Source organism: Danio aesculapii, chromosome 5 (genome assembly GCF_903798145.1).
Source record: "Danio aesculapii chromosome 5, fDanAes4.1, whole genome shotgun sequence".
In the NCBI taxonomy this organism is placed as follows: domain Eukaryota; kingdom Metazoa; phylum Chordata; class Actinopteri; order Cypriniformes; family Danionidae; genus Danio; species Danio aesculapii.
In genome coordinates, this window is record NC_079439.1 from 42,118,459 (window position 1) to 42,397,317 (window position 278,859).

At 36.5% G+C, this 278,859-nt stretch overlaps 9 protein-coding genes across 10 annotated transcripts; 6 read left to right on the top strand and 3 right to left on the bottom strand.

Moving 5' to 3' along the window:
* Positions 1–830: 830 nt before the first annotated feature.
* On the top strand, positions 831–4,548 carry cenpv (centromere protein V). The gene is made up of 5 exons (XM_056458223.1): positions 831–1,024; positions 1,193–1,291; positions 3,023–3,092; positions 3,183–3,297; positions 3,383–4,548. The coding sequence occupies exons 1-5, from the start codon at positions 999–1,001 to the stop codon at positions 3,520–3,522; spliced, it is 450 nt and encodes a 149-aa protein (XP_056314198.1). The 5' UTR covers positions 831–998; the 3' UTR covers positions 3,523–4,548.
* An 803-nt stretch (positions 4,549–5,351) lies between these two features.
* pigl (phosphatidylinositol glycan anchor biosynthesis, class L) lies at positions 5,352–54,666 on the bottom strand. Its single transcript, XM_056458222.1, has 7 exons — positions 54,289–54,666; positions 54,045–54,143; positions 28,178–28,268; positions 17,614–17,681; positions 13,249–13,280; positions 10,190–10,323; positions 5,352–5,480 (listed from the first exon to the last, which is right to left on the bottom strand). Exons 1-7 carry the CDS (start codon positions 54,609–54,611, stop codon positions 5,352–5,354), a joined length of 876 nt encoding a protein of 291 aa, XP_056314197.1. The 5' UTR covers positions 54,612–54,666.
* A 352-nt stretch (positions 54,667–55,018) lies between these two features.
* ncor1 (nuclear receptor corepressor 1) lies at positions 55,019–171,073 on the top strand. The gene is made up of 48 exons (XM_056458225.1): positions 55,019–55,351; positions 67,891–68,076; positions 77,776–77,867; positions 79,689–79,890; positions 81,442–81,621; positions 83,705–83,818; positions 86,352–86,408; positions 86,503–86,555; positions 92,518–92,584; positions 97,357–97,529; positions 99,905–99,995; positions 102,464–102,642; positions 103,403–103,457; positions 103,611–103,712; positions 118,222–118,352; positions 119,032–119,222; positions 120,886–120,984; positions 124,250–124,312; positions 129,308–129,441; positions 129,667–129,742; positions 133,563–134,025; positions 135,293–135,410; positions 135,907–136,090; positions 138,410–138,574; positions 144,199–144,359; positions 144,603–144,723; positions 144,899–144,994; positions 146,088–146,173; positions 146,685–146,853; positions 147,188–147,307; positions 147,417–147,494; positions 147,613–147,839; positions 149,259–149,589; positions 149,730–149,960; positions 151,631–151,828; positions 154,331–154,480; positions 156,671–156,814; positions 156,898–157,039; positions 159,777–160,249; positions 162,050–162,175; positions 163,694–163,830; positions 163,910–164,145; positions 166,044–166,184; positions 166,785–166,903; positions 167,073–167,126; positions 167,242–167,451; positions 168,649–168,822; positions 168,913–171,073. The coding sequence occupies exons 2-48, from the start codon at positions 67,969–67,971 to the stop codon at positions 169,119–169,121; spliced, it is 7,230 nt and encodes a 2,409-aa protein (XP_056314200.1). The 5' UTR covers positions 55,019–55,351; positions 67,891–67,968; the 3' UTR covers positions 169,122–171,073.
* A 12,803-nt stretch (positions 171,074–183,876) lies between these two features.
* LOC130228552 (uncharacterized) lies at positions 183,877–186,381 on the top strand. Its single transcript, XM_056456985.1, has 5 exons — positions 183,877–184,232; positions 184,356–184,475; positions 185,190–185,243; positions 185,976–186,050; positions 186,167–186,381. Exons 1-5 carry the CDS (start codon positions 183,893–183,895, stop codon positions 186,259–186,261), a joined length of 684 nt encoding a protein of 227 aa, XP_056312960.1. The 5' UTR covers positions 183,877–183,892; the 3' UTR covers positions 186,262–186,381.
* An 8,245-nt stretch (positions 186,382–194,626) lies between these two features.
* Positions 194,627–208,190, top strand: LOC130229430 (IgGFc-binding protein-like). Its single transcript, XM_056458226.1, has 19 exons — positions 194,627–194,694; positions 197,321–198,514; positions 198,621–198,961; positions 199,065–199,638; positions 199,798–200,402; positions 200,518–201,088; positions 201,178–201,773; positions 201,862–202,423; positions 202,575–202,771; positions 202,886–203,024; positions 203,122–203,723; positions 203,853–204,423; positions 204,547–205,139; positions 205,228–205,789; positions 205,944–206,140; positions 206,253–206,391; positions 206,484–207,088; positions 207,218–207,788; positions 207,910–208,190. Exons 1-19 carry the CDS (start codon positions 194,646–194,648, stop codon positions 208,188–208,190), a joined length of 8,949 nt encoding a protein of 2,982 aa, XP_056314201.1. The 5' UTR covers positions 194,627–194,645.
* Positions 208,191–208,222: 32 nt separating this feature from the next.
* LOC130229431 (IgGFc-binding protein-like) lies at positions 208,223–215,392 on the top strand. Its single transcript, XM_056458227.1, has 13 exons — positions 208,223–208,502; positions 208,591–209,152; positions 209,307–209,503; positions 209,616–209,754; positions 209,848–210,452; positions 210,582–211,152; positions 211,279–211,871; positions 211,951–212,512; positions 212,657–212,853; positions 212,941–213,079; positions 213,194–213,522; positions 214,430–214,988; positions 215,076–215,392. Coding segments are annotated over exons 1-13 (4,536 nt in total). The 5' UTR covers positions 208,223–208,421; the 3' UTR covers positions 215,078–215,392.
* Positions 215,393–237,240: 21,848 nt separating this feature from the next.
* alkbh2 (alkB homolog 2, alpha-ketoglutarate dependent dioxygenase) lies at positions 237,241–241,831 on the top strand. Its single transcript, XM_056458229.1, has 4 exons — positions 237,241–237,399; positions 237,912–238,166; positions 239,556–239,754; positions 241,210–241,831. The coding sequence occupies exons 2-4, from the start codon at positions 237,920–237,922 to the stop codon at positions 241,535–241,537; spliced, it is 774 nt and encodes a 257-aa protein (XP_056314204.1). The 5' UTR covers positions 237,241–237,399; positions 237,912–237,919; the 3' UTR covers positions 241,538–241,831.
* Positions 241,816–247,570, bottom strand: bcl7a (BAF chromatin remodeling complex subunit BCL7A). 2 transcript variants are annotated; one of them, XM_056458230.1, is made up of 6 exons: positions 247,390–247,570; positions 246,372–246,453; positions 245,857–245,953; positions 245,295–245,468; positions 245,108–245,205; positions 241,816–243,214 (listed from the first exon to the last, which is right to left on the bottom strand). In XM_056458230.1, exons 1-6 carry the CDS (start codon positions 247,479–247,481, stop codon positions 243,149–243,151), a joined length of 609 nt encoding a protein of 202 aa, XP_056314205.1. In that variant the 5' UTR covers positions 247,482–247,570; the 3' UTR covers positions 241,816–243,148. The 2 variants fall into 2 exon arrangements, with proteins under 2 accessions (XP_056314205.1, XP_056314206.1); XM_056458231.1 differs by lacking the exon at positions 247,390–247,570 and adding an exon at positions 246,543–246,632.
* A 258-nt stretch (positions 247,571–247,828) lies between these two features.
* On the bottom strand, positions 247,829–265,814 carry cfap251 (cilia and flagella associated protein 251). Its single transcript, XM_056458234.1, is given in 21 exon segments — positions 247,829–248,065; positions 250,632–250,712; positions 252,134–252,362; positions 252,469–252,612; positions 255,329–255,419; positions 255,897–256,060; positions 256,248–256,362; positions 257,189–257,373; positions 257,579–257,752; positions 258,555–258,706; positions 260,000–260,250; positions 260,929–261,117; positions 261,226–261,428; positions 261,534–261,578; positions 261,671–261,748; positions 261,831–261,911; positions 262,709–262,769; positions 262,771–262,815; positions 264,180–264,289; positions 264,395–264,535; positions 265,508–265,814. Coding segments are annotated over 21 exon segments (2,910 nt in total). The 5' UTR covers positions 265,760–265,814; the 3' UTR covers positions 247,829–247,946.
* Between the last annotated feature and the right edge of the window lie 13,045 nt (positions 265,815–278,859).

Consider the following 278,859-nt stretch of genomic DNA (forward strand, 5'->3'; position numbering starts at 1 on the left):
ACTGAATATTGAAAACATACAGCCATTGTCTGCCATTGTATTTTTTTTGTTCCTATAGATGTCAATGGCTGCTTTCTTCCATCATTCGTCAATATATGTTCCTTTATCTTAAGCTGAAGAAAGAAATCCATAAATAGTAAGAATTTTACGTCTGTAAATGATGAGGAAATTTACATTTTTGGGTGAAGGATCCTTTTCAGGAAATGAACGCTAAGAAATTCACTAGAAATTTCCTGTTATCTCTAACTGACTGATACACGTGACGCCAGCTGCCACATCACCAGACTGAACTCAAATGATTGTTTTTTTCAAAACCTTTGGACTTATAGGGTGTGTGTGTGTGTGTGTGTGTAGGTTTCTGTTAAAAAGTTTAAACATCCTTCAATAAATTAATCAGCATTAGTTCTAATAAAAAACTATTTAGACATCATAATTAACCAATAGGAATAAGATTTATAATATTTTAAAGCCCAGACAATTGCCTCTTAAAAACTTTTAGCATATTGTTTGAATCAGTAATGGTGGAAAATGTTGTTCAGCCACAAAGTTGTATAAAAAATTTATAAAATAAATCTAAACTGGTCATTGAAACTCAACAAGAAACATGTTTTATTTCACAACACACCGTTCCAACAGTTATGTGGCATATAAGCTGTATAGTTCCTGCCCACACCATTTTTTTGTACTATATTTAAGTCAATTTCAAAGAAGTCAAGTTTTTCGTTTTGCTTTCCTGATTCTGGTCTTTGTCTGGGCTTGTCTGAGCACAGCTGAATAGGGTGGATCCAGATGACGCCGAGGACATGAAGTGAACGGACTGAACTGAAGCACGTGACTCAGCCGGTCAACAGTGTTTGTGCTGTCCTTAAAGCTGGTCGTCAACTGAGTAAAGAATGTTCAACAGGACAGCATGACTTGACACTTTAAACCAGTTTGCCTGAGGAAGATAAACAGCTGGTTTAAACGTCACATTTAGCATATATTAAGTTAGATATTAAATGGCGCACGTAATCAAAAATGAAAGGTAGGCGGAACGGAACCGTGACCAGAAAAATTAGATATGTTGATATTGCTACTCACCAGAAAGAAAAAAACATTGAGTTGCATGATATAACGTGACTGTATTTTGAATGCCGCCTATACATTAAATTGATAAGGCACAGGTGTGCTTTAAATGATGTGTTGTTTTCAGGTCGCCTGATGGTCTTGTGAAACACAGCGGAGGTTGTCACTGCGGCGCGGTGCGTTTTGAGGTGTGGAGCGCCCCAGATTTACACGTGTTCAATTGCAAGTAAGGCTATCTCCAGCCATTAACTGTTACAGTACAAAATTCTTGGCAAAATGAGTGATCACGTGGAAGGCTTTCTGAACACTAGCAACAGTGAAGCATTTAAAAGAATAAATAAATAAACTTGGCAGTGGGAATAAAAATACATCAGTAAGCTAATTTATAGTAGGCTTAAATAGCCTAATATATTGTGTAATCAAATGTACTGTAGTAAAATACTTTTGATGCTAATAAGAAATTACCCAATACAATACTAAGTTTTCAACCACTATATATATATATATATATATATATATATATATATATATATATATATATATATATATATATATATATATATATATATATATATATATATATTAGGGCTGCACAATATTGGAAGAAAACTTAAATTGCGATTATTTTTATTTTCTGCGATTTCATTGAGATATTTCACCAAAGAACTTTAATAGCTCTTATTTTTAAATAATTAATACGTCTATATTGAATGGGAAGATTTTGTAGAGGAGTGCATCTGCTGAAAAACTAATAGACAAATTGCCAGCACAGATAAATACAGTAAACCAACAATAAATGAAGGAGTCTAACAGCATTTAGGCACAGAAATAAAATAATCAAACAAACAATAAAGTTGTATAGTCTATATTTTATAGATTATAAACAAAATTAGTTTTTGTTAAAGCTAAAAAATGCAATAATTCTTTGTTCCCAAATGCTTAAAGCTCATTTAAAGTGCTTACACAGTCAAAGAGCTTAAAACACACACAACTAATAAACTTTCTAATTTTTATAGTTAAACTGAAATGACTCCTCAATTGTACGTGGTTAACTATATTCCTGACTCCACATTACAGATGCTGTGATGTGTATTTGCCCATCCACACACTGCAATATCGATGCTAACACGATATATTGTGCTGCCATATATATATACTGTAGTAAAATCTAAAGTACAGTAAAGTATTAATTACAGTCATCAAACAGTTAATAATATAATATACAGTAAAATACACTTTAACATGGTTCAAAAACTTTATAGTATTTTTATAGTTTTCTTTTCTATATTTTTTTCATGTCATCTGGATGATTAAAGGACATACATGTATTTAACTTGACATAGGTCCAGACAAAAAAAACCTAAATATTTCTATGCATATTCAATAACTTATAAATTATTATTATGAAGAATAAACCTTATTAAAAAAAATCGCCATTTAAAGCAGCTTCTTTAAGTAATAGAAAGATTAATAGAAAGCTTCTTCCGTTGATCTCAGGTGTGTTTGAGGAACTGACAAGAAAAATAAGCATCATCATTTTAAAATCAACCTGATCAATGCAAGAGCCAATGCAAGGGTTCTAATACCGGTGCAATATGATTAAATTACAATTATACAATTAGGGTGCAATTTTATAATATTTTTGAGGTCCTATAAAGAGGTTTTAACAGTATTTTGGACAAAAAAATGATGAGTACTTGAATCATATTCTTGAATGTATATAAATCTGTGTCTTGATGACATACTCATGATAATGAATGTTGAGAGATCAGAAAATGTGGGCTAAAATTTGAAAAATAAATCTAAAAAAGTAGAGGGCCTAAAACCGACCCCTGGGGGACACCAGTAAGGACCTAGCTAATCTCAACCACATCAAAGCAGTCCCATTTCCTTTATTAATTTAAAAGCAAAAGACAATGCAAGATGTACGTATGCTAACTGCTGTTGTGTGTGTCAGTTGCAGCATTTGCACAAAGAAACAGAATCGTCACTTCATCGTGCCAAAATCCCAGTTCACCTTGCTGCAGGTACTGTTTATAATTTGAAGTATATACACAGGATGTAGTAGACTACAATATGGCATATAATGCTAAATATACAATTTTGATGTTTTATAGGGATCAGACAACATAAACACATACACATTTAACACACACATGGCCAAACACACATTCTGCAAAACGTGCGGCGTCCAGAGTTTCTACACTCCACGCTCCAACCCTGATGGGTTTGGTAAGTTATGCAGAGAGTGGAGCACCAGATGGTTTGCTCTGTTATTTCTAGTGGGTTTTTACATATATTCTACCTGTGTTTACAGGTGTGGCACCTCATTGTTTGGACCCTGGAACGGTAAACAGCGTGACTGTGGAGGATTTTTGTGGACAGAACTGGGAGGAAAGTATGCAGGAGCATAAGACTATAAAAAATATGTCAAAACCAACAACACAGAACACATAACTCTGCTTCCAGTGGTCATTTGATCTGTTAGACTACAGGTGTCAAATCCAGTTCCTGGAGGGTTGCAGCTCTGCAGTTTAGTTTCAACCCTGCTTCAACATTACCTGTAGGTTTCACAGGCTGTTTCTCAGTTCCACGAACGCTGAGAACAGACTTGTGTTCTTGTGGAGACCGTTGCCTTAGAAGAAAGAAACTCAAAAGACCGCGAGAACAGAGAACGCATCCTTTGAGAAATGAGATGCTGTCTTGATGGTTATGTGATCTTCACACATTTTTAATGGAAAATTATTTAAACATTACAGCAGGTTTCTCCTGAGACAAATAAGTTATATGTCTGAACTTTATTAATGAATCTATATACAATGAAGTGCTTCCCACCTCCTTTAAATAGCCACAATGACTTCTGAGACTTCTCAAGTGAATTTTGCTCTCAGGTCTGCATCAATGCATCCTCGATATCGAGAACACATCCGGGAACTTTCACGCGTCCTCCGTTCTTGTGGTTCTGAGTTTTGGAAATGAACTTTGGTTTGATGATGGCGTTACACAAGGACGCAAGATTGCTGAAGAATGCCTATTAAGAAACAGCCAAACAAGCCTGAAGGACTCAATTAGTTTGATCAGGTGTGTTTAATTAAGGTTAAAGTTAAACTGTGCAGAGCTACGGCCCTCCAGGAACTGAATTTGACACCTGTGTGTTAGACTTTCAGCAAGAGAACTTAACATGTATTGTCCTGCTTGAGACATGTTTATTGATCAATTATTAACACTGAATCACACTTTGGGTTCGGGTATTGGTTTAACCTCCTATTGTATATGTTAGTGCACTCCTAAACATTGCCAAAACTCACTTTTCTAGATATTTGCATGACATATATTTTCTGAGAAAATGGACTAAATGACTCCTTGTTGAATCGACATGCCAATCTGAGTGAAACAGCATACTGTCAAGAATGCAAACATTAGCTTTCTATAAATATTGGAATGGCATGGTTTTATGATGATAAAAGGATGGTCTTATTGACGTGTACTTACCTGTAACTTCCTATTTCATTTAGACATGTTTTAGCAGAGCATCATGAAAATAGTAAAACTGAATGGAACCACACTCAAAGAGTCATTTGGGAAAACTTTATTAAGATGATAGAGGAAAGATATCAGCCCCATTTATGTATTATATTTCAATACAGGGTGTTATGTATGTATACAGACAACCAATAAAACTAACTTTCAAGAAATAACTGCAATTATTCAACAGTTTGATTGTGTCTCCTATCATCAAATTAATTTAAAACACATTTGCTCTATATTGTTGTATGTACATGTTCAGTACTCAGTCAAAAAACAATAGAGAACAAACTTTTAGATTTACAGACTCATTCAGAAAGACCATTCTGAATAAGAAGATTTGATACAGTACTTGAGGTTTGGAACAGTGCTTTAACTCTACATTAAGTTTAACAACAACAACAACAGTAACGGCAAACGTAAAAACATCAACAAAATATACAAAATAAAATTCAGCTCTCTTTGCTCTGCATTTCTTAAAGGCACAGTCTGTATTTTTGGATTTAACTTCAGTTAAAGTGCTTAAGAAGACTAAGCCTCTCCAGAAAATCTGGCTTTCATAATGTTTAATGAAACATGTGAGGTTCTATATGCCAACAGTTTTAAATAACGTCAGTAGGCTGAACATTATTTTCATGCTGCCATTATTTAGTAACAGAATGACAGCGTAAATGGAATGAAGAAGAAATGTAAAGTAAATGTTTACTAAATGTCAGTGCATAGTCCTGAATGTACAGGAATAGTGTCCAAGATAGTCTAAGCTAATAAATCTTCACATTCTTGGTTTCCGTTGTGATGGCCTGGAATGTGTTTACAAACATGTAGCGTGAGAAGAATATGTAGAGCCGGCGAAACCACAGCAGCTGAGAGCGATGACAGAACATGGCTTTCTGAGGGAAGAAGAAAAGAGAGAAAAATGAACTGACTGCAATTGAGCAATGCCTTACATTTTTTGAAAGGGCTGTGTGTAATCCCTCCAGTTCTACTTGCCTTGCTTCTTTTCCAGCATGAGAGGTAAACACTAACACTAAGTTTGCTGAACTTGCATGCGTTCCAATGAACCGTACCCCAGTTTAATTTTTTAGGCTACTCTGATATGGTTCAAACCTGAGTTCACCTAGAAAGAGTGGTCTTTGGTACAGTACACTATTAGAACTTTTGCAACAGGCATTAATAGCAACCCAGTTATAGGAGCTAGCCACCAGGCTGATTCTTGAGAACTTAAAGGGATACTTCACTCAAAATCGAAAACTACCTCATCATTTATTCTCTCTTTTGGTTTTAAACCATTATGTTCCTTACTTCTGTTGAGAAAAAAAGAGAAAAAATTCTGAAGAATGCTGGTTGATGGTACAAACACTGAAAACTGAACTACACTGTTCCAATTTACTGTGACCTTTTATGTGAAGCTGCTTTGACACAATCTACATTGTAAAAGCGCTATACAAATAAAGGGGAATTGAATTGAATTGGTATTTATTTACTGTCACAGTAGGAAAAACATACTATGGAAGCTCAAGAATTCCAGCGAACATCATTCTTCCAAATAACTTAAAAAGAAGATCAAAAATAGATTTTGAACAAGTGAAGGATGAGTAAATTACAGAGATTTCATTTTTGGGTGAACTATCCTTTGAATTTTTTATTCAGGCCTAAGGATTTGAACACTGTGGATCAGGATGTTAAACGCCACTCATTGGCCATTGTGTTCATGTGCTCAACAGAAATGACTGTGATTTGCTACAATAATCATTGCTTCAAGCTCTTCAGCAAGCGATTGCACTGATACATGCACTGATACATGAACTCCCTAACTACATCAGAACAGCAGAGTCACTTGCTGTCTTCAAGAAACGACTAAAAACTCAACTGTTTAGTCTCCACTTTCCTTCCTAATCTTAACTGCCTCTCTGGCTATACCACTAACTGTACTCTCTCTCTCAAAAAAAAAACTACTATTACTAATGCTTAGCTTCTTAGACTTTACACACCTAAAACTTGTCTATAGCACTTGTTCACTGCTGCTCTTATAGTTGTGTAAATTGCTTCCTTGTCCTCATTTGTAAGTCGCTTTGGATAAAAGCGTCTGCTAAATGACTAAATGTAAATGTAAATACCAAGATACTGGATTTGACTTTGAAAACAAGTTGATAAACGTGTTATCTGCTCATGAAAATGTTTTCAGAAATGGACGTTTGGAAAATGTCTGTAAAAAAGTCTATGTTGACAACACTACTACTCGTCCCATTATACTGGTTTCATTTACACTTTAAGGTTACAGAAAGGGACATCAAGCAATGGATTTGACAAAATTAAACAATGTAGACGCATATGTGATTGCAGAAAAAAGGTGGACTAATCACCAAGTCACATGCTACAACTAATAGGTCAAAACTTCATAAAGGCTGAGAAAAGAACAGTGTCAAAAGTGCACTAACATTAGCTTTCTGTGTGTGTATGAGTTATAAGACTTAAAAATACTGGGCTGATGTTTGTTATGGCATGCATTTGCCCAATCTACATGTACTTAAATTATGGGTAGTTCCTATTGTGTTAGGATAAACAGTACTCTGACCAACGTTTATTAGAAATTTATTTTAGGTGTTTTTTACTTTATTATAAGAGGACAGTATGTAGTCAGGAAGCAAATTGGGAAAAAGAGGAATGCTATATGTCTGCACTGCCCACTAGGCTATCGGCACCAACAACTCTGACAAACTTAAAGAGCCCCTTTTTGAAAATGATCTTCCATGCAGCGTGTAACACAGCTCTAAGTGAATGAAAACATCCAGCTGAGGTTTAAAATCTGAAAGTGCTATTGGTTCTTTAACGAAATAGTCGACTCAGAGTCGAATAAATCAATAGTGTGGGGTTCGGAACTTTTGCTTGAACGCATCGACGTCCATACGGTACATCACCAAATATAAAGTGAAAGTAAAATGTGAACACGGGAAATCACGGAACTGATCCTGACACGAAGATGACAATCACTAACAGATGGAGATTCGGTTGCGGGGAATAAAGGGTTAAAGTTCATTCTCAGAGCAATACCACAGTATAGCCAACCTAGTGCTGTGTTTGTTCCTGTCCTTTTTCAGATTTTTGATACAATAACCTACACTGAGACGTGAGATTCGTCGGCCGTTTGCTATTAAAGGATGGCGCAGCAGAGACTATTATGTATGGGACTTTGTCAGTAACTGTTCATTTGGAACAGTTTCTTCCTCACCCAGATCATAACATTTAAATGTGATTAAAATTGTTGCCTCGTTTTGTGCAGTTTGCAAAATATGTATTTAATTGTGTGTTGTAACTTGTAATTGCTCCACGCGGCGTGTAAACACTCATTAATTATAGATCAGTGCTTGTACTGTATCTCTTAGGTTAAATCTTTAAGAGGCTATTCACATATCGTGTCCAAAACCACGTTGATAATGCGACACTTGCTTCTTCCTTTATCGATTTAAATGTGTTTCGTGCTTGCGATCTCCTGCTGTTTGTTGTTATGGCCACCTTCGGCTGTGCCTCACACGCTCTGCGCGGTCAATTTTCAAAATAGTTCAACTTTTGCCAGTGCGTGGATTAATACTGAATGTGTGTTGTTATTACTTGGGGTTGGCGTTAAGAGTAGAGTAATATGCTGCTGTTTAACTGCATTGCTTTAATGTATTCCTGCATTGGGCACTCACACGTTTCTCTCTGTCTCGTGCTGAACCCAGTTGACCAACAGACTGGGTCATTGGACTAATCACAGCAGATTAGCCTCACGCAAAGGAGGGCTTTGGTAACAAACCGCTGAACAAATCATATGGGAGGGATAATTAGGTAAAAAAAATGCATATTATAAGATAATGAAAATGTATCCAAATCAGCCTGTTGTTGGAGACCCCCAAAACCAAGATATGACCTTTTATAATACAAAATAGAGGCTCTTTAATTTAGATCCCCCTTCGTTTCCTGTTCCTACACTGTAAACACAACAAAAACAGTTATAACAACTCTAAAAATGTCCCTCGCCTATTGATAACATGCAGTTTGGTGTGTATTTATTTGTTTTCATAATATGTGACTGACATACTGCAAACAGTGAGAATATATCTAATTACTGCTTGCCCTCAGCAGAAACTGATTCCCGAGTTCTTTTGAACTTTTGCATTACATTTGTATAAAAAAGTCACGTGCCATTTTGTCAGCACTTTGAAAATAAAATCAAATATAAAAATTCCAAATCCATGCAAATGCGAAGCAAACAAGTAACCGTATTTATCCATTTTGTTGCTGGACTGGTACAGCTAGTTGAGACTTTGGCAGGTCAGACAGAGGAACTGCGTCATTCAGAGACCTCTGGACTGGATTAGTTAACGCTTAAAGTAAAGGATCAAAGTACCAATGTATTAGTCAGCAATACAGCTTTGTTTTTGAGCAGGAGCTTTTGAATGGTTTGCATTCATAGTCTGCCATTTAGACTTTAGCCTTAGGTTACTTGTGAACACGGCTGTACTTTAAAAACTGAAAACCAAGAAATACTCATAATGTTTGAAAGGGATACCTTAATACCTAATTTCTGATCATAACTGATGCAGGGTGTTTAGTTTTAGTTTAGAGGTCATTGTGTCTAAGACGAAGCTCTTTGTTTTGGGGACAGTAATTTACTCACCCTTCACAAGTTTTGTCTGTAGAACACAAAAGAAGATATTTTAAAGTAAGCTGAAAACCACTATTGACATCGATAGTAGAAAAAAATGCTACGAAAGTCAAAGCTTACAGATTTTCAGCTTTTTTTTTTATACAATAGAAGAAAGAAACATAGACCCCGTTTACACTGTCAGGTCTTGATGCCCAATTCCGATTTGTTGCCGTTTACACATTCTTTTAATTGTGACCCATATCTGATTCATGCGTTTACACTTGCCATACAATTTACAACGTCGCACATGCGTAAAGGCGGATTCTAGCATCTGCTCCACACTAGCCACGATGAAAGAAACTGTCTTGCTTTTAGCTCTGCAAAATATGTGAAGTTCGCCCAACTTTAAAATGATTTTGAGGCAGAGGAGGAGGGAAAGGGCTGTCAATGCAGCTTGCGCCTATAGTTTATATATGGTGTCCTCCACCATTCAGAGAAATTTATGGCTACGAGAGAGATCTCGGGTCTAGTGGGAGCAAATTGTGGCGACTGAACACTTTCCTCCTCCAAGTTTCCTCTGTTGTTGTTGTTTACCACATCGCCGTCTCCACACACGCTTTTCCTTCTACGTCATTAAACCGCGGAGAAGTACCACAATGTAACAAGTCTAATTACACACAAAACGGAAGACCTCAATAAATCCAATCTGGCTGTTTACACGATAGTCACATTGTCACATATCTGATTTATTTCCACATATGAAGGAGGCCTGAAACTGATCTCTGAATATTTTCGTTTTTACATGGTCATTGAACAAATCCAATCAGCAAAAAATCTGAATTTGGTCACATTTAACTGGCAGTGTACATGAGGGCTTATACAGGTTTGGTACAAGTGAAGGGTGAGAATATGATGACAGAATTTTCAGTCTTGGGTGAACTATGCCCTTAAAGCACATGATTTGTGACACACCTTGGCACGTTTATAGTCCTCTCGTCCAATGACACAGCAGAAATCAGAGGGGAGGAGCCAGCTGACCGGCAGCTCTAAGACAGACAGGTACTTCCTGATGATGCTAATAGATTGAAGCGAGAAGATCTGGCAACCTGTGGGTACAGAATTATAAAAAAGCGTAAGATTAGTAAAGGCTTTGCCCAGTAAGTCATTCATTATTATGGGATAAGGTTTTAATAAATCATTTTAAAGAGACAGTGGTGAATATAAACTGCTTCAATGTGACAGTCGTGTTGTCAACATATTGACTGGTTTTATCAATAAAAACTGATTGCATATACTGTAATAGGATTCTATTTTATGTATTATTCATACAGTTCATATAAAAATATTGAAGCAATTAACTGATAATAACATTCAACATGATAATAGTAATAGATATTTATTGAGCAGCATATTATATTGATTGTTGGATATGGATTTAGTAACATCAAATAAGTTGAAATAAAATACACTCACCGCCACTTTATTAGGTAAACACTGTCCAACTGCTTGTTTACGCAAATTTCTAATCAGCCAATCACATGGCAGCAACTCAATGCATTTATGCATGTAGACATGGTCAAGATGATCTGCTGCAGTTCAAAGCGAGCATCAGAATTGGGAAGAAAGGTGTTTTAAGTGACTTTGAACGTGGCATGGTTGTTGGTGCCACACAGGCTGGTCTGAGTATTTCAGAAACTGCTAATCTACTGGGATTTTCACGCACAACCATTTTTAGGGTTTACAGAGAATGGTCAGAAAAAAAGAAAATATCCAGTGAGCGGCAGTTCTGTGGGTAAAAATGCCTTGTTGATGCCAGAGGTCAGAGGAGAATGGCCAGACTAGTTCAAGCTGATAAAAAGTCAACAGTAACTCAAATAACCACTCGTTACAACCAAGGTAAGCAGAAGAGCATCTCTGAATGCACAACACGTTGAAACCTGAGGCAGATGGGCTACAGCAGCAGAAAACCACACCGGGTGCCAATGCTGTCAGCTAAGAAAAGGAAACTGAGGCTACAATTCACACAGGCTCACCAAAATTGGACAATAGAAGATAAGAGAAACGTTGCCTGGTCTGATGAGTCTCCATTTCTGCTGTGACATTCTATAGACTGGTTTCTTGAACATGACAATGAGTTCACTGTACTCAAATGGCCTCCACAGTCACCAGATCTTAATAGAGAACCTTTGGGATGTGGTGGAACGGAAGATTTGCATCATGGATGTGCAGCTGACAAATCTGCAGCAACTGGGTGATGCTATCATGTCAGTATGGACCAAAATCTCTGAGGAATATTTCCAGTACCTTGCTGAATCTATGCCATAAAGGATTATGGCAGTTCTGAAGGCAAAAGGGGGTACAACACAGTACTAGTAAAGTGTACCTAATAAAGTGGCCAGTTAGTGTATATTTAAATAGAAAGTATTTATGATTGTACTAAAATTTTACAGTAATATTACTGTATATTTCACTATATTTAGTGATATAGTTAAATAAACAACATATTTTCCTAGGCAAAGACTTTCATAAAGGGCATGGACTAGCCTCTGAACGTGGACACGAGAAACCTCCTGATACTGAGAGATAATGACAGGGTCATCAGAAAGAAGATCTGGCTGATTAAAAAAACACTAGGCGTCAAGACAGTTCACAGAGGATCAGCTACGTAAAATAAGTTTCAACCAGAAACAGATGGGAAACACTGGATTAACACTCCTAACTGCCCCTTAGTATGGAGTGGACACTGAGAAAGAAATTCAGCTGGAAATTTAAGCCAAATCGGAAATAAATGTTGTCAGTTTAAAAAAGTCTGTAAAAACTAGAGAAATAAAAGAGTGTCCACTAAACACTCTTTGAAAATATTTGAATATTTAGCCCTCTGAGTCTGAACACTTGTTCATGTGAAAGCATATTGACTCCTAGTGGCCTGAGTAGTGAACTGACCGTTTCTATTGCATCAGTTCTGCTCTGATGAATCTTTGCTTATTTTTCTTTTCATTTAAACAATGGAGACATGATATCAGGATGATTTCAGGAGCTTTCTAGCTTGAAAGTAAGAAAAGGTTAAATTAGCTCAGTTGTAACTCCTGGAAAACGTTCATTGAATTATACTGGTGTTTTCCAGAGTGAACTAAATGAAGAGCACCAGTGGATGGAGTACTTTGCTTAGAAAACATACTACCAGCACCACTACCAGCACCGAGGAGATGTTTTAAAGGGATAGTTCACCCATAACTGAATATTCTGTCATCATTTACTCATCTTTACTTATCACAAACCTGTTTTAGTTTCTTTTCCCTGTTGAACAGAAAAGAAGATATTTTGAAGAAATTTGGAAACCTGCAACCACTGACTTCCATAGTATTTGTTTTTCCTGCTATACTCTCCTCACATACATTTTCAGCTGCAAGGAAAGCTGAAAATGCAATATAGTCAGCCACAAAAATGTGTCCATGACCTTTCTTTTATTGTTATTTTTATGGCTTTTGTGACATTCACTGTTAACAATTTCCTGTAGAATCTACAGTAACTTCCTGACAGCAGTTCACCAGTAATATACTGTAAATCAATTAAAGCAAAAATACCGTGCTTAAATTCACTGCACCATTTATCTCACTGTATTTGTATTTTCAGTTTTCTGTATTTTTATAATTAAACTATAAATTACAGTAATATACTGCATAACTGTCCAACAGTTGTCAATTGTCATAGTGTTTTTAGCTTTCTTCAAAATATCTTCTTTTGTGTACAACATAATAAAGACGGTTTGGAACCACGGAGAGTAAATAATGAGTACAAATTCATTTTTGGGTGAACTATTCCTTTAATCTAGGGTTGTTCAAACCTGTTCCTTAAAAGCTAAAGCTAACTGTAAATTTAACTCTTATAAATGCCACATATACTCAAATCAATGACCCCAAAACATGAGTTAAAACACCTAGTCTTACTCTATATTATCAACCAAAATAATATTTAACATAATACCATGTTAAGTGCATAATTTAACAATGAATATAATGAGACTGACTTACCTTCATGTATACGTCCAGCAGAAGCTAGATGACTGTTGTTGAAGACAGAAAAATTATATATTATTAATATAATATACCAAAGTTACAACCATATATGTTTCAAAATATATTATTAACCACGATGACAATGATGCTGCTGATATAAATTGTGTACAGATATTACCAATGATTTTCTGAAGATTAAATAAATCTGTATTTTGGGACTGTCAACAACAACAAATTCATTAAAAATGTATTTTTATCAGTTTATCTGCGGGGAAATATGTTAGATACGCTGCAAAAAATACAAAAAAACATCACTCACATATTTATTTAAAGATATTACAGGGCAGATATTTGACTTAACTGACCATCATCTTCAGTGTTCAACAGATCGAAGAAACTCAAACAGGTGTGAAAGTGAAGGATGTGTAAAAGATTATAACAGATTAACTAGTATATATTTATTTTCATCTTTTCTGTTTGTTTCAGTCATTAAAAATGTACCATTTATCAAAATCTTTCATGTTGCATTTCACATTATTACCTTAATCTTCACATATGAGCAGGCACAGCCATTTGAATCGTTTTGGTTCAAGACTTACGGTCTTATTCACTTCCATTGATTTTTAGATATTTAAAACAGCTCGTTTTGCTGTTTGATGTTGAAAACTGATATTTCTTATTATATTATTATATGACTTTTTACGTATAGTTATGCACACACTAGTTTGTAAAGCAAGTAGTTTGACCGTTTTTTGTCGTTTATTATCCCTAGTCATTTCTCCCATAGGCAGCTGAATCAAAGTTCTAAAACAGTCACAAAAACGAGCGCACTTCCACATTGAAGAATAAGGTTAACAAATACAAAGCAATTTATTGATTAAACGTAATTAATTAAACAATAAATTAATTCCAAACTACACGGTATATCACTTTGAAGTACTTTCTATTCACAATTTGTCCAGTTAACCAGAATACTACTATTCATATTTATTTGCATGCAGTCTCCTAAAGTGCAACTCTCTCTCTCCCAAAATGTGTGTTACAGTCTTAAGCATGCATACACACACACACTGGCATTGGTTTACGAGGACTCTCCATAGGTGTAATGTATTCTATACGGTAAATAACACTTATTATCTGGCCCTATCCCTAAACCCAACCCTCGAAGGAAACCTGTGGCAATTTTTGAATGTCACAATATATTGAATATGTTGCCTGCTACATATGTTTTTTAAGTGTTTAGAATTACAAGGACATGTCTTCATAAACCACCTCAACGTTGGAATACCTAGATCATGCTACATGTCATTTCAAAATGTCTGTCCTTGTCAACCATCAAAAACAGTACACACACAAACACACAGGCACACACACACTTCCTGAGGTCTGGGTTTTTCTCAGATTAGAGTGAGCTCTAAATCCACATGCAGTTCCTGGAAGTGTCTGTCATGTCCTGGCTCTCCCAGTCACACCACCTGTGTTGGCCGAGCTCAGACTGAGACGACGCCATCCCAGAGCCAACTTCACCACTGCTTCCTTTCTCTCTCTCTCTCACACACACACACAAATAAATTCATCTACAACAGCACAGAAGAGACAGATGTCCGAGAAGACTGGCTCGGTTTCTTCAAACCAAATATTGCTCAATAACTAAACACTGTTTGTTCAGACTGTACTGCTAGCCCTTATGTAAGTCACTGCTTCAAGCCTGCAAAATGCCTCAATTACCCATATTTATGTTATCAATGATTCAACTTTGATAACCATTTACAGAAGAAAGCATTAGGATTCATACAGATTGCAAAGTATTGTGCAGAGTCCTGCAGTCACAGTAAATTGTTGCAACAAGACTGAGGATCAGATTTTTTTTTTGTCCCTCTGAACTGATTTAATGTTTTGATGCTCTGCTGGAATGGTTTATAATATGGTATGATATCTAGATAGAGTTGAGTGCATACTTTTGGGTACGATTTTGTCTCTTTTATAAAAAAATTATAAAAGAAATGTTAAATACCTCTTTTCAGAAGCTACTTAAGAAAGTGTACATATTTCTAACAATTCAAAATGAAAATTTGACTTATTGGATCTTTTTAAGATATTATTGACAACAAGTACAAAAGTATAGCTTTTTAACTTGCTGCCAATAATATCTTAAATAGAACCCGGAAATGGTATAAAGACGACCCACCAACTAAAGAGGAATGACACATGCACTTTGATTACAAAAAGAGTATATGGCTGGCCACGGCAATATGATTATTCATAATTTAACATTTAAATAATTTTCGAGGCTATGCCTCTCTTGTTGAGAGAACATGTTTGTTTTTTTTATTTTATACTTATATTTTATTATTGTATTATTTGTTTGATTTTATACTTTTTTTAATTATTTATTTTCTCGATGAGCTTAACTTAATATTTTTATGTTTGTATGAATGTTAATATGTATACATGTGTGGAATGGATGTATTTGTGCATATATATATATATATATATATATATATATATATATATATATATATATATATATATATATATATATATATATATATATATATATATATATATATATATATATATATATATATAAACACAGTTGAAGTCAGAATTATTATCCCCCTGTTCATTTTTTCCACAATTTCTGTTTAACGGAGAGAAGATTTTTTCAACCTATTTCTAGACATAATAGTTTTAATAACTCATTTCTAATAACTGATTTATTTTATCTTTGCCATGATGACAGTAAATAATATTTCACTAGATATTTTTCAAGGTACTTTTATACAGCTTAAAGTGACATTTAAAGGCTTAACTAGGTTAATTAGGTTAACTAGGCAGGTTAGGGTAATTAGGCAAGTTATTGTATAACGATGGTTTGTTCTGTAGACTATCGAAAAAATATATAGCTTAAAGGGGCTAATAATTTTGAACTTAAAATGTTTTTAAAAAAAATTAAAAACAAATATCAAATCTAGCCATAATAAAACAAATAAGACTTTCTCCAGTAGAAAAAAAATATTATCAGACATACTGTGAAAATTTTCTTGCTCTGTTAAACATCATTTGGGAAATATTTAAAAAAGAAAAAATATTCAAAGGGGGGCTAATAATTCTGACTTCAACTGTATATATTATTATTTGTTTGTTTGTTTAGTTCCCACTGATTACATGTTCTCAAAAAACAATAAAAACTAAGCATTAAGAATAATAAAAAAAATTGACATTCAAATTTTCACTTGGGTTTTAGAATAAAGACTACAATTCTCAAATTTGAGGTTAGTGATTTTTTTCTTTAAAGATGCTGAGCAAAGGTACAAACAATAAATACATTTTTAGTTTATGTATTATTTATGTATTATATTCTAACTTCTGCACAAAATGTGATTTATTCCTCAATTTAAGCAGAATTCTTGTCAAATGCTCTTTCAGAAATCGTTATATTATGCAGATTTGGCACACATTTGTATCAATGTACTTATTAGCATCAATTATTATATATTTCTGATTATTATTGATCAATGATGCCGCTTAAAAGTGAAAATACTGTGTTGAATAATACTCTCAAAAGAAAAACGTTTAATTGAAATAGAAATCTTATAAATAGATAGAGACACTTTACTTTTGTGAATTTTACTTTACTTTTACAATTTACTTTTGATTAAATGAATGCATTCTTGCTAAAACATTTTAAGTATTCATTTATTTTATCCTGACTCCAAACTTTAACAATAAAAATCATCTTGCAGATCCTACAAAGGTTTTGTACACTTGTGCATTGACCTGTGGTTTAGCGTTGTTCTCTGTTAGATCGATGTTATGACTGTAACATACATGATCCTTCTGTGTGAATGTGCACTAGGGTAGACAGTCTTCAGGAAGTGCCTCAGACAAACTAAGTTTCTCTGATTGACAAGGTTGCAAGTCAGAGTCTGGGCATGTTTAGATCTAACATAAACTGCGAAACCATTATAGACCATTAGCCCAGCTGGCTATTGTGGATTAAATCTAGTTTGGGAATAATCATGGGAATAATTATAGTTTCTCAGAATCTAGTCAAGTTTGTTGACCAAAGACAACTTGACCAAAAATCATAACCTGTTTTCAAAGCTTGTTTCACTTATTAAAGGGTGAACGGGGCTCTTTGTCGGTTCATCTAAGCTCACTATAATAAGAATAATTGAGGTAAAGGCAAATAAACAACGTTAGTCTGTTTCCTTTTTGAAGACAGATCAAACAGAAAACCTCTATTCTTGCCTAAGCTATGAAATTATTTTCAGAAATGAGAACAATGTCCCTATTTATATCAGTGCTTCAAACTCAATCCTAATATCCTGTAGTTGTAGAGGTAAATCATGAGCTATGACATTAGCACACGTGTACCTGAGGGTCTTGTAGATGGCAATATGATTGGCATGTCCACTCACACCTCTGCCATCAAACGTCAAAACCTGTGAAAACACACAATGTTCAATTAACACAAACAATTTAGTTTGTTTAAAATAAAATAAGGTTTAAATATATATATATATTTCGAGTGTACCCATGGCAAATTATTCCTCTGGGTTTTTACCTCATTCCTGCACCACTCTATTGAAGTGTAAAGATAAAACTGTACAAGAAGTTTCAATTAGTTAGTGCACTAGATATCCTGAATCAGCAATAAACAATACTTTAACCTTCACACTCATTTTAATAGGGGTTAGAAAATTGTTCTTGAAATAAAGTCATATTTCTATTCAGCAACTGATGCATAAAATCCACTAAAGAGAGATAAAGGACATTCTATTTCAAATAAATGCTGTTTAATTGAAAGTTTTGAAAACATATTTGTAACATTTTCAATAAAGCCCATGCTTATAATGAATTATCTCTGTTTATAAGTATTTATAACCATTCTATAACTAGACACAACAAACCTTTTATTGCATTAAAATGACAGTTATAAATAATGCATTTCTAAAGGATATTAATTGTATTATGACTCTTAATAAGGCTTAGTCCCTTTATTAATCCGGTGTTGCCACAGCGGAATGAACTGGCAACTTATCTAGCATATGTTTCACGCCGCGGATGCCCTTCCAGCCGCAACCCATCTCTGGGAAACATCCATACACACTCCTACACTATGGACGATTTAGCTTACCCAATTCACCTGTGCCGTTTGTCTTTGGACTGTGGGGGAAACCGGAGCACCTGGAGGAAACCCACGCGAACGCAGGGAGAACATGCAAACTAGATCGTCTTGGCCATGTCTACATGCCAAAATGCATTGAGTTGCTGCTATGTGAATGGCTGATTAGAAATTTGCATTAACGAGCAGTTGGGCAGGTATACCTAATAAAGTGGCTGGTACCTGTATATACATTTATGGAGATCGCGAATTATGTAGCCAGAGGAACGTAAGGCTGCATTTCGTCTTTAAAACGTATGCAACGGGATGGTATGATGCCATTTATTTTTGAGCTTACCAACTGACCGCTTACCTCCGTGTGGACGGCTTTCCCACTGTTAGCAGTTTGTCCAGTGGCTTGCCGTGTACATCAGAGGTTTTAAGATGAAGGGCTCTATTTTGACGATGCATGCGCAAAGTGCAAAGCGCAGGGTGCAAACGCATTAAGGGCGTGTCAGAATCCACTTTTGCTAATATAAGGTCGGAAAAATCTGCTTTGCACCATGGCGCATGGTCTAAAAGGGTTGAGCTTATTTTCTTAATGAGATATAGGTGTGTTTTGAGAATAAACCAATCAAAGTTTCAACTCCCATTCCCTTTAAGAGTCAGTTGCATCGCGCCATGGTGCATTTGCTATTTACATGACGTAAAGTAAGTGAAAGTGGAAAAACCGAGCATTTCACTAGCAAGAAAACAGTTAAACAGAGCATCTACAGCGTGAGAATGAGAGATAAGCCTCCTCATTAATTTTCACTTTCGCTCTCGTGGATAGGGAAACCTTGTACGCACAGACATCCATTATTCTATAAATAATTAATTTTGTTTGTTAAGCGCAAATATTTGTTTCAAAACAATTTCTAAATTCAGTTCTAATTTCCAGCAAATGAATAAATGAACAATAATAACGAAGTGTGTTAAAAAACTGAGTTATATCCAAATACACATGCTGTGACCCATATGGTCTAAAACCTGACAGGTGGGCAAATCTAATCTTGTTTTTAATAAAACAAATATAAATATGCGTAAAATAAATATTACTACTACTAATAATGACATTATACAAAAGCAAATTGTCATGAATAAACTGAAAAAGCCCCTCGAGATGAAGAAGGCATGAAAGTATGGTTTTTATATTTATATAGGCTAGAAAATAATATATTCTGTAGTATTTTAATCCTTTATATTTATATCCTATATATCCTTATTATATCCTATATATATCCTTAATATTTTAATTCTTTTTTATATGAAAAGATATTTGTGTATTGCTCTACATCCTTTACATACAACAGTTTGTATTAAGCAATGTGTAAGCGAGGCGCACAACTAATGCACTCTGCGCTGGACAACAGACCGGCTTTGTTCTGGTCTATAGAACAGACTATTATAGTTTCTCAAAATAGCAACGCGCCAGCAATGCGCCTCAACACGCCTCCTTTTTAGATCAGAACGCCTATGGGCGCACATATGAGCGCAAATTTTGAAGTGCATTTGCTATTTAAACAGCGTGGCGCAAAACGTCAGAACAACTCTTGCGCCAAGCTGAAACTAGAAAACAACAATTGTGTCGCGCCTTGGGCCCAATTGCGCCGGTTGTATGATAGGGCCCGAAGTCTTAAGAAGTCAGTCAGTCAGTCGACAGTGGCCTCTAGTGGATTTACATGAGAACAGCAGGTGCGAATAGCACTCGCGAGAGAAATTTGAGATCGTACAAAACTAGTTCTGCAGAAATGTATATATAGGTACGCATTCATAATGAGCCTGGGTTGAGCTTTATAGAATGTGTTACAAACATTAATAACAAGAAATTAAATATGCACCCTATTCAGCATGCACTCTCAGACAAAAACTGTCCCTAGGTCTCTTCAAAGGTACGTTTTTGTAAGTTTTAGTTATTAACACAAAAACTTTAAATACAAAAGTGTACCTTTTGAAAGAAACACTATAGTGGCAGCTTTTTACCTTTATTTCTGAGTGTGAATTCTAAAAGATTGTGTGTGACATTGAAGACTAATGGCTGCTAAAAATTGAGCTTTATTTACACTTCAAAATGCACTGAAATAGAAAACAGTTTAAAACTGTAATAGTACTCATATTCTTGCTGTTTTAACAACATTTCTGGTCCTAAAATTACAACGCAGCCTAAAACATTCAAATATGATTGTTTTACTATTAGAAGATCAGTGATAACATTCTTGTAACTCTAATACAAGTTCAACAATTTGTTGGAAAGTTCAACTGTAACTTTTCTTTTCTCAAATCCCAAAGAACAGAACTTAATCTTGCAGGCTTTCTTCCCCGCGTTTGCATTCTTTCTTTCCTCTGAAGAACAGGGGTGAAAAGGTGAACACAAGACAAAAAACAAACAAAAGAAAAGAGCTCAAAAATAAGATGGACTTGGTGGGAGATGCTGCCAGAACTGTGTGGAAATTCTTCTATCTGTGCCTTGTTTGCTGCGTCACCAGATGAGAGACTCTGCCTTTGCTTTCCAAGCGGGCTCGTAGCTTGAGAGCGCCAAGGGTGGAGGAAAATATGGATAACAAAATAATAGATTGTGGCAGGTATGCAGGCTGATGCCAAACACCACGAGGCGAGTGAGTCAGCTTTCAGAGGAGAATATTGGTGAAATAAGCAAATAGGAGAAACACACAGACAGAGAACGAACACACACAATCAAGCTGCAACAGGATTCTACAAAGTATGCATGACACAAAGTCAAATGTATTATTTGAAGGATTGAATATTTCACACCTGATCTATACGTCTTTCAAAACATCTACGCACAGAAACACTAGGCTATAACGGCATTATGTGGGTCTGTTAGTTTAACTTCGCATCAATAAAAACCAGACTGTAAGTATTTACATAACCTTTTAAAAAGATAAATGATTGCTTTAGAGTAGACAAACTGAAATTGTATGCACTTGATGACATTTGTCTGTAAGTAAAGCAAATAATAAACATGTCTAGGCTCGTATAATAGGGTGAAAGATGAAAATACACTTTTTGGTTTCATTTCTGACTGTATTTATATTGTAGTGCATGTATAATGCCTCATTAACAATGTTATAATGTGTTGAATCATGTCATGATTAACAAGGAATAGCAACAGGACTAATACTTTGGTTTTATAGTCATTAGAAAAACTAGGTAATAAGTAGGTACTTTTCTCTAAACCTACTCCAGTACTACATCTCATGTACCGCATCTTATATAACCAAGTAAAGTGCACTGCAAGCACTTGTTAAGTACACACATTATAAAATAAGGTATAATCAATTCATAATGTGGCCATAATTTTATATCCCAGATTTTCATATCTTCTAGTTTCCAAATGGTCATATGTCAATATAGTTTTCTTAAGATTGGAAAAGTTTTAAGTTATATCATGTCCTGCTTAAACATTAACCTACATATTGATTGTTCATGAGTGCTCATTGATGCTTTACTGTTTGAGCATAATAATATTCTGCATCCCTTAATCCTGCCTTATTATACAACCACTATACTTCCACACAATTAATTATTCTCAATGCATTAAGAACATCATAAAGCACACATGCAGGGTTCATATAAAGGGATAGCAAGTTTTCAAACATAAATAGATAAAAAAACAAATAAATAATAAAGAGCTTTAATTTTTTGGTCGTTACAAAACATTTCAATTATCTAAAATACTGCACAATATATTTTAATGAGCACAAGTGCCTTGTTTATTTTATTTTTTTAAATAAATCGGTTATGCTGAATGATGAAGGAATTAGGGCTGCACGATATTGGAAAAATCTGATATTGCGATATTTAATTTTTCTGCAATTAAATATTGTGATATGAATACAGTTTCACAAGAAGGTTTGAATAGCACTGACGGTTTTACTGGGGAGTCTAACAGTATTCAGGTAGAGAAATTGAATAACCACAATGCAAATAAAAAATAGCTTTTCTTACTTTGTTTTGTCTTGTTTCTAGTCCAAATATAAAAAAAATTCTAAGACCAAGTAAAAATATTGTTCAGTTTTCACCATTAGAAGAAATAAGTAAAATTAAGAGATTTTGTTTGTTTTAAGGACATTATCTGCCAGTGGGGTAAGTAAAATAATCTTGTTTTCACTTTGAAATGTAGATATTTGCACTAGAAACAAGACAAAAATTCTAAGTAAGTAAGTTTTTTATATAAATCATATAAATTCCTATAATATACAGTGATTAAATACAATTCTGTGGCTCCTTGTCAACTATAATTCAGACTGGACATTGCATATCTTTGTGACGTGACTATTGTGATGTGACTATTGATGCTGAAACAATATATTGCGTAGCCCTAGAAGGAACATTCTTCAGTAATCAGATATTATACAAACTCTACTTGAAACATTACAGTAGTCACTTTCCAAAGGGAAGCCATACCAATGCTGACTGGAGAATATGTGAGGGGTCTTTAATAATCTTGCTTGCTATCTTGAGTGTCTGTTGATGTCTGTCATTTATGCATGAAAGAGATCTAACAGGCAAACCAATGATCCTAGAGCACACTGTAACATTATTGGCTTCTTGTGAAACGTTTATTCTTTTTCAAATATTTAGCTTATAATTGTTGTGATTACCAGTGGGATTGCTTGCGCGGACCGCTGGAGAGCATGCTGTCTTTACCCATACCATCCTCCCAGACTACTACTTCCAGCATCCATTGCACTAATCAACCTGCTACAGCTGGTGATAATCTGGACATGGACACACACAGACAACAGTGGCTGATCATTATCACTGATTACATGGACTATATACACCTCTTACACACCCTATTAGGGGTGGGATTCACAAGTTAACTCATGATACGATATTATCACAATGTTTTGTCCAAGATATTGATATATCACGATAATCACGATATCAGCAATGTATCGATATATCACAGCAAAATTATCCACGATATATCATATTAGTAAATGAATAAGAACAAATGCATCAAAATGTTATAAGATGCATTTCTTTTATTAACATCACGTTTTTTAGAATTGAAACAGTGTAACAAAGCACACAGCTATATCAAATAAGCTTAAAAATGCTGAAGTGCAGGGAGCCGTGACTGAAAAGGCACCTCTCTAAATTAGTAGCAGCTTCAACTTTGTGAAATATGCATTTAAGAAAACTGTCAAAATAGCAATTTATTGCTTTCTAGTTTTCTGTAAACTAAAGACACTTATTACAACTTGACCAACTTATTTGATTAATTTTATGCTTAGGCCTGGTTTATTTTTAATGCAAAATCATGCATTCCCACTAGATGAATATATTTTCTTCAAGAACAGTAACTGATCAGAATGCTCATAGAGATGAGCACATACTCCTCTGGGCACTTATAATGCCTCCAGCAGTGGAGAACATTAGTTATTTACTCGGTCAGTTTAAAGAAAGAAATTTTTATTTCCCTAATATTTTCAGCCAAAGTTTTCATAAAGGAACATTTACAAGACATTCCCAAAGTCTGCAATGGTTAAATAAAGGCCCTACAAATTATATGTTCATGTCCTGTTGATATCTTTATCTAATAAAAATGTTGGCGGAATGCAATAGTTTGAGCACATCTTCCTGTATGAAGTCTCACAGCACTGACTGCAGGCACGCACGAGCAATCTAGCGAACTGAAAGCAGGTCTGTGATAGAGAAATTAGTGGAAGATTGAGGAGAGCTGAATGTCTGAAACACACAAATACCTGGTCCAGCTTGAACAGAAGAAGGTATCTATCTACAAGCCTTCACCATAGCAATGGCTCATCTGACAGTGGTTTAAATGAGGCCAGATGTATTATCCACCAGTACTGGATGGCAGCTGGGTGTACTGCACCCAAAACGGTAAACCGCTGCAGTCACTGTAAGACTGAATAATTAATTCAGATCTTTTGTACATTTAGATAATTATCGATACTTGCCGCCAGAGTATCGATAATGTATCGTGACTGGAAATATCACAATATATCGCCAAATTGATATTTTGTCCCACCCCTAACACCTATTTCTGAGTCTTGATTAGTGTTGCTGTCATTATGAAGCTTTTTCTCTTGTTTTGCTTTTCCAAAAAGGTTTTTGAACCTTGATTTGTGATTCTTTGCCGTCTGGATTATGCTTTGGATTATCTTCGTATGACTGTCTGCTCCTGTTTAGACCCTTGCCTGCCTGACCATTCTCTTACTAAAACTGCATTTGGATCCAACCCCTGCCTCCCGTCTCCCTTTTGCAACAATAATTTTAATTGTAGCAGTTTTTACCTATTAAATGAAATTGCTCCAAACAAACAAACAAAAACAAACAAACAAACAAAAACAAACAAACAAAGAAACAAAGAAACAAACAAACAAACAAACAAACAAACAAACAAACAAACAAACAAACAAACAAAAATATCCTTGCCTTGTTAAACATCATTTGGGAAATATATGAAAAAGATATAACATTTATAGCGTTGAAGTCAAAATTATTAGCACAAGAAATGTTCACAGTATGTCTGATAATATTTTTTCTTCTGGACAAAGTCTTATTTGATTTATTTCAGCTAGAATAAAAGCAGTTTTTAATTTTTAAAACCATTTTGAGGTCAATATTATTAGCCCTCTAGAGCAATGTTTTTCTTCGATTTCTTCGACAAACCATCATTATACAGTGATTTGCCTATTTACTCTAACTTGCCTAATTAACTTAGTAAAGCCTTTGAAATGCACTTTAATCTGAATACTAGTATCTTGAAAAATATACTGTCATCCTGGTAAAGATGAAATAATTCAGTTATTAGTAGTGAGTTATTAAAACTATTACGTTTAGAAATGTGGTGAAAAAATCTTCTTTCCTTTAAACAGAAATTGGGAAAAAAATATAAGCGGGGGGCTAATAATTCAGATTTTAACTCTATATAATATGAGAAGTCAAAGACCTTTCTCGTGGATCTCTTAAATTCAAATGCTGGTATAAGCACAGCAGTATTACACATCTGTTTAAACCAAAGCAGTCTATTTGTGTACAAGTGCCCTACCCACAATCCTCTGCTCCTTGTGAGAGAGCGGTAAAGCACACAAGACGTCCACTGCTCTTTTCCCACATGTCTGAAAGCCAAAGTCAAATTGAAGTGTAATGTTATAGCTCAGCATCAGTATTTCCATCCCCGCAGCCTCTTCGGCTTAAATCAAACATAAAATTACGGCTGCAGTGAAAGCGTGTGCAGCCTGTATTAGTGCGCGAGTGTGTGGTGTAACGTCAGACCGGTTAACGTTCACATGTACACTTATAATGGACAATCGTGGATGGAGGTAAACCAAGTCATGTCGCAAGAACAGTGTTTTGTTTTCTGCCTTGTTTATGCTAGTCCTTCCCTGCTTGGCTTTTTTGGGAATTTCATGGCATGCAGGCGGAGAAAAGGGGAGCGGGAAGAAGGAAAACATTCAACAGAACACGTGAGAAACAGAGAGGAGGTGAAAGAGGGGAAATGTTTGTTCTAATCTTGATTTCAGATGTTTTTGGGATCTTTTTCTGCAAGTCCTTAGAGCAGGCTGATGGATATCTCCACATTGGTTGCCAGCAGTGACCCTGGGGAACCACATGTGTCTGCTTCAATGGTATTATGGGATATTACAGCATGTGTAATTAGGGCTAAATACAGGGGGGCAATAAAAAGCTTGTCTTATTGAATTAATCCTGCTGATGTGTTCTTGTTCAAAGAGAAAAACTTAAAAATAAATCAGATGAATCAGTTATTTCAGCTAAATGACCACTGGAAAAAGATGGAATCTCTGAAAAAACATAAACTTCAATTGTTTTCAATCTCTTTGACACACATTTACAACATAAATTTCTTTTCTTGTGTAATATTTCCACCAATATTTTCGCTGTAATTAAGAAAATCTGCTCTGTAATCTTTTAACATTAAAGTAAATCAAATAGATTTTTAGTAGAAAACTATTATAATTATTTATTTTGGCCACACAGATAATGTAAAAATTCAAGAGGGACAACCTCAGTTAAATATGGTATTCTCTAAATTATTGTTTTGTTAGTGTTTAGACCAGGGGTGTCCAAACTTAGTCCTGGGGTCCGTTCTTCGTACCTTGCTTAAATGATGTAAGATGATTTGTCAGATCCTGGATCTTTTAATCTTGATAAATGATCTCTGGCTAATTTGGTTCTCCAAATAAGTTGGCGAATCAGATTAAAATGTGCGGATGAACTGCTCTGAGATCGCTGCGTGTGTTGTGAAGGACAGATCTATTGATCCTCGAAATCATGATCAGCAATGCAACGATTGGCTGACGGCACAGCAGCATAATGACATCATCTGATTAATATTCAATTATCCATGTGAGCAAAATTATATAAAATTCGTAGTAAATGGTTTGGTAAATATGATATGCAATAACTTTACACATTTGTTGTGAGCTGCAGGCTTTATACTTTCATGTGTCAAGAGTATTTAGCAATATATTTAGTTTTATGTTTTAGATCGGATTTTATTTACTATAGCTTAGGCCTATTTTAGTTTCTTGATCGGTGTAAGGAATTTAAATTAATTTTGCATCAAAAAGCATTTTGATATTGGTAAAGGTGTTTGCAACTTTTGCAAAGCATCAAATCACCAGCATATTAGCAGTCAAAACATGCATAACTGCATAAATTATTATTCCTTTATAAAAAACAAACAAAAACAGTTGAATATTGTGCGGGTCTATTATCTTACAGAAATTGTACTATAGCTGGAATCTGGTACCTTTAAATAGTGCGCATTTGTATCTAAATAATCCACATTAATAAATGTTCTTTTTGATCACCTTGGGGAGAACCACTGTGTTTTTGTACTTTTATTTACTAAGGTTTATTTATACAAATATTTTTAAACTTATGTGTATATAAACATAAATATTATTAATTATATTATTAGCACATATAATGTATGGCAATACATCACCCACCCCCTTCCCTAAACTCAATCAAAAATTTAAAAAGCAATCCAGAAAAAGTAAAGCTCCCTGATTTTTACTACGTTTTCAGATTTTACCACATTCTTACCCTGATATTTACTTGTTTATTTTAATTTAAGCTTTTGCTTTTGTCTTACTTGCTTTATAGAACCCTGTTGTCGCGGTCAACTCTGCTCTGTGTCTCAAGTCCGCCAACCGCGGGAAAAACGTCCATACAGAGGTAAGCAGTCAGCTGGTAATCGTATACCGCCCTGTAGCGTTCATTTTAAAGATGAAATGCAGCCATACGAAGCTCTGGCTACATAATTTGTAATCTCCAGAAATGTATATAGTGCTACGTTTTCAATTTTTTACATCCCTAATCCTACACATTACCTAAACCCAACTACTACCATAATAACTATATTTTATTGAGTTAAAACTCTTAAGTCAACAGTTTGGTTATAATTTGTTATAGCATTTATTGTACATTAAAATAAAGTGTGTCCAAAAAACATAACAACAACTTCGTGATCCCGTATCAGTCTCTCTTGTGTCCAAGAACCGATTTGTTTTCAACACATTATTAATGATGACCAAACCATTTTAGATCTCCTTAGAGAACATTGTCAAAAAAGTACAGACATGGTTCCTTCATCTTAGAAACTTTTTACTTCACTCTATACACCTTTATAGGTTTAAAAGGCTTCTCTCTGGTGTCAACTTCACCACTGTGATGGTAAACAGCTACAAGAGGTTTAAGCCAAACAACTACACACTATTATTCTGGATAAGCTAGTATTGGACAGAAATAAAGATTGTAGAAGTCTCCTACCAGACCGATGGCGTAGTTTTGGATGTGTTTGAGGATCAGGGAAGAGATCAGTGCAGTGCTCCACTGTATAGCTGGATCATCTGGAAGCTCTCTGCCATGGACAAGAGGTAAACAAGTATTATATGCAGACTCCACACAAAATTTTGATTTTTTACAGAGAACAAGAAGGCAACTGTATGAAACTTGATTTTTATAATTGTGTGCACAAAAAACACTCATGACACTTTAGTATTATTGCTGAGCTGTTTAAGGTGGTTTAAAGTGAGCTGCTGTGTGGTTGCTAGGTCACTGTGATATTTGAGACCCATTGAGGCCCATTCAAAAGAAAATAGCCAGAAATAAATAAATGTGAGATAAAGTACACTGTAAAAAAGAAATCCATAAAATTTACGGTAAAAAAACGGCAGCTGTGGTTGCCAGTATTTCACTATTAAAATACAGTACAAAATGTAAAAATAATTTCACATTTTTACAGTAAACTACCGAATTTCATTAATATATAGAGGTAATGTTTCTGTATTTTGAATTATCAACATCTACACATCTTTTGTTACACAGACAGGCACGTTAACACGGCCATATGCTGGTGGAGATGAGAAATTTACATAATGAACCAATGCTCATCACAAACAACTTTTCCCACAAGCAGAAAAGTGTATCAAGGTATAGAAGGTGCTCAGCATCATTCACTCAGCTACTAAACACCAGTATAGTAACACGCATAAAATTAAAGCCATCAAATAAACATTGATTATTCAACATTAGATGTAACATAAAGCTCTTTTGCACATAACTGATGGGGAAACAATTAAAAAGATCCATAGTAATGTCAACAAAAAGCATAAAAAGTGAAGTGGCATGCAGGGAATTCTGGGAAAGTGGCAATTTACGGTAATTCGCCGTATATATTAGGAAAACATACTGCTGACCAGGTTACGGATTTTTACTGTAGCATTTTTACAGTTTTTTTTACCAATGAAATAACAGCTATTTTTAACAGTGTACAAAATCTTCTCATTTGCAATTGTGACTTGCAGTTGTAAGATTTAATGTTGAACAGCTAAACGGTCTATGCGCAAAGTCTAAAGCGCATGCAAAAGCATTAAGGACATGTCTGAATCTACTTTTGCTATTTTAAGGACGGAAAAATACACTTTGCGCCCTGTCGCATGGTCTAACAGGGTTTTGCTTATTCTCTTAATGAGTTGGGTGTGTTTTAAACATAACGTGCATTAAACCAATCAGAGTCTCATCTCCCATTCCCTTTAAGAGTCAGTTGCATCGCGCCATGGTGCATTTGCTATTTACATAGCGGACGTTGTAAGTGGAAAAAGTAAACGATTGACTAGCGAGAAAACAAGTAACAGACCATCTGCAGTGCGAGGATAGAGAATGAGCCTCCTCCATCCGGCCTCTTTACTTTACTTTACTTTTACTCTTTACTTTACTTTTACTCTTTCACTTTTATGGAGTAAGGAAACGGTGTTGTACACACTCCACTGAAGACATCCATTAGCCTACATATTTAATTTAGTTTGTAAAGCGCAAAGATTTATTTCAAAACTTTACATTTCCAGCATATGAATAAATGAACAAATATAAGGAAGTGCGGTCAAAAAACTATAAATATTTTATAATTATGTCCAAACACATGTCCTGTTCTTAAGCCCCATATGGTGATGCAGACCTTCTCCAAAACCCACAGGTGGACATATCTAAACGTATTTTTATTAAAACAAATATAAATATGCATATAATAAATAATACTGCTAATAATAATAACATTATACAAATGGAGATTGTCGTGAATAAACTGAAAAAAGCCCTCCGAGATGAAGAAGGCATGAAGGCAGTGGTTTTTCTATTTAATAATTAAATTTTTTGTAGATGTAAAGATATCTGTATATTGATGTTCATCATGTGTGTATTAAACAATGTGTAAGAGTTTGGACCTGCATAGACACATAACTAACATAACTAATGGCACGGTCTGTTTCAAAATAGCAACGCGCCAACAATGTGCCTTAACACACCTCCTTTTTAGACTGGCACACCCATGAGTCCACAATGTAGCGCAAATGGATTTGCTATTGAAACAATGTGCCGTAAAACGTGAAAATTAGAGTTACGCTGGTCTGAAAATAGCAACAAATCGTGCCAAACACATCTTGCGCCTTATTGTGCCAGGTGTAGGGCCCTTTATGTTGATCTTTATACGCAAATGTTTCATGTTGTTATTAATTAGCAATAGCAAAACAACATTTCTGAAGCTTTAAACAAATTTAAGATTATTAATTTTTGAATTATTAATAAAAACATCAATAGTTATTCAACGTTTGTTAAATAAGTCTTTTCACAATGGGACAATGTCAAAACTCACAAATACCATTTTTTCTTTTACTTAGGAGTAAGCTTCAAAGTTCCTTCTACCAAAGTGTTTTTCCACCAAATGTATCACCTGGCAAAAAAATGTCCTTCAGAAGATTTTCAACAAAAAAATGACCGATTGTGATGTTAATGATAAAAAAAAACTTGTTAAAATGCTACAGTAAAGATCTGCTATCTTGTTAACAGTAAGTTTACTTAATATATACATAATCATAAATGGACTTTCCCAAAATTCCCTGAATGACACATTTTAGTTTATTTTGTTGACATTACTAAGGGTCTTTTTAGATTTTTCCTATCAATTATGTACATTAGAGTTTTATGTTAAATTGAATGTTGATAAATAATGTTTACTGCATGACAGTAGTGGTTCTATGTATTGGTATGCTTCTCTTGCTGTGAGTAAGCTGTTTGTGATGAACATTGGCTCATCATATGACTTTCTCATCCCCATTTCCTTTTGGTTGTGTTTTTGTCTGTGTTAAAAAGTACAATTTGTAGATGTAAGTACTTCAAAACACTGCTCTATTAACACTACATAAATTGATGAAATACAGTAGATTAACGTACATTTATACATCTCTTTTACAGTTACTGTACAGTTACTTTAACATTAAAATTCTGGCAACCACAGCGGACGTTTTTAATCGTTAAAATAGTTTTTTATGATACAGAAATGATGCTGAACAAACGACAAACCAAATTTTAATACGAGGCGTTTTGGGTTTATTCAAAATCTCCATCAACAACTTCAGCAACAGTGTATCATGAATTAGTAAGTGCAACTAAAGTGTGACATTATTATATACAATACCATACACGCACACACGCACGCACGCACGCACGCACGCACGCACACACACACAGAAATGATGGCGAATGTTTATACTGTACATATACTGTGTTGTCCATGTTCTCTGTGTCAGTTAGATTTGTACTGAGTCAAAGTCTCTGTGTGCCAACACACACACAGCTGCAGCACACAAAGCACTGAGGTCCTGAAAGGGCAGGTTTTGGCCTGAGGGCTACAGTGCTGAGGGAGAGTCTCTCGATCTGATTTACTGCCACAGTCTCACTAGCGCTCAGCTGGAATGCATCCCACAGTCCTCTCTGAAGTCTGGGATCAAAGGTCACCCGGGCTTTTCCCTCTCATTCATCTACAACTACAGCTCAGGGAAAACAAGGGCCATGCATCAATCTCTTCTCTCTTTCTCACACACACAACTTTCCCTTTCGCTTGAACACCCCACATCAATGCTGTGTAATGTATTGGGGTCAGAAAAAGCTCCGCCCTCTGCAGACAATATATGTGTTGATTTGTGAACTAGCTATGCTTTTCCTCTTAGACGATTTTTGTTTATTACACATTAAATATAAGAGGAGCAGAAAGAAAGATGAAGAGAAAAGATGAGTAAGCTACAGGGGGTGATCAGGAGCTGAATATACAGTAGGAAGCTGCCTACCTAGACAGTATTTTAAGGGGCACCTGTTTTACTTCTTTTACAAGATGTAAGATAAGACTTTGGTGTCTCCAGAATGTGTCTGTAACGTTTCAGCTCAAAATAAGCATCAGATCATTTATTTTAGCCTCCAGAATCTGCCCATTTTGGTGTTAGAGCACACAGTAGCTGTTTTTGTAGCCTGTGGCTTTAAATGAAAATGAGCTGCTTTTCCCCACCCACCGCTCCCATGTGCGTGTCTGCTTCTCATGCGTTACGTCAGATAAACAGCACAGTGACAGAGACAGATACGGATGTAGCTGAAATACAGCTCATTAGCTTTGCACACACACATAAGTGTTTACTGACACCATGCGGCCATGATGATTATAGCGGTTAAGAATTACAGCGATTTTACTGTCTTTATTACAAACATGCTCTGTTTTAAAAATCCTTTTAAACTTATAAAACTTATATCAATCACAGGGAGTTTTAACAAATATTTGAATCCCAGTTTATTGCAAAAGAAATGTTCTGTGGACATGTGTGTACATGTTATAATAGAAACATGGTGCCTTTCAATCAATTCGGTGGGCGGGGAAAACTGCACTCCTATGTCACGTTGCGGTGGGATTTGGGTGCTATTTTTACGTCGGGAAATTTAAAAAATAAAAAGACTTTTCAAGTCAAGTCGGCTTTATTATCATTTCAACAATATACAGTGCAGTACACAGTGAAACTAAACAATGTTCCTTCAGGACCAAGGTGCTACATCAAACAACATAAAATGACAACATAACACAGGACTGTGCACTACTATAAAAATCTAGAGAATTAAATAAAATAAGATACAATAAACTAAAATAAAATAAATAAATTAATAAAATTAGACTATGAATAAGAGCGCAAAGTGCGGTTAGTGCAACATTTAGTGCAAATAAAACAGAACAGATAGGACAGGAAACAGTAATGCTGACCAGTACACTACAGACGTTGTGCAAATGGAGCAGATATAAATACTGTACATGTAAACATTTATCACTGAGGTAGAAATGCTGTACAGAGCCGTGTGAAAATAGCAGTTGTATTTAGATGTATTTAGTTGGGTTTATATCACTCCGCTATGACAGTGGACATGCTATACCTACACACAGTTCTGTTCAAAAAGCTTACAAAGTTGATTTTCATCACAGGTGCACTTTAAGTCGCCCTAGCTGTGCTAAAGATGGCAAGACTGTTGTAAACCAACTTTTTGTGAAGAGTCCATTTTGTGAAGACTGGAAAAGACCCTAAAATTACATAACGCACTGCATCAGGAAATTACTGTGATCAAGACAAATGTTGAGAAATGTTAACTTTTTTGCCATGTAATATGCCAAAATGTTTCATTTTTTTGCTTTTTCATCTGGTCAAACTACCAAATGTCTTCATTTTTGTGATTGAAAGTGACAAAATGCAAAGTTCTGAAGTTAAATACTATTAGAGTTGGTACTGTGTTGTTTTAAAATAAATATAAATCAATTGCAAATATAGAAGCTGACACTTGTAAATGTTTTCCATAGCAGCAAAAATAAGCTGAATTTAAATATGGGTATGACAGCATATGTATCTCTGGATACATACAGACAGGGGTGGATTTCACCAATTATCGAGGTAAGCAGCCAATTATAACCCCAGGGAATAAGAGGGCCATGTCCAATGCCAAGAAGCCTATATTATTCATATGTCCCTTTTATAAATTTTCTATCATATGTTGTAAAATCTGTCTATAACCATTAAGATTTTAATGTTATTACTTCTTTTCAAAACCAAGGGCCACATGAATAGTGGAACGTTCCTTCTGTACTGCACATGCAAGTATTAAAATCTAACCACAAATATGGTCAATAAATTAGTAAGTTTGTGATTTTTTTATAATATTATATTACTTATTGTTTAGGGTTATTTCTATAGACCATTTTGACAGATGTAAACAAAAAACAATAGCCCCAACATATTTCCTGTTTTACAATTGTAATTTCTTTAGTTTCCAAGAATCCAAAAAGAGCCACATATTGAAACAATGTTATTATAGCTGTTTTAACAGTAAGATATGATTGATTTGCCTCTTGTTACAGTTATGAAATAGTTTGATAACAAGCAGGAAATATTCATAGGCCAATGACATGACCACATTGAAATGGTCTATTGGAACTGTGGAGCCAATGCTACGAAATTTCGGTCCGTGTACACATACATGTGAATGACAATAAAGTACTTGATTAAAATCGCTTTTTATTTGTAAATTTGTTGTACTTAATTTTACACTAAATTTGCACCAATTTTGAAAATATAAAAGTTTCACTTAATTAAAAAAAATCTACAGAGAAAAAAAACATCTACAGAGAAAGAGAGTGTTTTGAGTTTCAATGCGTGGGCCCCATACCTTGAATTGCTTAGGGCCCCCAAATCACTAATTCCACCCCTGCATACACACAGTCTTGTATGTTCATCAGGGTTTCAAAAATAAAGTAAATCCAATAATACTGAGAACATTAAGACAGTTTAAAATCAAAAGTCTTTAGTGTGACACTGTCCTTCATTACTACACTTGTTAACAGCTGTTTGTCAACGTTTTTCTGTGGAAAGTTTTATATACTTTTACAAACAGAACTTTAAAAAGAACAGCATTCATTTGAAATAGAAACACTGTAAGAGTCTTGCTGACCCTAGACATTTGAACTGTAGTGAACAGATCTTGTCAATATCTTCACAACATGCTTTTGAAACAGAGACCAAGAAAGCAAAAGTCAAAAAAAGAATATACATGGATTCTGTCTGGCAAGAGGGCAAACAAAACCGCTGGAGGACTCTGTATCTACACTAATCCAACGGTCAGATATTGGATATGCCAGGGCAAAGAGGACTGTGATTGGCTAAGAGGGCCGAGCTGGCAGCCTATACCAGTTGGCAATGAATGTGTTAAAGACAGCCGGCAGCAAAATCCCAGCTCAAGGTCAGAGGGTGAGATGAGAAGGGGGAGTGAAATTCAGAGTGAGGGAGAGACAGATAAAAGAAAAAGAGAAACAGAGTGAGTTGAATTGAGGCCTCCTCCCTCTTTTTACAATAGGGCCTGACAGTTGTTTCTGTTCTTTTGTGATGGATCTGCACACAAATCAAATGCTGGCCAGGGTCATGGGGTCGACTCTGGAGGACACCTATCAGCGGCGGGTGGTGTGAGGTGATGTGCTCACTGCAGGCAACGGGGTGAAAGGGAAATTAGGACTGCACTAGCAGATAGGATAAGTCTAAAGAGGGCAAAGACAGTTGTACAAAGAGACTGCGGTATATTCGATAAGATTGTATGAGAGATGACATGTGCTTTTAGAAAACAAAGAGGTATAAATCAGGGTTTTTTAGTAAACAAAAACGAAGACTGAAATTATGGGTCAACAAACATTTTCGTTAACTAAACTAAAATTCACAAGACATGAAAATGGAAAAAAAAAAACTGTAATAATTTATTACAGAAATAAATAACCGGTTTCAGAATCCATGTGGCCAAAAATGGGACCGGTGGCTGTTTAGAGACATACCTGTAGATGGCGATTTTACAGCCAAACACATCATTCAAGAGCTAGGCTGCATCTAAAATCACATACTTTCATACTATATAGTACACTTAAAACAGTATGCGAGCTGAGTAGTATGTCAGAATTCATAGTACCCGGATGACCTACTACTTCCGGCGAGATTCTGAAGTGCGCATCCGATGGACGCTATGCTATCCCATGATGCACCGTGAGAGAATTCATGAATGAAGCAAATGAAGTGAAGTGACACAATTGACACAAGTAAGTCATTTAATGATGACAAAATGGCGGATGTAGTATGTCCAATGCTGCATCCCAATTCGCATACTATCCAACCTAAATAGTATTTGAAAATAGCATTAGTACATCCCAAATCGTAATATGTTGAAAAGAATATCCCAAAGGTTCCCGGATGGTTTACTATTTCCGGTAAAAATTTTAAGCGTAGAACCGTCCATACTCTAACCGCTGATATTGCCCACAATACATTGCGCATTAGAAGTGAATTCGATTAGAACTACAAACGCGGGTAAAAACTGTAAATAAACGTCAAGTAGAGAGACTTCGGTAAAGATGTTTGAATGACTGTTAATTAATATCTAGCCCACTGGAAAATATTTAAATCTCTTTTCTGTGTTATATTTCATCTGCAACAAACATACTGGACTTATATAAAGTATATTATATAAGCAATATATTTGCAATGCTGAGTCTGGATTATTGATTATTTTCATGTGTTTTTGAGGCATGTGACTGTATAATGATTTTGAAAGCATTCAGGCTTAAGAAATTGTACCATTTGTAAATTTAACAATGATTATTTTTATTGAATTATTTTTTATTTAAGTAATCAATTTCTATCTATGCTTGTAGACGGTTTATAATATTTTATGCAGATGCACTTCCCAACAGAACCATTCCAATCAGTCTAAAATTATTCATTCTTTCCAGATATTCAAGTCATTTTGTGAAATTGTATACATAATGCAATGTACATCACAGAAAATCAAAATAAAGCAATGTTATATCGTGCAGTTCTATTACAGAGCGATTTTCTTGAATTCATCATTGTCTGATTTTCATTCTAAACATGATTTTGAATAGCTTGTCAATGTACTACAGTTCTGTGCAGTAAATAATGCTCCATCTGAAAGCACGTACTGGAGGTTTGTTTTTCAAATTCAACAACTGTTGCATCAATCTCTGACACACATTCATCAGACCGTGACATGTGCTTGTGTTGACATGAAAACTTTCTGAATATGCTGAACTGTTTACAACTATTACTCTTACGTGTTTGTCTTGTTTCTGGCATCCAGGAAATCCACACATCAGCAGATCTAATGCATCAACATTGAGGAATTTAATAAACGAAGCATGCATACAACATTCCTGTTCCTCTACTCTCATAACAACACAACATATGTCATGTTGCTTTTGTGAATGTGCATCACAGATTCATGTCGAAACAAAATATATATTTGTTTAGCATGAAAAGCTGTACTATGGACTACTTCAGTGATATTTTACTACATTTCTGGGCCTTGAAATTGGTACCCAGCAAGTATTTAAAAAAAAAAAAAAAAAAAAGATATCTAATAGACATCTTAACGTAGTCGTCTTGGCTAAAACAAGGCTAAATTTGGGCTGTCTGGGAAAATCTTATAGACATCGAAGATTAAGCCAAAACTAGTCATTAAATAAACAGAAATGAATGACTACACACAGAAAGTCTGTCTAATCTGCCTATTTGATGACTAGTCTAATTTTGGGCTATTCATAGATGTCTATTAGATTTTCACTGACAACCCAAGTTTAGCCTTGTTTTCACCAAGCTCTCTACGTTTAGATGTCTATTAAACACAAAATTGTTTGCTGGGTAGTTGCCAATGAAGAAACAGAAACCTCTCAGCTTTTATTACAAATGCTTCATTTGTGTTCCCAAGTTAAACAAAGGGCTTACAGATTTGGAGCAACATGTGGACAATTAATTAATTTGAGGTGATTCTTTTTAAAGTTTAGAAAAAGCCTATCGACTCAAATGGACAGCTTGTGTAGCAAAATAAATAAATAAATAACTGACAGTTACAATCCCAAATAATTTTCTTTCTTACATGAACACGAAAGGTGAATTTATGAAGACTATTTGCCTACTCTTTTTCAAAAATGACAGGAAGGCATCATAAAAGTATCTTAAACTAGTTTTTTAGTCCAAGTTATATGACAATCATACAAACCAGCAAAAGTCATATTCAAAACAAAAATGATCACTTTAATAAAGCTAAACTACTTTGGCTATCACATTTAATTAATTGAAAAGTAATCAAAATCAACATTCAGAATCAATAATCGATCAAATTTTTCCAGGTCAGTTTTTTCAATTATTTTCCCTACTGCGCACCCCTGTGGAGTCACGTGACCTCGCTCAGTTAAGGCTGATTTAAACGTCTGTGTCGAGCGCATGTGTATGGTCCAGCACAGGCTTTGTGCGGTCACATACCTGCGCACTTTTCAAAAAATTTTTACTACACATTGCATGTTTGCACTACATTGACTGGAAGCTGTGCCAGAGATGCCTTGAGACAGCATACTTTCCATTACATTAAAGTTATAATTTACATTAAGATATTTGTTTACAGAGAAATGCACTGTTAAAATATTATTTACAGGATATACTGTACAAGAGTTGTTTTATTTAGAAGAGATACTGCTTATTTTTTTACTTTTAATATTAAAAACATTGAAAGTAATTTATTTTGCTTCCAAAAGTTTTTTATTTTCACTTTTTATAGGGAAAAGTTGACTGTTGGTTTTAGGCAATGTGTGTTTTAATTTCTATTGTTCCACGTTGATATTCAACCTTCATTCAAAAATCTCTCACTTGTAATATGTGAGCATATTTACTGTACAAAACCTGTCAGTAAACTATGAGAACAAAAAAATAAATAAACAAAGAAATAAAATAACCATTTATTAATCATAATTGAGTTAAAATGTTCAATTAATCAAGATTTAGATTTTAGGCCAAATCGGCCAGCCCTAATTTAACATCTCTTAGTTTGTTTTTCAAGCAAAGCTTTCAAATGTCCTCAGAATACAGCACATGAGTCATCCCGGCAACTTTTACTGATATTTTTATAGTGTTTTCTGGCATTTTTGGAGCCTGACAACCTCAGCCCCCTCTCAGTTTTTTATTATGGAAAAGCCAGAACTCTCTTCACAACTTCACATTTAAAGTGAAAAGGAAAACAGACAGTCATGCCTGTCCAGTACAACACGAGGACCAATACATTTGCACAGTACTCTTCTGTTCTTTTTTCTGTAATTTTATCAAACTCTTCTCTGAAGTTCAGCAATAACTCTGAGCATTCAGGCTTTTAGATGCATTTGGCCCTTTTAAGGGAAGCCAGCTTCAAAGTGCAATTTCTACACCCTAGTGGCTCTAAACTGCACTGCAACATTCATTACTTTTAAAACGCTCTTACTCTCATCTACTTTTATTTGTGTAAAAAGTACTATCCCAAAGCCCATGGGTTGAGCCAAAGTTATGTCAAAACCATTTGGACATAACATAATGGAACAGAACTCAAAGACTAATACCTTTAACCTTCCTGAACCAAGACTAAGAGAACATGGGGCAGAACGAGGGAATGATCATAAAATAAATAAAGACACATGATCTACCTGACCTTTTTCGGGATGGATCAAGGCAGAGTGTTGGTCTTGCTATAGCAACACTGTCAAATGCCCCATAGTAACCTTTCCTCTCCCCCTCCCGTCTCTCTCTCTCTCTCTCTCTCTCGCGCTGCATGTGGATGTGTAATTGCTTGCAGGCATCTGAATGCAGCAGATGAACTTTACCCTACTGAGGAGGCGGTGTGTGTGTGAGTAGAGAGGGCGGAAGGGACTGGCAGCATTTGTTTTGTCTGGTCACATGGGGCCCTGGCTGCCTTGCTGTTACAAGGCTCTAGTGCATGCTGGGAAAAGCCGACTGCTGAACAACAATTAACCCGGCATGTAAAAGTTCTGGTTTGCAGTCATATTTGCACAGATTTATAGAGTTTAATAAGCACTTTTTATCAGCCAGTAGCTCTGCAGTGCGGATAGCTGGAAATGCAAGCTACATTCTTCATTCGTTTAGATGTTCAGGAGCAGCCAAACAGCCTATTTCAGCCAAATTTAGAACACCTACTAAAATAAAATTACACTCTCAAATACTTGGCTCAAAACAGCTCTAAAGCTTCCAAGGTATAATACAGATACACTGCTTTAAGATGATAAGCGAAGGGGAGAAATCAAGAGAAGTAGTAGTGAAGGCATCAGAAAAACGTTTTTCCTTGGATATATTAAGGTTCCCCGAGAATGCTTTATTTTCATGACAAGCTCTTGGCAAGAAAGGCATTTGCTGTGCTGTCTGGTTATTGTGTTAACAGAGCTCATCTATCTAAGGGTTCTGACCTGAACACTCACAGACGTGACTCTCTGTCCTCCTCCTGCAGACTATAAATCACACTCAATGTATTTTCCTTGCCAAATCCAGCTATAATTAATTTTGTAGGGTGATGTTGTTGATACTGGTTAAAACTAGTCTAGATTTCATATTGTCCATATATAATTTTGGTAAATATTGTTTGTTATATTAAGAAAGCCCATTTCTTCCACATTTACAAGGGGTCATACCTTGATATATTATAATTATGGCATAAACAGTGATGAGACATTCAGTCAAAACTATGTTTATATCACATTTATGATGTAAACAGTTGAAACTATTAAAATAAAGTCCCAAATAGAGAATAAAAAGTCGTATTATAAACTAAAAACATTTTAACACAAGGTCACTATTATAAAAGGATGCCAAAATGACGAGCTAATAGTCATAATCAAGACAGGAAGTTTAATGTATATGAGATTTAAAAAATAAGACAAATAAAAATTGTAATAATATAAAATGATGAAGTAATGATAAAGTTGTGAGGTACAGTGGAGAAAATAAGGATTCAACATGTTTTTTTCTAGGAATATTTCTAAAGGAGCTGTTGACATGGAATTGAACCAGATTTTGTTAAAAACCCAATCAATACAAACAAAACTAAAAAATCTGAAAACTTATGTGTAATAACAATGAAATGACACAAGAAGAAAGTACTAAACTGCTGAAACGTATAAAACTTTATATAAAAGGCTTTTTTAGTGACGGCAGCTTAAAGATGCCTCTAATATGGATAATGAACTGCTCATGTGTGAGTTTTTCCACAGACTTCAAGAGAGTGTAAGAATCTTCGTCTATCAAATCTGATCTTTATTTTGTAATTTCTATTTAATTCAAGTCAGGTGATTGGCTGGGTCATTCTACAGCTTGATTTTGTAAAGCTTTTGTCAAAATTGAAGGCTTTAGACAGAAAATAGAAGATGTTAAACTTTCTGCATCGCCTTATACTTCAGATCCTTTAAACACGCCACTAAATCAAAATAATCTACAGTGCTTCGAAATCATAGAACAGGAAGAGCTAGATAAAATTATAAATAGCTCCAAACCAGCTACGTGTATGTTGGACCCAATTCCTACAAAATTACTGAAAGAATTGCTACCTGTTATAGGAGAACCTCTTCTTAACGTTATCAACTCTTCTTTATCTTTAGGCCATGTTCCAAATCCTTACAAGTTAGCTGTTATTAAGCCTATTATTAAGAAATCACAACTGGATCCAAGCAACTTAGCTAATTATAGGCCTATTTCAAATCATCCATTTATGTCTAAAATACTAGAAAAAGTTGTTTCTGCTCAATTATGCTCCTTTCTGCAGATGGACAATGTTTTTGAAGTGTTTCAGTCAGGTTTCAGAGTTCATCACAGTACAGAAACTGCATTAGTGAAAACAACCAACGATTTACTCTTAGCTGCTGACCAAGGGTGCATCTCGCTATTAGTTTTACTTGATCTTAGTGCTGCATTTGACACCATCGACCACAATATCCTCATAAATCGCTTAAATTCTACAGGTGTCCAGGGTTTAGGTGGTTTAAGTTATACTTAGCTGACCGTTACCAGTTTGTGAATATTAATAGACAACTTTCACAAGTCAGGCCAGTAAAGTATGGGGTGCCACTGGCTTGCATGGTTCGGGACTTGTAGAGCTACGCATCGATGGATTTGCTCTTCAGTATTCGGACTCTCAGCAGTAAATATTAAACCACACTGATCTGAGCTAAACAGAACTGAACTTAAACTCTGAAAACTGAACTGACACTGTTTCAAATCACTACAATCTTCTATGTGAAGCTGCTTTGACACAATCAAAATTTTAAAAAGTGCTATGAAAATAAAGGTGAATTGAATTTAATTGATTTTCTTTCTCTGAAAGCATTTGAGTTTTCTTGGCTGTGTTTTGGATCATTGTCTTGCTGAAATCTCCACCCTGGTTTCATCTTCATCATCCTTCTAATGTAGATATTGAGCTGAAGCACCTGATATTAATTTACAATGACAAATAGCAGAGGGTTGCTGAATAACTACTGAGAGACTTCAGCTGCTGTCTGGGCTTTCACTGCTTTTCTACAGCTCCCTTTCTTTATGTGTTCAATACTATTTCCCTGTGTCATTTAATTTTATTACACATAACTTAATTTCTAAACTAATTACATTTGTTTTCTTGGTATATATGGTTTTATTTGGTTGTTACCAACATCCAGGGAAAATTTCAAGTCAACGGCACCTTTAAAAAGATGTTTTCTGAGAAAAATGTAGATGTGTTCAATACTTATTTTCCCGCTGTAAATGTTATAATTAGGACATAATAGATCAAATTAGCATATTGCACAAAAGATAAGGTAATAATTATGAAATGTAAAAATCAGAATGCGAGACTAAAAAGACTTGATATGACAAATGTAAATATTTAAATATAATTACTAAAAACAATGTGATCAAATTTAACTGTGGAAAAATTCCAACTAATTATCATTATTATTTCGTTCTATCAAAATAATAATAAAAAAAGAAAAGACTAAACACATTGTGGCTGTTATCAAATATTTTCACATCCTTTTCACTTTTCATCTCATAATTATGACTGAGTATTTCACTTTTTGTCTCATAAATACATTTTTGTCAGAAATATGATTTATCAAAGCAATGCTTTTTTCATTTTCTGACACATTAGATTCCAATCATTTTAAATCAAAACCTTGACATTACAGGTTCCTTAATAAACGCTTAGATCACTTTAAAAGCAATAGCTCTTTCTCTGAGAAACCGTACGTATATCTGCCCAGTTCAAGGAAACCATGCAGATAATAATCAGAATAAAACTAACCGTATAGCCACTGACAGCTCTCAACACATGACAGAGATAGACAAGAGATAGAGAGAGAGGAACTGTCAGAGGAAGTAAAAAGAGGACAGGCACTCAACCTGATGTCACCCTGCCAGCCAGGTGGACTGTGCTGTCTGTGTTTAGAGCGGCGGAGAGTACATCTGTCTGCCTCAATGAATAATACAGAAAAAACAGAGAGAAATAGAGTGTGAGGTCGACTGAGTACACGTTCAATGGAGTGTGTTCAGATGTGCTCTTATCACAAAAACACTCCCATGATGCATTGCCTCGGTCAGAATGTAGGCGGTCAATGCAGAGCTGCGCTCTGGAGAGAGGCGAGGGTCAGACAAGCCATTCAGAGTCCACGAGGACACACATTTTGAGACAGCACAAGATAAGATATAACAGACTTCGGCAGTCCGACTGTAAAATGAAAATGATATCATGCACACACTCACATGAGCTCTGCGATGCATGTCATAATTCAGAAAGACAGCTTTAAATTGCTGCAAACAAGCCTACACAGATGAAGTAATTAGAGATCATAACCACAAGTTCATGAAGTCTGCAAGCTCTCGACTGGGTAATTCTCACGAAAACCACCAACTGAAATAGGAAGCGTCTCTTACCAGCATGTACAATCAGTGTGTACCTGATAGATTTCCTGATGTTTTGGATGTGCTGATTACTATTCTAGTTGACATCATTGACGATATTAATTTGTCACATCGAGTCAAATGAACGTTAAGCTGCTGAAGTGACTAAGCATAATAACAATGTAAATGGAATACAATAAGTTTAAGGCCAGTCTGCTTTTTAAATGTTTTAAAATAAGCTTCTTCTGCTCACCAAGGCTGAACTTATTTAATCAAAAATACAGTAAGAATTGTGAAATGTTATTCCACTATAAAATAACTGTTCAAGAGTAGTTTATCATTTAATTTAATAATGTATTCCCGTGATTTTAAGATGAATTTTCAGATTCATTACTCCAGTCACATTTCATTTGAAACTGCATACAACAAGAAAGCAGTTTTTTAACATTTTAATAAATATTGAACTTTTTTTTTCACATTTATTAAATGTCACCTTGATGAACAGAATAATTTTCCTAAAAAAAATAAAAAACTGACTTTTGATCGATAGTTTATATATAGCTAATCAAATTAAAATGAATGAAACTGAAAATGATCCTGGTAATTCTGCATTATGATATGTAATGATAGGCAGAAAGAAGCATAAAAATATGATATGATAACAAATTTTTCAGGGTTGTGCAGTGATTATAAATGCTAATGAACTATACCATGTTATGATTAATCTAATTATTGCATTTAATCACACAAATATTTTACAGATTTTTTTTTATTATGTTTGATGAAGATTTAACAGATATTATTAAAAACATCCTTAAGTAACTTTTTTTTAATTGAACATAAGCCTATCAATTAAGCTTCTCAACCTTTTTTCTATGAGCCCTCTTCCAACTGAAGTGGTTTAAAAGTGTTTTTTTTTTTTTGCATAATCTAATTAACGCATTAAATTAACAACCCTATTAAAACTATATGAAAAGTAATAGAATACATATAAATACCTGTATTGACTAATATCAAATTCCCTATTAAAAATTACTTAAAACAGACATATTATGTTACAATTCAAAATAATGTTTTTTTTTTAACAGCCCAAGACCGGTTACTCACTAAAGCTAATGCCGAGTTCAGACTGCATGGATGATTTTAGCCCTGATTTTGACTCGACAAAAGGTTTTGAGAAATCAAAGACAAATGCCTGAAATCCCAGGTAAATCGGTGCTCGTTCACATGAGTAACAATCACACAGTGTGAACTATCAAAGACACGATCTGAGAGAATCGCAGATGAGTTGCCAACGCCCGTGAGATATTTGGCCTGCTAAATATCTGGAGCTGCTGACGATTCAAATTATGCCATGTGAAATGAGTTTTGACTAAAAATAACATCGGCGATCACCTACAGCCAATGAGAGAGCAGCATCCACTAGTATGGGTATCTGCAGGCCAGCCTGAGATTGTGGGAAAAGTTAAAAGCGCTTGTTTTCAGTTTATTTGGACCCAAGAAATGGAGGAAACTAGTGTAAATTTGGCAGGAGCACCCGTGTCTGTTTGAAGTATCATGTGAGCAATACCACAACCAGGACAAAAAAGAAAAAAGTTGAGGAGAAATTGCTAATTATCTTCAAAACCAGATGAGCAAATGTGTATATTTTCTACCCCACTAAAAGCTTCTTTCTCATTATGTAGTTAATAACAAAAGACATACTACATGTTTTTGCTTGCGAGATGTAGTTTGGACAAAGTTGTCTGTGATTCTTCCTATTGTAAAGTCATGCAGAGTGAAACCCCCTGTCGCCAATCCATCTTGCAGTGTAAACAAAGCAGCGACAAAATGCTAGCCCAGATAGTCATGCAGTGTGAAAACATCTGTGACACGACTACTTTAAAAATCATGCAGTCTGAACTCGGCATAAGCAGGGCTGAGCCTGGTCAGTACCTGAATGGGAGATCACATGGGAAAACTAGGTTGCTGTTGGAAGTGGTGTTAGTGAGGCCAGCAGGGGGTGCTCAACCTGCGGTTTGTCTGAGCCCTAAGGCCCCAGTATAGTAAAGGAGATACTATACTGCAGTGAGCACATTAAACCGAGGTCCTTAAAAATCCCATGGCACTTCTCTTAAAGAGTAGGGGTGTAAAAAATTCCCTCCATCTGCCCTTACTGATCATGGCCTCCCAATCATCCCTATCCCCCGAACAGGCTCTTATGCTGCAAACTGCTAGTGGTGTGGTGAGACCCCCCCTCATGATTGTGAAGCGCTTTGGGTGTATGGTCATACAAAATAAATGCACTTTTTAAATACACATTAAATTACACAACAGTTTTTATTGTAAAATATAATTTAATATGTATAATATGTTAATATGTTTAATGTGTTTTAACATTTAATATGTATATTGTCATAGCAAAATGCAGCTATTACTCCAGTCTCTGGTCTGATTCTTTTCAAAACTTGGTAAATCCAGTGGCAGCAGGCACCTTGCAAAAACAACTGGGTTTCCTGGTTGACTGATAAAATCCTGTGCTCCCTGATGCAAGGATATTGCATAGAAGCCTTCAGCCACCAGCTGGTCAGATGACAACTGCAGACTTCAACCAGTTCTTAAAAGTTTCATATACAACGTAGATAGTGAAGGGTCTTTGGCCAATTTTGAGATGGAGACTTAAGTCCACAAGACTTTGTCACTCTAACTATGTGCACTTATGTAACCTCTGTCTGTTCAGTTGAGTGTGTGTGTGTGTGTGTTTTCAGAACTCTGTGTACAACAGTGTTGCTGACTGCAGGGAATGAATAGGATCACTGCATGCACGCCAATCCCTGATCACTACACACTGACCTTTCCTGAACCAGCTCTGAGCCCGGATGACCCTGTTTAGATGCAGACACGCACACGCACATGCACACAGAGGGAGAGGGGGGGAGGGGGAGGGAGAGAGAGAGAGAGAGAGAGAGAGAGAGAGAGAGAGAGAGAGAGAGACAGAGATTACCACAGTATGCTGAGGTCATGCTATGCAAACGAAAAGCCCAGCAGCTCATCTTTCAGATTTATGTGTTATCACTCCACTGCAGTTGCCATTTAACTACGCTTTAGCTTGAATCACAGAGCTAATCTGTCACATACTGTAGATAAAGCAGAAAAACAGGTCGGGATGACCTCTAATGAAAGCTATCTATGCTTCAAATATTGCTATCACTTATAGTCATGCGCAATCTGGGTTTTTGCCAAATGTGGGCAGAGATTGTGTGTTTGTGTACGTGCTTGTGAATGACTAGAGGAAAGGATCACAAAGATTACAGTGTCAGCTGCGGGGTAAAGACCGAGATAGGCTGAGAAAGGTGAGTGAGGAAAAGTTAAAGCCAGTCGGATTGGAGCAAAGTTTACTCTGTGTGTACATTAGGCTGAAAAATAAAGTAATGGATCGAGAGATATGGGTAGACCGGGCATAGTGCCAGCTGATTATGAAAGTTCCAGGTGGGAGTCTGAGTTTACATGATACTTTTGACCTAGTCAACACACATACACAAACACTCCCAGGCTTCTCAGAACACACACTGATTCCACGTATGGCCACTAGAGCCATCTAAAACAACACGACTGCTCACTGACCCCACTCTTACACAAAAGGATTGTACTACACACGCACACACACTTATAGAGGTTCTATGTAACATCATATATTAGAGCTGTCTGCAATCTAAACAGGCCAACTGGAGGTAAATGTGACAGCTGTGTCCAAAAGCAGTCAAAACAAAGGTGTATCTCAGTATGCGATCATTGCAACAAAGCAGGAAATATCGTCTCGTTAAATTTGGGAACACTTAGATGTGAGCCCAAATAGAAGAACAATCTCTGAAGCAATCAGTCACACACAAACTCAGGGGACAGTTAGCAGGTCCATTATGCTTTAGTTTTTCCACCCTTCCAAGAAAACAACAAACTCTAAATGTGGAGAAGTTGCAGCCAAGCGATACTGTTTTGGACCTCTGGGGCTCTGCAATATTCGAGCACGAAAACAACAACACCAAGAAGGAAGCTTTGAGCGCTCTTTACTAAAGGAACGGATTCATGCAGGGAAGAACTGCAGGCAGGGCGGGTCGCGGCACTTGGAAAACAGCCTGGAAAACATATTACCATGACTATGCAAATTCTTTTGGGAGAATTTGGGAGAAACACATGCATCATATTTTGTTTGCCGTTCTTTGGGTGGATAGAAGAACACATGGCATTTAACAAAATACTCTAAAAAAGACTTTTTTTTCATTCCATATGCTTTTTCATCAAGAAGGCTTGTAAAAATGTTTAGAGGATTTGGACCAGCTAATAGTTAAGAGTACAGGCTTTCTGGATTTTATTGTCATCATGCCATTCTGTTTTAACCCTTTTAAGGCATTCATTGAAATACTCATCAGAAGAACCCTGGAGTGCCACTAGGGCATTTTTCAAGACTTTTGAAGTGTTATGACTTATAATTAAAATTACATTGCAGTAAATAAAGTTAATGAAGTTACCATATACAATTACTTGGGTTAACAATGAGCAATGTTGTTTCTAACATCACAATCTAAAGTAACTGTGAAAAAGCAAAGGCACTTATTGCAAATGCTTCTTGTTCCTAGTAAAGTTCTTGAAAGACATTAAACCATGTCTTTTTTATATGCAGGACATAAAGGGCTCTTTTTTAACGATCTAGGTGCAAAGTCTAAAGCGCATGCTGCAAAAGCATTAAATGTGCTTTATGTAAGTTTTTGACTCTTCTAAAGCATAAAAATACCATAATATGCTTGCAGATATTTAAGAAACACGCCAAGTGAACATTCTTATTTATCTGAAAAACAATGCTAAAGCCTGTTTTGAAAATGTGAGTTAAGTGCTGGAAGGCTGTCTTTGTTTTTTTTTTTTTTACTCGCCCAAAGCCAGTTTAGCCAATTATATTTCATCACCCCGGGTTGCCTAGGTGGAAAAGCGTATATTTCATTCATTTCATTCATTCAGAAAGGTTTTGAAAGTATGCGTCCATGACCGAAATGCAACCTCTGGTGGACAGTAGCAGACTCCGAAATGAGACTCAGAGTCAGTTCCACGTGAGGTTATTAATTATCAAATGATATAAATATTACGAATGTAAACATTAGGTGAGCAGGTTACATTGTAACCACGAGATACACAGTGATAAGCAATTTGGCTCTTTGCACCAGCTGAAACACCAGAGAAATTTAAATACAGCCATTTAGAAGCACAGAATATGCATTCACTCGCGAAATGGTAAGGTTTATAATCTATTTAATACATATTAACCCTCTTTAACATTATTAAATGTACATGCTGAATCACTGACGTGTTTAGATCTGCTGCTGCTTTCAGTATATGGCTATAAATGTCATGTAAAATGGCATTCAAACTTACATTATTAGCATTCAACACTGAATAAAGCACATGAGGTTTACCTGAGGTGATCATTGTCAGTTTTCTGTTGTTCACCTGTGAGAAATAGAAGCTGTTTCTATTATATCAATTTGAGGTGTTGGTTAGGACAAAAACTCCTTTTAATATTGAAAATATTGCTTCTATCGGGTGCCGTTGCTTTAATTTAGAAAACTGAATAGAAAAACTGAATACCTAACCCTAAAATCCATTAGCCTACATATTTAACTTTAAGCGCAAAGATTTATCACAATTATTTCTAAATTCAGTTCTAATTTCCAGCAAACTAATAAATGAACAATAATAATGACGTGTGGTCAAAAAACTGAGTCATATCCAAGCACACGTCCTGTTCTTATGCCCCATATAGTGACGCATACGTCTCCAAAGCCTATGCATATGTAAAGATTTTTGTGTATTGCTGTATGTCCTGTGTTTATTAAGCAATGTGTACGCGTTTGGACCTGCATAGGCTCATAACTAATGCGCTCTGTGCTGGACTTTAGACCAGCTTTTAGTTGGTCAATGGCGCAGACTATTTCAGTTCTTAAAACAACACCTCCTTCACACAGCAGCACACCCATGAGTCCACAAAATGGCACAAATGGATTTGCTATTTAAACAACATGGTGCAAATCGTGACAATTAGGGTTGCGCTGATCTGAAAATAGCAACAAATCGCGTCAAACATGTCTTGTTCTTATCTTATTGCATCAGGTGTATGATAGAACCCTAAATGTTGTTTACAGGGAGCTCCCAATTTTGACATGTTTTATTTTGTTTTGTTGTTGTTGTTTTTTAGCATAAATGCACAGACTAAATGTAGAATCTATCATGTATGTCCATTAAGTTGATTTTCCTTAAGTCACAATTTAAGCGCAAACCTTACTAAACTCTGAGAACTTTACAAGTCAAAAATCCTAACACTTTTTTTCTCCTCCAATCAAGGGGCAAGCTGAAATCCCAAATCAAGCACACAGTGACTGTGGTATGTGAACTGCTGAAGGATTATTTCCTATAGCTCAATTTTTCCAAATGTGGATTTAGGGTCTTTGAAATAAAAAGGATTTAGTTTACTCAGCACAAAAACGAAACTGCTATAAATGCTTGAAAATCCACAAATCTTGTCACTGCTTGCTTCTCCTTAGCAGCAGAAAGAAGTATGTTCTAAAGAGACAACATTTCATAACCATGTCTAAAATGATCTCTCTCCACACACACACACGCAGCTGGTTTGCATAAATGCAGCGACAGCACACTGCCTGGCAGAACTTCAGGTGATATTACAACATTTGAGTCTCGTATAAAGAAACATCTAATGATGGCTAATGCCAGTTCCACAACGCAGACATAAACATGCAGTAGTTAAAAGTGACCTGAAAAAAAAAATCTGTAGAGAATACTGTCATTCGGGTTCTACTTATATTGTGATTCCGAAATGTTCTGATTAAAATGTATCTTCTGACTAAAGATCTCAGTTTAACACACTTTCCTTGTAGAATCACTGCAGTGTACACTACGACCTATAGCAAGGGGCTTACAGTAACTTCAAGCAGTTCACGAAATAAGTGTAGAACTTTGTTCGAAGTTCAAATTTGCTCAAATGCAGCCAAAAACTGCATTATTGAGAAATATGAGGAAGTAAAATAACTTTTGAGTTTGGATGTTTGTGTTAAATCTAATTTTAAAAATGTACTTTTAGTGGCCAGTCCAGACTTCAACGTCATGTCATCTTTCATCAAGACTTGCTTGAAATACATTTATTACCATTACCATCAATGTTTAGATACTCCCAGGGCCGTTTATATCGAAGTTGATATATAGTCGCACAATGTTGGGGTTTCGTAACAATTTTACGAGGTGGGTCATTAGCCCAACGTTCAACACCCCAACCTGGAGAACCAGGACAATCACACATACAGTATGGACAATTTAGCTTACCCAATTCACCTATAGTAAATGTCTTTGTACTGTGAGGGAAAACGGAGCACCTGGAGAAAACCCACACAAACACAGGGAGAACATGCAAACTCCACTCAGAAATGCCAACTGGCCCAGCTGGGGCTCGAACCAGCGACCTTCTTGCTGTGAGGCGACAGGGATACCCACTGTGTCACCATGCAGCCCCAATGTTTAGATAATAAAACATAAATAATACAGAATGCAAAACAAATCCTTCTACTAAAATTTTAACTAATACATTTCATATAAATCTTTTTTTTAAATGATGTTGATGATGAATAAATGTTGTTGCATTTCATACTTAATGATTAAACAAATTTATGTATTTTTAAAAGGCCTATTGACTTCAAGTGTTTAACATGTATAGTATATATCACCAATAAGTGTCTTGATAAATTGTCTACTGCTGGTGATCTGTATCTCAACTGAACTTTGGAACAGGAAAGCAATGGGGGGGGAGGGTGCCTGTGTTTTGGAAATATGAGCTAAAATGGAGCGAAAGAGAAAAGATGATGATAAATCATGCAAACATTAAACATTCAGCCATGAACACCACACAGATGCAAAAAATATCATCAAAGTGATATTGTTAATTGCTTATTTAACAATATCACAATGAATATTTTAGACAATCCTGGCTCATGAACTCATTTGTTCAAGCTGTGTCAGTAGTACAGAGTTGGCAGAGGGGGTGGAGTATTGCCCTCTTTTAGTCTCCTGGCCTGTCGTTAATGTCCTCTGGTGACCGAGCGAGCTCTCATACATCAGCTTGAGCTGTCTGTGCTTCTGTTGTGACAAGAATGGAGGGGCTTCATTTGTAGCTTGACCACTGTTTGCTCACAGGGCAACAAGGGGAGAAGAGGAGGGGTCAGACCCAGCGTGACACACTCTCAATGGGTCCTCGCTGCGGCTGAAGCCTCAGGGCACGACCAAACTGGTACAAAATGTTTGTTTAAAAAAACAAATTAAACACCCCTACTAGGAGCAGAGGGCTTATTTCTTTTTTGTGAGCTGGATTGACAGAATATTTATTAGCTTTAGTGCACTATGGTGAAGATCTTAATCATCAAGAAAAAGGTTTTATCATGTTCATTCATTAGAGGCAAATGAACTGTGCAGAAATTATAACACTCAGGTTATAATACTCTTACATATACAAAAAAAATAAATTATATATATATATATATATATGGCTCCTGATACATCACAAAGACCTGCTGTCTTGTTCACAGATGTGCCAGCGAGACACACACCAACAATTTATCCTCTGATATGTCACCCATAATGTTGTTGTGGATTGCAATACTTTAAGCAAAACTATGCTATTACTCTGCTAATTGGTCACATTTAGCCATGAAACCTCCAACACTAAATTAGCAAGTGTTTTATTGTCGAACAAATATAATATGACTGTATGTGTGTGTGTTGCTTCTGCACAATGCATTCTGGGTATTTAGGACAAGGGTGCCTGATTCCCATTGATCTCTATTAATATATTGTTTCATAAATACACTCATTGGTATTAAATTGTATGCGTTCGTACTACAAATAAAGAATAAAGTCAAATATGGAAATGTTTTCTTGCAGCAGCTCATTAATACATTAATTTATCATTAATTTACTGATAAACTCGTTAATTTATTTGATTCACTTTGGATCCGCCCCCTCTGCATCTGTGCCCATCTGACAGCAACACACTGTGGATAGATTCCCGAGCTCTATTATAGTCACTTTGGATGAATTTGATTGAAACTTTATTTATTTTATACTACCCTTTGAATGGTATGTATTGGTTTCTACAATTTTTTTTTAAAAGCAATCCATTTGTTACAGAATACAGTATATACAGCATATACTTTGTTCACTTTAATTAATAGATATACAGCTGTTCGTAGTTAATTCATGTTAAATCATTTTCATTAACTATTACATTGTTATTCAATTGAAAGTAGTATTTGTTAATGTTGTAATTAACAGACTTTGTTTGTGTTTACTGGTTAATGATAATGCTATTGTTAACAACTGGGACCTTTTAAATAAAACATTAAGAGTTTATTTGGAAAAACGAATTTTTTTTGTTAAATGTACAAAAATGTAAGAGAAAAAAAAATTACATGTATGGAAACGAGGTTGTGCAATTAATCAGAATCACATCGCGATTGAAACGTTGCGATAAGTTAATCGCAAGAGGCTGCGATATGAAATATAGTTGTATTATTTAATTTCCCCTGCCCAGAGCAAATATGTGACTGCTGGCTGTCTTACTAGCCAATTGTGTGAGCACAACTGAGTGATGAGTGTCTCACTCTACAAGTCAACTGAAAGTATTGCCAGTGACAGTCAAATCTAGTAGCAAGCAACAGCAAAGTACAATTTCAGAGTTGTTTCAGCCATGTTAGTTTGCTTAGTGTTCTGTATTTTTATAATTATTTTTTTTGGTTTGTTTTAATAAGCTACAGTATCTCCCTAATTTGAGTTTAACTTGTTTACAGAAAGGTAAGGTCATTTTATTTGTGTTTACTGTTTGCTCTAGAGAAAAATTTGTGTTTTATTTCTGAGTATTTAAAAATAAATTTGAATAAATGTTTAAGTTAATATCTTTTCAGTTGCTCTATTTAACTAACACTCACTGCATTTTAGCAGCAAGAAGCTACGATACAGATTACTGAGCTTAAGCTTGACTGCAGAATTAAACTGCAAATCAAATCGAAATCACAATATCTGTCAAAAAAAGCAATTAGATATTTTCTCCAAATCGCACAGCCCTAACAGAAACATCATGTTTGGAAATTACTCAAACTTTTTGGTAGTTTTCGGAAACATTATTTTACATAGATCATTGCTTACATTCAAACAATATTTCACAATATAACTGATTTGAATGTATTTTCAACAGTTATTATAGCCAGTATATATATATATTTTTTGTAAAAAAGTTTCTTCATATGTCTGCAGAGAGATACTAAGATTTCATCATCATGCTGCTTCATGATTTCAATCCTCTTAATTTGTTTCCTCCTTGGTACAATTCAATTTTCAACACAATGATTGTTAAGATGACTCTTGCAGAAGGAGATTTAAAGAGGATTTTTGACAGTATAGGAGACACTAAATGATGACAGAATTCTTTTTTTTTTTTTATCTGAACTACTGTATGTCCTGTGTGCTGCTCTTACTTGTCATCTATGATGGAGACATGGTTGGCTGGGATTCCCAGAACCGCACAGCTGTCCAGCAGTTCCTTTTTGCGCTGCAGTCCTTGATTGTTGTAATTGCCCTGAGCATTGCAGAAACATTTAATGTGTCTCTTCTGCATGTACAACTTTTACAAATACTACTGCAGAAGTTCAGATTTCTTTATTAAATCCATTCAGAGTACAAACAGAAAGAGATTAATTTATTGACAGAATAGTAAACCTACCTGTTGACAAACATAACAAATACACGGCTGCTCGTGATTCAACTAGCTTTAAGACTGTAGGTGCAAAGAACATGCATTCATCATCTGGATGTGCAGTGACTAACAGAGCTCGAGTCTCGCGCGGATTCTCATCCTCTGAATTTGGAAAGAGCGCGCCGGACCTCTCCTGCGCTGGGCAAAACCTCGAGTTTCCGACTGTGTATAAAGGGGTGGATATTTTATTCAATACGTGTGGCCATGACCGACTCTGTCTGTAATACACAAACTTTATAAAGACAGCGTAAGCCACCAAGACAAATAAAATGGTAAGGAAAACAAACATCTCGACCGCGCCATGAAAAAGCCCGTGCGGAACATTGTCTCCTCGTCAATGGTTCCTACAGATCGGATTGTTTACACTAATAAGACTGGACAATTTTAAAAACTTTAATATTATTTTTACTTCCAACTTATACGACTCGTACAATTTTTAGAGTAGCAAACAACAATTGCACGACGGAATTAATGCATTTATATTTAACAAACACGTTTAATTTGAATTATTTCAAAGGCGGAAGCAAGTGTAAAATAATTATTGAAACGCGAATTAATTGGTTTCTAAATGATAATTATTATCAAACATCTATTTCGCTGTAATTCTGCTGTACAGTAAAATACGGAGAGTGAACTTTGGGTGGGGTGAAGGCCGCCTGTGGGGAGAGTTTGAACGTCACACCGTTTCATCCTGTTTGCTAGAGGAAAAACTTTCAGTCCGTCTCATCTGGTGCACCAGAGCTGCACAAAATGCAAACCACCGGGCGTTTAGCAAGCAGAGACCGGTACTCTCGTGACGTATATTAATTTCTGACGCGAAATGAGATAGAAGGCGACTTGAACTTACATCCACGGCTCAGTGAGGACAAATAACTAACGTTAGCCTGTGTTTAGTGTGTGTGTTTAAGTGTGTGCGTTTGTGTGCGTGTTAGAGGGCTCGCGCAGTCTCACTGCTACAAATTACATTACCGCTCGTTTGAACAGCACAGACTCCTTCAGAGCTTATTTGAGTCTTTCTAAGGACATGAGGTGAGTTTAGTATTTAATCTAAATATTTTGAGCGCTTTGTTGTGGATTTCATGCAGGCTAGTCTGAGCTAAGCGCTTATATTCAAGATGGCGACGAGGGTTTGAATGCAAAGGTGAAACATTCAGCTAACGGTTTTGCCTTAAACTCTCTCCAGTCTCTTTTTGCATCTTGTATTAACCTACAGAATTTATTTCCCGGTTGGTTTACACCTTTGTCTTATTGAGATATTTCGCTTGTGTGTGTGGTTTCCGGTTAAATGGTGTTTCTCGGATGAACTATTGGTAGCTTGCTGGCTAACGCTATTATTGTGAGTTTAAACCACACAGCCTGGAGTTTATTGCTGAAAATCATCATCTAAGTTTTGCCATATACACAAGCCTTCAGGTTCATGTGGGGTTCTTAAATTATGTGCAAACTCGAGTAGTCTGTAAAGTCGTGCTTGGAACAAGATTAATTTAGTGCTAAATGTGAAACCTGCTGCATTTAGCATGTCACGTTTGAAGCATTTTGAGCATTGCCTAAAGTTTAAACTTGTGCTGTTATACTTTTCACAGTATAAGTGATCTGTATCTTTTACACATGGACACATGATGGTAAACATTGATTATTGTATTTCTCATGTGTACATATAAATATCAATGTGCCAAGATTACACTTCTGTAACTTAAAATGTTGCATTGGTATGTTTGGTAAAATAAATTATTGTATTATATTTTTTCCCAATTATCTATATATATATTATATATATATATATATAATATATATATATAATATATATATATATATATATATATATAAATTTGCATCTTTATATTGTTTTTAACTAATGGTCATGCTTATAACTTGTTCTGTTTAGAAATAGTGCTGTAATCCATGTTTAAAGATTACACATTACTGTAATTCGTACTGTTTTACCAGAGGCATTCAGAGTTGTGTGTACATATTGCATTGACATGCCTGGGAAAGAGAAAAAAATTACCCAGTGTTTTTGTTTTTTATCAAGCAGTGTTGGCAATTTCTCGAGTGTAGCACCCTCCTGTATACAGTTAACATTAATACGAATTTTTTCTTCTTCTCAGGGGGTCACAAGACACATGTGTTAGATGAAAAGTACCTTTCAACACTTTTAATACTAGTTCAAACTGCCAACCTCTCATGATTGGTTAGTAGGGTGTAAACGTGTTGAAAAGTACTCTAATGATGAGACTGAATACAGCCTGTCGTAATAGGGTATATCCACAGCTAGTGTTTCTTCCCATACCGATAATCTTCCAGTGAACGATTAATGTGACTTTTTAAAATTTTATACGGTTTCTTTCACTGCATCGGTGTTGTAATGTAATCAAAATATAATCAGTTAAATAGACTTCAGCATTCATTTAGTTGTTCAAGCGTAAAACGAGATGAAAAGACATTTTCACACATGCGCTGTCAGGATCAGCAGGAGAGTGCAGAATTGCCGTTGAAAATACTGGAGTAAAATAAATGTTCATATTTTAAAGACATAGCTTTGGAAAATTTAATTTAATGCAGTGCTTTTCACACAATCTGAGACCCACTTTATATCGTATATAAATCAGGCAGTGGAGATCATTGATTTTTAAAGAAAATAGACCTTAAACGCACCGATTCTGTAAAAGCATACTGTTCACCAGAAGTGCTTGACCCAGGTTACTGACAAATTAAAAGTCCTTCTGCATATGCCCAATCACCTGCTTTCCGACTTGTTTCTTGGTTAGCATCAACTTCATGTTAAAAATGTCTAAAAAGATTATTTTTTTAAAATAGGAAACACTTTCAGATCTATTGATAAGGGTACACACCGAGCACATGCACTGCCATTGAGGCAGAAGGTCGCAGCGAGCATGTTCATAACCACAGAAGGTGTAAAAAAATGTAGTTATCATTCGCACCTACAGCCCAGACTTTGTTTCCTCATAAGGTGGCAGACTTGGGTTGATTTGGCAGTTCTGAATTCTAATGCCCTGTATTAAGAGAGGTTTTTTGACAGTGATCTCAAATGGAGGACACTATATACAGTGTAGACTAGGGTGTAATACTACACATTTCACAGTTTTGTGTGGATTTTGTTTGTCATGATTAGGCCTGTCACAGTAATCAATATATTGACTATACATGGACATGACCACAATACAGACGTGAACTCAATCATTTTTAATGATGCACTATATATATAAATTACCCATAATGTTTACATAGAAACTAATGTCATAACATATGATCTCTAAAGGAGGTGTCACTGAGTTCAGTGAACTCTTAGAGTTTTGACATTGATTCTTCTGAAAACTACTAATGGTTTGGAAGTTGTCCAAATGAGCTCCCTTTCAAAACTGCTGCCCACTTCTAGAAAAGTGACACATTTACAAATATCATTAAGGACATTTACTTTCTTAACATTAAATGACAGAATCTTTATAACCTTTTTGCATTATTATGTTGTTGTATAATCATTATATTATAAGTGACATAAAATGGTTTTAATTTGACAATAATATCACTTAACACAAATTGAATAATTTTATATATAAAACATATCGCACAACAAAAATCACTTATCGTGATGGGCCTAGTCACGTTTCATTATTATAACCAACATATGTTTCAGGGAAAAGAAAGCATCACTGCAACTTCTGAAAATGAACAGTAGGGCTGAACGATGAATTGCATGAGATTGTTGTGTGCTTTTGTCTATAAAGCCGGCTTTGTAATCAGCAGTAACTCTCCAGCAGGTATGTTCATCTGGAGCAGCGTTTAAAGCGATAGTGCTCTGCCAAACTACACGCAATATTGCATGCGGTAGTAAAAGAATCATTCTGCCATATTGACAGCTGTTCGTGTAGCTTCGGCTCCGGCCTTTTGTAGTAAATATTGCTAATGCTAAACCTGAAAGCATGTGCAAAAATACCACATACTCAATACTTCCCAATAGCATTGTAAGCAGTTATAAAGGCGTTGCATCATTACATGCTTTATCAGACATTATAATAATAAGAACTCAAGTAAACCATATGTTGGCATATTCATGTGTCTATTAATCCTGTTGAATCAAATGAAAGCAGTTTAATTTTTTTTTTATCGAACAAATGCTATAAGGATTTACAACAATTTAAGACAATCGCAGATTTGTGATTATTATTTTTTTGCGTGTGTCGTTTATAATTCAGCTTATGGTTTTCTGCAGTTTCTCATTAACTTGCCAACAATTTTTTTTTTAACACTAATGATATTTTCAGGGACATATTATCGTAGAATAAAAGATTATTTACAGTTTATGCAAAACACCAATTAAATTCCACAAAATACCTTAACGATGCCCATTAAGCATTTGCTTCACGTTTCTATCTCAATATGCTCAGCTTTACTGGTTAGGTTGGTTTGTTTGGTAGGTCTCTTTGTATGGTTTTGAACTTGTGAGCACTCAGGTTCGAGCAGAGTTCCACAAGAGCGATGAAAGCAATGTAAAGCAAAATTAAACTATGTGGTTGCAGTGAAATTGTCTTATTCTTTTGCTTTAAAAAACACTATTGTTTGTGTTTGAGGAAGGGTTTAGGTCAGTCTTTCGCTTCATGATCTGTACATCAAACCATGGACATTTACAAGAGGGACATGTTTCTGAAATGTGTAACAAAATGTACCCTATGTAACTTATTTGAGATTTGAAAAAATGTACACAGTGCTTTCTAGTGGATTTGTCATCTCAAACGTGCAACTAACTGTACACAGAGCAACTTATTTTACGTTTTGCTAAAATGTAGGCTTGCACACGTATTTTCAATTGCCTGGAGTTGTTTTTATCAAGAACAAACTTGAAAACAAGAAACATTTGATGCAGAGTTTTACTCCTTTCTTAACTCGACTTGATTGCTTGGTTATATAACATTTTTTGGATGTGCTATATTTATTTTCAGAGGGTGTGCTAATAGCAGACACACAAATACTTTTTTTATTAAATCTCAAATTTATTGCAAGCTATTGTAATGTGTATATTGTAATATCCACATTTGTGATATTTCAATATAGTATTAGTGCATAACCTTAATGCATCCCCTTTGTGACATCTAAAGGAATCAAGATATGGTTATCTGAAATAATATACAATCTGAAATCATCTTAAAAATGCACTTGGCTGTAATTGAATGATCACATTAGGTCTACTTAAAGGCTTGTTCCTATACCTATACTAGTATCGGACAAACTCGGCGATACTGCAAAAATTCTGCCATAGGTATTGACGAATATTGCAAACCCTAAGCCGATCTGATACCATCTTTTTAATTGAGACATATGCCCACTAGCTTTGCTTAACTCTGCAAACCCAGAGTCACGCTACTCTGAAAGCAAACACAGGAAGTTGTGCTTTGTTGCCACAACAACCAATGTTAGAGCAGTCAAGATGAAGAGGGAAATGCACTATTTTAGTTTCTGGAATTTTAAGTTTCAAAGAGCTTATTTTTCTATATTATTTAAATAAATTTTATATAAATATTTTGCACTGATTTTTGTACGGTTATACTGTAAAAAATGAATAGATTTTTTTTTCAGTTTACAATAGCTATGTTTCCACCAAAAATGCTAATTAATTTTATACGCAAAACTGGATTATCGCATAAAAGCGTGCGAATAAAGCAGCGCTTCGATCCAACAAGTCAAATCGAACAAAATTGTCAAAAACGGAATTTGCTGCGGTAGGAGAAGCTGTGTGAATTATTACTTCATTTAATAAATGACTTGTACCTAAGAAGGCAATCCTGACATGCAATGAACGTGCGGTGGCGTTTGAAGGTGTGAGACGCAAAGCACAGATGCTCTTGATTCTGGAGGTCATTAATAATATAATAACACTTATACTGAAATGGTTAGGGTTAGCCTGCGGGTTTTTGTTCTGTAAAAGTGTTTCCATAGTAGTTTATGTGCATCTTTTCTTATCGATTTAAAAGGTTTATCCTACTCAGTTATGCGCATATGTTTTCCATGCACATTTTCAAAATGGGCATAAACATATGTGGATGGAAACATAGCTAATGTGTTGTAGCTAAACTTGTTTTAGTAAAGCACAGTAAATACTATTACTGTTGAATGCCTGTTAATACGAATGTCAGATAATAAAAATACTCTTATTTTATTAACGGATAAGTCTAAAGCACATCATACATTTATTTTCTCATTTTATACAGGGCTTGTAGTATACACAACTGTTTACTTGGTATCGGCCGATACTCTGAGCTCAGATATCGAAAACCTTATCAGAACTTCCCTACTTCTATTGTAACACTCATTGGTCCTTCGAGTGGTTGTTTATAGTATAACACAACACCTCTCGTTCTTTATATCTTGACCCTGCAGCTCTGTTTGCAGCACCACTTGCAGCTTAATTATGCTCGCCATCAGGAGAGATACAGTGTGCCTGTGAAGAGTGCCAGGCCTGTTTTTTTTTCCATTTCTCATTGCTGTTGGTTTTTATAAGCATTGCCTAATGTGCTGGCCGAGGGACAGTGGTGTGGAATACAGGACGTGCAACTGTTGTGCTGCTGTGTCTGTGGCCAAGTGTGGCATGGTAATTCCAGTGTGAGAGCAAGCACCGGAAAATACGCAGAGGCAAGCTGCCACGTTGACTCTAGTTTTGGAGAGGTTTTGTCCCAATTGTGATTTTTCAAATAGTACTCCCAAATCACTTTTGATACAATTAATGTCATATTATCAGTTAATTTATCATCCTATTTAGATGTCCATGTTACATTCTTATGCTAGTCTGTTGTTTGAGTGTCATGCTTGTTTGGTGCACACCATGGATTGGATAGCAGCACACACACAGATGAACCACACTAACAAAGCTGTTGCACCACAGTTGAAAGACAACAATTTTTATCTGAAAAGAGACTTTAAGGGAAATGTTTTTGAACGTGAAGCCTAAACTTTGAATCTTAAACCGTTTTAGATTTTCCTATCTATTTTTTATTGCTATTGATATTTGTTTATTGTTATAATTTTTTAACATTATAGAAAAAGGACATTCATAAAATGTTGTACATTTAATCTGGTTTTGCCATAAAATACCAGAGAAGCTGATATGACAATAAATTCAAAAGTCAATTTCTCTAATTGAACCAAACCTGTCAAATTATGCATTCGCTCATAGTCCAGCTAAACCATATCTGTTGTACAGTCAACTGTATGTTTTTTTTTCAGCCTGATCTCACGAGAAAACGTAAGTATTTTACGTTTTGACAGTTTAGTGGCTAATTCGTACGAATTCGTATGAGTTCAGTCGTACGAAATGGTACGATTTTAAAAAGGAGGCGTGGCACCTAACCCCGCCCTAAACCCAACCGTCATTGGAGGATGAGCAATCGTACTAAATTGTACGAATTAGATCGTACGAATTAGCCACTAAAAAAAAGTTACGAATTGCCGTGAGATTGTGTTGTTTTTTTTTTACTTCAGCTGTTGACACAACCAAGTCCTAACCATTTTGTTAAATAATATATATATATATATATATATATATATATAATATATATATATATATATATATATATATATATATATATTTTAAATGTGATAAAAAGAAAGAATCTAGGCATGGGATGACAACCGGTTCAAAGTTTACAGTGGTTTGGAAAAGTCAAGCTGCAAATATTTTCTGTTATACTGTTCCTACACTATATGTAATTTTTTAATGACTATTTTATTTAGATTTTAAGGGCAACACTATCTCCAGCAGAAAAGGACTCTCCACATCAAAAGCTACTGCTCAGCCCCTAATTTAGAAAACATTTGAAAAGCAAAACCGCTATAAACCAACATACAAGCATGCTACAGACCTGAACAGTGCAGTGGCTTAGATTATATCCAAAGAAAGATCTCCAAAGATGCCTTTTCAAGTTGTAAAGAAATCTGTGTTATTGAAACTAATGAAGACAGCAGAAGTCAATGATTCATTTGAATTACTTAGCCTGAGATGTTTACGGCTCCAAAATATTTAAAATGTTTCTTAAAATGAATTATAATGTGGTCAATGTGAAAGTTTTTTTTTTTCTTTTACCCAGATGTTTAAAAAGAACTTATTTTAGAACAGTAATCATGAAACGGTAATAATTTTATCCAAGGTTATATACCATCAGAATCTTATACCAGCCCATGCCTAGTTTCTACTTCATATCTGCTTCTCGCACTTGATATGATTTTACCTATTTGCTTTTGCTCATGCCAGCATTTTTTGTCAGACGTACTTATTCTCGACTGATGTCAAGTCTTATGTCAATCCTGTCTTCTGTCTTGAGCATCACTCAAACTGGCTCCAGTCATCGCGTCCATTCTTATTGTTAAGCCTTGATTACCGTAAGCAATGTATTTTGTGACACCATGAAATGAACAATAGAGCAAAATATAAAAAGATTGACATTTTATTTTGTCCATGCAATATCAATTTTCATATCATGTAGCCCTACTTCACTTTAAAGCAGGGCTCACCAATCTTGGTCCTGGAGGGCCGGTGTCCCTGCAGCGTTTAGGTCCAACTTGCCTCAACACACCTGCCTGGATGTTTCAAGTATACCTAGTGAGACATTGATAAGCTTGTTCAGGTTGGAGCAAAAATCTGCAGGACACCGGCCCTTTAGAGACAAGTTTGGTGACACTTGCTTTAAAGTTTTACATTTGAGTTAAAAGTTTTAAACTTGTGGATATAGATATTGGGTCTGAAAAATCAATCTTTGCTTTATAAATGATGTCCAGGGTGTCAGTTTTGGGAATGTGCACAATTATTGGATTAATCGAACGCATCAGCGGCGATCGAGCATGAAAACAATGATCGATTGGCTCTAAAATTAAATTCATTTTTATTCTTTCTGATTGGTTATGCTGGTATTTGGGTGGTAGTTTGATATTTGATTGGTTATGGCTGCAGGGAGTTGCGGTCTAGAGGCGAGACCTGGGCACAAATCCAGAATAGGGGGTCACACACCAGAAGCGATGTGTCGCGCCACGGCCCACGCAGTCATGTTTTTATCAGGGTACACAGCGGTGCCCAACCACGAAGGACACTTAATATTTCTGCCGTGCCACAGAGCGCCATCTGAATAGTTTAATTTTAAATACCATGCGAATTTGCGCATCTGGTGTGTGATACTTTCAGCTGTCATGTGCATGCCGTGTCTCGACACTCTTTTCAGCGAGGACTATGGCGGGTGACACCAAAACCGAAAGCTACTTCAGGGAGCCATGCATCTCTCTAAACGCGGATCCTTTATTGTGGTGCAAAGTAATTGAGTCTCGATTTGCAAGGCTAAGCACCCTTGCCCAGTGGTACCTAGCTGTTCCTGCAACTTCAATCTGTAAACGGGCGAACCCTATCCACTTTCTGGATGGCATGTAGTTCAAGCTCACATGCATTTTGTGTAGATAAACACAATTTGTAATATAACATTTTCATATTGTGTCTCTAGGCTTTATGATTAATTTTATTTACAATGCGTCATATAGAAAACCTACATGCCTCACGTCAGTGGCGGTTCTAGTTTAAATGGCACCCTGGGCGAACCACCTGCTTTTAGAAATGTACTTAGAAATAAATAATAATAAGGATAACTATCATTATTAATATTATGCAATTATTATTCTAAATATATAATAACAGAAATAAATCCTACATGTAGCCTAACTGCAAAAATTTAAAGACAACTCGAGTGATTTGCTAAGATCTCTTTAGAAATCTTTTGCTTGAATATTAAAGACAATTCTATAGAATGCAAAAAATATCTTTTATGTAATTATCTGTTGTCTTAGACTTGACTCACGGCTGAGAATTATTGTTATTAAGTCTTACCTCACCGATTCATCATCTCTCCTTTCTGCTTCATAGCCATATAGTCAAAATAAGATCATCATCATCAAATTATAACTTTAGTTTTGTCGACTTGCAAAGCTCGCAGCAGAGCAGTGCGTAAGGCGCGTGGGAATGGTTTTCTGCGCGCATGATTTCGGCTGGCGGTGCGCACGGTATTTTTTGAGACTCGAGCGAACAGTGCGCGTGGCGCCACGTTTGATTTGAGTTGAATATGAAACACTTTGAAGAGGTTTGTCTGAAACAGTACGACTGTACAGACATCTTTATGATCTGTGATCCTAGAGATAACCTAATGATCAATAATTCTTGGCTATAAATTGCAACAGCCGTGGGAAAGTAGAAAGTTTTTTTGTTAAAAGGTTTGGAAAACCTGAAGCATAAGTTTGTTAAAAACCAAAAGAGGCCATGGCAAATGTGGAGACCCGGATACACAATTACAGAAATATGTTTTTCCACCATTCATAGGTTTCACCAGCATTGTTTCGGTTGCGCATAGAGAATAACAAACTTGCGCATGCAAAATACGCCAAATGTGAATGGCCTCTAAGGTCTTTATTCGGGGATTATTACTTTAAATTAATACACTTGCATAAAGTAAATTGTATCTCAAAGCTTTTTCTCAAAGCTTTTACTTGTCCATGCGTAAATACGCCACTGCTCACACTTCTTTAAATGTTTACTGTGTTAACCAATATTGATGGTGATTTTTAATAACCAAACAGCGTTGATTTAATTGTTTTCTGAATCCTGTCATAGTTTTATCAACGCCATTTTTAACAGGGCTTTAAATAAATATATATATATATATTTCAAATTAAATGTTATTTAATTGTTGCTATGATGCACACACGCCCCGGCCTCTTGATTAAGCTCCACCCCCGATTAATCGTTTGTCAAACCTTAGGATTAATCTAAATGAAGAATGATCAGAAATGCCCATCCCTAGTCGGTTTACTATTTCTTCTATGTGGTGATGCCGATAGGCCAAATGACATCAGTGATGCAGATGTTTCTGACAAATCCTGGATTTTGCAGGATGTGAGAGTGCCATGATTTCTGTATGCTCTCCAGTTCTGAATATTTAGCTTTTGCTCAGTGTTTTAGCATAGAATTTAAGTGCCAGTGTTTGATCCTTTTTCAATGCTACTTTGTATACCTGTTTAATGTTTTTCTCTTTATAAATTGCTTTTGATTTAGCTCCAGACATTTTGGACTGAGTTTATAGCATGAATGGAAACATAAGATTGAGAAGCAGGTTAAACCTGATGAAAGAGACAAAGAATAAAAGCGAAGTGTGGACATATCAGACAATAGGTCTGCTGTATCTCCTCCTGATTAGGCCATGTTCTTGCTCAGGCTCTGACAGATAAGCATTTGGAAGTGTGCATGGAAAATCCAATCTGCGCACACTGAACAGAAGAGCATCAGCCAGATCTAGTCATGGAGATTCCTGCTGACTGATTTGGTTATGCAAACGGCCTCTCGTTTTGGTAGATGAGACGGAGCTTTTGAGCATGTGCGGATGCCTCCTGACCTATAATCTCAAAGTTAAATAAGCACCCTTGACCTTTTGACCCAAAATAAATAAACCGTTAGATTATAGACAACATATTTATTTTGGGGATTTGAAAAATGGTAATGCATGCATTATGTGGAACAGTTTAGTATTAGCTGTAATGTATTTTGAATGGAGCAAGAGAAGTGTTTGTGGAGTTACTAGACAAGAGCTGTTTTTGAGTTTACTTTTCATTATCAAAAACTCTACAGTATATCTTAAGCCCTACGATTTCTTTAATAAAGACAAAAGTGGACGCAAATGGAAAATATTAGGGCTGTGCATTTAGGCCATGTTTAAACCTGCTCTTAAGATGTAATCTGGTCATTAGGGCTGTGCCATATACCATTCTTCATAATATCTGTATACATTTTTCATGATAAATAATGCCATATCGTAATATTAATAATATAGCTATGTGATGATGTATATCAAGTTTCTATTCTCTAGTACGCACAACCCTCTGTGAGTCTGCTGCACACAGAAAAAACAGTCTGAGTTGAGCAGAGCAGGATGTCAGCCTCTGATAAAAATTTTGTACCTAAATCGGGAACTACTTCAGCTCTCTACAATATATAGATCATTGTGTTCCGTTTTTGTTTAACAAATTTGAATGAAAACCACCATGTATATGTTAAAACTGTAAAACCGTAATTCTGGATTAGGAGCTCATCAGAAATCTTGGAGATCTCTTTTAGTGTATTCATAAAACATGTGTAATTGATTGAGTTATTTCAAAGAGTACGTGTCAAGAGTCACGAGAGATGGATGCTGTCCAGCCACAGATAGCACCTGCACAGAGTTTAAGGTCAACAGGTGCAATTTCACACAAGATAGCTGTGAGTCAGCAAATGCTGTGCACAGGTCCAGGATTCCCTTAGATTAAGAGATGTGCATTATTCTGTTTTGCGCTAAAATGCATTTAGCATTTATTATTATGTCAAGTTTTATCACATGACCAGTACTTTTATTAATTTTAAAATGAAATTCAAGCTTTTTGTTATTGAATGTGCTTTCCTGTAGCTTAATAGGATGAGAATAATGCACCACTCATTCAAGTGACTTCATCAGTTATGATTGTGGCTCGAATGCCAACTCTGTTAGATTCATGCATGCCAAAACTGTGTAAAATGATGGACTCTGTACAATAGGTTTGCAGTGTAAATGCAGTCTTTGAGACCGACTGCTGTATTTAAGCAAGAAAAGTGAAGACTTGCTTTCTTAGTTTTTCTTAAAATTCGTTTGACTTTAATAAATTATTGAACAGATTATTAATAACTGATCAAAGAACATTTTGCTGAGCTCCGTGAAAAGGTTTGTATGTAGACCTACAGTGAAAATTGTAATACAATTAGAGCCAAATGTCTGCGGCGAGTCGACAATACCATCTAAAATGAAACTATACTTCTCTTCTGATCAGAAAACAATAAACATTAATATTCTAAGTGCAGCATTGTGTTAGATTTTAGCAAATACAAATGTAACCTTTTTGATTATTTTGTGATAATGATCAGACCTGAAGCCGCACTGCTCTCAACAAAACAAAAACCACGTAGAAACAGTCACAGAGAGTCTGAAAGGACCTAAATGCATACTTGTTTCTTCTGTGCGTAGATAAATGTCATTTCATTTGCTTTTGTCCATTTATTTTGATATATATCCATTTTGCGGTAGTCCTCTGGATAATTTCATGGACCTGAAGTCACCATCAAAATTGTCCTGTGCTGCACTGTTGCATCGAGTCTTGTTGAAATAATTTAGTTCTCATTATTATTATGATTATTTTTATTAAATACATTACATTATTATACTCTAAAAGAGGAGGGGATTCTACTTATTTTTTTTTATTTTTTTTTTTTACATGTTTTATTGGTTTTTAGGAAGCACTTTTCTTGAAACCCAAGCAGAGAATTTGCAGAGCAATCCTAAAAAACAAAGCATGTTTTCTTCATAAATAATGGCTGCCAATCAGTCGCACATTGTGACCTGAGACCTTTAAAAAAACTAAAGCTCTTGCTCTGGCTTGGTCATGGAAAGACTTTGTACTTCAGACTCCTTCAGAATGTTTGGCTCTTGAAATGTTCTGATGTTTTTTTTTCTCTTCCCCCTTTTCCTCAGGTGGTTTGGCAGCACAGTCATGCCAACGTTGAGTCCGTGATTGAGTAGCTGTGCTCCAGGCCAGCAGACGGCCACAGCATGTCCAGTTCGGGCTTTCCCCCCAGCCAGGGGTCCTTCAGCAGCGAACAGAGCCGTTACCCTCCACACTCAGTGCAGTACACCTTTAGCTCCACACGCCATCCACAGGTCAGAACCACTTGCACCGCGTTACAATGTCAACAAACCACATAACATAAATGCTGCACAAGTGGAACTGTAACTGCAACTTTCCTGTTTTTCGGTCAGACTTTGGACATTTTCAGTTTTGCAGACAGAGCAGATCCTGAATTATCAGTCTAGGGCTGGGTGACAAGACTATACAATCATTTAACAACAATGTCTCACAATCATGTGGATTACAACATTCAATTTTCAATTAAAAAAAAGGAGGTTGTTGGGAAAAATTACATATAATAAGGTTAGCAAATAGAATTTTTTGGGTTTTTTGATAAATAAATGTTAAAGCTTGTAAAACAGGCTGGCTGTATATTTTCACATAACAAAGCACATTATCTTAGGAAAATGGAATAGAAGCAACAATATAAAAAAATAATATTATAATAATGAAAAATTAAACTGACAAAATCTGGTAAGAAGTAATAAAATGTCTAACTCCAAAAAGAGACCGTGGTAATTATAAATGTTTAATTTATTATATTCAGGAAACAATTTTAAGGAATGCACCTATATCAGACTTGCATTTATTTAAGTGACTTATTAACATTAAATGGACCATTTTCACAAAACTGTTATGACATATTTAATGCTTATCAGCATCTTAAATCCTTGAAAGTTTTTTATATTTAGATTTTCAAAAAACTTATGACCAATTTTATGTGCATATTGTATTGTATTGTATTGTATATGGGACAGGAAAGTAAATTTGAGGTTGTTTTCTCTTCTGGCTGCCGTTATCAATCTCACACAATTTTCTTTTCTTGATAAGACTTATTAACACCATCTTGAGGTTTTCTTTATTTTTTTATTTCATCAAATAAGATTGTGTAAAAAAAAAATATAGTTTGTACTTTACCATTCACTGCGCTCCAAGTTTACCCAACTATGACGACTTCTGCTACTGAGAAACCCGGAAATGTGATAAGGGTCCATTGAACAAAAGGCCATTAAAGTCTGTTAAAGGGATAGTTTACCCCAAAATTAAAATTTACTGGCCGTTATCTAAATTAAATTAAAAAGTGGATCAAAACCTTTATAAAATTCTTTGAGTGTTGGAAACCTGTAAATATTGATATCCATAGTAGGAAGTCTGTGGATGTCAATGGTTTTCAATATTTAGCAAAAAAATCTTCTCGTGTTCATCTTGAACAGGTTTTTAAAGGGAGAGTAAATGATGGCAGAATAATTTTTTTTTAGGTGAACTGTCCCTTTAAACAGTTTTCTTTTGTAATCCGTTTATAATGTTTATAAATCCATACTGAAGGAAGATGCAAACAATTTTGGTTTACAAGGGACTTTTATAATTTTTTTCACCACAGAAGTGGGTTCTCCGCTCCCTACGTTACATCCTTCCAGTGCTGGGGTTCATAACGGTGAATTAGGTGGAAGCACAGTCATGGCAGCAAGACCAAAAGATTATTTATTTTTTAGTTTACAATTATTGCACTCAAATCATCAAATCATCAGTGCTCTTAGTAATTCTACATTGAAATGAACATTGCTTCATTTTATCTGCCAGGACCTCTGTCACACCACAGACTGGAATCAGGCTATAAACACCTTGGTATACATCAAAACGTCTTCAAATAGGTTAAATATCCAGACATCAGTACAAAAAGTGATGAATTTTAAAGTCTGATGTGTGCTTTTGAAAGAAAGGCTTGTTTAGTGATAGAAAAGTAGACCAAAATATGTGACTGACCTTGTGTTTGTATTTTGTTTTTTAGTGGAATTTTATCAGTAAACAAAATGCATCTTAATCCATTAATGTGCATGATCACACCAGTGTGATCAGTCTTGGCTGATCCCTGGAGAATACAATCACACCGGTCAGCACATCTTGTGATCAACTACTGAAGTCTGCTTTTCTGTGATAGCTCACGCTGGGCAAGAAAAAGATGTAGAGATGTCATTTGTCGTAAATCTCAATTTATCAGTGTTTTCAAATTAATAACGTTTATTTTAGGTTTCAGACAATTAAATAGACATTAGTACAAAAACAAAACAATTAATAAAATACACACGGATGTTTATTTATGGAGAGTATGGGTGTGAACCTGCACTGGTTTTTATTGGTGCTCACCTCTCTTGCCATAGCGTGCTACTGCGATTTATAGCGCATATGAGATAAATTATGTCAGTTTGTAACAACCAGTTATGATCTTTTACTGAACTTATACTGAATCGTGTGCATTGTGGTGTATTGAAGAAACAATTAGTTTTATTATGCCTAATGGAGAGGGCAATAATATTTTTTAAAACTAATCTAATAATGTGCTTTTACATCAGATACACACACTGTTTGGGTTACTAAAATATTTACTCTCTTTTCCCAATTAAAGTGTCACTTATATAATATATTTTGGGAGAAGTTGATGAATTAACATCCAGCAGCTCACACCCCTCCACTAAAATAGCAGTGGCCATCATCTCTCATAGATCAAGTATTATATCCATATTACGATGTTTAAATGACAATACATGTTCATACACCTATTTGAGAATCAGAATATTACAATTGTCACAATATAATTAGGAAGTTTGTCAAAATTTGCAGAAAGTGGGAGAAAGAAACAAATCTATATATACGTACATCATCTGCCTGTGGTGTGCCACATGATAAACTTTATGCATCAAAAGATGATGTGTGAAGGTGTTAATGATTGTGTGATGGTGGGGCAGACCAGAAGGATTTGCGTAAAGCACCAGTTGAGTTTGTGCTGGCCATGCACCCTCCAAAAAGATAAGAATTAAGCTCAACTGATGCCCAATGTGCTTCACTAGAGGTTTTTGGTCTTTCTGAGGAGCTCACCCAGTGCGTGTGTCTGTGTGTGTGTTATACATTTTAAAACTTATTTATTATTAGTTTTTTCTTTCTCCAAATAAATTTCTTCATCAATTGTGCTTGGTTCTTTTTTATATTTAATATGAACTAAAGCATGAGTGTGGCAGATGTGGGGCAAAGTAGATAGTATAATTGAATATTGATATATTTTTATGGCAATTATCTATAAATTATTTTAAACGCATCACCCAATCCTACACACAGGAAAGAGCAAGGTGTTTAGTGAAGTTTATAAACAAGATAAAGTTTTAATGGGTTTTTACACCCTCAGTCCGTCTCTAATTGTCAAAGCTAGGAACATAATGTAAATATCAACTACCCATGTGTTTTAATCCCACATTATTTTTCATAATGTCATTATCATACTCTCTCTTTTCCTCAGCCCTTGTTTTCTTGCTAACATTGAAGTGTATGTGACAAATGGCTCAACTTACTTTTTTCCTAACAGCCAGAGCCAGGCCAAACCCATTTAATAGTTCACCTCTGCATAGCAAGTGCTGCGTCATGGGGCGTTCACACGTACAGAGATTTTATGGCTCTAGTAGTTGAATGTATTATTGGTCGTAGTAAGCATTTCTACTGCTGAATGATCTCATTTTACTGATGGGCTCCATAACCGTAACTGCTCATAATCTTTGAAAATATGACCACAAATGGGATTTGCTGCTGGTTTCCATTGCAATTTCGCTGACTCTGCCTTGGACTTCAAAGAATAGCTGGTGGTTATGTTTGATAAGACAACGTGTATTATAACATTTGTATGCTTAAATAGCAAAATCAAAATGACCCTTGGACTAATCCCAGGACACATTGTCTGTGTATTTTCAGAATCTATGTGTAAGAGACTACAAAGAGAGCCTCTGCAGTTCTGTTGTGTGTATGTGTGTGTGTTTATTAAATATGGTTATACAACACATTCAACTTTTTTAGGCATTTAGGGCTGCTGAGAATACTAGTTTATAGTTTTTTCTGCAGCAGTATTTATTTTGATTTTGATAAGACAAACAGTAGGGCAACACAGTTAATTGAAAAAAGATTGTGATTTCAATTCGCCCCTACACATGATCTTAATTTATCTTTTATATACATTGCTCAGCAACATGGACACCTCCAAATGGCATACACATAATGTATTCATAAGGTATAATTCCCTCAAAAATGTCATTTTAAAATGTCATATGATGTATTCACGACCACAAAGTCAAGCATGAGATGGCGTACCTGCCAATGTAGTCTATTGTAGTGTAGGCATGGGCCGGTATAAGATTCTGACGGTATGATAACCTTGGGTAAAAATATCATGGTTCCACTATATAACGATATATTGTAATTACTCCTCTAAAAATATATTCTATTTAAATGTCTGGGTTAAAAACAACAACTCCCCCCCCCCACCCCCCCACCATTGAACATGGTATATTTTTTTTTGACATTTCAGATATTTTGAAACAATAAATGTCAGGCTAAATAATTTAAACAAGTCGGGACTTCTGCTGTCTTAATTAGTTTCAAAAACGCAGATTTCTTTTCAACTTGAAAAGGCAATTTTGGATATCGTTCTTTTCTTTGGATACAAAGCAAACCTCAGCACTATTCAGCTCTAACGCATGCTGGATGTTGTTTTAAACGAGATTTGTTTTGACATACGAAAAGTCATAAAAAAACACGAAAAAAACAAAACAAAACTTGGGAACGGTATAACCGAATATTTCAACGGTTTTAAAACCTTGACTTTTCAAAAAACGCGGTATACCTTAAAACCGGTTGTCGTCCCATGCCTACTGTAGTGAACAGAACCTGCATAGGCTGTCAATTACAGGTAATAAAGTTGTAAATAACGTTTAGTTTGTTGCACAGGGATAGGGTAAGCGATCGTTTGGGAGCCGCGCGGGAAGTATGATTTGCATGTGTGTGTTTGTTTTTTGTTGTTGTTTTTTCCTCAAAATGACGACAGCCACGATATGAACTGCGCTCAGCAGTGAAAATAAAACTAGCGCGCACATCATTTAAATGATCATATTGCATTTATGATTACAACAAGCATTAGATATGTATCATTCATAGTGAGCACAGTGCATAAAAATAAATGTTTATGGGGTCTGTATTCTACTACTCTAGCCTATACAATGTTGAATATAATGCACAAGGGAATCTGATAATGACAAATGCCTGATTTTACCAGTGAAAAAATGGTCTAATAATGTTGTCAATGACAAGCATGTGTCTCAAACACAATAATTCAAGTCCACCATTCAAAGTCTATACACAATTAAGCATTTTAACCAACAGTAGACCTACACATAGGCCTAATATTATTGTTGTTTTACCATATGTTTGAGAATATGAGTAATAATAACCTACTCATATTAATTATTTTACATCTACAGAATCGTGAGAAAATCCTGGGGATTCTCATTTTAGCCAGAATCATGCAGCCCTAACAAATAGTATAATTAATTCTGTCGAAAAGAACTGAATGGAGAATAATGTAATGTATGAAAATAATGTAATGTGATATTTCATATCTAAGTGTAACTTAAAGATAACTTAAACTTGAAATATAGATTTATTTTTTTGTGTTAGTGAAACATTACCAGTAAAGCAGATATTTTTACACTAGCTTCTCCTTCATATTCTATCTCAGGAGATCTGATCTATTTTTCTCCATTAACTTCATTACCTTTAATAGTAATTGCATTACTTGGCTTGAACCTAAATGCATCTCCAACCTTTTCTGCTAAGATTACTTTTAAAGTTGCCAGCTTTATTTACGTGTATGTGTGTATATGTGTATATATATATATATATATATATATATATATATATATATATATATATATATATATATATATATATAAGCAATGACTTTTGTTGTTTTGTGTACTTTCTCTCTTACTTCCCAACATCCTTACTGTCTCAGACGAAAGGAAGCCAGAAATGCCTGGACCTCAACATTATAAATCAATTTGGTTATCACTGTAGTGCATTCCTCAGGGCCAGAAGCAGAAGTAAACAGAGCCCAGCTGTTCTGTCTCTTCTCTCTGCGTTTTCTTCTTTTTAATTCACATTACTCAATTATTTACACATTTCCTGTTTGCAGACATGGACATGGTCATGTTTGTTCTGGAGATGTTAGCAGTTTTGAAGCATCTCTAGCACAGATGGTCATGAAGTGTGAGTGTCTTCTAGAGGAAATCTGATGTCTGTCTATTTCAGTGAGGTGACCTCATGCCAGCCGATGTTGCAGTAATCCTGCTGTACCGCTGCCAGCTCAAACAGCTGTTATAGAGTTGTCAACATTTAACCATACAAAATTATGCATGAGATCAGTATTCATTGTTTTACATTAAACTGTGACCATGTTTTTCATTTATTCAGACAAGATCCAAATGATAAGAAACTCTCTGCTCATTAGTTGAACAGACCTAAAAATCTATGTAGTTTATGAATGACACAAAGAGGTGGAGCTTGTCACAGATGATCACCTGATATAAAGAACTGAGAGTCACTCTGCTTGCTGGAAAGATGATTAGTCATTGTCTGAGTTATGGGGTTGTGCAAAGTATAGTCATCAATAACTACTCGCTTTAATTAGTGGCTTCTTTGTAATGTTAAGTCTTAAAGTCACTATAGTGATTGATTTAAACTCACTCCTGCTTTGCCATTACATTGTAATAGATTTAGATTTATTAAAGATGATTGACTAGTCATTCATAAGTGACTTATTTATTGGTGGGGCAAACAAATTAATTCAGAATTGGAAAAAAAGCAAATACCGTGCATAATAAAAAAAATTATGATGTACGGCTCAGACAGCGTCACCAAACTGTTGGCTTGTGCCTAAACTATTCAGAAACTGAATACGCTAAATGGGACCTTAGGTTTACGGTCACCTATTTGTCTTGTTCATATTAAAGAGCCCATATTATGGGTTTTTGAAAATGCCCTTCCATGTAGTGTGTAACACAGCTCTAAGTGAAGTGAAATATCCAGCTAAGGCTTAAATCTGTAAGTGTACAGTGTTTAAAATTATTGATTCATCTCTAAAAGAGTCGACTCGTAGTGCTTCAAACGAGTCGTCTTGATAACGAGTCATTAGGTGTTTCGCGATGACGCGGCTACGAAACACAAGCCTCGCCAGTAGTTACGCGCGCAAACCCGGGAGATTTTAACCTGCGGCCCCGCCCCCTAACACAGAAAAAACACTAGACACACACACACAGACGCCGCCGGTCGAATGAAGTCACGCTGTGCTCAGATGGATAATATTGACAGTCTACCCAAAGATGAAACTGTGAAGAGTCAGTGGTTGAGGTTTATTCACTAGTGTAAGTAAGTGCGATTAAAATTGTTGCCTCGTTTACTCTAGCTTGCAAATTATGTATTTATTGTGTTTTGTTACTTGTTAACCTGGTACAGTACACGCGGTTACTCTTTATATTCTCTTATCGCATGTAAGTCACGTTGAAAACGCGACGCGTGCCGCTTTGTTTACGGATTTAACGTTAAATGCTTTTGTGAGCTCGCGTTCCACTGCCGTTTGTCGTTGCTATGGCCATCGTAAGCTAGAAGACAGAAGACTCGTGTCGATCTCCCTAGTTGTGAGGAGGAGCGTGATGTGTGTGTGTCTGTGTGAGAAAAAGAGCAGGTCGAGTGTGTGACGGCTAGGAGGCAGGAGACTCGCGTCGCTCTCCCTAGTTCTTCTGAGGAGTGTTGTGTGTGTGTGTGTGTCTGTGTGTGTGTGTGTGAGAGAGAGAGAGAGAGCAGGTAGAGTGTGTGACAGCTAGGAGACTCGCGTCGATCTCCCCAGTTCTTTTGAGGAGGGTTGTGTGTGTGTGTGTGTGTGTGTGTGTGTGTGTGTGTGTGTGTGTGTGTGTGTGTGTGTGTGTGTGTGTGTGTGTGTGTGTGTGTGTGTGTGTGTGTGTGTGTGTGTGTGTGTGTGTGTGTGTGTGTGTGTGTGTGTGTGTGTGTGTGTGTGTGAAAAAAGCCTTACACTATGAAGCGTGAGTGCACTGTGACTACTTTTATATTGTTGATTAGCAGCTGGGCATTTCACGGTGTCTCGCGCTGAAGGCTGTCACTGTCGACCAATCGCAGCAGGCTGTCATTGGTCCAATCAGCGCAGATTAGCTTCGTGCTGAGGAGGGGTTTGGGAACAAATGAATCGCTGAACGATTCATATGGGAGTCGCTGGGATAATTAGGTAAAAATAAATGCAGATTATAAGACCATCAAAGTGTTTTTTGACCTTGCATGCATATTAGACTGTTGTTGGAGACCCTTACAACCTACATTTGACCCTATTTCATGTATAATATGGGCTCTTTAAAGATCTGCGAGGGACGCTCTCTCCCATTCTCTCACACACACACACACACACATAAACAGCACCAAGCCAGCGACGCACAGCATCACACTGTCTCTCATTCACACACACACACACACACACACACACACGCAAATAGCATCCACATGTGCTCACTCGCTTGGGAGCGATAGACTGTCCGCTCCCGTTCAAACTACACTAGAGTTACCGACCGCTCCTGCGCTTAATTCGGAAATTTATTCCTGCACCGCAAGAAATCTGGTCGGGTCCCGCGGTACAGCAGCGGGAATGTACACCTCTAGTTTGTATTTACCGCATCTCCCTTCTCGTTCGGTCGAAACCTGAAATACTGCCAATCTGCAGAGGTTGTGTTCTTTTTCGAGATCAGGTCACTAGTTGCGTGATTCGCCATCTTACCTCACCTCTCTCTCTCCTCCACACTGTCCTGGGATGACAATTACACATGCGCATTTGTAGGCATTAAATAAAAAATATTTCATATTTAATACTTGTGTCCTATATAAGTGCATTGCTTTTTATGACGGCATAACAGCATTGAAACTGACACCGTTGCTGTTTTTATATCCCGCCGTATACCATATTACCGTATTACCGCCCAAGCCTACTTCACAGTGATGTTTTGTTTTCCCAAAATAAATGCAGCCTCGGTGAACTTGCTGGTTTAAATTTTTTTTTTTCAAAAACATTACTTACCCCAAACCTTTTAATGGGAATGTATTGCTAAGAAATGAGTTTGATCATGGTATGATTGATTAGCCAGTCTAATTATGTAGGTATTATTAAGAAGACCAACCCAATCATGCAAAAAACTGACTAGTCAGTGTTGTACTGTAGAGATGAGCAATGTGATTGTGGAGCGACTCTGCTCATTAATAATGAAGCCAATTCTTGAGCTTGTTAAAGAATGTCATTGGCTTAATTTCCTCTGAAACTTTAGTCAAAGAGTAAACCAGCCAATAACCTTTTGGGCAGCACTTGACTTGTAGTGTAATTATGCTTTTGGTGACCTGAGTCTCTGCGTTGTCTGATACCATCTCACATCTCTTCCAATCTTAATTCTCTATTAAAAATATATTAAAGCAAATCTTAAAAAATAGAAATCACACACAGTACAGTTTGTCCCCTGAAGCATTGATTGTTGTTGACAGTTTTACTTGAAGTGATGTAACACACAAACATCCTGACACACACCTCTACTGCTTCATATGCACACAAAGTCTGTTTTGTGTGTATATGGAGAAACGGAGGTGTGTATCAGGATGTGTGTGTGTTTATTTCAGATGAGATGTGTATGCTGGTGTGCTTTAGGTGACTGATTTACCACAATGAGCTTTGTGAAATCACTCACTCACTCACTCACTCACTCGCATTCGTTGTCTTTTTGCCCACATCTCTTAAATGCTTCGAGCCCTCATCCACGGGGCTCTTGTGTTTTTGCTTTGCCCAGTATCTGATAAGCGTGTCTCTGGTTGTTTAGGAGTTCACAGTTCCAGACTACCGCAACCCCCTGCAGGACCAGCAGCGTCGCAGACCTTCACTACTGTCTGAATTTCACCCTGGCACCGAGAGGTAAAATTATCTTGAGATATGACATAGGGATGCTGTCATGCTCATTTTAGTTCTGCTTCCTTTCAAGTTAATGAATAATGAAAGTGGGCCTGATTTGTTTGTAAATGTGTGAGCTGGTTATATCAACACATCTTCCGATCCAGAACGAAATAGGTATTTTCTTTGGAGGCAGCTTGAAAATGCTATGCACATTACCTGTGCATTATGTGTGTTAATTATGACAGTAAATTATTCACACTGAAAATTTCCTTTCGGAAATTTTGCACTGGCTAGAATACCCTGAATATAATATTTAAATTATTTTCAATTTTATAATACAATTGAGTATTGAGGAGAAATTTATTAAACAGAAACACTTTTAGACACTTGAGCCTAGAGCTGGGCAATAAAATCAGTATAAATATTTATAGACAAAACACCATTGTCAATAAAGATTAAAAAAAGTTCAGTGTTTTATTTCAGTGTTTACGCAATGCCAGTAAGCTTAGGGTGTGAGTTTGTCATTTCCAATGGAGGCGCGTGACTTGCACGACGCGCACATGGGAGCGCCGCGCAATACACGTGCATTTTCCAGGTACGCCTAGTTGAAAAACATCTGAACTTTTCATGCAAGTGGAACTTACCAATCTGCTTCACACTTTGTATAGAATACAGTATACACATTTCAGTAATAACAGCAGACTAATTACTTCAGACAAACACAGTGCATCCAAACACTGCAGTGCTTTTTACTTGCCTCCATAAACTTGCAACGGAGCTGCAGCAATGATTTGTCCATTTGTCATCCTCTGAGAAAACGGTCACCTAGTTTCGAGAGACGCCAGGGTAGCGCGAGTACAAAGCGCATTGAAAATGGTGAAGGAAGCCACACACTCGCGCATGTTACTTCAGGTCAGAATAGCAACACGTCCAAAAATGAGTGCCGTATAGCAGCAGTGAGGCGATTTGTAAATAAAAAAAGATGTACGGATGTCACCAGAGTGGCTTTTTGGTTTCTTTTCTTGTGCATCCCAGCCACTGGCTCCCCATTTGAAAGATTTTTTTAACATGGGGGGGTAGTGTACTCATCACTATTTGTAATGTTCAATATGTATTTGAATAATGATGGTTTTATGACAATCAAAATAATGACAAAATTATGACAATTAAATCTGAGCTTTCAAGTAAAGGAACCCTTTACTTGAAAGCTCAGATTTGATTGTCATAATTTTTGTTTACAGAGTTTGGGGTTTACTGTATCATTATTATTCACACCTAACAGATATTGATCTACCTTTACCATTGAACACACTTTGAAACATTTTTTTATCAGGTTTAAGAGTCTCTTTAACACTTATGTTTATTTTATTATAAAAAGATCAGATATTTTGTTTAAATATTTTGGTTTTTGACTATAAAAACTATTTGCCTTGGTAATGTTGGTAAATTAAAACAAAGTGGTTAAATATAGAAAATGTATTAATAAAATTATTCAATAATAATCGATATCGAATAATATGAAACATGATATCGTGATGATTATTGTTTTTGCAATATTGCCCAGTCCTACTTGAGCCTTACAAGTTTCTGTTTGTTGACAGGTTGTATATGCTTCTAATAACATATCTTGAACAAATGCAGTTTTGGATGGCATTATCTATTTGGATTTTGGAATTTACATTGCACAGTGTTGCTTTTCTCAATTAGTTTAGGTAAAACATTAGTAATGTGTATTGTTACTCTAGAATTATAAATTTGACTGGAGGGTTTTTTTTACTACCAGTTTGCTGTGCACAAACACAGTGATAATTGGAATTTAAAACTTCCTGTCCTATCCTGTAGGCCACCGGAGCGCAGACTTGGTTATGAACAGCAGTTCCATGCCATCTCAGCTCAACAGGAGCAGGAGGCTCTCGAAAGCAAACGTCCCCGCATAGAGAATGTGTCCGATACACACTTTTCAAGGTCTCAGCCCACGAGCATCATACTGCCCTCTCAACACACCCTACAGGACAGCATCAGGACCACCGCAGATGTCAAGAGGGTAAGAAGTGTCCATCTATACCAGAATATTGGCAGGGCTCTGTTTTTTTTTTTTTGGTTGTTTTTTTAGCAGCACTTGCACACCTAATCAAAATGATGTAGGAGCACAGTCAAAGATTTAGGAGCGCGTACATTTTTTTTCTTTTTAAATGACGCAATATTGTTGTGCTACATAACATACAAAAGTATGGAGAGTATTTCTTAATATAAAAAATTAAGAAACCTAGCTTTAAATAAGCATTTAATATTCTCAGTTTCAGACAGGCTATAAACACACTGTCCTAAAAAAATCATGCACCAATTTTATATGCACGTCAGGACTGCGTGGAGTCAAAGGCTGCATTTACACTGCATGGTTCAAATGACTCAATTCCGAATTTATTATTTTTTTTTTTTTCCTCCTCCCATGTGGGACAGATTGGATATGGCCCAAAATCACATGGATTCCGATTTATTCAAATCAGATTCAGGCCTTGTTCATATGTGGAAATTTATCCGATATGAATCGGATCCAGGCCCTCATGTCTGCAGTGTAAGCAGGTAGATCGGATTTTCACCTGTCAATGCGAGTCGCAAACCTTATATCTCATACACAAAGACTAAAAAAGCTTTTATTTTGTCATGTAGCAAAAGTATTTAAGCATGTGAACGAGAGAGAGAGCGCATTATTCACCTCGGAACCAATATAAACTAATATAAAACTGTTGCACACATCACGTGCATAAATCACGCCAGGGACATTACATTAAAATGCCTACTGGTGTAAAAAGGCCTAGATTAAAAGAAGATGGCCAAATGAGAACTTTTCCGTCATAAACGATAGTAAAATACTTTTCAAACAGAATTTTAAAAAATCAAACCCTGCGAACAGATTAAATACAGGAACGGAGAAAAGGGTGCCTATTTATTATCAGCTGTCAGTCAGCACCCGCTCATTTTATTTCTGGTCATTGTGTCTTTGCCGTGTGCCGTGTAAATGCATACAATCGGATACAAGTCACTTTTCAAAGAGGATGTAAGCCAGTCATCAAATAAATCAGATACAGTCACAAAGTCGGAATTGACCATCAAGATCTGCAGTGTTAATGCAGCTAAAATCTGCGTGTGACAGACGGGGCTCATTCAAGTGTTGTCACAAGTGCCGCTAAAAGTTACTCTGAATCTGAAATGTGTTTTTGGAGGAGGTCATCTGACTGTTATTAAATTTGTTACGCCAAAGTTATGGTCGGGGCTTCAAGACGCAAACATCACTGTTGATGGGTAACGTATAGGTAAGGGAATTTGGGAGTTGTAGTTTTAAAATATTTGATCAGTTGCACTTGTGCACCTTAATATTTTTTCCTGGTCGTACACAGTAAGTTTTGGTCGCAAATTGGACTGAAATGGCAGAGCCCTGATTGGTGCGACACATTTGAACATTTCACTATTTTATAAAACAAAACGGGGTTCAGATTTTTATTTTATTTATTTATTTTTTGCTTCCGTTTCACTTGACTGAGGTTGTTTGAAGACTTGCACTTATCCTCACGCTCTCTCTTCTTTTCTGGGACAGGAAAGTCAGTTTGGTGTGAAGGTGGAGGCCTCGTCCCCAGGTGGAGTTCCACAGGTGGGTGACGATGCAGATACTTCGCCCTCCAAACTCTCCAAGGAGGAGTTGATTCAGAGCATGGACCGCGTCGACCGTGAGATTGCCAAGGTCGAGCAGCAGATTTTCAAGCTGAAAAAGAAACAGGTGCGTGTCCTCGCTAAACTCACTTGTATTAGACGGAGACTGAAATGCTCTTACAGCTCAAAAAGTGCTTTCTTTAAGCTCTAAGCTGTTCATTTTGTAAATACAGAGCTTAAGATGGTTTCAGGCACTAGTTGTGTGATGACATTGGTTTGTTTAAATAGCAACCAAAGTGGCTGACCTTGTCGCTCGCTCTCTCTTCATGTCCCAGGGTTCAGCCTTGTGTCACTGAAAGTTTTCTTACACTGGTGCTCACAAATTGGTTTCTTTGTTCAGTCTTTATCTGTAAGCCTTGTGGGAAATGTTGCCCTTCTGAGAGGCTTGTCACAACTCCCTTGTCTGTGCCAACTATTCTTGCTCTTTGATGACGATGCCAAATCCTTCAGGATTGCATCATGATAATCCCAGAAGTCGCAAACGTACACAATCATTCCTCACTGTGCATACAATCACGTTTTCTGAAACGGCTGATTGTAGAGATAGAGGCATGCTGCTTGTTTCCCTTGTGAAAATGTGACACAGAAGAACGGTGGATTTGTTTTCTTGCTTTGTAATCCTTCTCCTCATTAATTCTGGAATTCAGTGTCTCGGTTTTTTTTAGTCTCTTACCAATTGTTTTTTCTTGTTTCTCAACCTCTTTATTTTGATCTCAGTCTTTTACCTGTATGTTCGCTCATGTTTAGGAGATGAAACAAATCCCACCTCAGCAGCACTTTAATTATGCAATGCATTTTTAGTAAGGAAAGGCGCTGGGGAAATATGTTGTGGAACTGTATGAATGTAATATTTAGACCTCTGCACAGCACTTTGATATGAGTGATTGTGAGAAGGTTTTATTGTGTCTGGTCATGTATCCCTCTCATTAGCGGTGCTTGCTGGGGCAATTTTTTTTTGTTATTATGGCTCATACTTGGGTATTTAAATGTGCTGCATCAGTCATCTCACACGTTGCAGACTGGAAGGATGCTGCAATTTGTATGCTAAAACAGAATGGCTTGATAATGAGTTTTCAAGCAGGAGTAAACTCTTGTGTTAAAAACGTTGAGCCAGGTAACTGAGACTTAAAAAATGTACTATTTTCAGGATCTTATTAGGGTTGAGTCGATAGACAATGCCATCGTCCATCACTGATAGACATCATGATGCTGAGCTGGCATCGCGAACCTCTGCCCCGCCCCTGTTGCAGCAGCAACCCACTCGCACAAACTCTGTCTTGTGCTTCAGACAGTGTAGGCTATGCACGCGTCTGACTGAGCTCCAGCAGTCACCCCAGAGAGCAGTGCACGTCGGACAGTTTATTCAGGATGTACCGCTGGATCGTGTCTCACTATAGTTGTTAAGCATAATATTTAATTATTCTTGTCTCTATCTAACGACTCTTCAGTCTTTTGAATGTATCAGGAAACGTGTTACAGCGTCAGTACACTGCTTTAATCTTTCGCTTTTAAGCGTGTACCTAGTCATTTTAGCAAAAACCTCAGATCCTGTTGGTTGTGCACCTTTTTTACCAACCAAGTTTGTTGATGCCATTATAACGACACAGATCACTCTGCCTATTCATGCCGGAGTCCTGCGGGAAAAGTGATTGACCGATGGTAATTTGTGTGTAACTTATTTATGATTTGGTTATGGGTAAAGCAAAGACCATGTGGGTCAGGTAGTTGAAATGGTAGGCTACAAACAATTAATTTTTTATTAATGAAATAATTATTCATAAATAGTTAATTCACCGCCACCTACAAAGATGATGCCATCATCCATCACGATGTTTCATATTAGACCTCATACGATGCCAAATTGGGCGACATTGCCCAACTCTAGATCTTATGTTTGGTTATTTAGTTTGTTTATTTATTAAGCACATTTTAAAACGACAGTAGTTTTAACCAAAGTATTGTACCGAGACGTTAAAGCTAAATACATTTTAAAAAGCAAAAAATGTAAGCAAAATTTTAAAATACAGGGCAATATATTATCATTATTATTATTATTATTGTTGTTGTTGTTGTTGAAATCTTATGCGTGTCTGTATACTTGTATTAGACTTCAGGTTTGAGGTCTATTTGTCATGTTTGTTGTCTCTTAGCAACAACTGGAGGAGGAGGCAGCAAAGCCGGTAGAGCCAGAAAAGCCAGTGACGCCGCCTCCTGTGGAACACAAACATCGCAGCATCGTCCAGATCATTTATGACGAAAACCGGGTATGGACACATTTATATGTGATGATGCTGTTCTGCCACTCTCTCTCTCTCTCTCTCTCTCTCTCTCTCTGTCGCACACACAGAAACTAGATTGTGCTGCACTTTACAGGTCACGTGATTAGGTGTTGTTTGGTCTCTATGAAGATTTTTTTTTTCCCCATTTAAAATGTCTCTGGACTGTTTTAAATGTATTGTGCTCCATTTAGAAATGTTCATATAGATTTACTGAGGACTTGAGCTGTAAAATAGAATATTATTACTATCACAATTTGTTCAAATTAAACAAAACTTTCACTTTGGTAGTGAATATTTTCAGTTTCTGTTTGTTTTGTTTTTATTAAATGATGATAAACTCTTCTTTCGATTCATTCACTTAATCTGCCAGATTCCTTAACATTCTAAGTTATACAGTAAATAAAGTTTTTATGACTTGATTTTGCAGTTCTGTCCACATTTTCCACATTGTGGAAATCCTAGGGCCCTATGTGGTTAAAGTGTGCTTACATTATTCTCATTGACAAAATACTTTCCTTAGAGTCATCTAAGATCTCTGAGAGATGATGAGCAATAAATAATTGAGCTCAGTTTTTTTAGAAGAGACAATGTGATGTCTATATAAGAGCTGTGGCTGTAATAAAAACCTATGATTACAAATTGAACTGTAAATCAAAGTCTATACATAATCATCATAAAACATTGGGTCTTGTGACATGCCACCTATATAATGTTGGCCAGGACATTGATATTAGACAAGCATAGTTTTCCCTTTTTTCCCCTTTTAATAGAGTAATCAATACACCACTAGGTGAGTTGAGTCTCACCTAGTGGTGTAACAGATCACAAATCTCACTGTTCGGATCCCACTACGTTTTTTGAATCATGGATCAGACAATTTTTTTGGATCTGCAAAAAAGGGAGAAGACAAATGACATTTGCTTTCCATTTATACAAAAATATTACTGCAAAAACACTGCATTTGTTTTAACAAACAGAACTCAGAACCTGTCATTTTAATAAAAATAAAAATCAAGAAAGAACCAGCTGAAAAAAAGAAAAATATTCAATACGAACAATGAACTTTGCTACTGTTAATGTCTTGTACAACATATCAGACTGATTTTTAACTGATTCAACAATTCTCTCATAAAACTTATGCTTCATTATAGGTGGATCATTTTTGGAAACCTATTCAATGACATAATTTTGATGTTGTTTGTCGCCACCCATTGGTTACACAATGTAATTGCTATAACATTCACCAGCGTCAAGTTTCATTAAACGGTGATTATAATCTTTACCATAAACATGAGTGTTTATATCTGAACTATAAACTGTTCTCCCAGTACTTCTGTGATATTTAATTGTTTGTAACTAACTGAAAAAAAGTGTAAAAACTGAATATCTCTCGATCAAACAGATTTGAATGCAGTGCATCGAATGATTAATAAACATGCAAATCATTATCATTTATCAGTCATGTTGCACGGGTTTGAATTGAGATCAGGATCTTTTAATGTTTATTTGTGCTGCTTTTGCACTGAATGCATTAATGCAGGCTAAACAAACCGTGACAGAAAAGCCCCTTAGTTAATAACCTAAAAAAGCATTGGTAGGAATTTTACAGGGAAGCCAAAATGCCTTCATACATGTGATTTAAATGACATGGGAGGCGATCTCTCTGCAGTTGTTATAAATGTTATATTTACCTACCAGTTCAAAAAAAGGGTCACGTGCATTCCTGAAATGTGGGTTGTGATCCGTATTGATCAAGGATCAACCGTGATCAGTTACACCCCTAGTCTCACCACACAAGTGCAGCAAGAAGAAAAATGGAGAATTTGATGTGGCTCAACATTTGCAGACAAACACAAATTATCTGTGAAATCAGTACTAAAGATATTCTGTCTCATAGCAACTGAAGCGTCTTTCAGCCAACAGAAAAAATGGATGCGCCACAGAAATGCTCACATCTGTGTGTTTTTTAAAATGCGCTGGCAGAGTATAAACACTTACAGCATTACAGAGACATAAAAAAGGACAGCTAGCAGACGTGATGCAAAACTACAGCAGCTTGTCCATGTAGAACATCATTACACTTCCAGCATTCATAGAGAAGTAGTTTCACAGATGGACGTGCATACTTGGTAGATGCTTGCAGCAGATTCAAAAACAGATTGTAGATTTGAGTGTAAAGAATTGTGGGATTGTGTAATGGAGGCGTTTCCCAGACAGAACATTGCAGCTTAGGAAATGGTGATATTTTTTTTCTTTTTTTTTTGGCATGTTTATTTTTACTCCCTTTCACCCCAGAGGAGAAAATATTTTCTAAACAAGTGGTAGATTGCTTGTGTGCTTAAACAATTTGTGTTTCTCCTATTGAAGCCCCGTACATTCTGTCTTTATCGAAGCTGGCAGTAAACAAATGAGAGCGCAGTTTGTTAGTTTAGTGCGGTGTGTCAGCAGGCAGACTATCTTAACCACAAGGACATACATCTGTCTCTTTTACCAACATTCTTTCTCTGTTGTGTCACAGAAAAAGGCAGAGGAAGCCCATAAGATTCTGGAGGGGTTGGGGCCTAAAGTGGAGCTGGTGAGAGCTGTGCGAAATTGTTTTCTGATGCAATATATTTTGAGCGTGTATTCATGTGTGTAAATCTGCTGCCATTTCCCCTGTTTCTCCATAGCCTCTGTACAACCAGCCCTCTGACACTAAAGTCTACCATGACAACATTAAGACGTGAGTATCCGCTCTCTAAAGGCTCACAGTAAATAATGCTGATGGTGACTTTGACCGGACTTATCAGATGTGTGTGAAAGGGATTGCAGGATAGATGATTAGTTCATGTGACTTCAGTTTTCTTTTGCTTCAGTTGTTGATTTTTCCAAGACAATCAATAGCAATTTAAAACACAAATCGGTCAAATCCATGACAGCACTTTACCTGAAGGAGATGTTGATAAGATGTTCACAAATCATTTATAATCATAACATGTCATGAATATGATAAGGATTGTATGCATGCTTGCTTATAACAATTGTCATAGTGGAGTGGAGGAACTATGACGTCACCTTGTAGGCTAATCGGCTGCTAGCATAAAACTGGTTCCCTCGATAAAATCCCTATAGGATTTTTCTCATAGGCTTTTCCAAGTTTGCAAATAAAAAGCTCTGCATTCATACACAGTTCATTACACTTACACATTTTGTCCAGCTGGATAATCCTCACACAAAAATATATCTTTTAGCACTTTTGGATCTTAAATGCAAACGCAAAAACTGAAAAGCCAACATTAGGCTATAAACGGACTACAGTGCCTTCAGACATGATGCAAAACTACAGCAGCTTGTATTTTAGAAATATGGTCCATGAAAAAGATGTACTCTCTTCATTTATTATATTATAATCTACGCTATATATTAAACTAATACAAATATGCAAAAAACATATTTGTATTTATGTAGACCTTTTTGTATGTAGACCTACGTGCCTTTTGGATAATTGTTTTATGTGGGAAATACATTTGTTTTGCTTTACGGTTGTTTTAAAAGTTTTAAAACACGTACTGTATGTTTTATAAATGTGCCTACATGGTATTATCATAAGACATATTTACATAAGTGTATCGCGCGTGTGCGCATACAACCTGCTAATAGATGACAGTAATGAGGCATCAAATGTAGGCATCAAATGCCTGCAAGTTCCGTCATGGATAGAGCACAACATTCAATATTCTTTTTTGTCCCGAAGTACAGTGAAAAGCAGCATACAGTTAAAATGATGATATAAGTGTTAAGGAGGAGTGTAAATATTGCGGTTATGATATAGAGTTAAATGTGTTCAGATGAAGAAAAAACTACGGAAAATCAATTGATGGTGTTAAAATGACGGTTAATATTTACCTATTTTTACAAATTTTTCACACGTTTGCATTACTGAAAGCAGGAAAGAGACAGGCTGCTTTATCTTCATAAATTTTATCTTCAAATCTTATCTTCAAAAATCTTATCTTATAAATCATATCTTCAAAAAGCAGTATCTTCATAAATTTGTTTAATTAAAATAAAGGATCAACAAATTAATCTGTCTTGACGGCCTCTACAAGTGAAGGCAATATCTACGTGAAAAATAAATTCCAAATTAGAAAAATACTACAAACTATAGAATACTATTTATGAAAATAACAGACTAATTCAAATGCCTAACGCAAGCGAGCTGCGTTTCAGACCAATTCAGCTCGATGACGAATAATGTCGCCGACACTGCCTGCGGTCCCATTTAGCAACTTGATTGCAAGCGTCCTTTTAAAGAAGTGTAACTGATTTTAAAAAATCAAGAGTGTGATGTAACTGATGTGTTTTATGTCGTAAAGAAAAAGTGAAAGTATCTTGAGTTTCTGTTAGCCACAAACCTCATTTAAGCGATTTAACTGAAATCCTATTAATAAAATACATTGATTTTGGGATGAGGGAACCGGAACTGCTTAAATGCAATTTTTTTTTGCTTCCGAGTTTTTGCATGCAAATTGACGTCATAGTTCCTCCACTATATTAAGTGTCATTCACTCAGTGATGTCATTTTAAATGCAAAAATGACATTGTTTCAGATGTCTTAATGACAACTTGATATAACCAAATGCATCATAACCTCTCAGTGTCTGTCATCATAGCTTGACATTATCAGGACAATGTGACTTGTCATAAATCTGTCATAAACCTGATTGTCATGAGGCCATTGTAATTGTCATGAATTTCATAACAGCATCATTATTTTTTCCTTTAGCTCAACTAGTAGTGCAAATTCACTTAATTTATGTGAGTATTGACACTTACAGAGAATTTAATAACAAATTCAGTTGTTTCACTGAAAAAAAATTCATGACAGATATAATTGCTTCATGACAGTCATGTTACACACTACATTGTGCTCGTCTTTCTGTTTTATGACTGATGGAAACCATTCTCTAGCAGGTTAGTTAAAGTCACAGGCATTGGATTATTTCTGATATTATCAAATGTAGAACTAAAGCAAATTTAATATTTACATTTTCTAATAATCTGTCAATATTGATATATTACAGCTTCCAGATATTTACTGCATATTTGCTTTTTGTAATGTGCCAGAGGCAAGTAGATTTGCCATTATGTGAAAAATAAATTGAAGCTGTTCTTTCTAAAGCATGAAAACAGTGATTCTTGAAGATTGTTCTTTTGGAGTTGAAAGCAAGCTTTCACTTCTCACCCTCCTCATCCCAGTCATTAGATGCTTTTAAAGAGTCAACAGACACTTGACGTTGCATTGTGTTTGCAGAGTCATTTACATGGTAAACATTGACTCGCTAACTCATTTGTTGACTGGTTGAGTAGTAAGCCAGAGTATTCTTGCAGGATTTATTATGGGCACAATAATGCTCTCTCCTGATATCTCTGCAGCAGGCACGCAACAGTCTGCGTGGGTTAAAGGGAAACTGCTGAATGTATGTAGACAGGTCAAGGTCAGTCAGTCTGTCTGTTACTCACACAGACACAATAGAGGAGGAGGGGTAAAGCCATCTCTTCTCATGAATAAGTAAAAACTAAGTTTGTTGCACTGCTATTTAGTACTGTTTGGGTTCAATATGATTTACACGTTCCTTCAAAAGTAAAGATTTCTTCTCTTTTTCTTTTATGTTTTTTATGCAGTTTTGGCATGCTACATTGCTTGTTATATACATATTACATATTACCTTTATTAATATTTCATAGATAGATAGATAGATAGATAGATAGATAGATAGATAGATAGATAGATAGATAGATAGATAGATAGATAGATAGATAGATAGATAGATAGATAGATAGATAGATAGATAGAAAATTTGAGAGATAGAGAGATAAAAAGACAGACAGAAAAATAGATAGACAGACAGACAGACAAACAGAAAAATGGATGGATAGACAGACAGACAGACAGACAGACAGACAGACAGACAGACAGACAGACAGACAGACAGACAGACAGACAGACAGACAGACTGTAAAAAATGAGGAGTAGGGTTTACTTAAAAAAGCTTGGAAACGTTTTTCACTCAGAAAAGGCTAGTAAATCTTCAAAGCTTTGCCAAATAAAAAAATAACCAAAATTATTAGTACATTTAATTAGAAATGTTAAGTTTACTTGGGGAAATTCAAAGTAAATTTTATTGACTTTTTGTTTGTAAAATTTAAGTCGTACGTTTAAATATATTATTATTTTTAGATTTATTTTTTCATCCAATATTCCTAGTTATCTTTTCTTTGGGTTATCCTGAGTAAACTTGACTTCAAAATGTTAAATAAAATATGGTGATGCATTGCAACTGTTTCTTAATTAAAAACACTGCCACACATTTCCATTGAGTACTTTAGTTTGAATTAAACTTCTCAATAAACAAATTTAAAAAGTCCTTTCAGAGAGAATGAAGGGGTCATCAGTGTTGGCCTCTTCCGCTCCTGTAGTACTGTCCAGTACAATGATATTTGCAACGATTGGTGAAGCAGTCTTTAAGCAGGTCTCTCAACATCCTGTCAAATACACAAATAAGTGCAAAGTGATTAAAATACTGAACTGTTAGTTGCAATGTTATCAATGTTATCTATCAAGTTGCATAAAGTGATTAAAGTTTTTTTAAGTTTTCCAAAACTTGCAATTTTGGGGGATAAAATACTAACATGTCTTTAACACTTAAACAACCTTACATATTCAAAGTAAAAAGTAATTTAGACATTTTAATGTACCTGGTATTCTTCAATGAGCTCCTGAGATGATTCTCCCAGGTAGGTAAGCAGGCAGCGGATCACAGCCTCTCACTTGTCTACAAACTGCTCATATAAACAAAAGTAAATTTCTGTGGTCATTAACCAGTAACAGTGTAAATCTCCATCTACATATAACTGCTTATCTAACAAGTCAGGAAGCAGAAATTGTATGCGCAATTTTTACAATTACCTGGTTGAGTGAATGTAGTCCAGTTTTTGCTGAAAGGCTGGCTACGGGGGGTTGTGGTTATGCTTCTGTTCTCATTATTGATATAAGATAAATGAAATAAAATGTAACAAATGTACAATTTAGTAGTCAAATCAACACTTTTTTGCCAACCACACACACATATACATGTTGAATACATTAGTATATCTATATAAATGTGTTATCCAACCTAACTTGCATGAGCTTGAATGGCGAGAGCAATCTGTTGAACATATTAGAAATGTTAATGTCAGAAAATTAAATGAACATGTAATGATATTACTGATTTAAAATTTGATCAGGTAATTGATTTTGGACTCTATTCAATCATCAGCAATAAATGTTCACAAGTATAGAGGCTGCCTGAACATACTCTGTAATGTTACTAGAATATATATCACTATAGTTTAATAAGGAGTATATTCGCATATGTTTATGTGGATGGATTAATAAATACGTCTTTCTACATTGTATTGGCCTCTCATGGCTCAGATAACTTATCAATCTGGGTTCAAATGAGTTCTGAGGCAGAATATAGTGCAGACAGCATGGGAGGCTAACTTACTCAATTTACTGCTATGAGGCAATTTACTGCTATGCTTGGACACTCGTATTTATTTAGAATGCAACACAGTAGTTTTAGATACAGATGTCGTTTGCTAATATGCTTATGCTAATCGGATCTTTAGCAAACTCACTCAAATAACACTTAATGCAATCTCTTTAACCACCAAAATTGCAGACAGGAGCTCTAGACCTTTCTGCAAACAAAACCAAATTGATCAATAAACAAATACTTACACTTACCTAGTAAATATCACATCAGTCTGTGTGAGGAAATGTTCCGTTGCTCTCATCTGTTCCACCCGCCAAGTTGGAATCAGAGAGCATGCGCATAGATTTTCTGACTTTGTGAAGTACGTTTTACTTGTATAAGTCTTTTTTGCATTAGTTTAATATATTACAAAACACAAAGTAAATATTACTTGACTATATCTATTTGAATTTACTATTGTATTTTAAGCACACTCAATTTAAAAGAAATATTAGTTCGATTATTGAATTAAACGTGACGTTTTTGAAGTAAAAAGACGAAATATGATTTATTTGTAAAATGTACTTTGATTATGCTATCTTTATTTACAAGCCCCAAAAATAATCTTTTTACAGACAGACAGACAGACAGACAGACAGACAGACAGACAGACAGACAGACAGACAGACAGACAGACAGACAGACAGAGACCAATAGATAGATAGACAGGTACATTTAGCTAAAGCAATGAGTTTAATGCTAAGATACTGTAAAAGGGGAAGTGCTACAGGAAATAGTCGAGATGGAAATGAAACAAAGTAATCATACAAACACTGTCTACACCAGACATGTCAGCTGTCACTCTTCTAGCAGCAGATAGTAGCCGTCCTACTTTAGACTTGGCAAAACGGAGTAAATATTACGTAGAACAAGGCATTAGATTGAATCACACCTCTCGCATCCAACTCTTTTGATTCTGATGCTTATGTCAGAAGACTGACTGGCTTGTTTTTTTTTTATGTGAAGAGAAGGATTCAGATGTTCTGATGGAGTCGGGAGGACTCATGGTCCACCATGTTTGTCTGTGGGCAGGTTATGTAGCAGCAGAGAGATCTTGTTCACTGTGCATTGTTCGCTGCTTTTATGAGGGGGGAATGTAAACACCGGCTTTTATTACTGCAGGAATCAGGTGATGAGGAAGAAGCTGATTTTGTTTTTCAAGAGGAGGAATCATGCACGCAAACAGAGGGTAAGTCGCTCTCTCCCTCTCTCTCTCCCTCTCTGTCTCTATCTCCCCCCTCTCTCTCTCACTCTCTCTCAATTCAATTAAAAAAACATACATGTATATAAAAAGACATAGTAAACACAGTAAATAGTAACAATAATAATAAAAATATCTCCCCTTCTCTCTCTCTGAAGTTCAAGGCATGATATTTTTTACAATATTGCCAAAGCACTTACTTTATTTACTTACATCTTTAAATTAATTCAATATACAATAAATGACAGGAAAGAAAGAACAAAACATCCAATATCTTTAATAGTAATTACAAATATGAACTCTTTCTATTTCTTTGGTGCAGTGAATAGTGAATTCATGTGTTTGAGGGTGTAAGTGCTCCTCCATCAGGAGAGATGACTGAAGTTACAGAAAATCTCGTTTGTGGAAAAATCTAGAAGGGTTTAAATGCAGTTTTGCATGTCTGTGTTCTGACCTTTATACATTCAAACACTATTTTCATGAAATGGTGTTGTCAACTTTGTGATCTCATTAGTTTGTGCTTAGAGAATTTACAAAGTGAATGGAGAAATATTTCTAAAGAAAATGAATGTTAATTTATGACTAAAAAACCTCAAATGAATAACAGATAATGTGTTTTTGGAACACTGAGTCATCTCATTTGCTTAAAGTTTGATGTCTGTGCTTTATTCAGACGTATAATCAATTCCATATAACTTCAGTTCATGTTAAATGTTGGTTTATTGGTTTATTATTTAGATGGTTTATTGTTTTTGTCTGGACTTTTAACAGAAGAGGTCAGAGGTTAGTTTATGGCTCCTCATAAAAGTTATGATAGCAGTTGCACCTACTGAATGTCAGGTTTTTGTTTAATTTAAAGCCCCATATCGGCTGTTGCATAAAAGCCTTTTATAACAAACCAACAGTTTGTTTGATTACCTGTGTCAGGGCACCGAGTTGTATAATATGTTGCATAATTCAGTGTTTGTCTCTGGGAAAAACTCAATTTAATTCCTGCAAGAGTTGCTCAACCACAACAAAAATAATCATGTTTTGATAAGATGCAGCAATCAACTAGCTGGTATACCTTAATGAATGTGCTTTTCTTACTTTGCGTATATAAAGCAAGATCTGTCTTGAAAACTACTCTAAAAAATAGCTAATATCAAAATCAGCCAAATAACTGAAGTTGCAGTAACCTCTTTGTTGTAATTAGACGACAAAGCAAAAATAGATTTAATGGTCCCACCTTATATTAGGTGCCTTTTAACGACTAATTACCTAATAAAGATTGTTTTGTACAATATAATGATGGTGCTTATGTTGTTGTGTTTTTATTTTGTGCTATTGAGGTGGAAATGATTATTGGATCGGTTTAGTGGTACTGGTAGGTTTAAGGTTGTTTAATATAGGGCAGGTTATGGTCAGCAGGGTAGTTACAGATGCATTTATTTAAATTAATTACATGCAGATGTTTTAATGAATGCCGTAGTATAATAGAAATTCATCCATCTGGATAAAAAGTGCATTTTATCGTAATTCTTATAGATTTTTTGAGTTTTATTTGTAGTTGTAGTTTTTAAGTTTAACCACTTAATTAATCCCACCAGGGGCAATTAAATTAGGGCAGTAACATCATGATACAACAAACAAATAAAGAGACAAATCACTTACAAACAATATTAAAAAGCACAATCCAGCATGCTTCATAGTAACTTTATAAATAGTACTAAAAAAGAAGAAAAATAAAACCTAAATAAGAAAAGACATAAAAAATGTAAATTTTGCTAAAATGTAAGGTTATAAAGCCTTATTGCCTCAGGAACAAAGGTGAATTTATATCTGTTAGAAGAGCATTTAATTCTCTTCTTCCAGGCGGCAACGGTACAAAATAAGGCTTCAGAGGATGAGAATCATCTCCTACCACACTTTGAATGTTCCTTATCAGTTGCTGTTCATGTACTGTTGCAATCAGAATTATTAAACCCCCTTTGAATTATTATTTTTTAAATATTTCCCAAATGATGTTTAACAGCGCAAGGAAATTTTCACAGTATGTCTGATAATATTTTTTTCTTCTGGAGAAAGTCTTATTTGCTTTATTTCGGCTAGAATAAAAGCAGTTTAAATTTTTTTAAAAACCATTTTAAGGTCAGAGGCAAACCAATAATTTTGGAGCAAGTCTTGACTAAGTTTTGAAGGCGATTTTTGCTTCTAATGGAAAGTAAGGAGAACCAGCATAAAAAGCACACGATTTATTTGTATTTTGTAGTTTAGTTTATTGTAGTAGATGGGCCAGTTTAAAACAATTAGCAGAAAAACTCATTTTACTATTAACATGATTTTTATTTGTTGTTTTTGAGATGCTTTTTTCGGTAGATTGTTTGCAGATTGCTTCATATAACTGGATAAATAAGATTTAATTTCTTCTGATATGTAGTGAAGAAATATTTTTGTATTGTTTGTATTTCATCAGATTTTCTTGTGTTTTTATGAACTTGTCTTGCGTAGATCTCTTTAGGCTGCTTTCTATGATCATTATTCATGGTTATGAAAATTGTCCATTTCTTTCTGCCTGTCTTTGTCTTTTGTGCTTCAGGACTGTTGATAATGGATGTTTTCTTTAAATCCTGCTCCAAAAATAAGCTGCGCACATTTTGATTGCTGTTTTTTTAAAATAGGTTTGTTCTCAGGAAGGTAAAGTTCAGTGCAGTTGCTTGTTAGCAGACTCGGTCGGTCAGACCTGCTGGACCAAGAACAGTCAAAGTGGTGACATGGCCTAAAGCCAACAGGAAGGTTAACTGTTCAGAAAGAAGGGAAAACAATTCTTTTTTTGTTCTGTGTGTACTGTAGCATAGACTCAAGTGCACTTGTTTCTTTGAACAACTCTACTTGTTGAACCTCTTTATCTTTGCTCGCTCTCTCTTCCTTTCTTATCTTCCTTGGTCTCTGTCTGTGGTTTCAGGTTTGTAAGTCACATTGCAGACCAAGAACATCACTGAGAATACCAGGTTAAAGGGAATTAAGAGTAAGGTTAACATGATGAAATTAGCAGGGCATATATTGTTTCCTGCTTCCCACAAGATTTCCAGTCAAAGGGCACCTTTGGGGCCAGCGTATGCAGTTTTGTTTCTCAGAAGAGCAGAAGTGATTGTATAACACCACAGTTTTTTTTCAGACACGCAAAACAGCTAGTTTTCCATTTAAAAAAATAAAATGCAAGTGACTTATGGAGTTTTTATATATATTTTTTCTTTCGAAAGAATATTCTTTTGGTTGCAACAAATAGTCAGTTAAAAGCAAAATGTAATCAATTATGTAAATGATTTTTGCACACAATCAATGAATTTTTTATTTTATTTTTTTTACATTTACAATATTCAGTATGTGCATTATTATTATTATTATTATTATTATTATTATTTTATTTATTTTTTTTATTACCCTGAGGCAATGGGCCTGTAATCAATAATGAACAAAAAAATCATGAAAAATCATTTTTGCATAATATTTCAAATCATTTTTATTCAAATGTTTATTTTCAGATTACAATGCAAACATGCTTAATTTGTAAATTATTAATTTTTGAATCAAAACCAGGAAATAAAAGTTATCGTGACCGACGTCCACCACACAATTTCAGTTTTTCCAGAACATGACGTTACTAAGCGGTTATAGCGAGAGAGAAAATAAGCATCAAATTTCTGAACTGTTATATTTATTTTGTGCAATATAACATTATGGGTCAACCATGGATAAAAACAAACAAACAGCTACACACATAATCGTATGAAACATCACTATTCAGTTTACTGACATTCAGTTCACTTCACTATTATTAGCTCTTCCGTCATGTTTTCTGGCTGATTTGAGATCACTGTGCTTCTGTCTCCTGCTATTCTGATCCAGCGGCGCAGTTTCATCTTCTCTTGATCAGGATCATTATCAGATTTACCCATGGTTTTAAAAAACTGAAAATATGCTTGACTGCCTCTGGCGTTTTGAAAATACAAATATTATTTAGGTAGGCCATTATTATTAAATAATGTCATTATTTATTTTCGCTGCTCACTGCACGCGAAACAATAATTGCCAATCAATGAGAGAGATTCTAAACGTAAGAAAGCTGATTGGTCAAAAGTGACTACCATTACATGTGTACACAATCCACACAGCTTTGCTTGCTGCTTTTCACTCTGACTCATTCACATTCTCTCTCTTTCTCTCTCTCTCTCTATCTCTCTCTCTCTTTCTTTCTTTCTTTCTTTCTCTCTCTCTTTCTTTCTCTCTCTCTCTCTCTCTCTCTCTCTCTCTCACACACACTAGTGCAGGTATAAAAAAAAAAATGTCGAAACGCAAATCACAAATATCTTAACATTTCCTGGAACATTATCCGGCTCTGGCTCAAATTAAGCACTGATTGCAAACCATATTAAGCAAACATCAGGTGTACATATTATCAGTTAGATTAATAAAAGCCTTCAGAATATTGTCATATAGCTTGATTGCCCAAAAATATTTTAACAGCTAAATAATTGTTTGGTTGATTAGCAATAGATTTCATTCTTGCATAGAAGTGCACTGAATAATAGTAATCAACTGGATAACTTGTTGTGATTAGCTTAATTCATTTATTTTGAGTATTGGCGCTATTTATATACAATAAGAAGCATTGGTTGCTTTAAGTTTATTTCTTTTTCACAACAAGAGACTATAAAAGTTGATCAGGTAGACCAGCTAAATGTAATTTTCTAAAACCTTTAGTTTGTTTGTTTCCTCAGGAGCAGAAAATTTGCCAGCGGTATGATGAACTCATGACAGAGTGGGAGAAAAAAGTTGAGCGTATGGAAAACAACCCACGCCGTAAAGCCAAAGAGAGCCGCACGCGAGAATACTACGAGAGGCAGTTTCCTGAGATCCGCAAACAGCGCGAGCAGCAGGAGCGTTTCCAGAGGTTAGTCAGGCCCCTCAGTGTTCATGATGACCTAGTAAACGCTCTGTCATTCACACACATTCACAAGTATTGCTTTTCCCTGACCACAGAGGTGATGTAACATTTAGTGTAAACACTTAAGGCGCTGTGTTGCTGTCCTGGCTCAGGAGATGGCCATTCAGCATCGAGGATTCTGTGGGTGCTAGGGTCAGAAGTCAGGCTGTGATTGTTCCTGGTACAGAGATGCCAGGGCTTTCCTGAATTACAGGGAAATCTATCTAGAACAGCACTAAAAGCAGAACTGAAGGACATTCCATTGACCTTAGTTCACCAAAAACACATATACTGTTGTTTCTTCTGATAAAACAGAAGCATATCAAACAATGATATGCCTGACTTGCATAAGACTCATTGGCAGCTTTTTGATGTTCAATTGTTTACCAAAACAAGACTAAAAAGTCAAATAATTGACTTTATTCTGAGGATAAATGGTATTTACTGTACTTTGAACACGAAGTCAGTAAAGTCATGTGGTTCATTAAATATGTCCACAACTCCTCTGACAGCTTTAGTCAGTGAGTGAGTCTTTCGCTTTTCTCAGGGTTATTCATTTTTTTTATTAGTTATAGTTTTTTATTAATTATTAGTTTAATTTAATTAGTATAATTGTATTAATTTATTAGTTTTATTAGTTATATTTTTCATTAAAATAAAAATATGATCAAAATGCTAATGACAAACAATAGGATATGAAAGATAATTAAACAATAGTTAATTTTTCATCTACATTGTTTATTTAAATTAGATTTAAATGTAAAAGTTACATGCTGTTTACACCTAGTCAGTTTCTGCATTTTTTTTCTGATGGTATAACTATCCGACTGTGAAAAAGACTGGTGTAAAGGCTGATTTATACTTCTGCGTCAAGTGCACGCATATGATCTGACACAGCCTTGTATAAATTATAAATAAAACAGCCATGAAGAAACGTGACGCAGAGTAACATAATGTAATGTACTGCCAGCTATTGCTTCGGAAAAGTTATTGCAGAGCAACACAAACGGCACACAGAAGTATAAATGCACTGCTATACGCAAGGCAGGCGCCATGGGTCACGCCTATCACTTGACGCAGAAGTATAAACCAGCCTTAATGCCCTCACCTTAGACAGGTCTAAGTGTATCTGGATGTTGAAACCACATATGTAAGTTTTACTCCTCCCAAAATGTTGTGGGGTATATGCCTGTCAGATATACAAGCGCAAATGTATAAGCAATCGAAGGCCACTGGTGACCGTTTTAGTTTATTTAAATTTTTTTTACATAGTTTTCTTTTTGACTTTGAAATTATGAAAATAAATGGTTAAATATAAGATGGCAGCATTCACAATAGAGACGCAGCGTGTTTCTGTAGCCTATGTCTTTAAAAAGAGAGGAATAATAATATAAAAAATATAGTGTTTTGTTTGTTTACACAGGAACATATTTATTTTGGAGGGAGAGAATATGTTATACACGAATTAATTAAAACCATTTAGATTGGTGTCATGCACTGTATGACAAAAAAAGATGTTTAATTTAGCCTATAACGAAAGTAATTACAGAGCCTGCCTGTGCACTTAGAATGATGTTTTTGCAGCCTGCATACAAAACTATTTGAATGCCAAATAAGATATATAGCTTACATTTCTGTAAATAATGATATTAATTAAATGAAATGCAGTGTATCTGACACTTTAGCGTGAAGATCAGAATTATATTCATTTAGCGGTGGCGCATTCATGTGGGCAAATGTAAATGTAACCGTTTTCAGATATCAGATAGCTATACGATCAGAAAAAAAACTGCACGAAGTGACAAGGTGTAAACAGGCCCATAGATTTTTAGCTCTGTTATTTTAATTTTTTACAAATAGATCATTTCAGAAGTCGTGATTGGTAATAAAACAAATCCGGTTCTGAAAAAATCTGTTCCTAAGCCACATCAGACCTTCTTGTTAGTTCTGGCAATCTGTCTTTTTCCCTAAATGAGTTTTCCCCCTCATAAAGATTGCCGTACTCCATACTGTAGCTCCGCTCATTCAGATCAAACTGTCCAACTTCTGTGAGCACGGTTTGCCTGTCTTGATTGTTTAGACAAGTCCGAGTATGTAGCTATTGTTGCTGGAACCGTCTCTAAACCAAAGAACTTCAGTGCTCCAGAGCTCATGAATAGACAGAGAGGAATCTTGCCAATAGCTGTAACCACTGCTTCAAAGACTTTCTGTGGGAGAAGAAACAGGGTGGGACTCTGGTCTGCGAGCTTGCTTGGGAAATCGCTGTTACATGGTACGGAGACAACAAAGCTAGGAACAGAGACACTCTTTCTCTAACCATGCTTCATCCTTCTTGTATTTAGGGTTGGCCAGAGGGGGACAGGCCTGTCTGCCACCATCGCAAGAAGTGAACATGAGATTTCTGAAATCATTGACGGCCTCTCGGAGCAGGAGGTAAACCACTGTTTTAATATCTGACGTATAACCTGAATTTAAGAAAAACATGTAATCAAGACATTTGGAGCTTCACCCAGAAACGACACCTTCTAACATGCACCAGCCTTCATTATCTCCTATGAGCCGCTTAATTGCATTGAAGATAGCAACAATACTTACTTGTATGTGTGACATTGAGGCGTTTTCCTGGACAGAGTGTAAGTTAAACCAGGAGTAGGCCTTAATCTGGGCTTTAAAAGGCATTAAAAATGACTTTCTGAAAGCCAAATTAAGTACAGATTACTAACATTTAGACAATGGAGTCATGAACAAAAATGTACTTAATTCATTTAAAACCACCTGTACAAGCCAGAACTAGCTGGATTGAGGTTGCCACATGGAAAAACATGGAATGAACTTAGAAAAGTTTCAAATCATGTGCAACTGAGATGCTAACATCAACAACAGCTGAAAAGAGTGCAGTCAAGACCTTAAAGACTTTTATAGCAAGAAGTTCCAAGGCATCCTGTTATTGGTTAGGATAAACTGCACAATTGGATGTTGAATCGAAGAAAAGGGCTTCCTGGAAATCTATTCATAATAGTTTTATTTAATGGAGTTAATAGCTAATAAGAAAAATTCTATTTTTATGATAGTTAAAATTAAATAGAAAAATTAACACAGTAGCTAACAGTATTGGGCAAGTTAGTTGAAAAAAGTAATAGATTGCAAATTACTGACTACTTCTGGAAAATTGTAATCTGATTACATTACCAATTACTTCATGTAAAAAGTAATCAGATTACTAATTACTTTACTTTGAAGTTGCTTTTAAAACCAATAAAATATACCTATAAAAATACAAAATATACTGCAGGTCTTTCAGTAATTTAATATTCACTGAAAAAACATCACAATGTGTTGATCACAGCAGCTTGACATATTCAAAAGGCTTAGAGTTCGCCCAAAACTTAAAATTCTCTCATAATTCGCTTGTTCCAAACCTGTTTGTCTTTTTTTTTTGACCCAAAAGAAGACGTGAATAAAACTGGATACCTGTAACCACTAACATCCGTAGTATACACACCACTGCAGTGTTTGGGTGATCTGTGTTTGTCTGAGGTAATTAGTCTACCAAAATGTGTATATTCCATACAAAGCATGAATGTGATTGGTCAGTTCTTGTCGCGTGACTCGCGGTTATCAACTGGAGTGCCTGGAAAATATGGCGCGCAATATGCACTCCGAATATGTGTGCGCAAGTCGGCCACCTTCATTGATAATAACGAACTTCCACGCAAAAGACATGATATGTGAACATCCCCATTAGCAGCTTCACTCACGATCCTGCACAAAAAAATCTATTTAGCTTGTTTAGGCTGAGTTGGACTGCTGTGTTTTTGTCCTCCTTGGTGACCAGTATTGTCATAGAATGAGTGTTGAACAAGTTGCTGATCGAGTTAAAAGCTGTCAAAAGTTCTTAAGAGACTGAACATAGACTGCATTTCACAGCAGTATTTTTGTTTTTACGCTCTATAAAATCAATGTTATGTCTGTGTTTCTACTTGAAGAAGCAACCACTCTCGTCAGCAGCAATTTTAGCTCGCGTTCTCCGGCTATTTAAAAGCGTATACTCATTAAATGATGTTGCAGTGGAAAACGTGGTTTAAACGAAGCAATTTTTTTCTTCTGAATACTATATTTATAACGTAAATAACGCAATTACATTGACTTCAGTAACTGTAATCAAATTACACTGATTTAGAATGTAATTTGTTACATTACTGCGTCTAATTACCCGAAAAATGTTATTGGAATACAGTAACGCATTACTTTAGGATGCTAATACATTCTCGCTTTTTCTGTTCTTCCTCCAGAAAATCAGCTTATTCAGTTCTGGACCAGGCCAATAGACCTAAGATTGTTCAAAACCATGACAAAGAAAGGTTTCTGTTAATCTGGTTTAAAGGGTTGTTTTAGTCTAGGACTAGGCTTAATCTATCTGGAAAACCACCCCATCAAGTTTACATTGCAGTTTATTAGACAGCAGACAGAGACCAACAAGAGTTCTAGTTTAATGTACTGGCTTCTATGAAAGAGATAGAAAAACTCATGTAAACAGTTGGTGCTGCTCCACTATACAGAAAACGGTGATCACGCAGTTCTCTTTTCAATGGCTTTCACTATGCTTTTGTACAATCGCTTTCAATAAAAAAGTCTGCTAAATGCATAAAATGTCAATTGTGTTAGACCTTTATTGTTGCACATTTAGATGGTTAACCTTGGTGAATTCTATGAATGCATGCCATTTTGTTTCCTGGAGAACAGAAGTTGTTTTCAGTTGTTTTTCAGATTAATCTGATTGGAGCTTTTGATTATTGGCCAGTCATGTCAGACGGTCAGTGAATGGACTGTGTGCCCTCTGAGAATGAGACTGGAATGCTGTACAGATATGCTGGATCTTAACACCTTTTTGTCTTTCTCAGAACAATGAGAAGCAGATGAGGCAGTTGTCCGTCATTCCTCCCATGATGTACGATTCTGAGCAGCGGAGAGTGAAGTTTATTAATATGAACGGTCTGATGGATGACCCCATGAAGGTCTACAAGTCCCGCCAGTTCATGAATGTCTGGACCGAACACGAGAAGGAGATCTTTAGGGAGAAGTGAGTAAATGCAGCTCATGTTGGTCAGTTTCTGCACGATATTGGAAAAAACAGACATTGCGATATTTTCTTTTTCTGCAATATTGAGCTTAATTTCATCAGATAAACAGTTTCATTTGGAAACAATTCATAATTTTAGATTTATTGGGATGGATCTGTTTTGAATTATATCTGTATAAAACATAATAAATCAATCTCAATAATTGTTGAGTACAGTAGAGCAAAAGATACATATGAAATAAACAGTGCATTATTGTTATCTGAGAGTCTAGCAGTGTTCAATTAATTGTTCTTAAAGTTACAAACATAATTTCTTATGTCTGAATGCTTTAAACTGGCCTCAAATGCTAACACAGTCACAGGCCTTAAAACACACACAAAAATGTTAAACTTTTGAGTAACTTTATCAATAGGAAACGATCGATCTTGTGCTCAAATTGACATTTACATGGTCTGAGCACTTTTTTTCCCTACTTTGTTTAAATGAAATAAGAACGACGTTATCTAGTCAGATAATTATTTTTTTGATACACTGTAAATGCATTTTCAGATGAGCTTCTTTTTTGCCTTCTGACGGATAATATAAATTTAGCAATTATTCCACTAATAAGATGTTTTCTGAACTGTGCTCCTGGTCAAATATTATCCCGACAATGTCTTGCGGATGCACACAATGTGATATTGATGTCAAAACAATATATTGTGCAGCTCTAATGAGAATGTTCTGCTTTTTCTCACCTTTGTCCTCTCTGTTATTCAGGTTTGTGCAGCATCCCAAGAACTTTGGGCTGATCGCCTCATTTCTGGAGAGGAAGGTGGGTTTTCTGTTTTGTGACATTGAGTATGATGGACTGTTGGATGGTCAGTGAATGACTGATGAAACAGCTTTTTGTTGAATTTTCATTTCAAATCCAAGCCCAAGTGATGCATCTGTATTTATATTTGCTCGTACTTTCTTTTTTCCACAGTGTGTGTCTGATTGTGTGCTGTACTACTATTTGACTAAGAAAAGTCAAAACTATAAAACGCTTGTCAGACGAAATTTTGGAAACCGCAGACGACGGAATCAGGTACTGAAAAAAAAAACGTTTTTTCTTCTCTTGGGCGCTTTTCATTATGAAAGTGTATTTTGATGAATGCAGTGCTTCCCAAAGGTTTGATATTTACTTGCGGTGGTAGTCGGATTGAGGCACACCTTTTACCCACATCACATAAATGAGTAACTATATGCGACAAACAAAATGTTATTTTTAACAATAATTTTATTTATTATGTTTCTTTTTAATGGGTTAAAGTAAAAAAAACAGTTTTAAAAAATAAGAAATTCAGTATTTCTGTTACTTTCATGCTATTCAGGAGCCATGTGCACACACTGACAGGTCAAATCTGCTTTCTCTTTCAAGTTCAAAGCAAACTAGAATGCCAAAGCATTTTAGATATGCATACGTAATGCTGTAATTTAATATATTAACATCATCAAATTAATAAGATAATCAGCAAGAGAAAAAAGCGACAGAAGAATAAAATAACAGACAATATCTCTAAAAATATCATAATTACAAGATTACAACTTGTAGATTATTTAAATAAGGCAAATGCTTTGATTAGCCTAATGGTGTACATTCATTCGTTCAGTCATTTCATACTCTGAGTATATATTAACGTTTTTCTGAATCGTTTAGATTAAATAATCTATTACTTATTTTTTTTCCTCTCGGTCTCATGAGAGAGTAATGCAAAAACGCATACGAGCTTTTGAAACCGAAAGCAAAAGTTGAATCCCAGACATTTTAGGAGATTTAAAAACCCAGGCTGGACGAATTTAAGTCTCAAAAAGTCTGCAGAGCCTGTAGGATTGTTGACTGGTCTCGCGTGCACAGAACGAAACGGGTAAACGAGATATTTTCCACGACTTAATCGATCACGGATGTTTGGTTACATTAGGCGGATACAAAAAAATTGTAAAAGGATGATAATAATAGTTTTTAAAAAAATGACACTAAATATAATTGGCCAACCGTTAATATACCTGGGCAGCCAACCCAAGTAATGTCTTATGTGTGGGAAGCACTGGAATGAGTTATATTGAATGTGATTTGATGTCACACCAAGTTTCTTTATCTCATTAATTCAACTGGTAACAGATGTTGAATTCTTTGCATTACAATTTTTTTTCTTTAGTAATCCATCAGGATTTTGCAGAAAATTTTTTGATCAAATAAATGTGCCAATGGTAAGAATAAAACAAAACAACTTAAACTACTGAGTTACCAATTATACACTAAATATTAAATAGACAAAATGATATAGCTAAATGCGGATGTCAACAATATTAACAAACATTCATTTAGACCTGACCAGAGACCTTTTACTTTTGTATATGCAATATTGCAATCTTTCATGGTTGAATTGCCTTCATGTGGTTTGGTGACACTGGCAGAAGAACTCTTTTTAGATGCATTTTCGTGCTCAAGAAGCCCTCTGGTGTTCAGTATGCAGTATTCCAATAGGTGTATGTCAGGCTTAATGTTTTTATAAGAAGGGGCGTGTTTATATCATGCCTGATGTGAAATTGTTGGGTTTTTTCTTTTAACAAGAGGGTGTGTTTTGTGGTTGTTTTTGTACACTGTTGACTGTGCTTTAAGACCCAGGCTGTGTGCACGCAGGTTATCAGGCAAAAATGCATCTGTGCTTTGAGAGTCTCTTTTGCTCTCTCTGATTTATTGAGGTCTGCACAGCTTTCCAGGAATCTGTTTTATCTGTTTGGCACAGCCTAGAGGCTCCATGCTGCTGTCAGGGACCACAGAGGGAAAGGAGAAGAACATGAGAGTTTCAGACTCCCAACTTTTAAAGCGGTTTTAGTGCAGTTAGCTCCAGATTCTCGCTTCCACATTCATGCATACTCTTAACACTGGTTTTGCTTCTCTAATTCTGACAGGGACGAATGATATCATGTAAACATTATAATGATACATCAAAATTTGCATTATTACAAGGATGTTTTGTCCGATTCAGTACCGCAGATTATTTAAAGAACTATTTTATTCGAATGTCGTCTAGACAGCGCAGGCTGTTAGGTAGTGTTAACCAATCAATTTAGGCATTGTTTTAAGCTACTGTTGCAAGTAAAAGTAACGGCTCTTAAAGTCTTGCCAACGGTTAATGTAGTCATTTAAATCCGATAAAGGCTAATGTAATTAGAGAAATGGTGTTGCCACTGGTCACGATGCTTTCAAAGGAGACTTTGACCTTCAGACTGTATGCCTCAGTCAAAATGTTTGTTTTCTTGAAGAGAGGATTTGTCCTTTTTTATGGGGCAAAAATCAGTTATTAATGCATTATCATTTTACTTTTTTACAGCAGATGAAGTTGGATATTATAGACCATTTTGAGAGCGGTAAACAAAAACAATGGTCCCAACGTATTTCCTGTTTTGCATATTTAATTTCTATAGCTTCCAAGAATATAAAAAGAGCCACATATTGATAAATATTGTTATGACCACTGTTTTAACGTCAAGTTATGATTGAATTACCTATTTTTACAGTTATGAAACAAGCAGGGCCAATGAACCAATGACATGACCACATTAAAATGGTTTATAGTGGTGTTTTGGTCCTGTGTGTTTTACAACAACCAGCTGTGATTGTAAAAAAATAAATAAATAGATGCGATGTGATACTGGAGATGGATAATGAATTTAGGATTATGGTAATAATCTAGATGCACACTGTTCAATTATTTCTGTACGTTTTATCTTGCTGTATTCTGATAATTGATTAAAATGAACTATAGTCTTCTTTGAACTGGAATTTAGGTTTGTAACAAGATGGCCTTGACAAAACATCTACTGCAAAAAATATTAATGGTCAGTACATCTAAAAGTAAAAAATCGGGCATAAATTTGCTCACGCTTTTTTCCCATGCAACACAGAAGATATTGTGGGAAATATGTTTGTGTTTGTTTTCCATACAATGGGATTAATTATTACAGTAAACAATTAGCCTTATGAACAGGATTTTTCAGCCAGCCGAAATACGTATAATCATATAAAAATATAATCAAAATGCAGTCAGTTAAATAGACCTAAGCATTCCTTCAGTTGTTCTAATGGAAAACAAGATAAAGGCGTTTAAATGGAAGTGCTGTGAGTAGTTGCAGCTTAGCACTCAAAGCCCATAGAGAATACTGTGGTAAAATAAATGAAATTTAATGCAGTGCTTTTAAATGGTCTCAATAAGGCAGTGTAGATCATTTATTTGGAACAAATCTTAAACGCTGCGAGTTTATAGAGGAAACTCTCTACTGTTACCAACATTTGCCTTTAAAATATCTTTACGTTCCACAGAAGTCAGTCAGTCATACTGGTGGGTGTTAGGGTTAGTGATTGATAACAGAATGGGTGAACTATTGATTTTATGTTATTAAATAAGATAGGTAAGTGTTTGTGAAACAAAATAGTTCAGTATATTAATTTGGTTGATAAAACCGCATGATTCTGCATAAATGTAAGTGAAATGTGGATTAAGAATCATAACTTCTGCAAATCATCTAAAGATCACGATTCTCCTGCAGTTCTAAACTGGCCAAAAAATAATGTATTGTCCAACTAAATAATAATTTTGTAACCGTTGTCAGAAGCTCTGATAAATGCTTCAATGGCTCACTCATAAAGACTTTGGTTGTTTTATTACTGGAGAAATCAGCATATTTGAACAAATCCCCTGAACTAATGATTCACTGACAGAATATTGATACGGTCTTCATCTAAGTCCTCGCAGTGATTTCAGCTCTTTGATTGCTTCTATAGACAACATCCAGCTTTTAAACGTTTATTCTAGTAGCTCTTTAACTTTGTAGTTTGTCTTTATAGGCCCGTTTCCACTGACTGTTACAGTATGGTACGGTACGGTTCACCTTTATCAGGCTTGCATTTCCTCTGCCTAAGGGGTACCAATGGTACCTTTTGGTGGGTTTGGTGTACGACAGAAAGTTTCAGATGATGTCATTCTTGCTCAAGGAAGTGTCAAAGTAAAGCTGTACAGGTCGTTCACATATCATATGAGAAGCACTTTTAACAAAACAGATGCTTTATACACAAGTACATGTGTATAAATGTTCATTACTAACTTTTTTATGAGCATGATTTGATTGTAACTGCAAATCAATGACATGAAATGGCCTACTGCAACGTCTGCAATTATATAAAATAAATACTTAAATGAACAAATATGAACATATACAGTCCCTTACAGTCTCTGATATGCTACCAATTACAGAAAAACTACACACAGCATGCATTTAGTCCTAAATTTGGTTCAAAAACAGCACACAACATATAGCCTACAGTTAGTGCAAACCTCTCATCTGTATCTTTAATCTTCACCAGCACATGTAACCTCTGTTAGAGAGTAATTCTGTCATTCCGAGTTCATTATTGTCCAAAAGATGATGATAATAGTTAAACATGGCAGTTTGTTCATGTTTTAGGTTTGTGAAAGAATCATTTGCTCCTTAGTTTTTTGGGCTTCTGCTTTGTTTTTTCATGCTTCACGGATGTCAGAAGCACTTCAATAATTACGTGCACGTTATTATCATCAGCTCAAGAAGTTTGTTAATTCAAATATAGACGCACTCACAAATGATCGTGAACTCTCTGGAGAAAGTGAAAGCGCTCGCACTTTTAGACGGCCCTGTAAAACAAAAACAGGACACAGCAGATTTAGTTCTTCTTGGCTTTGTGGCTGTACATCAAGACAACGACAAGGTTTGTCTGAGCTCGGGTCATCCATGGCTCATTATTTTAAGCATATAGTATAATGACGTAATGTCTCGGCTGTGTATTTAAAAATGGCGGTTTCTTTGTTTTCATTCTTCTGCTTGTGTATGCGCGAGTGACGCTTCTGTAAACCAATAGCGTTAAGCTGTTCGTCTAGTTCTGCATTTTGGTACTCTTTGCAAAGGGTGCCCGAAAAGAGGTACGATACGGTTCGATTTTAGGTACCTTTTGACAGTAGAAACGGCCATAAAGCATACCAAACCGTACCGTATCACTCAGTGGAAATGAGCCATACGTAACAAAACATTAATGACATATGGCTGAAAAGGATAGAGTTGTTTCAGAACTATACATGATGGTTTTCTCTGGCTGGAACACTGATGTGAACGTCCTCTGAGATTGGACTTGTTCAAGGTTTGACAGACACAGTCAATTGTTGCCCTTTATGAATAAGTTGCGTGGGTGTTTGAATCAACCTTGCAATCTTTTAACAATTATTGTGCAGCTCTATAACAACATGTGGTTTGTGGTTAACAAACTTCAAGGTCTTTTGCTGCTCTATAAAATATAGCAATAATTATTTAGGATTTTAAGGACTCCATAGGAGATGTAAAAATCACAAGAACATCTAGGGCAAACAAAAAACCCATAGCACTTCCATAAATTGGGTGTTTTCATCATTCTGGTGCTGTGGAATAGCAATGTGGTCAAATGATTTAACAAACAATATCCCAAAAATGATTATTCCAATAAATCCTCACTTGTGAAATCCCTTTTGGCATTTACTGTACATGTTTTCACCATTCAGTAAATGGCAGAAAAGCCAAGTTGCTGCAATCTCTACTTGATGTGCTTCAGAGATCTGTTATTGTACATTTAAGATGAGCCTGTCTAACCTGATTATTCCACTGTCGCCAGTGTGTGTGAGCAGCTGCTGCACAGAATCAGCATTATTACAGTTATATTTCAGCCTATCTAAACGGCGTGCAGGGCGCCGAATAAGAGTGTGTGTGTAACAGAGGACTTCTGTGAGCGCCGCTGCCATGCAGATCACAAGCCCATGCTGCGGGTCATTGAAAGCATGTGTCTTTGAGTCAGGAGTTGAGCTGCAGTAATGAGGAGATGATCTGATCTGCTCCACATATACACACACATACACTGCCTGACCCTTCAGCCTCCAGCAGCCCTAGGCGCTTTCAGTGAGCAGGCGTATTTGCAGCTGTTTTGGTTTGCTTATGTGGGTGTAAGTGTTTCCTGGTGTCTCTTTAGCTACCTGGAAATATACAGTGCTTGTTGTAGCTTCCTCTACCACTTATTCTGATTCATATATTCACATGCTGATTAAAAAGAGAGGGCATGTGGGTTCAGTTCTTATCTTATCTTGAAAGCACTGTGTGTGCTTGTAAGTGTGTGTGTGTGTGTGGAGTAGGTCTGTTAACCGAGCTCGTCTGTGTGTGGGAGGAGTGTATGACCCTGCTCCACATTAGAGACCCATAAAAGTGTTTGTGTCAGTCGAGTTCAGCTCACGTGGAGTTCTGAGCTTCGTTCCAAACAAACTTCTGCTCAAGCCTTTTGTTCCCAGAGTCCCCCGAGAATGTTTTAGAGTAAGCGAGGGAGAGAACTAGCCAGAAGAATATGCATAAGCTGGAAGAACAAACTATTATTTAGTTTTTTTTTTCCATCTTGAACTGGCAGCTCGTGTGTTCTGCCGTCCCACCAGAGCTTTTTCGGAGAAAGAGGGAGGGTTGGAGAATGTGAGTGTGCGTGTACGCGAGACACCCCTCCTGATCTGTGCAGTGGTATGCGCCGTTTGTACTGACACCAGTGAGAAAGTTGTGGAGCAGCTTGTTGTGCCAATCAAAATCCTGACTGGGCTGGGTTAAGATCGGTCAGTCTCCTCTCCCCTCCACCCCGCGGGGATTACCTGGGCTGACCCTGGGACCCAGATTAGCTAGCACTCGCACGCATTTTTTTCTTCTTTTTTTTCTTTCTTTCTTTTTTTTTTGTCGGTGTGTTTGTGCATGAGATGGAGAAGTCACCGCTGTTTTAGCAGGCTTAAACAACCCCGTGGCAAGCTTTTTGGGAATATGCGCCATTGATCTGCCGAGCCTGGTCCTACAGCTAAGGATCAGATACAGCACAAACACTGCTGCCTGAAACGCAGGCTCCTGCTCAGCCTGTTCCTGTCACTAACTCTGGCCTCAGCTGCACAGCATTCTGGGATATATCATGGGATGAAAGGACTTTCAGTTGGGGCAGATAACGTAGATGAAGGTACTGTATTTATGGGTGACTGAATCAAATGGCTGTTTGAGGAAAATATTGAAAGGCTTGTATAGTTTCTGCTGGTTGTTAATGATGACATAACTGGTATAATTATTAACAGTGTTTGGAGGGTGAACATATACATGCTTTTTGTGGTTATCTTTGCATGTGTTATTGACTTGGTGACATCTACAGGTTGGGAGGTGTGCTGCGAATATGTTTGTAACATTCTTTGTGTTTTACTGGCATCAAAACAAAGGCATCAATTCAAATATATATCTTTAAAAACATATTCATTAATCAAAGCAATTTTTAAGTTAAGTTTGTTTTTATTGTGTTGGTTTTTATTAAGATTGAAGTCTTTTTTTTTTTTACAGCAGGCTTGTGATCGCCATTCTTGTTTTGTGTGCAAAAAAGTGTTTTACTGATCATTCCATGTCAGAAATTCTGAGTTTTACAAATACATAGTGATTTGCAACAGAGGCATTCTTTTTTTCACTGCATTTGAGGCAAACTTCTTTTTTCTATTTTTTTTGCTACAAATTGAAAATCTTTTAAATGGTTAATTGTTAAAAAAAGAAGAAGCTACAAGTAAGTTTAAAACGAATAAGTGTGTGTTGTTATCTGAGATGAGTGGGGAATTTAGCTGTGGTTATTTGCAGCGCAGGTTGTGTTCACCGCTGCTTCACCTCTGTCACAGAATGAAGTGTGTCCAAAGGTTCACTTTAAAGTTGTAAAGCTAAAGCTTCCAATAAAAGATAAGGTGACATATTCCATGAATGACAGTGGATTAATATTAAATTCTGACTTCCTCTCCAAGCTTCATTGAGATGCAAATATTGATATTATTGATAAGCGTTCTGCATCCTATTTGAAGAAACAAAAAGTGTCTATTAATGCAGTTTGTGAAGTTATTTATGAAATGTCTTTTGACCATGTCTAAGGTTGCAAGCATTGTTAGTAACTTGTTATAACATTGTACCATGGTACATGTTCCTACACATCCAGAACATCCTGCATTCTTTTCTTTTCCATTGTACTCCAGCTGTTTTACAAAAGGCCTGTAATGAATTGTGTTCAAAGGGTAGTTCACCCAAAAATGAAATTTACTCACTCTCAAATGGTTCCAAATCTGTTGAACACAAAATAATATATATTTTTTTAAAAATCTGAAAACCTGTAACTATTTCTTCAAAACATCTTTTTTGCTCAACAGAAGAAAGTTAAACGGGAGAGTAAATGACAGAATATCGGACACAATTAGGGTCTTCTATTTTTCATTTATTTATTTATTTGTTATTCTACACCTAATGCTTTGTATTTTACCTGAAATTGCAAATTGTTTTTTATCTTTATAAAGAACTTTTCCAGTACATTACAAGTTCTCCAAGCTTAAGTTTCATACAGCTACATCAAAAATAGTGACCATGCTCTTTGACTTCTTGTGGCAACGATTCTATTTATTTATATGTGTTGCAGCCAAAATAGTTGATATCTGAGAGTTGCTGTTGTATAGCATGTGCACAAAATCAGTTGAACATTTGTTTAATGGCTTTAAACAACTTTTGCAGTTTTGCTTCAGGGATAAAGTAAGACATTTGTTGGCTTTGTGTATACCCACTCATTCCCACGATCATACAGCCTCCTGAAAAATGAAGAAAACTTTTATATCAGGGCTTGAAATGTCAAGTGAGACATGAACAGAAACTTCTCTATAGCTGTGGCATGTTGATATAGGATTTATAATGTTTATTATTGTTTTGTTTTTAGTGCTTTTTATTGTGGTTTTATTAGTTCGTTTTCAGTTTTAGTAATTACATTTTCTCCAGTTAATAGCCAGTGGAACATTTAAATTGTGTTGTATTTCATTGAAATTTCAATTAAGGATTGTTTTAAATAGTTTAATTTACAAATAACAAACATTATACCATTGTTAGTTACATGTACATTGTCATTTATCAAACCTTGACGAAATAATCATGCTTTAAAAATAATGAAGTTATCCACTATTCATGTTAGCTGTCAAGAACTGATTTAGGCTTTGTGGTTTTTCCTCGCAAAGTGTCTTTAGATGGAATGTAAAGTGCGCTCCGCTCTTGAATGGCTGTGATGGGCTTTTAGTGTGATCCATGCGTCGGTTTGTTGATGTGCTATAAGTGGAAGAGAGCACATCCTCCTCCTGCCCTTAAGCATAAAGAATCAGTGATCGATCCTGCGTCCGTCCGTCCGCTCGCACGTCTTTCATGTGTTGGACCCTTTCTCCTTTTTATTTTTGTTTTGACCTGAATTATCTCCGTTTCCTTTCCTTCCTTCTTATTTGTTCTCCATGTCTCCGTGGCAGAGGTTCTGACATTTTTTTGGTCCCATCTGGCAGCTGCACAGCTTGTTTGTGTTGGCTGAGCTCTGCTTGTTCCAGTGCTTCTCTTTCGTGGAACAGTCTGAGGAGGAGGAGGGGCTCCGGTCCCGCTGTCCACGCCAGCAACCAAGATAAAGAACCTCGGGCCATTAGCACACTGGCTCCCTCTCCAAACCAAAGAAAGAATGAAAAAAAAGGCCCTCTTTACTGCACTTAGGCTAATGTTAGTCTAAAGGAGACCGTGTCTACTCGCACTTACATTTACGCTTAATACCGCCTGACTGTCGACTTGCATATGTAACGCTGCACTCGACTGTGGCTGTGTTCACGTAAATATTTACTTGGCTTGGTAGTTTTACTTTTTTAGATTGGTGTAACTGACCCAGTTCACTTTCTGTTTACAAAAACCTTAATGTCACCTGCTTTGCCCATGCCGATAATCTACAGTGAATGGCACGATCTTGTGTTTGGAAGGCTACCAAGTAAACTCAAATTACAGACCTAATTTCCTAACTCAATTTTGATTTCTTGTAAGGCTTGTAGTGTTTTGAAGATTGAAACAGAAGTGCAGCATTTAGTTTTATTGGATTTGCTTTCGAAATATTAAAGGAACCTAAAGCTTCTTGTTCTGCTCTTATTCTGATGGCCTTTTTTGATGCTAGATAATGGGGTCCTGCTTCCACCTGCTGAATGAGTATGGGTCAATCACAATAAACTGTCAAATCACTTCATTTAATTTGCAATGTAATGCTTTTTGGTAACTTTGTCATATGACTTCCCATGATCTACATTTTTGAATGAATAATTAATGAAATAGTTTAGGCGGCTTACCCAGTGTTGCAGCTGGAAGGGCATCCGCTGGATAAGTTGGCGGTTCATTCCGCTGTGTTGACTCCAGATTAACAAATGGACTAAGCCGAAAAGAAACTGAATGAATTTAGGTGGAAGTGGGTAGCACAATCGACTCACAGCAAGAAAGTCACTGGTTCGAGTCCCGGCTGGCTCAGTTGGCATTTCTGTGTGGAGTTTGCATGTTCTCCCCGTGTTGGCGTGGGTTTCCCCTGGGTGCTCCAGTTTCCCCCACATTCCAAAGACATGCAGTACAGGTGAATTGAATAAACTAAATTGGTTGTAGTGTATGGGTGAATCCAGGAGTGTATGGGTGTTTCTGGAAGGGCATCCGCTGCGTAAAACAGATGCTGGATAAGTTGCTGGTTCATTCCACTGTGGCGACCCCTGATTAATAAAGGGACCAAGTTGAAAAGAAAATGAATGAATGAATGAATGAATGAATGAATGAATTAAATAATTAATTAATAATTGAGTACAATTAAAAATTATTACATCTGTTTCTCTGTTTTTTTTTTTTATTAATTTTGTTTGTTTGTTTGTTAAATATTGAGTACTTCAAGTTAAAATGGTTTCCATAAAAAAATAAGCACCGCAACTGTTACAGACACAATATTAGATTGATTTCTCACAGATCGTGTGACATTGAATAATGGAGTAATGGCTTTACTGTAATTTGGATTGAATGTAGGGTGTCTACGGGGTCTTAAAGTATTAAAAGTTGATAAATTAGTGTAGAGAAATGTAATGCCCTTAAAAAGTATTAAGTCTTAAATTTTTTGTAAGGTATTAAATTTAATATCATTTTTGATTAATGTATGTTTTTATGTTAAAGTTTTCTGCGAATAAAAGCATTCTGCGAATATCAGCATGCTGTGTATTTTATAAAATCAGTGAAATCCTACTAGATTTGACATCATGCTGATTTGTTTATTGCATTTACCAAGGCAACACCATTATTTTTGCAGCTCTAAAGGTGCCTACCTGCTGAATTAGCTAGATTTAATAGATTTTTATTCAGTAGATAAATAATGTTTTAGTTTTGGATTAATTTCTTTCATTAATATTTATTAAATATACTCTGTTAAAATCTTTCCAGCGTTTCCAGTTGAAAAGTGGTTATAAGGTCTTACAATCTATGGAAAGAGCTTTAAAAATGTCTTTAAAGATATTGAATTTCACTCTCTGATTCATGTGTGTACTCTGGAATTAAAGAATTCTTGCTAAGATGGTTTTTTTTTTTTTTTATTTGTTGTTGTTTTTTTCTATATTTTGGTATGTCAGTGACCCGTAATTATATCAGATCCATGACAAAATATGCAAAGGACCCAATTTCATGTATTTCTACATGTTTGTGAACATTAGCCCCTGTGCTTTCATGAAAACAGGTGGAGGAATGATTTTTGTACTTCTGCATTCTGCTGTTATTAAAAAGACGTTCTTCTAACACTCTGTTTACACTTACAACACTTTGGGTTACTTGTGTTTTTTGCGTGTGAATGGTGTTTCCTCAGTCTCTGTGTGAGAAACACCTACAAGTCTTGATTCTGATTGGCCAACTGTTGCTCTTCAACATTCACTGCTTCTGTTCATAGTTTTCACCATCTCCTTCCTCTTTTCTTATGGCATCTGTGTCCTATTATTCAGCACTTAAGCTCACATTATTGTATATGCTCTACAAGTTTAGATGTTTGGCCTCCTTTGAAATGCTGTTTGAGCATTCTTGACTTGTCAATCATGCATTTTGTCCTATCTACTGTTCGAGGGGAGGTTAGCTTCACATTATTCAGATTGATTTTCTTGTCAGGTTAGAAGAGAAAGGAAGAATTTGCAAAGGAATTTGCTTTCCTTGTTAGGAAAGAAGACCTGAAGGGTTGTGATGAGTAAAAGTGTGTGAATGTTGTTTTTTCATGGAAAAAAGTAAAGGGAGAGACATGGATGGATCAGCAGTAACCAGACAGGAATTCTGTCTGATTCAGTCCAAAGCAGAAATGATTAAGCACAAGTTTCGGTGTACTATCAGCCAATCAGATTCAAGAACCAGACAGAACTGTTTTATATAAATATATATATATATATATATATATATATAAATATATATATATATATATATATATATATATATATATATATATATATATATATATATATATATATAAATATATATCAACAGTAATAAGTCCTTAGGGGAGAAAAACAGCATTTTTTTCAGTGAACATTTAAAACTATAGCTGAACAAATTATTACAGAACAGGTAGGTGACATTCGAAGACGATCTCTCTCTTTTGTATTTTGTAGTGCTGTGTTTGTACCATAGTAATCTGCCAGTGTTTGTTTTGCTCTGACTTTTTCGGTGTTAATTATTGATCTCCCAATTGCAACAGAAATACTGGGAAATCTCTGTAGACTGATGGCATTTCATGCCGTTCAGCCATATAATTAATAAAAATGTGAGCAAAATCGCCTGTTTTGTCATCATTTCAGACGTTACACTAGAGAATTTTTCAAATACTTGCTCTAAAGTGACGTTTGTGAAGTAGCAACATTTTCAGTTGTTCTGACATAAGCTGCAGATGTAAAAGAATGGTGGTAGTAGTTCCTCATACAAAAGGGTTTTTGAGACTCTGTGTTTGATTTTCTTTTTTTAAATACACAATTATGCTGTCAAACTGTTGTATAAACACAATATCACACTCATTGCAGTATGATATGGCTGTATATCATCACAAGTGGGACACTAAGGCACTTAGCCTGCGACCTGGAGACAATGCACGCCTCCCACCAGTGCCGTATCCATAGACTAAAAAATTATGTACAAAGTATCCGTGACCTCACTCAGGTTTCTGAAGAAGGCAAAAGAAGTTACAAGTAGGCGTGGCTACCCGTTGCCATTTTGTTCGCGCATCATCGCACCAACCGGGGGATACCAAACCAGGGCAAAAAGGCTGAGCGTGATCAGAGCTGCAAACACCTGCTAGCACTTTGCTTAGACAGGCTTTTCTTTGGGAGAAACACTTAATACTTTATTACCTACGACTCGTTTGTGTTCTGACCACATGTGCTTGGTTGTACACTATATCAATCAAGTGTTTAGTCTTTTAAAAACACTGTTGTAATACACTGAGCCACTAAACATTGTTCTTATGACGTTTTTCTTCAGGAGGAAAATGTGAGTTTCTTCCAAATACTTCAAATATAGTCTGTGTTAGTAAACAGGCATAAAACTGTATGACAACGTGTCAGATGACTGTTTTATTGCCTACAGTTAATCAATCTGTCAGATTCTGGAGAGCATTAAAGGTCTAAAGAAAAATATAAATGATCTTAAATAAAACAAATACATTTGTAGAGATGGTTTTAAAGTATATAATTTCACTCACCTGGGAAATGGATGCCACGTGAATGGTTTGTGAGCACAATAAAGTGCACACAGCATCCCATATCATCTGATAATTGTAAGAAATAAGTCCAAAAAGAAACTGACTGCGTAAAGCCACATAAAACAAAACAAAAATACGATGTATATGCTTAGTTCAGCGGCTGATCAGCCGGAATCAGCTGAGGTGAAGTGACGGCGACCAGTGAGACCTAGCTAACACTCAAGTGGCCACGCCCTTAATTATGCAGACTTAATATAACTTAATATAAATGAAACGGATGAAAAATTTAACCCCCTTACGGTTGTCATGAAGGGTAATATTAGTCATATGAACTAAAATCGTTCTTTGTACCAGGCTGTAAACACCTTTTCTTCTGCTGTAAAGTTGGCCATTCTAACAGTGGGCTCATTAAACATTTGCTCTATTATGGAGCCAGGACTAGCTGAATTTCAATGAATTGCTGTTTCAGTTACTTCCATATTTGCTACACGAGGGAGAGGGGGAGGGTGCTGCTTGGCCATATCGCACTGCTTCTCGTGTGTGTGTGTGTGTGTGTGTGTGTGTGTGTGTACACACAAGCTTCCAACCTGTGTTCTTTAATGCTCTGTAAATCTATAAATGACTATCTGAAATTCTTGTTAGATTTCCAGTTTATTTTGCATCTAATCATCATTCATTTTGAGAAAATTCAGTGAACAACGGTCCATGGAAAGTGACCTTAATATATGTAACCTGGATTTCATTTGGATTAAATATTTGTTATCCTTGATTTAAAGGAACTAGCGATATTGTCCAGTTGATGTTTGATGGTGTATAATCAATCCTCCTTAGCTAGTCTGACACAAAGGTGAAATGTTTTTTTTGTGATGGGACCCTGGTCACAGATCTGTGCTCTTGAAAAGGTCAGCTGTCTAAATGCTTCTGGTGTTGTGCTTCTTTTCTTTTAAAGCAGATAACACGACCTTCACAGGAAGACAAGACAGAAGACAAGAACGAAGAGGACAAATCAGAGAAAACCGAGAAGAAAGAGGACGAGGAGAAAAAGGAAGAGGAGGAGAAAGATGAAAAAGAGGACTCTAAGTAAGTCTCATGATTTTCCCCCCTTGCTTTGAACTGGCCTCACTTCACCCTATTGCCCCAACTTCACTGTGAAATCCCAGAGCCACACACACACACACACACACACACACACACACACACACACACACACACACACACACACTGAACTGTTGAGAGCGATATCAGCACAATTATAGGTCTTTTGAAACAATGTGGGATTCACTCTTAGAACTGCAGTGTTTGCGAAAAACGTTTCTCTTAATTCAGAAAGAGCCCAGACGATGAAGAGCAAACAGATATATTTGATTGTTCTCTCAATGAGAATGCAGTAGGTTAAAGTAGGTGAGATGATCTGGTTTCTGTGAGGTGAGCCTTATTGTAACAGAGGCTTAAGATTAACCTCATTAACTCATTTGCTCTGGAGGAGACGGTGTGCTTTACTCGGGACCTGTTATGTCACTACCAGGAATTGCACAAAAAGTGGAATTCATCACGAAAAACTGGGATTTTTTACTTTTATTTGAAATGTGTGGAGATCTGGTTTGTGTGCTCATGCTATGGAAATCCTAGAAGTCTAAAAGTCCATTATTAGGTGAGAAACTCGCATGGTGTTTACTGTTTGCTTGATCTGACCGACTGAGTAGAGGCAATTAAATTTAGAGCAGTAGAGAGTGTTGATATATTGTCTTTTCCTTCTTAGGGACATCAGTAAAGATAAAGAGAAGTGTGAGGGAGAGGAGGAAGAGGGTAAGGAGCAGAGCACACCACGTGGCCGAAAGACCGCAAACAGCCAGGGCCGCCGCAAGGGCCGCATCACCACTCGCTCCATGGCCAATAATGAGGCTGCATCTGTGGTGGCTGAAGACCCACCTCCACCACCACCTGAACCAGGTAACACTCACAGTTGTTTATTAACATTCTCTTGCCTTTTTTTGAGTTTTCATATTATATATCACTTAAAATAATTACAGAACATATTATATACTATATTATATACATATTATATACATACACAGACACATATACATATACACACACAGACACTCACCGGCCACTTTATTAGGTACGCCTTACTAGTACCAGGTTGGACCCCTTTTGCCTTTTAGAACTGCCTTAATCTTTCATGGCATAGATCCAACAAGGTACTGGAAATATTCCTCCGAAGGTTGGTCAATATTGACATGATAGCATCAAGCAGATTTGTCGGCTGCACATCCATGATGCGAATCTCCCGTTCCACCACATCCCAAAGGTGCTCTATTGTATTGAGAACTGGTGACTGTGGAGGCCATTTGAGTGCAGTGAACTCATTGTCATGTTCAAGAAACCAGTCTGAGATGATTCAAGCTTTATGACATGCCGCGCTATTCTGCTGGAAGTAGCCATCAGAAGATGGGTACACTGTGGTCATAAAGAGATGGACATGGTCCGCAACAATACTCAGGTAGGCTGTGGCATTGGCACACGATGCTCAATTGGTACTAATGTGCTCAAAGTGTGCCAAAATAAAATATCCCCCACACCATTACACCACCACACCAGCCGGAACCGTTGATACAAGGCAGGATGGATCCATGCTTTCATGATGTTGACGCCAAATTCTGATCCATCCGAATGTCGCAGCAGAAATCGAGACTCATCAGACCAGGCAACGTTTCTCCAATCTTCTGTTGTCCAATTTTGGTGAGCTTGTGTAAATTGTAGCCTCAGTTTCCTTGTTAGCTGACAGAAGTGGCACCCGGTGTGGTCTTCTGCGGCTGTAGCCCATCTGCCACAAGGTTGGACATGTTGTGCATTCAGAGATGCTCTTCTGCATACCTCAGTTGTAACGAGTGGTTATTTGAGTTACTGTTGCCTTTTTGTCAGCTCAAACCAGTCTGGCCATTCTCCTCTGACCAATAAGACACCCACAGAACTGCCGCTCACTGGATATTTTCTCTTTTTCGGACTATTCTTTGCAAACCCTAGAGATGGTTGTGCGTGAAAATCCCAGTAGATCAGCAGTTTCTGAAATACTCAGACCAGCCCGTCTGGCACCAACAACCAAGCCAATTAAATCTTCTTTCTTCCCCATTCTGGTGCTCGGTTTGAACTGCAGCAGATCGTCTTGACCATATCTGCATGGCTAAATGCATTGAGTTGCTGCCATGTGATTGGCTGATTAGAAATTTGCATTAACAAGAAGTTAGACAGATGTACTTAATAAAGTGGCCGGTTAAAGTAAAAATCAAAGAAGTAAAAAAATCTGACCTTGACCCAGAAGATTTAACTCTCTTTGATCTGTAAATTGCATAACTTTGTTTGGTAGTTGGAAAGTAGCTGTCATGTAACTAGGTTCAAAATATTGTAAAAAATCTACAAAATGTTGGTCTAAACAGTTCCTTAAATTGAACTTAAATACACAAAACAGAAATGTAAAAAAAAATTATGAGAAGACTTGAGAAATGTTAGTCTGTCCAAACAAACCAGTTTGCTTATAATGTATCCAATCTTGTTCACAAAGTACACACAAAAGCACAAAAAGTCCTGAAGGTTTATTCTGTGTTTTGCTTAGTTCTGCCAGAGCCAGCACCCCCTTCTAAACCTGAGCTGACACAGAAACCAGCTCGAGAGCCCGCAAAACCCTCTCCTGCAGCCAGCGCAGACACACGAGGTGAGCACTATCTGTTTCTCACATACTTTAACCTCTCTCTCTGTCCCTGTTGAAATGGTTTCTCACATCCACACACACACTCTCACCTCTCAGAAAAGTGCTGTGATGTCTGTCTGCTGATCGAGCGGTCAGTCTAGGGGAAGTGCGATCTGTTTCTCACTGACCTCATTACACAACCTCAAAGTCACCTACTTTGCTGTTTCTCTGACCATCTAGGTGTAAATGTGTGTGTGTGTGCTATAGAAGAGAGTTTGTACAGAATTATAGAGGCTTTGATAAGGTAGACTAACTACGTTCCCTACACTTTTCGCTATTCAGCGCACTCAAACAACCACTCCTCCGTCATTGAAAGCCAGATTACACAGATGTTTGTGTGATCATTTGTGATTTGTGTGGTCATGCAATAGGTGAATATAAATTTTGATTTATGTCTTTAGGACTAGTAGTTTTTGAGAAAAGATAGGAAAAGTACGGCTTACGCATGTGTGCGGGAGATGATGGGTATCATCTTGATAGGTACTCCGGTGTTCCATACTCGATTAAAATAGTGTTAACTTCATTTCACCGGCAAAAATGGACATAGTTTTAAGTCTAATTAAAAACCAACATCAGAATATACTATTAATGTGTTTTACTTGAAGTTAATGTTAACAACTTTTTATGAACGTTTGAAATGACATAACTTTACAATCATTTGATTTTCAGATCATGTTTATTTTATTACAGCATGACGATTTAAAATATTAAAACATTAAACTCATGCAAATTAACGCTAACTTGACTGACCTTTTACGAATATAAACATCACTGCACAAAGATTATTCGAACAGCGTTTCAGCGTCTCTCAGGCTCGCTCTCTGGCAGAGAGTTGCAGCATACACTGAATCTGCACGCGCAGAATTCTGCAGATTTTTAGCCCATCATTGATTCTGTTTATTTAATTGTGTTTATTTAATTTAATTGTTATTAATTACAGTAATATTATTGACTAATATGAAAATATTCATATGATTTATTTACAATTCAGTTTGTAAAGTAATATTTTCTGTCTTTTAGTAGAAATATTAAATGAGAGACTTGCTTTAACCAAATACAATGGATCTAATTGGATTTGCATTGCAAACAATAAATAAAAGTTTTAAAAGTTATTACTTTTTATTTCATATATTAAGGTTTTAGTTATAGTACTCCCAAAATATACATAATATTCATTTCATAAAGGCTGTAATACGCTCTGATGCATAAATGAAATGCAAATGCATACTGCCGTTGCTCTAAATGTCTCCCTTCTAAAGCGACACTCGTCCCTTTAGTTTGCCCACTGTCTGGTAGACTTTAGGTAGGTAGGCCACATTAGGTAGACTTGGCAAACTTATTTAATTTTCTCGGAAACACATGGGAGGAGGGTCTCTGTTGTGCTCGGGGGTGAAAGAATGAGAAATAAAGATTTCGCAGATGTACAGCTTGTCTACGACCCATAAGTATTTGTTCAGACATTGGCGTTAAAAGGTAATCTGTACGGATCATGGTTAGTCTACGTTACCCGGTGCTCATTCAACATCGATCTTTCAGCATTGTTTTACTTTTCTTTCACTGTTATGACGTCTAGTGTGTTTACTGTTTATTCCCATTGCACTCTTTTGTTGCTTCTGTTAGTTTGCCTTTGTGTTACTGTTTTGCTTCATCTTGCTCTCTCCATGAGAGTGTTTGTCCGTCCTCTTCTATCTCCAAATCCCTCTCTTCCTCCTGCCACCCTACGCCAGACTCAAGGTCTCTGAGTTTGTGTTGCCGTGGTGACAGCGGGTGGAGGGATTGCCATGGAGATGATAATGAGAGGCAGGTAAACGCAGCAAGCATCAGGAGGAGTTTTATTAGAGCGAAAATGGGAATGAAAGACCGGCCTGATTGTTTCATATGGCGTTCGGCGCTAGTTTAAAAGAAACCAACAGACCTCAGCACTTTCTAAATACACCATTTTTAGGGATTTTAACAAAAGCAATAGTCCCAACGTATTTCCTGTTTACATTTTTATTTTTCTAAAGCTTCCGAGAATTCAAAAAGAGTCACATGTTAATAAATAATGTTATGACCGCTGTTTTAACATTAAGATATGATTGACTTGCCTCTTGTTACAGTTAGGAAGTAGTTTGATAACAAGCACGAAATGTCGACGGGCAAATGAGTCTATAGTGTTCGTTATGGTTTGCCACTTGGGTGGATTAGAGACGTCAGGATGCTTGTCTGATTAGCACAGCGTAGTACCTTGAAGATCGCTCAGCGTTTGTATTTTGTTTTTCACCATAGAGTCTCAGTCTGGCCTCAGTGCTGTGTATTGTGATCTGATGGAGCACTGTTAAACCACAAGCCCACAGACTCGGCACGTCTCGCCTGATGAACTTTGTGTCTGTGTTTGATTTCCTCTCATCTTACTCCCTCTTTAAAGTGGGTTTAAAGTTTTAAACAGACGCTCCACATCCATAATGCACCAATTTTATGTCTAAACCGCCATCAACATGACAAAGCAGCGGAGCACGAGCACATGAACACAACGCGCTCGCTCTCAGGGGTCATGGGGTAATGTAAACAGCGTCTAGTGGGTCACCAAAGAGACGTTTATTTGAAGAGTTTTAGCGGAGGTTCGCCACACAAGTCATCCAAACACTGGGGGAACACACACTCGCGCTCTCGCATAAATGTCAGAGGTTCACACTGTGCTAAATCTGTCTTAGTGTTTAGTCAATTTCAAGGAGACCCTCGGAGCGGGCGGGAGAGGAGTGCACAGGCTGTCTTTCTCTCTGTCTCCGTCGCTCTCTCTCTCTCTCTTGCTCTCGCTGTAGTTTGAGTGGAAATTGCGTAGGGAGGGGTTGTTGCACTGCTCGCTTCAGCTCGGCTACTGTTATGAGAGAGTCTGCCTAATGATATGGGTGAGTGAGTGAGTGTGTGTGTTGGTCTTAGACCCAGAAGGGTGGTGCTTCTGCACTCCTCCACTGTCTGCTGGAGATCAGCTGACTGGACTCTCTGAGAAAAAGAGGGAGAGACGGGAGAAAGCGTGAGTTGAGTCTGCTTAGTGGAGTCCAGCGAGCAGCAGGGAGGGAAAGCAATAAACAGGGCAAAGGACAGAAAGCAGTTGAGGACAGGAAGAGAGAGAGAGGGAGGGAGGGAAGGTCTTGAGGAAGGGTGGAGGTCTGGGCTGAGGGAGGGTGCGAGATGAGTGGTGTGTTGTAGCTCTGCTCACTGACGCTGCTGACTGTGTGTGTCGCTGCAGGCGCAGTTGAAGCTGGAGAGACGTCTCGCTGGACGGAGGAGGAGATGGAGATCGCCAAAAAAGGTACTGCTTGGTTTTTACTTCATCTCCCTAACTCCCCCCACCCCCCACCGGCTCCTTCTCTGCTTCTCGATTGGCTCTGCCCGATCTCATCTTCATAAGCACTTGAACTCACTTTTGCTCTACTTCTTTGATGGCTGTGGTTTTGCGTGCTTTTAGTTTTGCGGAAGTTTGTTGGGGTTTCATCGGTGAGCATCCTCTCTGTAGTGATTGCTCAGATCAGGACTGTACGGCAGTAGCTGCTGCAAGTGTTGTGACCGTTTGACACACTAGAAACTCTACAAGATGACCATTCACCTCTAGACACACTGAGAGAATGACTGGAATAGCGGAGAGGCCAAAGGTTCTGCTTTGGGTTTAAAGTCAAATGGGCTTTTAATGAAAAGGTTTTGAGCAAATCTCATGGATCTTATGTCCAGGTTACGTGTCACCCCAAAATATTCTCCCTAAAAAGTATTGTTGTTATTATTATTATTATTATTATTATTATTATTATTATTATTGATGTTGTTGTTGTTGTTGTTGTTATTTTACTAATAGGAACATGTATCTAATATAGTATGGCAACTTTTGTGACAAATTATTCTACTATTCAGTTATACAAAACTATAACAATTACAAATATTTGATTCATACAAAAACGTGTTATTCATTTTTTATGTGAATAAATATCTTTACTCCTCAAGAACAAATTAAACCCATCAAAAGAACGAGTTAAGACTTTAATAATGTTACAAAAGATTATACTTTGAATAATCACTGATCCTTTGTTCATTTTCCACAACAAAATAAATAGATAGAGTAGGATAGCTTCTGAAAACAACAAAAAATGTTTCAATTTACAGTATGTTGATGGGAAAAAAAACAACATTTTTGATCAAGTGCCACTCTGGTCTTCTTACCAAAGTCATACGAACTCCAAACTGTCAAATTACTAAAATTAATATAAAAAACTGTCAAAAAACTAAATTATTTCCATTATAATAATATAATATAATAATATAATTCAATTTAAAGTAATGAACAATTATTGAACTGTTTAAGTTCTATTTCTGTTTATATTTTAATTATTTATATATATTTATGTATTTAAAGACATTGCATTGTATAAACAATTTACCGGGCACTTCCTTGGTCAACCGTCTTCATCTGCATATTTTACTTGCATTTGCAGTATTTATGATCAAACCATGAAATGTAACTGAAGTACGATTCTTTTCTTTTTTTTTTTTTTTTTTTTTTTTTTGCCAATTATTCGTAGCATAATTGACCTTCAATACTTTTTTCAAAGTATTATTATTAATGTACAAAAACAGAAAATATGAATATATTCTTTATAATCCATTTAATATTTGCTATAAAGCAGATAATAATAGGATAGATAAATCTAAATGGTCCTGAAGCTAAATCATATTAATCCAAATGCATTCATCACTCTTTCAAAATAAAGTTTTATTACTTTCTTTAAATTTGCAGACTGTGACTTGGACATGATCTTGACAGCTTTCACAAGTTTCTCTAGAAACAGGTCTAGGTTCAGCTACACTCTTCAGTCTGCAGCTCTGTCTCCACAGTCACTGACAGTGTGACAGCAGGAACGGGCAGAGGAAAAGAGTCTTCCTCTTGTAGAATTTATTTACTTGTTAGTGTTTTTGGCTAGTTGCATTAACAGTCTGGAAAGAAGCATAGTGGACATTGGTTTTAACTTGCTTAACTCATGACAGTATCTTTTCTGGAGCAGTTTATGTATAATTACTTATCAACTCTTCTGAGACAAAGTCATTATGGAAGTGTTGACACTATATTTGTTTAACAATAGACTTTTCACATTGTTCGTAACATATACCCTGAGATAATGAAGGCACACTTCTGTTTTTGTGGTAAACAAGTTTGCACACATATATTGATTAACAAATTTGAGTGCAATAAGTGTCTGAATTACTAAAAAATTAAAAGCACTCACAGAATCATTAATGTGCAAACTACCCTCAGGGCTTTTTAAAGCATCAGAGTTTGCAGAAGTGTTTTCAGGTCAGACTGCGGTCATCCGAGTGCATTCTTTGTGCTTCCTCTTACTTTGTGCTCTTTTTTTTTCAGTCCTTCATTTAGTAGAATGGAAGTTCAGTCCTCTGAGGAACAAACATGAAGGTGTGTGTGCGCGTGTGTGTGTGTTTTTGTCTTTTTGTACAGTCCTCTGGTGAGCCATCAATGTCGCTGCACAGTTCAGTTTAATTGGAGGACAGTCCAACATGACGAACTCAGGAACAGAAGTGCAGTCTGCACACCGAGTTTCAGGATTTGTTTGGAGGAACTGTTTTGTATTCTGACGAGAACCACTGTGTAGCTGTCATGCTGACCTGAGAGGCACGCCACTGTTTTCTCAAACAAAGGGTTGTGTTGAGCAGAAAATATAAAGCCCTTTAGTTTGATTTATTAAATCTCGCAGCAACTTTCGCTTGCTTTAACAGGAATAAACCAGGTTTACTCTGCCGCACAAGGCTAGTGGAGAGAGATAACAGAGAATGTCTGTGTAGAGAGAGAGAGAATCAAGGTCAGCGTAAGTTATAAACCACTGCGGCTCAAGGTGGTCGATGTTGAACCTGTGATGTTTGCGGTGATTGATTCAGCACTCGTGGAATCATACAACACCACACACACTTTCGCTAGGAGTTTTAGTTTGTACTACTCTTCTTTAGAGAGTTTTAGCAGCTGCAAAGTGATTACAAAGAAGTTGCGCCTTTTTCATGGCCAAGGTAAAATTCCTGTCATTTCAAGGCATGTCCTTAGTAGTGAGTGTTTAGGGGAAAGCAAAGTCTCTAGGTGTGCTGGTTAAAATTTATATATGTATGGAGAAGGTGGTGGCCTTCTGAATTCCATCTTGGTGTCTGGTGCATGAGTGCAATACAATGTTTGGAGAAGTAATGAAGGCTTTGACCATCAAAGTTGTTTTTTCACTGTCTGGTACTGATATAAAAATATGCTAACGATGCTGGGGAGGAAATTAATTGTGAATAAATAGGTCGGGACAGAACCACCTCTTGTCAAGGACTGGATAATTCTGATTATGGGAAAGATTGGACATATATTAAAAAAAAATTCCAATAAATTTCATTAGCTGTGGGAAATTCTTTTGGCCTACTATTTATCCTTAACTGTGCACATCGCGATGTGCTCTTATTTATCCCCCCCCCTTAAAATACTCCATACTGTTTATGCTCTACTCATTGCAGTGTATACAACTCATTCTGAAAAATTCAATTTATATATATATAATTGGTAATACCTTAGATGCATATTTCTAGCATGTTGGCTAAGGCTAGCTTTAAGGCCTTGAAAAATTGGTCACTTTAAAAATAGTCTCATCAGACATTAATGTTTAGTGGCAGATGTTTGCTACTGAGTGAAATTTGTACCAACCAGACAGTTAATTGTTTATTTAAACCACTATTTTACTGTAGTAACGTGACAAACTCTGGTATGCAGATTTGTTGATTTACCAGCAAGCGCACTTTATCAGATATTGTCATTTTATTTTATTTATCAGAGCAATATAAAGGACTCCATTTTAACTGTATGGCTTAATAATGTATCTTGTCCAATAAACAATGTGCATCTCTAATATTTATAATGCTAAATATTTACAAAAACTTTATTTATAAAACAGGTTTTTGTTCCCTGACTTTTAAGACACCATGCAGATTTTAATTTGTTCTGTAAATCAATAACATAATGTCTATTAATATTACAGCTAATCATATACAGAATCATCTAAAACTTTTAAAAGATGACAAACCATGGAAGAACACAGATAGAATATTTTGGAGTTTATATATTGTCAAACTTTTTCTCACATAACGTTCTTTGTCTGTCCTCTGGACAAAAATACATTATGCTTATTCACGTTGTAAAATATCTTTAATTTAATGTTAGTCTATTGCAGTGTTACAGTCAAGACCCCAATAATTACCTTGTTCTTTCACGTAAGAGGTGCAGCCATTGGAACCTTATTGGCTTGAAACTACTGGTCTTATTCACTTGTTTTTTTTAATCCATAAAATTCAAATCATAAATCTTTTAGGCTTATTATGCAGTCTGACATGACAAACTGGTAGTTTCCCATTATATATGCTTTTTAATATACAGTCATAAACACGCTTGTTTATAGAGCAAGTAGTTTCGCCATTTATTGCTGTTATTCCTAGTCATTTCCCTTGTAGGCAAATGAATTAGAAGCCCAACAATCTTAATGTACTTTGAGGACCTTTATCTTTACACATGGCAAAAAAAAATATGGTTCTCTGCGTAGGCAACATTGGGATGTTTGCTTGCAGTATACCATGATATTGGGTTTTAAAACTACCCCTAGGTAGTTTTAATAAAGAATAAAGAGAAAATTTCAGCACGTTCATTCAAGATGGTCATGGAAATTGTGCTGCGTTGACCAACAGAAATGTTTAGTTTGTGAATGGGGATTTTAAGAATGGATCTTCACAAACAACACGTGTTGATAGATCATCCTATCTGATTTCTTGACCTAATAATGTTAATTGATTTGTGTCTTGTGCTACCTGGAGTAATTATCTCTAATGTGTCTTCCTGTGAGATACTAAGAAATCAGGCTGCTTCTGATCATCAGGAGTTTAGCTAATTGGGCTGCTTCAACCTCGTGGTGCCCTGCACATCCTGCCTTAACAAGTTCATCCATTCTAGCTAAGCTTGCAGGATTATCTGCACCACCGCGGCAGAGCAAGTGGCACAGTCACTGCATGAAGCCCAGCAATCTGTAATGCTTTTAGATGGTGCCTCTGAAGGGAACAAGTTCTTGTCTTCAATTGAAAATGGAACCCTTTTGGAATTTTCTTTTGGTTGCAACCAGTCTTTACTACTATAACCAGTTACAACCAGTTAGTTTACTACTATGGGTTTTGTTGCAGTTGATTGCAGGTATATATTTTTCTGATCATTCATAATGTTACCTGTGTTCCTTCTTGTGCACAGGTCTGGTTGAACATGGCAGGAACTGGCCAGCCATTGCTAAGATGGTAGGCACTAAGAGTGAAGCTCAATGCAAGAACTTTTACTTCAACAACAAGAGACGATACAACCTAGATAATCTACTGCGGCAACACAAGGTACAGGTACAGCTCCAGCTTCATGGAGTATTTCTACTACATCCAAAAATTACTGCAAAATATAAACAGTGATCACATGCTGTTTGTTGTAAATAGATTTCATTTCTTGTTTAGTGCACATTTTAAACTTGTAGAAGTTTAGTAAATCTATTATCTCTTCAAGTTGGTGTCTGCTGATCAAAGAAGATCCTCTGATATTTGTTCCTCTCTTGTTGTTGTGTGCAGGGCTCCCGGCGGCTTCGTGGAAATCGAGACCCCTCGCAGAGTGATCCAGTGCCTGATGACGATGAGGAGAGTGATGGTATGATCTACATCTGTGGATTAATCTCTCTTACAACTCCAGTGCCTCAACAAACTCTCTAAAACCCAATGCTGTCAGTCTCTATCTCTGTGACCTGTGAACCCAGAGTCCGATCAAGCAGAGAGCAAGAGAAGCAGCAGGGGGCAAAATGTAAAGAGAGCAGAAACAGAGCGATTGACACAGAAAGGGAGGGATGAAGTGAGAGAGCAGGAGTGCAGTGTGCTGACCTGTCTGACTGCAGTGCGTTTGATTCGATCTGACAGCAAAACCCCAGACCACGCTGCACTGCCACAGAGGTCAACATCCTCCCTCTACTGCTGTCTGGACGCTTAATGAGTGAGAATCAGGCAAATGAGTAGGGGAGAGGTGGATGATAGAAAAGGGAAACAAGCAAATAGGAGAGTGGAAATGGAGGGAATGTGAAAAAGGGATAAGAGATCTGGACTAGCTCTGCCTGCCACGCTCGCTCTTATATAAGCGTTCCCTGGCTTTAAAGCATCAAAAAGAAGTTGCTGGTGGAAAACAGAGTGCTTCTGCAGAGTAGGTTTGATCTGTGTGCTGTTCTTTGGGTTTGGTTGTGGGTGATATTCAGTCCTAAAACATGACTTGAAGTCTTATGTAGTTGTGTAAAAGGTTCATACCGAGTAACTTGCATTTGATAGGCAGTAATTTCATTTGAGGAGAAAATTTGCCAATTCAGGGCCCACAATACCAGTCTACAAATGTATTTCAGAGCTCTTGGAATAACATTTATACTATCAAATTAATGGACAATAATAATCGCTAGTCTTCTGTGTCCCATAATCCTTTAGAAATCATTCTAATGCTTTGATTTCATGTAGGGATGCTCATTTCGGTTAATTTTACCAGCCGCTCGTTAAGAATATTAACTGTTAACTGGTCAGATGAACATTAAATTATTATTTAATAATAAATTACATGTCTGACGTGACAACGTGATTTAAAATAATTGACGTATCTGTTAAGTGTCTGCCATAAAATACTGATTTAAAAAATATGGATTTAATAAATGCTCTGCTGTTATTCTTGTATCCTAAACCTCTGTCAACTTTTAATAGAAGTCATCAGTTTAAAGATTATGTCTTGAGCGTCTGGTTTTACCTCAGAGCTTTTATTTTCTCTCCCTCGCTGTTCATGTGCGCGTGCTGTATTTGAGGAAAGACAAGGACAAGGCTCATATGTTGACTTTTTGTAAAGTATAGCCTACTATAGCATGTTACAATTTTGTTGTTTACATATGATATTGCATGAATTTACTATTATTAGCTATAAAATGAATGCCTCAGTTTTGTGGGGAGTTATAATTATACAAAAAATCAAAAACATCTTTGGATTCGTTTGATTCGTAGATTAAGCTATGAAGACTGTCTTAAAAATGGATCTTTTGTAAGCACTATTAATAACTGTCATTTTCCAAATGGAAAAAAGCTTGGTTTGTTGATTGTTTACTCAATCATCACAACTATAGCCTATTTGTTGTGTTTATGAGCCACCGCCCTAAATCTCGACGCTTCTACTTGTGGCCGGCTTGTTTCCAAAGCAAAGCACATTTCAGAAAGTTTTGTTTTGCAGCTTCTTTCTCCAAATGCGCAAATAAACAAGTGTTTATGACGTGGATCCAGGACAGTGGCAATCAGCATCAGCACTGGTTTGGAATCATTTTGTCTGTTAAACTGCAATATCCTCCTGCTTTGTTGGCAAAATATGTCTGTAGGCACATGTGGTTGTACATGTTGTTGTCCCACGAGTTAACAATCATGTGTTGCACGTTTATGCAGCCATTAAAAAAAAATATATATATTTTTTTAAATCATTTAACTGATACAATTATTCGTTTAAAAATGCACTCTTTCGGTTAATAGTGAATCGCTTATTATGAGCATCCTTAATTTCATGCTCAGGAGACTTTTTTGATGATTACAAAAAAAATGAGTTTGAAATGGAAAATGCTGCAATGTAAAGAAAAAGTAATGATTTATGTAAAAAGCAATGAATTGCTTTTTAACTTTTCCTGAACATTTGAGTAGTACTCTTTCATTTTTAATTCCACAGTGCCCTGCTGCATTATAGACCTCATTCACATTCTGTTTTCTGTAAGCGCAAGCTGCAAGGCTTCTACCCCGGTCTGCTGTCCTGTCATCTGAGAGATGCTGCTTTCTTCTGTTCTCCTCCTCCTCCCCTCAAACCTCCCTCTTTCTCTCACCCATCTGCTTTTTGGAGTAGCGGTTGCTGACACACCTGGAGCAAAGCAGGTTAGCCTTCACCACTCTCCAGGAGTGGGACAGAGAGACAGATAGACTTTGAGAGTGGCAGAGAGTGTCCATACACCAGTAGGAGGCAGGAATAATAGATGAGAGAGAGAAGGATAGTTGCTTTTTAGTTGTTGAATGTGTGTTGCTCCTTCGGCTTTTTTAGGACAACTTGGCTCTTTGTAACCTGCAGGCAGGAGGAGTTTTGTGTATTGCCTGTTAGTGTAGAGATGCAAGTTTGAAAAGTGTGCTTTCAATTGATCAGTGAAGGGACAGAAAAGACATTCATTCATCTTCCTGATCTCTTGAAGTTTGCATTCTTCAAAGAATCTAGGAAACAAACATCATTGTTTTCAGTTTTAATATTTTACAATATTATATTTTTTACTTTCATTTTCATCGAATAAATGCATACTTGGTGAACCTAGTAGACTACTCGCACATCGCAGAATTTTTACAACAAGTTATTTTGTTTATGTTTGGTAATATGCCTCAGTGAACCAAATGTATATATTTAATTAAATTACGTCTAATTATTTAATCATACTTGTTATTAGGCTATGTTTTCAGTGTTTTGGGGGATATTGAGTGGTTCTCAATGACATTTGGGATATTAAATAAAAGATATTAAAAAAATTATTTTACTGTTTAACTTCATTATGCGAGCCAGTGTATAATAAAATACAAACTATCAGGCAAAGAATCTAAACAATGAACAGCATATGCATGTTTGTCTATATACAGTGCTCAGCATAATTGAGTACAGCCCATTTTGCAAATGAATATTTTTATTCATTTCTCAGTGAATATAGGCAATGTATTTTGGTGCATTTAAACAAAACAGATTTATTAAACAGATATATTTCTTAAAATAATATTTTAGTCACCAAATATATTTAGAAAATGAAAGATAATACAATTAAATTCAAGCAAAATATTGCAAAAACTACTTATAAACTACAAAATTTTAACTAAATTTTAAAAATGTTTTGCTTCTTTTGATATATATATATATATATATATATATATATATATATATATATATATATATATATATATATATATATATATATATATATATATATATATATATATATATATAAAATTTATTTTTTCTTATTTTTAAATTTGTATTTATTATTTTTCTATAACAAATTTTGTGTGGCTTCCTGTTAAAAATATGAATTTAAAAGAGAGATTTGTGAGGGGTGTACTTATATATACTGAGCACTGTAGCACCTCCTCTGCCCACGGAGGGTGTGTCATCAAATGCTAACAGTGGAAAGGTAGTGCTGTGCTTAGCCAAAGGATGTTTGCTGTCCAGAAGTGCATTAGCTTGATTGCGTGATGCCGCATGCAGCGATGGTGACCTCAAATGCCGCCTCTGCTCTGTCACGGCAGGGTTGTTCTGCTTTTCTGTCTTTCTGTTTTTGTAGCTGAGATTGAAATAGATTGGATTTGATCTTCTCTGTCCTTTTCACACAGTTGAATGAAGAATTTCAAGAGGATGTGATGGCTCAATCATATACGCTTTCTTCCCTTTTTCTCAGGTCCCGATAACAGTTCAGACACAGAGAGTGCGCCTTCTCCAACTCAAACTGATCCCTCCAAACCCTCAGACTCGCTATCTCATCCAAGTTCAGCAGTGGATGGCGGATCAGACCAGGACGTCACTGCAGCCAAAGGCCCGGTGGCAGATGCCAAAGGCCAGGAGGCTCCGTACGGCGAGCTGAAGGTGAAAATTGAGAAGAGTCCAGAAGGAGGAGCTGGAGATGTGCTTCCTCAGGATGATCGAGCACGCTCAGCTTATGAAATGCAGATCCATCCAAAGAGCGAACCGCAGGATGTGGAGATGACTTCTCCGAGCACTGATAGGGCACAGGTGCAGGTCAAGACGGAGCCAGAGGTTAAGGACAAGGAGGAGCGACAGGGGGAGCAGCAGCACTCCGATAATGACTCCAGCGCCACCTGCAGTGCCGACGAGGACGTGGAGGCTGAACCTGACCGACAGAGGTGAGAAACTAAGGGTCAGATTATATTATGTTTGGGGATGTAACAATTCACCTGACTCGTGATTCGATACGATTCTTGATACTAATCTCACAAAACTAAAACAAAATTATTTGAAGAAAAATTTAAGGTGATGAGTGCTTTATTTTTCTCTTAAATGCTGCACCTGCTATAACTAAATTGCTGCTTTAATCTTATTTATTTTAAAACATATTTTACTCATGTAAAAATGTTTGAGCAAAAAATGTTTTTGTAAAAAAAGTTTGTTTTGTCTGACGCACTTCACCGCTGTTATTTTGCTCTGCCGCTCCAACCTCTTGCTTGCCCCTGATCTGTAGGTAGAGCGTGTTTGTGTCTGTAAATACAGCGCCCCCTGTGTTCAAAACAGAGTATCATGTATCACGTTTAACATTTCTACTAGTTTTAATCATCACATTTTTTAAATCCATTTTCATCCGGCTCACAGTGAATCGTTACATCCCAATAAAGTGTATAGAGTTTTTGTTATAATAGGGGTTGCTTTTTTTGTTGTTTTTTTATTTGTTAATGGTTTCATCGGGTTCCCCAGTAGCTGCATGTTCATTTGTATAAATGTTGTGCAGTATCTGTCTTGCAGTTTTGCAAATATTTTAGTGAAATTTGACATGCTTTTTTTACAGTGCATTGTATTCTGCATCATGATTGGCTGTAGACTATTGTCAATTAATCTTCTTCGTGCTGTATCTTCTGTACACTACAAAATGCGTTTAGCTTGCAGTGTGACTCTGAAGCACTGTACTGCATGTTTGCAAATTCTTCCCAACAAACCCCATAATGTCGCCGAAACGTTCTGCAGCCTCAAAGGCACCTGCAGTAGCATCCAAAAGGCAGAGGAAGATGCTAACCATCGACTTCTGGACATGTTAAAGGAAGGTAGAAGTTATGCAAGTGTTCAAACAAGAGAGAAAACTGTGTAAATGTTAATGCCTATCTGAGAAAATAGGGTAGTGAGGGGTTTTTACAGCCTTAAAACATATAATAATTGTAAAAAATAAAGTGCACTACTTCTCGGATTTCACCTATTGCGGGCTATTTTTAGAACGTAACTCTCACGATTAACGAGGGACCACTGTAGCACATTTTTTATATCACTTTAAACAAAAAAAAAGTTTTGTGCAATTCAGGTTACTTTGTTGTTGCATATGTTTCAAAAGCCATTTAGTCTTCAAACGTTCAGTGGAAGAATATCAGTAGCTAATGCTTTCTGTTTTCTTGTTCCTCCCTGTGGTAGACTGTACTCTCTGGAGAAGCCATCACTGCTTGGTCCTTCAGGCTCAGTGGTTGTGTCCTCAGCCAAACTCCTCAACATGCAGCAAATACAGCAGCGGGCCGCCACCATCCCCCCTATGGTCAGTCCCCATAGCCTCTACCCCCACTTAGCATTCAGATATGCCCCTCTGGACAGAGACAGGGTCCAGCCACCCCGTCATGTGAGTCCCACCTCCATCTCCACTTCTGCAGATCACACTCTGTGATTCGCTTCTGCAGCCTTCAGCAAACGAATCAGCAAATGCCAATTGATTTTCCACACTGAAATCATGACAAGTGAATATATGTTGGGCTGATTACTTGTGCTGTTTCGAGGTCTGTCTGTTGTGGCGATTTTGGTGTGGCTGTGAAATTGATTTAATCTGACTGAGGCCCTGATTGGCCATTCACAATGCTTGCCTTAAGAGATAGTAGCATCTTGTTGCAAAACAGCACCTACTAATGGGGTTAATTGGTTAATTTGTGCACTTTTAAATGATTCATTAAAGTATGTCATTATTTTATATTTTGCTATATCTTTAGGTCTGGCATGTAATCCTTATTTGAATCCTCTCTATCACTGAATGGTTTGTTTAGGTTTCAGCTCCATTCAGTCACAGTGGTGTACCTGGCGGTCCGATGAGCGGGTTTGCTATGTTCCAGCACCAAATCAAAGCTGTGCACGAGTCTGTGCAGGAGGACAAACAGAGACTAGACCAGAGCGAGTCTGACCGCAGAACGCGTGTCACAACACACAGCCCCACAGTTCTGGACAGAGAAGGTGAGTCTCACACAGAAGAACATTGCACAAAAACACTGGAAAAAAAGACCCCACAAATCCAGCGGAAAGCTTTCCTTCTTAAAATTTGACTTTTGAATTATTAGCCCCTCTGAATTATTAGCCCCCCTGTTTATTTTTTCCCCCAATTTCTATTTAACGGAGAGGTTTTTTCTTAACATAATAGTTTTAATAACTCATTTCTAATAACTGATTTATTTTATCTTTGCCATGATGACAGTAAATAATATTTGACTAGATATTTTTCAAGACACTTCTAAACAGCTTAAAGTGACATTTAAAGGCTTAACTAGGTTAATTAGGTTAACTAGGCAGGTTAGGGTAATCAGGTAAGTTATTGTATAATGATGGTTTGTTTTGTAGACTATCAGAAAAAATATGTAGCTTAAAGGGGCTAATAATTTTGACCGTAAAATGCTTTTTTAAATTTTAAAACTGCTTTTATTCTAGCTGAAATAAAACAAATAAGACTTTCTCCAGAAGAAAAAATATTATCAGACATACTGTGAAAATTTCCTTGCTCTGTTAAACATCATTTGGGAAATATTTTAAAAAGAATAAAAAATTCAAAGGGGAGCTAATAATTCTGATTTCAACTGTATATGCTTATTTATTATCCCATAAAATACCTATAGAGCTGGAATATTAATGTGGTCTCTTCTGACACTGAGAGTTCAGTACCTGCTCTCTCTCTCTCACATATACATACATACACATACTCACACAGTATGTTGTACTCTAAAATAAACACTTGCAATTCGTATAGTTAGCACTTTTAATGTGTATTGCCTTTCTTGTTGAATTGCTGAATGCCTCCTCAATTGTTAGTCACTTTGAACAAAACCATCTGCTAAATGACTAAATCAGGGTGTCCGCGGTGTCTTAAAAAGTATTAAAAGTTGATAAATCAATTATGAGAAAATTAGGGTATGATAACATATTAAAAATGTGCATTTTTGTGAGGTCTTAAGTTTTGTTTAAGCGTTGTCCAAAGTGTTAGACTCCAAAAAAGCATAAATAGATTTGGTTTTCTCCAAATATTAACAACGCTGTGCTCGATCTACGCTATTGGTTTGGGCCTGGGTGCGTCCGGCAAAGCTCATCCGTCTGGGTGATGTCACGTAATTTGCGACAAATGCGGGAAGGTGCTGTGACGCTCTCCACATGTATCGAAACCATAGAGAAAAACAGACAGCAAAATGAGAAAATGAAAGTTTTTGTACTCCTGGTTGGAGAAAGACGAGTTTAAACAGTCGCTGAAAACAACCACAATTTATTCTTTCAAGCTTTGTTTCTTCCGAGCTAATATGAGTTCTGTTGCATGGTTGAGCTCCAAAGATTTATTTAACTACAACTGTTTATTAAGTTAAAGGTTTGCTACTGATTAGAACTTGAAGGGGCGACGAGGTCTTAAAATATTCTGAGAACGTCTTTAAAAAGTCTTAAAAAGGTATTGAAATTACCTTTCGGATTCCTGCAAATACCCTGTAAACCTAAAAGCAAACTTCGTAGATGCATCGCTAGATTTTTAACTAAAATGAGAGGTATTTGGATAAAAGCATCTGGCAAATGAATAAATATAATTGTCAGAAAAGAACTGACCAGGAGAGCTGTCTCTGAGGGGTAGAGAGCAGTGAACAATACAGAATTGAGGGTAGCGAATCACCACTGAGACAAACAGACAATAACACACAAGCAGATGGACCACTGCAAAACAAATAGAAACTGATGCGCCTGTAGTGCCACTGTTTTGTCCTCTCATGCACTCTTGTTCACTTTTTACTGTACATGCCAAGAAGTTTGAGCAAAGACATCGATGGCAAAGAGACATTTTTCTGTTTTTCCCTCCTCCCCTCTCTTTTATAATGGCTCTCCAAAAGAGATATTTGAAGGGTGTTGAGCACGCCGGGAGAGAGACAGTGGACTTTGCTCTTCTCAGCTAAGAAACGCAGTGCTGTTTTTGATAGAGCCAGACAGAAGCAGCCAACCAAAAGGAACATTCGGTCACTCTCTTGAAGTGATATCCATTTGAAACAGCAAGTCTTGCTCAACCTCTTCCTTACGGACCGGCAGACTATAGCTCTAAAAGGCTGCTGTGACATTTTACTTGCCAGCGAATTTACAGTGATAACACTGAATTAACCTTTGCTTGAAGTATGGTTTAAATGAGATTGAGTTTCTAGTAGAAAGAGCTTCCCTTATAAAGTTTAAAGTTTTCCTTTATAAACTTGTGGTTGGGTGTTTTTTCTTTACGTCTGTTCTTGGTGTGTTTGATAGTCTTTCCTCTGTGTCCTGCCTCAGGCAAACCCTTCGCTTATATGCCATATGACCTGAAGCTGATGGAGCAGGAAGCTCTTGGTGGAGCAGGCAGACCAGGCTCACCATACAGACTTTCTCCTCGGGAGCCTAGCAAAGCCTCTCCACAACCTGATGGCAGTAATGCTGCACGCTACAGTGTTCCTCCGGGTAAGTTCCTCCATGTTTTTTTACCCTCCTCCTTTCAGTCAGATAAAGGAACCAAACGTTGACAATCATGCACCGGTTCACAAAAACTTGAAGCAACATGAGCATCAGTGACAAAATGTCTCAGTATGTTTGCCTGAGTGGCCTTTTTATTCCCTAAGCAAATATTTATGATGATACTTTATATTGTATTATAGTTTTGTCAATAGCTATGTTTCATCCACCTATTTTTATGCACATTTTGGATGTCTACATAAAATTATTTGCATAACTGAGTAGGATAAACTTTTTATTCGATAAGAAAAAATTAGCATAAACTACAATTTTCCCTTTTTTTCTTTTTTTATTTGATGCCAGTTAATCAGCAAGTGACGATTTTGTTCTCTTTGACTTGTTGGATGGAAATGCTGCATTATCTGCAGATCTTTTATGCAATATTCAAATTTTGCGCATAAATTTAAGCTAGTGACAACAGTTTTTTTTTTTGTCACACCAAAGCTGCACTTTTGTTTTATTTTAGCCATTTTAAACCAGTTTAATCCTTTGGCAAAGCTGTTTTCAGCAGATGTCACTCGGCAGTCTTCAGTGTCGCAAAACCCTTCAAAATCTTTTTATTTTTAAATCTTTGAATAGAAGAAATATATTTGAAATGAAAACGTTTTTCTGACAATATGTATGTCTTTACTGTTACCATTTAGCAATTTAATTAATGTGCTGTTTAAAAATATTAATGTACTTGATACATTGATCAGAATATTGATATACTATTATTTTGTAAATACTATTATATTATATTATATTATATTATATTATATTATATTATATTATATTATATTATATTATATTATATTATATTATATTATATTAATATCCCATTGTCACAAGAGCAGAAAGATATAGATATTTTTATTTACAAACAATTTTCACTTCCTGTACTTTTGTTTTGCTTTGTGTATTGCCTGTTCTTTGGTATTGAGCACTTTGCCTTTTGTTCTCTCTTACTAGAATTAGTTAAATTTGAATGAAGTCAGGTCAGATATAAAATATTAGGCCGATATCTTTGAGCTGATAGATTATGTCATTGTACAGAATTTCCTGTCTCCCTTTTGTTATTTAACCTATTATTTTTTTATGCAACAGTCAAGTTGCATGTTCATTTAGAAAAGGAAATAAAAAAGGAAATAATCTATTTTTGGCATGCTGAAATCGTGAAATCATGAATATAGGTCTATATAATCGCTTTACAGTTTTAAAGTTATTGCTCTTTTTTGCTTTGAGTATGCTACTCTAAGATCTGTTCAAACTTTTATGAGGCTTTTAAAATAGAATCAGTTGTTCGATATATAATATATTTATCGGCAATACTATATCGGTTATCGGCCTCCAAGTCTAAAGAGTTATCGGTTATCAATATCGGCCAAAAAAAATCCATATCTGTGCATCCCTTATTGGTGTACTTGTCAATCTTATGGCAAATGCTGGCCATGGCCAGTAAGAATTTTCTGTGGTTAAATTTGCAAATGAAAGAAAAAAACTTTTGTCTATTTTGATGTTTTTCTCGAGTGATGCTGAAAACTTTGGTGTTAGATCATTTAATATATTATTCTTTTTTTGTCATGCGTACTATGCTGTGTGTTTGTTGTTGTTTTTGTTTTACGTCATTGTTTTCGAGCTGCACACAGATGGGAACATGAGTCGTGATGAGTTACTTGGTGTCCTTGTCAGGAGTATGTAATTTGACAGTGTTTAGTGTAGCTGATGAAGAGGCTCCTGCTTGTTTCAGAGGAACTCGCTTTATTTGTAGATTTGTGGCTTTTATTAGTCAGGTCAGCGAGTTTTTTTTCCTGTAGGAAACCTTGAAGCTTTCACGAGGCACTGCACATGTGACTGATTCTCTTATCAGCCTTATCAGTCCTCTTACAACCTGGAAACCGTTCTCATGGAGACCGACACACACGTATAGAGACCGCTCCGTCAGGGAGAGAGAACAAAATACAGTGTGTGTTAAGTAAACTAAATGGTCTGTTAGCACCGCATCACAGGTTTATTCGTAAGGATGTTTGGGAAAAATAATCTAGTTTTATGAGGAAATTTGGCTTTAGACTTGAGTCTACAGTGACCTCTGCTTTGAAGAGCCAGATTGAGTTGAAGGATTGCTGTTGGCATTACTGAACAACTTTCTCTCTGTGTCCCACATGAATGCTACATCAATAAGATGATAACTACTGCTGATGCAACTGTGATTGTTGTGGGATTACTTTACATGGCGGTTCAAAACAAACAATATCACACATACAGACTGCAGCACTTTACTATAAAGTCTTCAAGAATATCAAGTATTTATCTTAATTGGCATTATAATTGTTATAACTACTGTATTTTTTATTGTTTGTTTTTATGGAATGTCTGCAGCAATATGGTGATGCCCATAACAAATTTGCTGTCATGGACAATAAAGTTTACTACTACTACTACTACTACTACTACTACTACTACTACTGAACTACTACTGAAACTAAGTATCTTGAACAGCTTGAGTAATGAAATTAAGATAATAATGGTTGTGTGTACATTGCAATTTTATATATATTTTATAGTCAGTATAAATGTTACAAAATACAAAAAATATTGTTCACATAAAGTAGTTTATAAATTGTCAAAAGTTTGGGGTCTGTATATTTTGTTGTGGTTGTTGTTGATTTTTTTTTTTTAATAACCATCTTATGTTCTTTTATAAGACATAAAAACAACCACATTATAAATGTTCTTTCAATTATTTTATAAAATATTCACAGATGCTTTTTATTCTTATGATGGTCAGAAATCACTCCAAAATTATGATATTTTAATATTTTTAATATTAATAACATCTGTTTTTTCTTAATATATTTTCAGGAATTATTTTATGAATAGCGAGTCAATTTACTGCAAGCCGGCTGATTTTCTTTTTCTTTCAGACAGCATTTAAGGACTCATAACTTTTGAACAATACGTTTTTCATTCCTAAATTCATCAGAAGAGGTTTTTATAGTGGTATTGAAATGTCACTAATATTCACTAAAACCTTGAACAATTATGACAAAAGCATAAGTGGAGGGAATACATTCCTCTGTAAATCATAAAGCTATTAAATATAAGCTCCAAATGAGTTCTTGAACCATGCTCGAACTATAAGAGACATGAGCAGAAATCTGAACTGTTAGTCCCAAGTAATTTTTATGTGTGCATATGATTCATCCTGAAACACACTCTGGCAACAGATAAGCTATTACAGCAGGAGCACATCACACTCTGCACTACAGAACCACAGAGACCACCTGAACTCATCTCTGCTTAACAGACTCGTGCTTTTTACACCGCAGGAGACAGCAGTTCACGACTCAATATTTCAAAAGAGGTGAGTGAGAGCCCGGGCTGTCTGGGAAGTCAGAAAGGGGAAGAAGTGCTTTTAGGTGACGGGAGACCTCATTCCTATCCACGCTAAGAGCTGCAGATTTCACTCAAGGCAGTGTTTCTTTGTCAGCCTTTATTTAGGGTTTAGTTTGAGGCACTCTGCATTTGGGTCAGCTTTCTTTTAACCAGCTCTACATTTTGCACTTACTTTATGTCAGATTTTTGAGTGTTTTTTAATACTCTCTCTGATTTGTGAAAGGTCAAATGCAGGTTATGTGTAGGAGGTGTAAAGTATTGAGCAGTGAATCTGACCTGCAAGACCTGGAGTCTACATTTAAGCAATATGGTAATAGAGGTCATGCTGTTGTAGAGTCACGACTAAAGATCATTGTTAGGCACGACGCTCGGCACAGTTTAGAATGCAACACAGCCAGGAGTGGTTTTTTTTTTATTATTTTAATCACAATTTGAGTAAGAATGTGGTTTAATCATCAAGTTCGCAAACACAGAAGAAATGTTTTGTGGTTTGCCTGAGCTCAGGGTGCATACAAACATATCAACACAAGAGGAAACATACACCTATTTGGAATAATAATGATTTTCGATCTGGTGGTTCACCATTTTTTAAGGAATTGGGTGCAAAAAGGCATTTAACCTTCTTCACTCTGTTTGTATTTGAGATTAAGATTGGCCATGAAGACCTATGGGACTCCCTGAGGGGACCAACTTCCCAGTCATTCAATCATTGCTTGGTTTGATCTGTCCTCTTCTAGTCATTTTACCTCATGGATGTACAGAAAGACCTTAGAGGCTACAGCAAAACATTTGGCTATACAGCGCAGTTGGGAAACTTACAGTCAACTAGAAGAGGGTGTCACAGACTGGGAAAGAGTATGTCAGAACATTTTTACTTCAACTAAAAATCCCAATCACCAACTTGTTCACTATAACTTTTGTTATAAAACCTACTGGACCCCGGTCAAAATATACCGTATCAACACCTCCTTTAGTCCTCTCTGTGATAAATGTTCTGACCAGGAGCTAGGATCTTTTTTCATATGAGGTGGGAATGTGGAAAAGTACAAAAATGTTGGAATGAGGTGTGTTATCTGGGCATGGGACGATAACCGGCTTCAAGGTTTACCGTAGTTTGTAAAAGTCAAGGTTTTATTATTTATGTTCTGTTATACCGACATTTTTTACCCAGAACTTATTTTAGAGCAGTAATCACAGTACCGTGAAACTGTGGTATTTTTATCCAAGGTTATCATACTGTTAGAAACTTATACCTGCCCATGTCTAGTGTTATCTTATTTAAAATGATTGAATATCCTGTATTGTTAAATCCTTCTTTTCTATTACTGACCAATGATTCTATGTTGAATCTTACCAAGTTACAAAAAGCTGTTTGGCTGACTGGCTTAACATCTGCAAAAAACTACTAGCACAACATTGGGTGCCTAGACATAATTTGGACATGTACAAGTTGCTGGTACAACTTCAGGACATTATAATGTTGGAATTACCCACAGCTCGAGTAAACTTGGTACAAATGAGTACATTAAAGGTCTGGACTTCAGCTGCTGACAAAATCCCCATGTTCATTGCACAAAACAATGATCAGGATCCAGAATGCTTGCCTAATTTTGTATAATTGATACTTGATACTGTGCTATGTTTTTGTTTTTCTGTCAACTTCTATTTATTGGATACCCCAGTTTAAAGAGACCGCAGGGGACGGGGGTGGGGGTAGTTGAATTGATATATTTCATTATATTGTTTTTTTTTCAGCCTGTATGCTTTAACAATAAATAAAAAAACACAAGATGAAAGAAGGACATTTAAGCAAGTGCGCTCTGGAGGTTATGACAGATAAAAATCCTAGGTGATTAAACTAAAGTAATGGGGAAGTATGGCTGTCTGTTTCACTCTTGTCTGTGAAGTAGTGGATTAGAGTGTTTGCCACCTTGTGGAGAAACAAGTCAAAGCACATTTGCAAGCTGAACATACGGAGTAAACATGGTTTAAAAAAACAGTTTGTTGTTTTTCCACACACTCTAATGACTTTTTAAGTTATGCCACATGCATTGTGCACATTCCCCAGCATTGCATTTTAAAACCAAATTACATTCGGGCTTCAGAGAGAAAGACTTGTCAGCTGTGGGGATAAAGAGTGATCCTCTTTTGCCCGCCTCCTTTCATCCCTTGTTCTTCTTATCCTTTCATTCCCACAGTTCTTCAGCCGGCACCAAACCAGGCAGTCCAGACTGTTTCAGATGTCCGCATGACGTTCTCACGGCACAGGCCGCCAAACATTCCTTCTCCTCCACCCCTCATTCACACCTCCAAACCCACAGACAAGCCCTCCTTCATTCAGGGCGGCTCCATTTCGCAGGTAAGAGAGAATCAGATTTTTGTTGTTGTTGCTGTTTTTCTTTCACTTACATTTTTATAAGAGTGATTTCTTATCCACGGGTCATGTTTTCAGCTTCTTCAGGCTGTTAGTTGTTATTTAACACTCGTGGTGCTTCTGCTGAGTTTAAATGCTTCCTTCATCTAATGAGATCAAGGCAGGGGATCAGGGGTTTTCCTGGTATTCAGTTCTGAAATGCTGTTTTCCCCTCACCATGTCCTGCAGGGTACGCCAGGAACATACCTTCCTCCTCAATCACACGCGGTGTACATACCCGAGGTGGTCAAGACCACAGGAGGGTCAATCTCACTCGGCTTGCCAAGACAACAAGACCCTGCCAAACCTGGTGAGCGAGAGAGATTTGAGAGTATAAATAAACAGTCGAGCTCAGCTGAATGAAACTCAATCCTTCCAAGTGCTTGTTTTGGTCGAGTTATGTTAAGTTTAGATGATGAAAACCTCCTGCAGTCTGTGAAATGTGTACTCTGAACACCTGCTTGTGTGTGTGTGTGTACGTTTAGTGTCATACATTAAGCAAGAGGAGTGTTCTCCACGTGGACAGAGTGCTCAGGCGGAGGGTCTCTTATCTAGAGCTCAGTATGACGGAGTGGTCAGAGGTGAGATGATCGAGATATACAATAAAATAACCAAAATCAAAAGGCAATGCTAGACATGTACTTGTACTCATGAAGATGTGAAGGTTTTTAAAGTTCTTAGGATTTATATTTTCATTTCATGTATTTTAGTTGATTTCTAGATATTCAAGCTCTAAAATATTTTATTATGAGTAAATGTTATATACGTACATATATATGTTATAGGGCTTCACAATGTATTGTTTCAGCTTTGATATCACACTGTGCGCATCCACAATAATCACATTGCAAAGATATGCAATGTCCAGATTGAATTATAGTTGACCGGGAGCTACAGAATTGTATTTGATCACTATATTTAAATGGAATGTATATGATTTATGCAAAAAAAAAACTTCTTTCTTAGAGTTTTTGTCTTGTTTCTAGTGCAAATATCTACATTTCAAAGTGAAAACAAGATTATTTCGTTTACCCCACAGGCAGATAATGTCCTTAAAACAAGCAAAAAACTCTTAATTTTTACTTGTTTCTTCTGATGGTGAAAACTGAACAATATTTTTATTTGGTCTAAGAATTTTTTTGATATTTTGACTAGAAATGAGACAAAAAGTAAGATAATTTTTTTTTCATTGAGATTATTCAATTTTTTTACCTGAATACTGTCCTGAAACGGTATTCATATCGCAGAAAAATTAAATATTGCAATATCAGATTTTTCCTATATCGTGCAACCCTAATATGTTATATATTATGAGTAAATGCATACAGAAATCTGTATAAATATTGTATGGATGCATGTATTTATAAACAACTACAAAAGACATACATTCTTTAATTAATTTTAAAAGTGTATACTCAAGAAATAATTACGCAATAGCTAAAGAATACATTAACATATAAAAAAAAGACAGCATCACACAGTGTAGGGCATTGTCAAAAATAGATTTGTTGTTGTTTCCAAAAGAAAAAGATGAAATACACTTGTCAACTCACTCATTTTTAAAACTTTAATTGCAACATTGTCACATATATTTTACACAAAATGTGACTGTCTACTTGTGGCTTAAATCTCAAACACAAACTAAACGGTGCTCTTCCTCTCATGTGCTTGCAGGAGGACCCATGCAGATTCAGGACATGAGAGGAACCCCTGGAAAAAGCCAAGAGGGCTTGCCCTTCAGAGGAGGATCCATTACACAGGTACCTTTATAATATACAGTGCTCAGCATATATAAGTACAAATCTCTCTTTTAAATTCATATTTTTAATAGGAGGCAATACAATATTATATTTGTTCATATACATTAGTCACTGAAGCCAATTCTGGAGCTTGTCTAACAAAATAACTTACAATAACAGTCCAAAAACTAGTTCACCCAAATCAAGAGAAGCAAAAAAAAAAAAAAAAGAAAAATCTAGTTGACGTTTGTAGGTTGTAATTTTTTTTTGCGATATTTGTTTGAATTTAATTGTATTATCTTTCATTTTCTAAATTTGTTTGGTGACTAAAATGTTATTTCAATAAATATATCTGTTTAATAAATCTGTTTTGTTTAAATGCACCAAAATACATCGCCTATATTCACTGAGAAATGAATACAAATATTCATCTTCAAAATGAAGGGTACTCAATTACGCTGAGCTCTGTAGGCTATGTGCAATTTTCAGTTATAGTTGTGTAGTATTTCTCAGTAACACTCTCTCTTTCTAGGGCACTCCTGCACTGACTCAGTCCAATGTAGCAGCAGAACTTTTGAAGGGCACTATTGCTAAACTGGCCACAGAGGACCAGAGCAGTCCAGAGAAGAGTCGAGCAGAAGCTCATTCCAAAGCTCACGTCATCTATGAAGGCAAAAGTGGACACATCCTCTCCTTTGACGGTCAGAATCAGAACTCCTGGGCCTTACTGATTGTTCATGGCATATTTGTAAAAATGAAGGATTTATTTATTTTGCTTTCTTTTATTTTTAAATAGTTTTTATGAATTGTTAGGTCTAGTCATTTCACAGCAGTGGAAACGGAGTCAGATTTTGAAAATGTGCTTTTTATTTAAAGGCTAAATTACATGTTTGTTAGCAGCGTGACAAGAGCAGTTTCTATTTTTATAGAGCGCCACAACAAGATGTTAGCCAGGAGTCTTTTGGACATGGTCTGTTGGTATTTTTAGCTCATTTTATTATAATAATATGTCTCTCTCATTTTATGTTCCCACAGCCATTAAGAACCCTAGAGAGGGCACAAGAAGCCCACGCATGGGGCACGATCTCAAGCGCACATATGACATCATGGAGGGATCACGTGGACACACACCACGTGAGACTACACCTTATGAAGGTTAGTCAGATTTTCATCTTCTTTCTAATTAAAAGAATAATGAGGCACAAAATAGTTGAAGATGCTTGCAAGGGAGAAAATGTTTTCACGATTTGTTTCTCTCTGCCAGGTTTGATTTGCAGAACTCTGAGGGAAAGTCCACACGAGTCGAAGGATCGACCCATGCTTGCAGGATCCATAATGCAAGGTAATTTGTGGACCCATTTTGAAAATTGGTATTTTATTCAGAAATACTTTTGCTTGAAGGTGTTATTTCTCATTAAACGTCTACTGGATCATGCTCAGTATTTCCTCCTTTGTTTCAGGAACACCAAGAGCCTCTACTGAAGTCTATGATGAGGCCTCCAAATATGGCAAACAGATCAAGAGAGAGAGTCCACCCATACGCTCTTTTGAAGGCGGCATCACAAAGGGTAAACCATACGAAGGTGTTAACACCATAAAGGAGATGGGCCGCTCTATTCATGAGATCCCCCGCAAGGAAACCCAAGATAGCCGCAAAACTCCTGTTCTAGAAGGGTCTATTACTCAGGTACGAGGTTTACAGTTGTTGTTATTTTCTGCACTGTCATTTGTTTATGAGTAACATCTACACTACCGGGCAACAGTTTGGGGTCAGTCTGACTTTTAAATGTTTTAAAATAAGCTTCTCCTGTTCACCAAGGCTGCATATATTTAATAAAAAATACTGTACAAATAGTACAATTGTGAAATGTTATTGCACTATAAAATAACTGTTCAAAAGTACTTTATCATTTAATTTAATCATTTATTCCAGTGATTTTAATGATGATGAAGGATTTTCAGCTTTATTACTCCAGTCTTTAGTCGCATGATCCTTCAGAAATCACTCTAATATTAAATTAAAAAGTTGTCATTGTTATTAATATTATTATTGTTATAAATGTTGTTATTATTAATGGTAATGGTAATAAAAGCAATAATCCAATTCAATTCACCTTTATTTGTATAGCGCTTTTACAATGTAGATTGTGTCAAAGCAGCTTCACATAGAAGATCATAGTAAATAGGAACAGTGTAATTCAGTTTGTAGTGTTTAAGTTCAGTTCAGTTTAGCTCAGTTCAGTGTGATTTAATAATCACTACTGAGAGTCCAAACCCTGAAGAGCAAATCCATCGATGTGCAGCTCTACAGCTGCCGAACCATGCAAGCCAGTGGCGACAGCGGCGAGGAAAAAACTTTACCAGTTGGCAAAAGTGAAGAATTAAAAACCTTGAGAGAAACCAGGCTCAGTTGGGCATGACCATTTCTCCTCTGGCCAAACGTCTTGTGCAGAGCTGCAGTCAAGGCGCTGGAGGCTGGAAACTGGACCTCAACGAAGACTCGTCTGTCCCTGGAGCATCACAGGAATCGGGAACCCTGAGGAATCGGGAGCCCTGAGTTTTGAGATCTTAAAGATTGTAGCAAGTTGTGGTTGGATTGTAGTGAGACAGGAGGTTGGTTAGATAAACAGAAGCTAGCCAATTTAAAGCTTTGTAGGTAAGAAGCAATATTTTGAAATCAATACGAAACTTAACAGGCAGCCAGTGTAAGGAGGATAAAATTGGGGTGATTTGATCATATTTTCTAGACCTGGTAAGAACTCTGGCAGCTGCATTTTGTACTAATTGAAGTTTGTTAATAGAGGATGTTGGGCAGCCAGCAAGCAGAGCATTACAGAAATCCAGCCTAGAAGTCATAAAAACATGGACTAGCTTCTCTGCATCTGAGATAATGACTGGTGAAATAATTTAATTTGAAACTACATACAATAAGTAATAAATAAATATTTAATAAATAAGTATTTAACAATTTTGTTTTACATTTAATAAATGGCGCCTTGATGAACAGAATGATTTTCATAGTGTTTATCAAATTTGGATCAGTCAAAAGGAAACTATGAATGCGTTTGAACTGTCAATTTAGCATATTTTCTCTACTCCTGTGCAGGGTATTCCTCTGAAGTACGAGGGCAGTACTGTGAACCCATCTGCCATCAAGCACAATGTTAAATCTCTAATCACAAGCCCAGTGAAGATCTCACACTCTGCCATTGAGGCGGCCGAGCGCGAGAGGGCCAAGTATGAGGATGCAAAGGCATCTGAGCGTGTCCGGCACACTTCTGTAGTAAACTCCACATCTGTCCTGCGCTCAACTCATGCAGAGGCGGGAAAGGCTCAGCTCAGTCCAGGCATGTATGATGACAGCAATGCACGGAGAACACCTACATACAGCAGCACCTCCATACCCAGAGGATCACCCCTGCTGCGAGGGCAAGAGGGTATGACTGCTCTCTCATTTCTTCTCTTTTTACCCTACCACTCTTACACAGTTGCTCTTCTTTCTGTCAATCGCAGATTGTTATTTTAAGTCTACCAGTCATGTTTATGGCTTATTATACCGCTTTTCTCCCTCAAACAGGAAGTATAACAACAGGCAAACCAGTTTCTCATGAAAGGAAGAGTGCACTGACCCCCACCCAAAGGGATAGTGTTCCTGCCAAATCGCCTGTATCTGGAGCTGACCCTCTTGGCTCTCACAGCCCATTTGACCCTCACCACAGACCTGTGGTACCTGGAGAGGTCTACCGGACTCACCTGCCGCCACACCTGGACCCCACCATCGCCTTTCACCACAGAGTCCTGGACCCAGGTAATGTAGAGAATTACAGGATCTTTCCAAACGTTGATTATTCTGTTTTAGATTCTTTTAGTATTTTTTTCTAGATTTCATAAAAGTAAAATATTGTTGTTGTAGTTATAGTTTTATGTTACTATTACAATATTCTCTCTCAACTTTAGTACAATCAAATTGTATCTCCATTATTGTATTGGTGCTTACATTGGCAATTTCGCATATTTCACACGAGTGATGAATGTCTGTAAACAAAGGAAAGGTTGTGCACAGTACAGCTGGGCGATTTGGCCTAAAATCAAAATCTCAATCATTCATTCAATCATTCATTCATTCATTTTCTTTTTGGCTTAACTGAAAAAAAATTAACTGGAAAAATTTAATCGATATAGGGTCTGAATGTCGAATTTTGATTACTTTTCGATTAATTGCCCAGCCATAGTGCAGAGAGACCTTATACGCTAACTGTGGTTGATTGTTTTTTGTAGACACTCATTTAAAATTCTACAAAATCACTAACATTGAGGTTAAGAACAACTTGAGAGCATTCAGAACAGCCTGGAGCATGACCGTACAATGCTGTATGATGATGATGTGTGTGTGTGTGTGTGTGTTTGAGCTCACACTGTTAAGCTGCAGTCACACTGGGCTTTTCCTCCCATAGACTTCCATTCATACGCACGCGAATGCGTCAGACCGGAAACGCAAGGTCATGCGTCAAGTTTCGCATGTCGCTGCAGTGCAAAGTTCAAGCTTGGTGAACTCTGACCTGCGAAATCGCGTCACTTGACCGCGTGAGACCAATCGAGGATCAAAACACGACCTCTCTGGACAGAAATGTAAAGCATGGAGCAATCGCTCGCTTTCTTAATGTCTAATCATCTTGTTTAATCCCGCCCCTTTTCGCAGCGCCGTACGACAGAATTTCGCACACACAAAGTCCAGTGTGACCGTAGCTTTATTCGATTAAAACCTAGAGGGAGGATATTTATTTTGTGTTGTTCATAAAATGGTACTTCTGGATGCTGGAAACTTTGTTAAAATTAATAAAAGTAACAGCATCAGCTTGATGTTTACGCCGATGCGTACATTGTGGTGTCAGGAATAGGCATAGGCCGGTTCATGGGCCGACATAGAGATACTGTTGTCCTAAAAAACAACAAAGAACACATTAAAAATCTTACATATACCACAGGAACAGTATAGCATAAAATTTTGGCGGTTTTAAAACCTTGACTGTACCTTGAAAATGGTGCCCTTGACCATTCGGTGAAGCTGTGGTAATAATGTAGTAGTCGTCCTGACAGTGAACAAATTAGCAGCTCTAGTACATGTTTATTTCTGGATGAAATATCTCTTTAATTAGCCTCAGCAAACACAAGTGGGTACTCTTTGCCTGGGTCTGGAAAATTTGTGAATTATGAATTAGTTCTGTTCAAACAGGCCTGCAGGAAAAACAGTTCATGCGTCATGCACAAAATTGATTGATGTTCTGAGTAATGGCTCTCTCTAAAAGGCACTACTTCTGTCTCATTTGTAAACATCATGTTTCAGTTTTTCATGCATTTGATAATGGCACTTCCTGGTTGACTCTCCACTACTGTGGCAAATCTGCACTATTGACGTCAAGAAAAGAGCAGCTGTCTTTTCACCTCTCATTGTTGTTTTTCCTCTGTATATCGCTGCAGCGTACATGTTCCCACGGCAACCATCGCCAACTGGATACCCCAACACTTACCAGCTGTATACTATGGAGAACACTCGGCAAACCATCCTGAATGATTACATCACGTCACAGCAGATGCAGGTCATACCACGGCCTGATGTTGCCAGGGGACTATCGCCACGTGAACCGTCTATTGCCATCCCCTACCCGCCACCTAGAGGTAAGGGGCATGATTATCTGAGAGTGTGTGTGTGTGTGTTTGTGAAAGTGAATGAAAGGCTCAAAGGAAGAATGTAGTCTCTGGATACTGTGTTTGTGTGAACTAGTGGCAACCTTTTCCAGACCACCAGAAGCAAATGACCCTAAAGCAAATTGTCAATCCACAGAGTTCAAAACTATTTTAAAATCCAGGGCTGGGGCTGTTCCTTACATGTCCATGATATCTGTCTGTAAAAGGCCTGCAGGTTTTTTGATTGTTTGTTTATTGCATGATCACTCTTCACCCCTATTGTAACTCTAGTAACAGTTCATTTTACTGGGTAAATTAACCTGGGTCTAGGGGGACATAATGTTACATTAATGAGTGGAAGACTTTAAAGCAAGCGCCTCATTTAGGCTATATTTACACAGCAACAATGCAGCCATGCCTGTATATGGCGCTGTCACCTTGTTGTTAAACAGTACCTGTAAGAAAGTGACGTCACTGTGTCGTTGATGCAAACTCTCTTCACCTGCACATCAGCGGCAAGTGGGACAGCAGAGAATAATCACAGCAGTGAAGTGCGCCAGACAAACTGTGCAAAAGATGTTAACATACACTAACAGAAGAATGAATATGATGCACATAAACCATCAGCACAGTGGAAAAACTACTGTCACAGATGTGTATACGCAAACAACTATTAATAAGCTAAACCATGCAGACCGAATGATTTGCAGCTCTGCTTGCTCTGGCGAGTGCTACGGAGATCACACGATGCATCAGTGTATTCATAGCGAAAGTGTGAAGATATTTTTCAGACTGAAAGAGAAAGCTGTTCTGTTACAGAAGCAGGTATTAGATTATTTTTACCCTCTCCTTTTCAAATTAGTTTATGCATATTTTAATAATTTGCTTATTATTATTGCAGATTTTAAGATTATATCTTCTTAAGTGTATCCCACTGATACTTATACTAATTAATTATACAAGTAATATTAATTGTTTACCTTCATAATCATGTTCAACTCCTGTCTCTATCCTACTATATAATTAGTCATTTTATAATCAGTTTTTTTTATGTCAGTGGCCAGTCTCCTGGAGCAGAGGGCCTACTGACCACCTCTGTACACACTGCTCACACCAGCCATCTCAGTCCCCAGTTAAAGAGTTTTTCATCAGCAGGGGACATTGTAAATGTCTAAAGACCTCAGCTTATGCCAGAAAACATAAAAATGCTGATATTTCTTTTTAGAAATGTAAAATCCCAGCACAGCCACAGTTTTAGTTTGTATATATTAATGAGTCTTCTTTAGTTTGTATTATTCTTTTTTTTAAATAGCAATTAAATTATGGCAGAAAAGATATTATTTTTGCAGCATTTGAGAAAAAAATAAAAGGTCTTTTCAACTTAAACTTGTTTCAAATAATTTTGTAAAAAATTTGTGAATCGTGAGATTAGTATCGTGAATCGTTTCGTATTGTGAGTCAGGTGAATTGAATTGTTACATCCCTAATGAGCTGTGTGTGTAAGATGCATCTGCGCTGTTGTTTGTAATGTAAAGTATATATCCACACTTTGCTGATAAAGAGTTGTTATTATTATTATTATTATTATTATTATTATTATTATTATTATTATTATTATTATTATTATTATTATTATAACCTTTATTTTACCAGGAAAGACACATTGAGATTAAAAATATCTTTTACAAGAGCGTTCTGGCCAAGATTAAGCAGTACAAATCACATGGGTCTAACAAACAAAAAACAATTAACAGTTAACAAACATTTGAGCAACAGTACTGCATACTAACCATGTACCACGCCATTGTTTTCTGTTTCTTTGTGCTTGCCTTTAATCTGTACCTTCCTAATCACGTACTATGTACACGGGTGTTTACAAACAGACAAATCACATAAAAAATTTAACATTGTGCAAACGGAGACTTAATCTGAAGGAGTTTGACCTCAGACCCTAAGCGGGTTCTGCTGTCTAAAAGGTCATCTAACTGTGAGCAAAAACAATCTGCAAATAAAAAAGCCTTCATGTAAACTACAAATACATGAGTTTTTGAAAACCGTTCATAAGTATACGTGTATAGTCTACGGTCGAACTTATTACATGCATAGTGATTGTTTACAAAGTGTAATCACCAGCTACTGTCCTGGGATGCACAATACAGTGTTTTTAGTCATTTTCTGAAAAGCGTTTTGAGAATGTTGTCTGTTTTCAGTACATTGTGTATACATACCCTATTCCAAATTTCCATATGTTGTGATTTAGATTTGTTTGTGGGAACCAGCTTTCAGCCCTGGCCTGTTTCATTTTGTGGGAATTGAACTCTTTTGATATGAAATAATAAATAAGCTGATTGAATCTTTAAAAATTTGAATACTATTCTGTCAGCCATTAGACGGTTCTAGAAGATCGGTAGAGGGTGTTGGCTCTTTAAGTAAGTTTGAAGCTGATTGGTTGTGGATGCTCACCCTCTGGCCCTTTGCTTCTGTCTGTAAAAGGAATAATTGATCTAGCCCAGATGCCACCTACCATCCTGTTACCTCACCCTGGGGGGACAGGTTCCCCCTCCCTGGACCGCATCACCTACATCCCTGGACCTCAGACCCCTTTCCCTCCTAGGGCATTCAACCCTGCCTCCATATCTCCAGGTGAGGATCCCACCCCTCCTCTCCTATCCAACACCTGAACTTCCCCTTCGAGTCCTGGTGGTGGTGCTTGAGAAACTTGCCCTTCGCTGCTGCTCTGAAATCAGTTATACTGTTTTAATTGAGATGCTTTCTTCTACCTCAAACTAACTACAGCTCTTTACTTGCACCACTATGATGGCAGTGCGTCACAAAAGAAAGCACATTTTATCTAATTGATGAGCTAGTCTATATTAATAATCACAAACGTACAAACCATAATACTAGAGGCATTTACAGGTCCTAAAATCTGTTCCTGACAAAAGTTAAGCTACTAAAAGAAAAAGGAAAGTCAGCTCTGAGATAAAGTTAGACGAGTGTGACTGCATATTGGACCTGAATGTAAAAAGTAACTGCGTTTGCACAGTCTGCAGCCCTGCACGCGAGTGATGACTTTTTGAACTACATGACACAGACCAGATTCAGAGATAACACCATGGCAGATGTATGACTGTCTCCCTCCCTTATTTGGTAATTCATTCTGCAGTGCTTCTTAGTATCATTTACATTGGCAGCGTTTTCAGCACATGTTGCCAAATAATGTTGCCTGTACTTCACATCAGCAATTTAGGACAATATTATAAATAACTCTTACAATTGTTTAATTGATTTATTTATTGATTTAGTTATTTTGAGGAAAAGTGTGAAAATATAGAGTTGTGGTTTGGCATTTTAATAGTTTTCTGTGAACAGTATCTGGCAACATGATTTTTCTGCTTTATACTGCTTTGTTTTCACTGGCTGCTAGCAAAAAAAAAGCTCAGTCAAATTCACTAACAAATGGTTCTTTTGATGAATTGGTCAAGAAAATGCATGTTCAGATAGGATTTCAAACATACTCTACCTTTTTGAGGAGTCAGATTAAGTTTATACTGGATCATAGCTTAAGATTTTTATTGAAATAAAAAGGGTGTTAATCAAATTTTTAAAATCGTGAAAGCATCCCCGGTTTGCCGTTAGAACCCCCTTTCCCCTCTTCTGCTCCTGAGATCTTGCCTGCACCTGCCCACATGAGTGTGCGTCTGAAACATTGGGTTCAGTAGTGTAAAGCTCGTCCTGGGAGTGCAGGTGGTCTGGAGGTGAGTAGACCTTAACAGTCTGTTCACACAGAGAGTGGAGGTGAATTACAGTGAGTAAATGCTGTGCTCTCTGTGCTAAGGCACTTCTTGAATGTTGTTTTGTGGCTCCTGTGTCTGTCTCACTGTTACGTTGCAACATCAGTATCTGTGCTGATCTTTGGTGTCACTTGGTGTGTTTTTTCATCTTTATCTGTGTTTTGTTTGATATTTTGCCTTATTCTTGTATAGGGTACATTCATTACCCCTTTTGAAGGTGTTGGTGCACAAACCACCTTTTCTGAGAATTTCTGCAACAGAAAACATTTTTAGTGGCCAATTTAAGATTTTACTTGTGAAATTAACGCGACAGCAGGCAAAGAGTGTGAGGATTCTCTGACATGTAGTGAAACATTGTATTTTAATGTGACGGGGAGATTCACACCATACACAGAGCAACTTTTTATTTGTTTTTGATTGTTAAATGATGTGTACAGTGTACATAATTCAGATGACTCGCCTTAATGAATAATTATTTATGTCGTATTTTGTAAAGCTTTCTAAGTAACTGACAATTGCACCTGTTAGTGGAGGATAATGGCAGGTTTTTTGGAGTAATTCAGAAAAAAATATATATCCAGGGAAACAGAGCTCCTTAAAACGAGTTTGTTTTTATTATAACCAACAGAGCACTAAAAGTACCTGATATAGGTGTTCCCTTCCCAAGTTATGTAGCATAATTTTTTTGTTTCAGATGATTACCGTTGTTTTTATTGGTTTTAATGTTGTGGTAGTTTGGGTATGCATGAAGAAATTTATTTTTTTGGACTAAACAAAGACGATGCAGCTTGCAGTTCCTCCCACTCACATGAACCAGCACCATTTGTGCAAAAGGGGTCAAATAATAATTGCTAATGTGTGTTCATGAAAATGCCATTGTGAATTAATTAATGCTTGAGGTTTTATATTATGTTCCTATCTAGATTTAACTTCAGAGTTACTGTGAATCTGTCAACTGGCCCTGTCAATCTACACTGAGTTTTTGTCGTAACTCCACACTGTTTGTTTTTGTGTGTTGCCTGTTCTTCGCTCCCTGCAGGACATCCGGCTCATCACAGTGCCACTGCAGCCATAGTGGAGCGGGAGACTCAGAGAGAGAAGGAGCGGGAGAGAGAGAGGGAAAGAGAGCGAGAAAGAGAGCAGAGAGAACGGGAGCGTGCAGCGGTAGAATATATGCGTGGGGGTAAGGCTATTTAACAGGTGTAACAGTAGTTAAACTACTTATTTCTCCCAGCATTCTCAAATATGACACTTATTATGTTTCAGGTCCTGAGCAGCCTGTCCGACCAGGCAGCCGCAGTTTCCTTCGCTCCACCTCTCCGTCTGTAAGGGCACAGGACGGTGTCCTCCAGCAGCGGCCGAGCATCTTCCAGGGCACTAACTCCAAGAGCGTCATTACCCCACTCATGTGAGTAATATGCTAATCATTTATGATAATTATTTTTACAGGGCTGCTGAATGAAAGTATGAAAAAACTAGTTCAGCCAGCCATGACATGGTATATTTTGAGGAATACAATTGACCCTTCGCTAAACCCCACCCTCCTTACTAACTGTTGTTGCGCCTGTCAAGCATCCATGCCTGGCAATATGTATGCGCCGGTGTCAAACATTCCCAGAGACATAATTAGTCATTTTTGGCAAACAGGTGAGATATCTGAGAAAGCCAGACAAAAAAGGACTGCAGTATGCATTACAGGGGTATATTCATGACATAATATGCAACCGATTAGAAAATTATTTAATCAAAATTAAAGCTAGGTTAGACTAGCCGCCTCATACACTGACCATTTAACAGCTTAGTTCATGCACAGCAGGAGAGGTGAAATTTAAAAATAATCTAATAAGAACAAATTAAACCTTATTTAACCTTAGAAACTTTATTTTTAGCCAAAAAGCCTGATAGACTAATTGTTGTGTGATTATAGCGTTAATAACCGGCGAGGAAACGCGCATGGACAGTGCTTCTACATAATTCATTCATAGAAAGAGCAGCCAAAAAGGGGAAATTGATGGATTTGTGCCAATATTAGCATGTACAGTACCTATAACTGTGAGTTTGTTTGTGTGCTTTTTTTACCGTTTCTGTTATAATTTGCAGTTAAGTGGAAAAAATAAATTGAAATGAAAATCGAAGTATAAATAGCTGAATATTAATCAGACACCAAATATAAAAGCAGACGCCAACCCGCTATAACGTTGTCACCAATTACTAAATCTCCAAAAGACCGACAAAAACATCGGGGAATTGTAGCTCTGACATGGGCATGAGGGTTATAAATGACTGAAAAACAGCTGTGGGTGAAGTATATTAATAGTTATTCAAATATTCGTAGCTTGAAACAAAAGAAAATATGACTGGATTGTGCTGCTTTTACGGCCCCTCACACAGCTTGATACACACTGGTATTTTTCCCCTTGTGTTTTAAGTTCTGGAAAGGGAAAAAAATTCCACCACCAGATTTGCACAATGCTTTGGCTTGTTTCCCTCACTCGAAAGCTTGACAGACCTTGACAGAGTTTTGGGTGTGGCTTAGTGAAGAGTCAACTACATTTGATTCTTATTTCCATATTGATCAAGCTGTGGTGAAGGTGGGACCTCAGGCTGTTCCCAGCACTAGTTATAAAGGTGGTGTAGGGGGATCAACAGTTTTAACCCAAAATGACCAGTCTTCAACACTCACGCTGGGCTGGGTGACATGGCCAAAAAGCAATCTCGATTAATTCTTTTCCATATTGAATGATAAGGATATATATTTCAATATCAGTTGTTAATGCTTCCATATTTCAAAGAGTACCCCAACAATGACTGAAGCCACAAAATTAGAGGCTCCATTAAATAGCATAACCTGTTTTTGGGGGCCGATAATTTTTGCTGGCTAAAAATTTGATGCATCTGTAATATCAACATACTTCTAGATTCCCATTGTTGTACATTTCTGCTGTGTGATTGCCCTAGATAAATATAGAGTAAAAGAAGTCCAGAGCTTATTGTTATTGGCACAATTTTTAGCGCAATTCGATATGAAATCATTTCTCGGCCCAGCCCTACTCACAAAGAGTTCGTAGGCCGCTCTGCTTACACTCTCAAAACATCAACAATTATACTCGCATAACATCATTAACTGCGTCATACATATAGGTGTTTTAACCTGATTGGTTAAAACACAGATAGACTAAGACAATTTCTGTGTGTGTGCATGTGTACAACTCTAAACGATATCTCAATATCTCAAGCATACAAGCAACAGACATCCACTAGGCTGTTCAGAGCTGACCCCGGATCTGGAAATGATCCACAATAGAATAGAACACACACCCACACTCAAAGTACAATCTGTTTCTTACCCAAGGCTGAGTCTAATTAAAACTGGTAAACAATTGTGTAATCTACATCCAAACTGGCAGCTTACACACGAAGGAAATAACTTAATACATAAAATGGCAAATAACCCAGGAAACAGTTTTCCAATTTTTCAAGAGTCCAGGTCCACTCAAGAGGTCTTCATGACCTTTGACCTGACTAGGTAGATCCTGAGGAAACAAATCATTTGCCATCCAGAAAAAGCGACGACTCATATCACTTCAGTTTTGCTCTAAAGTGGGATGACTCGAGATCAACATTTAATCTAGCCTCTTAAACATTCAACTTTATTAATAATCATGAAGACATAGGAAAGGATATGTGTTACTCCATATTGGAGCAGACACCCATGAGATAATTCACTCCCTTCTGTGTGGAGATGAAGACACTTGGATAAGTTAACCTATGTCAACATTAGAGAGTATGCTGAAGGAAGCAATACACATTTCTGGAATGTTTTACATCTCAAATATTTGTTGAAACTGTGGTGGGACATCAGTTAAATATCTTCCAAACTGCTGGTGCGTTAACATGATAGACTGACCTCAGGAAATCTATTCAGCATTTTTAACTTGTTAGTTAGCTTGAAAAAAAAAATACATATACTTTTGGGCCATGGATTGAGGTGAACCAATTATAGGAGTCCTCCAAAACAAAATTAGTTACTTATATTCTTTGGGCACATTGTTCTATCGTTTTAAAACAATATTCAGCCTTTTTTTTTACTCGTAGAGGTTAAAATTAGTTCTGCTGTAATGAAACGTTCACTTCTGTTTGTCCAGGCCAATGCAGTCACAAGCAGCTGCAGCTCAAGCAAACTCCCGATACAACAACGCTGCTGATGCCCTCGCTGCCTTGGTGGATGCTGCTGCCGCTGCACCACAAATGGATGTAGCAAAAGTCAAGGATGGCAAGCACAGTAACAGTAGCTCGCGAGATGATGAAGTGATGTCATCACGCCGGGCAGCACAAGAGTCACAGGAGCTGGAGCGCCGTTCCATGCAGTCACCATACGGAGACATGTCACTTCCTGGCGGAAAACCTTCCCAATCGGTGTATGCTGAGGGTGGAGGAGCCGCAGGGAGCAAAGAGAAAGCCCCGCCCACAAAATCACGCATGGAGGAGGAGCTGCGCACACATGGAAAGACCACCATAACAGCTGCAAACTTCATTGACGTCATCATCACACGGCAGATCGCCCCAGATAAAGACTCCCGAGAGAGAGGCTCACAGAGCTCCGACTCCTCTAGCAGCAGTGAGTGTCATCAGAAACACAGTCTTTCATTCATTCTTATCTAATGTCATCAGTGGTGTAAAGTAACAAATTACAAACCCTTAAATGACTGTAGAGTCGTTTTTCTCAAGAATTGTTAATAACGAAGTAGTTTTATAAATGTGTACTTTTACTTTCCCTTGACCACATTTTTAGTGCAGTATCCGTACTCTTACTTCACTACTTTTCTTCAACCTTTTTTTCTATGTCTATGAAGATTGGCTAAAGTAGATTAATCAGTCCTGTGATTCCTGTCCAATCAAGTCACACATAGAAAGTAAATTGCATCATACTGAACAACCTCAAGACATTAGTGCTTCATAAATGCAGCAAACCATTTGGAAGCAATAAAAGTGTGCAAGAAGATGTTGGAAATCTTTACACGGAACGATCAAGAGACTTTATAGACTCCATGTCACTGAGAAGATGGATGTTTACTGTATGAGGACTGAAATCACCAAATGCTCTTAAACAATTACAAATGCACTACAGAATGTTACGTTTACACATCCATACACAAATTGCATGTAAACACATGAGCTGTCAGCGTCGTAACACTCACTACTCTTGAGTACTTTTAAAAGAGCTACATTTTAGTCATACTTGGAGTAATATTTACAACAGATACTTTAACTCGCACTACATTTTTGGGCAAGTAATGGTACTTCTACTTGAGTATATATAAAAGTCAAATATACAGTTGATGTAGATGTGTATAATCTGCTTGTCACACGATACAGTTCATAACTCGACAGTTCGAAAATTAGAGTCCAGTAAAAAATATCTAGTTATTTGATGACCATATTAGCAGCTTTTTATGTTTAGCATTACTTCAGAGTTTAGTGTCATGTGATCTTTCAGAAATTACTGTAATGTGCTGATCTGGTGCTTAAGAAAACAATCAATTGTGAACGTTTTTAATAGAAAGTTCAGAAGAATGGCACATATTTTAAATAAATTGCTATTTTTTATATAAATCTTTAATCATCTTAATGTATTGTGCTAAATTTCAATGATATCTTGCTAAAACAACAACAAAAAACTCTTACTCTTGCTTAAATGTTGTATCTTATCAAAGACTTGTGTTGGTCAGAGTGCCACAAATGTTTATATGCAAAGGGTCATTCAAGAAATTAGACCTCTTCAAGACAAAGACAAGGCATGAGCTTAAGGATTTACTAACAGAAGGCATTAACAGGACACCTAATGGGATGACCAGAGTCATTCAGGCCGTTGGACCTAATAGTCTTAGAAAACCTAGAAAGTGTGACCTCTGACCCAGCTAGAAGTGAGACAGACAACATTCACAAACCCCTGACCTCAGATTTGAAGGAGTAATTCCATTATGGAGGTTGTGGTTCTTACTGGGGGAATGAAATTTGTTCTTTCCTAAGTCACTTACTTAACAGACTGCTAAAAGCTGTTTTGAAGCCAACTCTGGTTTTGTCTGCTTCAGTTTTGTTCTTTATTGGCTTTGTCCTGCCCAAATACACAGGTATATAGATATTACCAGTTGAATTTATTTATAACATAGACATGTTATCTTCAACTTCCAGTATGTGGCTTTTGGGGCTTTCTGCTCCTATTTTAAATGGTGATATCACAATCATCTTGTTTATCTGTTGAGCACTGCTGCTAACAAGTTTGTGTTTTTTGTGTTATATTTATGTTAAGACAGGTTATAGACTGTGTGCTAAAGGTGTTGCTGAAACACATTCTCTGATAACAAACCAGACTCTATTTGCTTTTGAGACTACAACAACATGTGTACTCTTTGTTCAGTGTCATCTAGCCGTTATGATGCTCAGGGAGGAATTGAGGTAATCAGCCCAGCGAACTCTCCAGCCCTAAGAGAAGAGAAGAGCGAAGGATCCTTCCCATCTGAAAAGAGCTCTCAGCTGCCCACAGGTGAAAAACCAAACCCACAAACAGAAACATTAATGTCCTGTAAAGATTGGCTCAATCCCACAGATATTACAGGAGCATATCCACTTTATATTGCACTGCAAAAATATTGTTTTTGACATCTGTTTCGTGAAAAATAAAGACACGCTGCATTTCTCTTTTAAGGCAATGTATTACAGTGTGGGAAATATTTACATTTAGTTTAATAGTTTGAGTCCAGTAAAAAATATCTAGTTATTTGATGACAATTTTAGCAGCCTTTTAGGTTTAGAAAGCATTACTTCAGAGATCAGCGTCACATGATCTTTCAGAAATCACTGTAATGTGCTGATCTGGTGTTTAAGAAAACAGCTGAATATATGAAGTGGAATAACGTAAAATATATATTTTTATTATAAATATAGTGCTTCCCACTGGTTTGAAATATACTTGAGATGGTAGCCGAATTGAAACACATCCTTTACCCATGACAAATAAATGGATAACTAGATGTGACAAAAATAATGTGATTTTTAACAATACTTTTATTTATTACACTGTTATACACCATTTCTTTTCATTGGGTTAAAGTTTTGAAAAAGGCTGTTGAAATCCACTATTTCTCTTATTTCTATGCTATTTAAGAGCCATCTGCACACAGCTGCACTCTGTCTCTCTCTCTCTCCCTCCCTCAAGTTCAGGTTGCTTTATTGGCATGACATTTAGTACAGTATTGCCAAAGCATTTTAGATATGTATGAAATATGTAATATATCAACATCACCAAATGAATAACATACATATAGCAAATGAGAAATAAATTACAGGAAAAATTTATCAAAACAGACAGTATCTCTAAAATGGATATTAATTAATAATTAGAATTAAAAGTGTATAATTTATAAATATAATGAGTTGAAAATGATTAAAATGGCAAATGAGTTAATTGACCATTTCTAATAATGAACACATATTTTGCAGCCAGTTTAGACCAGTCTTTTCGTCCTCTCCGAGTAAATAGTAAAGTTTTTTTCTGAGTTGTTTAAAGAATCTATTATTTACTTTTTCACTCGGTTTCGCTTTAGAAAGCAAGTCAACTCCCTGACGTTTTAGGAGACTTAGAAACACCGACCGGATGCATTTTTAAACCTCAAAAAGGCAGCCGATCTCTTTGAGTCTCTGCAGAGCACATGAGACTTTCTGAGGAAGTGTTGTTGACCGTTCTCGTGCACACACAATGAGCAGTACGGAATGTGTAGGGCGAGAGAAGATTTTCCACTGGTTAATCGAACACGGATGTTTGGTTATATTTGGCAAATACAAAAAAAAAGTGTTAAAGCATGATAGTATTGGTAACAAAATCTAATATACCTGGGCAGCCGTTAATTTACCTGGGCGGCCTGCCCAAGTAAAGTCTATGTGTGGGAAGCACTGTAAATATAAATAAGCGAGTGCTTTTTCTCAGATGTGTTTTCTCATTGAAAAAGCCCAGAGAGGTTTACCATAGTGTAATATTTCTTTTACCTGATCTTGTGTTGTGCAGGAATGTCATTTGGCCGGTACAGACAGCCCGGGGATTCAGGACCATCTGCACCCCAGCCGCCCCCCTCCTCACAATCAGACAGTTATGGCTCTGTCCCAAAAACACACCGCATCATGACGCTCGCTGACCACATTTCGGTAAGTCACACTCAAACTCCTGATGCTTTATCACAGATCCTGCTTCCTCTAACTCCCTCACCCTCTCTTTGTCTCGCAGCATATCATTACCCAGGACTTTGCCAAGAGCCAGGACACTCCCCCATCGTCCACTTCACTGCCTTCCTCCTCTTCTTCGCTCTCCTCCACATTCCAGAGCTCTGGTGTTGGAGGTGTTGTGGGTCGAGTAAAAGCCCTGAACCGCTACAGTCCAGAAAATCCAGCCTCTGCTGCTCACCACCAGAGACCAGCAAGCAGAGTATCCCCTGAAAACCCCTCCGATAAACCAAGAGCCAGGTGAACATGCACTGTTTACAAAAACATTTTAAGGCATAGTTCACCCAAATATTAAGAGTTGCTCACACTCAAGTGATTTCAAACCTTGAGTTTCTTTCTTCGGTTGAACACATGAGAAGATTTTGAAGAATGCTGAAAACGCAGCGATATCTCACGACAATTTGTAACCTTTTGATCTAGTGGCTAATATTTATGAAGTTGTATAATCTCATTCCTACAATTTAGTACACTTTGCTTATCCCCAATGAGGGTTGCGTTTAGGGGCAGTGTTGGGTGCCACGTCTCCTTTTTAAAATAATACATTTTTGTACGGCTGAACTTGTACGAATTAGCCACTAAAGTGCCAAAATGTAAAATAGTTACGTTTCCTTGTGAGATCAGGCTAGAAAAACAGTAGCCAGTTAATGAAAATACTGTAGAAGTCTTTGGCTAATGGTTTTCAACGTTCTTCTCTTTAGTAATTGAACCAATGAAGAAACACAAAAATGTTTAAAATAAGTGAAGCATAAATTAGTAAATGATGATGGAGTTATTATGTTTGGGTGAATTATCACTATAATTCAAATTAGAGTGCAAAAATAGATTTGAAAGACATGTTGTTCCTTTGAAAATTATATTTATTAGAATTTTAGGAAGGATTTGGAAAATCAAGATGTCTTGGAAAATACTGAACAGCACAACGTTTCCTACATTGATGATAAAAGATGTTTTGATGTTTTGACACTGAAGACTGGAGTAAAAGGTGCTGAAAATGTAACTTTGACATTACAAAAAAAATTTAAACATGGGTGTTCACAATAAGGTTATAGTTAATGAAAAAGAACGAAAACCAGAATTTAAAAACATTTTAATTAACAAATAAAAATAAAAACGACTAACTGAGCTAACTGAAAGTGTATTGTGTGCATACAAAAATAACTGAAGCTAACTAAAATTATGGCAAAAACTTCCTTCATTTTCACTTTTTACATATATATTATATGTAGGCCTTTTAGAAGTCAATCTATTTACGTAGCGCTGACAAACAACAATTTTTTCATGGCTGATACCCCCTCTGACTCGAAATGAACCAATATATACTGAGTTATTCAGTTATTATAACAGTACACTGAGATCAGATTTGAGAAGTGGTGAACCGATAGAACTGTGCATGCAGTGCGGGTAAACAGAGGGCTTAAATGAGAGGATTTGGCGAAATGTACGTTTGTTTCATAACAGAAAGTCGTAATGGAATTTAAGTAAGTGAATCATGCTTCATTTGGGTTGCAAAACGTAATTGTAAGAAATTTTTCAGATCATGGTGATGTTTTAACTGACTGAGATTTTGATTGCTGACTACATATTTTTGATATGTTGAGTCCAAACTTGGGAAGATTGCCACAAATTATCTGGTTTTCATTAAAGATCCAAACTTCACATCACACCTAACAAATATCCTAATTTACAAAAAAAAAATAAAACTATTACTGAAACTAATAAAAACTCAACAATTTCAAAATATAAAAACTAGTTAATCTCCCTTTAAAAACTAATTAAATCGAACTGAATTTGAAAACAAAGTCAAAACTAAATTAAAACTAAAACTAATGAAAAGTCCAAAACTATTATAACCTTGGTTCACATTCAGCCAAAAGCTGCTTTAAGACAAATGAATGCAATGCCTAAATATCGTTTCAGATTTGACTGAATTGGGTGTCCTTAAAATGTGTTTTTCTGCGACAGTAGGTTCTGTAAACTGCCAAAGACAAATGTTTTACTTTAGAAAAACAGAAGCTTTAAGTAATCTATGAACCCTCATCTGAAAGTCCTTGGTCAGATGTGAAAATGTTTCCAAAGTGCAAGCAATGTTTTTTTTCCCCACTAAAAAAAAAAACTCTCCTCCACCGGTTTCATTTCAGGCCAGGCAGGTCTCCTGATCGAGGTCGAGGACTGGAGAGCTATGAGCCCATCTCTCCTCCTCAGGGTTATTCTGGGATGGATAAACAGGAGGCCAGTGTGCTGCAGAGTCAAAGACGAGAGCAGGATCTTCCTGAACAGAGGTACAAAATCACCGTCTCACTAAACTTACTTTAATCCAAATTTTAAACATGCAGATACTTAATTTGAGCGTCTGCACCTTTTCTCTCCAAGCATAATGTAAATGAACTTAAACTTTAAATCAATTATTTGTAATTAATTCAAATTAAATTAACTAAACTTGAGTTGGATTGTTATTCAGTTGTTTCAGCTGTTCAAGTTCAGTTGGTTTTGCCTTTAGCATAGTGGGATTGTTTCCTTTTACTCCTGAAACAACTGCTTTGTTCATTTTTGACACTGTGTAGATCATTTAAATAGTGAGAACAGTTTAAAAAGCAATGCAAGTCTACAAACACCGTATACCTGTAGTTAGAAAAAGCAGAATGTTGATCTTAAAAATCCCAAGTAAACTTGTGAAATCCAAAGTATACTTGAGGTTTACTTGAGCCTTGATTTGTGCCATATTTATTCCATATGATTTTTAGGCTTTATTTAGAATAATAAAGATGAAATCCAGTTTGCTTTACTATCTGAATCTTCTTACTGTTGTCTGTTTATTGTCTTTAGCGTTGTTTGTTTCATCCCTGTGTTTCACTGTGTGACATCTGAACTTTGTTTTTCAGGACTGACTCACGCTCCCCAGGCAGTGGCATTTATCTGCCCTCGTTTTTCACAAAACTGGAGAGCACATCTCCTATGGTTATGTCCAAAAAGCAGGAGATTTGTCGCAAAGCAGAAGTCGGTGAGTTAAAATGCAAACCCATTTCCTTAGAGATCTACTGACATTCAGTGATATTTACTATAAAAAAGTTGTGCTCATGTTTAGGATTTTCACCATATATTATCCCCCCAGGACAATTATTGCTAATTAGCATCTAATTTTACCTCTCATTTGCTCTTTATCTGAACAGGTAACGCTCAACCAGGCACAGAGATCTTCAATCTCCCAGCAGTAACAACATCAAGTAGGAAAAAATATTTTTATTTTTATTTTTTATTTTTTCAAGCTTAAATGTTGCTCAAGTCATTCTTAATGTTTTCTCTGTGTGTGTGTGTGTGTATGTGTGTTCCCCTGTACAGGCAGTGTAAACCCTAGAAACCACTCATTCAGTGATCCAGCTAGTAATCTGGGTCTAGAGGACATCATCAGGAAGGCTCTCATGGGGAACATGGAGGAAAAGCAGGAGGACCAGCAGCAGCAGCAAACCCTGATGAACACGGCAAACTCCTCAGGCAGCATGAGCAGTATTTCAGAGAGCCGGCAGGAGGCCAGCCCGTCACCTAACACAGGTTCAGACTGCAAAGCCAAATCCATGATTATTTTTTTTGCATGTTACCACAAAAACTATGTTTAGGTGTACAAGTAAAGCACCTTATTTCATTGCAGGGTGTCCGCGGGGTCTTCAAATCTTAAAATGTCTTAAATTTAAAAAACAAAATTTCAGCCCTTAATGTCTTAAATTGACTGAAATATTGTCTTGTTGGTCTTAAATTGTTTTAAATGGGTCTTAATCTTCCTTTTTTTATGTCAAGTTATCCATTCGATCCAAACATTCATTCATTTTCTTTTCAGCTTAGTCTCTTTATTAATCAGGGGGCACCACAACGGAATGAACCGCCAACTTATCCAGCATATGTTTTACGCAGTGGATGCAACCCAACACTGGGAAACACCCATACGCTCTTGCATTCACACACATACACTACAGCCAATTTAGCTTATTCAATTCGCGTATAGCGCATGTCTTGAGACTGTGGGGGAAACCGGAGCACCCAGAGGAAGCGCACAACAACACTAGATCCAAACAATACATCTCAATAAAACTTTTAGCAAAACTCTTTTTATAACTTATATGTTAACAGTCTGTTGACGTTTAACTTTTTAAAGTTTTTAAGAGTTCTTTTTAGTTCTGTTGAAAAAAATATAGAATGTAAATAACTAGGGTCTGCTTGTTTTGACTTACTATTTCAAATATGTGGTTAAGAAATAAGTAAATAGAATTCTTTAATGCTCTGAGTAAAAAATGTTTTTTCTGCTAGTCTTTTAAATAAATCTTTAGCGTTTAGCCCTATATAAGTCTGAAATTTCATTCTTGATGACCTTAAAAAGTCTTAAAATTGACTTTGTGAAACCTGCAGAAACCCTGCATTGCTTACAAGATTAAAAGACTATTAGGCATGTACAATATGTTCAGTCAAATGTGCTCTCATTTAACAACATATAAATGTTGCTTTTATGTTCATATAATAAGAAAACAATGACCCAATCTCATGCAAAGCTTGTCACTATCTTGTGTCAGATGGCCACATGCCAATAAGCACAAACATGGTCTACTCTGTCATTCATTGTTTACATGGCCTCAGTAGAAATGAGGCATAACAGCGAGTTGTTTCTGTATTCTGTGATGCCTCTGTTGTGAATATTTTCATTTCTGACCTGAGCAAAGATAGGACTTAAACATCTTCTCTCTCATTCTGTCTCCACAGCAGGAAAGCAGAAGCTTCAGAGCAAAGCAAGCAGCAGGAAATCCAAGTCTCCCAACCCAGGCCAGGCATACTCAGCTGGAGAGCGGCCCTCTTCTGTGTCCTCTGTCCATTCAGAGGGCGATTACCACAGACAGGCTCCCTCCTGGGCATGGGAGGACAGGCCGTCATCCACAGGTGAGCTTGCGGATTTTGCATCTTCAGATGAAATGATTTTTCTGACATTAGTGATGATTAAAATGGTTTCTCTCTTTTCATCCGCCTCAGGTTCAATGCAGTTTCCTTATAACCCCCTGACGATGCGCATGCTCAGTAGTACCCCACCTTCTTCCATGGCCTGCCCGTCTCCCTCCATGCAATCCCAGCAGCAGGCACAGGGAGGCACCGCAGGCCCCGTGGCTCCCGCACGAGCCTGGGAAAGAGAGCCGCCGCTGCTGTCAGAGCAGTACGAGACCCTCTCAGACAGCGACGACTGAGGCAGTGACCCCACCCCTCTCCTTTACACGCAACCACGTCCCGCTCCTGCTCACCATCGCCCTTCTTTCACTGTCTTCATGAATCCCACTCACTGCCACTGGAGGGTGAGATTCAGCTGCGAAGGAGGGACCCACGTTTGGTGCTACTTTGGTGCCCACTGGTGGTCAGAGAGAGTATTGCTGAGAGCCTCTGATTGAATCCGACTCTTTGATATTTTTGGCCCGTTTGGGGATTGAAAACTAGATCTAATCCCAAGTGAATAGAGACGAAGGATGAAGAACTTGTAAAGAACCTTGTTTGCTGAAAATTTGTTTCTGTAAAGATTTTTTGTCTTTGAAAAAGAAAAAAAATCAATGTATGTAAATAGAGTAACCTTTTGCAGTGTTTTTCCTTTAACTCTTATTTTCCCTGCGTTTTTAACATTGCTTTTTAAATCTTTCCCAGTTTGATGGATGACTGGGTGGATGGATGGATTGATGGTTGGATGGATGAATGGATGAATGGGTGAAAGGAAACACTGTGGCGCATTTAGTGTTCAGCTGAGGTAAGAGCATTGAGCTTTCCACATCTGAAAGTAATGGTCTGATGGAAACGAAACGCAAACAGACTTCATTGCCTTTCCCCCTTCAGATGCGGAGCCTGTGTGTGTGTGTGCAGCACTGTTGACGTCTTTCCATTTGTTACTGTAGGGAGGAATCACAATCGTTCATCAACTCTTCTAAGAGGACTCAATGAAAGGCGCCATCAGCCTTTTCTGTTTTTCAGATTGACAGTGAAGCTTCAGACATGAGATGAATGTTCAGTTTTTCTGGCTTTTCTTTTCAGCTTGGTCTTTAGCAGTGGCCTGTTGCAGATCTGTGCAGTGTTTGGCCTACCATTGAATGTCTGGCAGTGTGACGCGACCCGTCATCTTTACTTTGCTGACTGTTCTTTCAGGGCGTTTCTTACAGGTTTTATGTGGTCTGCCATTCTTCCCCCAGTAACTTCATTTGCTTTTTGAAGAATTTGTTTCTGGGGAAAATTTGTAAATCTTTTACTAATGACAAAGGAGTCCAAATGTGTGATTTTTCTTTTTATTTCTTCTTTTTTTTTCTCCCTAGACCACAAAACAAAATGCAAAGACAAAAAGAGGAAGTACCAAACTTGATGCATCTCTGCACCATTGTTGCACTTTTTTTCCTTCGTAATTTTGAAAAGCTTAAGAACATACTACCTGTAATCTAAGTTATTCAATGTCATGCAGAGGTCTGGAACGCTTTCAGATATATTCATGTACCAATCACTTACTCCATTTTTGACTTTTTTTTGTTTGGATTAAGCGTATAAAATCGGTACCGTTTATCTCAGCGGCTGCCGAGTGGTGGCTCTCATTCATTCAGAGATCTGAAAGTCTCCGTGTCTGAAAGTGAATAAGCTCAGTTTTAGTTACATGCAGAAGTAGTTCAATGTTATGAAAGCTAATGGAGGTCCCTGATATCTGAAGACATCTTGCTATCCTGCTTTTTCTGCACTTGTTGTGCTTCTGCTTGGTTTCAGTAACGCCACCCGTCTGATCTTTATTTGAAATATGGTTTTGTTTCTTCAGAAGTTTTAAAAACAATGTCGAGCTCATGTTTGGTTTTTTCCACATTCTTATTTTCTGTCATTTTCAGCATCAATGTTATATTCATCCTGTTTAACAGGGTGTCAAGTGTTTACAGTGGGGTTGACAAAATGGTGAAACTTGAATCTTAAAGAAATTGAAAATTGCTCATCATGTCAGTCTATTTTACAGTCCAGCTTTGCAAGGGCGACTTCCTTTTTTTCTGGTCCGTTTTGATTCGGGACTTGGAAAAAAGTGTCCCCTGATGTTGAAATCCAATGTTTGTATCACTCTGTCGTCTCAATAGATGGATGAGAAATGTGCAGACCAATCAATAAAGTAGAACAGAGCTCCACCTCTCTGAAACTGGCTGCTCTGTATCTCTTGTCTTCGCTCATTTACTTAATTAAATACCAGAAAATACAGCAAAATTAAACCAAATTTGTAAAAGCAGGTATATTCCGATGAAAAAATGACTTTTTTTCTATAGTGTGTAAATCAACTGTTTGCCTTTGTTCCTAACAGAAGAATGGCAGTCATGTAGATTTGGAGCATCATGAGGAATAAATGACTGCATTTTAACGCAAACAGGTGCTTTAAGTTCTCCTGATACTTAATTGGGGTGCATTGAATGTGTGGTTTACCCACTATATAATTCTGCTATTTATTTACTCTCCCTCAGCTAATCCAACATTTAGATGACTTTTCTACTTTTGAATGTCAAAGAAGGTTTTTTTATTGAAACTGGTTCTTGGTGGTTTGTAAAATCCAGGCAATGACTCTGTGAGTTTACATCCAGCAGCCACACATCACCATTTGTGCTCCAGACTGTGGATTAAAGGAAATCATTTAGTAAAATTGTTCAGTTCTTTGAACAGACTTATCATTTTTCTTCATAAGACCTCAGTGTACCATCAGAAGCCACGAGTATCAATTTAGTTTTGCCTGAATGTAATTTAGTCTTAAAGTGCTTGAATTTTATGAATCAACATTTATGGATCACAGTTACAACTATAAACCTTTTTAATGTGCTACTGAAGAAAAAAAAATGTCACCTCTATCATTGATACTCTGAGGGTGAGTAAGTTAAAGTCCCCAAGAAATCAAAACTCACCATATGATTTTGTTATCTTGCATTTTACTCACTGCAGAGCCACTTGGGCAGAGCTGAGCTCCAGCAATGGAGAGCTTGAGCTCCAACTCCTCTATGCTGCTCTTCTTGGGGGTTGGGGTTAGGGGTTGTTAAGGTGTACACATTAAAACAGCTTATAGGAGGAGGAGCTGGAGCTCAAGCTCCCCTTCATATGAGCCCAAGTGGCTCTGCAGTGAGTAGCATCTCAGTTTTGTGGTGAACAATTCATCTGTCCATGTCATTAAGAAAAAAATAGTTTGCCCTTCTAATTTTCTATTGAAATCTGAAAATGCACTTCCGGTTATTTTATTTCATTTTTTTCAGTTAATCTGTCAGATTACGTATCTTTTAGGAAAAGCACGTGGCTAACATATTTAACCACGCTGCTCCAACTGTCAGTTTCGACAACAAACAAAAATGGTGAGCTGGGGTCTGTTCTTCGTACGTGGCTTACTCAATTAGCTGGATTTGGTTATTGGTGATTTGACATGATCCAGGATCGTTTAGTTCTTCAAAACTCATCCAAGAGTTGTTGTTATAGCAACAGTTCTGGTAGCTCAAACCTACTCAGGAGCAGGCTCATTTCATAATCAAGATAATACTGAAAGTATGTACCGAATTCTTATATTTTCTTACAGTAGTTATATACACTTAGGAAAATTGTAAAAAAATTAAAAAATAAAATTAAAAAAAAAAAAAAAAAAAAAATATATATATATATATATATATATATATATATATATATATATATATATATATATATATATATATATATATATTTTTTTTTTTTTTTTTTTTTTTTTTTTTTTTACTATATAGTTAAAAATATATTTTAATAAATCTTATGCAATCTGCACTCTGAAATAAAATTATAAAGACTGCCACCTGGTGGTTCAAAGAGAAAAATTAATTGATGTGAACTTTTTAGATACAAACGAGAACAATCGCTTTAGTACTATTTATGTATGACAATAGACATGCACAATATTCGACTTATTCCTTTAAAATAATACACTTATGCAGTCATGAACATGTTTTGACAGCTAATATGATAGTGATTTGAAGCTTCACAAAAGTTGCAGACACATTCTCAGTCTCACAGGACGTCTATATCATAAACGCCACAAGGCTTTGAGTTTACATACAGAAGATGTATCATCTAAAACATGAAGATTTACTTCCTTTATCTGCATTAATGCTTATTTTTCTCATGTCGACACTTACTGCTGTCACCATTCATTGGAAATATGTTCAAAATGCACTTGCTTTACATCATACTCTGTTTCATTGCTCAGGTTTACTAGTGATGGAAATGTCAATGTTACATGTTTGAGCTTAAATAGATAGTTCACCCAAAAAGGAAAAGTTACTGTTTATTTAATGAGTAAATTATGATATAATTTTCATCTCTTTAATAAAACATACTGGACTATGGCATGAAAAAAATGTAATTTTCTACAAAAAGTTAATTAAAATGGCATAATCTGATATGATATCTAATGATGAATCTGGTATGATAATTAGCTGTTGGAAATGTTAAACATTCGTATTTATAATTATTGTATCATAAATTGCATATGTATTTGTGAACACTGCATTATTTTATTCAGGAAGTGACAAGCATAAGACATTCTCACCTCGCAGCGCTTGAGCTCAGTGCAGTTGTTGAGACATGAAGCTGTTTGCACCGTGTTTCTCTGCTGGGGTCATGATGATCTGCTGCTGCTGTCTTCTACATGTCAGAGGTCAGTCAATTTAGAGTGATTTACTGTACACATGGGTGTTGTTTATGACCTACATCATTTTTTTTAATTATTATTATTATATCTAGCTCGTGTGAATGTTTTTTCCACACAGGTGATGGTGTTTGTCAAATGAAGTTGATTACAAGAATAAACGTAACCACTGAACTGGAGTCTAACGTCCTGCTGCCTTGCCTGTTTGATCCAGATCTCTTTAGATCAAAACTATACAAAAATTCAAGTACTGACTGGAGTCACATTAATACAAGTGTTCAGCACATTGTAGAGCTCAAAGTAAACGGTGAATCAATGTTCTGGAATAACAGACATGGTAGAATTAAAGCTTTCTCTGCTCAGTCGGGATCTTTAAACTTCTCCATCCTCATTAATAAAGTGCAGAGCTCTGATCTCGGGCTCTATCAATGTGAACTCTTCAGAGATCTCAACTGTTCTCTGGCCTATACAGAAATCAGTGAGTGTTTGATTTATACATCTTTACATTGACTTTAGATTGTTTAAATTGTTTAAAAGCCTGATGTGTCATGACACTGATACATTTTTATACTTTGGTTTCATTTATCAGACATTAATTTTTTTTATGATCATCATTGATCATATTTATAATCTTTTCAGGTCTCGCTCTTGTGGAGTTTTCGTTGTTTGATAACTGGCAGCTCATGGTTGCAGCAGGAGGAGGATTTCTGCTTCTCTGTCTCATCTCTCTCTATGTTTACTACACATTGACGAAACATGAGAAACCCGGTAAATTAAAAATTGTGTTAAAGGTTAATCAATTGTGTTGATATAACTGACCATAACAGTGATGGATTCATACAGCTGTTTTACCTCAGTCAAAGAGCAAAGAATCAGGTCATTCTTATCTCTGCCTCAGTGTAGTGTATGAATATATATATATATATATATATATATATATATATATATATATATATATATATATATATATATATATATATATATATATATATATATATATATATATAATGTCACTCTGCAGTAGTAAACTGCTCTAGAAAAGTTTCAGACATTTAGAATTTCAGGCTAGGAGAATAATAAAAACATCAGTGATGCGCTTGCAAACAAACAAACACACACACACACACACACACATACATTTAGATTATAAATGAATCATTGTAAATAAACTGATTATTAGGGGCCAAGAACAAAAGGTGCATAGGCACTTATTGTTTCCGTTCAGGTTCTTATTATTCTTCCGGCTTCCTCTTCTTCTGCTCTGGGAGTCTATGGCACCCATATAAACCGTTTGTGGTATTTGCGTAAACTTTGGCACACTGATAGTGGACAGTCTGATCTTCGAACACCACAAATTTGGACTCTAACTCTCTAGCGCCACCACTTGTCCAAAGTTTCCCTTATGTTTATCTTTCTACCTTTTGAACCGAATGGGCTTTTTTCTCTGATTCCTTGACTCAAGGCGATTCCGTCATGTTTTTTTTTCTGCTATTTCGAATTTTTTGCAAAACCTGTTTGATCGAAGACTTTCTAGGCCGTTTTTCCGATTTTTAACTGAAATTGAGTCACAAGATCTACAGATTTCAAGGTGATTAGACGAATCGTTTTTTATTATCTTGAAAACAAATTAAACGTTGAGCTTGTGAAAATTGACTTAAGGCGTTATCTTTCTAATGCACTGATGTATTCACACCAAACTGTGTGTGTGTTATTACAAGTTAGTTGCAGAGTTTCAGCGCACTTGCCCCCTAGTGCTCTGGAGATACAAAAATGCTACTTTTTTGCTTCTCAACCCTTGGTCTAAAATTCATTAAATTGGTCTCTTTACATCTGGCGGAGCATGCCGCATCGAATGATGTTTGATTTTCCCAGGTCAGCCATTTTGGATTTTAAAAAATTGCTATATTTTCCGCATGCATAGGCGAATTGTTATGAAACTTGGCATGTGTGTTTGGGACTGTGCCCTGAAGGTGCTCAAAGATTTTCATCGCAGCACCACCTTTTGGTCAAACATTATAACGATATTTCTAAAAATGCTAATACCTTTTGACTAATTATGCATATTGTTATAAAACTTATCTTGATACATTTCTTGGGTTGTCCTGATAATATTTATAACAATTATGCCTTAATTAACTGAACTTTCTGTCAGCCATATAGCCTTAGGTCAAAAACCTACTTTTTCGAACTCTTCCTGCATCGTTTGGTTGATTTGCACCAAATTTGACTCAGATCATCTTCAGACGATGCTGACAAAAACTTATTGAGTTTGTGTCGATAGGTGTAACAGTTTTTGCTTACTTGACCGACAAATGTGATGGTATGATGCCAAATTACATCTGATGCTGTATCTCTGCGATAGTTAAAGATAATGACACCAAATTTTAGGTCTGTCATTGTCGCCTCACACTGACCACACCATAAAAAAAAACGGTGACAACGCCACCTATGGGTCAAGAGTTATAAGACATTCATTAGCCATTATTAATGAAACTTGCAAGTGCGGTAATAATTTTTGCCAGCATATGCTCATTTTGATAAAATTGGTCTTAAATTATTCCTTGGATCATGTCAACAACACAGATACCAATTATGCCATAATCTGCTAAACTTCCTGTTCGCCATTTTGAGTTTGTTCAAACCATTCTTTTTTTAACTTCTAGACCGTTGGTCCAATCTTCACCAAATTTGATTCAGAACATCTTCAGTCCATGTAGACCAAAGGATATGGCATTCATGTTGATAGACAAAACTGTTGTCATTTAGCATATGCGCAAACTTGTAATACTTCCAGTTGACATTACAGGCTGAATCACTGCAATGGTTTAAAGTATTGAAATCAAACATAAAGTGTGTGATCTAGAGCTGACGTTGACCAAACTACATCAGTTTGAACCACCTTCTAGGTAAAATTGGCAAACAATTAAATTCTATCTATAGAAATCTTACAAAATTTATCAAATGACTTTTCAGTAGTTTTGTCTATTGTCATGAGATTGACCTTGTTAGATTCCTTGCGTCATACAGAGAATATTGATGTAATTGTTGAATAACTTTGAAACTCTGTTGTTTTGAATCCTCCATAGATTGCTAGAACATGAACATGCTGCCAAAATGCTTTCCTGTTGTTTTAAAGCTTGTTGCTTTGCTTATTAATTTTTGTTATTATTGTTAAAATGTTGATTATTAAATTTACAGTTTATTCTGATCTATTTTTATTTGTATATATATATATATATATATATATATATATATATATATATATATATATATATATACATATATATACATATATATATATATATACATATATATACATATATAAATAAATAAATAAGAATTAAAAACTATTTTACTACTACTATTTACTGTTTACTATGTTATATATGTATATGTATGTTTTTTTGTGTAAGACTTATAAATGCTTTAGCAATACATTTGTCATGCCAAGAAAGCAATTATTGAATTGAATTTCAAGAGCTATTTTCATGTCTGTCTTTTCAGGTTCAGCTCTTGATCAGATGATCTACACAACAGTTGTCTATGAGGCACTGCCATGAAAGAAATGGTATATTTAGATCACAATTAAAGATGTTTTTTTGTTTATTGTGTGTAAAATAGATTTTCTTCATTTAGACATTTGGAGGCTTATTTACTTTAGATATACACTTTTAAAGTACTGGATAATACTGTGTTGATGAACAACGTTTGACTACACAATTTTGTCATTTTCACATTTATTGTTTTTAACACTTTTAATAATGTTTAGATCATAACAGGAAGCCATATATGCTGCTGCTTTAGAAAGTCATATTCTGTATTATGTCATATTCTGCAGTAATGCTGCAGTTGATGGTGAAGTTTGCGATTCTTAATGAGTGGTGATTTTTTTCTTTTCTTATGAATGTTCTAATAAACACACAGCAGGGACTCCTTTCTGAATGAATTCTTGTTTTGAATGAATTAAGTGAAACCAATGATTCAGTTGCCGTTCATAAATAAACCCTTTTACATTTTAATCAATCAAATGAATTTATTTTTTAGATCAAGATTAATTTAATGATCAATGAATTAATTTAATGATTGATTTAATCAAATTTTACCACCAACTAAAGAGGTATTTTTAGTTTTGAGTATTATTTCATTATAAAATAATTTCATGGTTCCATATCCGTAATTGAAGGGGTAGTTCAACCAAAATTGAAACACATTTTTGTAAAGGGCACATAGTTTACCCCTTTTTTAAGATTTAATATTAATATTATGGTTCTTCTGAGTGTGCCAGTTCAGGTTCAGTTCAAAACACAATTCAGATTTTTTTATTATATGTTAAAAAGTGTCATTTTGGGGGCGTGTCCACAGCTCGCTGATTTAGGGGTGTGTTGCTTCACATGAAAATTAATTTAAACTTCCCGCCCAACGTTACAAGGGGGCGGAGCCATGTGCTCCCTAATTGTGTTTAGCAGCAGACAGAGAGCAGCAACATGAGTGAGAGAACCAGCATTCAGCCGTACATGTACGAGTCAGACACAGACCAAGCAGAGAGTACAAAATCATTTGTCTTTGTATAGTTTTACAGCCAACTGTGTGCTAGTTTAAAGTTCCGAGCTTGTACAGTGAGATTAATAACCACGCACACTGAATTAACTTTGACTGAGGCACCAGAGCTGTGAAACGACACACTCAGACATGCACATTCGGATGTTATTAAAAATGAAATTATTCAGATGGCGCTCTGTGGCAAAGCAATATAAAGTATCCCGAATTATGGCTGGGCGCTGCGGACAGCCGCCGACTTGAAGCACCGTTGTGTGTACCCTGATAGAAACCTATGTTTAGGATTCTGAACTCCTACGTCAAGTTGCGGTCGATCTGAAAACCGATCCAATTGGTCCACCGTTTTTATGTTGTTAAATTGAAAAAAAAGGGCTGGGTGTGTTTATATCACCCCAATATGACGGTCTATACACTATACCTACACGTATGTCTGTCCAGCTTGAAAAGTAGATTTTTCACCATAGGTGCCCTTTAAAAAACATTTACTTCCATGTTGTTGAATGCATATATAAATGTAATTATTTTGCAGTACATAAAAACTATCTTGAAGAATGTTGGGACTGTATAAATCTACAAACTTATTTAGCTGGATTTTCTGCCAGTCTGAAGGTTTGATGTAAATACATTTTGGTAAATCAAATAAATTATTTTCTTTAATTTGTTTATGATACTTTTCTCAATAACAGAATGAGAACTTAAAATTTTATTTGGCTGTAATTACTCAACCAAATATAATATGCGATTAATAAATCACCACGTTATTTAATAAATCAGACTAAAAACTTGACTTGAACCTGCTTACAATAATATAGATTTCAGTATAATCTGTAATTAATAGTATTGATTTTAGCAGGACTGAGGTGCAAACAACTCAGTCAGTCAGTTTAAGTTAATCTGAATTAAATGTTGATCAAATTGAAAGCGATTGTGTAGACCTGAAAGAATTCAAATAATAGAAAACAGCTGTATTGTCTAATAATGCTGTGATGTTCGTTTAGCTATATTTTATATTTATACTGGATATGTGCATATGCTTATTTGCATTTCACAAACTAGTAAGTGAAGGAAATTTATTAAATATTTGTTGTTAAATAAAAACCTTTTGACAACATTAAATGTTATCAAGAGAAGAAAATTCTCCTTTTAAATGATCTGATAGCATTATCAGATAAGATCTTAGCCATTATCTTCTTAGCAGACATACTTAGCCAGGGTAGCAGAATACTTGATATCTGACAGGATTAAAAACAAGAATAAAAGTAGTATCCGCTCTTGAATGGCATTGCTTCTCTAGTGAAGGTCTTTAACGAGTAAAAGTGCTAAGATAAAACCTGGTTCACATGAACACCCAATTTGACACCCAACTCACAGATGCTACTGTATAATGTCTTGCACATAGGTGTGAGAAGCATCACCTCAACCAACATGCTGCAATGTGCAACCTGAGGTGATGCTCAAGGTTTTTTTCTTCTTCTTCTTGTTAAAGTTCACACTATGCAGACCCACTCATCTGACAGCAGCTGATTCAGGAAGAGACACTGAGTTGTCTGTGTATTGTCATTTCTATATATCATGTTAAAGTAATTGTATTTGACCTTATATTAAGGGCTTTTATTCTTAGCTCTTTGGGCTCTATTTTAAAGATCTAGGTGCAAAGTCTAAAGCGCATGGCGCAAAAGCATTAAGGGCGTGTCTGAATCCACTTCTGCTACTTTAAGGACAGAAAAATACGCTTTGCTTCCTGGCGCATGGTCTAACAGAGCTGTGCTTATTCTCTTAATGAGTTATGGGTGTGTTTTGAGTATAACGTGCATTAAACCTATAAGAGTTTTGTCTCCCATTCCAATTAAGAGTCAGTTGCGTCATTTGCTATTGTAGGAATGAAAATTATCATATGCATTTGTTTTATATGACAAAACATGTCATTTTCTCTAAAGGAGGCTCACCTAAATTCCAAAGGCAGATACTGATAAGATCAGGGCCTGGTGTGTGGACTTTAGAGGTTTTACAATGTGGTCTCATGTTGATTGGTCAGTTTGAATGTCTCAGCATTTGGGCTTTGGTCACATGGTCAAGAAAGAAACAAAATAGTTGGTAAAGATTGCTCTGTCTTTTTTCTTGCTCTGCACTTTCCTGCTCTGCTTCTCTCCTGTTCTGGAGTCTATCTTCTCTGGTTCTACTGCCTTTAATCTTTCTTTGAGGCCTACTTACTCTCTTTGTCTGTCCCTCCCCCTGTCTCTCCTTCTACCTCTGGTAACTTTATTTTTACATTTAAGCTGGGTACAATTAACATCATATGTTTTGATCATTTCATGTTTCATCATTTTAGACAGTTATTTGTAATTAATTTAGTTGTAACCTTAGAGAATATTTGTCATTAAATCATTACTTTTTTAAGTATTTGGGAATTACTTTAAATTTAACATCAACACTTAATTGCTCCATATTGCAATTCAATACAATCACATAATAGCAACGCTCTCCCACATTTTTAGCTATTAATACTGCCCTTATTTCCGTTTTTGGTATAAGATTGCAGAAGAATGGTTTGATAACTTTAGTCACTCGGCAGAACTACAGTTCGAACCGCTGTGATTAAATCCCATTCTTACACTATTTAAATGATAAGAGGAAAAATCGAATGCTTCACTAGTGAGAAAACAGTTAAACAGACCATCTGCAGCTCGAGGATAAAGAACGAGTCTCCTCCATTCTGCCTCTTTACTTTCTCTTTACTTTACATTTACTCTTTACCTTACTCCTATACTTGTGTGGATAAGTATACGGTGTTGTACACACTCCACTCAAGACATCTATTAGCCTACATATTTAATTTCAGTTGTTAAGCACAAAGATTTGTTTCAAAACTATTTCTAAATTCAGTTCTAATTTCCTGCAAACTAATAAATTAACAAAAATAACGAAGTGTGTTCAAACAACTAAGTAATATCCAAACACACGTCCTGTTTTTATGCCCCTTATGGTGATGCAGATGTCTTCAAAATCCGACAGGTGGACAAATCTAAACTTTTTTTTTATTAAAAACAAATATAAATATGCAAATAATAAATAATACTGCTAATAATAATAACATTACACAAATGCAAATTGTCATGAATTAATTGAAAAAAGCCCCCCGATGTGAAGAAGGCGTGGAGGTAGTGGTTTCTATATTTGTGTAGAAAATAATAAGTTTTGTAACATTTTAATCCTTTAATACTCTTTTCTTATGTAAAGATATTTGTGTATTGCTGTACATCAACTGTGTATTAAGCAATGTGTACTCGTTCGCATAGGAACATCTACACTGGACTTTAGACCTGCTTTCAGTTGGTCAGTGGTGCAGTCAATATCAGTTGCTCAAAATAGCAACGCACCAACAATGTGCATTAACACAGCTCCTTTACAGACCGGAACACCCATGAGTCCACAAAGTTACGCAAATGGATTTGCTATTTAAACAATGTGATGTAAATGTAAAAATTAGGGTTGGTCTGGCCTGAAAATAGCAACAAATCGTGCAAAACGTGTCTTGTGCCTTATTGCGCTGGGTGTATGATAGGGCCCTCAGTCTCATCATAAAAACCTAAGCCAAGCCAAAGTGCTTTTGTAAAATGTATTATTGTTAGTGTACAATTTAGAATTCTCAACATGATCTGATAAAAGTTGTTTACTTTATTCATTTTTTGCTCATAAATTTTCTGAAAACCATCATTTTAATCGAAATTCATTTTCTACGTTTACACATTTTTCCCATATACAATCTTATCTGCATATGTTCATAAATGAAATTCTAAAAGTTGCTGAAAAGCAAACAGCATTTAAATAAATAAATTAAGCTGGATATAAATGGTTAAAGAACTTATACATTCATATGTTATGATCGATAGATATTTTATCAAGTGCCTTTGAAATGATCACCTGAGATGCCAACTGAAACTAAATTTCACCAAAATTATTGTTTAAGTGAACTCTTTAAGCTGATCTTTCAGATATCAATTTTGTTCATTCCACCGATGAACCATGAACTATATATAAAATATTAATGTTTTTAGATGTGGATTCAATGTGTCAATCTGTGACAAACTTGTGTCAGACTTGTTTTGACTTCATCTGTCAAGTATATTCAAGCTTGATAATTAATGATGGTTATCACTGAATAGGTTTTGTGGAAGACAGAGAGTCTGTTTTTTCTGTATTTGCTGTAAATTGCTCCAGAAATAGTTTAAAGTCTTTTCAATGCATATATTGTAAATAAGACTTTAATGTATTTGTGAAGCACTTTTATTAAATGAAAAATTAAAACGCTCTGGAACACAGAAACCGCTGACCAAACCTTACAAAGACAAATCACGTTACACTGAAAGATTGTTTATTTATTAATATACTGACAAATAACAATATATCAATAGTTGTAGCTGCAACTTATTTTTATGTAAATGACTATATTTTAATTCATTTGAACTATTCAATGTTGTTCAATAAATCCAATGTTTTCCACAGACATACACTCAACAGGCCGAGTAAGGTGGATGACCAGATTCTGGGTAAATGAATGAGTTGAAGTTCTCCTGGAAAGTTTCGATTTACAATACACGACGATTTGACGTGGATTTACATTAGAAATATCAGTTGAGTTCAAGTCACTTTGGTTGGAGCATGCTGGTGCTTGTTATTAAACCAATCATGTTTAATTTGTGCAGGAAATTGACCTTACACATGATGGGCTACTGTTCCGCCAATCTGCGAGATGCAATGACCAGATCTTTAGCTTTGTAAATGACAACACCTTACTCTCTTCAAATATAGCCAATGTTTGCCATCTTTTATTTGATTGAGTCATTTGCATTGCTTCAAAGGATTGTATTTCCTTCTCTCAGCAATGACGTAGTCTTTTACTGATTTTCATATATTTGCTTCATGACACACTTGTGAATGACGCACTCAGAAACTCAGGCCTTAAAGATATGTACTCACTAGTGATTAAAACGTAATGTGGTGCATTCAATTTGCAAAAACCTAAATAGAGCTCAATAGAGGAACTAAAGGAAGCAAAACTAAATGCTGCACTATAAGATTGAGATATGTGACGGCTCCAGTGTAGTCTCTTCTTTTATTACTTGGTAACTTGTGACTCTTATTAGCAGCAAACATTTCCTGCATGCTGATGCGCGTTTCCTATTACTGTGGCTCACTCCAGCTCAGTTACGTCTGTAGACTTTTGAGCATGAATTGCATGTTTCAGGTTTGCCACAGAAGCTTAGTTGAGTTTAAGTGTGGCTCACAAAGTGTCTTTTTTGCTTTTCTTTCTTGATTGATTGTGGTGCATACATAAAGAAATGAAATGGAAACCAAATCTGAATATTTATTTTTCTTAGAGCTCTCCAACTGTTGTTTTGTAATTGTTTACAGAAAAAATTTGGAAAACACATTTGTCACGAACCTGTTATTCATTTAGAATCTTCATTGTGGTTTTAGTCCTTTTTTCTCAGCATTTTCAGGAAGTGACAAGCATAAGACATTCTCACCTCGCAGCGCTTGAGCTCAGTGCAGTTGTTGAGACATGAAGCTGTTTGCACCGTGTTTCTCTGCTGGGGTCATGATGATCTGCTGCTGCTGTCTTCTACATGTCAGAGGTCAGTCAATTCAGAGTGATTTACTGTATACATGGGTGTTGTTTATGACCTACATCATTCTTTTAAAATTATTATTATATCTAGCTTGTGTGAATGTTTTTTCCACACAGGTGATGGTGTTTGTCAAATGAAGTTGATTACAAGAATAAACGTAACCACTGAACTGGAGTCTAACGTCCTGCTGCCTTGCCTGTTTGATCCAGATCTCTTTAGATCAAAACTGGACATAAATTCAAGTGCTGACTGGAGTCACATTAATACAAGTGTTCAGCACATTGCAGAGCTCAAAGTAAACGGTGAATCAATGTTCTGGAATAACAGACATGGTAGAATTAAAGCTTTCTCTGCTCAGTCAGGATCTTTAAACTTCTCCATCCTCATTAATAAAGTGCAGAGCTCTGATCTCGGCCTCTATCAATGTGAACTCTTCAGAGATATCAACTGTTCTCTGGCCTATACAGAAATCAGTGAGTGATTGATTTGTACATCTTTACAAGCACATTATTAGAATATCCATGTTTAAAAAGGTGATATTACAAGTGGAAAAAATTATAATGATTTACATCAGTTGTCTCTCTGATCTTGATCAGGTCTCGCTCTTGTGGAGTTTTCGTTGTTTGATAACTGGCAGCTCGTGGTTGCAGCAGCAGGAGGAGGACTTCTGCTTCTCTGTCTCATCTCTCTATGTGTTTACTACACATGGATAAAATGTGAGTCACTGCACTGTAAATGTTACTAACTTTTTAATGCGATACACGCTATCCAAACAGATATTGCTGAAAAGCAAACAGTATTCAAATAAATAATTTAAGCTAAATGTAATTGGTTAAAGAACTTATACATTAATATGTTATGATCGATAGATATTTTATCAAGTGCCTCTGAAATGATCACCTGAGATGCCAACTGAAACTAAATTTCACCAAAATTATTGTTTAAGTGAACTCTTTAAGCTGATCTTTCAGATATCAATTTTGTTCATTCCACAAATGAACCATGAACTATCCCTAAAATAATTCAAATGACTTTTAACTTTCTTAGTTGTTCAGCCAAGGACACTTGGAAACCTGGCATTTAGATGAACAATGAAATATATTGCAAATATACCAATAAAAATAATAATTTAAAACAATTCTACCAATAAAGCCTTTTGCCTTAGCACAGTAAACATGCACTGAGCCAATGAAGGCATCTCAGCTGACCATGATTTGATACACATCCTTTATTTGTGAACTTTACATTATTCTGCAAGAACAAGTGTGAAACTGAGCACAACTGGTCAAATGTTACCCTCACATCAGTTTCTTTAAATGAGCATTTAGTTGAAAAAGTCTTGTATTATTTTCTTTGCAGGCATGATTTAATAAAATTAAGTGTGACATACAGTACATATACTTTATGGAAACAATCTTCTCTGTTGTCAGGGCAAGCACTCATCAGTTCACCAGTTGAACACGGATCATACAACTGCCAAGACAGTAAGGAGAAATATTCTACATTTACATATATTCAGTTATATAAAAATGACATAAAATGAGTCTTTTATAAAGTGATGCAGAAATCTTGGCTGATGATTTAATAAATTGTTACATGAATAAAATGTAATAATTGTTTTCAAGATAAACCAGATAAAGTAACCTATGCATCATCACACCTCTTAGAATTCCTGTAAAAAATGCACACCCAAAGTAAATTGCATGCTATTTTTGAACCATTTTTAGTATATGCTTGGCTTTGGTCTCGTTTGAAAGGTGTGACACTGAGGTTTATGCCTTAATAGTCAGAATCACTGTAAATGTTATTGGTATTGAAGTATTAAACTTTTTTTTTTGAAACTTTTTATGAAAATATATTTTTTTTTACAAAACATCCCCCTCCCCAACAATTTAACCCCTTACACATGAGGTGATACATAAAATAAATGAATAAAAAACAATAATGAAATTATAATAAAAAATAAAATAATAATAATAAATAAAAAATTAAAGAGGTATTAAACTTTAAACTTAAGACACACTGAAAAATATACAAAAAATTAAATCCGCCTGATATTTTTATCTAAACGAATGCCGGCAGAAGTCTATAATTAAGAGATATTAGTTTGAAAAGACAATTAAATCAAAGCGTGTATTTTATAAAGTGATGTAGAAATCTTGGCTGATGTTTTAATAAATTGTTTTATGAATAAAATGTAATAATTGTTTCTCCAGATATTCCAGGTCAAACAGATGAAGTAACCTATGCATCAATTGTTCATAAACCCAGTCACCACCAGGAAAGTGAAGGTAATTATTATTGTAGTTTTGCATTGCAAACATTTTGCTTGTTCTGCACATCAAGCATGAGAAATGTGGATTTCATGAAACATTTTCTCATGATCTTTTATCTACTTCCTCATCAGTTCTTGCAAATAAAACTCCCGCAAATGCATCTGAATTTGAACATGTCAACTCAGAGTCTGTCCTGTACGCTGCTGTCAAGAGAAGAGACAAGTGAGCTGCAAAGCATCCAAGTCAAAGAGCTCTCTCCTTTATTACTCAGATTTTGCCTGCAACCATCTTGTGTAGTTTTAAAAGTGTTGTTTAGCACATCTTGGAAATAAAATGACCATTTAAAGAGGGAGAATTATGTCATGTCATGGGGAGTTGAATTAGAAAAAAATTAGATTAGAGGATAATAATGTTTTAAGTTGTTTTTAAATAATTCAAGTGACTAAAATGTAGCAAATGAGGAAGATCCACAAACCTTGTCTAGATCAAAATTAAACAAACATTTACATTTATTGTAATAACTGTGTCAGTAGCAACAAGCTGACTTCACTTTAAAAAGTGAATTAACCCATCTTGGAACTGTTCATTTGACACAGTTAATTTACTCAATAATTTGAAGGGGATAGTTTTCCCAATAATGAACATTTACTGACCGTTTACTGACTCTCAAGTGGTTCCATACTGCACCGTATGACTTTCTTTCTTCTGTTGAACACAAAAGATGATTGAACAAATACGAACTCAATGGTTACAAGTGTCCAGCTTTCTTCAAAATATCTTCTTTTGTGTTCAACTGAAGAAAGCAAGTCAAACAAGTTTGGAACAAGTGAAGAGTGAGTAAATGGTGACAGATTTTTCAGTTTTGGATGAACTATCCCTTTAACACAACAGGTTTAATTACTTTTTTGAAGTAAGTTAACGAATCACATTTTACATAGTAACCTCTTTGTGTACAGAGTTAGATATTTTCTTTGAGTTCAGCCAACCTGATCTCACGAGAAAACGTAAGTATTTTACGTTTTGTCAGTTTAGTGGCTAATTCGTACGAATTTGTACGATTTTAAAAAGGAGGCGTGGCACCTAACCCCACCCCTAAACCCAACCGTCATTGGGGGATGAGCAAATCGTACGAAAATGTACGAATTAGATTGTACGAATTCATACGAATTAGCCACTAAATCAAAAAGTTACGAATTGCCGTAAGATTGTGTTGGTTCAGCTGTATGAGGCTGTGAATCATGACTTACTGAGAACCGAAGAGTGTGAAAGTCAGCTGAGCTTTAGTCTGTCACTTAAACCACGGAAATCTTTTCATTTAATCAGACAAGACCACAGATGCAGAAGCAGGATAAAAACAGGTGCAGGAGTAGTAACCGTCATCCTAAAAGTGAAGCATTACAGATTGAAGATGAATAAAAATACTGAAGGTCAAGATGCTTAATGGAAATCGAGAGTGGAAATTACAACATGCGTCAACCACAGTTTCTGTGTTGTGTGCTTGGTTAAGTCTAGCTGGAAAATGTCTCTAACACTCTTGCTTTTTCTTTTTTTCCTTTTTTAATTCTTCTCAACAACAGTAACATTGGGGTAAATTAGGTTAACGGATAAAAATGGTAATGTCTTTTTTAAAATGTCCATAAATGTTTCATCAGTGTTTCTTCAAAACAAACCTCTACCTGAAAGTGTCTATATGAGACATATAAACATTTATTCTGTCAGTTCCATTAAAAGGAGATTAAGCTTATTGCGCGTAAAGCTGAATTAGGAATTACTGTAGATTTATTGCAGTAATGTAGATTTACTGCAATATCTGCAGTAGACCTGGCTTCAAGCATGGCTTTGTCTTACATTCATACATGAGACATTCATTACTGCTCATCATTAAGCTAAAAAGATTTGGGAAAGCAGGTATTTTATTGCCTGATCAAATTTTTTAACTGACATTACAGTACTTGAAGCAGCCTTTGAGATTTAAGTAGCATCATCAACTTAACTGTTTTCTTAATTCATTTTCTTTTAGAGAAATCTTGAGAAATATCTAGTAAAATGTTCTGTACTGTCTTCCATCATTCATTCATTTTCTTTTCGTCTTAGTCCCTTATTTATCAGGAGTCACCACAACGGAATGAACCACCAACTATTCCGTCAAATGTTTTACACAGCGGATGCCCTTCCAGCCGCAACCCAGTACTGGGAAATGTTCTGTCATCATAGCATAGATAAAATAAATCAGTTATTAGAAATGAGTTATTAAAACTATTATGATCAGAAATGTGTTGAAAAAATCTTCTCTCCGTTAAACAGAAATTGGGGGAAAAATAGATGGGGGCTACTAAATCAGGAGGGCTAATAATTCTGACTTCAACTACATATGTTTATTTTTTTTATTTTTATATTGGATGATAGACACAAGCAAGTACATAGATAAAATATTACCTTATTTAGAAGTTAGTTTGGATTGTTTATATTTCTTATTTATTTGGACTACAAGATGCACAGAACATCAAAACCTCTAAAATATTTTATTGATAACAACAACAATTATTTATTGTTGTTATTAAAATGTATGTCTTAATATAAAAATGAAGCTTTTTGAGGAGCAATATTACTTTTACAAAAGTGATATTTGATAATAATTGTGTTAATATTTATTTTACACAACTAGTTTTAATACTGATACTTAACGTTCAAATGTTCAGAACGTGATCCAGATTATTCATTCACTCATTCATTTTCCTTCAGCTTAGTTCCTTATTTATCAGGGGTCGCCACAGCAGAATGAACCGTCAACTTATCCAGCATATATTTTACACAGCAGATGCCTTTCCAGCTGCAACCCAGTACTGGGAAACACCCATACATTCTCATACATTTTGGTCAATTTAGTTTATTCAATTCACCTATAGCACATGTCTTTGGACTGGGGGAAACCGGAGCACCCAGAAGAAACCCACACCAACATGGGGAGAACATGCAAACTTCACACAGGAATGCCAACTGACCCAGCCAGGACTTAAACCAGCGACCTTCTTGCTGTGAGGCAACAAGGCTAACCACTGAGCCACCGTGTCTTCCCTAAACCAGATTATTAATATTGCTTAATAACTTTTCTTAACAAGCTTACATTGTGTTAAAAAAATTATTTTTAAATTAAAAATACAAAATAAATGCTGTTGGTTTACTCACCCTCAGGCCAACCAACATTTAGGTGATTTTTTTTAGTAAAGCATTAAAGAAGATTTTAGCTGAAACAGTGGTCCTGGTAATTTTTACAATGCATGTTAATGGCTACTAGCAGTTTAATAAGAGTAAAAAAAAACATATGCACACAACAAAATGAATACTGGTGGCTCTTGACCCACTGTTGAAGCCGTTATGACTACATTTATGTATGCTGATATTAGCACATTTTCATCTGAGTACTTTAGAATATATGAGTTAGGTCTACTTAAAAAACAGTCATCAGTGTAGAAAGTCAATAACAAAGCAGAGCTTGAACAGGTCTAGCCTATCCTATATATGCAAACTGACACAATTCAAGTTCTCTAAACATTATATTATGTATTTATGTGACAACTTAATTCTTTTATGTTCATTCCACTTAAATTTGTAAAAACTAATAAATTAATTTAATTCCTTCATGTTGTCCAAACACAAATGGATTTTGTGGAACCCAGCACTTTTAATCTTTATTCGGTTAATCTTTATTTTCTGGTTAAATCCTGATCTGCATTGTGGTACGGTTAAGTTTCTAATAATCGTTTTTTTGTTTCGCTGAACACAGATTCAGCTTTTAAACTGCACAGATATTTAAGACATAGAATCGAGGATCTGTCTGTATACAGTTGCAGTCAAAATTATTCAACCTCCTGTGCATTTTTTTCTTCTTTTTTAAATATTTCCTCAAATGATGTCTAACAGAGCAAACATTTCTTCTGGAGAAAGTGTGATTTGCTTTATTTTGGCTAGAATAAAAGCAGTTTTAATTTTTTTAAAAAACATTTTAAGGTCAAAATTATTGGCCCTTTTAAGCTATATTTAGTTTTGATTGTCTAGAAAAAAACATTGTTATATAATGACTTGCCTAATTACCATAACTTGCCTAATTAACCTAGTAAAGCCTTTAAATGTCACTTTAATCTGAATACTAGTATATTTAAAAAATATCTAGTCAAATATTATTTACTGTCATCATGGCAAAAATAAAATAAATCAGTTATTAAAAATTAGTTACTGAAACTATTATGTTTAGAAATGTGTGGGGAACAATTATTTCCGTTAAACATATACTGGGGAATAAAATATTCAGGGGGCTAATAATTCAGGAGGACTGATAATTCTGACTTTTCCTTTGACCCTAGAGGGCGCTAATGTCTGACTGATCACCTAGTTCTTACAGCGTCTGACACCAGACATAAATGTGGCTATAATAATATAGACTATACAGTATTTCCTCAGAAAACTATAATACTGTCAAGTACGTGCGGTCTACACACACCAGAAATACGGTCCCTCTGCGTCTCTATCAGTAATTGCTGAGGTGATGCCATTGTTACTCAATTTAAACTTAAGTCACAGTCGTTGTGTACCTGTATTTTAATCTTCTCAGCGGAGATGATATCGCAGTCTGGTAAACTAGTTCTTAGACCAACACTTACACAAACTAAAGTTTAGAGTACAGTGGGAGTACAGTAAGCTACAAGTGATATGTAACACTTTTAATGTCGGGCATAGGGAGTGCTGTAACTAACAGCTTATACAAATATCAGGTAAAACGAAATGGAGTTTGTTAATGGTTGACAAATACGTTTAGTTGCCACAACACTGAATTATCAGATTTACTGGTTAAGTTAGATATTAACATTCATAAAAGTAAATAAACTTTTGGTTTTATATTGTTGGACATTCTACCAGAAACTTACATTATCTGTCCTTGATATAAAAACGTAAATACAGTAAATAAAAAGTATTTCATGCAAAAAAAAAAAAAAAAAAAAAATCTGAAATGGACTGATGGTTGATTTCTGTGAGATGTTCTGTAAAGGAAAAGGTCAATCTTTTGGATCTCTGATTTTTGTTCTTTATTAAAAACACTTTGCAAATGTACAAAGCCTGTCACTGCCCTTGTGCTCAGCCCAATTGAACCTACAGCTTTAATAATTTTATTATGGTAAAAACTGTTATTTAGGGGACAAAACTTCCAAAAGATTGCTCACATCAATTGATTAAAAACATCAAATTCTACAAATAAATACTACAAATATATAATACAAATAAATTGACAATTGTCCCCATGGTTCTGTCAGTTCTGTCACACTTGCATTATATTTAACATAAAATGTGTGCATTACACCTTTAAGGCTATGACTCAGAGAAAGTGACGTCATTTGATGGAAGAGAAGCTGACCGTGATCAAGGATGCGTTCTATCATTGATTGTATGATTTTCTGCATGTTTTTGTATGATTTTTTTGCGGACGACAAGCTTAAAGGTCAGACCCTGTCACATTTTTTTTTAAGTGAAAATGTACGTTTCTGGTAGAATGTCCCTTATGCATTTGTACTTTACACATTATAGGACAGTGTTTGCCACAATTGATTTAAACACATCTCTGGTTCATAAATAGGCTAGTATAGGCTGTGTTTTATGTTTTCTAGCCTATACTCTATATGTAGGCCTATATCATTCTCAATTTAAATTGTCAAACTCAGTTCCTGGAGAACCACAGCTCTGCACTGTTTATTTCCAACCCTACTTACACACACCTGATCAAACTAGTTGAGTCCTTTAGGGCGTACTCACACTATGTACAAGTGTCTTGAACCGCACCAAAGCACGCTTGTCCCCCTTCCCATCTCCCCCGATGGCCCGCACTCACATTGCATTTGGGCCTGAGCATGCTCACTTCATCGATGATGCACTGTTCAGTAAGAAGCGCTTTCGCTCAGCACACTGGAGATTTCTTTAGTGATATCGTTTTAGTTGTTTGAGATGCAGTGATACGCAGTCAAATATTTCGCTGAACAGATCAGCCACTTTTGAAACTCATAAACAATCATAAAGTCCTCATGCTGCAGGTATAATGAGGTTTGCTAAAGGTACAGCTGTCGTGCAGTGAGGGATTTGCATCTTTAATAATCTACGACAGTTCATGTTCATTGAAAAGTAAGAATGATTAATAAATCCATATGAATCAGTCCTGTAAAAGTCACATCTCATCTTTAGTTTCAGGATCAGGCGTGCTTTTCACTCATAGTACAAGCATACCGCGCCAAAGCCCAAGTGAATCTCGCTCAACCACACCTCTTGCAACTGGGCCAAGGCCAGCCAAGTGTACCGTGCCTGAGCCCAATTCAGAGCACTCGCACTTCTCAAACGAACTGGGAAACTGGCCTGGGCATGGCTCGGTTAGCATAGTGTGAGTACGCCCTCAGGCTTGTTTAAAACCTACAGGTAAGTGTGTTGAAGCAGGGTTGGAACTAAACTGTGCAGGCCAGCTGCCCTCCAGGAACTGAATTTGACACCCCCTGTTGTAAGCAATGGCACAAACATTTTGTTTTCTTCATATAGCTGTCATTTAAGTGGGGTTTCTTTTGTAATGAATCATAGAGTGCCTTTTGTTTTGGAAAGTGTAGTTAAAGATTATACTATAACTATAAGATATTATACTTCAACTATAAGATACATCTAATGTCACAATAGAACACAGTTAGCCCCATCACACAAAATGAGTTTATCTATAATTTTTGTTTTGAACTTTATATGCCTTGTACAATCAGGAGATGACTTTCATTTGGTTTTATTTACAAGACGGATCTCCCATAAAGGTTTCACCCCAATCTCATCCGCAAAAGCTACAGAAAACGACTCAATTAAAATTGAAAGATTTTTGGACGGCTTTATGTAAGAAAAGTGATTCCTCTATTTCTCCCATCTCCATAAAGCTTACTCTAGAATAGACTTGTTTTTTTCTATATAAAAGTCTGAAAGAAAACCTCCTACAAACTGATCTCAGTAACTATCTCCTTAATGATCTTGATTTCATATGTTCTTCAAATTATACTATGGAATGTTTGACTCTGCTTTGCCTTTCAATGGTGATTAGGCAATTTGGGAACTGAGTTTCCAAAGATTGGAAATGAATGTCCTCCTCAAATATATAGGGTAAAATTGGTTGTTAGCCTGGAAATGATGATGCAGGAAGATCTATTAATGCAGTTCGTTGACCCAACAGCACAGTTATTAGAGTTATTATCCTAATTTTATTGATCAAGAATTAGGTTCTCTAACATTGGTATAGGTACATGTGGATCAAACAGGTTTTATTAAAAATCAGGGCAGCTGTCAGCATAAATAAAAATCAGACTCAATAGTCATGCCCTAAATGCAAGTGAGGACTGTTGATCTGCTAGAAAAGGTAAATAGCATAAATGCCACAAGACTGGATATTGAGTCAGAGTATGCCACAAACACACATTAATATAAAAAGTTACCGAATGGTTATGCCTACCTTTGTAATGTTTAGGCTTAGTTTATAATGTAAAAGTGCTAAAAGAACAATAGACAGTTCAACCGTTGATTGGGACCACCAATGTAAATGTTTAAAGTGGTACAGGGAACCCAGCTATCATCATATTAGAAAGCCCTGGAGGAAAAGATCACCCGTTAGGTCAGTTTAACTGCAGTGTATTAGGAAATGTCCTACCTGAGAAGTGTGTCTTCAAGTGGAGGATTAACTTAGTTTCAAACATGAAAAAGCACACTGGAAAATGTCAACTCGACAGAATCTGGACAAATATGTCAGGCAAACAAAATAATTAAAGTACACAAGTTTCTGTTTGCGCTGTCATGTTGTTCATACAATAAATTTCAACAGGGCAGTTGGGCAAACATATTTCACCCTAAGTCATGTGCCTTATTTCTGTGTGAATGATGTGTCATGGTAAACACAGTCACTGACAATGATTGCAGAATTTTAATGCTAAACCCACATTAGATCCGCACATATATAGAAATATTTACTGCACAATCGCCCATTATTTCTTAATAAACTGTGAAGGCTCATATGAGCGTGAAGTGGCTAAAGTTTCCTGGTGACTGATCATATGTCTCATAGATGCTCAGTGTATTTAGTGAACACACAGTTTGGTTTGCTGGTTATACAGCCGGCCAATGTACACAGTGGTGTGTTCATTTAGATCCATATTCACACACTCGCCTACCCATCTGAATCATTCCCTCCTTTAAGCATATTTGTTTTATAACCTCACAAATATTGTATTTAATAACATTATTTCTGCCTTTCTGTCAGCAGTGGCATGTTTGCTAAAGCTGTGATGCAGAACATTGTTTACAGTATATGTATATTACCGTAACTTCACACACATTTTATGTACCTTAAAAATTAGTTCCTGTTTCAGCAATGTACTTTTTTGTGTGTGTTACCAGCAACACTATATAAGCCCTACCTTCGTTTAAAATGTTTTATTAACACCTTACCTCCAGGTAAGTACACATCTTTCCCTGATTCTTGGGAATTATATATTATCTATACATTGGAAAGCTTAATTTACTAATAAAATAACTTGGGGGAAAATTTCTTTTACAGTCATGGAGAGACGGTGTTTTCTTTTCTGCCTGGCAGTTTTAGCAGTGACTGGTAAGATCAATTATATTGGTGTTACATGGTTTTTAATACTTAATCAAAAGTTTTTTTTTCTCCTCATATTTTGATAATGCTATAGTCAGGGGTGTAAAATACTGGAGTAATTCTATTTTGTTACTGTACTTATTTTGGGAGATTTATGCTTTACACAAGTACAATTTAAACTGATGGTAAGGGTACTTTTACTTAAGTACATTGCTGAAGAGACAGCTTTTTTTTTCTTTTACTCCAAGATATTTTAGTTCAACATCTTTAAATGTTCTTGCCATTTTTGTGTTTAATGGGCTATATGCACAGCTAGTGTTTTTTAGCCAATGATAAACTTCCGGTGAAAGCTTTATGTGATTATTTTCAATTTCACACAGTTCTTTTTACAGCATCGACGTTGTAATGTAATTAAAATATAATCAGTTCAGTAGACTTAAGCATCCATTTGGTTGTTCAAGCGTAAAAAGAGATGAAACACCGTTTAAATGCAGGCGCCGTCGTTATGTAGTGCTGCCTGTCTTGTCTGAGACACACTTTATATCGTATCTCGATCAGGCAGTGATGATTGCTGTTATTTAAAGAAATCGCAAACGCAGAAACGCAGCGATTTTGTATGGGATGACAATTAACCGGAAGCCTTGGAGCTGGCTGACGGAAATTAAAAGTGCATGTGCAGATACCCCAATGCCTTTCATTATTATATATGTGACATTTCAGCTTATGTTTATAACACAAATTTCTAAAGTTTACATGAAATCAACTGAAAATGAACTGAGGTAGCTCATTATTTCTGTCCTTTTTGATATATAGTTGTCCATGTCTGTGATTAGTGACTCAATGCAGAACACTGAGGGCAAATCAGTAAAGATTATTAAAACCAATGAATATTTTAAGTATTTAAAAGGATTGCTTTGTTTTTATAAAAATATGTAAAACATCCAAAGTTAATATCATGTTTCTTAAAGTGAAAGTTCACCCAAAACTGAAAATTATGCCATCATTTACTCATCCTTCACTCCCTTCACAAACCTGTTTGAGTTTGTACACAATAAATAATTTTGTAATATGTTGGAAACAGGTAACCATTGACTTTAATTGTATTTGTTTTTCTTACTATGAAAGTCAGAGGTCACAGGTTTTCAGCTTACTTCAGCTTAAAAAGGAAACTTATAAATGTTTAGAACCACTCGAGGGGGAGTAAATGGTAAATTCTTTTAGTTTTGGGTGAGCCATTCGTTTCATAGGAGTGGATAAGTGCTATCATAATTACAGTTTCAATTAGCTGCCATAAATTTTAATCTAACTATTTATCTTAATAAATCAAATTAACTTCAAATCATTACATTATCACAAATAATGACATAGTCTTGCTGTTTAGGGATACTCTACTTAAAAATTTCAATTCTCTCATTGTTTACTCACCTTCATGCTGTCAAATTGTTTTTTACTTCAGATAAATACAAAGATTTTCATGAAAGTGTACAGAACCATGTTACCACAAAATGTGTCAGACACTTTTTACTTGCGATTTTCTTCACTCTGAATTTGTACTTTCATTTAAGTGTAGTTTTTATTACTTTGTAAACTTCTGGCTATATCATTACAATTGCAATGTTAAGTAGTAATTACTACTAGTAATGTTTGCTAAATGTAAACTGTTTATCTGTAATTATATATATATATATATATATATATATATATATATATATATATATATATATATATATATATATATATATATATATATATGTATATATATATATATATATATATATATATATATATATATATGTATATATGTACATACACTTGAAGTCAGAATTATTAGCCCCTCTGAATTATTAGCCCCCCTGTTCATTTTTTTCCCCAATTTCTGTTTAAAGGACAGAAGATTTTTTTCAACACATTTCTCAAAATAATAGTAATAACTATTATGCTTTCTAATAACTGATTTATTTTATCTTTGCCATGATGACAGTAAATAATATTTGACTAGATATTTATCAAGACACTTCTGTACAGCTTAAAGTGACATTTAAAGGATTAACTAGGTTAATTAGGCAGGTTACAGTAATTAGGCAAGTTATTGTATAATGAGGGTTTGATCTGTAGACTATCGAAATTCAATTCAATTCACCTTTATTTGTATAGCGCTTATACAATGTAGATTGTGTCAAAGCAGCTTCACATAAAAGGAAATAAAATATAGCTTAAAAGGGCTGATAATTTTGACCTTAAAAATGTTTTTTTTTTAAATTAAAAACTGCTTTTATTCTAGCCGAAATAAAACAAATAAGACTTTCTCTAGAAGAAAAAATATTATCAGACATACTATGAAAATTTCCTTGCTCTGTTAAACATAATTTGGGAAATATTTAAAAAAGAAAAAAAATTCAAAATAGGGGTTAATAATTATGACTTCAACTGCATATATATATATATATATATATATATATATATATATATATATATATATATATATATATATATATATATATATATATATATATATATATATATATATATATATATGTGTGTGTGTGTGCGCGTGTGTGTGTGTGTGTGTGTGTGTGTGTGTGTGTGTGTGTGTGTTTTAATTGCCAGTAACAGTAGTGTTTCTGTCTAACCTCAGCTGTCAGCGGATGTCCTATTGGGCGTGAATTCATCACAGCTTTCATGACAAATTATCAATATGGACAAGCCAGTCTGACTCTCACTATAACAGCACATTCCTCTCCAGCAACTGTGAAAGTTGAGATAAAGGCACTGAGTTACAGTCAGAAATTTGACATAGGACAAGGTGAGACCAAAAGAATTGTCCTCCCTTCAAATGCTGAGATTAACGATGAAGAAGTCTCCAGCAAAACAGTGTACATCTCTTCTACTGCTGACATCTCAGTCGTGTCATCCAACTTAAAAGATTACACAGGAGACAGCAGTGTGCTTTTCCCCGTAAGTCAGCTTGGCAAGAGTTATGTAGCTTTTACTCCAGACACGGGTCCACCTAAATATCAAAAGCTGGTAGCCATAGTCAACGGCAATTACATGAACAAAATTGAGATCACCTTCAGCACAAAAAAAACTTTGCTTGATTCCATTTTTGGACTTGGAACCTCCAAAAAAACGATCTCTTTGGCTCCCTATCAAGTTTATCAACTTCGCAGTGAAAAAACTTTGTCAGGAACAAAAATCACATCCATGTCTCCAGTGGCTGTCCTGGCAGGACACGAGTGCTCCATGATCATCGGCACCTGTGAGCATGTCTATGAGCAGCTGACACCAGTCGAGTTTCTCTCCAATGAATACCTGCTTCCTGCTATGCATCAGTCCTTAAGCAGAGACACAGCTTTCGTGGTTGCCCCAGAGGACAACACTATTGTGTCCATTTTCGATAGTCATATTTGGTTCCCCAAAAAAAGAAAGCTAAATTCTGGAGAAGTTTTACCCATTGATTTGAGCGCAAATTCTAAGATCATTCAAAGTAGCAAAAATGTCATGGTAATGTATTTCAGTAGCAATTTTCCAAATGACGAGTTTCTAACCAATGTCATACCCACTTCTGAGATGTCAAAGTCATGGACCATTCACTCTCAAGACAACTTTGATAACACGCTTGTTGTTGTTGCTGAAGCTGCATCAGCCTCCACTATTAGTGGCTCAATGAAGTGGAAAACATTCCCTGCTAACAAAAAGTTTGTATGGGCTACCAAGTCAATTGGTTCGCAGAAAGGTCCCATAACCGTATCTGGTGATTCCCTCATGGCTGCTTATGCTTTTGGTGGGAAAATAAGATATGGATATGCCACAACAGGAGTCTGTAACACAGGTAAGAAGTTTGAACAAGTTTCTTGGTTTGGGCAGTAAGTCAGAAACAACCTATGAATGGTAACTGATTGAAATATTAAACAATAAAACTTTCCTGTGTTCCTTAGCATTACCATCAACGCCGCCTCCACCAGACCCCTGTGAGACAATGAAGTGTCGTCAGCAAGAGGAGTGCAGGAAGGGTGTCTGTGTTGCCACTTCCACTGCTACTTGCCATGCAGTTGGCGATCCCCATTTCAAAACCTTTGATGGGAAACTATTTGACTTTCAGGGAACTTGCACATATGTCATGGTCAACAATACAAAGACTCAAAAAGGCCTCATACCCTTCACTATCTTGACAAAGAATAATCACCGGGGAAGCACAAGGGTGGCATATGTGAGGTCGGTTTCTGTGCTTGTGTACACTCACACAGTTGTGGTTGGCAGCCAGAAAGGAGTAGTTGAGGTAAAAATGAAAAGCACTTCTAGTTTCTTGATATATTTATAATCACTGTAAATGATAACTAAATCTCTTATTTTGGACTCTGTATTCTTGTTTCTCTGTCTAGTTTGATGGTGAAAACACTTACCTGCCTTTGAGTATAGATGGTGGGAAAATAAAAGTGAATCAGAGAGGGCTGAATGTTATTATATCGACAGATTTTGGCTTAGAGGTGAAATACGACTGGAATATGATGTTGTATATCACCGCTCCAAGCAGCTATTTCCAGACTGTAGGTGGTCTTTGTGGAAACTATAATGGTGACAGACGAGATGAATATATCGATCCTAAAGGCAACACACTCTCCAGTATCATTGACTTTGCAAAAACCTGGAAGGTTCCAGATAATGATTTGTTTTGCAATGACGACTGTAATGGACAATGCCCAAGTTGCACTTTAAGTCTTCAGGAAGAGTACAAAAAAGACTCAAACTGTGGTATCATAGGCAAAGTCGATGGGCCATTTGTTTTGTGCCACAACACTGTGGATCCTCGCATGTATGTCGATAATTGTGTATATGATGTCTGCATTAACAATGGGGTCAGAAACTTCCTCTGCAACAACATTCAAAGCTACGTTGATGCTTGTATGTCAGCTGGAATTAAGATCACTGGAAACTGGAGGACACTTGCGAATTGTCGTAAGTGCACACATCTATTTAATACATTCAATATTGTATATATTTAAATATAAGCATACATTGTATTTCGTTTACTTGAATTGTTTATGCCTTTATGCTGGATTATGAATAGACAATTTATGTGCCATGTAATAATTATTTACATTCTTCTCCTCCAAGCACTGAGCTGTCCAGTCAACATGCATTATGAATTCTGTGGCACAGCCTGTGCTGCATCTTGCGCTGATCGTAGTGCCCCAGACAAATGTACACTGTCATGTGTGGAGGGCTGTCACTGTAATACAGGTTTTGTTCGGAGTGGAGCTGAATGTGTACCTATGAATAAGTGTGGCTGCACATACAAAGGCCGATATTATCTTGCTGAGCAGACTTTTTGGAGTGATGCAAAATGCACAGAGAAATGTGTGTGCAACCCTCAAACTGGAAATGTTGAATGTGCACCTGCAAAGTGCAAGAAGTCTCAGATGTGTGACACACGAAATGGAGTGAAAGATTGTTATCCATTGTCATATGGTACCTGCCAGGCTGCAGGAGACCCACACTACCGGACGTTTGATGGCAAGGCATTTGACTTCCAAGGAACCTGCACATATTATTTGTCCAAACTACTGAACACAGCTGACCCGACACTGATACCCTTTGAAGTATTGGTCAAGAATGAGAACAGAGGAAGGAACATGGCAGTTGCTTACACTAAGACTGTGTCCTTAAAAGTCTATAACTTCACTATTGTCTTAAGTAAGGATGACCCAGGCACAGTGAAGGTCAGTACATTTAATAAGTCTAATGCACATTAATATGATTAACTGCATGGAATGTCATTATACAGTGACTAACAGTACCTGATACTTTTAATAAAAAAAAATTTATGTCCTAAAGGTCAACAATCTGTTTGTGAATTTGCCATTTGAGCAAAAGGATGGTCTCTTCTCAATATTCCGCAGTGGGTATTTTGGCGTAGTTAAAACTGACTTTGATCTGACTATGAAATTCAATTGGGACAGCCACGTAGCATTGACTCTCCCCAGCACTTACTACAGTGTCGTGGGAGGGCTTTGCGGCAACTGGAACGACAATATCAATGATGATTTTCTTACTCCTGACAAAACCCTTGGTGCAACTGCATCCATTTTTGGAACCAGCTGGAAAGTCAAGGATGATCCTGGATGTTCAGATGGATGTCAGGGAAAAGCATGTCCTAAATGTGATGTTGCAGAGAGAAATAAAGACACTTTTACAAAGCCTTGCAGCAAGATCACTGACAAACAGGGACCTTTTAAAGGCTGCCACAGTAAAGTGAATCCAAATCAGTTTTATGAGGATTGTGTGTATGATATGTGCATGTACGGTGGCCATTCATCAGCCCTCTGTAGTGCTCTTACTGCATACACAGCTGCTTGCCAACATGCACTTGGTGCAGTGGAGTCCTGGAGAACTGACAGCTTTTGCCGTTAGTATTCATTCCACTTTGTTTGTCTCTCAGATTTTGCAGAAGTTGGTGAAAACATTAATGGTGAACTTAACATTGATTATCCACAGCTGCATCTTGTATGGACAACAGTCACTATGAGGTTTGTGCAGCAGGATGTTCACAGACCTGCCACGGCCTCACAGAACCCAAGGCCTGTGTGGGGACTTCTTGCGTTGAAAGCTGTATATGTGATGAGGGCTTTGTCCTGAGCGATGGTGTCTGTGTAGCTATGGAACAGTGTGGCTGTTCATATGAGGGCCTTTACTATCAAATGGGCCAAGTGTTCTTCCCTCAAGACAAGTGTCTCCAGAGATGCACCTGCAAAGAGAATGGAAAAGTTCAGTGTGATGATGGATTCATCTGCAAAGCCAATGAAAAGTGCCAGGTCCTGAATGGAGTACAGGGTTGTTTCCCAGATGGCAAAGCAGTTTGTTCAGTGTCAGGATTTGGGTTTTATCAGTCATTTGATGGAAGGTCCTTCAGTGTTCAAGGAGACTGCGAGTACAGATTGGTTGAAACAGCTCTGGACAACGATGATGACATGAGCTCTTTTAGTGTCTTAATCAAACAACAGTCCTCTGAGATGGTCTTCACTCGAAGAGTTGAAATACAAATAGAACAGTCCACAATTACTTTGCTGCCCGGCCACATCTGGGAGGTTCAGGTAATGTTCTAGTTACTATAACACAAATAGAAGTTTTAAGACCTTGATTACGGTTAGCTGAAGAGTTTTGTTGGTGTTATATTTACAGGTTGACAAAGTTAAAACCAATCTTCCTGTCACTGTGGGTGAAGGACTTATACAAGTCTATCAGAGTGGTATTAACATTGTTGTGGAAACAGACTTTGGATTGAAACTGACATATGATACAGTCTCCGTGGCCAAAATCGTGATCCCATCCACTTTTAAAAATGCAGTTAAAGGTCTCTGTGGAAACTACAATGGAAACAGTGCAGATGATTTTCTCCTTCCAGGTGGTATTCAGGCATCTTCTGAGGTAGAGTTTGCTGAAGCCTGGGTTTCGCCATCAGATAAAATGATGTGCCAAACAGGCTGTGGAGCTAACTGTTTAAAGCCTGACAAAGACAAACAGACCACAGCAGAGACCGCTTGCAGTTTGTTAATCACAGAGAAGGGACCGTTTTCTAGCTGTTATGATAAAATTTCACCACAGAAATATTTCGATGATTGTGTCAAAGATGTGGCACAAGCAACAGACAAGACAGCTCATTGTCGCCACATACAAAACTATGTTGCCAGCTGTCAAGAGATTGGAACGTCAATCAACATTTGGAGGAACACAACCTTCTGTCGTAAGTGGTTGCATTCTTCAGGTTTATAAATAATTCTCTTCAAGTCTCTCTATATCCCTCTCAATGTTTTTTTATTCACATCGAGATTTGGAAAATAAATCATCTACTTTCAACTAAACCTAAAGCATAAAATACCTTTGTTTTCTTCCAGCACTGACATGTTTCAAAAACAGCCACTATGAACTCTGTACCGACACCTGTTCATCTACCTGTGCAAGCCTGACAAAGTCACAGAGATGCCCGTTGTGTCAGGAAGGTTGTCAGTGTGACGATGGTTTCTTGTTTGATGGAGGTGAATGTAAGGCTTTGCAGGATTGTGGATGTCATGTAGATGGAACATTTTACAAGGTGAGAAGCTATCTCATCTCTTTATTTAATGTTATTTTTTAAACAGAAATGACATTTTTAATTGTTAATTTTTTTTATTCTTTTTTTTATTCATTTCAATAATGTATTCTGCAGTCTGGTGAGGCAGTTATTCTGGGAGAGTGTGAAGAGACATGCACTTGCAAAGCTGGAGTGTTCACCTGTGTACCTTTGGAATGTAAAGAGGAGGAGATATGTGGCGTAAAAAATGGTGCTACTGGATGCTACAGCAAAAGTATTTAGATTTTTATAAAATAAACCATAAAACCAAAATATAAATTTGTATGCCAGGTATCTCAATTTTCTTTCTTTTTGTTGTTTAATCATTCAAGCAACATACTGTCCAGTCAACATGCACTATGAGGCCTGCGGCACAGCCTGTGCGCCCACTTGTGCTGATCGTAATCCAGCAGAGTGTGCACTGCCATGTGTGGAGGGCTGCCAGTGCAATGCAGGTTTTGTTCACAGTGGCGATGAGTGCATACCTGTGAAACAGTGTGGCTGCACGTACAAAGGTCGATATTATCTTCCTGATCAGACATTTTGGGGTGAAAAACAATGCACAGAGAAATGTGTGTGCAACTCCCAAACTGGAAATGTTGAATGCGCACCTGCAAAGTGTATGAATTCCCTGGTGTGTGGAGTACGGAATGGAGTGAAGGATTGTTACCCATTGTCATATGGTATCTGCCAGGGTGCAGGAGATCCACACTACCGCACATTTGATGGCAAGGCATTTGACTTCCAAGGAACCTGCACATATTATTTGTCCAAACTACTGAACACAGCTGACACGACCCTGATACCCTTTGAAGTATTGGTCAAGAATGAGAACAGAGGAAGGAACATGGCAGTTGCTTACACTAAGAGTGTATCATTAACAGTTTATGGATACACAATTGTCTTAACTAAGGAAAGCCCAGGCAAAGTGAAGGTCAGTACATTGAAAAGACTTTTATACTCTGTATTGTAAATTACTGCATGCACAAACTGAGTTAAATGTTACTGCACTCACCAACAAAAACATGGGTTTGTCCATTAATGAAGTGAATTTGTTTTAAAGGTCAACGATCTGTTTGTTAAATTGCCATTTGAACTGGAAGATGGTCGACTCTCAATATTCTACAGTGGGTATTTTGGCATGATAAAAACTGACTTTGGTCTGACCTTGAAATTCAATTGGGACAGCCATGTAGCATTGACTCTCCCCAGCACTTACTACGGTGTCGTGGGAGGGCTTTGCGGCAACTGGAACGACAATATCAATGATGATTTACTTACTCCTAACAACACTCTTGCTGCAACTGCATCCATTTTTGGAACCAGCTGGAAAGTCAAGGACGATCCTGGATGTTCAGATGGATGTCAGGGAAAAGCATGTCCTAAATGTGATGTTGCAGAGAGAAATAAAGACACTTTTACAAAGCCTTGCAGCAAGATCACTGACAAACAGGGACCTTTTAAAGGCTGCCACAGTAAAGTGAATCCAAATCAGTTTTATGAGGATTGTGTGTATGATATGTGCATGTACGGTGGCCATTCATCAGCCCTCTGTAGTGCTCTTACTGCATACACAGCTGCTTGCCAACATGCACTGGGTGCAGTGGAGTCCTGGAGGACTGACAGCTTTTGCCGTTAGTATATATATCTTTTTTTTTTTTGCTCAATTCATATATCTCAAATTACTTGTTGAGTTTAATTTGATGTTTTTTTTTTACTATTCATTAACATTATTCCTTAATATGGTCTGTCCACAGCTACAACCTGTAAGTCACACAGCCACTATGAGGTTTGTGCAGCAGGATGTCCACAGACCTGCAGTGGCCTTACAGAGCCCAAGAGCTGTAAGGGCACTCCCTGCGCTGAAGGCTGCACATGTGACAAGGGCTTTGTCCTTAGCGATGGTGAGTGTGTGGCTGCACAGCAATGTGGCTGTACTTACAAGGCCCAGTACTACCAGTTGGGTCAAGTGTTCTTCCCTCAAGACAAGTGTCTCCAGAGATGCACCTGCAAAGAGAATGGAAAAGTTCAGTGTGATGATGGATTCACCTGCAAACCCAATGAAAAGTGCCAGGTCCTGAATGGAGTACAGGGTTGTTTCCCAGATGGCAAAGCAGTTTGTTCAGTGTCAGGATTTGGGCTTTATCAGTCATTTGATGGAAGGTCCTTCAGTGTTCAAGGAGACTGCGAGTATAGGTTGGTTGAAGCAGTTCAGGTTCAGGATGTAAAGAGCTCCTTCAGTGTCTTAATCAAACAACAGTCCTCTGAGATGGTCTTCACTCGAAGAGTTGAAATACAGTTACAGCAATCCACAATTACTTTGCTGCCCGGCCACATCTGGGAGGTTCAGGTAATGTTCTAGTTACTATAACACAAATAGAAGTTTTAAGACCTTGATTACGGTTAGCTGAAGAGTTTTGTTGGTGTTATATTTACAGGTTGACAAAGTTAAAACCAATCTTCCTGTCACTGTGGGTGAAGGACTTATACAAGTCTATCAGAGTGGTATTAACATTGTTGTGGAAACAGACTTTGGATTGAAACTGACATATGATACAGTCTCCGTGGCCAAAATCGTGATCCCATCCACTTTTAAAAATGCAGTTAAAGGTCTCTGTGGAAACTACAATGGAAACAGTGCAGATGATTTTCTCCTTCCAGGTGGTATTCAGGCATCTTCTGAGGTAGAGTTTGCTGAAGCCTGGGTTTCGCCATCAGATAAAATGATGTGCCAAACAGGCTGTGGAGCTAACTGTTTAAAGCCTGACAAAGACAAACAGACCACAGCAGAGACCGCTTGCAGTTTGTTAATCACAGAGAAGGGACCGTTTTCTAGTTGTTATGATAAAATTTCACCACAGAAATATTTCGATGATTGTGTCAAAGATGTGGCACAAGCAACAGACAAGACAGCTCATTGTCGCCACATACAAAACTATGTTGCCAGCTGTCAAGAGATTGGAACGTCAATCAACATTTGGAGGAACACAACCTTCTGTCGTAAGTTGTCGTATACTTCACGTCTATAAATAATTCTCCTCAAGCCTCTCTATATGCCCCTACTTAAGTGTGCTGAAGGAGTTTTGGAAAAGTAAATAATCTGATTTAAATTGAACCAAAATCATTTTGTTAAAATACCTTTGTTTTCTTCCAGCACTGACATGTTTCAAAAACAGCCACTATGAACTCTGTACCGACACCTGTTCATCTACCTGTGCAAGCCTGACAAAGTCACAGAGATGCTCCATGTGTCAGGAAGGTTGTCAGTGTGACGATGGTTTCTTGTTTGATGGAGGTGAATGTAAGGCTTTGCAGGATTGTGGATGTCATGTAGATGGAACATATTACAAGGTGAGAAGCTATCTCATCTCTTTATTTAATGTTATTTTTTAACTCAAGAAAGCAGTGACATATTTTATCCCTCAGTTTTAATGTTTTTCATTTTCGTTAACCTATTCTGCAGTCTGGTGAAGCAGTTGTTCTGGGAGAGTGTGAAGAGACATGCACCTGCACAGCTGGAGTGTTTACCTGTGTACCTATGGAATGCAAAAAAGAGGAGATTTGTGACAAAAAAGATGGTGCCGTTGGATGCTACAGCAAAAGTATTTAGATTTAGAACTTTATCAAAAAAGCTAAATATATGTTTGTATGCAAGTTGTGTCATTTTGTTACTTTTTGTTGTAAATCCTTCAAGAAACATACTGTCCAGTCAACATGCACTATGAGGCCTGCGGCACAGCCTGTGCTGCCACTTGTGCTAATCGAGATGGTCCAGAAAAGTGTGCACTGCCATGTGTGGAGGGCTGCCAGTGCAATGCAGGTTTTGTTCGCAGTGGCGATGAGTGCATACCTGTGAAACAGTGTGGCTGTGCTTACAAAGGCCAATATTATCTTCCTGGTCAAACTTTTTGGGGTGAAAAACAATGCACAGAGAAATGTGTGTGCAACCCTCAAACAGGAAATGTTGAATGCGCACCTGCAAAGTGTATGAATTCCCTGGTGTGTGGAGTTCGAAATGGAGTGAAGGATTGTTACCCATTGTCATATGGTATCTGCCAGGGTGCAGGAGATCCACACTACCGCACATTTGATGGCAAGGCATTTGACTTCCAAGGAACCTGCACATATTATTTGTCCAAACTACTGAACACAGCTGACACGACCCTGATACCCTTTGAAGTATTGGTCAAGAATGAGAACAGAGGAAGGAACATGGCAGTTGCTTACACTAAGAGTGTATCATTAACAGTTTATGGATACACAATTGTCTTAACTAAGGAAAGCCCAGGCAAAGTGAAGGTCAGTACATTGAAAAGACTTTTATACTCTGTATTGTAAATTACTGCATGCACAAACTGAGTTAAATGTTACTGCACTCACCAACAAAAACATGGGTTTGTCCATTAATGAAGTGAATTTGTTTTAAAGGTCAACGATCTGTTTGTTAAATTGCCATTTGAACTGGAAGATGGTCGACTCTCAATATTCTACAGTGGGTATTTTGGCATGATAAAAACTGACTTTGGTCTGACCTTGAAATTCAATTGGGACAGCCACGTAGCATTGACTCTCCCCAGCACTTACTACGGTGTCGTGGGAGGGCTTTGCGGCAACTGGAACGACAATATCAATGATGATTTACTTACTCCAAACAACACTCTTGCTGCAACTGCATCCATTTTTGGCACCAGCTGGAAAGTCAAGGACGATCCTGGATGTTCAGATGGATGTCAGGGAAAAGCATGTCCTAAATGTGATGTTGCAGAGAGAAATAAAGACACTTTTACAAAGCCTTGCAGCAAGATCACTGACAAACAGGGACCTTTTAAAGGCTGCCACAGTAAAGTGAATCCAAATCAGTTTTATGAGGATTGTGTGTATGATATGTGCATGTACGGTGGCCATTCATCAGCCCTCTGTAGTGCTCTTACTGCATACACAGCTGCTTGCCAACATGCACTGGGTGCAGTGGAGTCCTGGAGGACTGACAGCTTTTGCCGTTAGTATATATATCTTTTTTTTTGCTCAATTCATATATCTTAAATTACTTGTTGAGTTTACTTTGATGGTTTTTTTTTTACTATTCATTAACATTATTCCTTAATATGGTCTGTCCACAGCTACAACCTGTAAGTCACACAGCCACTATGAGGTTTGTGCAGCAGGATGTCCACAGACCTGCAGTGGCCTTACAGAGCCCAAGAGCTGTAAGGGCACTCCCTGCGCTGAAGGCTGCACATGTGACAAGGGCTTTGTCCTTAGCGATGGTGAGTGTGTGGCTGCACAGCAATGTGGCTGTACTTACAAGGGCCCAGTACTACCAGTTGGGTCAAGTGTTCTTCCCTCAAGACAAGTGTCTCCAGAGATGCACCTGCAAAGAGAATGGAAAAGTTCAGTGTGATGATGGATTCACCTGCAAACCCAATGAAAATGCCAGGTCCTGAATGGAGTACAGGGTTGTTTCCCAGATGGCAACGCAGTTTGTTCAGTGTCAGGATTTGGGCTTTATCAGTCATTTGATGGAAGGTCCTTCAGTGTTCAAGGAGACTGCGAGTATAGGTTGGTTGAAGCAGTTCAGGTTCAGGATGTAAAGAGCTCCTTCAGTGTCTTAATCAAACAACAGTCCTCTGAGATGGTCTTCACTCGAAGAGTTGAAATACAGTTACAGCAATCCACAATTACTTTGCTGCCCGGCCACATCTGGGAGGTTCAGGTAATGTTCTAGTTACTATAACACAAATAGAAGTTTTAAGACCTTGATTACGGTTAGCTGAAGAGTTTTGTTGGTGTTATATTTACAGGTTGACAAAGTTAAAACCAATCTTCCTGTCACTGTGGGTGAAGGACTTATACAAATCTATCAGAGTGGTATTAACATTGTTGTGGAAACAGACTTTGGATTGAAACTGACATATGATACAGTCTCCGTGGCCAAAATCGTGATCCCATCCACTTTTAAAAATGCAGTTAAAGGTCTCTGTGGAAACTACAATGGAAACAGTGCAGATGATTTTCTCCTTCCAGGTGGTATTCAGGCATCTTCTGAGGTAGAGTTTGCTGAAGCCTGGGTTTCGCCATCAGATAAAATGATGTGCCAAACAGGCTGTGGAGCTAACTGTTTAAAGCCTGACAAAGACAAACAGACCACAGCAGAGACCGCTTGCAGTTTGTTAATCACAGAGAAGGGACCGTTTTCTAGCTGTTATGATAAAATTTCACCACAGAAATATTTCGATGATTGTGTCAAAGATGTGGCACAAGCAACAGACAAGACAGCTCATTGTCGCCACATACAAAACTATGTTGCCAGCTGTCAAGAGATTGGAACGTCAATCAACATTTGGAGGAACACAACCTTTTGTCGTAAGTTGTCGTATACTTCACGTCTATAAATAATTCTCCTCAAGCCTCTCTATATGCCCCTACTTAAGTGTTCTGAAGGAGTTTTGGAAAAGTAAATAATCTGATTTAAATTGAACCCAAATCATTTTGTTAAAATACCTTTGTTTTCTTCCAGCACTGACATGTTTCAAAAACAGCCACTATGAACTCTGTACCGACACCTGTTCATCTACCTGTGCAAGCCTGACAAAGTCACAGAGATGCCCGTTGTGTCAGGAAGGTTGTCAGTGTGACGATGGTTTCTTGTTTGATGGAGGTGAATGTAAGGCTTTGCAGGATTGTGGGTGTCATGTAGATGGAATATATTACAAGGTGAGAAGTTATCTCATCTCTTTATTTAATGTTATTGTTTAACTCAAGAAAGCAGTGACATATTTTATCCCTCAGTTTTAATGTTTTTCATTTTCGTTAATCTATTCTGCAGTCTGGTGAAGCAGTTGTTCTGGGAGAGTGTGAAGTGACATGCACCTGCACAGCTGGAGTGTTTACCTGTGTACCTATGGAATGCAAAAAAGAGGAGATTTGTGACAAAAAAGATGGTGCCGTTGGATGCTACAGCAAAAGTATTTAGATTTAGAACTTTATCAAAAAAAGCTAAATATATGTTTGTATGCAAGTTGTGTCATTTTGTTACTTTTTGTTGTAAATCCTTCAAGAAACATACTGTCCAGTCAACATGCACTATGAGGCCTGCGGCACAGCCTGTGCTGCCACTTGTGCTAATCGAGATGGTCCAGAAAAGTGTGCACTGCCATGTGTGGAGGGCTGCCAGTGCAATGCAGGTTTTGTTCGCAGTGGCGATGAGTGCATACCTGTGAAACAGTGTGGCTGTGCTTACAAAGGCCAATATTATCTTCCTGGTCAAACTTTTTGGGGTGAAAAACAATGCACAGAGAAATGTGTGTGCAACCCTCAAACAGGAAATGTTGAATGCGCACCTGCAAAGTGTATGAATTCCCTGGTGTGTGGAGTACGAAATGGAGTGAAGGATTGTTACCCATTGTCATATAGTATCTGCCAGGGTGCAGGAGATCCACACTACCGCACATTTGATGGCAAGGCATTTGACTTCCAAGGAACCTGCACATATTATTTGTCCAAACTACTGAACACAGCTGACACGACCCTGATACCCTTTGAAGTTTTGGTCAAGAATGAGAACAGAGGAAGGAACATGGCAGTTGCTTACACTAAGAGTGTATCATTAACAGTTTATGGATACACAATTGTCTTAACTAAGGAAAGCCCAGGCAAAGTGAAGGTCAGTACATTGAAAAGACTTTTATACTCTGTATTGTAAATTACTGCATGCACAAACTGAGTTAAATGTTACTGCACTCACCAACAAAAACATGGGTTTGTCCATTAATGAAGTGAATTTGTTTTAAAGGTCAACGATCTGTTTGTTAAATTGCCATTTGAACTGGAAGATGGTCGACTCTCAATATTCTACAGTGGGTATTTTGGCATGATAAAAACTGACTTTGGTCTGACGTTGAAATTCAATTGGGACAGCCATGTAGCATTGACTCTCCCCAGCACTTACTACAGTGTCGTGGGAGGGCTTTGCGGCAACTGGAACGACAATATCAATGATGATTTTCTTACTCCAAACAACACTCTTGCTGCAACTGCATCCATTTTTGGAACCAGCTGGAAAGTCAAGGATGATCCTGGATGTTCAGATGGATGTCAGGGAAAAGCATGTCCTAAATGTGATGTTGCAGAGAGAAATAAAGACACTTTTACAAAGCCTTGCAGCAAGATCACTGACAAACAGGGACCTTTTAAAGGCTGCCACAGTAAAGTGAATCCAAATCAGTTTTATGAGGATTGTGTGTATGATATGTGCATGTACGGTGGCCATTCATCAGCCCTCTGTAGTGCTCTTACTGCATACACAGCTGCTTGCCAACATGCACTGGGTGCAGTGGAGTCCTGGAGGACAGACAGCTTTTGCCGTTAGTATATATATCTTTTTTTTTTTTTGCTCAATTCATATATCTTAAATTACTTGTTGAGTTTACTTTGATGGGTTTTTTTTTTACTATTCATTAACATTATTCCTTAATATGGTCTGTCCACAGCTACAACCTGTAAGTCACACAGCCACTATGAGGTTTGTGCAGCAGGATGTCCACAGACCTGCAGTGGCCTTACAGAGCCCAAGAGCTGTAAGGGCACTCCCTGCGCTGAAGGCTGCACATGTGACAAGGGCTTTGTCCTTAGCGATGGTGAGTGTGTGGCTGCACAGCAATGTGGCTGTACTTACAAGGCCCAGTACTACCAGTTGGGTCAAGTGTTCTTCCCTCAAGACAAGTGTCTCCAGAGATGCACCTGCAAAGAGAATGGAAAAGTTCAGTGTGATGATGGATTCACCTGCAAACCCAATGAAAAGTGCCAGGTCCTGAATGGAGTACAGGGTTGTTTCCCAGATGGCAAAGCAGTTTGTTCAGTGTCAGGATTTGGGCTTTATCAGTCATTTGATGGAAGGTCCTTCAGTGTTCAAGGAGACTGCGAGTATAGGTTGGTTGAAGCAGTTCAGGTTCAGGATGTAAAGAGCTCCTTCAGTGTCTTAATCAAACAACAGTCCTCTGAGATGGTCTTCACTCGAAGAGTTGAAATACAGTTACAGCAATCCACAATTACTTTGCTGCCCGGCCACATCTGGGAGGTTCAGGTAATGTTCTAGTTACTGATCATAGTTTTAAGAGATCAAGACCCTCTGAATACAAAGTGTTTTGTTAACTTTTTTACAGGTTGACAAAGTTAAAACCAATCTTCCTGTCACTGTGGGTGAAGGACTTATACAAGTCTATCAGAGTGGTATTAACATTGTTGTGGAAACAGACTTTGGATTGAAACTGACATATGATACAGTCTCCGTGGCCAAAATTGAGATCCCATCTTCTTTTAAAAATGCAGTCAAAGGTCTCTGTGGAAACTACAATGGAAACAGTGCAGATGATTTTCTCCTACCTGATGGTATTCAGACATCTTCTGTAGAATACTTTGCTGAAGCCTGGGTTTCGCCATCAGATAAAATGATGTGCCAAACAGGCTGTGGAGCTAACTGTTTAAAGCCTGACAAAGACAAACAGACCACAGCAGAGACCGCTTGTAGTTTGTTAATCACAGAGAAGGGACCGTTTTCTAGCTGTTATGATAAAATTTCACCACAGAAATATTTCGATGATTGTGTCAAAGATGTGGCACAAGCAACAGACAAGACAGCTCATTGTCGCCACATACAAAACTATGTTGCCAGCTGTCAAGAGATTGGAACGTCAATCAACATTTGGAGGAACACAACCTTCTGTCGTAAGTGGTTGCATGTTAACAATTTACACCCTTTTTCCCTTGGCATTCAGTTGAAGAGGATACAGTTAAAAATGGAATTTTATCTTCAAAACTTTACTGTATAGCCAATAGCCAGTCAATAAAAACAACCTTGTATTCTTTCAGCAATCACGTGTTTGGCAAACAGTCACTATGAGCTTTGTACCGACACCTGTTCTTCAACTTGTGCTAGCCTGACAAACTCACAGAAATGTCCACCATGTCAGGAGGGATGTCAATGTGAAGATGGCTTCTTGTTTGATGGAGGTGAATGCAAGGTTTTCCAGGACTGTGGTTGTCAAGTAGATGGAAGGTTTTACAAAGTAAGAACTATTCTCTCTCTTGCAACATAAACAATCCCACAAGCCACCAAGAGATGTTTCAATTTCTTGTCTCTCTTTGTTATGCAGTCTGGTGAGACAGTCATTCGGGGAGAGTGTGAGGAGACATGCCTCTGCAAAGCTGGAGTATTCACCTGTGAGCCCTTGAAATGTGATGCTGATCAGATCTGTGACAATATAGAAGGCATCACCGGATGCTACAAGAAAGGTAAGTATATCTTTAATGAACATTTTAAATCATTTTACAATGAACATTGTAAGTCATTTACCATTTTCTAAATCAGACCTCAGTAGGTTTCAATGATGTTCACCTCTCTTCCAGATCCTTGCAGTAAACAACAGTGCCGTGAACAAGAGTACTGCACTGTGAAGGATAACAAGGCACTCTGCATCGCAAAGTCAAAAGCCTCTTGCATTGCCAAGGGAGATCCTCATTACAAAACCTTTGATGGAAATCACTTCTCCTTTCAGGGAACTTGCACCTATACATTAGTTAAAACTTCTGGAAATGACCAAACACTTACACCATTCAGCATCATCAACAAAAATGAGTTTACCAAAGGCACCCGCGGTTCTTTTGTCAAGTCAGCCACCATTACAGTCAGAGGACATGACATCACTTTCATCCAAGGCAACCGCAATCATGTGACAGTAAGTACTAAACAGACAAATCCAACATGTGACCATCTATCAAGTCAATATTAAAACATGTCAGTGTTCCACTGAACTAATGTTGTACACCAGAGATAACAAGCCCTGCCCTGCAGGGCAAACTGAAGTTCCAGCTCTACTCCAACAACAATGTAAAAGGCAATCTGATGGCAAATAAAAACAAACAGCAAATAAATTACTTGGAATTATTACAAGAGATATAATGGAAGTGCATTTTCCTCTATTAAAGCATGGGGGCTTAGAGGAACAAAACCGATCAATTAAACATTTTTTGATTAGACCCAATACTGATTTTTGAGATTAGTTTGGAACATCCCTAGTTGTTTCGGGTATGCTCCCATTGGGTTATATTGTTGGATCTCCTGCTGTTATATAACATTGCAAAAGACTATCTTAAATATTATAGAACATTTTACAAGTAGAACAGATCTTGTTGGTTCTCAATTGTCATTCCTTGTATTGGTGTTTGGCAAACCTGCCACCTGCTACTTGACAGAACCAGCATGACATTGGATGAAAAACAATAGATCTAGCTAAGAGAGCTGATATTGATCATTTGTAAAGTGTTTTATCAACCCTGAATTCATATTCTTGAAGTTGGATCAAAACATTCCTAGTTGCTTCGGCAAGGTCCACATGAGGTTATATTGCTGCACTTCAACTCTTATACAGGCAAGGTTGCATAAATGGGTGGGGAATTCTTTCCCAGAACAAAAACATAGCATCAATCAAAACTGTATGCTAGTCAGTTAGCTTTTACCAATGTGGTCCTGTAATAGAGCTTAAATCTTCATGACGGTAGCCCTCGAGGTGTAGTGCTTGCTACCCTGTTGCACATTCTGGAAATCCTCTTTTGATATATCTGCTCTCTTTTTATCCTATTCAGGTTGATGGCACAGTTTCACACCTTCCAGTGAACTTGAATACTGAAGGGATGAGCATAATTCTGTCAGGCAATGTAGGAGTTCTTCAAACAGATTTTGGCTTGGAGGTCATGTTTAATTGGGCAGATACCATTATGGTGACATTGTCCAGTAGCTACTATAATAATGTAGTTGGAATGTGTGGAACCTACAGTAACAAACTGGACGATGATTATATCGCAGCCAATGGTAACAGAATTACTGACATCACAGAATGGGCGACGTCTTGGAGTGTCCCTGAAACCAACAGCAACTGCTGGCACTTCCCCCCTTGCTCAGATGAAAAGAAGCTGCTCTATAGTGGACAAAGCTACTGTGGTTTGATAGAGAATGTAACAGGCCCATTTGCCCAGTGCCATGACATTATATCAAAGAGGCGATTCGCTGCTGACTGCCTTTTCCAAATGTGTCTCAATGAAGGCAGTCAGAATGCTTTATGTAATGCCTTCAATAATTATGTGTCGACCTGTGCGCTGGTAAATGCTGATGTGTCTCCAGAGTGGAAAAAGCTTGCTAATTGCTGTAAGTAATGGCTATGACACAAGTCTTTGATTAATAGATATTACATTTATCCTAACTTTCTTTGTTTTTTTTTTTTGTTCCCAACAGGATGAATCTTTTTTTCTTCACCTGGCTGCTTACATTGCAAAAATCAGTGAAAATGATTATGAGTTAATAAATAAAATTTGGTTGTGAATTCAAAATGAATGTATTCACTCACGATATGTCTTGATTTTGTCATTACATATGCGATGTGATGTTTAAAATGCATTTAAGTCTTGTTTTTTTCTTAAAGAAATACGTGAATGCCAGCTTGTCCTGTCCAGAAATCAGTCAATAATTAATCTTGGGTAAAATCGATTTGTTTCAAAAGTAGATGTATTCTTTCAAATGCCTTATTACATATTAAATTCTTGCATCATTTAGCAGTGTCATTTCTTGTTTGAGTGACTATTTTAATTAGAAGCTGTCCATCAATCACAGTAACTATATATATATATATATATATATATATATATATATATATATATATATATATATATATATATATATATATATATATATATATATATATATATATATATGAATTATGTAGTGGGTATGGAAAGTATTCAGGCTCGCTTAAATTCTTCACTCTTTGTTAAATTACAGCCATTTGCCCTTTGAAGGATTCTGGTCATCCCAAATATCTTCCATTTAAGGATTATGGAGGCCAATGTGCTCTTAGGAACCTTAAGTGCAGTAGAATTTTTTGCAACCTTGGCTAGATCTGTGCCTTGCTACAATTTTGTCTCTAACCTCTTCAGGCAGTTCCTTTGACCTCATGATTCTCATTTGCTCTGTCATGCATTGTGAGATGTAAGGTCTTATATAGACAGCTGTGGCTTTCCTAATCAAGTCTAGTCAATATAATCAAACACAGCTGGACTCCAATGAAGGTGTAGAAGCATCTTAAAGGTGCGGTCACACTGCACTTTTCTCCGAACAGACTTCCATTCATACGTACGCGAATGCGTCAGATCGGAAACGCAAGTTCGTGCGTCAAGTTTCGCAGTTCGCTTTATTGGAAAGTTTAAGCTTGGTGAACTCTGACCTGTGAAATCACATCATATGAATTGCATGAGACCAATCAAAGATTGAAACATAACCTCTCTAGACAGAAATTTAAAACATGGACCAATCGCTCACTTTTTTTAATGGCTAATCATCTTGTTTAATCCCGCCTCTTTTAACATCGCCGTACTACATTTTTGTTCATCCGTACTACAATTTTGCACTCACAAACTCTAGTGTGACCGCAGCATAAGGATGATCAGAAGAAATGGACAACACCTGAGTTAAATACATGAGTGTCACAGCAAAGGAAAAATGCATTATAAAATTCATTTTTAATCTCCCCTCAAACGTTTCAGTTGGGTTAAGGAGGTTGAGCTGGCCACCCTATTACCTCAATCCTTTCTCACTGAAACCAAGTTGTTGCTCTCTTATTTATGTGTGTGCCTTCTTGAGGTCATTGCGTTGTTCAGACATGTTTTAGTGGCATTTCCTCATCAGCATAGATGAACATAATCTCTTAAAATATTTAGATTCAAACAGTTTCAAACTGATCCATGATACCTGGTAAAGAATAAATAGGCCCAATGCAACTGTATGTCAAACATTCCTAAACCATGTTTTTTTATGTTTTAGTTTAATGACACTTGAAATTGGTTCCTGGGGTCCTCTGACATACAGTCAGGTGCATAAATATTGGGACATTAACACAATTCTATTATTTTTTGTACTATACACTAACACAATGGATTTGAAATGAAACAAACAAGATGTGCTTTAACTGCAGACTGTCAGATCTAATTTGTGGGTCTTTACATCCAAATCAGGTGAACACTGTAGGAATTACAAGAGTTTGCATATGTGCCTCCCACTTGTTAAGGGACCAAAAGTATTGGGACAACTGGCTTTTCAGCTGTTCCATGGTTAGGTGTGTGGTATTCCCTCATTATCCAAATCACAATGAGCCGATAAAAAGTCCAGAGTTCATTGCAAATGTGCTATTTGCATTTGGAATCTGTTGCTGTCAACTCTCAAAGCGAGATCCAAAGAGCTGCCACTATCAGTCAAGCAAGCCATCATTAGGCTGAAAAAACAAAACAAACCTATCAGAGAGATAGCAAAAACATCAGGCGTGGCCAAAACCACTGTTCGGAACATTCTTAAAAAAAAAGAACGCACCAGTGAGCTCAGCAACACCAAAAGACCCAGAAAACCACAGAAACAACTGTGGTGGATGACCAAAAAATTAATTCCCTGGTGAAGAAAACATCCTTCAGAACAGTTGGCCAAATCAAGAAAACTCTCCAGGAGGTAGGTGTATGTGTATCAGAGTAAACGATAAAGAGAAGACTATACCAGAGTGAATACAGAGGGTTCACCATAAGATGTAAACCATCGGTGAGCCTCAAATACAGGAAGGTCAGATTAGAGTTCTAAAAAGCCATCACAGTGCTGGAACAACATCCTATGAACAGATGAGATCAAGATCAACTTGTACCAGAGTGATGGGAAGAGAAGAGTATGGAAAGGAACTGCTCATGATCCTAAGCAAGAAGCATGGTGGTGGTAGTGTCATGGTGTGGTCATGTATGGCTGCCAATGGAACTGGTTCTCTTGTATTTATTGATGAGACTGCTGACAAATGCAACGGGATGAATTCTTAAGTATTTGTAACATTTTCGTTAACTGAAATAAAAAAACAAGAGTTAAAAAAAAAAAGAAAACTAAGTGAAACTATATTGTGTGCATACAAAACTAACTGACACTAACTAAAATAATAGCAAGAACATTCTTTGTTTTTGTCTTTGTACATGTATTTAATGCATAAGCCTACTGTGTGCCTTTTAAAAGTAAACATATTTACTTCATGTTGCCAAGTGTTTGACCCGTGCGACACTTTGGAGTCTGTAATCCTGATGCCATTGGCCAGATCAAGCCAGTCGTCCTCAAGTCATCCTCGTTGTTGCTCTCGTGACAAAAACAACAAGTGGACATGACAGCAGCAATGTGACAGCATTAAATACAGAGACTTTTAAATTATTAATTTAACACATTAGGTTAGTGGGTTTTATTTCTGTATTAGTGATCACCATCGCAAACGAATCGTTCTTTTAACCGGATCTTCTTCTAAGTGGGTCCGCCTAGGACCCTGGGTGATCCTATTGGTTCACTGAAGTTGTAATAAGTATAGTTTGTAGTGCCTGATTAAAAAATATATATATAAATAAATGCAACGAAATCTCGTTTAAATTTATGTAATTTGAAAGAGCGTTATAATGACATAAAACTATTTTAAATTATATATTTCGTATACTGATGTACAACTAAAGGCATGGAGAATTTCTCGTTCGTGCTTTTATTTTATATATGACGTGCTACCACTTCTTATGTAAATATATAATGTTACAAATAAAAAAATCAAAAACACATCAGTAAATGTTTACAAACAAATCTTTAACTTGTAGTTACCGAAGATAGTGTTTCTAATATGATTAGTCTTGTTAAAATCCCAAGACTGAGAATAGACTATAAAAAGCACCAAATATGATTATAATTGTACTGTGGAGAAGTAGAATAACTTTTGATCAGGCATTCAAAGCAGATGATCCATTGGGGTCCTAAGCAGACTTTATTGCAGGAGGGACTTGTTATCTCATCACACCTGTTGAACTAGTTCACCAAATCGAACTGAATCATTTGAAATGATTTGTGTCTCCAGTAAGCACTCTTATCCACAAACTACTTTCTTTTTAACATGCCTAATACCCCCTCTGACTCGAAATGAACCAATACATACCAAGTTATTCAGTTATTAGAATAGTACCGATTTGAGAACCGATGGTACTGGGCATGCATGATTCAGTGAACCGAACACAAACAGTACATGACATTCTGCTGAGTGACTGAACTAAACTTGAACAACTGCAGCATGGGTAAACCGAGGGCTTAAATGAGCAGATCCAGCGAAATGTACGTTTATTTCATAACAGAAATTCTGGAATAAAAACAGAATTAATTGGAATTTATATGAATCATAATGGAATTTAATAAGTGAATAATGCTTCAGTTCGGTTGCAAAGCATAATTGTAAGAAATTTTTAGATCATGGTGATGTTTAAACTGACTGAAATTATGATTTCTGACTACATATTTTTGGTATGTTGAGCCCTAACATGGGAGAATTGTCACAAAAGATCCTGTTCGCGTTAAAGATCTGAACTTCCCATCACTACTGTGTATATAACCTCAGAATCAGCCTTGCACACATATTTTACTTAAGGCTGCTATCTTGTGGGCTGCTGTATTTGAATTTGAGCATGGGTAGATGACAGTGGTCATGTGTCCGCTGAATACATGTTTCAAAAAAAATTATCTTTGGTTGAGTTGTCATTGTACAATATTTATTATAACTCCTTAAATTTATATAGCGCTTTTCTGGGCACTCAAAGCGCTTTACACATAGGGGGAATCTCCTCATCCTTTCTGATGATTTTGAATCTTGCACCTAACAAGTATACTTATTTAGAAAAAAAAGTAATACTGAAACTAATAAAAACTAAATTAAAATGAAGCAATTTCAAAATATTAAAACTAATAAAAACTAGTAAATCTACCTCTAAAATCTAATTAAAACTAACTGAATTTGAAAACAAAAAAAAACTATAAATAAATAAAAAACAATAAAAAATTAAAACTAATGAAAAATCCAAAACTATTATAACCTTGCTGGTAGATCATCACCAGGGATGAAACCCAGTGTCTGGTGTTGTCTATGCGGTCCAGTCTTCAGGCTACAATTAACTGCCAAGGATTTGCAACAAAGTATTAAACGGTAAAAGTTGGATTTATGATTATTATTCTGTCCATTTACTTTTGGTCCCTTAACAAGTGGGAGGCACATATGCTAACTGTTGTAATTCCTACAGCGGTCACCTGATTTGGATGTAAATACCTTCAAATTTAAGCTGACAGGCAGTTAAAGCACATCTTGTTCATTTAATTTCAAATCTATTGTGTTGGTGTATGGACACCAAAGTGTTAGAATTGTGTCAATGTACCGATATTTATGGACCTGATTGTAATGTTGATGAAGACTAGATCTAAAAAGAACAACTTTACTCCCGTTAGTACTCCTTTGTCTTTGGGCCAGTGTTCCTTCACCAAGGGTTGTAAGAGTGGAATGGCATGACTGGTGTCCCCGGAGGAGTTTGCCCACCAATCAACTTTGTGTTTAATAGATGTCTAAACATAGAAGGCTTTGCTAAAACAAGGCTTAATTTGGCTTTGTCAGAAAAAAATATCTAGTTGATGTCTAAGAATTGCCCAAAACTAGACTTGTCAGGTTGATGAGTCCCTGCCATCTTCATTCTGTCTGTCAGCACACTGCACATGAACATGCTGATGGCAGATCTGTGTGAACAGGGTGAGCAGATCTATGAATCTACATAGGTTGACAGACGGTTTGGGCTGCCTATTTTATTATAATGTTCACCCTGAACATTTTGATTGGATTAAATTTCTTTAGTCCTATTCCTTACCCAGGATATAAAAATACATTTAGATCACTTACTTTACTCATTACTAATGAATGTGCATTTCATACAGTTTGTTTATCATGCTGTACTGCTTCAGGCTGTTTTTGTTCTTGCTAGTAAAACCACATGCATACAGAACGAAAGCAGACGTGGCAGATTAGAACAAATTTACATAAACAGTAATGTCTATGTAAAAAATGCATCATTCATTGCTATTTTTTTAGTAAATACATTATCTAAAATTGAATTAATGGAACATTATTGTAATGTGTTACCAAATAATTAAATAAGAACAAATTAAATAAGCTATCGCTGTCCACGCACACAAGAATTGATTATTTCCATAATCCAAGCTGTCTTTTTTAATGTTTTATAGCTTTAATTTTCATTATTACATTTCTAAAATTAACCAATCTTTTCCCTGTTAATAAAAAAGTAATCAGTAATCTTGCCTCTGACTGGCCCAACATTCTCCAGATATCATCGACCCATATTCTCGCTAATCAGCTATGTGTATCGAGGTGCTGCCTGCTCTCTGAGTTTACCTCAGTGCACAAGAGCAAGTTTTTTAATCTGGTTATATCATTTTTCTTAAACACCATGATCAAAAAGAATCGACTTTTATAATCATATAAATAAATAATTTTCTTTTCTTTTTCCTTAAAAGGATGACCTCTGTATAAAAATAAATTTAATTAAGAACTTTTAATCCATGCTGGAAATACATTACATTGAGTATGAAAGCTTGATATGACAAATAGGTTTACAGTGAAGTAATGACACTTGTAAATTTATTCATAACACTATATATACATCTCTGTGTAAGCATCTGTGTTTACATTCTCATTTTACGTCACTTGGCCTAAAATATGAGACATTGTATTATTTATGTAATGACTAAAGGTTTGGCGAACATAAAAGCAGAAATGTATTAAAAGGTGGAGTCCAGCAGTGTCAATAACTCAAGGCATGTGAGAGGAAATTGTTTGAGTATGTGCTGATTATTTTGCATGACTGATGCAGACAAAATCTGCTGACACTTATATTGCACATTAGTTTAAATTCCTTCAGAAAACAATTGTATCATAAATTATATTTTGACATATATGCTTTAAAATATACATAAATAGTATAGACATGTAACTTGATTTTTTTCTAAAGTAATGAACAAAAATCAAACCTGAAATGTTCTTTGAATTAACACTGATTGGCTAATGTTCTGTTTCTGAAAATGTCTATATTTTACTTGTCAAACTGGATTGTAGGTAATAGACAGACATTGGTCTTCTAAAAACTCTTTTCTTCAGAGGATGACAGATCTTTAGTAGGAACCTTTTGTAGATTTTAATTTAGATTTGAGAAAAAATTTGAAGGTGAACGAACAATTTTAAAGTAGAAATGCAGTTAAAACAAGTTGCATGTCACTCATGCGCTGATTGTGATTCTTCTGAGGTCATAACTTTATGCTTCCACGCATAAAATGATAAACATAAAACAATGGATCTTGCACATAAGGGTTTACTAAAATTGCAATAAGAGTTTCATCATAAGTTCATCATCATATTGACTGTAGATAATTAAAATAAGGGTGGCGCAGTGGGTTGCACGTTAGCCTCACACCAAGAAAGTTGCAGGTTCGAGCCTCGGCTGGGTCAGTTGGCGTTTCTGTGTTCGCGTGGGTTTCCTCCAGGTGCTCCAGTTTCCCCCACAAGTCCAAAGACATGTTGTATAGGTGAATTGGGTAAGCTAAATTGTCCGTATAGTGTATGTGTGTAAATGTGTATGGATGTTTCCCAGTGATGGGTTGCGGCTGGAAGGGCATCCGCTGGGTAAAACATATGCTGGATAAGTTGGCGGTCCATTCCGCTGTGGTAACCCCAGATTAATAAAGCCGAAAATAAAATGAATGAATGATCAAAATAAGTTACATGTATCTTTTTGCACATATTGTTACATTAAGCTCAAATTAAATTTTTTCAATCACACGATGCTTTAAAGGTCCAGTGACGTTCACCTTTTTTATCATAATTTGTTTTATTATTATTATATTATTATTATTGTCAAATGTGATGTTTGGCTATTGAATTCCCTATTTGTGTGTGAGGCCTGTAGGTTTCTGTGTCATGGTGGTGCTAAAGTGCTGAAAGTCATACATACAACACTAAGGCCTAATTCCAATTCTATTCCAATCCCCTTGTCCCTTGAAACACTATGAAGGGATGGGGGTGGATATGGTTCCCTAAGAAATGTGACCCCTCTTCTACACATCATCTTATTGTCACTATAGCAAAATTGCTGAGTGTTTCTGTTCACTGCACTGTTTAACATTTGCACATTTAAATTTGCACATATTCATTGCACTGATTCACTTATTTGAACTGAACATACCCACTGCACATGGACATTTCTAATTATGTACACACCCACTGTACATATACATTTGTAATTATGTTTATCTATCTGCACACTTCTGATTACTAATAGCATCCTGTACATATATTCATTTATTGTAAATCTGTTCATAGCTAACGCAACCTGTATATAATGTTTATGGTACATCCATCTGTAAATATTACCATAGTTTTTTTATAACTGCACTTTATAACTTATGCCTGTATCCTGCACTTGCTGCTATTGCACTGCTGGTTAGACCTAAACTGCATTTCGTTGCCTTGTACGTGTACCTGTGTAATGACAATAAAGTTGAATCTAATCTAATCTAATTCAGTACATTTATATGGAAGTTAAGTGTAATGCACTGCATGAGCAGAAGTGAATAACCCTATCCTTCTTTGTTGTCAGAATTTAAAATATGTTTCATAAAAAGCACAGTGCACTGCTCTTTATTAATGACAACAAAAGGACAATCTGTGCGTCTTGGGTTTTCAGAACTCAAAAAGGCCATTCGGTGTGATCGGCCCCACTTTCACGGTTTTCATTACATGGGGGGCGGGGGGAGTTGTCCAGAGTTGTCCCATACATGAGCTCATTTGTACTATTTTTACTGCTACACCATCATAAATAGTGAAAATAACCCAAATGACCATAATAGTGAAAAGGCTTTAAGACCAAGCAGAATCCTCTGTTGGCCATCACCATGACTTCTGCTAAATCTTGGAGCTTATTCTTGAAGCAAAAAATGACCAATAAAAAAGTGTGAATCACCAAAAGCGAATCACATTAAACTGAATTTGAATAATACTTTGTCTATTATTGTTATCCATAGATATACTTTTTTAGACGCTAGAAAAACCATGAAGCTCTTTTATTATTATTTCTGTGTTTTAATTTCTTGTTATTCAAATAGTCAAATTCTTAACGAAGAAAGATCTGACCAGTTTGTTGTGCCTAATAAATGACAATAGACTATAGTTTTTAATTTAAAACTTCACCAGATTCCATTTTTTTTCTAATGATATGGGATGTAATAAAATTGTGTTTTAAAAATAAGTCTTTTTTCATATTTCTTTATTCTAATGTTTTGGAAATATTTTGGTACATTTAAAAGTGTGGTTATGCTGACCATCCAACAACCCAGCTAAAAATAGTGCTTAACACGTCACTAAAATGCAGAATTTAAATCTCACAATTAAACAGAAAATGAGATGAATATCAGCAGGGTCCACATCTTGAGAAAAAAGAACCACCCTTTCACCAGCCTGGCTACGGGCCTGTTACATCATAATGAACAAATAGTCATAACCTTCCTCTGTGAGACAGCAAACTTTTTTTGCTGCAGTAACAAAGTTTTTGGCTATTTTTGCAAGTCTAAAGCATGTGTGCTCTACTTTTCAGAGTATCGTCTGATTAATCAATATTTATTTCATTGTAAATTAAGTACACGTTAAGAGCAAACAATGGCTTTCTGTAGAAAACTAGGACAGCAAAGAATAACTGTATGCCTTTAAACATGAAAACTTAAGCATGCAGAACATTTTATTTGTGTAGTAAACAAAAGTTTCTAAAAGAAAAACTGAGACTATAAAAACTAGACTATACTGCAGAGATTCTGTTCAGATTCAGGGGCTCTAATCAGCATTTCAATGATCAGTCAGCACTCTCTCTCTCTCTCTCTCTCTCTCTCTCTCTCTCTCTCTCTCTCTCTCTCTCTCTCTCTCTCTCTCTCTCTCTCTCTCTCTCTCTCTCTCTCTCTCTCTCTCTCTCTCTCTCTCTCTCTCTATATATATATATATATATATATATATATATATATATGAATTCCTGCAATACAATGATTAAAACTTACGGCTGTGCTAACAAAGTAACAACTTTATACGCACAGACTGTAGTAGTGGATGGGAAAACTTGACTGTTCAGACATATATCAAGATAAAGTTTGTATTTCAATCTCTTAGTTTTCAATCTCTAGAATGCCATTAAGTTATCTGCATTGAACACAGGCTGTGGTATCTGAGATGCAACTGAGCAGCTTAACACAAACCACAAGATAACCACAGATATATTAGAATGTCATGTGTCTGTTTTATGTTTGTATTCTGTTCATTTCATGTTTCTCCTCTTTAATCTGTTGTTATTTTCATCTGTTTTTGGTTGTTCTCAGTTCTACTTCATCTACTTCTTTTTCTTTTTTAACATCCTCCTTTTTTGGATTTTGTCTCCTTTCATCTTTGACTTCATACAATAAAGCAATACAAAATAAGAGCATAAGCAATGATACATATATTTATAAAATATAACAAATAATGTTGAGACATTAAAACTTTTTTTTTTTCTGAATATTTAGAATGAAATCTCTGGAAGGGCATCCGCTGCGTAAAACATGTGCTGGATAAATTGACCGTTCATTCTGCTGTGGCGACGGATTAATAAAGGGACTAAGCCGAAAAGAAAATGAATGAATGAATGAATTTAAATTTGAAATGTTTGGCTAACTGAAAATATAAGTGTTGTGAAACTGATGTCATGTTCAAAGGTTTTGGTTAAAATATGTATTTAAAATATATTTTTAGTTACTATAAATTCTTATATTTTCTTGTTATATGTGTGTGCTCAAAAATAAATAGTAAAATAATGTTCAGTAGATCTAGAAAAATTTGGCAAGCCATATTTCATTGTGGGACTTTGTTGTACTGTGTGGTTGATCATAATTGAGGTGATTATGACCTCTAGTGGCTTCCTTGAGAAATGCATTTTTTTTTTTTAATTACTTTTTAAGTATTTTTAAATACAAATTTATTACATCATATTTCATCAGAAAAAAAGAAGTTTTAAATTTAAAAAACCTGTAGCCTATTGTAATATATTGGGAAAATAACAAACTGTCCACCACTGACAGCACTGGCCATCTGAAAAATAAAACAATAAAACATAATAATATTATTAATGTTGAGCTTGATGCTTTTTCTAGTCTCTTTTGTAAGAAAATAAAGTACATTTTGAAAGTTTATGGATAACAAAAATAGCCTCATTAGTATTAATATTAGCTTTAATATGGGTCGCTTTTCGTCCTTCAAACCTTTTTATCATAGGAATATGTCTGTGGAACGGAGTATAAGGAAAAGGAGTATAAGCTGACTAGCATTGACTAGCAGTAGGCCTATTCTAAATTTCATAACTTTCATCCAACCAGCCTTCTTTAACTCAAAGAGTGCTGTTGATTCTGATAGTAAATTCATAATAGTATTAAGGTAAAACCTCAGATTGGAGTAACTGTGTTGACCTTTTGACTATTTATAAAACTTTACTGCAAAACCACATCCCTTCATTTGTTTGACTAAATGATGGCTTGTGTGATACGCCCTCTAATATTTCTTTGAATTTGAGCCAAAAACTGAATACAGAAAATTTATAAAAATATATGAACACTAAAAAATATATAAATACGTATACTCACTGGCCACGTTATTAGGTATTCTTTACTAGTACTGGGTTGGACCCCCTTTTGCCTTCAGAACTGCCTTAATCGTACTGGAAATATTCCTCTGAGATTTTGATCCATATTGACATGATAGCATCATGCAGTTGCTGCAGATTTGCCGGCTGCACATCCATGATGCGAATCTCCTGTTTCAACACATCCTAAAGGTGCTCTATTGGATTGAGATCTGGTGACTGTGGAGGCCATTTGAGTAAAGGGAACTCATTGTCATGTTCAAGAAACCAGTCTGAGATGATTCGCGCTTTATGACATGGCGCGTTATCCTGCTGGAAGTAGCCATCAGAAGATGGGTACACTGTGGTCATAAAGGGATGGACATGATCAGCAACAATGCTCACGTAGGCTGTGGTGTTGACACAATGCTCAATTAGTACTACTGGGCCCAAAGTGGCCAAGAAAATATCCCCCACACCATTACACCTCCGCCACCACCAGCCTGAATTGTTGACACAAGGCAGGATGGATCCATGCCCTCATGTTGTTGACGCCGAATTCTGACCCTACCATCCGAATGTCGCAGCAAAAATCGTGCGTTCAGAGTTGCTCTTCTGCTTTCCTCTGTTGTAATGAGTGGTTATTCAAGTTACTATTGCTTTTATATCAGATGGAACCAGTCTGGCCATTCTTCTCAGACCTCTGGCATCAACAAAGCATTTGCCCCCACAGAACTGTCACTCACTGAATATTTTCTCTTGTTCGTACCTTTCTCTGTAAACCCTAGAGATGGTTGTGCGTGAAAATCCCAGTAGATCATCAGTTTCTGAAATACTTAGACCAGCCAACAGCCACCCAACAACCATGCCACGTTCAAAGTCACTTAAATCACCTTTTTTCCCCATTCTGATGCTTGCTTTGAACTGCGGCAGATTGTCTTGACCATGTCTATATGCTTAAATGCATTAAGTTGCTCCCATGTCTTTGGCTGATTATAGAATTTGCGTTAAAGAGCGGTTGGACATGTGTACCTAATAAAGTGGCCAGTGAGTGTATGTTAGCACATGTGCACATCCTACTGTGCAAATACATGTACATTTTAAAATTCACATTTTAAAATGAACAAAGTGTACATTTCAAACTACAAGTGTACTACGTCACTTGTTGCAATGAATTTTAAGTCCCATGTGCAATATTTAATTTTTAATTTTTATTCATTATTTACCTGAATAGCACAACAAAGTTTGAACATTATAAACAGATACACTGAAATAATTGAAGTGTGTCATCATTGATGAGTGTCATCATGTTTTTTTTTTATATTGCTTGTTGTAGTACCATTCAAAACCTGCACATAGCATCAAAGAAACATTATCGAGAGAGAGAGAGAGAGAGAGAGAGAGAGAGAGCAGTCAGTGGTATAAGCAAAGACACACAAGACATACCGCAGTTGCTTTTCCTAAACATGCACTGTATAAACCGCTGTTACTGGATCTCCTGGATTTTAGGACTGCTTTTTTCATTGTAAATTAATTCATGGTACGTTGCAGACACTTATTTCAGTACATTAAGCAGCACTTTTGAACAAAAAGTTGAGTAAAAATGTAAAGTTGGAAATATGAGTTTATAAGCATTTGAATGTACGCTATTTAAAATATGACAAATTTAAATGACTTCATTTGGTTGTTTAGTTTAAGCCTAGATTTTTGGGATACTGTCATCTAAAACCAAAGAGTCAATTTATGATTTGGCTGCTCTAAACAAATTGTTCAGTGAAAGTAAAAAGATTACTTAAATACAGCAACAATAAAACTGAGATATTATAAAGAAATGATTCCAAATTAATTTCTGAGAAACTCAAAAATAAGTCATAAATAATTCAAAGTAAGCTTGATGGTGGTAAAGCTAAATTGAGATGTGGGTTTCAGAGGTTTGAATGTGTGTCGGTGAGAGTTAATCAGCAGTGTCAGTTTACCCACTGAGCTTCAGTCCTGCTTCCCTCGTCCTTTATGTCAGACTTGTTTAATACAAACTGGACAGAAGTGTCGAGTGTCGTGTAGATACACCTCAATTCAACAGTCACAAACATTGTTGTGATCGGTCAGGATGAAGAGGCAAAATTCTGTATTAACAGAGGATGACGAATTAAAACATTCCCTAGGTTACCAGAAACTAAACTGTTAGACTTCTATATTCACATCAGTAATGTACAGCTGGCTGATTTTGCTGTCTATAACCAATAGTATCTGGATACAGACTTGCACATGCAGACACATGCACTCAATAGAGCTAGTGACGTCACTGTGAGGGGTAGGGTTAGGGGTGGGGTTAGGTGTGCACATTAAAAGCATTGCAAACAACTGTTCAGAGAGAACGCCTATAAGATCATTAAACTACACAAAAGTAAATGAGAATAGTACTGGCTAAAGTCTTGATGCACAGCAAATGTTGTAAATCAATTACTTAAAAAAGTTTATCACCATCAAGCAAAATTACTATTTGATGTTACACATAAGAAATAGACAATGTGTGAACTGTACTTTCTCTAGATATTTTTGCTGGTGTTTCTGTGTATTCACTGACTTGGATTATCACAGCTGAAGCATTAGGAGAAGCAGTGGTGCTAGTTGTGCTTCTAATTAAAAATATTCATACTTAAGTTTGAAACAGACACACTGAAAACACTTTCGCATGTCGAGATGTACATAATATGTGTGTGTGAGGTGCTCAACAGAGCAGTCCTTCATGTGCACACGCGTCAAGCAACTGAAGCAGAACTTGCAGGTAAACATACAGCGGCTTATCATAAGCATTTTAACGATAATTTTTTTACACAGTTGGCATTAAGAAGAAAAATAGGAAAGTTATCTGACTAACATCTAGCAGCTAAATGTGTCTGGAAAAATATTCAAAGGCTTTTATTTTCACAAACAGCACAGATGTGAATGTGTTTGAATGTTCTGATTGGCTGGAGAACACATCTCACGTCAACGTGTTTTAATCATGAACATGCTCTTTCTGGCAATTTTCCTTTAGCGTTCGTTCACACAGCGCAACATTCTGGAAAATGACCAGTCACTTTTCTTTCCGGAAAATTGCTGGAACAAATTTACCGGTATTTTCAAAAAGGAGCTGTTCAAACATAATCTCTTTTCGGAAAATACTTCCATACTAAACAGTATGCTAAAATCAGTTTGCGAGCCGAGTAGTATGTCCGAATTCATAGAATTTGAAAATCAGTATGCGAGAAGTACCCTTCTGGCGAGATTCTGAAGTGCGCATCCCATGCACGCTGCGCTATCCCATGATGCCCCGCGAGAGAATTCATGAATGGGAGTGAAGCGACGCAACTGCAATTCCGGGAGTTTTCCGGGAGACAGAACAATACGGGAGATGGGCGGGAGATGGGTCTGAAATACGGGAGACTACCGGGAAAAACGGGAGTGTTGGCAGGTATGGTTATAGTGCATCCTGGACAGTTCATCAAAGATCTACTGCTAGATCTCATCTCACTATAGTTGTTAAATGTGATATTGAATTCATCTTGTTGTCTCTATCTAACGACTCTTCGGTCTTTTGAATCACTTGTTCTCAGGTAACATGTTTTGGCTGTGCAACGATAAGTTAACATATTAATTTATGTAACCACGTACACTGATTCTGCACATTGACTGATTGCTTGCCTTTATCGTATAAATTTATTGTTATTTATAAATTTGTAATGGTCATTATTGATTAGTAAAACTGATATTCAGCAAAAGAGATGGAGTAAAGTTCGTAGTTTTCAATGAAAATGAAGGGAGGCAGTTATGTTATAGGCCCTGTTTTGTTATAAATATGCAGAGAGAAGATGACGGTCATATAAATATGTAGCTACAGAGGCCCTTTCGTGTCTGTTAATCATAATATCAAAATAAAATAAATTTCCTTATATTATGTTTTCATTGTTAAGATAGTGAAACAGCAAGTAGGATGAGGTGAATGAGGTTATAGAGTACACTGTTCCCTTTGAAGATTTACATCATTAGTCAGTTTTTGTTATGTTTATTATTTAATATAGGCTAAGTGAATAGTGTATTGAATAAGCTAAATTGGCTGTAGTGTATGAGTGTATGAGTGTGTGTGTGTGTGTGTGTGAGTGAATAAGTGTATATGGGTGTTTTCCAATACTGGGTTGTGGCTGAAAGGGCATCTGCTGCATAAAACATATGCTGGAATAGTTGGCGGTTCATTCTGCTGTGGCAACCCCTGATAAATAAGGGACTAACCCAAAGATCAATAAATGAATGAATGAATAGTGTATTTTTTTAGAACCTAGCAAAAATCTTTATGGACAGTATACAGAAATTAAATTGAGATTAATGTCTGTATTTATTTATTTCATATATATATGGCTTTTGTGTTTTTATAAAATAGGAGTTGATAAACATATTGGACATGCACAGATGGGTAGCATTTTGATAGTAGTCAACTTTAGTTGATGTGTGATGTAGCTGTGTGAACATAAACAACATCTCTGAATGTAAGACGCTCAAAGTTTAACGCAAAGGGAGACATTGGATTTTACTGAGTTAGCTTAGCAAAGCCTACAGCGAGCAAAGTTTGGGGACTACAAAAAAAATACATCCGGGCTACTGAGATCACAAGGGCTTCCAGGTACGTGCAATCACCACATGCACACCCTCTGCGCAGCGAAGGGGCATGGCCAGAGGCGCTGTATTGTTAAAGCAGAGAAAGCTAATATGCCGTCCAAATGCTGCTATTTCCACAGAGCTTCTTCTGTTTCTGTATTTGGGCTTCCAAAGGACATGACACAAATAAAGAAGTGCTTACAATTTAATTTTGTGATGTTCCAGAAAATTATAAAAAGATATAGCTAGCATTTGACAAAGGAGAACTTCCAGAATCTCTCTTAGTTCAGTGCTAGATTCATATTTATCAGTCAAACTGCTGTAAACAGCCACAAACTTCAGCAGCACGTGCTGTGTCTCTTTGTGTGTGTCTCGCTATGCGTTTCTCTCTATGCAGCTGCTTTCCGTGTGCTCAACATCTCGAATAACAAATCCGCAAAAGATATATGAGAACGTTTAATATCACTTACACATGCTTATTCCGAATACATGTGAAAGACACTGGTCAGATTTAATTTTAGAGAGTAGGCATGAGGTTCAGCTGTGTGCTCTTCATTTCTATCTGATGCTAACTGCTGCTCTGAGCCCCTGACTGGACTGCTTACACCAGGGGTTTTCAAACTTTTAGGACACACACCCCCCCAAGTTTGGCAAATTTCAATCGTGATTTTTTATTATTTTAATAAAGTCATAACTGAACTAAACAGAAATGGAATTAAGACGTGGAGTATGAATATAGGCCTATTAGTGGCATTACTGAAGTAAACACCGCAATCCAGGGGTGTAGTGGACATTTTAAAAGTGGGGGGGACAGCTGTATGAAATCCAAAGGTTTACATTCTTAATCACCTGTTTCTAAATGGTCTGTCTCTAAAAGTGCGGGGGACGTATCCCCCATGCCACCCCTGGTTGCTATGCCCCTGCCGCAAACAAACTATTACCATCATGTAGGACTTTTCGCCATATTTTCCGACAAGATCCACACATGCATGCGGCTGTCAGTAAAGGACCGCACGGCGCACACACGCAGACACACACACACCAGCACACGCACGCACATCGCGAAATGCAGACGATTTTTCCTCACCATTCAGCATGCATTATTAAATTCCATAACACTTCCCCCAGTTCTTACTATTTGCATCTAAGACACCAGTTTGTCACGGGGGCATGAATGTTTATGAGTGAAGGGGAAACTGCTGAACTGCAGTTAAAGTCACCCAAAATTACAGGAAACTCTTACATGAAAGCACGTCACATAAACACCCTAATCATATTATTGTCTATTAAGGCAAATAACTAGATTATTTATGTCCATGTAAACGAAGTCAGTAGTGTCTTCGAAGTAAGTGAAAGATCCAGAAGGGCATCCTGCTGATTTGATTCAGAAGGGCACTTTTTTCTAAGACGGCTCACCGGTTGACTTTCATTCACCGTCATTCATTTTAAAAAGCACCCAGTCCATTTTATTTACATATATTTTACACAAACGCATTAACTCTATATGTGCCTGATAGTTAGATGTGGAGCTAAAATTAATCAGATTCACTCTAGTGAGCACATAAAAATCACCATCATAATTTACTCGAGTGCGCGCCTCAATGTCTTGCACCCCCCTTAATAGGTGCTCCCCACAGTTTGAAAACCCCTGGTTTACACAGCGCATAAACGCGCACTTCCAGGGGAGTGATGTGGAGCTAATCTGCGAATCGCGGCACATTAAGTTAGCTGACCAATCAGAGCCTCTTGAGGGTGGGTCTTTCTGAGGAACTAGGAAATATGACGTTTTTCATGTTAGCTGGGAAGCTGTATATAATCAAAGTAAGCTATATGAAAAAATAGCGTGGTTTTCTACAAGTGAAGTATGAGCACACATTACTTTGCATCTTATAAACACAGCCTTTAAAATATACTGTGGACCCCCCCTCCCTGGGATTGAGCATAAAACATTTAAGTTGTCTCCAAAAAATCTCAAAAATTTATTGTTTCATTCAATTTAAATAAGTAGTTTGAACAAGCAGCAAAAATATTTTTTTGAGTGAAAGAGAGTTTGTCAGTCTGAGCTGTGTGAAAGTGCAGGAAGCTCAGCAAACACAGTCACTCTGCAAATTAGGTGAACCTGTGATATACAGACGGAAATGTGAGTTCATGCCTTTTGTTGTTGTGGTTTCTCAGGTTTGAGCAGATAGATGCACTCTTGTTTCTTTGAAATGACTTTCTTCAGACCAGACGTCCCGGTCAAGGTGTCGGACAACTGCAGCTGTATCTAATTTTGGAGGACAATCTGAAAGTTGAACTAAAGGCTTTAGAAAATTGAAGATCTCCTAATGTTTATCTGAATAAATGATACATCCATTCCTTTTGCATGGCTTCCGTTTCATGTGAGATTACCAATATCTACGATAAACAAGGAGACATTTATTCACAGGAACTAAAACTTTTTTTAAAATGGAAAGTTCTCTGTCTTCACTTATAATGTACAGCAGTGGCATTAGCTGGGTCTGTTCGACTGGGAACTGTCTGAGAATTTTCTTTTTTGCATTGACCTTCAGGACACTTCAGGTCGCACATGTGAGTACAAACATAATGGCATCACATTACATTACAACCAGGTGGACCGCTCATTTGTGAAAAAAATAATTCAGAATTTTTAAAAAACATATATTTTGTGTCCTGACACTTTTATTAATACTTAAATGACTGGCTCACAAAAGTTAAACTGTGGATCTATTTAAATTACAATTTTGTAAAATAGTTTTTATGTATTTTATGACATTGTTGCTTATGTTCTGTCTGAAAGGCGGAGGAATTTGTTCAAGGTAAATCGGAAAGCTCAAAGGCCACAGGAATGTATTTTTGGTTCTTCATAGCAGGAGGAGCTGCAGTTATTACTTTTCTTCTTGTGGTCGTGGTGTGTTGCATTATACATAAACTAAAGAGTGAGTAAATCTGATGAATTATGAATAAATGTTGAATATGCAGTTTTGTATGCTTAATGTACTAAATCATTGTACTTTCAGGAACATCGGATCAACCATATTATGTAAACAGAGAACAGGGTAAGAGTTTTATGTGTGTACATATACAGTAATAATTGTCCACATGCAGCTATGTTATTATTATTTTTAAGAGCCTGTGATGTCATCAAACGAAACAACCTGTTTCAAGTTTTAAAAGATAGCGAGAGTGACTGTTTCAAGCATTATCTTTTTCTCATTGTGGTGGTAGTTCGAGTTGCCAGTGAAGATCAAACCATCTATGGTGGGTTTAATAAGTATTTTCATGCCAGCAATAATATTAATATTTGAAAACATATGTAGAATTAATTCTATTATAATGCTGTAAGTAAAATGAAAGACATTAAAGTTATTGCATTTCTACTCAAAGAGAATAATGAAGAGTGCAGAAAATCTACCTCCAAGGGGAAAAGTGAGTATATAATAATAATAATAATAATAATAATAATAATAATAATAATAATAATAATAATAATAATAATAATAAATGGTACATTTTTGAAGTATGGGATATTAATACTTTTTCTCTTTGCAGGACAGCTTTCATCAGTTTACATCGACAGGCCTGAAAATAAGGTTGCAATTTATGTGAACAGCGCAGCTCAAGCGGACGAGACGTATGCAAACTGCACTGACAATGATTATGAAAATGTGGAGTAGTCTGCTGAGAAGACACGATGACTGATGGACTTCACTCTCTGTTTTGTGCACATTACTAGCTGAAGTGGATTGATTGCATAAATGCAAACATTTGTGCTGCATTCAGGTAAACAAGCAATGAATATAATCTTTTGTGTTGGAAAGACGACCATTTAGGTGACAAAACCATTTTGTGAGGAATCTTTCTGTGTTTGACCACAGTTTGTATTTATCAAAGATGGCATTAGAAATCACTGAATAAAATACTGCACTTTTGAAATTGACCTCTTTGCAAGTTGCATATTTAATAACTATAAAATGACACATTTTATAATGAAATAAATTGTAATATATTATAATGAAAAAATAATAAATCTGTTTTTTAGGATTTTTTTAACTTATGAATGCACATCATGCATCACAAATCTATTCTTTCATGATGATTTGTTATTGTAATACAATTAATCTGTTCTATTTTACAGAAAGCTGCATATATTACAAAACTAACATTAATTTTGAGGGACTAACTCTAATATGAGGAGTAGCCTAATATGAGGTTTCTGTACTTTGATTATATATCAAACATACATACATACATATGTAGTTGAAGTCAGAATTTTAGATTAGATTCAATTTTATTGTCATTACACATGCACAAGTGCAATGCAATGCAAAGAATTATTAGTCCCACTAAATTATTTGCCACCCTGTTTATTTTTTCCCCAATTTCTGTTTAACAGAGAGAAGATTTTTTCAACACATTTCTAAACATAATAGTTGTAATAACTCATTTCTAATAACTGATTTATTTTCTCTTTGCCATGATGACAGTAAATAATATTTGACTAGATATTTTTCAAGACACTTCTATACAGCTTAAAGTGACATTTAAAGGCTTAACTAGGTTAATTAGGTTAACTAGGCAGGTTAGGGTAATTAGGCACGTTATTGTATAACGATGGTTTGTTCTGTAGACTATCGAAAGAAAATATAGCTTAAAGGGGCTAATAATTTTGTCCCTAAAATGTTTTTTTTTATTAAAAACTGTTTTTATTCTAGCCGAAATAAAACAAATAAGACTTTTTCTCCAGAAGAAAAAATATTATCAGACATACTGTGAAAATTTCCTTGCTCTGTTAAACATTATTTGGGAAATATTTGAAAAAGAAAAACAAATTTAAACGGGGCTAATAATTCTGACTTAAACTGTTTTTTTATTTTTATTTATTTATTTATTTTTTTAAACTTTTACTAAGTTTTTAGTTTGGGAACAGAACTTTACATGTGTTTTTAATCCTCAAACATTTAACAAAAGTATGTAAATATATTGGTAGGCCCCACTAAAAATATATACACTGATTTAAAAAAAAATCTGTAATTAACAGGTTCCTTATTTTGTGATTCACAAGTGTTTTCTGTTTATTTGCAGTGGTGAAGTTTTATCTCTGCTCTGTCCACTTTTGACGTTGAAAAAAATTCTGCAGTTTTAAAAGATTTAACAGAAAATGTACCAGCAGCTATTACCAGGTTTTTGCACCATAATTTGTAAAAATTAGGAGACAAATTTAAAAAAAAATAGTAGACAAATTAAAAATGTAAGTAAAAGTCAACTTTTCAACATCAAAACCTTTTGGATTAAAGATCAAAGTCCCATAATGCAATTCAAAAGCATAAATAAATGAAAAAATCATAAATCACAAAAACCGAAAACTGTAAATTTATAGATATTTTACAGTGTACTTAAGATCAGCGACGTAACTTCCAGTGGGGACTTCCCGTTTCTGTCCCCCGCTTTTTTCTTTTTGTTTTTGTTTTTTACAGTTTTTTACAGAGTCGTCTTCGTGAGCAAAGAGTCTGGGGTCTGGGTCTGGGTATGTTGATGCGGGCATCCGCGTCCAACATGGTTAATGCTCTATTGCGGATGATACCAATGAAATGCTAAGCAGCAACAGATGACTTTAATGTCAATTATATTAGCCCAGGTCAAATTCAGGACATCATATTTTCTGTCAGACAGAATCTGTCTACACCTGTTGCGATGTTAGTCTAACGTTTAGGAATTTGAGTTGCACAGAGAATAGAGTGGAATATTTTTATATTAACTAAAGGTGGTAAAAGACAATTGAGAAAATAATGATCAACATATTCATATAATTAGCCTACATATTATTTAAGCTCTCTATCTGCAATTGATATTACAAAACAGTGATTCAGCACACAGCTCATAAGTTTTTATTTATTAATTTATTTTTCTGGATTTTTATCACCATAGAGTCTAAATGTATGTAAATGCACGAAAAGAGATTTTAATTAAATTCCCCATTTGGACCCCGATCCAACATTGTTTTTACTAACTCGTGAATGCTTTATGTAATGTTTAACATTTGTCGGTGTGGGTTCAGTATTTCAATTCTGTAGCTCACTGTTACTTAAAACAGTGAGGTTACGGTTAGACAACCCGCGTTTGAACACGGGTGTAACACCGGAAACACAGGGACTGAAATAACTACCAAAGAAGAGCGACTTTGCAAGTAGTTTTTAATATATTTTTTTATTGAATGCTTGAAAAACATTACGACTTTGCAAGTACTGTATGTCACGTGTCGTCTGTAGTGACGTAGGCGTACACTTCCGGAGGTGTGCCATTCCAAAACTGGCACAGAATTTGAGCCTGAACATGCCACTTAGTTGGAGGTTTACCATAACACCACAAACTCAAAACAGGTAAGAAACCCTTACGAATCTTTTTCCAAAGTTTCAGTGTGTAAATGGACCTGCTTAAACAAAGACCCGGACTGTGCTGTCGTGTCTCACTAACTGCCAACCCCATGGCTGTCAGGAATTCACACCTTGTTTTGCCTGATGAAGGATCTGCTTGTATTGACATGCGTAATTCCTTTAAATTGTTAACTGCGGCGTAGTAAAACACTTTAAGCAGTGCTTGCTATTTATAAATAGTAAAAGACTCGCTCTGAGTAAATCATATGAATTAGATGCGACTAGATCTGTCCAGTTCACACACACGTATCAATGTAAACAGGTTACACGAGGGAATCTTTTTGTTCATATATGTTGTATGGTGAAGCTACATTATATTTAGTTTCCTGAAATAAATAGAAATAAATCTAAAATAAAGACACTTAAATATAAGTTCAATATGATTCAATATAAATATAAGTTCAATATAAAAATCTAATTCACTTAAAAGGGTATACTTTTTTGTCCTCCTCTCACAGATGTTTGAATGGACAAGTTTTTGACTCGGAAGAGAAAAAGATCATCTGAAGAAGCAGATGAATGGGAAACAGAGGCGCTGATCAAGAAACCCACAGAGGAGGAGGGTGAGGAGGGGGAAGAGGAGTTTTCTCAGCCAATTCCCTGGCAGAAGATTGAGGCAGAGGGACTGGACTGTGACTATAGTTTGCTTTTTAACAAAGAGGAGGCTGATCACCTTTTCAACCAGCTAGAAGAGGAAGTGGAGTATTTTACAGGTATTAAAGGTGACCTATTCAGAGCTGGCAAAATTTCTAAATTCCTTGTATAAGCCCTCGGGCAGGCACTCTTCAGTTTTTGGTAGCCCGAATATAAATTCAAGTAGCCCAAATAGAGAATACATCATTTATTAAATGTAAACAAAAACATACAATTACTAAATAAAAAGATATAATGACATTTGTTTTTAGGTATATATTACTTTTTAAATAACCAACATTGTATTATTTAACTTAAATTATTACAAATTATTAAAATAATTATTTAACTAAAAAAATTTTATTAAATTTTTTTTTTAATTATGTTAAGTGAACATTCCAATATGTTACACAGTAGTTCTATGTATAATAAACACGTTATTTGGGAGGTGGTTGATAATATTCAGGCTTTTCTCCTTTTTTATCAGCAAGTCGATTTATTGCTGCCGTATCAGCAGCACAGCACATACATAATTATCACTGACATCATCTTTAGCAGGTGAAAACTCTAATAGCAAATGGCTGCTACTGCTACTGGATCAGTAAGATTTTTAAATGTTTTTGAAAAAAGATCTTTGCTAGCTTTAGTTGGCCAAGAAATTATATTTTTATGTAATTTATTCTAATGATTAAAACAGACTTCTCACCCATTATTATTGTCATCAGAGTCACATCCTTCAGAAATGATTCCTGTATTAATTGCAAACATTTTTGCACCATATTTTAATGAAAGCCAATACTTTTTGAATGATCTTTTGACTGACACTGGATATATTTTTGATAAATTGTTTATTGCAGGGGTCAGGAACCTTTTTTCAGATTTCAGATGTTTTAGCAAATGCAGTTTTTTAAAGAGCCATTTAGATATTTTTCTTTTCACCATCATCACTCATGAATGTTTGAATTTACGTGCATGAGGTTCCCATAGTAGCCTAAGTTGTTTGCCCTTTTTTGTTATTGTGATTCAAGTTTATCCACAGCACTGCACACACACATTGATCGAAACAACTTGTTATTGTTAACTGAGTTCTTATTCATTTTTCTGTAAAAACATTTAACTATCAGGAATTGTAATAGTATTATCAATAGGAAACTTTTGTATTTCTAGTGACGGTTATAATTCTTTAAACTGCAAAATATTATTGAAGGGAGACAGCTGGAGAGTCACATATTTTTGGTCAAAGAACCACATGTGACTTGCGAGCCATAAGTTCCCTACCACTGGTTTATTATCATCTTTATTTTAAAGTCCTTATTTATACTTTTTATGCTACATGAAGTATATTCTACTGGTGTAGTACAGGGGTTTTCATTCTTTTTAGATACAATGTTCCCCCAAATAACAGATGATTTATGTGTTCGTGTCCTCTGTTTTGAAATATTGTGTCTTTGTTTATTTATGTCGCAAAGGTGACAAAGCAAAACTACAAGTGTATGGGAAGTCATACAACATTCCAAGAAAGCAAGCGACATATGGGGACGAGGGACTGATGTACTCATTCTCTGGAGTTCATCTCCTGGCCAAACCATGGACACCCACTCTGGGACACATTCGAGATGCTGTTACCAAAGCCACAGGCTACACATTCAACTTTGTTTTGATAAACAGGTAATTTAACTTTGTTTTTCAGCCCTGAACCTGAAGAGATAAAGCCCTTAGTCACCATGAAATGAAAGTTAAGATCGTCCTTTTTTCTGCTATTGTGTGGTACATCCACTTGAAACAGTCCTGAAATGAGAAAAAATGTAGGGCGGTGCCAGATTTTGTTCTTTGGGAACCGATTGGATTGTGGAAAGATGGGCATGGACTAATTCAGAGCAGAAATGAGACACTGATATGCCTGCCCTAAAGGAATTCCATGTGACCAGGAAGTGAAGAATCATTTTGAGGAGAGGGTGGTGGTGTTAGATTATGATTTTTGATTAAAGTTTGGATGATGGTGGCATTGCGCAGATTCCCATTGATGCGGATGGCCATGACGCGATCGTTGATTGTTTGGAAGCTTTCCACTGCCCTGCCAATTTTCTTATGCATGATCTTAGATATGCCTACGACAAAGCAGAGAAGATCTGGAGCGACTCATCCTGAAAGAGCAAGAAGAAAGTGAGAAGGTGGGGTTGCACCTGAACATCAAGAAAACGAAAGTGATGACGACCTCCGAGAATGGAAGATGCAGCATAAAGATCCACAATTAAGAAATCGAGACAGTACAGGACTTTATATTCTCTGGTTCCAAGATTGACTGAAATGGGGACTCGACACCTGAAATCAAGAGACGGTTAACCCCTGGACGGAACGCAATGGCGAGCATGAATGCCATCTGGAAAAGTAAGAATATCAGCACTGCAACTAAAGCAAGGTTAGTCAACATGGCCGTCTTCCCCATAGCAACCTATAGCTTCAAGACCTGGATGGGCAAGAAGACAGACAGAAGAAAGATCAATGCCCTCGAGTTCTGGTGCTGGAAGAGACTGTTGCATCCAGTAGACAGCAAGAATCACCATCAAAGAAGTCCTAGGGTGCATCAAGCCAAAGACCTCGCTGGAAGCAAAGATTACCAAACAGAAATTATCCTATTTTGGCCATGTCATACGTAGCAATTCACTTAAGAAGGCAGTCATGTTGGGAATGGTCAGTGGAAGTAGGAGAAAAGGCCACCCAAGAACTCATTGGCTCAATACTGTCAAATCTGATACCAACATGAATATGCACAAGCTCAAAGAAGCGGTGATTAATAGAACTGTGTGGAGGGGAATGATCTATTGAATGACCGAAAATCGACCTCGATTGAACAGATAATTGGTTGATTGATTAAAGTTTGAGGGCAAATTAATTTGTACATAATAATTGTACAGATTCATTGTTTAACTAAGAACTACAGAAGAACTACTATATGCATATTGTATAGGAGGAGTACATTTAGATTTTTAGGCGACTTTAACATAAAAAAGTGTTCTTACTTTTCCTATTTTTAAAAAGAGGGAAAAAGAAACAAATAAAATAAATGGGGAGGAATTGTGATCTTTCAAAGTGATGAAAGTATGTTTATGGTTTTACTGTCAGGTATAAAGATGGCCACGATCACATTGGAGAGCATCGTGATGATGAGCGAGAACTCGATCCGGCTTGTCCTATCGCTTCCGTGTCTCTAGGAGCTGCCCGGCACTTCATTTTCCGTCACAGGGACGCACGAACAGGTCCTAGCAAACGTCAGATTGAGCCTGTGAAGCTGGAGCTGGCTAACGGTAGTCTTCTTCTCATGAACTATCCCACAAACACATACTGGTATCACAGTCTTCCAATCCGAAAAAAGGTCATAACCCCACGTATTAATCTCACTTTCAGACGCATAGTCAAACACAGACAGAAGAGCGGCACTAAAACTGAATGATTGTTTTGATTTTTAGCATTATCTAAGGTATTGCTGTGGGCCACTTTGGTTGTTCTAACACAACAGCACTTTTTCACAGGGTTGTGGGCATCTGTTTAGGGTAGGGTTCTTCAATTAATCCTTGTGGTGTTTTGGCACATTCAGACAATACTGTGTTATTTCATTTAAACTATACATCTCTTTGTTTGTCTTCATGTTATGATTTATTAGTCTTAATACCAGATAATGTGAAGTGTTTCATGTTTGATATTTGCCAACAGAATGCACTTGCGACAACATTGAAAGGAAATATTTTATTTTATTTGTTTTTTTGTTTGTTTTTTTAGAAAACCAATAAACTACATGTGGAATAAATAGGTTAGACACAACCATACTTCTGTACAAGACATTTCTATTATAGACTGGGAAAAACAAAACAAAACAATATGGTCCCAATGAATACATTTCGCTAAGGTTTCAGAGATTGAACAACAGAAGGCAATAGTTTGGCGAAATACTGTGGCAAAAACATAAGGGTAGCAAAAACTTAATCGTATAAATATATACACTTTATTTTTCAAGCATACGTAACAGAGTAATTTTGAGAAAGTCATACTTAGTGTTTACATTCCAGCACTGCTGGACTGAGTATGAGGTATTCGCACAGCTGTCTACCAAAACCTGCCTGTGTTACAATCTAATCATTGTCACGTGTTTCCTTGGACGACGACACATGCAGTCAGTACAGTTGCTGCTAAAAGAAACAGTAATTTGTGAATTTGATGTATCAAAATTATGCAGTTGTTGTATCCCTTGTGAAAGCTGGAAGGTTGTAGTGCTGTTGAAATGGCAACCAGCATTTCAAAGCTTGATTCGAAAGCACAGTTTAAATTTGTTAAATGAACAGTTGCGGCTTACTTGCAAATTATTATTATTTCTATATATATATATAATATACGAAACAAAAATGTGGGCACTTTTGGAAAAAATGTGTAGACAGTCAAAAAAGAAAAGAAAAACAATCCTCTTCTCAGTAACACAAAAACACTCAACCAAGCAAGGCCTATTCTACAAGCTATGGTCTTCACAGGAGAACTTGAATAACTTGTGACTAGTACCATTTGCAGTATTTTTTCATATTTAGCTACTTATGGTGAAATCTCACTAAACTACAGCAGCAGAGATCAGTTATTTTCAGCGTGATTTAGAAAACAAAAAAAAAACAGTGTGTTGACCTTCCTGAGTGAACAAGAAAAGGTGAGTGATATATACGTTTTTAAATTGCAAATGGCAGTTGATGTCAGTGCCAATTTGGAAAAACTATGGCAGTACTAGTGCCATTTCAATTGACAATACTGATCTTGGCAAAAGAAATAGCACATAGCGATTGCAGGGTAACAAGAGTCGTTTTGGGGTCAGTACAATATCTCACAGCTTGATTCATTACCTTTACTCGTACAACGATCCAAATATACCCTCTACACTGAAAATGACCGCAAGAGACAGGTTTTCTGGATTAAAGTGAACATATGGTAGTAGGGAAGAGTCTAGAACTGAAGAAGAAACTCCTTTATGTTGTGTGTTTCGGGATAAGAGACTGGGATCGCAAATGCTTGACGGCTGTCAGGACAGTTAACTTTCTTCAGAGGAAGAGTCGATTTTCCCTTTTTTGCTTGGAGGGGCACCATCTTCCAATTCCTTCAATCAAGCAAACAAAAAAGGCTTTTAGAGGACAAAAACACAGGATTTCTGTTTATTTCAATTTCTATCTAAAACCTATTAGGGTGGACTCACACTAGGCTATCTGAACCGTGCCCAGGCGGGTTTCCCGGTTCGATTGACAAGTGTGAGTGCTCTGAATCAGGCCCAAGCGCGGTTCAGTTGACTGGCCCTGGCCCGGTTGTAAGAGGAGTGCCAGAACGCGGTTCGACTTTGGTTCAGTACACTTGTAGTGTGAGTGCAAACTGACCCGAAACTGAAGACATGACGTCACTTTTAAGGGACTGTTTCATATGGATTTATTAATCATTCTTACTTTTTAATGAACGCGAACTGTCATAATTTAAGACGCAAACCCCTCTCTGCATGTCAGCTGCACCTTCACCAAACCTCCTAATACGTGCAGCACAAAGACTTTTATGATAATGAGCACCAAAACTTGTGGATCTGTTCAGCAAAATATTTGACTGTGCGTCACTGCAATCGCAAATGACTAAAAAGAATACAAAACGATATAACCAAAGCGATCTTCACTGTGCTAAGCGAGAACGCTTCTCTTCCTGTTAAACTGAACAGTCGCATCATCAATGACGAAAGCGTGCTCTGGCTTTGAAAGTAAAAAATGCAATGTGAGTGCAGGTCGTAGGGGGAGAGAGGAGGGGGGACAAGCGCACTACGGCACGATTCAAGCAACTGTACCTAGTGAGAACGCCCCCCTAGTTTGAGTCTCACATGACATTCTAAAATGATACGGCTCAAACAAGGATTTGCAAGTTATTTTCCACTGCATCTTTATCATATATTAACAGATTTTTAGAATGGTAAATATTTTTGCAGCTCAACAAGGCTTCATTTATTTGATTCAAAATACAACCAACAAGTGATATAAGGAAACATTTTTGAATGTTTTAACTTGATACCCAACGTTGACAATTAATGCATCTCAGCAACAAATTAGCATTTTAAGACTCCACTTAAGACTTAAAAATGTCAAACGTTCACAGCTGACCAACTCATTCATGTAGTAATAGAAAAATGGTAATATAAATAAATTACTGTAGTTTTTTTAATATACAGTATGTTACATTACACCACAGATGACTGTAGTAAAATCCAAGGTATTCAAAAGTATTTATGTTTATCATATTTCAATCGGTGCTACACCCACACACTTGTTCTTAGCAGGGATCGAACCGGTGATTCTTGCACGGGAGGCGAATGCTCCGAGGAGGCTATGGGAGTGAGGCTTTTGTGATGCGCTCGCCAGCTGCCCTCAGTTACACACTATACTACAATATGCAGTGGCCTTCTTTAAAAATAATTGTAAATAATACACTAATACACTTTAATATGGTTCAAAAGCTTTTTACTATAAATTACTATTATATTTTAGTTGGTGCGTGGGGCCGGCGCAGTGCTTTGAAGCAGTAGAAATGTAAGTAATCGACACCTCGTCTCTCGCTATACACTTTCCTAACCCACGAGGATGAAAATTCAAAATTCGAAGCAGTCATGTGGGTATAGGTGAAAATAAAGCTTCAGACGTCACTGATCATGTGATTATGGCTAAATGAATTTAAGTCCAGTACATTGCTTCACTGCGAGATGTATATTTTTTTTGATACTTGCTTCGAAGCCTTGGTTCACAACATCACATCACTAGCTTTAGAATAAGGAGTACAGTTCACTTTGTTCTATTAAATGAAATATGATTAATGAAATATAACAATTCACAACATAACTCTTTTGCTGTATTTGGGATCAAAGGCCTCATAGAGCATAATAGATGTCTTTTTAAAATATTTTAAAATCTTACCATTTTAAAACTGTTGATTTATGTATAAGCATGCAAGTGATGCTGTATGCATGTACCTGGGCCGATTTGGAAGAGTCTAAAAAGCTTTCTGAATCCCCCTGTGACTTGCTGTCCCTTTTGCTTGTTATAGACTCCGATGAGCAGTGGTTTTGTTCTGAAAATAATGACAAGGTTTCATAAAACAAACAAACCAAAAACACAGACAAGTGGATAGTCAGCCTCTAGAGGATTTAATGCACAAACCACTCTTATGATCCAGACCAGATGAAGGCTGTTTGGAAGGATACTGGTCATTTTTCAAGTCACTGCTGTCATTCTGAGAAGCGGTCATGGGCTCAGGTGCTGGACTAGTGTTGTTGCTGGTCTCCTGCTTCAATGGGGAAGAGTCCGCAATCGAGCTCTGGTTACTGTTGTCATCTGTAGGTGTAGAACAGAAACAAAAAATGTTCATACTCGAAAAATGTCTATGCATTCGTAACTGTTAATGGATAGTTACAGACGGGATGAGAATAGCAAACCAGTTCATAGTGTAAAAATGTTTCATCAACCCCCTCTATTGGTTAAGAGGAAAAATGGCACATTCAAAGCTGCCATCATTAATAATAATATAATAATAATGGTTTTGTAATGTAATAAAAATAAAGGTAACACTGCAAAATCTTAGTCATGCATATTAGACCAACTGTTTAAGAATTACAAAAAACACCATTTGTAAATCTCCCATAATTTGTTTTACAGACTACTAGATGTAATACTAATTTGAAAAGGTAAAACATTTTGAGATGAGTTAAGTGTACAGTTTTACCATGCATATCCATCATTCCAGGAGAGGAGCTGTTCTCAGGGGTCGTGACCTCAGAGCCATACTTGTCATCTTTGCCTTTCTTCTTGTTTTTGTTCTTCTGTGTGGCATAAATGTAAACATGGTTTGCAATCAAGGCAAAAAAAAATGAAACGCTAAATAAAAATGTAAAAGATATAGTTTTAAATACAAATCATTTTGAGTTCACTTATTTAATTTCAAATAAATATTAATTTAATTTTAGTTAACCACAATAATACTGGGGTGTGTGATGCTACAACTGAAACATTTCTTTGTTTCCCCCGCAACGAAAGCCACTAGTAATTTACCTTTACTAAATAAAAAAAAAAACGAATGATAGAATTACTCATTTAAAAAGTATTTAGTGGCATTTTTTACCTTACCATATTTTCCAACTTTCAAATGAATTATTGGTTATGTGGTCCATAATGTGACAATAATAATTAGGTTATCAGATCTGCAACGGCTGTGCATTATGGCGATTAAATGTCACTTACATCATCTGACTTGGGCTCCGTCACTGGTACCCACTTGTAGATTCGCAGTGACGTGTCGCCAACAGTCACCCATTTCTTCTCCCTGGAGATGCATGTTATTGTAAGATATCAAAGACAAAGGAAACGCCAGGCAAATGAGTTTAACACAGGATAAACCACTAAAACACTTACATTTATAGGCATAAGGAATCTCAGATGAGCCTTTATTTAGGCAAGATACATTTCCTGAATATGCAATTGAACAAATCATAGATATCAATAGAAGATAATTGTTATTATCATAAAAATAAATAATACTAATAATAGTGCCGTTCACCAGCTTACAGATGTGTGCACTTAATCGCAGGTTGCCACAAAAACACGTTTGTTTCTTATTTAAAATGTATACTTTTATAGTATAAATATTGTTTTGGTAATTATAGTTAGTCTAACAATTAATTTGTAGAGTTTGAAAACCCATTAGTTCAAGTTAAACTTCAGTTTCAACGAAATCCCCAGCAGTTTCTTGAAGTGTAAAAAAAAGTGTACGTGAAACTGCGGCTCCGCGCTGAGTTTAAAACCCCGCGCGTGGATCAAACTCTCCTCACGCGCCGCAGCTCAAAGCGCGACTCTCTCACTTTTAACATGAGATGAACGAGTCAAACGGCCGTTCACCGGCACTTTCTGTTCGGTACGGACGGTTCACTCTAGTTTCCTCATGTCAGCCCGTTCGGTTACTATTCAGCCGGCATTACAGGCTCTAACAGCAAAGCCTTCATGTGACTGCAACGAAATGGCTTCTAGGTTCAACCCACATAAAAATTTAATGGAAGAAAAAATGCGATCTACATTTTCCCAAACTATGTTTTCAGACAGCCGACAAAGGAGCAGCCGCGCGCAGAATCGCAGAAACGGCACATCTGAGTGAAATTGGAGTGGAATAAACGCTCTCTTCGCTTTCATTTCATTGTTTCTCGGTGTCTCTCCTCCCCCACAGGCTGTCTGTGCTGTTCGTTAACCGATAGACGCTCTCTCTTACCATTTCCGCACTTTTTCAATTGCAGCCATAACCCGCTTGATGTCATCTTTCGCCCTGCTCCGCGTCTCCGCTCGAACCGACCTGCCCGACATTACTGCTGTTGGTAAAATATCTTTTTGCTCGCTGCCTGTTTAGACACAATGCGAATGCACACAGCACAGGAGAGAGGCGGGGTTTGTGCGCCTGCGCTGAAGCCAAATGCCCTCGAAGCATGAGAGACACGGTCAATGCGGGTACGCGTTTCGCTCCTTTGTTGGCGAACAGAGCAAAGAAAACGATATTTTATCAGATTGCTGAGCTAGACGAGCTAATCGAAACTATCACCACGACATCAACACACGCTTTATAAATGTATCTATAAAAAATGGAGACTTCAATCGACAGCATGTTGACAAACGAGATGGTTTATTTTCGTATGATTTTATCTCTCTCTCTGCGAACGTAATAAACGCAAAATATAATACAACAGCTCGGTAACCACACAACAACAGACTATCTGTTTTAAAATACATTACTTATTGATAACGTATAAACGTAAGCAAGGAAATTTAAATATATTATGACTCCTGTCCGTGTTCTTGATGGAGCTCCTGGGTGGCGACAGAAAAGCCCAATATATCTGAGGCAAATGCGTCCATGGTGATTTCAGCTGGAAGCACACTTTCCAACAGAGACTCTGAATGGGGAAAAAGGGTAGTTGAGATTAAAACATTTCTACATTTTGAAAATCATAATGTATTTTAGCCAAATAGTCTTTTACATAGCTAATAATGCAATCACATATAACATCTGCAAAGACTAATGACACTAATGTGCACATTCACATGATTCACATCCAGATGATTTATCCCAAAATTGACCCACAATTTAAAGGCACAACATGTACGATTTTTTTTGTGTTCATTCATTCATTCATTCATTCATTCATTCATTCATTCATTCATTCATTCATTTATTTTCCTTCAGCTTAGTCCCTTTATCAACCTGGGGTCACCACAGCGGAATGAATCACCCACTTACCCAACATATGTTTTACACAGCTGATGTCTTTCCAGATGCAACCCAGTACTAGGAAACACCCATACACTCTCATTCACTCATACACTATGGCCAATTTAGTTTATTCAATTCACTTATACTGCATGTCTTTGAAGTATGCAGGAAACCAGCGCACCTGGAGGAAACCCACGTGAACATGGAGGGAACATGCAAACTCCATACAGAAAAGTCAACTGACCCAGCCAGGACTCGAACTAGCGACCTTCTTGCTGTTAGGCGACAGTGCTAACCACTGAGTGCCTGTGTCGCTTTTTCACAGTGTTTTATAAGTAAACTCTTCAAAGAATAATCAAGTCCAAAGAAATTGTCGATTTTATTGACAAGGACTGTGTCCTGTGTTGCCATGCTAGTTATTTCAAACACCCTTGATCACCCTTGGTTTGGTTTAATAGAAAACATGTAGTGGGAAACATATCACTTATGTGTTTTTTAGTCAGAATTCATCTACACGGCATGATTTTGAATCACCAGTCCAGATATTGAGCATGTCAAATATTTAACAGCCATCAATGTCGTGTAGGCAAAAGTGAGATTATTTGAAATGAAATTGAGATCATAATTAATTAGGCAAAAGCTGCAATTCTCATGCACATCTTGTCAGGCAAACACGTCTCTATGATCTGTATATCTCTGACGAAGGCCAGAAGGTGCTCTCATGCATAATCTACAACTACAGCACAAAGAAAATACACTGAAAATCAAAAAAGGAGAGGATTTAATTGCAAAAATAATAAACGCATAACTGTGGAATCGTCTCATAGAACAATTTATTTTAAAACAATTGACTGAGGTTATGAGGTGAGTTAGAATTACAAACATTATTAAATGTGGTATTTTCACACGCGTTCAGATCAGCTACAACACAGAGCCATAGATCACTGAGAAGAAATGCAAACAACTGTCAAATAGCACAACCATCCTCTTCGATTTCAGGGTCATAAAAAGTCCTTACTGTTCCTTTATGTTGCAATATACCAAAAATTATTTTATAGTACTTATTTATAACACAGCATTACAATGATTAGAACTTTGCTATTCTGTAACATTAGCAAAGTAACTGCTTTCTGAAAGTCTGAATGTGTTTCTTTAACAGCCTGGGTAAAAAGATCCCCATTGAACACAATTTATTTTATTTTAAGAAACATTTGCAATGTTTTGGAGCAGTAAACATGTCAGGCTAAATAGTTAAAATAAAGCATTGACTTCTGCTCTCTTCATTAGTTTCAAAAACACTCATTTCTTTACAGCACATAAAAATACATTATAAAAACCTTGGGAACGGTATAATAGAACATTTTAGCAGTATTAAAACCTTGACTTTTACAAACCGCTGTAAGCCTTGAAACAGGTTATCATTCCATGCCTAATTCACACAAACTGAGAAAGTCAAGAAGTAACTTTCTGACTTCATAATTTAAATAATTTATTTTATTTATCGTATTTTAATAATACACAAAACAAATCACTTTCAGCAAATTGAGATTTCGGTGTGGAGAAAAAGGTTACTATCATGGTTTTTCAGTAATGCTACACAGTGTAGTACTACACACTTTGTTTTATACTCTTGTTATCTTATAGAGAGTTTGGAAATCCACCCAAATCTACAGTGGAAGTCAGAATTATTAGCCCCCTGAATTATTAGCCCCCCTTTTTATTTTTTTCCTCAATTTCCGTTTAACGGAAAGATTTTCTCAACACATTTCTAAACATAATAGTTTTAATAACTTATTTCTAATAACTGATTTAATTTATCTTTGCCATGATGACAGTAAATAATATTTGACTAGATATTTTTCAAGACACTTCTATACAGCTTAAAGTGACATTTAAAGGCTTAACTTGGTTAATTAGGTTAACTAGGCAGGTTAGGGTAATTAGTCAAGTTATTGTATAATGATGGTTTTTTCTGTAGACTATCGGGAAAAAAAAAGGGGCTAATAATTTTTACCTTACAATGGTTCATAAAAAAATAAAACTGCTTTTATTCTAGCCGAAATAAAATAAATAAGACTTAGAAAAAATATGATCAGACATACTGTGAAAATTTTCTTGCACTTTTAAACATAATTTGGGAAATATTAAAAAAAAATAATAATTCAAAGGGGGGCTAATAATTCTGACCTCAACTGTACATCTACTCAAATTCGGCCCTGAGTATAGTGGTTTTCAGGAGTTATCCCTACCTGTGCAATTGCCTCCATCTGGACTAGCAGCTAAAAGAGTTGTAAAGCATTCAGCCAAGTCATCTTCAGTCATATGTTCGCCTGAAATTAACAATATTAATCACTTGTTTTTTTTTTTTAAATCTATGCACTGCAGCAGAACTATCAACATGTTTAAATCAAAAACTCTTACTTACTTAGCTTACTTATACTTTCTTACTGAGAATATAGCAGCATTTATACATTTGTGACATCCATTGCGTAAACTCTTAAATGTTCTTTATATTATATAAAAGTCTTAATATAAGACAAAAAAGTGTTTTCTAAGAACGTTCTAATGAAATTGGTTGATCTATGGCAGGGGTGCCCAAACTAGGTCCTGGAAGGGTCAGTGTTCTGCATATTTTAGTTTCAACTTCAATTAAACACACTCTCTTCAATTAAAATCAATCTCTTTCTAGGTACACTAGAAACTTCCAGGCAGATATGTTGAAGGAAGTTGGAGCTACACTCTGCAGGACACCGGCCCTCCAGGACCGAGTTTGGGCACCCCTGATCTATGGTATATCATTACAAAAATCCTACAGGAAGGGTACCATTAGATATGCAACAAGAAGATGCTGTTGTCATGCTTGTCCTTTGAGACTTGCATTAGCTGAAAAAAGTCTTGTCGCCTATCAAAGTTTTAGGAACAACAAATAATACCTTGACTTCTTGTTAATCATTTGGTATCAGAAGTGGCTATAATGAAAGGCAAAGGCCTTTAAATTACACTTAATTTACCAAAATATAATATGATCAAGCCTTGATTTTTAATGATTTAATTAGGACAGTAAGGTTTGACTTTGCTTAGACAAAAGACTTGTCACTTAACAGAAATAATGTACAGTATAGAATATAAAGTCATGGTGCAGTGGAAAAAGAGTTAATATTGTGTATGACTCCCATGAGCTTGGACAACTGCATCTTCAATGCCTCCTCCTTCATCTTACCCCAGACATGCTCAATAATGTTCATCTCTGGTGACTGAGCTGGCCAATCCTGGAGCACTTTGAGCTTCTTTGCTTTCAGAAAAAGCACTATCCTGCTGAAATGTCTTGATACCTCAGGCTGTTGATGCTGCCAACCACTCTGCAGATCTCTCGCACGACCCCATACTGAATGTAATCCCAAACCATGATTTTTTCTTCAAACTTGACTGAAGTCTGTGAGAATCTTGGGTCCATGCGGGTTCCAATAAGTTTTCTGCAGTATTTTGATGATTGGGATGCAGTTCAACAGATGATTTAACAAAAAGTCTACCACTACCAAAATCAACCACTTTTCCAAATGATCAACTAGAAGTCAAGTTATTATTTGCTGCACTTACAACTGGGATCAACGACACGACTTTTGTCAGGTAGTGTATATAAGTGTATTTTGTTCCAAATTGCACAGCCTCTTAAATGCTGTAACCAAAAATCTTTCTCTGTTAATTAAAATCTTTAAAAATTTAAAATAAAAACATGTAAAAACATCCTTACCTCTAGCCTGCAGTAGCTCAAGCAGTTCATCTCTGTCAATATTATACCTGCCCTCCTCGTCTGGCTTTCCAAGCACCTGGAAGGCATTGCACAGCTCCTGCCTGGAAATGCCAGAGGCAGGTCTGTGGTTGACATACAGCCTAATGAACTCCTCCAGATCGATGTCTGTCACATAATTTCTGGTCTCAGCATAGCGGCTGAACTTCACCTCATTTTGCATGTCTTCCAGCTTCAACAAAACAAAAAGTGAGTTGACAAAAGATTGAGTGCTAGTCCACCTGTTGATGACAGACCTGTATTGTAGAGTCAACTGGTGACTGCAACAGTGCTTGTACCTCTTGCTCTGTGGGATAGAAGCCAAGGGCTCGCATTAAGAAGGGCACATCAACAAGAGGGATGCGTGTGGACACAAGCCGGGTTTCCATAGAGTCAAGGTTTTGATCCTGTAGCTGACAGTAGTAAAAATATTCCTCCATCTCCTAAAGAACAAATATTTACTATTTAACAAATGCACAGATTTGGGCCTAGTAATATGTTAAGGGAGCATTGTAAAACAGCACAGTATAAAATTAAAACATTACAGTAAATTTGTCATTTCACTTAGTAAATACAGGGAAAGCTTTAACAGATCTAAAGTTCAAGTCATTTCTTGTAAGAACGGCCATTCAAGAAATTCAACATAAATTGACATGCACAAAAATACCCTCATTGGCACTTCATGTTGATTTTCATGAGATTTTGTTTAAATAATTGTGTTCCCTAGTTTAATAATCAATTGTACATTTTAGTGCTTTAAGTTACAATTGAATTATTTAATGCACTGTTTTAGGGTAGTGTGTTACATTGTGTCACAGTGTCTGTGTTGCGTTCATGTGATTGTTTATGTCATGTGATTCTCCATGTGTTGTGTTCCATGTGCTTCTGTTTATGTCATGTGATTCCTTTAAGCTACGGTCACACCTGGCTTTGTGGATGCGAAATTCTGTCGTATGGCGCTGCGAAAAGGGGCGAGATTAAACAAGATGATCAGACAATTAAAAAAGCCAGCGATTGCTCCATGTTTTAAATTTCTATCCAGAGAGGTCCTATTTTGATCCTCGATTGGTCTCACGCAGTCAACTGATGCGATTTCGCAGGTCAGAGTTCACCAAGCTTGAACTTTGCACCGCAGCGAACTGCAAAACTTAACGCATGACCCTGTGTTTCCGCTCTGGCGCATTTGCATGCATATGAATGGAAGTCTATGGGAGGAAAAGCCCAGTGTGACCGCAGCCTCATTCTGTTTTCCTGCTGTATGTTAATTAGTTCCACCTGTGTCACACCCTTGTATGTATTCAGTTCAATCATGTTCTGTGTATTTATACTTGTGAGTTTGTTTAGTTCTTTGTATGGTATTGTATTGTCACATCTCCTTGTCATGGTTGTGGTTTTGATGTGCCAGTGCGTGTTGTTTTTGACAATTCCTGTTATCTGTGCGTTTGTAAGTGAGTCTACCTGTGACACAGACAATCTGCTTTGATTCATGTTGCTTTCTTTATATTATTTGTATAGTAACCACATCATATTGGTGGATTTCTTGTCAGTATCTAAAAAATGTTATATGGGCAGCTGTGGTCTAATGGATAGAGAGTTTGACTTAATCAAATGTTACAGGTTTGATTTTCAATACCAGCAAAAATTAAGGTGAGGAAGTGGGTCTTTTATACCCAGCTGAGCTGCCATTGCACAAGGCACCGTACCATAATTGCAATTGTGAAAGCAATGTCTGCCCACTGCTCTGGGATGCGTTTCTGAAAACCATTGTTTGCCAACTAATGTCACAAGTTGTGCCGTTACAAACATAGTTAATTGATTTGGAATTTCCCAAATCCATCAGTCCAACGAACATTCGCAAACATCTATCTTTGCAACTACACCTCTGGAGCTGTAGTTAGAAACATCGTTCCTGGCTGTGTTCTATTCCCAGTTATCCCCCCTATCCCCTATTCATTTAGAACATTCTAACATTTAAACCTGAAATAATTTTTTTAAAGCAACACTCTCTTAGTTGTAATTTGTTTTTTAAAGCATTTTTAAAGTTCAGTTTTAGAGATCTTCATGTTGACAATTGTGCTCCCTTCGCAGTGCACTTAGAAAACACTGATGTCATTTAGAACACAGCCGTATCTCATGGCGAAAGCTTTAGGTGACCAATTATTTAAAAGCAGAATTTGTTACATCTCCAAAGCGTGTGAAAACAAAAAACAAAGCATACTTTAATCGTTTAAATTTGTTATAGCTTATTTTTTATTAAGTATCTGTACTGTATATGACATGGGCCTGTTGGTTAGAACATTTCTGCAGTGATTTGCAAGTCAAATGGTAAAAGTAGACTTTTAAAAAAAAAAACAAAAAAAAAAAAACAATATCCTACTTTATAATAATCGCCATCATTAATAGTATTATTAAAGTGTAATTTTTTCCTTTCCGAATAAATTATAAATATGAAATTTCATTTTTTAATAAAGAGCTTTATTTATTTATTTATTTATTTACTTATTTATTTATTTATTTATTTATTTATGATATTTGAATACGTGTTAGCCTTTATAAGTGATTTTATGTTAATTTAGAATAGACTATGGAATATTATTTATAATATTTGTAAAGAAAACATAGACCCTATATATGCCATTTACATATATTTCTATTAATATGGAAAGTGAGTGCATGTTTTTATCAAAACTAATAGCCTATTGGATTTTTTTTAAATGCGTGTGCATGTAAAACAATATAATTTGCACAAAGAAATTATGGGGTTCTTCTCTAAAGAAGTTGTTACTCCACCGCGTTTAGGGCATTATTATGGGTGTTTTATGTTATAACTAACATGGTTTAAACAATAGATCTGCGACAAGAGAAACTATGGGTTTTGGGAAACACTCCTCACTATATCGTTCTTTTCCCAAACGATGCATCTTACTATAGTAGTTCAACTGCGAGTTACGTTGTTGTTTGGGAAACGCACCCCTGGTTGTGTGCTCACAGGGTCTATTTTTGTGTGCACTCACTTCTCACTCATGTATTAGGTAAAATGCAGTGGACCAATTTCAATTATGGTTAAAACGCCTAAACTTCAAACACCACTGCTAAAAATATGTATGTACATATTGAAAATAGGATAAAAAAAAACCATTACAGTATGAGATCTCAGACCTTAAATAGCAGACCATCTCTTCCTCCCTCCAGTAGATCATAGAAGGGCAACATGCCTTTTCCTCCTAGAACAGCAGATGCCTCCAATGATCTGCATGAATTATGAAAAAAATAAGACATAGTTATATGTAGTTCAAATTAAGTAGGTATTAAAATGATCCTAAACAAGTGCCGCGGTCACACTAGAGTTTGTGCGTGTGAAATTCTGTTGTATGGCGCTGCAACAAGGGGAAGGATTAAACAAGATGATCAGACATTTAAAAAAGCAAGCGATTGCTTTATATTAAAAATTCTGTCCAGAGAGGTCATATTTTGAGCCTCGATTGGTCTCACGCAGTCAAGTGATGTGATTTCACAGATCAGAGTTCACCAAACTTGATCTTTGCAATCCAGCGAACTGCGAAACTTGTCGCACAAGCTTGCGTTTCTGGTCTGACGTATTCACGCACCTATGATTGGAAGTCTATGGGGAGAAAATCCAGTGTGACTGCAGCTTAATTATTGCAATGGTTACTTCATTTGAGTGGTTAACTGATTTTTGTATGAGACGTATGCTATCCAAACTCACAGCAAATTGAGCTCCCATGAAAAGACAGTGCAGTCTTTTCCTCCAGCAGTGAAAACATATCTACCATCATATGAGCAAGCAAGAGTGGAGACACCTGTTGAGTGACAGATCATTACAAAGGACTTGTGAGGATTTCCATCCAGAGGCAGAATCTGAATGCCAACCTACAAGGAGAGAAACCAGAAGTTAAAAGAGAAACTCAAATCATTAAATCGTAGTAAATGTTGCACGATAACTGATGGTAACACAAATTGATCAGTACCAAGACTAGAGATCAGGTTATATAAGTTTAAAACAGAAACATGATTATGAAATGGACAGTTTGTTAATAAGGCCTGGAAAGCGTTATACCTTATCTTCTGTTATATAAGCCATGTAGCGGGAATTACAGTCGCCATCTTTGGATGCAGGTAGGATGACCATCTTTTTCACTGGAGAGCCATAAGAGGGTGCAGAGAGTGTTTTTCTGTGCAGCAGATTGTCTAAGATCAGTTTATTTCAAAATTTAAGAATGAATCTCTAGTTCTCTACATCTAATGGGAAACTGTGAACAGTTCCTCCTTTCAGAAATGAAGATTCTCGTCTCTGTTATTACTGGATTATTTTTCTAAAAAAATGTGTTCATGAAGTTATATACATCTGCACTGGCATAAGAGTAAATAAATGACAAAAGAAATGTATTTTTGAGTGGACTATCCTTTAAACAGCATAAAGAAGTGGAAAAAAAATCCTTAAACATTCAGTCGTGCTCGTTGAAATGTACAAACACTTGTGAAAAGTCTACTATTGTATGGTACATCATTTAGTTTGTGTTCTCGAATCTTATTGGTTGAGCACCAGGCTGCCTTCAAAGGATACTTCAAAGTGACACATAATTGGATAATAAATATTACAACTGTACGTAAACACCATAAATGGCCTTCCAGTGATGTGAGAATCCACTGATCTTTGAGTAAACATTGAGTCATCACTACCAGTGAAGTCATTTCCCCTCTTTTAAGGAGGAAGACAAACACACTTTAGATGAATCTTCAGTTCCTTTGTCCATAGACATAACAGAGATGCTTATCTTAAGGGAATTAACTTATTACCCTTTTGCATCAAAAGGAGGCCATTTTAATAAAATGTCCTTGAAATCCCATTCTATTATCCAATTTTAGGCTTGTGTAACAATTTCTTTTCATTTTTCCTTCTATAAAAATCACATTTAAAGAGAACTTTTTGGCTTTTGGTTAATTTTAATATCTAATAAATTGAATCAGCCAGATTGCTGTTTGTTATAAACTACAAACCTGCACATTTTGGAGGTCGCATTGAAGAGCTTCATCTTATAAAGGTTGGAGGCTGTAAGAAGAAAGTTTTCGGGCGTCAGAGGAGGATACCACACCATGCATGTGGGCACAGCGCTCTGCTCGATTCGATCGCAACTCAAAATCAACAACTCGTTTTCACCACTGCTCTGCAGATCATACTCCACCTGTTCAGAGCAGACAAGATAGATACTATTAGTCTAACACAGTTCAGCAAGTCAAACCGAATAACAAACTGCTGAACTAACTTAGATTTAGTCATGGCATCTATATATTGCTGCTCCTTTTATCCTCATTTGTAAGTCACTTTGGATAAAAGCATCTGCTAAATGAATAAATGTAAATGAATAATATAGAAACACATGTACTCACCAGCCTGCGATCCATGCCAAGAGAGAGCAGTCGAGGCTGATTGCTATCTAAATCTACTCCAAACAGCAGGTCCTGGATGGGTTTATAATGTGAGTGGTGTCTGCCCTGGTACTTCCATATCTCCTGAGTCCCCTCTTCACATAGACATAACAACGTCACAGCTTTTCCTGTGTCCTGGAATAAGAGAATTACAAATAGGAAATATTTTTTAAAAATTGCTCCTGAAATCTGGAACTCTGTCGTTGTTCTCAATTTTTTAAAAAAATAAATCTTTTCTAGCCAATGTTTTATTAAAAAGTTTCAGAATTTTTGATGATTTTATCTAAATTTGATGCCCCTATAAATGCTTTCTACTATGAATATGACCATATATTATATTTTAATAAAGACGCAAGCCTCAGCATTTAAACAAAAACATTTTTTTTATTCTATCTTCATGTGTTCATATTTTATCACCACAAAATATATCAAAAATACTTCAAATATTTTTATTTGTTTAAACAGTTTATCAAATTTTTGAACAAAATAGTGCATTTTCAAGATTTGTGTATGCTTGAATGTGTGTATTTCGTGTGCATGAGTTTAAAACACACATATAACACTTTGTCCAGATCGACAGGAGCAGATTTTGCAGTAATAAGCCCTGATAAAGAAGAAAGCTGAAGTTGTATAGCACTTCATTTTTACATGCAGTCTGATCTACACTTACATTGATTGTCTTTTTATTTCATATCTAGAAGACCTAAAAGTCCAATAATTCATTCAGGACACACATCCACTGCGTTCACATTGTTTATTTGTTTGTTATTTTTAATCGACTACTTTCTTCACTTAAATCGATTACTTTCTTCACCCCAAACTGTCACATTTGAGTTCCTTCATTTTAAATTATTTCACAATGTGACCAGTTCACAAAACATTTATGCTGAAACGTGCTGTACAAATTAACTAAATAAAAAAAGCAACTCTCACTAACCGCAGCAGCCAGATATCGTGAGTCCTGAGAGAAGGTTAGATGAGTAATGCTGTCCTGAGTGAACTGTAAACATTCTTTACCATCATTGTAAAGTGTACAGGCATCAACAATCTGCAAAGCCCCGCTAGCAAAACCAACTGCCAGGTAAAAACCTAGAACAGGCCAAATTTACAAACATGCATATATCTTTAAACACATTTGAAGATCTCTTTCATTCAAACATTTACTAGTGTAAAACATGTTTTTAATCAGGTAACATGAAATGATAGATAATTGACCCAAAAAGATCTTCCAAGATGCAGGTGACTTTTTCTTTTCAAAGAAAGATTAAGGAAGATTTTTATTTTAAACTTGGTGATTCATAAAAATGAAAGGCAACATCTACCAACACTTTAAGCATCAAAACCACAGACAAAACTAAACTACTACCCATGCTCTTAATAATGTTCAGTGTCTTACTGTCACAATCATCAGCAAGATTGCTGGGAAGCATTCACTTTCACTCTAAAAATCTGTCACCATATGGACTACAAATCCTGTCATGCACCACACACTCACAACTGTTCCGGTTTTCCGCTGCACAGACCTGGCCCTCCATCTCTTCTCCTGTTCCACCTCCGCTCCACCTCCCTCCTGGCCTGTTTTGGAGCATCTGGAATCCACTCCTAGAGGGTGGGTTCTGTCACAATCACCAGCAATCCAGGCTTGTAGATCGCTAGGAATCAATCACTTTCACTTAGGACTACAATTCTGTCACCATATGGACTATAAATCCTGTCATGCACCACACACTCACACCTGTTCCAGTTTCCACTTCCACTAACACAAACAGCTGAAGTTGTTCAGAACTGATTACACAGAATTTTAAAGCAGCACAGACACACACACACACAAGATGCTGAGTCTTGTTTTTCTGTAACTGTGAACATTACAACGTGTTTCTCTTGCCTTGCTTTGCCGTGTTTTGACCCTCACCTTGTTTGTTTGTTTACGTTGTCTGCTTCCTGCCTCTACTGACCATTCGCCTGTGTATTGACCACGACTCTGGATTGCCCTTGTACATCTGTTTGTTCCTGTGTTGACTGTTGCTTGCCTGGCCATTCTCCTAATAAACCCTGCATTTGGATCCGCACCTCTGTTTCAGCTTCCCTTCACATAATACTCACACAGACCAATCATCTCATTTAATAGGAACTCTGTAATTTTGTTTTGCCTGTTGATGTTTTTTTTAAGTTAATGGACTTGCATGTTATAAATCACCAAGGACAACAGTTTTAGCTAAAGTGTAATTTATTGTTCCACTGATTAAAAAAGTCAACTACATCTTGGATGGACGGAGGAAGGGGCAAATTAACAGCAAACAAATGACATCTAAAATATGTTAATAAACCTAAAAATTATAAACTGACATCTAAAATATGTTAATACAACAATGAAATGTTCACCTTGTGGATCATAGGTAATGCACTGGATCTGTTTGTGGGACAGGAAGACTCTGCTGCAGACGGCCTCTTTATGCTCATAATCCCATACCTTAATGGTGCCGCTGTGGCTGCCCATAGCTACCAATGGTTGTTTAGGATGGCAGGCAACTGCTTGCAGAGGTTCTGCATGTTCCCGCAGAAGGCTCTTAGGAACATTTGTCTGTGTGTTTACATGTACTACAGTTGCATGAGTTGTAGAGAGGACAACATTTCTGTAAATAGAAGGAGAGAAAGAGTTTTATTGCCCTGTAGAGTTGAATAATGACACCTCTTTATCCCTGCCTGAAGAAAGTATAAAAATGGTGATATAAAAAGATGCAAAGGCATAAGAGAAATACTTTAAAAGGAAATAATAATTTTCTCACTCTCATTCCAAACTAGTATACTGTATCCATGTATTTTTTGTGTTGGATACTTTTTCTTTCTTAACAAATGGTGGTCAACGTTCACTAAAACTGGTGGTTACCAACATTCTTCAAAATATAATTTTTCTATTCGCCAATTAAAAGTCATAGAGGTTTGGAACAACATGGGGGTGAGTAAATTACAATACAGCAATACAACTCTGACTAAGTTTAATATATAGATGTACTTTGTTTTAAGGATGGGTACATCCAGTCTATGTACTGCACTCCTATTAGCAGTTTAGATTATAACTGATGGCTTGAAATGTACTTCACACTTACTCCTGAGGTATGTCTCAAAAACATGTTGGAAACATCTTTAGACAAACTAAATTCAGTGAAAGAATGTTTCTTTCTAAAATATCAAAACAGTCATTCGTATACATTCTTAACTTACACATAAAATATTCGCTTTTTAAAATACTATTTTCTTATGACACATTTGCCATAATATATCTAAGATCTTTCAGAGTCCCTCACACTCACCTCATGACAAATGGCTTGGCATCCAGCGTGCAGTCTTTTGGATATTCCAGGCTGCTATTGGAGGGCCTTTCTTTAGAAAAGGAGATGGATCTGATGGGATCCAAGCTAAACTCATTGTACAAGTTGACAAGCTTGAGATTTCCATCGTAGAATTTGATGTGTCCATTCACATCGCCTGTTACTATAAAACTTGACAGAAAACAAATGTAAAAAAGGCAATATTGTACAATTAGATTATCAGGATTTATATATACTGATCACACTATATACTGTCTCTATGTGTTATACTGTATATACCTGTCAATCAGAGTCAATACAGTGATTGCTTCCTTCTGCAGAGAAACTAGTTTTATGGCATTCCTCACTATGGGTTGACGAGAGACAGACTCCGTTTGCTTGTCCCAGAGAATTATATTCCCATCTGAGGTGGCTGTAAAAGCCTGCACGCCATCGTAGTGGAAGACGGACTGGCTCAGAGAACCTATCACTGCATTGAAGGTCTGGATAGGGAGAGATTTGCAAGAAGTCAATGCTAAAAGCAGAGCAGAATACTATCACAGCATCAACACAAAAAGTTAATCCTGATAAAAGTGTTTTCTGCCAACCTTATCAGTAACTTCAGGTGCAGAGTATTCCAGATGTCCCCTTTCCTGATTAACAGAATTCCTTGTTATAAGCAAATAAACTACAACTGTAAATCAGTAAGACAAGATAGACAGATAGACAGATAAATAATCCATACCCAGTTGTAGAAGAGAACCTGAGAGCTGCTGTTGCTGACCAGCTGTGTGCTGTCAGAGGTATTGAAAAGTATTTGTTTCTGGGAAAACATTGAGAGTTTATTTGATGATGGATACATCAAATTTTGATTGATAACCAGTATTCATACTTTTACAGCATACCTGGCAACCGTATTTTGGGTTGAGGTCAATTTGACATGCTGGCTTTTCGCTTTCATCTGTCCAGTTCCAAATACACACTCGCTGATATAGAAACAAAGTGTATTTGTTGCCAGTTATATTAGTCTGTGATTTAATATCTTTAATGTCACTCAAAAAATAAAAATGATGTTATTAATTACTCATCCTAATAATTTCAAGCTCTTTAGTCCTTCACAAATTAAGATATTTTTATGAAATCTGAGATCTATCTCATCCTCCAAAGACAGCAATGGTCCTGTGGCATTGAAAGTCCACAAAAGGAACCAAAATCCTTATCAAAACCTTCCATGTGACTTTAGTGGTTCAACTGTAATCATAAGAAACTCCAAGAACTCTTTTGTGTGTCATATAAACTCTAAAAACAACTTTGTTCACCAATGTCATCCTCATCAGATTAGGGTGCCGTTTACTACAGGCAACATGTTGCTTGAGTGTTGCGCTGCTAACTTCAATGGCAATACATTGTTCTGTCCATAGTACATGCGCATCCTGACCTGATGCAGGAGATAAGATATAAGCAAACAAAGTAGAATTTACAATTTTTTTGCCACACAAAAGTGACTTAGTATGATTAAAGTTAAACTACTGGAGTGACAAGGAGGGTTTTGCCAATGTTTTGGTCATGTAATGTATGTTTTTAGTTCCTTTTTGAACATCTAGGGACCATTGCTGCATATGGAGGGTGAGGGAGTTTTCATATAAAATATCTTCTGGGATTGTAACAACATGAGAGTGAGTAATAATTAACATAATTTTCTACACTGAACTAATCGTTTAAGAACATTTCATTTTATCCATTTATAGGGTATGTAAAAATATGATATAGAAGCAAACCAGACCTGTACTGGTCCAGCACCAACAGTCACAAGATATTTTGAATCTTTTGACAGTGCAAGGCAGCACTCCACCCTCTGGATGACAATCAAACAATGTCTTCACAGGAATCCTACAAGATGCAATGAAATTATTTTTACCCTGTACATTGTGAATGTTTGTTATGTATACTTATTTGGCAATTTATCATGTACACTTTGCTAATTCCATGGTAAAAGCCAATTTGCCATTAAAACTGCCTTAATTCATCATGTCATCAAGTTTTTAGATGCATTCCTCAGAAATTTTACTCTATATAAACATTACAGTATCACACAGTTGCTGCACCATTGTTGACTACACATCCATATAGCAAATTTCACATTCCAACCCATCCCAAAGGTGCTCTATTGTACTGAGATCTGGAGAATGTGGAGGATATTTCAGTGTAATGGGCTCAATGTCATGTTCGAGAAAACCAGAGATGATTGGAGTTTTGCGTTTTCCTGCTGGAAGTAGCCTTCACACTATGGTCATAAAGGACTAGACATGGTCAACAGCAATAATCAATTAAGATGTGGTAAGAAGGTTTTTCTCACATCATTGCTCCATCAGCAGCCGTACAGCTGATCCAATGCATGGTCATACTGTTTATGTCAATTTCTGAAAATATGAATGTCACAACAGATATCGAGACTGTTAAGGTAATCTTTTATCAATCTTCTGTTTTCTAGTTTTGGTGAATTCATGCAAACTGTAGCCTCAGTTTCTGTTTTTGGTTGACAAGAGTGTGTGCTCTTTTGCTGCTATAGTCTATCTGATTCAAGCTTGACATTTTGTGTATTCAGAAAGGCTCTTCTTTTAGAAACAAGAGGCTGTCTTAGTTACTGTTGCTTCTCTATAAGCTCAAACCAGTCCTGACCTTTCTACTTTGACCTCTAGCATCAACAAGGCATTTCTCTTTTTTTGGACCATCCTCTGTATCTAAATCTAGTTCTGTGTGAAAACCCCAGTAGATATCAGCACTTTCTGAAATACTTAGACCTGTACATCTAGTACCAACATCCAGGCCACTTTCTAATTCACTTAGGTCACAGCCCTCCAAATTCAGATCCTTAGTTTGAACTTCATCAGATCATCTTGACCATGTGTAACATATCCATGTAGCTGGCTAATTCATTATTTGTGTTAATGAACAGGTGAAACGATGTGAACAGGTGAACAGTTCGTCCATGTATATACGCTATTTCTCAATTTTCGATTCATTTAGTATGCTTAAACTCTACCCATTTCTCTCAGTTCACTACCAGCACATATAAAGCTGACTAACAACAAGTGAAAAGTTTAGTACTTTCATTTTTTTATAATTATTAATCCATTTCACTTGGATATGAAAAAAATCTGTTTTGCACAATGCATAAGACCATCAAGTCTTTATGGTCAGTTGTGAGGGGAGATTTACAAAAGCATAATGAATAAAATATGGGGTCAGATTACCCTGTATAACCATCCCATATGATAACAAGACTCTCTTGGCCCATGTCAGCAGTCACGAGCCAACGTCTGTCTTCACTTGTACACAGAGATGTGATTGGACTGCAGTGGCCCTGTAGACACCAAGCAGCACAAAATCAGCATGTTTGCAATATGATGTTAGGCATTACATTTAATTTTGTAAGTCATTTAAGTTTGAAACAATACAAGCCTCTTACTTGTAACAGGTACTGAGATTTAGAAGTGTGATCATAAATGACAGCAACGTGAGCACAAGCATAGATGATGACAAGCCGGTCTTTATCCTGCAGGCTGAAAACAGGTAGGGTTGAGTTGATGCCATAAGCCCAATCAAGGACCTGGAAGTGTGAAGGACTAAGTTTTAGATACAGGTTGAAAAAGAAACTAGAGTATTGACTATGTGAAAGCGGGTGCAGCCATTGGAACTATTTGACTCAAAACTTTTTCTTATTCACTTCCATTGATTTTTTAACCATAAAAAAACACCTCTTGATGTTCCAAACTGACATTTTCTTATTATGTTATTTAGATTTTTATGTACAGTCATAAATGCACTTGATTGAAGATCAAGTAGCTTGAATGTTTACTCTCGTTTGTTATTCCTAGTCATTTCCCTCAAAGCTAATAAACTGAAAGTCCTAAAACAATATAAGAAAATAGATTACTTCCACATTGCAGAATAAGTTGAATAGTAGATATAACATTAAAGTGACTTATTTACTTTTTGACAGTTTGAAAATGCTAATTTACAAGACTTTTCTTTCTTTAGTAAGCTCCTTAAGAAACTTATTATTATATTATTACACTTTTGTGCATAGAATGTGACGTGTTGTCACTGTTGCTGAAAAAGAACTGATTACACGTAACGTTAATACGGATATAATCATTATCCAAAAATTGAGCACTTGTAATTAGAGTACGTTATTTGTTTTAAAATATTTTTATTTCATTACTATTATTCACACATTGTCATATTATTATTCATAATTTATTGATTCTTCCTATTTTTTTCTTTAGATATTCATTTTTAAAACATTATAGTATGTATCTTGTTGATTAGCTTTAAATATTCACAATACAGAATGACCATGTAAACCTCAGGTAAATTCATTGTAAACAATGCTTCTAACTTTAGGAGCAAATTAATATTTTTTAGGTATTCTAATCTACTGAGCAATGTTTGTCATTGTGATATCTGAATTTTTTATAGTTTTGAATATACATTAATATGGACATAACAATCCACATAGGTGTTTGGGCTAATTAATGCAAGTATTTAAAATGATACATTTATCAGATGATTGCTTTACCAGCGGGTGAGTTTTGTTTCTGGTCTCTTTGGGAATGGTAGGCAATGATGTGGCTGTGTAAACTTGTGAATCAGCAGTATCCTCTTGTTCACTGGGTGGTTCACTTCTTTTTTCAACCTCTCCTGCTGCTTCATCTTCATCGTGTGATTCTTTCTTCATCTGAATATTTACTGTGCTTTTCGGCTCCTCTATGTCATCAGCTTCTGAATCTGGCCTGTTTGACGGTGTAGACTTTCCGTTTTCTGTTGACATTATGAGTTGTAAAAGCAAAAGCCAGACTCTGAGCCAGTCAGCCAGTCTAGTCTCCGTGCAATCGAAACACCCCTATGCCAAAGATTTGTTTAAAACTGTCTTAATTGAGTAATACGCAAATACACGTGTAACGATACTTTTAATCGTACAAACACAAATGTCTCGCACAAACGAAACGACGCAGTTGTCGTTTATGGTCCTGTGTAACTTCCCACGCATCACGTTGCTAAGATACGGTCACGTGAGGGTAAACAACAGCCTGAGAGCGGTTGTTGACGAGAAGTTGACGAGAATTATTTATATTATTATTAAATTTCCCAATAACTGTATTTTTAGCGTCTCCAACCCTAAACAAAACCGTCACAGTAATGTAAAACAGTAGTTGTACCGAGTAGTATTTATGCTATTTATTAAATAACCCAGTAAATAATACTTTATTAAAGTCTAATCTCACCCAACCCTAAACCCAACCTTCACAGTACTGTAAAAATATTAACTATTGTTATACAGCATCACAAAAATGATGCTATCTATATCAATGTGCGTATCCGCAGCTGAATCCTATCTAGACGTTACCCCTGAGAGCATCGGATTCATAAGATTTTTTAGTCTATAATGGGATCACAACAAAACACTTTCTACATTGCATTTTTTAGATCTTGCCATAAACATTATTAGCTAATTAATGATGGACTATTTGAACTGATTTTCTGATTTTATTTTTTTTTTTATGTTATTTAGCCACTGATTTCAGAGGAAACGCTACAAGAAACTTGTGAGGTCAATGTGACTGTGCTGCTTAATATTGTTTAAGGAAACTGATACATATTCATTGTCATTAATGATTTGATAATTAAAAGAACAGCATTAATGCTCCCTGTTAAATAAAAGAATTTTGTTAAACAAATCACAGGCCCTTAGCCAGACTATTAAATGGGAGACTATTGATATTAAATTGTGAGGTTCAAATAATGCATTTTAGTGACATTTTCAAGCACTATCATTGTTGGATTAGCTTGTCGGATGGTCATCATAATTACACGTTTTGATGGAACAAAAATATTTCCTACAATTTTGTCAGAAATGCTTAATGTACTATTTTACCATGTGCATTTAGACCGTGAGTTATTACAGTTTTATTAATAATGTTTTTTTTATTAAGAATGCTTTGAGATAAGAATTCATTCATTTTCTTTTCGGCTTAGTCCCTTTATTAATCAGGGTTCGCCACAGCGGAATGAACCACTAACTTTTCAAGCACATGTTTTAGGCAACGGATGCCCTTCCAGCTGCAACCCATCACTGGGGAAAACACCCGTACACTCTTTCATTCACACACATACACCTACGGCCAATTTAGTTAATTCAATTCACCTATATCGTATGTATTTGGATTGTGGGGGAAACCGGAGCACCTGGAGGAAACCCACGTCAACAATGGTAGAACATGCAAACTCCGCACAGAAATGCCAACTGACCCCAGCCGAGGCTCGAACCAGGGACCTTCTTGCTGTGAGGTAATCGTGCTACCCACTGCGCCACCGTGACACAGAGATCAAGAATTTTAAATAAAAAAACTTTGAATAAAGGAAATATGAAAAATAAATTTTTATTTATCTAAAGCCTTCTTCTGTCAGTTATTTTCACAATTTATGATGGCATACTGTCAAAAATGGAACAAATGAGCTCATATAGGGATAGATTCTGAACTTTTTCAGTGGGGGTGGGGTCTTTCAAACCAGCTGAACCGCCCCTGGCTACAAGCCTATACAAAACAATCTGCATTTTACATTATCAAAACTTCATTATGTACGATTTATAAGCAATTTTACTTATTTACTTGTTTACATTATTTAGGTCCCAACGATGACAAGTTTCCAAGTACTGGGATGTAAAACTAGTCCACATGCAAAATATATTTTGAATAAAGCTGGAAACCTGTAACCCATGACTTCCATTGTTTTTTCTACTATTGAAGTCAATGGTTACAGGTTTCTAGCTTTCTTTAAAATCAAATGAGGGTGAGTGAATATTGAGTAAATAAATTTTTTTTGGATGAACTATTCATTTAATTTCAAGTTAATCGAATATTTTATATCACCTAAAAATAAACCAGAACATACATGAAGATAAAAATTATTCAATGGAAAAAAACATTGTTTAGATGATGCATATTTAGATCAAGGGTTAAATGAGGATAACACTTAAACACTTAAAATCTCAAAGGAGAGTGTAAAAAAGAGTAGATTAATTACATTACAGGGTAAAACATCAACTCAAAGAAATAAAACTATCAGAACAACTAGGCTAAATAGAGCTTGAAGAATTTAACTGTATATATTTTACCACCAGTCACCTGGTCTAGCGTCAAAGCACAGACGCACAAAGTGATCAGTGCATCTTCTGAAAATAGTGCGCTCGACATATGCGCATCTTTCCTCAAAACTAACATTCATCCATTTCTAATATTATCTAAATAGTATATTATGTTCTCAGAATATTTACAACAATTACTGACGAGCATTTCTTTTCGGAATCAATAAAACCATCAAAAGGAGTACACACATTCCTGGGATGTGTATATATCCTTCCGCCACTTTTTGTGGCTTTTCAGACTGTTTAGGTCTATCGGTCAGTGCTGAAGCCCCGCGTGAACTGTGTATAACACTGAAAATACCGCACTAAAAATAACAAAATAGCGAAATTACCGGGTTGGTATTTTTGTAGACATCTAAAACATATGGATCGTCCGCGCTTCGCTTTTAAAACGGGCTGAATTGTCTCTGTTTAGGAGGAATTAATCAGCAGAGCTAGCTGAAGTAGCAGGCAGCGTTAGTGGAGACTCGAGTAACTGGAGGAGCAGTTTTACACGTTGGCTGTCACTAGATCAACTGTCAGCTAACACGTCAAATAGCATTTTCCGCTCTCGTCCGCGGCGTCAAACGTTTTTTTTTCCAAACAGTCAGACAACTCTGCTCAAGCTGTCGTTTATGGGATCATCATGTCCATGAAGCCGCAGGCCGGTGGTAATCGCAAACCCGGCGGAAGCAACAGCGGAGCCGCTGCGGCCTCCGGTACCGGGGGAGCAGGAGGAGGCGTCGGACGCCAGAACATGGGCAGGTGGGTGACCAATCTGCATAACGGGCTTTTAATTCGGATGGACCGACGAGCGTGAACCTACACGGGAATGCGGCATGCCTGCACTACGTTAGTGTCGTAGTTTAAAAACGCAGGTTGTGGAGTTGCAGTGATCGGGATTGAGCGCAAGTAGGCCGATATAGGCCAAGTTCACAGGACAGGGATTCACAGGTTAATGGACGCAAACCACTGCGGTTAAACATAACAGCTGATAGCGGACAACATGTTCGTGGATATTTTGAGAGGGGCGGGTTGTCTGCTGTGGTGCTGGTCACGTTCAGGATGAATTGTGTGTCTTTGCCGGTGGAATACGGCTGTGCCAGCTTTTCCCAGGACAGATGCATTTGTATCGTTTCGGAATCTGTTAAAGGATTGAACGTGTTCGACATTTTAGTGACTTACAAAGAAATGATCTGAGAGTCAGGACATTACAGTGGGCATAGAAGCGAGTGTTGTTAGCCTGCTAACTAGCAAACATTTATTTGCTCACACTGCCCGTAATCTGTCAAATTTAACAGGATTTAAAGTGTTTTGTTGATTAACATCATTCAGGTTTATTGCTCATAAAGTAATCGAGAGGTCACATTTGTTCTACTTCGTTTTACCAATTGCTTCTGATTTGTGTCAGTCCAAACCAAAAATATGGATTGTTTGCTACAGATACCCAACTTAATTGTTATGCTTTTATCTTCCTGTCAGCTGATTTGTAAACTCTTCTGAGGTGCCCCTGAATCCATGTTTTGGGAATTCATCATCCATTATGAGATGTCACATGTTAGCTCTCTGTTTGACTATTGACAATGACATGAACTCAGCGTCCTATTTGTGTTTCTTGCATTCCGTTAACTGAGGGCCACTAGGGCTAAACTGCGTGTTTCCCGTTACTTTTCGATTGATCCTTCATGTTGGAACTATCTGTCAGTCGCGTGCATTTCCGATGAGGGGCGGCGCGCGCGCTCACGAGGACAAGCGCTTAGTAGAGTGGAAAGTCGGAGAGCAGCACTGTCAACCTTGACGTTAACAAGAGGTTGCATGCGTAAGTCTGTCCTTGCTAAATGACGTTTGCGTAAGTATGTTGTGTAGAGGTTTGATACTTGCATGTTATTGTCGTGGTTTGTGTTGAGCTGTCATGAATGAAGAAATGAACAGTGGAAACGTTTAATCAACAGCTGAGAATTGGCATCACATAGATGCACTGCATGGTGAAAAATGTTTACACGAAACAACACAGGAAATATGACTGAACAAAAATGTGGGAATGTTGAGTGGTGCAGTGAAGCCTTACACAGCTTGTTATGCAGCATTTGATTCGCAGCCTGGCTGTTGAAAAATAATTGTCATTCACAGCTTTTATCCTACTAATGTATTTTAATGGACTAGATGTTGATCGTTTGTACCCAATCTTTGAGCACTGAACTCATTTTGCTGAACATTAGAGATCTTGTTGGAATTTTGTCCAACACATTGAAAGCTTTACAATTCAGAATCTCTCATACTTGCATGTATATTGCTGTTAGTGCATATGAGTCATGTACTTTCAGTAAAATGCAGATTTTCTGTTTAGAGTCTGTTGTCTGAACTTCATAAGCGCTTCTTTGCACAATGAATTGCATGAAGCATATGATTATTTGTCACTCCCTTTCATTGCTGCTTTGAGTATTTGCCAGTACATGTGCAATCGATAACTCCACTGGAATTACTTGAATTTGTGTTCGTAAGAGTGTGTAATTTTTTTTCTCTTTTTAAACTGCGTATACAGCATGTCAAACATTTTCTGTGTGTGCATGTGATTATAGTTCAGCTGTTATGAAACTTCTCAATCATGCTGTTTTCTCTCCTCCCAACAGAGGACGCAACAATGCCAAAGGACCCTCTACTGCAGTGAGTTTCCGCTTTTCTTTCATCAATTTATTCAGAATGTTAATTTATTAAATTGATTCACATGTGTGTGTATATATGTATATATATGTATGTGTATATATAAATATGTATGTGTATATATGTATGTGTATATATAATATATAATATATATATAATATATTAGGGTTGTCAAAATTAATTGTTTCTTCAGTGCACCGCCATGCAGACGCGGACAATTCGGTATCGGTTCAGTATTAATCATAACCGGTTATTATGTACTGACGTCATTTATCTCATATGCGCTTTGTCGCAAGGGAGGCGAGCGCGGTTATCTACAACACTACAGGCGCCAACTACTTTATAATTTCACTGTGTGTGTGTTTTCTGGAAAGTCTTTCACTGGCACTTACAGCAGAAGCCCCTATTTCTCTGCGATTGATGGAATGAAAGTACTCCATTTCTCTCTCTCTCTCACTGTGGCCCATTTCACCTGCTGGCGTGACTTTTCCTCTCGGCTGCTAGCGTGACTTTTACTCCCCTTTTCCCCCACTCGGATGTATGCATTTTCCGCGGCTGTACCTGTGCATTGTCCCGGAACCTGACCAGATTTCATGCAATATCGCGCGTGCGTGAGAGTGTTAGTGTGAGTGCGCGTGTGTGTTTATTTGGTGCTGTCTATGTTTGTGTATGTGTGTGAATGAGAGACAGTGTGGTGCTGTGTGTCCAAGTGTGGGTGTGTGTATTTATACAGACAGCTTGTTATAGCCACCCACCAAAATACAACACTGTGTATGGAAAGATCTTCAATGCATTGTCATGCACCGAAATATTGAATTAAACCGAATCGATGACATGATAATCTTAACCGAACCGTGAGACCCATATATATGTATATGTGTTTATGTGTATATGTAAGAGCTCAGCATCATTTTGTAACCCCATTTTGAAGTTTTTATTTTCTCCATTTCTCAGTGAATATAGGTATTTTGGTCAGATTTAATAAACAGGTATATTTATAAAATAATATTTTAGTCACCAAACATATTTAGAAATTGAAAGATAATACAATTAAATTCAAGCAAAATATTGCAAAACAAAGTGACAACCTACAAAATTTCAACTAAATGTTTCAATTTTTGCTTCTTGATTTTTTTTTTCCTCTTTTTTTTTTTTTTTTTTTTTTAAATTTAATTTCCTACACTCAAAAAATGTTGCTGCTCATTCAAACTACTTATTTACATTAAGCTGAATCAACACAAATTTAGAGATTTTTTTGGGGACAAGTTAAATGTTTTAAGTTTAGTCTACTTAAAGATGTAAAAAGTTGTTAATCTAATTAAATTGTTCTTCCATTGCATGGAACCCAGCATTTTTGAAGTGTATAACATATAAATTTGGGTGTACTAGTTTTTGGACGGTTATTGTAAGTTATGTTGTCAGATAAGCTCCAGATTCGGCTTCAGTACTGACTAATCACACAAATATAATATTGTATTGGTTCCTAATAAAAATATGAATTTAAAAGATAGATTTGTGAGGAGTGTGTGTACTCATATGCTGAGCACTGTATCAGGACATTGAAAGCTGCTCAGCCAATTAAAAAAATAAATAAATAAATAAAATAAATATATAAATATAAATATATATATATATTTGTTGATTGTTCTTTTTTAGGTGGCCTTCAATGGAGTTTATGCAAACATGAGGATGGTTCATGTTTTGACCTCAGTTGTGGTAAGTACAAATGCACAGCTGTAATTATTTTCTTTTTTAAATCAGTTTTACTAAAGTACAACAGATACACTCCTACTAAAATTTCGTATTCTGGTCCACCACTCAACAGGGAACCAAATGTGAACTTAAAGTAAAAAATGGCCTGGTCTATGAAGGGGTTTTTAAAACGTATGGCCCAGAGGTAAGGATACAACTTTGTATTGCTGATGTTAAGCACTTCTGTCACCGTTAAGCGTGACTAAAATGTAATTGTAGAATGGACATATGTGACGTATGTCCATTTTTTTATTGTCATGGGCTCTTCATTTGCAGTGTGATATTGTCTTGGATGCTGCACACAGGAAGAGTGTAGAACCTAATGCAGGTCCTCGCCGTGAGGATATTGTAGAGAGCATCATCTTCAAGTCCTCAGATGTAGTGGTAGTTCATTTCAAAGATGTGGACCTCAACTATGCCAAGAAAGGTGAGACCTTCTGTCAAATAAATATTCCTGCTACTTTAATGAGTGTTTTACAGGTTTGAGCTCTGTGAAGTTACAATGTAGATGTAGTATATGTAAAGGTGTTATACTAATTGCCAATGCAAGTAATCTGCCAATTGCAGAGGAAGATGATCCATTCACTAATATCACAAGTGCCTAAATTTATTCAAAGGCTTATATAAAACTTTAAACATTACACCATGTATCGTATTAGCCAATAAATGAGAACAAACAACAGAATATTTTTTTTCTTGTGCAATTCATTTTCTGTGAGCATCTTACTATTATTACTTATTTCAGATAAAATAATCCTATAATATACTACACAGTAGTTATAACTCCCATGATTTCCAGGGTTTAAAAAGATCAGTTCAGTGTTCTTTATTTTTATGTGTTTATTTCAGTGAACATCTATAACTTTTAGAATCCATGATGGCCATTTTGAATATTCAGACAAATTTGCGGCATCTAAAAATGGCACACCTTCCTGTTATAGCTGAATAGTATGTCAGAATTCATAGTATTCATAAGCAAAGGAGAAGTACTCTGATAACCTGCTGTGTCTGCTGAGATTCAGAAGTGTGCATTTTGATGGACACTTTAGCATCCCATGAAACCATGGGAGAGGATTTATGAATGGAAGTGAAGAAACAAAAAAGAGGCTTGTAGGTTCTTTATATAGTTAGTTTTCACATGACGTCATTGATTATGCGTAAAATTCAGATGGAGGGCAGGAAGTGGTTCTTCTACATAGGAATTGCTATCAGAACATCAAAATGTTTCTGTTTTCTGTTGTTTATCATTGTTTAAATCGTCCAAAATAATAAATGCCAGACAGCTTTATGGACTTCCCAAAGTTTTAGCTCATAAAGGGGGGAAAGTTCAAGAAACTGGCTGAAAAAAGAGAAAAGGTGACATGTATAAATATTCATTCAATACATCCTTGTGGACATACTTTTTTTTGAATGTGATAATTCTTTTGACGGCACCAATAAAGATTATATACAGGCCTTGCTATGTGCATAAATATGTTAATCAGATACAAACACTACCACACTTATGCAAAATCCAGGAGAATATGAATAGCATACCCTGCCATGTAATTGCTGCAATGAAATCTCTGTCTTGTTTTGCAATAATCCATGTCTTTACTGGCGATTCTGTGGAATAAACAACCATGATGTTAATGTCTTTGCGCAACAGCAGTGAATGTTGGTTGTTGATAAAGTTCATCTTCAGAACAAAAAGAAATGCAACCCTTGCAACAAAACTAGACGGTTATTATTGTGGAGCGCTTCGGTAACAATAGTGTAAACTGTGGTGCATTGTGACTGTGTATAATTATATCATAGAAAACTGAAGCCTATTGAATAATTGTTTATTACTACAGTTGTGTTGTACCACAGTAACAATATAATTACTACAACAGTTTAATTCAATTAATTATCGAGTATGCCTCCAAACACTACAGTATTTACTATAGTTTTTTCCATGTAACGTTATAGCTTATACAGTATCTACTGCCTTGATGACAGCAAATATTTTAGCTTTAGACAAAGAAGAGCGACTTTGCAAGTAGTTTTTAATATATTTTTTTATTGAATGCTTGAAAAACATTACGACTTTGCAAGTACTGTATGTCACGTGTCGTCTGTAGTGACGTAGGCGTACACTTCCGGAGGTGTGCCATTCCAAAACTGGCACAGAATTTGAGCCTGAACATGCCACTTAGTTGGAGGTTTACCATAACACCACAAACTCAAAACAGGTAAGAAACCCTTACGAATCTTTTTCCAAAGTTTCAGTGTGTAAATGGACCTGCTTAAACAAAGACCCGGACTGTGCTGTCGTGTCTCACTAACTGCCAACCCCATGGCTGTCAGGAATTCACACCTTGTTTTGCCTGATGAAGGATCTGCTTGTATTGACATGCGTAATTCCTTTAAATTGTTAACTGCGGCGTAGTAAAACACTTTAAGCAGTGCTTGCTATTTATAAATAGTAAAAGACTCGCTCTGAGTAAATCATATGAATTAGATGCGACTAGATCTGTCCAGTTCACACACACGTATCAATGTAAACAGGTTACACGAGGGAATCTTTTTGTTCATATATGTTGTATGGTGAAGCTACATTATATTTAGTTTCCTGAAATAAATAGAAATAAATCTAAAATAAAGACACTTAAATATAAGTTCAATATGATTCAATATAAATATAAGTTCAATATAAAAATCTAATTCACTTAAAAGGGTATACTTTTTTGTCCTCCTCTCACAGATGTTTGAATGGACAAGTTTTGACTCGGAAGAGAAAAAGATCATCTGAAGAAGCAGATGAATGGGAAACAGAGGCGCTGATCAAGAAACCCACAGAGGAGGAGGGTGAGGAGGGGGAAGAGGAGTTTTCTCAGCCAATTCCCTGGCAGAAGATTGAGGCAGAGCTGGACTGGACTATAGTTTGCTTTTTAACAAAGAGGAGGCTGATCACCTTTTCAACCAGCTAGAAGAGGAAGTGGAGTATTTACAGGTATTAAAGGTGACCTATTCAGAGCTGGCAAAATTTCTAAATTCCTTGTATAAGCCCTCGGGCAGGCACTCTTCAGTTTTTGGTAGCCCGAATATAAATTCAAGTAGCCCAAATAGAGAATACATCATTTATTAAATGTAAACAAAAACATACAATACTAAATAAAAAGATATAATGACATTGTTTTTAGGTATATATTACTTTTTAAATAACCAACATTGTATTATTTAACTTAAATTATTACAAATTATTAAAATAATTATTTAACTAAAAAATTTTATTAAATTTTTTTTTAATTATGTTTAAGTGAACATTCCAATATGTACACAGTAGTTCTATGTATAATAAACACGTTATTTGGGAGGTGGTTGATAATATTCAGGCTTTTCTCCTTTTTTATCAGCAAGTCGATTTATTGCTGCCGTATCAGCAGCACAGCACATACATAATTATCACTGACATCATCTTTAGCAGGTGAAAACTCTAATAGCAAATGGCTGCTACTGCTACTGGATCAGTAAGATTTTTAAATGTTTTTGAAAAAGATCTTTGCTAGCTTTAGTTGGCCAAGAAATTATATTTTTATGTAATTTATTCTAATGATTAAAACAGACTTCTCACCCATATATTATTGTCATCAGAGTCACATCCTTCAGAAATGATTCCTGTATTAATTGCAAACATTTTTGCACCATATTTTAATGAAAGCCAATACTTTTTTGAATGATCTTTTGACTGAACACTGGATATATTTTGATAAATTGTTTATTGCAGGGGTCAGGAACCTTTTTTCAGATTTCAGATGTTTTAGCAAATGCAGTTTTTAAAGAGCCATTTAGATATTTTTCTTTTCACCATCATCACTCATGAATGTTTGAATTTACGTGCATGAGGTTTCCCATAGTAGCCTAAGTTGTTGCCCTTTTTGTTATTGTGATTCAAGTTATCCACAGCACTGCACACACACATTGATCGAAAACAAGCGTGTTATTGTTAACTGAGTTCTTATTCATTTTTCTGTAAAAACATTAACTATCAGGAATTGTAATAGTTATTATCAATAGGGAAACTTTTGTATTTCTAGTGACGGTTATAATTCTTTAAACTGCAAAATATTATTGAAGGGAGGACAGCTGGAGAGTCACATATTTTTGGTCAAAGAACCACATGTGACTTGCGAGCCCATAAGGTCCCTACCACTGGTTTATTATCATCTTTATTTAAATGTCCTTATTATACTTTTATGCTACATGAAGTATATTTCTACTGGTGTAGTACAGGGTTTCATTCTTTTTAGATACAATGTTCCCCAAATAACAGATGATTTATGTGTTCGTGTCCTCTGTTTTGAAATTTGTGTCTTTGTTTATTATGTCGCAAAGGTGACAAAGCAAAACTACAAGTGTATGGGAAGTCATACAACATTCCAAGAAAGCAAGCGACATATGGGGACGAGGGACTGATGTACTCATTCTCTGGAGTTCATCTCCTGGCCAAAACCATGGACACCCACTCTGGGACACATTCGAGATGCTGTTCCCAAAGCCACAGGCTACAACATTCAACTTTGTTTGATAAAACAGGTAATTTAACTTTGTTTTTCAGCCCTGAACTGAAGAGATAAAGCCCTTAGTCACCATGAAAGGAAAGTTAAGATCGTCCTTTTTCTGCTATTGTGTGGTAACATCCACTTGAAACAGTCCTGAAATGAGAAAAATGTAGGGCGGTGCCAGATTTTGTTCTTTGGGAACCGATTGGATTGTGGAAAAGATGGGCATGGACTAATTCAGAGCAGAAATGAGACACTGATATGGCCTGCCCTAAGGAATTCCATGTGACCAGGAAGTGAAGAATCATTTTGAGGAGAGGGTGGTGGTTTAGATTATGATTTTTGATTAAAGTTTGGATGATGGTGGCATTGCGCAGATTCCCATTGATGCGGATGGCCATGACGCGATCGTTGATTGTTTGGAAGCTTTCCACTGCCCTGCCAATTTTCTTATGCATGATCTTAGATATGCCTACGACAAAGCAGAGAAGATCTGGAGCGACTCATCCTGAAAGAGCAAGAAGAAAGTGAGAAGGTGGGGTTGCACCTGAACATCAAGAAAACGAAAGTGATGACGACCTCCGAGAATGGAAGATGCAGCATAAAGATCCACAATTAAGAAATCGAGACAGTACAGGACTTTATATTCTCTGGTTCCAAGATTGACTGAAATGGGGACTCGACACCTGAAATCAAGAGACGGTTAACCCCTGGACGGAACGCAATGGCGAGCATGAATGCCATCTGGAAAAGTAAGAATATCAGCACTGCAACTAAAGCAAGGTTAGTCAACATGGCCGTCTTCCCCATAGCAACCTATAGCTTCAAGACCTGGATGGGCAAGAAGACAGACAGAAGAAAGATCAATGCCCTCGAGTTTCTGGTGCTGGAAGAGACTGTTGCATCCAGTAGACAGCAAGAATCACCATCAAAGAAGTCCTAGGGTGCATCAAGCCAAAGACCTCGCTGGAAGCAAAGATTACCAAACAGAAATTATCCTATTTTGGCCATGTCATACGTAGCAATTCACTTAAGAAGGCAGTCATGTTGGGAATGGTCAGTGGAAGTAGGAGAAAAGGCCACCCCAAGAACTCATTGGCTCAATACTGTCAAATCTGATACCAACATGAATATGCACAAGCTCAAAGAAGCGGTGATTAATAGAACTGTGTGGAGGGGAATGATCTATTGAATGACCGAAAATCGACCTCGATTGAACAGATAATTGGTTGATTGATTAAAGTTTGAGGGCAAATTAATTTGTACATAATAATTGTACAGATTCATTGTTTAACTAAGAACTACAGAAGAACTACTATATGCATATTGTATAGGAGGAGTACATTTAGATTTTTAGGCGACTTTAACATAAAAAAGTGTTCTTACTTTTCCTATTTTTTAAAAGAGGGAAAAAGAAACAAATAAAATAAATGGGGAGGAATTGTGATCTTTCAAAGTGATGAAAGTATGTTTATGGTTTTACTGTCAGGTATAAAGATGGCCACGATCACATTGGAGAGCATCGTGATGATGAGCGAGAACTCGATCCGGCTTGTCCTATCGCTTCCGTGTCTCTAGGAGCTGCCCGGCACTTCATTTTCCGTCACAGGGACGCACGAAACAGGTCCTAGCAAACGTCAGATTGAGCCTGTGAAGCTGGAGCTGGCTAACGGTAGTCTTCTTCTCATGAACTATCCCACAAACACATACTGGTATCACAGTCTTCCAATCCGAAAAAAGGTCATAACCCCACGTATTAATCTCACTTTCAGACGCATAGTCAAAACACAGACAGAAGAGCGGCACTAA

Coding starts and splice junctions, on each gene's coding strand:
- alkbh2 (XM_056458229.1), top strand. CDS start 237,920: ATGGACAAGTTTTTGACTCGGAAGAGAAAAAGATCATCTGAAGAAGCA. Junction 238,167..239,555: donor GGAAGTGGAGTATTTTACAG/GTATTAAAGGTG, acceptor TATGTCGCAAAG/GTGACAAAGCAAAACTACAA. Junction 239,755..241,209: donor AACTTTGTTTTGATAAACAG/GTAATTTAACTT, acceptor TTTTACTGTCAG/GTATAAAGATGGCCACGATC.
- ncor1 (XM_056458225.1), top strand. CDS start 67,969: ATGTCCAGTTCGGGCTTTCCCCCCAGCCAGGGGTCCTTCAGCAGCGAA. Junction 146,854..147,187: donor ACACATCCTCTCCTTTGACG/GTCAGAATCAGA, acceptor ATGTTCCCACAG/CCATTAAGAACCCTAGAGAG. Junction 167,127..167,241: donor CCCAGCAGTAACAACATCAA/GTAGGAAAAAAT, acceptor TCCCCTGTACAG/GCAGTGTAAACCCTAGAAAC.
- LOC130229430 (XM_056458226.1), top strand. CDS start 194,646: ATGGAGAGACGGTGTTTTCTTTTCTGCCTGGCAGTTTTAGCAGTGACT. Junction 201,774..201,861: donor GCCACATCTGGGAGGTTCAG/GTAATGTTCTAG, acceptor TTATATTTACAG/GTTGACAAAGTTAAAACCAA. Junction 205,790..205,943: donor GAGGAACACAACCTTCTGTC/GTAAGTTGTCGT, acceptor GTTTTCTTCCAG/CACTGACATGTTTCAAAAAC.
- LOC130229431 (XM_056458227.1), top strand. CDS start 208,422: ATGGTCTTCACTCGAAGAGTTGAAATACAGTTACAGCAATCCACAATT. Junction 210,453..210,581: donor AAAGCCCAGGCAAAGTGAAG/GTCAGTACATTG, acceptor TTTGTTTTAAAG/GTCAACGATCTGTTTGTTAA. Junction 211,153..211,278: donor GAGGACAGACAGCTTTTGCC/GTTAGTATATAT, acceptor GTCTGTCCACAG/CTACAACCTGTAAGTCACAC.
- cenpv (XM_056458223.1), top strand. CDS start 999: ATGGCGCACGTAATCAAAAATGAAAG. Junction 1,292..3,022: donor TTACACGTGTTCAATTGCAA/GTAAGGCTATCT, acceptor TGTGTGTGTCAG/TTGCAGCATTTGCACAAAGA. Junction 3,093..3,182: donor CCCAGTTCACCTTGCTGCAG/GTACTGTTTATA, acceptor GATGTTTTATAG/GGATCAGACAACATAAACAC.
- pigl (XM_056458222.1), bottom strand. CDS start 54,611: ATGTTTGTTTTCCTTACCATTTTATTTGTCTTGGTGGCTTACGCTGTC. Junction 10,324..13,248: donor TGCTGGACGTATACATGAAG/GTAAGTCAGTCT, acceptor CTGTACCCACAG/GTTGCCAGATCTTCTCGCTT. Junction 5,481..10,189: donor AGGACTATAAACGTGCCAAG/GTGTGTCACAAA, acceptor TTCTTCCCTCAG/AAAGCCATGTTCTGTCATCG.
- LOC130228552 (XM_056456985.1), top strand. CDS start 183,893: ATGAAGTTGATTACAAGAATAAACGTAACCACTGAACTGGAGTCTAAC. Junction 184,476..185,189: donor TTACTACACATGGATAAAAT/GTGAGTCACTGC, acceptor CTCTGTTGTCAG/GGCAAGCACTCATCAGTTCA. Junction 186,051..186,166: donor TCACCACCAGGAAAGTGAAG/GTAATTATTATT, acceptor CTTCCTCATCAG/TTCTTGCAAATAAAACTCCC.
- bcl7a (XM_056458230.1), bottom strand. CDS start 247,481: ATGTCGGGCAGGTCGGTTCGAGCGGAGACGCGGAGCAGGGCGAAAGAT. Junction 245,954..246,371: donor CGGAGCCCAAGTCAGATGAT/GTAAGTGACATT, acceptor TATGCCACACAG/AAGAACAAAAACAAGAAGAA. Junction 245,469..245,856: donor TGGAATGATGGATATGCATG/GTAAAACTGTAC, acceptor CTACACCTACAG/ATGACAACAGTAACCAGAGC.